Raw genomic sequence first — 234,139 nt, forward strand, 5'->3', positions numbered from 1 at the left:
AGATTCAAGAGGCGGACTGGCACACAACCTTCCTTCACATTATCAAGCAGCCTGGCAACTATAAGGCCTTCTGGTAGCCGTTTGGAAGAATCACTTTCCACCAGAACTGTGTACGGTGCTCTCTTTGGTCCACCCATAACTCTGCTGACAACATCCTGCTCCTTACCAGCAGATATTCTTATTCTGTGGCCAGCATACTGTACTTGACCCACTTTACCCTCAGCTCCAACAGGTTCAGTTTTACGAACAGCCAAGAATGAGGAGTGCCACTCAGGATTAGTCATCTTTACTCTGGCCAGATACTTTTTGCCATATGATGCTTGAAGGTCATTTCTGGAAACCCTTATTACATTAGTCCCAATAAGCAATGGAACACTGGACCGGTACTCTGTCACAGGGACAACGAAAGCAGTAACATTAAAGTAGACCCTTCCCAAAAACTTTAGGTTGATCCAAAGCACACCAACATAAGATACAGGTTGGCCAGCGGCACCTTCAATGGGGACGTCTAATGGCTGAAATTCCTGAGTACAAAGGACAGGATGCCGTCGCCAAAACGCATCAGTAATTGTGGTTACTTGAGACCCAGAGTCAATGAGAGCCTTACAAATCTCTCCATTCACTTCAACCACCCCTTCATTACACGGACCTACCAGCGGTGTGTCAGCTGGTTTAGATGTGGCCATCTCATGTTGCTGGGGACTCTGTTGCATGCCTGTGGTTGCCCCGGTAACCACAGGCTTTACACATTTAAATCCTGCCTGGTCTCTGCTCCATTTTCAGCTGGGGCCACCTCATCCATCATCAACGTCCGACACAGACGTGCAATGTGTCCAGGTTTTCCACAACGATAGCATACTACGCCCCTTACTTCAGTGTCACTACTCCCTTGAGATCTCTGGGGCTGAGGAAGTACAGCGTGTGGTGAGGCTCCAACTCGAGCCTCTAACTGAATCAGCCTATTGATCTGATCTTCTTGGCAGCTCATCGGTTTCTTTACCATGGCTGTGAGTTCAGACATATCTGAGTTCAATTTGTTTGCTTTGTCTGTTCTTGCGTTCTCTCCACTCTGGTCAAAACTGACAGTTGTAAACTGAGCCTGAGCATAAGTCTTTTTAGCCTTTTGCTGTGACTGAAACTTCTTTGTTTCCCGAGTCAGGTTACGAAGTTCCGCTTGAAGCTCACGAAAACTTAGAAGCCTCGGCTTCATTGGCGCAAGCCTATGATAAACCTCTTCATCACTCAATCCCCTCAAGAACTGATGAGTCAGTTTGCTATCACGGTCTGGAAAAGGTTGGCCTCCATACTGTGCCTCTTCTACTGAAGTAAAGTGGCCTCCAGGGCGATGGCATATGAACACACTGATTCACCATGGCGCTGACATCTCTCATAGAAGTCTGCTAATGGGTCCAGAGAAGTTTGCATATCACTATACTCAGCCCGTAGTTCTTCAAAAGCCCTGCCAGTAGTCTGCTCATTAGGTGGGAGATTCAGAACTAGCCTCCTGGCTTCGCCACTCAAATGTCGCACCACCGTAGCAAAACCCAGATTGGCAGGCATCCCTCCAGCATCAAGTAGATACTGCATATCCCGTATCCAGTGTTCAATAAGTATCCTGCAGTCAGGACCATCGCTGAATAGTTGCACATCTCTTACTTGGTGTGTCTGTGTAAAACTGAGTTGTGGCATGTTCATCGCAGAGCTATGGGAGATTGTGTCTTGCTGATAAGCCACCCGTGGAGGTGCAATCTGAGGTAGTTGCCTGAGGAACGGTTGTTGTGTATACATATTTGAACCACGATATACCGGCACTGTCATAGGAGCATACACAGGAGTTGGGGGGGGGTTGGCATAGTGGCACAACTTGAATGTAAAATGTGCTGCTGATCATTGAAGGTTTGGTGTGCTTGAACGGGGTCTGTTTCGTGAGGAAAGCTGGTTCCAGACAAGACAGGAGGTGCTGGCGGCAGAAATGAGTCAGAAGGTCTCGAGTACATAGCATTTGTTATACCATAGCAGGAAGATACAGGGGCCGGAACAGTCATTGGATGGCCAGTCAAGTTAGTTTTGGATGAGACAACAGTTGCAGCAGGAATATGCAGGCCATATGGAGATGAGTACATGTCGGGATAAGTAGGAATGTGGGCTTTAGGTGGCATAGTCGATGCTTGGGGCATGTGAGAGTCATTTGGAGAAGTGGGAGTGTCAGTTGGCATTCTGCTGGCCATGTTTGGTGAAACATGAATGGTAGTGGCATTGTCATGCATGTTAGTTTGTGATGAGGCATTTGGCACATTAGGTGGGTGGTGGCTAAGAGAAGACGTGCACAGTGGTTGGAAGTCCAGAGGGGGCGTTATCAGAGGCTTGTGGATGAGCTGAGGGCTGATGTTGAGCGGAGGGTGTGGGACAGGTTCCCAACTGATGCCAGCTCACTGCAGATGGAGGTACATTCTGTGTGTGCGCTACTAACTGCTCAGACTTTGGCCTGACAGATTGTTGAGAGCTATTGTCTGGCTGGGACATAGTCTCAATGCTCAAATTGACAGGCATGCTTATTTCAAACTGTTGGAATTTGTCTTGCTTTACTGGTGACCATGGGGTGGCCTGGAAGGGCTGCCTTAGTGGTACTTGGGGACGGGGAGGTGGTCGATGAGGGGTGGTTTCAGGAAGCCTCTGCATTTCTCTTTTCACTTCTTTGACTCTTTTTGCCTGTGCAACACACAATGTGTATGTAGTGTTCAATGCACTATGTGCAATGTTATCAAAGGTAATTTTATGAAAAATGTAGACAAATGCAAATTAATGCAGCAAGTGTATGCGTTACTTGTTTCTTATTTTTCCTCTATCCACAAAGCGCTTTATCGAGAATTAAGGTAAATAAAAGTAGAGAAAAAAAATAAATAAAATTACCCACTTTTTTTAAGCACTTTAAATATACTCAACTACTAATCAAATGCACAAGAAAAAGGATATGGTTTCAAAAAGCACATCAACTTACATATTTGTTGCTCAGAAGAACAAATTAACACTCCTACTGCACAATATCAAGAGTTCAGAAACAGAAAGGGAAAAAAATACTCCTTAAGCAAAACTCAGTTCAGTCCAAAAATACATTTAACAATGCCACTTTAAAACAAAAGAAAGGCGAGGTGGAGTAATTATTATTATAATTTTTTCCTCTTTTTTTTTTATTTTTTTTTTATTTACTTTATCTCCACTCTATTCACACTATTTATACAAAAGCTTACTTCCGTTGATGTGAAAAAAACAACGATCCGGGTCACGGCACCAAAGATGTAACCCTCTTCGTCGGTGTGCTCCCCCAAATGTCTCTGCGTTGTGTTGAGGTGAGGAGTAAATGAGGAGGACACCAAAATCGTTGAGTCAAACAGAGCAGCTTCCTTTTATTAGGCTCCTTTCTCTACACAGTCACACTCTCACAGCATAACAGAATGGTGACAGCCTTTCACAATGAAAATAGAACTGTGTTCATTTCAAATAACCTCAAAATTACAATACATAATGATTTATAACAGGAAATAATGAAGTAGAGACTGCAGCTAACTTAATAGTAAGTGCACCATTCACAAACTCACTAAAACACAGGAAAGATAGACTACAGCATATGACAGACAAAGATAAATGCTAGATGTAATCAAAATGGGGAGAATTAGACCATAAAATACACAAGTAGGCCTTAAACAATATAATAAACATGAAAATATGCTCAGCCACATGGAACATAGGAAATGTGCAATAATATCAGAAATACACAACAACCTATCAAAAATAATGTCTGATACGCATAAACCAACCTCTCATCAACAATATATTTCTCCTAATAACATGGATGGCTACTATAATTAGATACATTTTAATGGATATAGTGGAGCAACATGATAACCCTCCTTTACTTTCACAATGAAAATAGAACTGTGAGTGAAAAGAAGGGCTCACTCCCCTAATAGGAAACAACACACAGCTCCCCCCAAAGGATGGGATAACCCATTACACCTTCCCTACAAGTACAAAAGTAGTACGTGAAAATAGAGCACATTAAGTACATTATGGAAGGGTACTTGTTTTTAACCTGGTTATGTCTGGAGCAACAGTCTCTGGCACTGTGACCGAGCTTCAAACATCAGTAGCACAGCTTCGTATCCTTTATGAACTGTCTTCGCTCCTCAAGAGATCTTGCAGAGAATTTAGAGCAATCATGAATTTGATGTTCACTGCCTTGACAGAACAAACATGGTTTAGTGATTTTACCAGTGGGCTTTGGATTCTCATGTTGTGTGACTATTTTCGTAAGACACTGGCCTTGTTCTAACTAACCTTGAGATTATGTTTCTCCTTATTAGCTCAGTATCATGAAGGACATGAAAGGAAGTGACTGGGTTGCAGGCTACCTCATCTTCAATCGACATGAAATGGGTAAAATCTTGCGTTTCACTCAGTGTTTGTGTGGCCTGGCGGTTCCAGCGGGCAGCCGCCCAATCAGGAAGTTTGCTCACAAGTTTCCTATTCTCCTCACAGTCATTCAGTATTTCCAGTCCCTTCACATGAGGCATAGCGTCTTTATTTATTTAGTCATTTAGCAGACGCTTTTATCCAAAGCGACTTACAAATGAGGTCAACAGAAACAATCAATTGTAGAATTAAAACGACTAAAAACAGTAGGGGTGTCCCCGTCTAAACATTTTCAAAGTCAAATCAGAATTTTCTAATCTCGCCGATATTCGAGTCAAATCAAATGTTTGGGGACAAGGCAAAATACATTACCAAGAGTCAAATCAGACACAGACATATTTACTGACGTTAACACACTGGAAAAATGTGTAACGGACAACTCGCAGATACAACCGGGGTAAATAATGTTTTAGGTTTTGATTAAAAGATAAACATCAACGAAACCCTAAGAATTCACAACATTGTTTTTTTTACAATAGTGCTCTCATTATAATGTTATGTATATGACAGTTATTAATGTTCTGCATTTCTGGTTTGAGCTGCACACGCTGAAAATGACTAGTACACAGTAAAACCCCCAATGTTAAATCAACACTCCCAGTGTATATATAATCCACACTCAGAGTTTTAAAAAAGTAACACTGAAGCAGTGTTAAAGTTAATGAGATAATTAGTTTAGTAATTAAGTGATGATTGAGCATTAATGAAGAACACCTGCTGTTAACAAACTGAACCGTTGTGTAAGTTCCACCCATCCGGCCCAAAGAAGGTTTCCGATGGTGGATGAAGGTTTCCTGCGTGTTCGGTCTTTCCGGTGTGCAAAGTTCTTCAATTTAAGTTAAACTCTAATCTGACTCCATTTTATTATTTAATCTGACTCCATTTTATCATGACCTCGTATTTAGCTTGAAATACAAATTGATTGCTTGTCTATTTCTAATTTGTATTCTTCTGATATTTGATTATTCTAGTTAACTCTTGACTTTATATTTACTCGTTCATTCGGTTGCTCATGTCTTTAACAAGGATGCAACGTAATCTACTAGAGTCAATAATTACAGAGTAAAACAGAATAAGGTCAAATGTAACAATTTATTCTCAGTCAGGTAAATACTGTATGTATTATCTCAATTCCACAGCAATTCAAAGAGATCAAATCATATCAATACAAAACATAGAATTCTCAAAGATAAATCTATGAGTAAAGAATGCAAACCTGACTTTATAGTAATACATAGTGTGAGTATTCAGACATACCACACTACGGGCTTCTGGCTACAGAAATCGCCCTGATCCTTTTGCCAAATTTCCTTAAGTACTTCAGACCAGAATAAACATCCCCCAAACTGGAGACAGGAACTAACAATTGTAATTTGCAATTTAATCAAGTCGAGTTAGCACCTTTTTGGAACAGAAGGTAATTTGCATGAAAACCACTAGGTGCTGATCCGCCCTCTACAGTATGCAAAATATCTCTGAACTCTTAGGATTTGTATTACCTTTTAGTTTACTTCTTATAAGAATGAGACCATTGTACCAGTCGCCCTGAGACAATTTAAATGATACCAAACATGACTGTAAATAACACTTGCATTAATGCAGAACATTACATTTCTGCTATTGACCATTCCGCGTGAGCTGAGTGAAGGGAGAGATGGGTGATGGGAAGGAAGGGATGAAAAGGAGTGTATGCATATTTCAGAGAGGCGTTTTTCCGCATTTTCTCTCAGTGGGATGTGGAGACAGATGTCTGTATGTTAATGCACTGTGTGTGTGTTGTCCATCTCAGAAGTTCAAAGTGTCTGAGGTTCTGTAATCCTTACAGATTCCTCCCTTTGATCACGTGGGTCAATTCCAGATGATTCCCAAAGAGGTCACTTGTCAGACACTTGATGTGGTCCTTGTGATGTAGTATTTGCAGCTGTGGATGCCTTTAGAAAGGCCTTTGTGTACACCAGTCTCAGCAGGTGCATGTAGCTTGAACTCAGCAGGTAGATGAACGGGTTCACCTGTCTGGTTGAGAACAACACGTGTGCATAGTTCATTGAATCAATCCAGTCCTTTCATTACTTGAGTCGTTCCATCCTGGAGAAACCTCTGTCTCTAACAATGATGAACTCGATGTAGAAAGCTGTGAGATTTGGCACAAGAACATATAACAAAGCAAAAAACATAACATCATGTCAACAAGTGCGAATGGTACATTGGGTCTCTGGTGTCATTTGAGGTCTCATGTCATAAGGCGGTCCCATTTTAAAACAGCCAATTCCTCACTACCACTCTGATGGATTTTTAATGGTAGTGGAATTAAAGAATGCTTGGTCTGAGTGGCTTATATGAAAAGTAGCAAAAAGTCAGTGTACCTTACATGTTTATAAAGATGCTATGCATCATTAAAACATATGACAATAATAATAAGCATTCAATCTCAATTACAAAGGTGTAGACATATATGTAATTCTCCAATGTAAGTCACCTAAGATTTCAAGGTAGTGATCTAAAGTGTGCTTAGGTGTTTATACAAGAATAATCCTTTGTAATAGTGTGTGTGTGTGTGTGTGTGTGTGTGTGTGTGTGTGTGTGTGTGTCATGCAAGCTACGTCACATTCGATGGCATAGTCAAGTTGTAAATTTTGTAGTTGATGAACAGAAGTGCCCACACTTCATATTTAATCATTTTGATAATATTTCTGTTATTAGTGATGTGTTGGGAAACCAGCGGGCCCTCTGGTTTGCCAAAACATCCCAATAACAATCAGAAAGTTTAAATCTTTTGAATTTTCATGGCAGATTTGACTCTGCATTCAGAATTATACATCATCGATTTGTGACAGTAGCCATGCAGATGTATTATCTTTTCCATGAGTTGGCAGATGGTTGTAAATCACAACTATTATGTGTGTCTTTCTGAGACTGCCATCATGGGATTAACTAAATCCTATGTGTTAGAATCTATGTGTTTCTGTCAGTGTGAAGATGGACAATAGATCTTTAGGGTATCACATTTGGAATCTAAGCCATCATTGTTTTCTGTGATGTGTAGCGTTCAGACTGGACAGTCTAGATGAGGTGATGATGCGATGATGGAAGTTTGTGTTCTGTGCTCATGTCTGGGAGATGGGTGGAGTCTAATCTATAACAATCTGTGTTGCAAAAATTTAGTTCCGGTGCTAATCCGGAAGGCCATGTAGATATTTGTGGTAATGTACTATTGTGAGATGTGACTGGCCTCTGGAAGTGTCATTGCACACATCTCCCGCAATTTCAGGTTATATTCTAACTATTCCGCCGTCCTGGCTTGATGCAGCTGACATCAGGTGCCTTCCTGGTATCTCACTTTCAAGGAATTGCAGTGGTCAACCTGAAACAGAACCAAATACTGAGAGAACCACAGTTAATTTTGAGTATTTTTCACCTCCCTTTCAGCATTTTTCTAGCAAATTTAGAAGATTGGGTGGTGTTATGTGGCTACATTTAACTGTGGAATATTAATCTTAATCAGTCCTTCTGATCAGATTAAAATTTTGGTTGGTGCTACCCAGCGACGAGTGAATTGGTTTGCGTTCGCTTGAGCCACACTATTAAAATGAAAACCCAACTCCTCCCTCTTGGCACTGGGTAGCATATCAATCTGCAACAAGATCTAAGTTGTCACAAATAGAATTCACGTGTTAATTCATTTAAATATGGAAAGGCAGGTTCAGAGCTGATGCAATGCACACTCACTGTTTCTATGTTTAAAAGGACTATTTGTTTCATTTAGTCTTGCTGATCATTTTCATTGTTAAGACAATTGTGAAATCATTCTGTGGCCACATGGCAATTCTATGCTCCTGTATCTGGTTTAACTGCAGCTATATGGAAAATAGCACAGTGTATCACTCAAGAGACAAACAAATTCAACATAAACACACACATGTAACTTAAATTGCAATGCAATTCCAGTATTACCGTTATTCTAATTTCACACAAGAGACACGGTCTAGCATGTATGTAGCATCTATAACCTTAAACCTAAGTGTTTCGTACACTTACAGTGAAGCAGTCATGTGTTTCATAAAGAATAAACTCAACTAGCCTATGTGCACATGTAGTAGCACAAACAACTATAATGTGTGTAACATGCGCACATTGTGTTTAGCACAATTACAAATTTGAAAATTCAAACAAGATCATTGAAACTGGGATGTTTACATATTAAAGTCATCGCTAGTAAGCTGCTAACCCACTAGCAAGTGAAGTCAACATCTGGAGGCCTTGCATGAGCAATGCAATTACCTCACAAAGAGTTTTACATGAGGATGACTTGTTACATGTAAACAATTGATTTTCGCCTTTAGAAAGTGATATCCTATGTTTCAGAAAATGAGGTGGAGGTCTACCCCTTCCCAGTGACCAACAGTTTTCCTCTGTATGGCTTGTTTTGAGACAGGAACTACAAAACCTGCTGTCTTCACCATACGGTTGTCTGCTGTGTTCTCCTGGAGTTTGAGGTTTTTTATGACTCCCTAATGCTTCCTTTACACCATGCATTCTGGTACTTGACTCTGTGCTATTATGGTGTTGCATCACCTTAAGGACTGAAACTGGCACGCTATCTTGAGCAGTAGCACATGCTTTCTCTGAACTAAATGTTCTAGATTTCCATCTGTTGTATCCCTGTTCTATCCTTGAACCCCAACACACTATCGTTCTGAACGTGTTTTCAGTTGGATCTAATCCATTTGACAATGCATTTTGGACTGGAGTGCCAGCATTGTTCTTTATGAGTTGTAATAACGGTTCGTCATCACGGCTTGCATTTTCTAGACCGGAATGTTCTTTGTATGTTACCCACAGACGTTCGGCGTATATTTCAAACGGCTCATTGCTGCCCTGTTTAATTTCTAGTATCCTGCCCCAATCCGCGCTTGGTGGTCCTCTCAAGTCTAGCAACGCCAATTTTAATCTTTCATATATAGCCTCGTCAGATTCATTATTGTTTCGCTTGACTACGTCTCCAGATTTCATTTGAGGGGTTAATTTTGATCGGAGTTCTTCCGGAATGGTTAATAGTGCGATTTGCCATACATCCCTAGTTTCTAATTTGTACACTGTGGCTTGTAACATCAGTGCTTCCCAGTAGGGTTGGAATGGCCCTCTTTTGGGCATCATTCCCACGATCTGCTTATGTTTTGAACACTCTTCACATGTTAATGGGAGGCTAATCGTGGTTATTTCATCATTCGCGTTTGTCATGGTTTTGAGTACAGCAACTCTAGCTGATGTGGAGGGCTTTTCGCTGGGTTTAACGTTAGCTCTTGTTATAATCGGACTTCGCTGACTTTGTTCATGTCTCTGAACGGGAGCTCGGTTACGAGTTTCTCTCCGTGTTTGACTCTCTAATGTGGCTACATCATCATCGTCACTATCGCTGTTTTTATCAGGATCAAAAGTCTCATCCAGTGCTGCTTTCTTAACTGCGGCCACTGGAAATCCGACATTGTCGCAACATTCTTCAAGAGCAGATATATAATTACTGCCGGTTTGGAGTTTCTCCTGAAGCGCATCTATTTTTCTCGCCATGTTTTCACTTTTCCTTGCCCAACCTTGTCTTTCGTATGTAAACGCCTCGACCTGCGCTCTTAGCTTTTGCAATTCATCCGAATGCGCTTTCTCAATTTCTCTGAGACTCGCCATTATGCGCTCATTTTCGGCTAATGTTTCTAGGTCGTTTTTCCGAAGTAAGTAGACAATGGCAGCTGTTGTTTTTTTATCTTTTGATTTAGATGTCAATTTTTCTCCTGACAAAAACCAGGATATGATTTCATTGTTTTTCCACGTAAGGTTTAATCCTTTATCGTTTAAATGAAGAAGGATATTTTTTATATGCGCAGCGTGAATTCCCATGATCTCCTGATCTGCACTGCTGCTGTACTGTCCCTGAAAAGCCATGTTTTCCAGCTAATTCTTTTGCCCACCGGATTTTTCGGCTCCGGTCTAAACAGAGGGTATACCGACCCGTTCTAAAAATGTGTCTATATGTGAGATGCAAAAAGCTTTCCCTCAACACTCAACACAAAAATAAAATGAAGGAACTTACCGCAGCAGTTGCAGACAAGGAAGAAGAAGCTCAAACCTCATGTCCTCCGTCAGTGAGAATCAAACCGAAATTCGCGCTGGAAAGACGTCCTCGCCTGAGTAGGGAGATCACGGAGGCTGGTCACCATTTTGTAAGTTCCACCCATCCGGCCCAAAGAAGGTTTCCGATGGTGGATGAAGGTTTCCTGCGTGTTCGGTCTTTCCGGTGTGCAAAGTTCTTCAATTTAAGTTAAACTCTAATCTGACTCCATTTTATTATTTAATCTGACTCCATTTTATCATGACCTCGTATTTAGCTTGAAATACAAATTGATTGCTTGTCTATTTCTAATTTGTATTCTTCTGATATTTGATTATTCTAGTTAACTCTTGACTTTATATATACTCGTTCATTCGGTTGCTCATGTCTTTAACAAGGATGCAACGTAATCTACTAGAGTCAATAATTACAGAGTAAAACAGAATAAGGTCAAATGTAACAATTTATTCTCAGTCAGGTAAATACTGTATGTATTATCTCAATTCCACAGCAATTCAAAGAGATCAAATCATATCAATACAAAACATAGAATTCTCAAAGATAAATCTATGAGTAAAGAATGCAAACCTGACTTTATAGTAATACATAGTGTGAGTATTCAGACATACCACACTACGGGCTTCTGGCTACAGAAATCGCCCTGATCCTTTTGCCAAATTTCCTTAAGTACTTCAGACCAGAATAAACATCCCCCAAACTGGAGACAGGAACTAACAATTGTAATTTGCAATTTAATCAAGTCGAGTTAGCACCTTTTTGGAACAGAAGGTAATTTGCATGAAAACCACTGGGTGCTGATCCGCCCTCTACAGTATGCAAAATATCTCTGAACTCTTAGGATTTGTATTACCTTTTAGTTTACTTCTTATAAGAATGAGACCATTGTACCAGTCGCCCTGAGACAATTCAAATGATACCAAACATGACTGTAAATAACACTTGCATTAATGCAGAACATTACATTTCTGCTATTGACCATTCTGCGTGAGCTGAGTGAAGGGAGAGATGGGTGATGGGAAGGAAGGGATGAAAAGGAGTTTATGCATATTTCAGAGAGGCGTTTTTCCGCATTTTCTCTCAGTGGGATGTGGAGACAGATGTCTGTATGTTAATGCACTGTGTGTGTGTTGTCCATCTCAGAAGTTCAAAGTGTCTGAGGTTCTGTAATCCTTACAGTTGAAAGAAAAAGAACAAAAAAAAAGAGACTAGATGAGCAGAAATACAAAAACTACAACTGACTTCAGCCACAGCCTTAGATGAAATCAACACAAGATAAAAGAAGACATTAAATCTCGCAAGATCTCGGCAGAAGATGATTAAACTACTCCACTAAAACTACGCATTACCAGCTTCATGCATTACGAACCAGATTGACTTTAGATGTTGATGTTTTAGTTTTGTTTGAACTACTATTATCGAGGTCAGTGTTTGCTTTAGTTGGGCTCTTGACCCTTGACTTAAAATATTACAACTACTTTGGCTGTCGTAACTGTGTTTGTTTAGACATGTTAGTTATGGCAATCGGGTGTTGATGGTTTTGTTTCAATAAAGTCGTCAGCGTTTAATGCTTTTCATACCTGATTTCACTCAGAGCATTGTCATTGATTGTTTAGTACTTAATGTTGTTCACATGGAATATAAAGCTTAACCCAACAGTTTTAAGATTAATCTGAAATACTTTTAAAAGTAAATCGGCAGTAAAATCTTAAAGCTGCTTTATCATACAGACATCAAGAATCAGCGAATGAATCTCAACAATGATGACAATCAACATATTCAGATAAACAGATCAACTGTGAACATTCCAAAACATGCTACTAAAAGTCACAACAAAATAGCAAAACAAAAGGAAATAGTAAGAATAAAAGGTGGGGTACATTGTAACATGTGAGGGGCATGTTGTAACATAACCATATGACAGCTTAAAATATTATTGGGTCTAATGAAAAAATATACAAGACAAACTAAAATATTTTGTCAATAAAATAAAATCATTAACTTTTTCAAATAAAATAATGACGTTTTTTAAAAATGAAAAATAATCTAATTTTGGAGTTTGACACTGAACACATTGCAACCATGCTTGGGACGGCCCTGATCGCAACACACAGCTACATATACAGTGTAGCTCAAAACAGTGTGTGCAGATGAATAAACACATTCATAAATGATCCCTCCACACACAGCTGTCATAGGACATGAGACACATAAACAAGCCAAAATAATAATTTCTGAACATTAAACATCGATTGTCAGTCTTTATTGACCTGCTTCTTGTGGCTTCTCATTAAAACTCATAAAAGTAAATGGTGTAAATTGCATGGCTAAAATCATAGAATAGCATAGTTTAATAATAGCAGGGCACATAGTAACGCAGTGTTATAACGTTCCCCATCTGTGCAACTTGAATTTAAAACTGGTTAGTGTCTTCTGCTAGTTAGCGAAGCATTACAAAACTATCTAAACTGATAAATAACAGATTGGAGATTAAAATAATAGCAGATTTGTCTAATTTTAAATGAATACTAAAAACTGAGATGACAAAATTTACTTTAGCCAGAAATTTACTTCTACTTTGGTAGAATAAATATTCAGCGACATCTTCAAAAGATGTTTTTATTTTGGTGCACATTATTCTCTTTATAGTGTTGATATGGCAGCTAGTAAATACTGTAAATTTGGTTATGCTAGCATGTGTGGAAATATTTAAACCATGTGTGTTACAACTAACCAATGTAAGTTTGTGCCCTGCGCTCCCCTACACATTTTATGAAGTTATTCATTCCCTGGGAATCAAACAGGGGCCTTGTGTGCATAAAGATTGAATTGTCATGCGCATTAAAATTATTTCTATTAAACCAGCACTTGAACAGCAAAATGCTGCTGCTTTAGGTATCTTTAACTTACTGTAGCCTATAAATTCATAATACCGATATCCCCATCTGACAAAATTAGATTACTGTTACCGTATAGCAACAAATATGTTTTTAGTCATGGTATTATAAGCACTGATTTTCTAGGACACACACACATTTAGAATGACTAGAAAATATGAACAGATTGGTTAGCATTTAATATGGTCTGTGGCAGACTTTACTAAATGTCAGGGCAACAAAATACAATAAACAAGAAGTTAATATTAAGTGATTTAAATTGTGAAGAAAATATTGTCTTTTTGCTCTATTTCGCAAAAACGGCTCTAAACAAAGCCATGTTGTGCGTCTCTTCACACAACAGTGTTTCATTACTGAAAGAATTGACCTTTTTTTGAATGCCTTGAATCAGTGATTCGTTGATCCATTCATAAAAACAGTTTCTTCGTTCCTGAATGAATCAGTAGTTTTTAATGAACTGATTGAATAAATGGCTCAGTCATTAAGACAGTGGCTTGCTGCCATGACTTGTACTTTTATTTCACTTGTATCCCGTGTGTTCTGATACATAAATTAAAGTCTCTGGGCTAACCCCCGGAACCCTAGAACCCTAGAACCGCTCCTGGAATCAAACCCATTAATTCAGCATTCTAGTACTTTGCTCTACTGATTGAGAATGCATTGTAAAAAAAAGCTTTAATAATTTGAATGTGATGGATTATCAACTAATTGTGTACTTTCCCTTGTAGGTGCGTTCAGATGTAGTATATAACGTTTTTATTAACATCAAAGTGCATACAGCATCAAGTCTGACAGTTGAGGCAAATTCTATAAACACTGCTTTAAAAAAAATAATGTTTTTTTTTTTTCTTGTGCTTGCAGGTTCATTCATTCTTTGAAAGTCACAGATCAGCTGGAATTCTGGAAAGAGGGTGCAAAGAAAAAGGATCTGCCTGAATCCCATCCTGCTGTTTCTCATCGGAAAGCTTGTCAACTTTGACGGTCAAAATTACTGAAATTTAACACAACAACACAAACTCATTTTTACTGTATTATTTAATTTTATTAACACTACCAGTCAAAAGGTTTTTAATGTTTTTAAAGAAGTCTCTTCTGCTCACCACGCCTGCATTTATTTGATCCAAAGTACAGCAAAACAGTAAAATTTTGAAATATTTTTACTATTTAAAATAAATGTTTTCTATTTGAATATATTTTAAAATGTAATTTATTCCAGTCATAAAATCTGAATTTTTAACATCATTACTCCAGTCTTCAGTGTCACATGATCCTTTAGAAATCATTCTAATATTATGATTTGCTGCTCAAAAAAACTATTATTATTATTATTATGTTGAAAATAGCCGAGTCTAATTTTTTCAGGTTTACTTGATGAATAGAAAGTTCAGAAGAACAGCATTTATCTGAAATAGAAATCTTTTGTAATTAATGTATTTATCTTAAATTTAAAGTATCCTTGTTGTTAACTAAAAGTAATAACTTCTATACCCCACCCCCAAAAAAAATTTAATCCAAGCTTTTGAATGGTATAGTGTATAATGTTACAAAATCTTTTTATTTCAGTTAAATGTTGGATCTTTGGATCTTTCTATTCATCAAAGAATCCTGAAAAATGTACTCAATGGTTTTAAATATTTATGATGATGATAATAATAATAATAATAAATGTTTATCAGCATGCCTAATCCAAAATGCCGCTGCAAGATTAATCTTTAATGAACCGAAAAGATTGTACGTCACACCTCTGTTCATCAATTTGCGCTGGCTACCTATAGCTGTTCGCATAAAATTCAAGGCATTGATGTTTGCCAACAAAACCACCTCTGGCTCTGCATTCCTTTACCTAAATTCAGTACTTCAGTTCCCTATCAGTCGGTCACTCCGAGTCACGTCGGTGACCGACGAATTGGGATCTCGCTTAGAGAGACCAATCCCCTACGAGAGTATCTAAACGAGCCAATGCACATTGGCATGCGATTATTGCATCCAGCTGCCGCTAATCACAGCGTGAGTATAAGTAGGCAGCGGGTGCAGCGCATATTCAGCTTTTCGCTTCGGAGCCGAGCGGTTACATTGTTCTGCTCCTGACCTCTGCTGACGAGTGAATTCAACGAGTTAAGCACGCCCTTTGGGAGACTCTCGTGCTGGCGGTACGGCGCTTCAGCGGCGGTGGTTCTTCCTGTGTCGAGTGGATTGCACACTTCAGGCTGCACTACCCCCTGATTGTGTTGCAAGTGGCCATCTCCCCTGTGCGCTTCAGCACACTGAAAGAGTGATTTCTCTAAAAGAGCATTCACGGGTGCGTCTTTTTAAAGACAACGTTGCATTTGGCAAACTCGACGTTGCGTCTTTGTAAAGACGAGTTGGGTCTTGCTTCAGACAACGTGTCACCCGTGCGTTTCTGGATGCGGTCGTTACCTGGTGCCGGGTGATGGTCATGATCACTGCCTCACATGCCTGGGCAGTAAACATGCTGAGGTGGCGTTCGTGGATGAGGCATCTTCTTATGGTGGGAAGATGATCATCTTGGAGTTGCGGGCCAGGCTCCGATACCTCGACAAAGGGACGGAGCTCTGTTGCCCCTGCCTTGATTTGGCTCTCGTTCTGGCTGCAGACAGACGGGGACCATTTCAGGCGGTGGCATGGTGGCAAACCCTCCAGGGAACCAACCCTTGAGGGACCATTGCCCCTCTTGCGCTCCAAAACCAGTTGAGCTGTCAGTGGAGCGTGCTGGGCCCTCTACAAGGGGAGCACCAGCAGTTACCCTGGCGCTCCTCCCGATGACCGGATGTCAACCGCTGCATTGGAGGGGAGCCGGAGCTTTCTGGGGAAGAAGATTCGGCTGTGCTGCTGCTCCGGCAGTAGCAGAGCCTGAGTCGGATCCAGAAATCACGGCTATGCTTTCCCGGGCCACTGAGAGGGTAGGGCTCGAGTGGAGATCCCACCGTGTCCCGAGCCCTCGAGGTTGGACGACTGGTTTCTCGGGGTAGTTTGTGCTGGTTCTCAGCGCCCTGCCCCAGTGCCTCTCTCCCGGAGGTGCATGGGGAGCTTACCAGGTCGTGGACGGCACCTTTTACTGCCAGAAACCGCCCTGCTAGCTCCTCCCCCTCACCACCCTCGGTGGTGGCGCAGCTAGGGGGTATACGGGGGTCCCTCCGGTGGAGCGGTCGGTTGCGATGCAGTTGTGTCCTAATACCGTCTCCACTCGGCGGGGCGAACCGTGCCTCCCCTTCCGGGCCTGTAGGTACTTGTCTGGTCTGTCCGGCGGTGCTTATATGGCCTGTGGGGAAGCTGCCTCCACCTTTCGCTACGGCGTTACTGCAGGGTCCTCAGGCTAAAAGCACTGAGGACATGCACGGGGGTGGTTACGATCCGGAAGCTCTGAGAGCTTGTACCTCGGGCCTCGCGCTACGAGCGACGAAGGTGACGCGGTCTCTGGGTTGTGCGATGTCCACACTTGTGGTCCAGGACGTTCACCCCTGGCTGTGTCTGGTCGACATGGGGACACGACAAAGTATCGGTTCCTCAAGGGCCCTGTGTCCCAGACTGGCCTCTTCGGCGACGCAGTCGAGAACATGGCCCAGCAGTTCTCGGCTGCTCACGAGCAGGCTGAGGTGATCCAACACCTCCTGCCCCGGCGGGCAGCTGCTGCCTCCACCCGTCCGCCGGCTGCAGTGCCCCAGCCTGCTTGTCGCCGAGGGCGGCCCCTGCGTCCGTCCCTGCTCCCACACCGCAGCAGCTTCCAGAGGCGGTGCCGTTGAGCTGGGCGTAGGCAGGCCGCCCCGCCCGTCCTGGCCCCCGTCAAACCTGGCGGTGAGCGGAAGAGCAAGAGGCGCAGGACGGGCGACCCAGAGAGAGAGAGGACTGCTTTGGGAGGTGGTGGATGCGCCTCCCCCTCCCCCGGAGGAGGGCCGGGTGGAGATTCTTCTATTTCAAAAATGTCGACAAGAAGCGGTTGTCTCTGCCTCTGGGTCCCAAGAGGGTATGGAGAGTCACGGACGGACCAACTCCGGACCGCGCTCATCCTCCTCTTCGCCAGCTGGCAGCAGTGGGCGGTTCGAGAGCGTCATCAAAGGCCCTACTCACGCACCCTCTGCCAACCTCGGAACCAGGTAAGCGTGCACCGCACACCCAGACCCCTTGGTCCGCCACGGGCCGTGTTCCTGTGTTCCACCTCGCTGCCCCACCACGGGTACGTCGGTGGTCCTGCTGGTCCGCTTGTACGGTGTCTGGGTGCCTGCGTCTACCCAGCCCGTCTTGCTGGCTCCAGGGGACCATCTGACTCGGCTATGCGGTTCAGTTTCCTCCCAGTTCAGGGGCATCCACCTCACAGCAGTGAAGGCAGCTGATGCTCGTGTCTCATGTGGAGAGATCGCTGTCCTACTGGTGGAGGACGCGATGGAGCCGGTCCCTCCAGCCGATATGAAGACAGGGCTTGCAACCCTTACTTCATTGTGCCCAAGAAAGCGGTGGGTTACGACCAATCTTGGATCTGCGTGTCTGGAACTGGGCCCTTCACAGGCTTTCGTTCAAGATGCTCACGCAGAAACGCATCTTTGGGTGCATCCGTCCCCGAGATTGGTTTGCAGCGGTCGACCTGAAGGACGTGTACTTCCATGTGTCGATTCCTTCCGCGCCACAGCCCATTCCTGCGGTTTGCGTCGAAGGACGGGCATATCAGTACAAGGTCCTGCCCTTCGGGCTGTCCCTGTTACCCCGTGTCTTCACGAAAGTTGCGGAGGCAGCCCTTGTTCCCATGAGAGAACAGAGCGTTCGCGTTTTCAACTACCTCAACGACTGGCCCATACTGGCTCAGTCTCAGGACCAGTTGTGCGAACACAGGGATTTGGTGTCACACCTCAGCCAGTTGGGCCTTCAGGTCAACTGGGAAAAGAGCAAACTCTCCCCGACGCAGAGGTTCTCTTTTCTCGGTATGGAGTTGGATTCGGTCAGCCAGACAGCACGCCTCACGCAGGAACGTGCTCTGTCGATGTTGAACTGCCTGAGTAGGTTCAAGAGCAGGTCAGCGGTCCCACTGAAACAATTTCAGAGGCTACTGGGGCATATGGCAGCTCCAGCGGCAGTCACGCCTCTGGGGCTGCTTCATATGAGACCGCTTCAACACTGGCTCCATGGCCGAGTCCTGAGGTGGGCGTGGCAGCGCGGCACTCACCGGGTCCAAGTTACACCGGCCTGCCGCCGAACCCTCACCCCGTGGTCAGACCTCTCGTTTCTGCCCCTGGAACAGGTCTCCAGGCTTGCTGTGATTTCCACAGATGCCTCCACCACCGGCTGGGGTGCCACGTTCAACGGGCTTGCAGTGTCGGGGGTTTGGACGGGCCTCCTACTGCACTGGCACATCAATTGCCTAGAGTTGCTAGCAGTACGTCTGGCCTTGATCCGTCTCAGAAGGCGCTTACGAGGCAAGCACATACTCGTCCGCACGGACAACACTGCGACCGTTGTGTACATCAACCGACAAGGTGGTCTGCGCTCCCGTCGCATGTCGCAACTCGCCCGCCACCTCCTCCTCTGGAGTCAGAAGCATCTGAGGTCGCTTCGTGCCATTCATATTCCGGGCTTGCTCAACCGGGCAGCCGACGAGCTGTCACGAGCTGCGCTCCCCGGAGAATGGAGACTCCATCCCCAGACGGTCCAGCTCAGCTGGCCGCGGGGCCTTCGCAAGTATGCGTCTCCCCCAGTGAGCCTTCTCGCAAAAACAGATACTATGCAAGATCAGGGGGGACGAGCAGCAGGTCCTGCTCGTGGCGCCGTACTGGCCCACTCGGACTTGGTTCTCAGAACTGATGCTCCTCGTGACAGCCCCTCCCTGACAGATTCCTCTGAGGAAGGATCTACTGACTCAGAGACGGGGCACCTTTTGGCACCCGCGTCCAGACCTAAGAAGCTGGAAACTTCATGTCTGGTTCCTGGACGGGACGCGGAGGTTCTAGGTGACCTACCCCAAGGGGTAGTTGACACCATCACTTCGGCTGGAGCACCGTCCACGAGACAGGCCTACGCCTTGAAATGGAACCTGTTCGTCGAGTGGTGTTCTTCTCACCGAGAAGACCCCCGAAAGTGCCCGATCAGAGTCGTGCTTTCCTTTTTGCAGCAGGGGTTGGAGCGAAGGCTGTCTCCCTCCACCCTTAAAGTCTATGTGGCTGCGATTGCTGCCAACCATGACCCCGTGGAAGGGAAGTCGGTGGGTAAGCATGACTTGGTCATCAGGTTCCTTAGGGGGGCAAGAAGGTTAAATCCTCCACGGCCCCCCTCTATACCCTCTTGGGACCTGTCTCTAGTGCTGAAAGCACTACAGCAGGCCCCATTGAGCCTTTGCAGTCAGTTGAGCTGCAGTTTCTTTCAATGAAGACTCTGCTCCTGCTTGCATTGGCCTCCATCAAGAGGGTAGGGGACCTGCACGCATTTTCGGTCGATGATTCGTGCCTAGAGTTTGGGCCGGCTGACTCCCAGGTAATCCTGAGGCCCCGGCCTGGCTACGTGCCCAAGGTTCCCACTACTCCCTTCAGGGACCAGGTGGTGAGCCTGCAAGCACTGCCCTCGGAGGAGGCAGACCCAGCCCTTGCTTTGCTTTGTCCCGTCCGAGCGCTGAGGTGCTACGTTGACAGGACACAAAGCTTCAGGACCTCAGACCAGCTCTTTGTCTGTCACGGAGGCCGGCAGAAGGGGAAGGCCGTCTCCAAGCAGAGGATGGCCCACTGGATAGTGGACGCCATCACCCTGGCTTATCAGGTACAGGGTGTGCCCTGCCCGTTCAGGTTGAGAGCTCACTCTACTAGAGCTGTTGCATCCTCCTGGGCGTTGGCTCGTGGCACCTCGCTGGCAGATATTTGTAGAGCTGCGGGCTGGGCGACCCCTAACACGTTCGCTAGGTTCTATAGCCTTCGTGTGGAACCGGTTTCCTCCTTCCTGTGTTCTCACCTCAAATGGGTAGAAGCACTGAGAGGTTCCGTTTTCGGGTCGGCTTGCTAAAACTGCTCCAGAGAGTCCGTACTATAGACCCTGTCGAGTTCCTCCATCCCCTCGGCAGTCAGATGTGGTGGAGCATCTGACGCTAGGCCCTCACTCGTTGAATCCATGAGAACCGGTAGAGGGCTGGGTTCCATATGAAAGGCCTTAGTGGACCCCATATGTGTATAGTCCACGGTATAGCCTGAGAGCCATGTTTCCCCGGCAGGTCTTCTGCCAAATTCCATGAGGTACAAATTCCTCTAATTTCCATATGCGCCTAAAGGTTGATCATATGCGTAATTGCTCCGGACCTCCTTCGGGAAGGGCGAGATTCCGCAGCGTCCGGTTCCAACTGGAACGGGTACGCTTTTTCCCAGTGTTATCCAGTCTTACTGAGTGGGTAGTGCCATGACAACAGTAGCTGGTCTTCTGTGCTAGCCCTGACCTGCGCCAAAAAATAGGGGCACAGGAGGCTTCCACAGGACACTGGAAGGGGCAGTATCCGTGGCCCTTTGGTAGGGATCCCAATTCGTCGGTCACCGACGTGACTCGGAGTGACCGACTGATAGGGAACGTCTCGGTTACGTATGTAACCCTCGTTCCCTGAAGAAGGGAACGGAGACGTCACGTCCCGTCGCCACGGCTGCTGTACCACCGCTGAGCGGCCGGGTCACCGGCTCGGCTCCGAAGCGAAAACCTGAATATGCGCTGCACCCGCTGCCTACTTATACTCACGCTGTGATTAGTGGCAGCTGGATGCAATAATCGCATGCCAATGTGCATTGGCTCGTTTAGATACTTTCGTAGGGGATTGGTCTCTCTAAGCGAGATCCCAATTCGTCGGTCACCGACGTGACGTCTCCGTTCCCTTCTTCAGGGAACGAGGGTTACATACGTAACCGAGACGATCTATACCTTCTAGAAGCTTGCATTCTGCAAGTGAACGACGCATTATTGTGCCATCCCAAAAAGCCACAAAATCACTTTCACAGACTTTTTTTATTAACTGTTCCCTCCTGGTGGAATGAACTCAATCCAAGCAGTCCTTAGTCATCTTCAAAAAACGGCTAAAAACACATCTCTTCCATCTTTATTTGACCCTCTAACTCTATCACTCTCTATTCTAATTCTATTTTATCTATCTGTCATCTTTTTTATTTAAAATATTTTTTTCTTTAAAAATGAATGAATCTACTTAAAAAAAAAAAAAATCTGTATTCTATCTACTTGTTTTCTTAAAAAAAAAAACCTTGCTATCTGTACTGCGTTAGGCTAACTGAGACTTGTCATATGGCTTGCATGTTGTTGCTCTTTTGTTGGTTTTGATTGCTTCTATTGTCCTCATTTGTAAGTCGCTTTGGATAAAAGCATCTGCTAAATAACTAAATGTAAATGTAAATATATTAGAATGATTTCTGAAGGATCATGTGACACTGAAGACTGGACTAATGATGCTGAAAATTTAGCTTTGATCACAGAAATAAATTATATTTTAAATATATTCAAATAGAAAGCTGTTATTTTAAATAGTAAATATATTTCACAGTATTACTGCTTTTGCTGTATTTTGGATCAAAGAAATGCAGGCTTGGTGAGCACAGGAGAATTCTTTAAAAACATTAAAAATCTTACTGTTCAAAAACTTTTGACTGTTAGTGTACTTGCTTGTTTTGATTTTCAATATGTGTATGTTTTGCCATGATACAAAGTGCCCAGGGGGCTGTGGTGATGCCCATTTTTCAGCTAGTTCATCCTAGAGACCATGACTTTGTACTTTTAAAAAGAAAATGTTCAACAATTAAAAAGAATATTATCAGAACTAATGCTCATGAGTTATTGTGATTTTTATGGAGTGGTAAAAAGCATGTATTACAGTGCTGTACCACAATTTGATTGTTTTTTTACTGGTAAAAAAATGTTTAAACTACATGAAAATAAACACTACAGCACTGATACTGTAAATGAAAATACGGTAATGATACTGTAAATGAAAATACAGTAATAATACTGTAAATGAAAATACAGTAAATCCATTATTATACTGTAAATGCAATTACAGTAATAATACTGTAAACCTTTTTAAAGTATTTTACTGGCATCCAGCTGCCAGTAAGTTACTGTAAAATTTACAGTAATCTTTTTACAGTGTAGGGTTTACAGAGAATGGTCCAAAAAAGAGAAAATATTCAGTAAGCGGCAGTTGTGTGGGCGAAAATGCCTTGTTGATGTCAGAGGTCAGAGGAGAATGGGCAGACTGGTTAGAGATGATAGAAAGACAACAGTAACTCAAGTAACCAATTACAATCAAGGTAGGCAGAATACCATCTCTGAACGCACAATACGTCGAACCCTGAAGCAGATGGGCTACAGCAGCAGAAGACAACACCGGGTGCCGCTCCTGTCAGCTAAGAACAGGAAACGGAGGCTACAATTCACACAGGCTCACCAAAATTGGACAATAGAATATTGGAAAAATGTTGCCTGGTCTGATGAGTCTCGATTTCTGCTGCGACATTCAGATGGTAGGGTCAGAATTTGACTTAACAACATGAAAGCATGGATCCATCCTGCCTTGTCTCAACGGTTCAGGCTGGTGGTGGTGGTGTAATGGTGTGGGGGATATTTTCTTGGCACTCTTTGGGCTCCTTAGTACCAATTGAGCATTGTTTAAATGCCACAGCCTACCTGAGTGTTGTTGCTGACAATGTTCATCCCTTTATGACTAAGTGTACCCATCTTCTGATGGCTACTTCCAGCAAGATAATGCACCATGTCACAAAGCTCAAATCATCTCAAGACTGTTTTCTTGAACATGACAATGAGTTCACTTTACTCAAATGGCCTCCACCGTCACCAGATCTCAATCCAATAGAGCACCTTTGGGATGTGGTAGAACGGGAGATTCGCATCATGGATGTGCAGCCGACAAATCTGCAGCCACTACATGATGCTATCATGTCAATATGGACCAAAGTCTCTGAGGAATAATTCCAACACCTTGTTGAATCTATGCCACGAAGAATTAAGACAGTTCTGAAGGCAAAAGGCGGTCAAACCCGGTGTTAGCAAGGTGTAACTAACAAAGCGGCCAGTGAGTGTGTATCATAAGATCAATAACAAAATTAACTTCTACATTTACCAGAGATTAGATTTCTAATTGAATCAGTTACTCAAGCCACTATGTGCTGATTATGTTTTTGTCATGGTGTAGAAAGTTGAGGAAGCAAGTTGCGGGTGAAAATAGGTGTATTGTCCGAAAACAGGTGATACAGATCCAGGAATGAAATGATGACAGGTGACGCAGGAACTGGATGGACTACACAGCAGGAGGGTGGTGAAAAGTAATCCGTGGTGATGTGAGTATCTCCAGACAGGAACGATGAACACAGCACAGGACGAACTTCGACACCAGACTATGGAACGGACAAGATCGGACGGGAACAGGAACTACAACAGCACAGGAAGACATCCACAACGATCTGACAAAGGAGAGGAGAAACTGGTGAGTATTTATGGGTGAGTTAAGGTGCTGCTAACGAGGCTCAGCTGAGTGTAGTGAATGGTGATGGCTCGGCCACGCCCACACACGTACTACACGCACACACATGACAATACACGGGACAAGGAGGAAACAATGAATGAGTGAACCGTGACAGTACCCCTCCCCTAAGAACGCCTCCTGGCGTTCCCAGGTTCCCCTACCTGTCGATTGTAATCATCGATCAGAGAGTGGTCCAGTATGTCTCTCGCAGGTACCCAACTTCTCTCCTCCGGACCGTAACCCTCCCAGTCCACCAAGTACTGAAATCCGCGTCCCCTCCGCCTTGAGTCCAGTATACGATTTACCGAAAATGTGGGTTCCCCGTCTACGAGTCGCGGCGGGGGGGGAACCTGGGCTGGCGGATTAATGGGAGAATGAAACAATACATTAATTTTGGATACATGAAAGACGGGGTGAATCCCCCTGTACACCGGAGGAAGGTTGAGACGGACTGCCACCGGACTAATGATCTTGGTGACAGTGAACGGGCCAATGAATTTGGGAGCAAGTTTATTAGAAACGGAGCGGAGAGGAATGTTCTTGGTTGAAAGCCACACTTTTTGACCAACGACTTGGTTGAAAGCCACACTTTTTGATAAACGGGAGGCTTCGACCGGTGGCGATCGGCTTTAGCCTTGGTGCGCGCCCCCACCTGGAGTAGAGTCTCACGGGCTCTAGTCCAAGTGCGGTGACACCTCTGGACAAAGGGCGTGGGCGGAGGGGACCGCGACTTCGGATTCCAGACTGGGAAAAATTGGTGGCTGGTAACCTAAACTACATTCAAACGGAGATAGGCCCGTGGACGACACTGGAAACGCATTGTGGGCGTACTCCACCATAGACAGTTGCTGACTCCAAGAGGAAGGATTCTTGGAGACCAAACATCGCAACGCCCTTTCCAAATCTTGGTTGGCTCTCTCGGTTTGGCCATTGCTCTGGGGATGAAACCCTGAGGACAGACTAACAGTCGCTCCCAGTAATTTACAAAACTCTCGCCAAAATTTGGACACAAACTGGGGTCCCCTGTCGGAAACCACGTCCACCGGGAGGCCATGTAAGCGAAAGACGTGGTTTACGACTGTCAACGCTGTCTCCTTGGCTGAGGGTAATTTGGGCAAGGGTATGAAATGGGCCGCCTTCGAGAACCGGTCCACCACGGTCAAAACGACCGTGTTGCCCTGAGAGACCGCCGGGGAGTTGGACAGCCCGAAGGGCATGACCAAGTATTCAAAGTGCCCCCTAGGGGTGTTAAAAGCAGTCTTCCACTCATCCCCCTTCCTTATGCGGACCAAATGATAGGCATTACGTAAATCCAATTTTGTGAAAATGGATGCTCCCTGCAACCTCTCGAAGGCTGAAGACATCAACGGCAAAGGATAAGTATTCTTTACCGTGATGTTGTTCAACCCTCGGTAGTCAATACAAGGACGCAGGGACCCATCCTTCTTCCCCACAAAAAAGAACCCCGCCCCCGCCGGAGAAGAGGAAGGGCGGATAAACCTGGAAGCTAGAGAATCAGAAATATATTTCTCCATAGCCTCCCTTTCTGGAACAGAAAGCGAATATAACTTGCCCTTAGGTGGAGACGTACCTGGCAGTAAATCTATGGCACAGTCGTAAGGACGATGCGGAGGAAGAGAAGCTGCTCGAGACTTACTGAACACTTCCCTCAGGTCCTGGTACTCCGCGGGCACGTTAGACAGATCCATCGCCTCCTCCTGAAACACAGAAACAGAAACCAACGGACAGGCAGACACAAGACAGGACTCATGACAGTTATTGCTCCAAGCTATGACGGATCCTTGATGCCAGTCTATCTTGGGGTTGTGATTAATGAGCCAGGGGTGGCCGAGCACGACGGGTGCAAGGGGGGTGTCCATGATTAAGAAGGATATAGTCTCAGTATGGTTGCCTGACGTGGTGAGAATGACGGGTTCAGTGGTGAAGGCAATGGGAGGTAACTTGTGGCCGTTAAGGGCATGAACAGAGATCTTGTGCATGAGGGGTTTGATGGGGATCTGAAATTTGTGTGCAAATGAAATGTCCAGAAATTTACCCTCTGCCCCGGAATCCAAAAGTGCCTGACAGGTGAGTGAACGTGTAGCCCATCTCAGTCTTACCGGGAGGAGGGTCGATGATGTTGATGAGGTCTTCTCTGTGGAGATCCCACCCGATAGTAGCCTCACATTTACTATCGGGCTTGGTCTTTTACCGGGCATCTGTGGAGTAAGTGTCCTGCCCCTCCGCAATACAGGCAGAGACCCTGAGATCTCCGCCTTTCCTTCTCCTCCCGGGAAAGCCGAGCCCGCCCTACCTGCATGGGTTCATGATCGTAGGTGGGGCTGACCACGTCCACGTCGCTGCCTCGGTGACTTTCAGACCCACCAGGGACTCGGCTGGCCGGGACGCCGCGCTCCGCTCTAGCGAGCCGTGCGTCCACTCTGAGACCCAAGTCTATTAAACCGTTGAGTGTGGTGGGGAGGTCCAGGATGTAGATCTCTCTCTGGACGCGGTCAGCCAGCCCATGCAGGAACATGTCCCACTGGGCCTCCTGGTCCGGAACTCGATGGAATAATCCGATACAGACCTTTCACCCTGGCGGAGATCGGCGAGCATTCTGGCCGCCTCTCTTCCGGCGACGGCCTGATCGGAAACCCGCTTCATTTCTTCGGATAGTGCCTGGAACGAGGTGCAGCATGGATCCTGATTCTCCCACACCGCTGTTCCCCATAGTGCCGCCCTTCCAGTCAGCAACGTTAAAACGAAGGCTACTTTGCTCTGTTCAGTGCAGAAAGTCTTAGGTTGCAGAGCAAAGTGCATAGAGCACCGTGTAAGGAATGCTCTGCAAAATTGGGGTTCTCCCGCGTAAAGCTCGGGAATGGGTAGCCGTGACTCCGGCTGGAAGGGGAATTCAGATGGACTGGGGGAGTCTGCGAGTTCATACGGTCGATGCTTTGAGCGATGAACGCCTCCAGTGACGTGGCTGAGGCACCCGCTGCCTCCATGGATTGGTCAGATCGTTCTGTCATGGTGTAGAAAGTTGAGGAAGCAAGTTGCGGGTGAAAATAGGTTTATTGTCCGAAAACAGGTGATACAGATCCAGGAATGAAATGATGACAGGTGACGCAGGAACTGGATGGACTACACAGCAGGAGGGTGGTGAAAAGTAATCCGTGGTGATGTGAGTATCTCCAGACAGGAACGATGAACACAGCACAGGACGAACTTCGACACCAGACTACGGAACGGACAAGATCGGACGGGAACAGGAACTACAACAGCACAGGAAGACATCCACAACTATCTGACAAAGGAGAGGAGAAACTGGTGAGTATTTATGGGTGAGTCAAGGTGCTGCTAACGAGGCTCAGCTGAGTGTAGTGAATGGTGATGGCTTGGCCACGCCCACACACGTACTACACGCACACACATGACAATACACGGGACAAGGAGGAAACAATGAATGAGTGAACCGTGACAGTTTTTACTCAAACATAACCAACACCTGATTATATTTTCTCTTGGCTTTTTTTTGCCATAGCTAACATGTCTAAACAAACACACAGCTATACCAGCCAAAGTAATGGTAATATTTTAAGTTAAGGGTCAAGAGCCCAACTAAAGGAAACACTGACCTTGATAATGGTAATTCAAACAAAACTAAAACAACATCTAAAGTCTAAACATCTTTTAGATCAACATCTAAAACATCTAACGCAGTTTATAGTAGAAGTGATTTTGATTGCAAACATTGATGAGAGTCTTTCAATGGTGTGACAAAGAGATTTTTTTCAGATCATAAATCAAAGCTCAACATTGTTTCAGACACCAATTAGCTTTCAGACAAAGCTTTTTGAAACTTTAAATGAGTTAAACCATTTGCCTTGTAAAATAAGTTGCTCAAAATTTCTGCACACTGTTGACAGCTATTGTTTAGAGTGGTGTAAAGGCAACTGAAAGTCAGCTCAAACAAGCCTGGAAACACCTTTTGCACGCTAGTGGCAAATATTTGCTTGAAAGTGCAATCTATTAAATGCAATGTACAAATCATCTAATAGCAATAAATATTACGTGTATGCATAATGTGTTATTTATTTATTAGTTTTTTTCGTATGGAGAGCTTGGTTGATGAGGACAATAAGAGACTATGAACTGTTACAATTTTTTTTTATAGCAGAAATGTGTCTGAAATCTCGATAAAATTAACCAGTTCAACTGAGATCAGGTAAAGCCCAAGCAGACACTGGTTCATGGGTTTACAGCGAACAGCCCCTAGTGGCGGATCATTGAAATTTCTAAAGATTTCGGAACTGTTATGAAGCAGCAAAGGCTCCTTTACTGAAATCGTGTGACTTCCCCAGTTTGATGCGTACTCCAATTCACTGGTTCCAAACCAATCACTCACAAAGGTTTCCAAGCTTCACAAAGCAGTGCTTCAAAAGCGCCCATCACTATGTGCAAGAGCGCAACTGACATCAAGATTCTGAAATACTCATCTTTTAAACAGATTTTTAGAGAGCCTTGCAGAGAAATAGCTTTTAGACTTGAAGGGAATTTTTGGTTGACATTCCAAATCGTAGGTCGACACTAGACTTTGAGGGGAGTGGGAACGTGCTTTTAGACTTGAAGGGAATTGTTGATTGGCACGTTGTGTTTCCTCTAAAAGATTTTCTACATTTAGCTTTGACGGGTTGACCACAAAGGAGCACCCAGTGGGCGATATAGGCTGGTTGATATCCCACATCGTAGGTCGACACTAGACTTTGAGGGGAGTGGGAACGTGCTTTTAGCTCTAAAGTGTGCAGAAAGGTTGCGCGGACGTAAAAGCCCACAGAAGTCAACAAAACAAAACCATCTGAGAGGATTGGCGCTTCAGAATAGAAATCTGTTTGTTTTGCAATCAAAGTTTAAAAAAGGGTTGACGAAAAGGGTATGATCTGAGTGGTGTTAATGGAGTTTATAGTAGAAGTGATTTTGATCGCAAACGTTGATGAGAGTCTTTCAATGGTGTGACAAAGAGCTTTTTTTCAGATCATAAATCAAAGCTTAACATTGTTTCAGACACCAATTAGCTTTCAGACAAAGCTTTTTGAAACTTTAAATGAGTTAAACCATTTGCCTTGTAAAATAAGTTGCTCAAAATTTCTGCACACTGTTGACAGCTATTGTTTAGAGTGGTGTAAAGGCAACTGAAAGTCAGCTCAAACAAGCCTGGAAACACCTTTTGCACGCTAGTGGCAAATATTTGCTTGAAAGTGCAATCTATTAAATGCAATGTACAAATCATCTAATAGCAATAAATATTACGTGTATGCATAATGTGTTATTTATTTATTAGTTTTTTTCGTATGGAGAGCTTGGTTGATGAGGACAATAAGAGACTATGAACTGTTACAATTTTTTTTATAGCAGAAATGTGTCTGAAATCTCGATAAAATTAACCAGTTCAACTGAGATCAGGTAAAGCCCAAGCAGACACTGGTTCATGGGTTTACAGCGAACAGCCCCTAGTGGCGGATCATTGAAATTTCTAAAGATTTCGGAACTGTTATGAAGCAGCAAAGGCTCCTTTACTGAAATCGTGTGACTTCCCCAGTTTGATGCGTACTCCAATTCACTGGTTCCAAACCAATCACTCACAAAGGTTTCCAAGCTTCACAAAGCAGTGCTTCAAAAGCGCCCATCACTATGTGCAAGAGCGCAACTGACATCAAGATTCTGAAATACTCATCTTTTAAACAGATTTTTAGAGAGCCTTGCAGAGAAATAGCTTTTAGACTTGAAGGGAATTTTTGGTTGACATTCCAAATCGTAGGTCGACACTAGACTTTGAGGGGAGTGGGAACGTGCTTTTAGACTTGAAGGGAATTGTTGATTGGCACGTTGTGTTTCCTCTAAAAGATTTTCTACATTTAGCTTTGACGGGTTGACCACAAAGGAGCACCCAGTGGGCGATATAGGCTGGTTGATATCCCACATCGTAGGTCGACACTAGACTTTGAGGGGAGTGGGAACGTGCTTTTAGCTCTAAAGTGTGCAGAAAGGTTGCGCGGACGTAAAAGCCCACAGAAGTCAACAAAACAAAACCATCTGAGAGGATTGGCGCTTCAGAATAGAAATCTGTTTGTTTTGCAATCAAAGTTTAAAAAAGGGTTGACGAAAGGGGTATGATCTGAGTGGTGTTAATGGAGTTTATAGTAGAAGTGATTTTGATCGCAAACGTTGATGAGAGTCTTTCAATGGCGTGACAAAGAGCTTTTTTTCAGATCATAAATCAAAGCTTAACATTGTTTCAGACACCAATTAGCTTTCAGACAAAGCTTTTTGAAACTTTAAATGAGTTAAACCGTTTGCCTTGTAAAATAATTTGTTCAAAATTTCTGCACACTGTTGACAGCTACTGGTCAGATTGGTGTAAAGGCAACTGAAAGTCAGCTCAAACAAGCCTGGAAACACCTTTTGCACGCTAGTGGCAAATATTTGCTTGAAAATGCAATCTAATACATGCAATGTACAAATCATCTAATAGCAAAAAATATTACTTGTGTAGCACCCGTACAACCACTCTGTGAGTTACTTATATGAGAATGGGGGGTGCTTGGGTTCGGTGTAGGTCAGGTGGATACCAGGAAGGTGCACCTAATAAGTGTCTGAGTTGTAAAAACCTTTTGACAATAAAATATAAAAAAATAAGGAGACCCAGAGATGGTTTTTAGTTTAGAAAAAACAATAGGGTAACACCCTTGTTTAATTGAATAAGAGAATTTGGCAAATAGAATATAAAAGCTTTCCCCAAAACTCAACACTAACGAATATACAAAAATAAATAACCAAAATATTCCCCAAACACTTAAATAATAGCCCCTTTAAATGTAGCTAGAAACCCCAATAGTTTCAATCACACTTGTTACAACAGAATAAGTGGTCCCAAAAAATCCCCTCCCTTAGCTCTTTCCTAACAATCGAAAATACACAGGAAACTTTACAATAAACAACAAAAACAAAACCCGCGCCAAGTGTCCTGAAACGAGTCTTAGCAAATGCAGTGGTGGGCCCACTCACACACACATTCACATACGTTCCAGTTTACTCACGGTAAAGTTTGAACAAAGAAAAAACAGGTTGCAGGCCTGTTTTGGTCTTGCAAAACATTGAGTGCGCTGAACGGACACTTGCAATAAATTGAGAGCGTGGAAAGACTTTGGTCCAGATGATCAGGTGCAGTGCGATTAACCGACAATTCCGCCCAGCATACGTCCACCGTGGCTCGCTATCTCAGCTACCTCAGATCACCGCCTCCGCTCCTTCTCAGCTACCTCAGATCACCGCCTCCGCTCCTTCTCTCCCGCTCACAAAAATCCTGAGTCTGCGGTCCTCTTTTCTGAGCCTCTCGCTCAGTTTCATCAGCTTTACTCGCACTTTCTAGCATCTTTTTCTCAACGTGTCAGTGTTCCGTGCTCCACACGGATCCAGCGGGAAGCGGAAAAAAAACATCCAGCCCTTTCTCCCGCGTCTCTCTCCCAGGTCACGTGTATAAACCCGTGCCACCTGCAGCCAAACACTATTGACTATACAGCGTGAATACCCGATTGACCAATAAGAATAATAACATAAAAACAGGAAGAATAAAGTAATAAAAGGATAACTGCATAACCTCTGGCAATATTATTCAGCTAAATAATATAAACTTTAAACTTTAGTTTTAATTACGGTCATGAAATAAAGTCACCAAATATTGATCTCCTTTTAATTATGTAAAATAAATTGATACTTCCTTATTTAGAAATCAAGTGTCCTCTATTATTTATTTAAAGTAAAAAACATTCACTTTTTTCTCTTTTATAAATAGACATGAGATGCTGTTTTGAGAGTAAGAGAGATTAATCATAACCCACCCTATTCCCATTACTCTATAATACCCAAGTTTACCACTGGGCTACACTTGTATGCATAATGTGTTATTTATTGATTTGTTTTTTTCGTATGGAGAGCTTGGTTGATGAGGACAATAAGAGACTATGAACAATTACAATTTTTTTTTATAGTACAAATGTGTCTTAAATCTCAATAAAATTAACCAGTTCAACTGAGATCAGGTAAAGCCCAAGCAGACACTGGTTCATGGGTTTACAGCAAACAGCCCCTAGCAGCAGATCATTGAAATTTCCAAAGATTTCGGAACTGTTATGAAGCAGCAAAGGCTTCTTTACTGATATTGCGTGACTTCCCCAGTTTGATGCGTACTCCAATTCACTGGTTCCAAACCAATGATTCACAAAGGTTTCCAAGCTTCACAAAGCAGTGCTTCAAAAGCGCCCATCACTATGTGCAAGAGCGCAACTAACATCAAGATTCTGAAATACTCATTATCTTTGAAACAGATTTTTAGTGAGCCTTGCAGAGAAATAGTTTTTAGACTTGAAGGGAATTTTTGGTGAATATTCCACATCGTAGGTCGACACTAGACTTTGAGGGGAGTGGGAACGTACTTTTAGACTTGAAGGGAATTGTTGATTGGCACGTTGTGTTTCCTCTAAAAGATTTTCTACATTTAGCTTTGACGGGTTGACCACAAAGGAGCACCCAGTGGGCGATATAGGCTGGTTGATATCCCACATCGTAGGTCGACACTAGACTTTGAGGGGAGTGGGAACGTGCTTTTAGCTCTAAAGTGTGCAGAAAGGTTGCGCGGACGTAAAAGCCCACAGAAGTCAACAAAACAAAACCATCTGAGAGGATTGGCGCTTCAGAATAGAAATCTGTTTGTTTTGCAATCAAAGTTTAAGACTATATTTTCGGGGATCATTTCTATAGTTCTTTACTTGGAAATGTGTTTCGAAAGCATTTGTCTCCCAACCCATGATGATGAGCTGTAACGCTCCTTTCTGAGCGTGAATCAAAGACAGAGCTGTGGCTTTGGTTTCAAGCTCTGTCGTTGATGATCGTTCTTTGTTGCTTTTTGCAATATTGACGAAAAGGGTATGACCTGAGTGGTATTAATGCAGTTTATTGTCGAAGCGATTTTGATTGTAAATATTGATGAGTCTTTCAATGGTGTGACAAAGAACTTTTTTTCAGATCATAAATCAAAGCTCAACATTGTTTTAGACACCAATTAGCTTTCAGACAAAGCTTTTTAAAACTTTAAATGAGTTAAACCATTTGCCTTGTAAAATAATTTGCTCAAAATTTCTGCACACTGTTGACAGCTACTGGTTAGAGTGGTGTAAAGGCAACTGAAAGTCAGATCAAACGTGCCTGGAAACGCCTTTTGCACGCTAGTGGCAAATATTTGCTTGAAAGTGCAATCTATTACACGCAATGTACAAATCATCTAATAGCAAAACATATTACTTGTATGCATAACGTGTTATTTATTTATTTTTTTTCATATGGAGAGCTTGGTTGATGAGGACAATAAGAGACTATGAACTATTACAATTTTTTTTTTATAGCACAAATGTGTCTGAAATCTCGATAAAATTAACCAGTTCAACTGAGATCAGGTAAAGCCCAAGCAGACACTGGTTCATGGGTTTACAGCGAACAGCCCGTAGCGGCGGATCATTGAAATTTCCAAAGATTTCGGAACTGTTATGAAGCAGCAAATGCTCCTTTACTGAAATCGCGTGACTTCCCCAGTTTGATGCGTACTCCAATTCACTGGTTCCAAACCAATCACTCACAAAGGTTTCCAAGCTTCACAAAGCAGTGCTTCAAAAGCGCCCATCACTATGTGCAAGAGCGCAACTATCATCAAGATTCTGAAATGCTCATTATCTTTGAAACAGATTTTTAGAGAGCCTTGCAGAGAAATAGTTTTTAGACCTGAAGGGAATTTTTGGTTGATATCCCACATCGTAGGTCGACACTAGACTTTGAGGGGAGTGGGAACGTGCTTTTAGACTTGAAGGGAATTGTTGATTGGCACGTTGTGTTTCCTCTAAAAGATTTTCTACATTTAGCTTTGACGGGTTGACCACAAAGGAGCACCCAGTCGGCGATATAGGCTGGTTGATATTCCACATCGTAGGTCGACACTAGACTTTGAGGGGAGTGGGAATGTGCCTTTAGCTCTAAAGTGTGCAGAAAGGTCGTGCGGACGTTAAAGCCCACAGAAGTCAACAGCACAAAACCATCTGAGAGGATTGGCACTTCAGAATAGAAATCCGTTTGTTTTGCAATCAAAGGTTAAGATTATATTTTCAGGGATCATTTCTATAGTTCTTTACTTGGAGATGTGTTTCGAAAGTATTTGTCTCCCAACCCACGATGATGAGCTGTAATGCTCCTTTCTGAGAGTGAATCAAAGACAGAGCTGTGGCTTTGGTCTCAAGCTCTGTCGTTGATGATTGTTTTCTATTGCTTTTTGCAATATTGACGAAAGGGGCATGATCTGAGTGGTGTTAATGCAGTTTGTCGTAGAAGTGATTTTGATTGCAAACATTGATGAGAGTCTTTCAATGGTGTGACAAAGAGATTTTTTTCACATCGTAAATCAAAGCTCAACATTGTTTCAGACGCCAATTAGCTTTCAGCCAAAGCTTTTTGAATGTTAAATGAGTTAAACCGTTTGCCTTGTAAAATTTTTTGCTCAATATTTCTGCATAGTGTTGACAGCTGCTGGTCAGATTGGTGTCAAGGCAACTGAAAGTCAGCTGAAACATGCCTGGAAACACCTTTTGCACGCTAGTGGCAAATATTTGCTTGAAAGTGCAATCTATTAAATGCATCGTACAAATCATCTAATAGCAAAAAATATTACGTCTATGCATAATGTGTTATTTATTTATTAGTTTTTTTCGTATGGAGAGCTTGGTTGATGAGGACAATAAGAGACTATGAACTATTAACAATTTTTTTTATAGCAGAAATGTGTCTGAAATCTCGATAAAATTAACCAGTTCAACTGAGATCAAGTAAAGCCCAAGCAGACACTGGTTCATGGGTTTACAGCGAATAGCCCCTAGCGGCGGATCATTGAAATTTCGAAAGATTTTGGAACTGTTATGAAGCAGCAAAGGCTCCTTTACTGAAATCGCGTGACTTCCCCAGTTTGATGCGTACTTTTTTTTTAGGGGAGTGGGAACGTACTTTTAGACTTGAAGGGAATTGTTGATTGGCACGTTGTGTTTCCTCTAAAAGATTTTCTACATTTAGCTTTGACGGGTTGACCACAAAGGAGCACCCAGTGGGCGATATAGGCTGGTTGATATTCCACATCGTAGGTCGACACTAGACTTTGAGGGGAGTGGGAACGTGCTTTTAGCTCTAAAGTGTGCAGAAAGGTTGCGCGGACGTAAAAGCCCACAGAAGTCAACAAAACAAAACCATCTGAGAGGATTGGCGCTTCAGAATAGAAATCTGTTTGTTTTGCAATCAAAGTTTAAGACTATATTTTCAGGGATCATTTCTATAGTTCTTTATTTGGAAATGTGTTTCGAAAGTATTTGTCTCCCAACCTGCGATGATGAGATGTAATGCTCCTTTCTGAGAATGAATCAAAGACAGAGCTGTGGCTTTGGTTTCAAGCTCTATCATTGATGAGTGTTCTCTATTGCTTTTTGCAATATTGATGAAAGGGGTATGATCTGAGTGGTATTAACGCAGTTTATAGTAGAAGCGGTTTTGATTGCGAACATTGATGAGAGTCTTTCAATGGTGTGACAAAGAGATTTTTTTTCAGATCATAAATCAAAGCTCAACATTGTTTCAGACACCAATTAGTTTTCAGACAAAGCTTTTTGAAACTTTAAATGAGTTAAACCGTATGCCTTGTAAAACAATGTAATGCCTGGTTGGGATCAGGATACCACACACACAATTTCCAGACATCCTGGCGCCGGCTGAAATAAACATCTAATATCAAGGAGACCCCTAAAACCCAAGATATACGTGAAGGAGTAGCAGCTGAAGGTCTCTCGAGAATAGACTGCTTGGTTATCATAAACCAAGTTGGATGGAGAAAAAGCTCCCTTGGATGATTTTGAAAAAACCCAGAAAACACTCCCTAGTCTTCCCATTAAAGTCTGCAGTAATTCATGAAAAATGTCTGGAAGAAGAAGGTTTTACAGCCAACTCAGAGCTAAGACGAGCTCCAGAGCTCCCCAAGAAGTGACATTATGACCTCGCTCGATCGGCACATCCCAGGAATGCGCTGTCGGGCTCCGCTACTAGACACAGAGCAAAATGCTTTGTGCAAAGATTTTTAAGGGACAAAGTTATACTGGTTTCTGCGACTGAAATTATACTCTGAAACAAAAACACTATATACCATAGAGTTACAACATATATATTAAAGGATGTTTTTGTTTGTGACATTTATAAGCTGGTTGTGTGAACTTATTGAATCTTTTTCATGTAATCTTTTTTATATTCCTGATCACTAGTTGTTCATTTTCACATGATTGATGTGGTGATTGAGAATTAAGGATTGTTTCATCTATGGCTTTAACCACGTAATGAATACAAAGGATATGTATTTTTGTGCATATCAAAATATAAGTGTTTGGTTTCGGATGAAAGCTGATTTCATGAATAATAATATTGTGGTGTGAATGAAATCTTATCGGTTTTCATTAATGCATGATTACAAGACGAATAGAAGTTTGCTGTTATAAGTCTTTAGTGATAAAATAACTGCACAGATAATGTATGTACAACACGTAACTGTGCAGGGTGGGGCTCCGCCCACAGAAACACTTGCGATTGGATCAAACGCCCCGCAGGAAAGAATCCGATTGGATCAAGCGCCCGGAGGCGGATCCCAAATTGGCCCGTTAAAACAGATGCACAACGGTGAAAAAACGGGTTGGAGTTGAAAACTAAAAGGAGGCTCACGCACGCCTCGCTCGTCTCTCGTTCTGCTCACGCTGCAAAGCGCTTCTGGCCTCTAACATCACGGCGGAGGCATTGCAACAGCGATCAAAGTTAAACTTCAAAGAAACCAACACCAGACGCTAAGAGCTAAGAAAGACTTCCTGAGAGTGTTGTTCGGTCATCACGAAGCCATCCAACCACTGAAGAGTAATCCAGTGACGACGAACGATGAGCAGCCAATCCGCACGCGGTCCGTCTCGAACTGAACAAAGGACTGAATTCAACTGAGAGCAGAGAGGCTCTTTGAACCGAAGGAAAGCCGAACTCAACCTAAAGAAAAAGGAACAGTAAGGCAAACAAATTTCTCTTGAATCTGTTGAACTGGTGTTTATCTTTTAAGAAGTAAAGATAAGGGTTCTTGCGTGTGATTTTCCCTCAGGTTGAAACGAGCATTAAAACCTAAGACTCTCTCTTCAGATACAAAGCAACTCGCTCCTATCTGTGTGTATGTTTAAATCGTCTGTTTTGTGTTGTCTAGTCAGTAGTGTATTAGAGTAGTGAATAAACTTTGATTTTATTAAGAAATCTCTTGTCTGTGCTATGTGATTTTGCATATTCATATTCATATTTTTGCATAAAATTTCTGCACACTGTTGACAGCTACTGGTCAGATTGGTGTAAAGGCAACTGAAAGTCAGCTCAAACAAGCCTGGAAACACCTTTTGCACGCTAGTGGCCAGAGGTGTGGACTCGAGTCATGTGACTTGGACTCGAGTCAGACTCGAGTCATGAATTTGTTGACTTTAGACTCGACTTGACAAAATATAAAAAGACTTGCAACTCGACTTGGACTTTAACATACATAACTCGTGACTTTCACTTGGACTTGCGCCTATTGACTTGTAAAGACTTGCTACTTCCCATAAAAAGCCCAAAGATAAAAAGTATGTTGACACGGACCGCTCTATCTCTGTTTATGTGTCTGTGCGCGTGTGTGTGTGACAGAGAGCATGCGCGCATTCGGCACGACATCCAATCAAAGTACCGTAGATTCTTTTGATTCGACAGCGTCCAACGTGACAACAACGTGAACGCGGCAGTTTGCGAAATGATACCGAAGGTAGTTTCGTTTGGCTATAAAAATTACGAGGTGGTCAACAAAAAACGAATTGCAGTATGTAAAACATGCGGGTCGAAGATTACAGACGGAGATGCCACAACTTCCAACTTTGTTCGACACTTGAAGTTGCACAAAGGAAGGTAAGTTTTGAATGAATGTCAAGGCTACTGTGGGATTACAAATTTATTAAATGTTTAATTTAGGTTCCAATACAATAGTATATAAACTGAGAAAGTTTAGTAGACTGAATTTTAGCATTTGAAGTATAAGTGATGTTTTATTAACAAATTTCGGGAGGAGCACGCGCAGATAATTAACACGGCCAATTCATCATCAGCAATCACACCACTTATCCAATCAGCATGAGAGAGAATCCCTATAAATAACCAAGCAGTCTTACCGTCATTATCTCTCGTCTTCCGACATCCCTCCACCACCCCGACTCCTCACCACAGCCGGTCCTACCCCAGCACGGGGGGGGAGCACTCAGGGGGGGAGCACTTTGGGTCCGGGCTAAATGCCGAGCTCGTACCCTCTCCCCGGTCGAGGGGAGTACCCCGGGCTCGGGAATGATTACCGAGCTCGGAGCCCTCCCCCTGGACAGCACGCCAAATACGCATAAACTTGCTCCGTTATTATTATATGTAAGTGTGAACTCGTGAAATGATAATTACTGAGTTTCCAGCAAGAGATTCCTGCCAGACCTGTTTTCTCCATTGTAAGTTAAATGAGTCATATTACGGAGACTCTCACCTTTTGTCCTTAATGGCTTTTGGAGCCTGAGCCCCAGCCCCAGTCGTTGAATAGTTAGGCTGATTGGATTAGCATTTATACAGTTGAATAGTTATGCTGATTGAATTAGGACTGGTAACACTCTAGAGTCTGGGGCGGGTTCCTAAACCTGTATACTTCATTTACATGCTTTGTTCCGAGTGTATCCACCTCTATGTAAATCCCTCCCCCTTGAAATGTATATAAACTACAATGTATACTGTTTGAGTCAGACTTGGATGACTACAGCGACTACAGCGAGTTCTCAATAAAGAGTAACTTATCCCAAAGTCTCCTGGTCTCTGCTTTGACAAAGGAAAAAGTTTCCAACACTACCTTATCAGCTAAGTAATTTACTAGCTGCATGTTTATATCAATGAGACTGTACATTTCATCAACGTCACCTTTCAAACACTATAATCTGCAAACCCCTGCTGGTATACTGATCGGGCTTTTTGAAAGCCGCATTGTTTGTATGAGGTAGCCTACGTGAGTGTATCACACAAGGTAGAAAGCAAAGTTCTTCAACGTTATGTGAAGAAAACAACGTTATTGTTTGTATGAAGTAGCCTACTTCATTGAGAATATGTGCTACCATTTTACATTGCTGCTAGACGGATTTGCATCTCAATCTCTCCAGCACACACGAGATTCAATTGACAAAATACCAATTTCACTCAATTTTACTTTACAGCATACAGGAGTTGTTGGTCTACTGCTCATTGAGGTCGTTTATGTAATTTAGGTTAATCACAAGTTTATCACAGAAGACATAACATAGCACAACTAAACTTAATGAATTAGACAGCAGTAGACCTGCAATTTCTGTGTGATGCGAGGCAAAATGGAATCTAGTGTGGTGGAGAGAGTGAACTAAAAAGCATTTAACTTCAGTTTCCTGAGGGGATGGCAAGTTAAAGCAGTGAAAATATTCTTAATATTGCACACACTGAAAATGAAATGTATTATATAGTATACTATACATTATACAATACAATTAATATTAACACAGTGACATTGATATGAGTAAAGAGTAGTTTCAAATACAACGTGTGGCTATAAGGGATTTTTTATGGGGGAAGTTGTGGCCTAATGGTTAGAGAGTCGGACTCGTAATCGAAAGGTTGCGGGTTCGAGTCCCCGGCTGGCAGGGATTGAGGGTGGGGGGAGTGAATGTACAGCGCTCTCTCCACCCTCAATACCACGACTGAGGTGCCCTTGAGCAAGGCACCGAACCCCCAATTGCTCCCCGGGCGCCGCAGCATGGCTGCCCACTGCTCCGTGTGTGTGTGTGTGCGTGTGTGCGTGTGTGTGTGTGTGTGCATTTGTTCACTACTCACTGCTGTGTGTGTGCACTTGGATGGGTTAAACGCAGAGCACCAATTTTGAGTATGGGTCACCATACTTGACAATACGTCACGACTTTACTTTACTTTTCTGACAGTTGTTTCGTATGATTACCTGTTACAGATATGAAGAATACCAGATGAACAGAACCATCTACAGCAGGAGTTCCTGGACACAGACTGGAATTTGTTTGCTTCCCGGGCCACACTGGACTCCCACACAGACGTTAACACCTACACCAACTCTGTTCTGCATCATATCAACAGATGTGTTGACAAGGTAACCACCCATAAAGTAATTAAACTGTACCCCAATCAGAAACCCTGGATGAACAAGGAAGTCCGGCTCCTGCTGAAGGCACGTGACGCCGCCTTCAAATCTGGCGACCGTGAAGCCTACAGCTTATCCAGGTCCAATCTGAAGAGGGGAATTCAATCAGCTAAATACAGTTATAAACTGCGCATTGAGGACAAATTTCAAAACAATGATCCTCGGCGAATGTGGACAGGTATCCATGCCCTCACAGACTATAAACCAGCAAACAGTACACCCCCAAACAGCAATGCCACCCTCCCTGACGAACTGAACAACTTTTATGCTCGCTTTGATCATGGAAACACAGAACCACCCATCAAAGCTGAGCTCACACCTGACGACCTGCCGCTCACACTTTCCACCAGTGACGTGTGCGCTACCTTGCGTAAGGTGAACTCACACAAAGCTGCCGGCCCTGATGGCATCCCTGGCCGAGTGCTTAGGGCCTGTGCAGAACAGCTGGCTGAGGTCTTCACCAACATTTTCAACCTCTCTTTGGCCCAAGCCATTGTTCCCAACTGCTTCAAAACAGCCACCATTGTACCTGTACCAAAACATACTGGTGCAGCGGCGTGTGCGCTACCTTGCGTAAGGTGAACTCACACAAAGCTGCCGGCCCTGATGGCATCCCTGGCCGAGTGCTTAGGGCCTGTGCAGAACAGCTGGCTGAGGTCTTCACCAACATTTTCAACCTCTCTTTGGCCCAAGCCATTGTTCCCAACTGCTTCAAAACAGCCACCATTGTACCTGTACCAAAACATACTGGTGCAGCGGCCCTCAATGACTTCCGACCAGTTGCTCTTACTCCCATCATTGCAAAATGTTTTGAGAGGCTGGTTCTTTCCCACCTGTAAACATGCTTGCCCCCAACACTGGACCCATACCAGTTCGCCTACAAATCCAACAGGTCGACTGAGGATGCCATTGCCTCAGCTCTCCACTCCGCCCTGACGCACCTAGACAGAACCAACACATATGTCAGGATGCTATTCATTGATTTCAGTTCCGCCTTCAATACAGTGATCCCATCCACACTGATCTCCAAGCTCACCGATCTTGGCATCAGCCCCTCCCTCTGTAACTGGACCCTGGACTTTCTCACCAACAGACCACAGTCTGTTAGGATCAATAACCACACCTCCTCCGTCCTCACCCTAAACACTGGAGTACCACAGGGCTGTGTGCTGAGCCCAATCCTCTTCTCCCTTTTCACCCACGACTGCATACCTGTATATGGCTCTAACTCTATAATCAAGTTTGCAGATGACACCACGGTGGTAGGCCTGATCAGCGACAATGATGAGACAGCCTACAGGGATGAGGTCCAGCATCTAGCAATGTGGTGTGCCAACAACAACCTTGCACTCAACACCCAGAAGACCAAAGAGCTGATTGTAGACCACCGGCGGACTAAGAAGGACCACACACACACTCCCATCTACATTGATGGGGCCGAAGTGGAGCGCGTGGCGAGCTTCAAGTTTCTTGGTGTCCATCTCTCTGAGGATCTCTCCTGGACCCTCAATACCTCCACCCTGATCAAAAAGGCACGACAGCGCCTTTACTTCCTTAGGAAATTAAGGGAAGCTCACCTGTCCCCCCACATCCTGCTGAACTTTTACCGTTGCACTGTTGAAAGCATACTCACAAACTGCATCACAGTGTGGTATGGCAACTGCACTGTTTCGGACCAGAAAGCCCTCCAGCGGGTGGTAAAAACTGCCCAATACACCACTGGTGTCGTGCTACCCTCCATCAAAGACATTTACCACAAACGCTGCCTAAGGAGAGCGAAAAGTATCATCAAAGACTCCTCTCACCCCAGTCACAAACTGTTCACTCCTCTCCCATCTGGGAGACGTTATAGGAGTCTTCGCTGTCGCACCAACAGACTCAGGAACAGTTTCTTTCCCTCAGCTGTCAGCCTACTGAACTCCAATCTCAGGCGCTACACTACACTACACCCAAGATGGACCACCTAATGGTTTAAAAAAAAAAAAAACTACACTGTTCAACAACCTGTCTGCACTCCTCACTCACAATGTTTTTTATTTCCTGCTATTTGCACATTCCTGATATTTGCACATTCCCTTGCACATTTCTACCTCCGGATGCCGTGAAGGTCATTGGCCATACATATGCTACTTACATACCTCTCTTTATAATGCACCTTCTGTTTATATTTCCTTGCAACCTAAATCGTATGTACAGTCATTTGCACTGAGCTAGTCTCTCCCCATCTACCTCATAACTTGCACTATATGTCATAAAACAATGTATATACACATTTGTTTTTTATATCTATTTATAAACCTGTTATTTGCACTTCTGGTTAGATGCTAACTGCATTTCATTGGCTCTGTACTTGTACTCTGCACAGTGACAATAAAGTTGAATCTAATCTAATCTAATCTAATCTAATCTTAAATGAACCACAACAGCCCTCAATCTCTCAATTTCTGGACACTGGTGTAAGGCATTACAGCATGAGTCACCCTCAGCAGAAAGCCATCACCAATGCCATATTGTCTGATTTGATTATTGATTGCAACATTCCCCTGTCCATTGTGGAAAAAAAGAGCTTTCGTCACTTTCTGTCAGTGCTGGACAGTAAGTACAGCCCAGTGTGTCGCAGAACACTGACCACAAAAACAGAAAGCCTCACTGAGGAGAGACGTTTCAAATTAAAAACTCAATTGAGCAACACTGACCATGTTTCAGTCACTGTGGACATCTGGTCCGACCGAAAGAATAGGGGATTCCTTGGCGTCACTGTGCACTGGGTAGAGAAAGACGCAGAGAGGGTACAGCTAAAGACTAATCTCTTGGCCTGCACACTGCTGAACGTATCTGTGACCAATTTGAGGCAATATGTGATGAATACGACATCAAAGCTAAACTGGACTATATTATTAGTGACAATGCTGCTAACATGGCATTCACTGTGTGCTTCCCCAGTGAACAAGAGGATGATGGTGATGACGGAGATCATCTTGATGACCCTGAGCTGTGGTGTGACTTAACCCTGGAAGATCAGCAAACAGTAGATGCTGCTATGGCAAAGAAACAGCGCCTGCAGTGTTTTGCACACGCACTGCAGCTGGTTGTGGGAGATGGTTTGAAAGAAACAAAAGTAGTATGTCCATCTCTTTCCAAATTATCAAAACTTAGCTCACTGCTGCACACAAGCACAACGTTCAAAGATCTTTTTGATGATGAATTTGGGGAGCAGAAAGGCATCCCTGCTGCAGTGAAAACGAGATGGAACTCAACACTGAGGCAAGTAAAAGCAGTCCTTCAGTGTGATCACCTAAAGCTCTGTGCTGTTCTTGAAAAGGCCGGGCATAAGGAGCTGTCATTCTCACCACGAGAGTGGAATCTGTTGAAGGAGTTGGTGGACACCTTGAAACCGTTTGGGGAAGCAACTGATTTGACGCAGGGGGAGAAGGACATCACAATCAGTGCAGTTGTTCCATCTGTTTTGTCCCTCAATCACCACCTCGAGAAGCTGAAGTCTCAAGTTCGTTTCCTCAGCGGCCTGGTCAGAAGTCTCCAGACGTCCCTGAAAAAAAGATTTCTTGGGATTTTCATTAATGTGAAAATGGCCCAGTCTTAAGAAGGAATCACTGCCCCGTTTTCAGACACAATCTACCTGAAAGCAGCGGCCTTGGATCCGGCCTTTGCTTTGCTGTGGGTGGAGCGCCATGTGCTGGTCAGTCGTGACATGAAGGCAGAGTTGGTACAACGAGTTAAAGGTAAATATTATTGACTTTAATGCAACTTTTTAATAATTTGATCTTAATCTGATCTAATTGACTAACAATAATTACATCTTTCAGTCTAACACTGTCACCAACATCAGTGTAATAAGGGCTCTCTTGTTTCTGCTGTCATTGTTACATGTATTTCCAGAATTGATCCTGCAAGATGCTGCAGAGACTGAGCCACCTGTGCCTCTGCCTGATGAAGAAGAGCAAGAGGACATTGGAGAAGGAGAGGGACTGTTTGCTGCATACCATAAGAGGCAGAAAAGGGATGTAGGGACCACGCCAGGAGTACAGCTAAGTCACTACATTGACATTGCAGAAGAACAGAACGCCCTTTTGTTCTGGGCACTGAACATGAAAACTCTTCCGAGTGGCCATCAGAGTCTTGGCAGTGCCTGCATCTAGTGCTCCAGTGGAGCGAGTTTTCAGCCATGGTGGCATCATTCTGCGTCCCCATCGTGCACAAATGACTGACAGACTTTTGGCCAATCTGATCTTTTGCAAATGCAATGCAGTGTAGGGCCTTGACAGAAAAGCATGTTATGTTCATGTATTTGCCTCCCCCACCCCCTCCTCTAATCTCTCTTTCTCTCTCTCTTTCACTCTCTCTCTCTCTACCCCTACCCACTCTGCCTTTCTAATAAAGACCTGATAATTTTTGGAGCCCAGGCTTCTGTACGATCACACTGTACGACCCATATACACTGTATACCCATACACAAGCAGTCCTACACACATACACAAACGGGACCACACACACAATCACTCATCTCTCTCTCTCAAACTCTCTCACACACACACACACACACACACCAGTCTCTCTATGGATATGTGAAAACATTGTTAGAAAAAATGTTTGAAAACTTAAAAAAGGACTGTTTTGCAAAACTGTAGATATTTTGTGACAAAGAGTTTTGGAGAGTCAGGACACTGATTTTTGGGGTGTGATTTTCTTTTATAAAGTGGAGACATGTTTGAAAAGGTTCTGGTTACACTTTTGAAAGTAGTTAAACATACTGAAAAGTATATTTTTTGTGGTGATACATTTACGTAAAGTAAAACTGTTTGGAGGACTATATTTTTGATCCTCTCTTCATCCAAGTACATGTTTTGAGGGAGAAGGCATGGTTTTTAGCCTAAGGATATATTTTAGTTTTGAAACAATCATTTCAGGTGAAGACAATTTCAGAAAGTTGGTTCAGTTTTTCAGACCTGTTTTGCAATACAAGGTCAACTCGTTCTTGTGCAATATGCTGTGGAGACGAGACGCAGCACTGTTCAGCACTTTTTCAGAAAATTACATTTGTATTTTTATGTATCTGAGCAATGTTCTTTCATAAAAAAGGTTTGTTTAATAAATACAGATCTTACAACCATACATAATCTGTATACATTTTATTTTTCTGTTAAAAAGACTCGAAAAGACTCGAAAGTCAAACCGTAGGACTTTGGACTTGACTTGAGACTTGTTGGCCTTTGACTTGGGACTTGACTCGGGACTTGCCTGTCTTGACTCGGGACTTGAGGGCAATGAATTGAGACTTACTTGTGACTTGCCAAACAATGACTTTGTCCCACCTCTGCTAGTGGCAAATATTTGCTTGAAAGTGCAATCTAATACATGCAATGTACAAATCATCTAATAGCAAAAAATATTACTTGTATGCATAATGTGTCCCTGAGCAAGACACTTAACCCCTAGTTGCTCCACAGGCGTGCGACCTCTGACATATATAGCAATTGTAAGTCGCTTTGGATAAAAGCGTCAGCTAAATGAATAAATGTAAATGTAAAATGTGTTATTTATTGATTTTTTTATTTTTTTTTTGTATGGAGAGCTTGGTGGATGAGGACAATAAGAGACTATGAACTATTACAATTTTTTTTATAGCACAAATGTGTCTGAAATCTCGATAAAATTAACCAGTTCAACTGAGATCAGGTAAAGCCCAAGCAGACACTGGTTCATGGGTTTACAGCGAACAGCCCCTAGCGGCGGATCATTGAAATTGCCAAAGATTTCGGAACTGTTATGAAGCAGCAATGGCTCCTTTCCTGAAATTTCGTGACTTCCCCAGTTTGATGCGTACTCCAATTCACTGGTTCCAAACCAATGACTCACAAAGGTTTCCAAGCTTCACAAAGCAGTGCTTCAAAAGCGCCCATCACTATGTGCAAGAGTGCAACTGACGTCAAGATTCTGAAATACTCATCTTTTAAACAGATTTTTAGAGAGCCTTGCAGAGAAATAGTTTTTAGACTTGAAGGGAATTTTTGGTTGATATTCCACATCGTAGGTCGACACTAGACTTTGAGGGGAGTGGGAACGTACTTTTTACTTATGAATGTGATATTTCCCAAACATAATAAACAAATTAAGAACAAAACTAATTTTCTTCTCTAAAATATTCCTGTCTTCTAATGTAATATCAATTCCAGAAATCGCCTTAAAGAAGTTTTTTAAATCACTCCAAAACAATTTAGTACAAATACAATCAACAAAAAAGATGGTAAATACTTTCATCATTCATATTACAAAACACACGTTTTAAGTCAATGTCTTTCTTAAACCGTTTTATACCCTCATTTACTGGATAAATACAATAATAATTTTAAATGAAACCTCACAAATCTTATTGGTGATACAGTATCTCCTGGAGACCGTAAAAGCCTCCTCCCACTTAATGGACTGTACTTCAAACCCTGTTTATCTGTCTAACTTTAGTTTGAACATGCTAAAAAGTGAAGCCAAAACATTTTCATCACCCCCTGGTGGCTGGCTGCAGCATGAAAATGACATGTTCCCTTTCGATTTCAGGTCACCTGACATTATGTCTACCTGACATTTTAACTAGCTGACACTATAGAGAACCCCAAAAAGGGTTACTTCCAAAAAGGAAAGGTGCTCTCAACACCATTCAGAGCCCAAGACATAACTTTGCCCATTTTCTTTCCTGAACAGCCGACCAAGGGGGATCTGTATGCTGTTCCTTTATCTGGCCTTTATGCGCACACTGCACATTTACATTGAACATTCCAGACCAGCGGTTCTTAATCCTGGTCCTCACAACCCCCCGCTCTGCACATTTTACATGTTTCTCTTATCACTTCAGAGGTTTGTTCCATTCGACCATAAGTGCCCTGCGAAGTGAATATTCCACCATGATTCCAACTCAAAAGGAGCATATATGTTCCATTTAAAGGGTATTATAGTGTGAGAGACCTGCATATTATACTATGCAGATCTCATGATTTAAATTAGTTAAATAACCCTTCACACTTCGGTAGTAAGTTTTGTCTGTGTGAAGACGCAGTGGTGTAGCGCAAATCCGTGTTCCTAAGAGAAGTAAATTTCAGCCGAGCGCAAATCCGTGTTCCTAAGAGAAGTAAACTTCAGCCGATTTCCCGTCTCCAGGGAGTAGATAGCAGTGAACACTGTGTAGGGACCATGTAAATTGGAACACAGTTCATTAATGCAGCTCTCTTCTAACAAGCTGGTGAATTGAGTCAGGTGTGTTAAACAAGAGAGACATGCAAAATATGCAGAGCGGGGGGTCATGAGGACCAGGATTAAGAACCGCTGCAGGGGTTCTCAACTCTGAACCTCAAGGTCCACTTTCCTGCAGAGTTTAGCTCCAGCCTTGAACAAACTCACCTACCTGGAACATTCTAGTAATCCCGAAGACCTTGGATGCATCCAAAAACTGAACAATGCTGCCTTCGGAGGATGCATTTCAAGGTAGGAAGGCATCAAGGCATGTCCGAATCCAAAGTTAGCTTCACTTCCTGTCTCATGAGACGCCTTCATCTGATCGATTTTAGATACATAGATGCATCGAGCATAGCTGTATCCTTCGCTGCTTTTGATATCCCACAATCCTGTGTGTGTTCGTCCGAGGGGGAGTGGCTTGCTTTGGTCGATTATAGTAGAGCTCAGAAAAAAAACAGCATCGGAGAATGCGGTTGGAGGACAGTTTTATTTTCACTTTCGACAACTTTTGATTGAGTTTCTACCGAAAAATTGTAGTTGCTAAATATTTGCTTGGTTATCGCCAAAGCGCTCTCTATTCTGAGGATACAGCTGCTTTCATAACGGTCCGGGCTGAAAATGAGGAGGCATTCACTAGCCATAAAAATAGTTCTGTAGTAGTGCAGAATAGCGCAGAAGGTATGCATCACCATGCCTTAACTCAACCCGGACTCGGGGATTTTCTTACAATGTTGTTACTTTGTCATTAATTTGCTTTCATCAGTTCCATTTTTTCCTGTGCACTCATTCACTAACCTGAATAGCTCATTGTCAATGAGCTCCGCCACCGATTCGACATGTGGAATCGGCCGAAAAACAGCTTTCTGTATTGAAACAGAGGCTATTGCGGACAGTTCTCAGGGCCTGCAATGGCCTGTTGGGTTCGAGCCAACTCCACCTGGGGCCTTATTTATAAAGTGTGCGTACGCTCATATTTGATCTTAGAGTGTGTGTATGGTTAAATCCACGCCAACATTCATATTTGTAAAAACTGGCTTTGACATGGAAAAGTGCTTAGCGTCACATCAGGATCTGAGCAGACGTACAAACTTTTTCTTGTTCGAGTACTGCAGGTTTTTGGAAATGTAAGCTGTTCTTTCAGCTCGCTGTTCTAAATGAAAGAATATGGATGATGACTGGTGATATTTTACATGTTAATGACATTAATAGCTGAAGCAAGGCATTTGATCATTTGCGATTCATAGATTTCACATTTGAAAGAGACGTGCATTTTTTTGTGTGTACATTCATTCTATGAATCACACGTACACATATTTGAGAGATGTTCATAAGATCAAATTTAGGATGGTTTCTGCATAATATTTTATAAATGAGGCCCCTGGGGTATGGTGGGCTTGGACGAATGGGATGTTGGGGGGGAATCGGTAGAAATCGCGGTCCGGGGGTGGGGGGGTTTGTAAGTGGGGTGTGTGTGTTCCCCCTCCGTACAGATCGCGATTGCGTTTCCCCCTTGGGAGGCCCTCCTCCATTGTCGGGTCCTTAGGATCGTCCTAACCTTCCCCCCCCTTACGCTGCCCCTGTCCAGGGTTATAGTTCTGCCTCTGAATTCAGTGTGAGCAGCGAGCAGATCAAGGTCCAGTAGTCATGTCAAGGCCGAGAAGGCCATCCATAAAAGGTTTATGGATCAAGTCATGGCCATGGAGGCCGTCTATGTACCTATTTGGCCCCAAGTTATAGCCACAGAGGCCGAGTATGAATCTTTTTGCCCAAAATTAATGTGATGAAAATGACTATAAATGGTAAAGATGAAATATAATTGTGACAAATGTGAATATATGATGAATGTCATATTGATTTCACCTGTGTGGTTGTGTATGTGAAACATTTCATTGACACTGATGTATTACAGATTCCCAGACAAAAGTGAACACTGTTATGCCTTTATTGAATGCAGTAGCTTTTGGTGGAATGTGTTGTATTAACAAAAGAAATAGAGGAAGTAGTCGATGTTCTAAAAAAGTTAAATATGTGAAGTCAGTGCTTATAAAAACGTATTAAAAACATTGCTCCATGCTCCATTTCACTTGTCCAACAAGATGTTGTCTATTCAACTTATGCATTTTTATTTGACCCTCTAACTCTCTATTCTAATTCTATTCTTAAAAAAAGCTTACTCTATTTTTTTCTATTCTATCTGCTTTCTTTTTATTTATTATATAATAAAAAATAAATAAAAAAAACCTTGCTACATGTATGCGTTAAGCTAAGTGAGACATGTTATAGCACTTCCAGATCATTTATCTTTTGTTGATTTTGATTGCTTCGATTGTCCTCATTTGTAATTGGCTTTGGATAAAAGAGTCTGCTAAATGACTAAATGTAAATGTAATGTAAATGCATTCTGGCATCCCTGGCCTGATGCGGGTAACATTAGTGTAAGTAACAGCGCAGAGTTGCAAAGAGTACCGGAAAACCATACTTGAGTAAAAGTACAGATACCTTACAGTGAAAATTACTCCACTACAAGTTAGAAGTCACCAATTCAAAAACAACTTGAGTAAAAGTCTTAGAGAATCGGATTTTAACAGTAGTTAAGTATTTTACTCATACTTAATATAGGATCAAAGATGCACTAGTAAAAGAGACATGCCAGTCAATATATACAGGAGGCTAACAAGCTGAACAAGATAAGATACAAACTGATGGGAAGTGACATAAAAGTCTAAGACAAGGTGCAGAGAACATGTAACACAAACAAGAAAGAGCTTATTTGTGAGGAAAACCAAAATAAAACTGGACACCTAAAGATTGCAATTAAAAAAAAACAAAAAAAAAACAGTAATTAAAAAGTCAAAGTCTTCTTGCAGTGGATGTGCTGGTTTTAGCCTCATTGCCAACTGCAGTCATATAAAACACCTGTGATTCACAACTACTTGCTAAGGAGCTCACATTCATGTAAAGTAGCCTTTTTGACAAGTTAGGGTGAGTAAGGGCAAAACGCACAAGTTATAGTACTTTCAGTGCCCTGTAGTTGGCAATATCACATCTTTTGTAGCAGAAATAAATTTCTGCAGAAAAGCTAGGTGCCATGCAAAATGTAATGTGTAACTGCAACACTCATTTCAAATGTAGTTGAGTAAAGAGTGCAGATACTCATTCAAAAATGTAGTGAAGTAGAGAGTAAAATTTGCTAATATCTTTAATACTCAGTAAAACTTCAAAGTATCCAAAAATATACTCAAGAACAGTAATTAGTCACATTTACACCAATACTTTACATCTGTAGCAGCGAGACATCACATCAATGATCCTGTCACATCAACAAAAATATCAATACAAGAATAAAAGTTGTAGCATGACAAGACATGTTTGTTCATAAAAAAAGACAGATGACAATATGCTGGTTTAAAAGATGCAGGTCCAGTTTCACAGACAGAGCTTAGCTTAAGCCAGGACTAGGCATTTGTTAAATGTGTATATTTAAGCAGCTTTTATAAAAATGCCTTAGAAATAAACATTACTGGTTTGCATATTGAGACAAAACAATAGCACCGAAATATTTTAAGATATATCAGCACAAGTTATTTTCAGTTGAGATAGCTAAAACATGCTTTTTAGTCTGGGACTAGCCTTAACCCTTTGTGAAACTGGGGAACAATGGTGAGGGGGTCCGTCACCTGACAGTGGCTGTAAACAAATCTTGATTTGATACCCAACTAAAAATCTCAGGTTTTTAGTGCTCCCATGTGGAGATATAAATCATAATTCATGATCATTGTTAAGTATTAAAATTTATTTAACTATTTGAGTGCACACGATATGCAAATACATTATTCATTTTGACTCTGAATTACAAAAATATATTACAAATATATTTCAACCTACAATTATGCAAATACAGAGTAAGAATTTTATGTATTTTACACACAGTACCTTTTTTGTCTGTATTTTTATAAATGCACACTAAACTCAAAAGTTTGGAGTCTGTAATATTAAAAAAAAACAAATCTGTATTTACAGATTACAGCTTAATTTATTTGATTAAAATACAGTAAAAAAAAACAGTAGTACTGTAGTATTAAAAAATACATTTCTATTTTAATATATTTTAAAATTCTATGGTAATGCTGCATTTCCAGCAGCCATTACCTCACTCTTTAGTCACATGATCCTTCAATCATCCTATGCTGATTTGGTTTTCAAGAAGCATGGCTTATTATTTTCTTATTATACTATTTTTTTTTTTTCTCTTAAAAAAAAAAAAAAAAACACTGACCCCACACTTTCCAATGGTAGTGTATATTTGTATCTTCTCACAAGAGAGAGAAAAAAAGAATCACTGTTTGTAAATTATAACCCAAAATCACTGTGACTGTACAATATATCTATTACAGTTTTCACTAAGGCTCAGTTGAGAATCTAGTCTCAATGTGCACTTTTTGCTTAATGCTGTGAGCAAATGTATGTAGTGGATTCTGAGTATCCCTCTAATGCTGCTAGTCTGACAGGCAGTGACTCATTCAACATAAAACAGGTTAAACCGGCTACACTGTTACCTGTTTCCATACATATTCCTCAATAGTTTCAGTTTCATGGCGCCAGCATGAGTGCAAGTCAAGTGACATTAAACCACCATTATGATGGAATACATACGGTGGCCGAGAGAGCTCAACGCGCTGCAAATAGAGAAAAACACCTGCAAATTAATAAAACAACCATCAATTTGACAACAAGCGCGCTGCAAATGTTCACAACACAACCAAACAAAGAAACACGCTGCAAATAAAATTCTTTATTTGTTTATATTGTGAGCATTTGCAGCACCTGCTGTCAAATTGCTGAAGATGTTTTCTTGATTTGCTGGTGCTTTTTCTATTTGCATGGGTTTTCTGAAGTTGCAGCGCGTTGAGCTCTCTTGGCCAGCATACATACAGTATGCACACGGCAGCAAATACAGATTGAGGTATGCCTCCATAGAATGAATGGAAGAATGCAAAAAGGAAATCATCGAGAAGGCTCAGAATATATTTTTGATTCAAAGCTTAATTGCATTGTGAATTGTGCAAAATCAGCATCAATAGCATTAACAGAACTGCATAAATTATGACTGTGGGCAAACTGGTTTCCAATTCCACCCATTCCCCAGTTTGTCACTGGACGACACAATGTACAGTGTTGAAAGCACTTTCCAGGGAAACAGGTTACCAGTTGTCTCTGCACATTGACCCGGGATTGGGAGAAAGCATTTTGACATCCAAATGACTACACGCTTCAACTTTAACTAATGCAGTTTGTACATACAAAAACTCTTGATGAGTGCATTGGGCATATTATATGTGTACATTAATAATACATAAAGGCATTTGGTTCATTTGATACTAAAATAGCATCTCAGGCTTGCTCATCAAATCCCTGCACTTGGCTCGTTTGTAGTTACATCAAAATTGTAAGCAGTAGTGTCTTTTAGTAGCGATTTGCATCATCATAAGAGCTGATATCCATATCAAAGAAATCCTCGAGTGTCCACTGCAGTGTTTCAAAGGTGGGTCTGTCCGCAGGGGAGTCCTTCCAGCAATCGGACATGATGTCGTACAAACATTTTGGGCAGTTAAGAGGGCATGGCATCCTGTAGCCTTTGGGCAACTGTTGTACCACCTGAAAGTTTGTCATGGCTGGAGAAAGATTGAAAAGCAACATTAAAATCCTTCAATGCTTTGATCTGGTCAAAAATTACAGTAGCATACAGCAGTGGTCCTCAACTTGTGGGTCGAGATCCAAAAATGGGTTGCAAGTTTGTTCTGACCCTTGTACAAAATCGCACAAAAAAACAGAAATAGGAAATAGAATATTAAATGCAGTTCAGTGACAAAGGGCTGCAGTTGGAGTCACGTGTCGTGCTCATGAACCTAGTCGCACTTGAATAGAGCTCCGTACGTTTGGCCCGTTTTGCTTTTTTTTTGTTTTATTTTAAGTTTTATTCATTGATAATACTTTCACTGATGGCATACAATCGGAAACAGCAGGAGTTCTCTCTGTCGGCTTCTCCGATTAAGAAGAAATCTAAGTTACCGACCGCGAGCAATATGATGGACAAGATGGTGAACACTGTTACACACTTTGAGGACATTCTAAGAACCGAGTTGGTGGCGATGCGGAACGAGTTTGCTTCACATGTCAGTTGTTCAGTCGGTTTGCTCTAAATTAGATGTACTTACAGGGGAGATGAGAGAAAAAAAGAAAGTTGTCACAGATTACGATAGGCGAGTAGCCGCGCTCGAGCAACAGGTTGTGGATTTACAGGATCGCAATAGGTGCAGCAATCTGCGTTTGGTTGGATTGCCTGAAGGTTCCAAAAAGGACGACCCTATGGGCTTTTTGAAAATATTGCTACCGACGTGGCTCCTGTTTCTGGCGGGCGAAGAGATTGAAGTGGAGCGAGCTCATCGCGTTTACGCAAGGCTCTCCTCAGATCGTGCTAAACCATGGGTTTTCATCTTTAAACTGTTACGGTACACGGACAAGGAGATCCTTCTGCGGGCCGCCAGACTTCATGCCCTGGTGAAAACATCCGACGGAGCAACGCTGCCTTTCTTTCCAGATTTTTCTCCAATCACCGCAAAAAGAAATGCATTTCCGCCAATTAGGAAGGAAATGAGAGAAGCTGGCAACCAAAATTTTCTCCTTTATCCTGCAACGTTGAAGGTCATTCTCAATCAAGATTAACCTAAAATGCTATACTCCCCAGAAGAAGTAGTAGTTTTTCTCAGATTCCATCCACCAATTCTCAGTGAGCTTCAGCTGGACATTTGCTGTCTAATCGGAGAAGAAATGCTCTAAATGGTTGGGTCTCTTTCACTGTTCACTTTAATGTTCACTTCTTAATTCATAGTTACTAGAAGCTTTCATTGTGCATACAGTATCGCTTACTGATTATGATGTTATTTTATTTATATTTTTATTTTTTTATATATATATATATTTTTTTTTTTTTAAATAGACATACTACCTAGTCAATATGTGACTATGGGGCCAATATTGGTGCTTCAGTAATGTGCAGGTTTTTGTTGACGCCACGGACCATGTTAAGGGGTGCTGGCAGATCAAGGTTTTTTCTTGGTTTGATCTGCCATAGTTCATGGGAATGTGTTTATGATTTTTTGAATGGTAACAGGGACGATGGGGAAAAGACTCAACTGGTTTTATTCTCAAACTTGTATTTTGTCTTATTATGCAGTAATTCTGTTTGATACCTATGACAACCTTAATATTCTGAGTTGTAATAGTCCTAAATGGCCCTCACAAACGTACAGGTTTTCTGGATCTTTTGCGAAGAAGAAAGATTGATATAGTGTTAGTTCAAGAATCCCATTTGAAAGAGGAGGATATACACAAGTGTAATAATACGTTTTATGAAGTGGTATCTCAATCATCTTCGGATACTAAAACCAAGGGCGTCCTAATATTGGTGCGGAGGATTTTAAATATTACTATTTTAGACAAAGGTTGTGATACAGATGGTAGAATAACACATATAAAAACAATAGTGGAGAATAGGAATATTGTATTTCTTTCAGTTTATGCCCCGTGTACTCCTGACCTTACTTTTTCTCGGTTTTGTCAACCTATCTCTTGAAATTTTCGGATTTTGAAATTGTGTTGGGTGCAGATACGAATTCTGTAATGTTGCATATCCTAGATAGATCTGGATCAAAGGAATTATACTCTCAAGGTTTTTTTTGTTTTGTTTTTTTTCTGAAAATGAATCTGTCATCTTCTCCTAAGTGTAATCTCTGTTTGCGTAAGGATCTTTAGGCATGTTTTCGCATAGTTTTTTTTAGGGGGGAGTGCCCTTCTCTCTCATTTTTTTGCTCTCACAGGACCTGTTATATTTGTTGGGTACTGAGATATGTTTGATTCCGCACCATTTTTTCATGAATCACTTTTGGGACTTCACCTTGTCCTTCCAGCAAAGATGTTTACTGTTAGCTGCTCTCACAGCAGCAAAAATTGCTAGTCAACCGTTGGAATCCTCACACAATGGACGAGCGAACCTGGACTGTGTATTTGTTGGACATTGTCTCGGTGGAACTCTATTTCTTGTGTGCATGGATCTAGTGTGGAAACTGTAAGTTTGTGTCATTCAGCGTTTGATGTTGTGTCATCTTTTCTGGAATCCATGTGAAAATTATTTTATAGTGGGTTGGGGTGGGTTCTGAATTTGCACAGTTGTTTTTTGTTTGTTACTGCTGCTTTAGGACGAAAATTCAATAAAAAGTTGTTAACAAAAAAAAAACAAAGGGCTGCAGTTCATACTGATATTAATACATGTTATATTTTGGTTTTAAGGACCTTTGTTTTTGTACATTAAACTTTTTTTTTTCTCTTTAGGAACCAGATTGTAAATTGAACATAAACTGGCCCAATTTGGTAATATATATTTCCTACTGAAACAGATGATTTAGGTCGGAAACACTGAAGGGATTTTTCCTTTCAAAAAATAACTAGTAGGCTTTAGTTTGTCCCACCATGACTTTCTACTTGCTACTGCTATTGGATTGTGCCCCTGAAGCCTAGATAAATCATTAGTATTTTGGTATATTTTTCTGTTTGAGAACGATGGGTACAATAAGCAAAATTATATATGAGAATGACGTACTTGGGTAAGGCGTCTGTCCAAATGTCACAATTTCATACAGTAGGATCCCAAAAGACCAGACGTCAGATTTGATGGTGAATTTGTTCTCGTTGATTGCCTCGGGAGCAGTCCATTTCACTGGAAACTTGGTTCCTTCTTTGGCCTCATAAACATTCTCGTTTTCCATCTAAAGAAATTATTCAGTGAGAAAGTTAAAAGTACAGTTTTTGTATTTTTTAGCCAAAATCAGTGCCTACAATATAGCTAGTGGTTCTCAACTGGTTGGCTTCAGAACATCAAGTGGTCAATCAAGATTAAATAATACAATGTATAGTATTAATAATATTACAATGAATTGAATAGACCCAGCAGCATCCAAATGTATTGATATGACAAAGACTGACCAAATCCACACAACCTTTGATGTTGCCAAGATTATTTTCTTTACTATGTGTTTAGTTTACGATTTGCATTTACTGTCCGTGACACTACTGTGACAGATCTTTGACTCATTTTTGGATAGCGACCCATTTGAGAACCACTGCCCCATAGGCAAGCTGAGGGATCAGGCCTTTTTATAAAACTGAGAATATTTCTTACCTGAAATACTCGTGCTAAGCCAAAGTCGGCCACCTTACACACATTGTTATCTCCCACCAGAACATTTCGTGCCGCAAGATCTCTGTGAATGTAGTTCTGCAACTCAAGGTATGCCATGCCAGCTGCCACTTGGGATCCCATTTCTATCTGATCAGACATTTTCAGAGAAGCACCTCTGTCTTCTGTATGAGAGAGAGAATATAGGAAATAAATATAATTAACACGCCAGATCTTGTGTTATCAGAATCAGAATCATAAAGAGCTTAATTGCCAGGCTTAATTTAGTGACAGAAGCTCCACAGTGCAACAGAATGACAGTGACAAGACAAGACAGATAAAAAAGAACAATAAACAAAATACACAATGTACAAAATAGCAAAAAAACTATTTACAAAATAGACCATTTTGTACAGGTATATTATGTGCAAATTTGAAATGTAAATAAGTATGTTTGTTAAATAAATGTATAAATAGTGTTGTGTGTTCCACATTTTATTGTCAAGTGTTCATGAGATGGATTGCCTGAGGGAAGAAACTGTTCCTGTGTCTGGTCGTTCTGGTGCTCAGAGCTCTGTAGCGTCGACCAGACAGTAACAGTTCAAAGAGGGAGTGTGCTGGATGTGAGCGGTCCAGAGTGATTTTACCAGCCTTTTTGCTCACTCTGGATAAGTACAGTTCTTGGAGAGTGGGGAGGATTGTATGGCACCAGTGATTCGCTATAACATTGTTACAGTTTCAGAATAAGCTAACCTCAAAAACCTATATAACCTACTAAATATTTACACAATAAGGTGCTACATTTTTACAAGTGATGAAGGATACTGTGGGGGAATGGGATTTTGCACAACACTGGCCCTGATTATCTGTTCAAATTAGCTGCTGACACCAGGAGGAAAGGGCTCTGGGAAATGAGGCAGCTGAAGCAGTCTTTCCAGGTCCTGATTGGCCTGCTCTTTCTGCCCATTAGTCTATGGGTGAAAGCCTGATAGGGTTGGGTGAATGTCCCCAAATGCCGACAGAGCTCACTCCAGAATTGGAAACTTTGAATCCTCCGTAGGGCATTTTAAACCCAAAATATGCTGATTAAAGAGATGTATGCCTTTTAAAAATCCTATTTATTAATAATGAATCTCACTAAAATCTTAATGATGGTATTCCAGGCTTTTCCCTTGCCTCTGTGTTCAAACAGATTTTACATGAAGAATGTGTAAATCTTTCTTATTTTATTTAAATATCATATTATTTTTTTATTTGTTGCAGCCCTCCAGATGTCATTATATGTGGAAGCAGGGAGAACGCAGGAGGCATGAAGTAGCTTGAATAGTCTTTAATGACAAAACGCAAGGAATAATCCAACATAGGTGAAGTTCTAAACTCCCAAACAAAACTAGAGACAAAGTAACGAGTAGACCCGACCAATCAAGACAGAACAAGCAGGAACTTAAATTCAAGGGATAATTACAAAACACAGGCACAAGGAATCATGATGAAACTAAACGAGGAACAATCAATCAACTAAACAAGAAAAGGAACATGACCAAATAAGTAAACAGGGGCAAAACCAAGCAAAACGGGTCTAAAACCCTGACACCAGAAGCTAATGAATTTTTATGAACCCTCTTATTTTGTTCTGCAAGGTGCACTGTACTGTATTAACCTTTACGGTAATGACCACAACCGCATGATACCTGCTACTAAGTGCATTTATGACTGACTTTTTTGGTGACTGACTGTGTAAACAAGGCTCTCTCCCTCCCTCTCTCCATCTCTTATTGTCCCTGTCATGAAATGACCCCTTATCCAGTGAAAGCAGTGGTTTACGGTAATTTTATCACAGGTAAAGCTATTCAGAGGCTGATTTCCCAGAAAAGCCTCTGTGGTCCTATTAAAACATTGTTTGTTTGAGTGTCCCGGCCAGCAGAAATCATTGTGTTGTTTAAGTTTTGGAAGTTATTCTCTGACCACTGGCAGTATTAAAAAAACACCTGTTCTAACACACAGTGTAGCGTGCTATTTTTATAATGGTAATAATAAATCATCATTAAATGTAATACCCATAATACTGAATAACTCTTCCATGTAATCAATATCACAGCAGCTGCCATTAACTAATTACGAAAACTTTTAATTTCAATCTTTCCTTTTGGTCTACTCCAGTTATATCACTTTCTTGTGTCGCTTGTTTTGGATGTGTACTGTACAAGAATATGGTATACAGTTGCCCCACATAAAATAAGTATTTTAATATAAATTCTAGAAACCTAACATAATAGTGTTTGAGACTCGCGGGTGTGTCTTACTTTGCAGATATTCTAGAAGGCTCCCATGGCTCATGAGCTCCGTGATAATGTAGATGGGCTCTTCTGTAGTGCAGACAGCATAGAGCTGGATCAGTTTGGAGTGACGGAGTTTCTTCATAATCTGAGCTTCTCGCAGGAAGTCTTTTGGATCCATAGTTCCTATCACACATACAACAGACATACAGTATAGCATGCAATCTGCATGTATGTTTGGAGTTGTATATGTTTATCCGTCTTGTCTCTGTTTGTTTGTGTACCTGATTTGAGTGTTTTGACAGCCACGGCTGTGCTGTCATTCCATATGCCTTCATAGACCTCGCCAAACTGCCCTGCTCCCAACTTCTTCAACAGTTTTAGAGAGGAACGTGAGATCTCCCAATGATCCACAGTGTTGTAAGATAGGCCGTGTGTCTCTGGAGCCATTGTCTAAATCCCACACACACACAAAAGCAAGGAAATATGCATTGGATTGAATATTTCATAATATCCTGTAAAATTCTGTGGAATGCTATTTTAAATGGTCAGTTGCTGAGTTCTGCGGTCAAGGATTTTTGTATAGTTTCACCATTGTCTCACATTTTTTGAATATCTTATTTATTTAGGTATTAAGTGAGACAAAGACAAATTATTGTTGTGTAATAAACCCTTTAATGTATTTTATTATTATTCAGAAAAAAATACTGATGTAATAGTAAATGTTACACACTTTTTTGCAGGGTTCTGCCAAACGAACACAGAGGCCATCCTCATTTCTGGAGTAGTGCTCCACTAGTTCTTTCAACGTGAAAAAACTACGAATCCTTGACACGAAGTAGCCATTATCCTGCCTTTTGATCTTATAATGCTTCACTTTTCCGTTGTCCAGCACTGCAATACAGACAGACAGCACATCAATGACCTCAATCATAATGAAAGATGGGCTAATAAGTAAGAAAACAGCCCTTTTCCACCATTGAGTAGTAATGGTACTGCTAGCATTTGCATTAGAATGTGGTTTGGTTTGGTATGGTACGATTGCAAACCATGCACAGATATCTCATCAAGTTTAACAAATTGTAATCTGGACAGGAGAACGACACTGAAAATAAATGGTAACCTAAAAAATTTGATTCTTTTGGTCTAAATAAACTGATTTTATATAACAGAATCAACCAAAATATATTAGGTTACACCAGCAAAACTAAATTTAAGAGTAAGATCAGGTAGAAATAGTTCTTTAATGTAACAGTTGCAGGTTACCACTTTTTACAGTGGATCGGTACAGAAATGCTGTGGGGGTGTGCGAAATGTATCTTACATTTTATACATAATTTTGGCTGTTTTTGTTCTATTTCGCCAACGAAAATTCCAATCAAAGCCACAACAAAACTGTTGAACATCTCCGAGCAAAACCAGTTGTTTTTTTTCTAAATGAAGTTTATGAACAAATAAAAACAGTCACTTGCTTCGTTCCTGAATTAATCAGCCCTTTGAATGAATCGGTTGAATGAACGATCGATTGACTCACTCACTCATTTACTGTTGCTAGTTTTAGTTTCATATTTAGTAATTTTTATCAGTTTTTGAAGTATTCATTTTGTACAATGTTAGAACAAATTACCTATATAAAGGTAAAAATACCCCTGGAAATCAATTTAAGGTGGAAAATATTGACCTTAATGAAACATTCATTTTTGTCACAGTTGTAAACAAACCATTACAGATTCAGAATATGAAAAGCTTTAGGGGTCAAGCCTAATCCAATAAAGGCACCAGCACAAAAATACATGCAACAAAAATTTGTCTCAATACCCCATTATTGACCAAATCCCAGAAAATATTGAGAATTTATTGTCAATATAGCACACTAATAATGGAAAGGTAAATGTTCAGCACTTTTGGACTTGCACTATACCTTTATTGTATAACCACAGTAGGTCAGTACTAAACCACATAGGCCGAAATACCAGTAGTTCTCAAACTTTTTTAGATAGTGAACAACGTAAAAAAGTCAAATCAAGTACCTTAAACAATTGCCTACAATTTTAAATAGTATACAAACCACTCTGAGCCTGCGTCCCAATGTGCACACTATCCATCCTAAATTCTATGTGATATTAGTAATTTTAAATACTATTTAGGGCAGATATAGGGTGGATAGTATGCACAATGGGCCACAGGGTTAGTCTACTTCTTTGAAATGGTCTCTTTTACTGCCACTTCCTGAGATTTACCCACAGCATAAGATTTTGAATTCATCCTTTACAAATTTGATCAGAGAACAAAACAAATTCCCACATATGGAGAAATAGTGTCAATATTTCATTGCTGGATTGAGGAATTAGGCAGAGTCTGTTTTTTTTAATGTAGTGACTGATCTGTGATAAGGGAGTGTCACTGAAAGCTCTGGGCACAGTTTAGTACAGGGGTGGCGAACGTCGGTTCCTGGAGAGCCGCAGCCCTGCAGAGTTTTGCTTCAACCCTAATCAAACACACCTGAACAAGCTAATCAAGGTCTGAAAGGTTACTAGGAAGCTACAAGCAGGAGAGTTTTTATTAGGGTTGGAGCTGAACTCTGCAGAGCTGTGGCTCTCCAGGAACAGAATTCGCCACACTTTCTCTAGTGTTAATGAGCTGGTGAGTAATCAGCTACTCTCAGTCACATGCTTGCTGACGTCATTTGCTGTCTCTGTAATCAGGCACCCTGGCCAGAGTCCTCATCAAGAGTTTAAACCTCCTGATCTTCAAATGTCAAGCATGACACTAAAAAGACTCTGGAATGAGGAAACATGTTTATCTTTCTTGTTACTAATCAGGAAGCAGATGCACTGGCCTTAGAACACACACATTTCAAATTATTTAACTTCAGTTGTGCTTTTGACAACAGCTAAATGTAACATCACATCCCCATTTTAGCATAAACAAATGTAAATCATTGACTGAAGAAACTCTCATATTGGTTAGATGAGTTGAAAATAATGATAAACAAATGATAATGAGTCCTTACATAGCCAGAAAACATTTATGTTTTAGCTCTGGTCTTTAAATCATGGAATACTTTAAGAATACAAATTTTATTTTTATTTTATTTCATAAAAGTGGGTTAGCAAAGATATGCTGATACATATGAATCTGTGGGATGTAACAGATCATGTGACCATAGCCAACAAGTTCTGCAGGTTTGAGTCCTGAGAAACACTAGTTTGTTGCATATATTTGCACTGCATAGTAGATAAAGACACCAATCTTTCAAGTCACTACTTGTGACGTAAGCCAAATGATGTCAAACTTTAACAAAACATCTTCTGATATGAGAGCAATAGACCTTTTTATCTTTAATTAATTAATTTATTTGACGTCAGATGTACCTGAGAGTGAGAGCTCCCCTGCCTGGCTTTCACAGTTCCTGATTAGAAAAGCTCCATTCTCGTTCTCTTGAGACATCAACATCTTATCGGCCTCCAAGCGCTTTGTTTCTGGAAAATACCATCTGCAGTGGAAGAGTATCACAATGTTATGTGATCTAAAAATCAACCAGCGGTCAAACACTGAATTTTAACAAAGAAAAACTAATAAAATATTAATAAAATACAACAAACCGTAATCACGGATCATTTAAAAATAATGAGAAAACAAGTATTCATTTTTAAACACTTTTTTTGACCGAGGACTGTGTCAAAGCATCACTTGCTAATATGACTAATGGAATACTAAAACTAATGCAATATTAAGCCAAGTGTTTGTTTCATATGTCACTGTTCTGCTGTTGTTTAAAGCATTTCCAGAGTTGTCAATTTTCCTATTTATTGTATGTCATGTTAAGAATTGTGCATATTGTTGGGCCTATGCAGTTGATGATAATGTTAATACATTTCAGTGTTTTTTTTTTTTAAATGTTCAAGTTCTGTAGAATTTAGTAATGTGTTGTATACGCCTTCATTCTCAGTTTAATATCATGGGTTTTGAACTTCTGAAGCAAAATCAGTTGAGAACCACCAGGGTAATCTAGGGTCCAGGTCTGGATAACAACTGAGTATGTTCAAATAAAGACTATGAATTTCTTATATAATAAACTAACCTTTGCCTGACTCAGTGTTTATCATTGTTGTAACATAAACAAAGCTTATGCAGATGCCTTGTGTAGGTTATGTCTAAATCTTCTAACACAGAGCTCATACAAGTACAGCCGTAGATCTGCTGTCACACATCAGCAATACAGCGAACTATAATCAAGTCTTGTAGTCTTGTCAAATGACTACATTTGACAAGTATGTCAAATTGCTATAAAACATTCACACTCATGCACATTATATTGTTGGTGAGAGACCTGGAAAAACTGGAAAGTTATCTCTAGCAAAGTCCATTCGTCAGAAACTATTTAGCATGACAAAGTGACATACCAAGCATAGAGATGTTTTCACACGTGACATATTTAATACTACATGTCATATTAAAATTAAAAAATATGTTTGTTTTTTGAATTATTAATTTTATATTTTTATACTATGCACTTTGTATTGATTTATGACACCTACAGTGCACAAAGCCTAGGGATCATTAACAGGCTCAACATTCTAGTACTTCCTGGTTGACCACTGAACATTAACCAGCTTCCCTTAAGAAACAACAGACAATGCAGAAACAGAATCCATTGCCAGCTGCTGCCAGGAATCCTCATAATATCCCTCTTGCTGAATGCAGAGGCTCACAATCAGGCTCTATGCGCGCAATACAATACATTGCTATACATTACAATATGGGTTATGCAATTATGGGACTTCATTCAGTGACTGTTGTCAGTCCTTTACTGGTTGTAGGCTTACATATTAAAAAATAAAAATAAAACTATGATTAATATAGTCTTATGTGTTGACTGTCTGTGATTTTTGTGAAGAACACGGGCTCTGGAAAATAGTTTAAATGCTTAAAAATCATTTTTAGCCTTAGGTGTGTTGAGAAAAGAAGGCAGGAGATCATTCTGACCCCTGTTCCCAGTTAATCCCATCTTTAAAAAAAAAAAAAAAAAGATCAGCACATAATTTGTAGTGATAGGCTATACTATACTATACATTACTTTTTAAGGGTTTCCTTTCCTTACAGATAAAGTGCCGCAAACTTACGGTTCAGCATCGAGGCTTTCTATGGGTGCAACATAATTAGCAGGAATGTAGCCCTCTTTGTTCGCTGAAATGCCGGTGATTCCTCTCGCGTACCACCAGTCTTCCTCTTTCTTGAGTGGCTCCAGTTTATCCCCTGCGTTAAAACTCAAATCATGCTCCGTGCGCGCCGTGTAGTCGTACAGCGCGATGTAAACGGGTTTCTCCACAGGTGTCGTAGGTAGCTCCCTGCTTGGCGGATTTGTAAAGTCATCATTCCGTTTCACGATGATAGGTGGGCTGCTGTCCGCCGGGTCTCTGAAACACGGGAAAGTACTTTGACAGCACAGTATTAACCTCTCTCTGAATTCTGCCATCGTGAAGTTGTTCACCAGTCCCGTATGTGTATATCAAGCTAAACTGAAGCAGTATATCGCATTTCAGTGTTCCATAGGGTTTATTTCATTCCAGTCAGTTTTGGGTGAACCCGAGACGAAGCGTGTAGTCCATTCTGTGAGCTCGTGAACACCCTTGGACCGGTGACACGGTCCTGTCGACAGTAAAGCAGGCGATTTATTGCTCGCAGTCAAAAATCTGTTCGCATTTCCTGGTCACATTCCCCTGACAAAGTTCAAGATCATTCTCCGCTCCTCGGTCCTGTCAAAGCAGGTGCCGTTTTACAACAAATAAATTAAATTTAAACCCCTGAGAATGCTGAATGTTTCAGACGAACTCGTAACAGAAAACGCCCTGCATGAACAGATACTGGATTCTGAGACGGGTTGTTTCTTCAATACGCCCTCAGGCCAGGACTCTCAAATGCTGCCCACATATTACTCAATGATTAATTCAGTTTACATTCAAGCTGGTAAGCTAAACGCAAACAGGAAACAATAACTCATTTGAATGGAATGTCAGAAGCTGACTCTTTCCTGCACCAGTACAGTTTAATTGTAGGCTACACTCAGAAAACTCCAGTTAAGGTACACTGATTTGTTTCAGTATTACCACTGAGGTGTGGTAATCGTAATAGAATTGTCATTCTTTCCCCACTTATGCAGTTTTTGTCTTCTTTAGTTTCATTCATTCTTTTTACAAAATCAACTTAAATGCTGTTAAATTGTTAAAAGAACATCAGAGAAGTCGACTCCATAAATTGATGTAACTTCCCTAAAATAGTTTTGTTTAAAGTCAGCTTTTATTGTTTCGCTTTAGGCAAGTGGAGCATCATATATATTCGAACTGTTTTTCAGTGTAATGCTTGCTTGTTTTACAAGAAATCACTGTTATTATGTGTTACATAAGTGGTATGAATGGGCAGATTTTTTTCAAATTGATCCGACTTCATATTAGATCATCACACTTGATGCAGCAATATAAAAATGCAATAAATGTATTAAATGTTCTATTAAAATTGTAACAGTATTATAAACATCATACTAGTGATTAGGATAATATGAGCACTCTTAAGATGAGATAATATCTTGTAAATTAATCTTGCAATTAATTGTGTCATGCACAGATATTAAAATTCAGCATGTCAAACACAACAATAGTAACAATCAAATTAGACAACAGACCAAAGCAAATGCATAATTTATTTATGCTGCAATCCACTCTGGGAGTCAGTATAAGGTCTACTTGTGACAGAGAATACAGGAATACATCAAATTAAAAAGATTTTTGGCAACTGAGACTTCTGCCAAACTTGATTTATTATGTGTTGCACAGTTCTTAAATCTCTAAGATTGTTGAACTAATTTTTAACTTGTCAAATTGAGTTACTAATATTCACATTTTCAAGTTTCTTATACAGTTCACTACACACGTTAATGTATACTTTATAAACTTATTAGCAACAAATTTAAGTGCAACTGTTTCCACAGGTTTTAAAATAAAGCAAATGTATTACAAAGGTATTTGTCGTTTTAGACTGTTTTGGGGGATTTTTTTTTTTCTGTGGATTTTCTGGACAACAATTAGAATTGGATCTGTACCCAAACAGAAGAAAATCCCCCAGGAATTCACGTTAAAGGGATGGTTCACCCAAAAATTGAAATTCTGTCATATTTTTCTGGGACTGTCTTTCTTCTGTGGAATATAAAAGAAGAACTTTAAGGAATGCACAGATGTAAGTTAACTTCACATAGAGATGTAAAGTTAACCTATTGCACGCTCTGCTCAATTTAGGTCAGTTTTTAAAGGTGGGTTAAATATAACAATGGGACATGCAAAGTAAAACTTTTTTACTGTCCCAATTAGTTTTATGGTCCTACGATGTTGACATGTGGCACACTGCAGATGAGTGACCTTATCTGCCCTTGGTTAACACAGATGGCTTTATTTCCAATACTTGTAACACTTCACTTGTTATCACAGGTCAAATTTGTAGCTGTTTGCTGCATTTGTGGCTCACTAGTGCCCTCTGATGGAACTCTCTGCGGCACCCATTCAGTGCACTGCTGTCGGAATCTTGTGTTTTCACTCGCTCCAGCACCGCTCCATCCCGAGTACAATTCATGCCAACGACCCGTAATATAACTGCATATTTAGCAAGATTTCACAGAAATTCCAATGGTTTCCATTAAAATATCATTATAAACCATTAGCTTTTTCCAGTAAAACATTACAAAAGTCCTTTTTGTAGTGTGTTTTGGTCATTTTTCCAATAGGATTTAACATCCCACCAATGGAATCCATCACACACCATCACACACCATTATGGTTTCCATTAAAACCAATACAATTCCCATTATAACCATTAAATCCATTACATTTTCTATTGTGCTTTGGGCAGGGTTCTATTGTTTTTTCTGAAGGGTTCTCAAGGTATTTGTTTGTTCCTTCTAGATAAGGAATATTTTCAGCTGAAAGCATGATTTGAACAAGTACTACAACACTTATTCACACGCAATCACTCTCTCAATAATGCATTCAAACTGTAATCTTACAGTGCTACTTCATCTGTATCCGATTTCGACTGAGCAGAAATCTATAGGAAATGCAGCGATCCGTAGGTAAAATAACTGACAAAAAGTATGCATGTAGCATTGAAGCCCTAGGCGGATACACAGTACAGTTGAAAAGTCTCGGAAGAATAATAAGACGTTTAAATAGCATAACAGCATGTTGGCTTTCTCAAGCCAACATAGCTAATAACTTCAGTAACATTAGTGTGGTGGATCAGTGAATGTGGGAAAAGGGGAGAGATAACACAGATACTGTATGTGTGTGTCTGTGTACAGCAGTTAAACTGAATAGAATGTTTATATCTCCTTGATTCAGATGACGAGAGAGATGAGAACTCCTGGCCAGCCTTGTGGACTGAAAGGAATTTAAAAACAGGCACTCTTAAATGTGCATTGAACATTGCCAGTTGATAAAACCTGTGTTCCAGGGACCATATTCTTAAGATAAATGTAACTAGCTGATTTAAACGATTAACACTAAATCAGTCCAGTCTCCCCAGCTGTAAATGTCATTGGCTGTTAAAGTCTTCTTTTGCTTTTAATAAATTGACATGTTGATATGACATAAGCAGCCTTTCAGAATGCTCTCAGTTACATGTAGATGCATATTGTATGAGTGAGTATGGTGGTGCTTATGGCTTGTCACTTTGGGATGGTGAGTAGCTATGAGGCTGTGGGAAATATCAGAGTATACCCACAACAACAAACTAGACTACACTACTGGTAACAGTTCACTACCAGTTACAAAAGACACTGTAACAGTCTGTAAGGCAATTGTAGTTGTATTTTTTATTAATTAATTTCTTAAATTATCTTTGACTATGTTCTGGCCCACCATCTAGTGGCAAAAAATTTTTTTTGGCCCGATACCTAACTTGCTTGCCGACCCCTGGGGCCTGTACCATGAAGCCGGTTTAGCTGGTTAGCCAGGTAAGTTTCAGTTTAGTTTGCACCAATCCTGAGTTTTAGGTTCCATGAAAGTGGCTTGGTTCAAAGCTGCGTTCATTGCCATAGTAACTTACACTCCACGCTAACCTGCTTATGTTCTGAGTTAGAGATCTCAAACTGAAATTGGACCAATCAGATGTGAGCAAAGTGACACGTCTGACACAAAAAAAGTCACTCCCCCAGTTTGTCTTGCTCCAAATTAAAGGTCATTAGTACTACAACAATGTCTGGCTTTATAATTACTTCGAGTTATTTTATATGATTTATATTATTATTAATCCATTACACAATTTTAGTTTAACAGTTATTATAAATAATTTATTTTAAATTAATTTTAATATATACAGATCTTATGTAATATAAATAAGTTGTAGAATCAATAGATAATGCTTTAAAAATGACTACGTGAGCTTACTTGTCCAAGTCTCTATCGCTGTATATTTCCAACTATATAAACTAACTTACGTTTCACTTGTGACTGCACTGATAAAGCAAGATCATTTGTTTTATTTGTCCTCTTTCATGAACAAGTAATTTTTTTTCATTGTAAATGCATTTAAATTCATCATATTCTTCAATCCTTTAACCTTTAGCAAAACCTTTAACCAAGGCTCGTGATTGGCTGTTTGCCAGTGATGTCACACATTCATGTACACATGCTCCACAAACTCAGGATCAAAGCCTGAGTTGACAAAGAAAGCTGATGATCAACATCATGGTACCGACAAAGCCAGATTGGAGTGGTTTGGTTTTGTCAACTCGCAACTAATCCTGTAACGCTGAATTTGTTCATCTACCATCATGGTACAGGCCCCTGGTCTATGATATCTGTACACCTGACACATTCTGAAGCTGAACTTGAACCTTGCTTTGGCTATATTATTATTTTTCCCCCACTCTTGGCTTCACTTGAGACACACAACAGATGTCTCATTAAACAATATTAGTTGCTTTTACCCCACTGAGTAGAACCTTTCTTATGCCTGTATTTTGGATGTCATAAGCCAGAAACTGAGATTTAAAAAAAAAAGTAATAATAATAGATCATTATTGTTATTTTTATTACTGTACATAACAGATTTAGGTGACACTATAAAATAACTTTTATTAATAAATCATTAACAAACATTATATAATGGTTAACTTATCATTTAGTATATATTCACAGATAGATATAATGTACTTTAATAACTAATGAACTTAAAGTAAACCACCTAATGCATTGGTCTTAAACTCAATTCCTGGAGGGCCACAGCTCTGCACAGTTTAGCTCCAGCCCTAATCAAGCACACCTGATCCAGCTAATCAAGCTCTTCAGGATCACTAGAAACATCCAAGCAGGGGCCTGTACCATGAAGCCGGATTAGGTGGCTAGCCAGCTATGTTTCAGCTTAGTTTCCGCCAACCCTGAGTTTTAGGTACTATGAAAGTAGCTCGGCTTTAATCGGTGTTCGTTGCCATGGTATCTTACGCTGCACGGCTAACCTGCTCCGGGGCAGGTTATGTTCTGGATTCGAGATCTCAGACTGAAGTTTGACCAATCAGCTGTGAGCAAAGAAACATATAGGTGACGTAACTAATTCCCAGCGTCTGTTCTCTGTTGCAATGGCTTCACCTTTTCTCCCAAATCCTGTGGACATCTCCGCGCAAATTGTTAGACGAGCACTTCGTAGAGAAAGAGTTTTTAGGGACAGACAAAATCCATTTGACTTTCCTGATGCTTACTTGTATGAAAGATACAGATTTTCCGCGGAAGGAATGTCTTATCTTTGTGAACTTCTTGAGCCGCACATAACAAATGTGACTCGTCGAAGCCATGCCCTTACTGTACCGCAAATGGTATGTATTGCGTTGCGGTTTTTTGCAAGTGGTACATTGTATGCGGTCGGGGATGCAGAGAATCTAGGGGAAAACACAGTCTGTCGAACCATTCGAAAAGTGGTAATAATAACAGTGGTCCTCGCTCTTCAGGGGTACATAAATAGCTTCATTGTGTTCCCTGGACATTTATCGACCATGTCCATAAAAGAGGGCTTTTATAAAATTGCCGGTAAGATATCTTGATAGGGTGACATCACATGAACAAATTTAACATTTCACACTCATTTTTTTTCTTCTTCAAAAAAGCATATTTCACACTTAGAAATCTATTATACAGTAGTCTGCAGTAGCTACCTGTTAAGAATGACTTTAAATATATATTTTGAATTCCTATGATAGGATTCCCTAGAGTCATAGGAGCAATAGACTGCACACATGTTGCAATCTCCACAGCTTTTGGAGAACATGAGGCAGATTATGTGAACAGAAAGTCCTTTCACAGCCTTAATGTTCAGGAAGGGCTACTATATAGCCTATGTGAAGGGATTTTTATTTGCATTGAGATCTTTAAATAAATAGTAACTAACAGGACAATTATTTACTGTACATTTCATCTGCAGATGACTTGTGATCATGAATGCATGATCACAAGTTTGGATGCCAAATGGCCTGGCTCAGTGCATGACTCACGAATTTTCCATGAGTCTATTTTGTGTCAGCGCTTTGAGGAAGGCAAGTTCAATTTGGTACAGTACACTTTAAAGTTTTAATTTTAATAGCAAAACTTACACAATTTTCCCCTTTTCTGTTCTATGACAGGGCTTTTTGATGGCCTGTTGGTAGGAGATCGAGGTTATGCATGCCAGAGGTTTTTGATAATAATAAAAGGTTATGGTAAATACTCACCACTTTGAATTATATTTTTATATTTTGTCTTGATCTGCTGCCAAGAACGTTTGGAGTTGGGGTTGCATCTAAAAATCAATGAATATCAATCTTTCTTAGGATGTAATAGCCTATACATTCACATTTTACATACATCTACACACATATACAATATAATACATTTAATATATTTTTAATATGATTAGCCTACATAAATGTACATTAATTGTTTAACCTACGCATTAACGCAATCAGCAATCTTCCTCCAAGATTGTTCTCTTGCTTTGGCAGCAGATACAGTGTTACTGCGTGCTTCAAAAATACTTCTATATTCTTCATATTTCTGAAGAATTATCTCTTGCTCCTCCGCTGAAAAGTATATAGCTCTCGCTCTATCCATATCGAACGCGATTGGTTGTTCAGTGTCGACGTCACTCTTTTATGTGCAAGCGCGTGTGGATTAATCATAGTTTAAGGATCAAAGCCTGAGTTGACAGAGAAAGTTGATGATCAGCATCATGGTACCAACAAAGCCGGATTGGACTGGTTTGGTTTTGTCGACTCAAAACTAATCCTGTAACCCTGAGTTTGTTCAGCCACCATCATGGTACAGGCCCCAGGTGTGATTTGGACCTGGAGCTAAACTCTGCAGAGCAGTGGTGTCCACTGACCTAAAGTTTAACAGATCACTATTTCATGTAAGATGAAATGTTTAAAATATCATTAAACTCTCAATTTATATGATCATGCATTTTTTAAAAATCTTAAAATGATTTTGACAGATGGTTTACAAAACGTCATTAATAAATCATTGATGATGAACATTGTATAATGCTTAAGGGATCATGGTTACAAATGTCATTTAACTTTCAATTTATCATCATGCACTTAAAAAAAAACAATGCAAATGATTTTAACAGAAGTTATACAATTTAATTTTGAATGCTAACAAATGTCATTAAATTTCGGTTCATATATCATCTAATGTTGTGGGAAAAAATAGCCTTACATCACAAACTAGGCCTATTTATGTTAACATAGGCTATTATTCATTAACTCATAATCACAGTCTGAAAAGGTATTTTTTATTCCAAAAATTACAATTTAGGAATTTTAGTTTATAAAATAAAGAACGCGCACACACTTAGTTTTTGTAATCAATGACTGGAAAATTTTATTCATGAGAATAATCATTTATTTTGCAGCTTCACCCAAGCATGACAATGTTCAATAATTAATTTGTGCCGTCCTCAGTCCGTTTTGATCGCGTTATTACGGTAACAGCACCCGGAAATGCGCGAATATTCAGATATTCTCACGTTTGAACAAGTATGACACAGAAATCCGCGTTGCTCGTGTGCAGTGTTGCAGTAGAACCGGCGAAACGCGTTCCGTGGATGACTGCGCGTTCGCTGTAACTCTCTCCGTAGAAACACGGATCGTGGTCTTTTGTCACATTGTTGTCGCTGCCGCTGTCCAACGTGTTGCAGAAGAGACAAATACATCCAGCATCGACAGCTTGAAGTCATCGCTGTCACCGCAAGATATTACGATCCTGTAGTCTTTACAGTTCACATCTCTCATTCCTTCCAAAGGCTGTACAATGAGCGAATACTTCTCGCTGTCGGAGTGTGATGTAATCGGCTTTGATTTGGACCACACGCTCTGTCGATACAATTTGAAGGAGACCTCCAGGGTGAGTCGCACTGGCATCATCATGGATGATAATAGGGCTTGCATTGCGCGAACGCTCGCACTATGGTTATGATCCATCAGAGATGCATGATTTGTTCTGTGTGCTGTACATTACTGGACCTGAAGCGAAACCGTGTCGATGCGCTAATCTAAGAGATCGATCTATTGAGGCAGGCCTCGTGAGAAGAACACATTGAGAAGGCGAGAGGTGTGTCCCCTTTATCTGTCTTTCCAGGAGGGACGTTCATGCAAACACCATTTGCGTTGATTTCATCTGGCGTGTAGTTTATGGGCAGCTAGATAAAACCTAGCAGCTCGAGATGAAGCTTCATTTATGGTTAGGCCTGAGTGGCATCTTCATGACACTGTACCTCCACTTAATGCTTACATTTATTTCTTCTTCTGTCTGTGTGCAGCTGATCTATGAGAGTTTTGCACGGTATCTGGTGGAACACAAGGGCTATGACAAAGATCTGCTTCATTTAACACCTGCTACTTGGGATTTCTGGTGAGTTTTAATAACAGTTTTATTAGTAAAATAATTGAGAAGACCTGCATGGAGCCAGATTCTTCATATTCCCTACATTTCACTGCTGGTTATACTCTGTATAATTGTGTATGTGACACATAAAAATCTTGAAATCTTGAAAATCTTGAATATTCAACACAAACAGATGCAGATGTTCATGCTGAAAGACTTTGGTAGCAGTAATCGTTCTTTAATAAATATTTAAAGCATTTTACAGTATTAAATAACTATTTCCAGCATAATTTGGATTCATAACTTCATATATTTATTTAATTTTTGCTGTTAAAATATAAAGATTAAAATCAAGGATATTGAGTGCATCATGCAGATGATGCTATATTGGAAATGTACATACCGCGATATAGCAAAATCTCCAACGATAGGCACTTTATACACCATATTGCCAACCCTACTTATTAACAATCTGAATCTTGTTTCTAGCAGGTATTCTTGTCATTAATACAGATTATGAAAATAAATTGGTAACACTTTATTTCGATAGTCCACTTTAGACATTCTTCTAACAGTAAGTAACTTTTCAACTACACGTCAACTAGCAGTCATTACAGTATTACAGTGCTGTCAAACGATTAATCGTATCCCAAATAAAAGTTTTGTGTACTGTGCACATTTATTATGTATATATAAATACATTTATATATTTTCGATTATATTTGATTAATCATTTGCATTTGCGATTAATCATTTGACAGCACTAGAGGATTAGTAGACTGTCTGCTTAATATCTTCTAACATTTTATTTTGATGAGTCCACAACATACAACATACTCAGTATGAGAAACTTTGCAAGTACATGTCAACTTATTCTACTAATCCTAAACCTACCCTACTGAGAGTTAGTAGACATGTAGTTGTAAATCAATGAGAATTAGTTGACATGTCGTTACAATGTTTCTTAGTTATAGTTAGTAGAATGTCTAAAGTGGACTATCGTAACCAATGAATTAATTGGGTATGTACACTGCCGCTCAAAAGTTTGGGAACAGTAAGATTTTTTTTAAGGGAGTCTCTTCTGCTCATCAAGGCTGTATTTATGCAATCAAAAATACAGAAGAAACAGTACTATTGTGAAATCTAATATTGGTGTCCTATTTTAATATATTGTAAAATAGAATTTATTTCTGTGACGCAGAGCTGAATTTAATAAACATCATTACTCCAGTCTTCAGTGTCACATGATACAGAAATCATTATAATATGCTGATTTATTATGAGCGTTGAAACTGTTGTGCTGCTTCATAGTTTTTTGGAACATGTGATACTTTTTTCTTTGATTCTTTGATGAATACAAAGTTAAAAAGAGCAGCATTTGTTCAAAATAGAAATCTTTTCTAACAATATAGCCTAAGTTTTTACTATGACTTTTTATTCATTTAACACATCCCTCCTGAATAAAAGTATTAATTTATTTAAAAAAAAAAAAAAAAAAGAAATAGAAAAAATGTACTGACCCCAAACTTTTGAATAACATTGTATATTGTAAAACATTTTTATATATATATATATATATATATATATATATATATATATATATATATATATATAAATGCTGTTCTTTTAAACTTTTTATTAATCGGAGAATCCCCTAAAAAAAATCACAGGTCCAAAAAAAATTCAATAAAGCAGCACAACAGTTTCAACACTCATAATAAATCAGTATATTAGAATGATTTCTGTATCATGTGACACTGAATACTGGAGAAATGATGCTGAAAATTCAGCTTTGATCACAGAAATAAATTATATTTAAAAAAAATAAAAATAAAAAAAATAAAATATATTTTAAATTGCAATAATATTTCACTTTTTTTCTGTATTTTTGATCAAATAGATACAGCTTTGATGAGCAGAAGAAACTCCCTTAAAAACCATAAAAAATCTTACTGATCCCAAACTTTTGAGCAGCAGTGTATATATCTATAATGTGTCATTTTTCTCAATTAAGTTGTTGTCCTAGTATGAGCCTGTTTATCTCTCTAGTACACAAACACAGTTGCTTGTTGTCATGTGACCAGTTTTAAAGGTCTTGTGGTGGACCTTGAGGAGGGCAACCTGGTCAAGTTGGCAGAGGATGGTACTGTCTTGCGGTAAGTCAATTCAGTATGACGTGTGTGTGTGTGTGTGTGTGTGTGTGTGTGTGTGTGTATGTGTGTGAGTGATTGAGCAGTACATTTTATAGCTTCTTTTTTCTGGAAAAAGATTAATTGTACATAAAGAAATATATAAACTTCTCCTATCCTGTTATATTTATTTGTTAATCTGTTTAAAACATATTTATTTGTAGAGCAACTCATGGCACTAAAAACCTTAGTACTGACGACATCATAAAGCATTATGGTCCAAAAAGAGAATGGAAGCATTTTAATAGCCTCAATACCTCGTACACACGATCTGGTAAGGATGTGTTCTTGAAGATAGTTCCTTTTATAATTTCCAATGTCAGTATAACACTCATAAGTTTATTCATTTTTTGTGACATGGTATTTATTTAGAGTTTAATATTTGTATTCTCATATTATCAAATAACTGTTCTTGCTTCAATATGTGATTTAGTGCGCTCATTTGTTGCAGCAAAATACTATTTTTATGACAACTATTTTGACCTCCCTGGTGCTCTTCTCTGTGCCAGAGTGGTGGATATGTTGAATAAGGTAAAAATAAATCAGTGCTTTTCAAAATTTCTATATAAGAAGTAGCATTTGTTAATTAGCCATAGAGTGAATGTTTGCCTAACACAACGTATATTGTAATTTGTTAATGTTTTTATTTATATTTGTTTACCCCCAGCAAGGAGCTGAAATCACATCTGACTTTTGGAAAGACATTGTTGCTGCCATTGACCACAACTACAACACATCTGCATTTCGGGGTATGTAGAAATAACCCTCTTATATGTCCCTTATACACACTTTATGATCAGCATTTCAAAGTGTAATTTAATTCTGATATTATATAATGTCTTTAAAAATAAAATGTGTATATCAAACAGAACACAGTCTTTGACCTATCTACATAACATTTTGAATATTTAACATTAGTTAGCCTAAGATTTTTTTTTACAGAGTTTGAAGTCAGGGTAAGATATGTTTCAGGATGAAAACGTAAAGGTCTTTGTACTGAGGACTTCCCTTTGTAAAGCATTAATCTTTTACCACAGTCATAAACAAACAGCAGCACTGGTACTAAAACTTTATTTCTGTTGGTTATTATAATGCACAACTTGTGAGATATTACAGAGTTAAATGAACAAACAAATTAAAACGGAACAAACAATTGTTATTCACTTTGGAATCCATTTATTTCAAAACCTGGCTCACTTAATGTCTCTTAAAGAGACTGTTGTGTCATATTAAACACAGGCACCTTTTGTTAAAATGTGAGCACAGAAAAAAGGCAAACACATAGCACCATTTTAATACATAACCATCAGTTCAGGCTTTAGGCAAATGCAGCAGGTCTATTGTCTAATTAATTGGATCATTTTTATTGGTGTTCCATAATAATTGACATTATCAAAATATTTCCATACAAATAGGTCTTTATGTAAATCAACAAGCCACAGACATGTTTCTAAATTAGTCATCCTTTTCCATTCTGCATGACTCTTGGGGCAATGAGAAAACGAGCATAAAGGCAGACAATTTTTGAAATACAAAGATTGAGGTTTTCTTGAGTGTATTTATCACGTTGAGGCAATCAAGAAGCCAGAGAAAGAACAGTGAACATTATCATCAGCATAAATGCCATTGGACTGGTCATCTGGAACCTGGATGTACACTGTGTCATGGGAATCCAGCATGAGGACAGCACTGCCAGACATCTGGTCAAGGAAACCTTTGTTGTATTCATCATAAGAGAACAGGACTGGATCTCTGTTTTTGTAAAGTGCTACCAATGCATTTGCCCCATTGACATGCATATGAAAAGAAAAGTAGTAAAGTCCTGGAACCTGACAGGTGAATATGCCAGTGCTGGGATCATAGTGGTTCTCTCCATTGTAAACAACCTGGTTGAATACAATTGGTGTTCCAGCATTAGGATAGGCTGTGGTAAGAAGAGCTGTGAATGCTGACATGGGCGCCTTCATCAGCTCGTGACTAACAGGCATTACCATCTCATGGGATTTAATTGGCATGCTTTTCTCGTGGTGATAAACAATCTCGCCTGGGGGTCCAGGTAGCCCAGGAGGTCCTTGTGGACCTGGGAGACCATCATGACCTCTGGCACCAGGAATACCAGGAGGACCCTGAGGTCCAGAAATTCCCTTGGATGTGAGCCCTGCTGGGCCAGGGGGGCCTGGAAGTCCTGGATGACCCTTGAGCCCTGATGGTCCAACAGGTCCTACTGGGCCTGTTGATCCTCTTGCTCCAGGGATACCATTTTCACCCCTTGCACCTTGTGGCCCTTGATGTCCTGGATGTCCCTTTTCTCCTGGTGGCCCCTTGCTACCTGGGATACCTGGTGCACCGGTAAATCCTGATTCGCCTTTGGAACCCTGATGCCCCATATGTCCCATTGGACCTGGTGGACCTGCTGCACCTGGAACACCAGGTTTTCCTGAGAATCCCTGTGCACCTTGCTCACCCTTTGCACCCCTTGGGCCTGGTGCTCCAACCATACCAATGTCACCTTTAGCTCCCTGTGGACCTGCTTCTCCCTGGAATCCCCTAGAACCCTGAGGACCAGGTGGACCTATTGGGCCAATAACACCTGTCTGACCTGTGTGACCCATTGGGCCTGGTTCTCCCTTTTGGCCTGTTGTACCCGGGGTTCCGGACACTCCCCTTTCTCCTGGAAGTCCAGATGATCCAGGTTTGCCAGTACCTGGCAGACCTGGAGCGCCTGGCTGTCCTGCTGGTCCTTGAGGACCTTTTTGTCCCATTTGCCCAGGCAAACCTGGAGCGCCATTCTGGCCTGGTTGTCCTGGTGCTCCTAATCCAGGTGCCCCTGTATGACCCTTGGGGCCTGGTGTGCCCATAGGACCTGGTGACCCATCCCTACCTGGCATTCCTGGCTTTCCAGGGTCTCCAGGAAATCCACTTGGGCCAGGTTTTCCAACTCCAGGCTGACCTGGCTGACCAGAAGGCCCTTGAGGACCCATTGGACCTGGGCCACCAGGTGCTCCTGGAATACCATGGCCAGGTTCTCCTTTCTGGCCATGCTGCCCAGGAATTCCAGGATGACCCTTAAGGCCAGCTTCTCCACGTGGGCCCATTGCTCCTGGAAGACCGTGTGGTCCAGGCTTTCCAGGAGAAGAAATGCCAGCAGGTCCAGGGCTTCCAGGTGATCCTGGCACTCCTCTTGCACCTTGAGGTCCTACAGGCCCTGTATGTCCCTTCTCTCCTGGAATTCCAGATGCACCTGGTTTTCCAGGTGAACCTGGGCTTCCAGGTTTACCAGGTGAGGAGTAGCCTGCTGGACCTGGTGGTCCAGGTGGACCAACCGGACCGGGGTATCCACTGCCGCTCTTTCCAGGCATTCCTGGTGGGCCAGGAGGGCCGGGGGCGCCAGGTTCACCTGGGGAACCTGGAATACCAGGTTCACCAGCAACAGCTAAAAATAGGATACAAATATAATATAATTTAGATGCAATCTTACATCACTTAATTTAAGATCAAATAAAAAAAATCTTCAATTGTTTGTAAAACTTTCCATAACATACAATTTTGGCTCAATAAAATGGTGATGACGTTTTAAATCTCAGAAATTTTACAAGCTACAAAATTTTCAGATTTTTTCATCTCACTGATGATTTAGTCACATATGTAGACTATAAAGAAATATGCTAGAATACAGAAATATAGTAAAGTGTTTTTTTTTTTTTTAAGAGATTTAATGTATGTACGTGTGTGTGTTTGTACAGGTTTGACTACTTGTGAAGTCCAAAATATCTTCACAATTTAAAAATACTCCCTCTAATATAGTGAAACCTGTTGAACACAGACTACTAAACTGCACTCACTAGTTAAAAATACTTATACTTCAGCCAAATCATGTTACTATTTAAATATCTAGTGTTTTGCACAGTTTCTGTTAGGGTTGTCTTTAAGGACAGGGGTCAAGTTAGGCAATAGAAAATATCATTACCCTGACATAAGAAAACAGTGGAAGTCTATGAGATTATATTAGTTTTCACTAATATAGTAAACAAATGTATGTTATAATGTTTGTAATTTGCGATTACCCTTTGGTTAGAGAAGTGATGAGACATTCTTAACTGCAAGTGATACTATGGTCAGCATCTGTTTGTACTTGAGCTAAACGTTAACTTTTAAACATGTGATATGTATGTCTATTATGATGATTATCATGATATAAAATCACCTGCACAAGTATATTTTGGCACAATATATGCTGTTTAATAAATTTTATGTAGTCGTAGAGGTACTGCACAGTTGGGCTTGACCACCACAGGAAACACAGGGAACAGCCCTTTATTCAATTTGAAAGAGTGCTCGTCCAGAAACTAATGGCATACTTTAACACCACAATGGCTTATTTTGGGCATGCCTATTGTATAATGTGGTTACATCTGTTTTGGAGATTTAACGATTTTCTAAAGTAGTAGATTGCATATGCTGTGGTGTATACCAAATGAAGAGTAATTAACTAACAGTATTTGTAGTTATGCTCTTTGCACTAGGACTTTATGTAAAGTTAATGTATTCTGGCCGTTGCATGCAGATTGGCAATTAAAGAGGAGTTGGATATCTAAAGTGATGTTTGATATATTTGTTGACTGTAGATAGATCCAGATTTGTGTACATACAAATTATCTGAGCGACTGAGATACCCTTGTAGCAAAGAGGTTAATGTAATTTTTCAATCTGATTAGTTATTTGAATATATATATGCATATATGCATGCATTTTTGGCAAGCCAAGCTCCCTTAGTGTAGTGTGTCTTAATGTTGCACCTGCTGCTGTTATCCTATATAAATATTCTGAAGCATTCCACATGACAAAACATTACAGTGATGAAATACAGGAATTGTATATACACCAAAAGTAAACTCACTTTGAGATTTTGTAGGATAAGCCTGTTTCTTCACATGATAGTATCTTTCAGGGGTCGCCTCAGCCAGTACCACAAGGAGAAGAAGAATGCTTGTTACTCTGAGGTCCATTGTCTGAAGCTAAGCCTGTAAAGAAAAAGTTAATGAAATTAGAACAATAATGAATAAGTGGCAAAGAAATTAAAGGACAAACATCTCCCTCTCATTACACTTAAAACGGGCATTATTAACAAGAGTGCAATTTCAGTATATATGCATAAAATCAACATAAAAACCAGTTTACTGAAAAAAGCATCAGATTCATGTCTAATCACCCAGAAAGCCTCCTTATTCAAATTGCATTGTTAATAAAGGTGGCCCAGGAACTCACTGACACACATCCAAAGCAGCATCTAAAAGATCATCATCTCCCACCATTCCAGCAGTACCATTCTTCCCCAGCAGCATTAAGCTAGAGCAGAGGGCTATAGAGCAGCTGTACCCACCAGCAGGCTGGAGCTCCAAAAGTCAGAGGTGGTCGGTCAGCTGTCCCGGCCAATCTGTATATTTGTAAGTTTCCAGTCAGTTCGTGGAAGTGCTGTTCACAGGAGTGGATTCTGCTATTTATACCAAATTTGCTTCTCTAGCAGCACCCAAAATCACCCTCCCTCCTTGTGTGATGTCAGTTTTAATGAAGGGTATGGTGTCCCTTGTGAGTGCCTGCATAATGTGGTAGTTCCTATCACTTTGATCTGTGGTCATGATTTCTTTTGATCCTAACAGGCAATAATAATGATAATAAATAATCAAATTGAAAAATATGATGTTTACACAATATATATTAAACCCTGTGCTTTAAAGGAACTTTTTATTTTTATGCAAGTATTTTGAGTAAAAAGATTTTATAAGATTTTAACTTTGTGCATTTTTGGGCAAAATCATTCCTCACAGCTCTTTTGTGCAGGAGGTGTTTTATTTACTTATTTATTTATCTTTCCCACTGTACATGTACATTTTTGTTAGCGTGCATGAAGTATGGTTATTACATAAGGATTTTGCATAACATTTCAAGAGTAAATGGTTAAAAATAGCAGAGCCTTTGTCTATGTATTTCCTTTCCTTTTGCCTTTCAGATTTATTTCTTTAAAGCATCTCAGGATCAGAATCAAATATTTGTGGAAATGTGGTTAATTCTACTGTAGGACAGCAGAGGGCAGAGTTGAAGTCCTTTTTGTCCTCACAATGGGAACTGTTGGGTGCACTAGCAAAAGGTTATTTTTAGGATTTTGATGATAGGAAAGTGTCAGATGAACAACACTGGTCAGTTGAAGTTCTGTGCTTGTAATTATGGTTAATACATAGCTGTCAGGTCCAATCATATTCCTGTGCTCTGGGTTTGTAGAATTTTCACACTGTTTACAAAGGTGTAAAACTCACATGTAACACGTAAGTATTATTTTATAATTCATTATTTTTTTTAATAAATAACCATTTTTACCTAAAATAGTCATTTTTATACAAAACATACATAATTACATAATTATTTTTTTGGTCTTATGATGATTGAACTGGCAGATGACAATTTTGCACCATTTATTATTATTATTGTTCAGTAAATTCAAAACTATAAGTATTGTTTTAATACTTCTTAGTATCTGATTTAGAAGCTGCTTCATTTTACAGCCCACAGCTGACCTCCAGAAGAACCATGGTCCTCCTGACAACTCCATTTAGTAAAATAACAGACATCAAAAGTCAGAAGTGTCTCTTTAAGTCGGTTCCTGATGCTCTTTCAAACCAATAGAGAAGACTGCCAATATTGGTTGGTTTATCAAAATTTACGCATTCCATTCTAAAAATAATGTTTGTTTGTGTTTTTGTGTTTTATGTGTGGGGCAAAGGACTGTTTGTTCCTTATTTTTAAGGTTTTTTACTGACAAAAACCACTACTGAGACAATATTATTTATTTTTTTATTTTAAAATAATATTTTTGAGCTTTTACCTTAAAAATTGACCGAATGAGAGACATAGGAAGCAATGGGAGAGGAGAGAATAGAACAGGATCAGGAAAGGACCTCATCTGGGGCTCAAACCTGGGTCACCTGAAGCATTGTTATGCAATATGTCAGAGTGCTTCGTTCATCTTCGAAACACAAATTAAGACATTTCTGATGAAATCCGAGAGCTTTCTGGCCCTCCATAGACAGCAAAGCTACTACCATGATCAAGGCACAGAAACGTTCTAAGGATCATTTTTGTGCTGCAAAGAAAACAAAAATAACAACTTTATTTAATAGTTTGTTTCCTCATCCCACCTGCTGTGGCGTGCAGCCATTGTGGAGAGTATCATGATGCATGCATGTGCTTTCCTCTTTATTTAAATGATGCATGCACAAACTGTCTTCTCGTAAACAAGGCACAGAGCATGCGTGTTCAACGTAAGCAGCAGCATGCGTTGTTTACATGCAGAGGAAAGCACGTGCATGCATCATGATACTCTCCACAGTGGCGGCAACCCACTCAGACGCAATGAGGAGGGGAAGAATTGTTGAATAAAGTTATTTTTGTTTTCTTTGCACACAAAGTATTCTTGTAGCTTTGTAAATTTTCGGTTGAACCACTGATGTCACATGGACTACTTTAACCATGTCCTTGCTACATTTCTGTGCCTTGATCATGGTAGTACCCTGAAGGGTCAGAGAGCTCTCGGATTTCATCAAAAATATGTTAATTTGTGTTCTGACGATGAACGAAGGTCTTACAGGTTTGGAACGACATGAGGGAGAGTAATGACAGAATTTTCCTTTTTGGGTGAACTAAACCTGTAAGTAACAGTATGCCAGTTTCATGATTAACCCTCCGGTGCTTGGCGGTCAAATTATTATTGTTTTTTTTATTTCAATTAAATAAATGTACTATATTTTAGTTCAATAATTCATTAAATCATTAAGTGATTATTCAAGTACAAATTAAAATGTCTCCATTTGCCACTTGACTAGTGGATGGTGTGCGAAATTTATTTATTTCCAAACACCCTAGTTGTTTGGAATTTGCTTGGTGAGCTCATCAACAATGATAACATACAATAAATACATACATAAAAACATACACATACATAAATCCAACTATACATATATGTCCTATCAATTATAAGGAGTGAAATGCAGATGCATAGATACCAGAGGAATTAAGAGCATGAGCAGTCCTACAATAATTGCTGTTCAGAAAACGTGTAGACTTATTTTTAATTGCTCTAAGGCGTCTGCTGATGGAAGAGGTGTCTGGCTGGATGTAAGGAGTCTTTCAGGATTGTTAAATCTTTTTTCTGCATCGATCTCATCAATAGTGGGAAGATCACAACCAATAATTTTTTGAAGCAGCCCGAGTAATATTACAAATCTGACTTAGCGAAATAGTCAGCACGCTTTCAATGACAGGTCTATAAAAATTTAACATACCGACTTTAGATGCGCCAAACTTTTTAAGCTGCCTTAAGAAAAAAAGCCTTCAATGGGTTTTTAAATAATGCCTCTTAGGTTGTAGTTCCACTTTAACGTTGCAGAGATGGCAGTCCCAAGAAACTAAACATTGAACATTTTCAATGTCCTGACCATTAATAGTCAATGGTAACACAGCATTTTTCCTCTGTCAGAAATCAAACACCATTTCCTTTGTTTTTAGGACATTCAACTTCAGATTATGAGTACAACTCCATTCAAACAGTGTAGAAACCTCCCTTCTATAGTCTGATTCATTAATATCTGTAAACCAATCAATGTAGTATCATCTGCAAACTTTAAAATTTTGCAATGTGAACACAATCATTAGTGTGCACAGAGTACAATAATGGTGACAGTACACATCCTTGTGGGACCCCCACACTAATTGTCTTAAGACTTGAGAATGTATTATTAATTTTAACTACTTGTGTTCTGTTCTGAAAAAAAATCCAAAGAGCAAGTTACAACAAATTACAACAAAAACTGGAAGACTGTAAGTGGTAGGTTCTTTTAGAAATGAAAAGAAATAAAAACTGGAGAGAATCAAGAAATCATGAACAGATTACTGCCATTTGTGTGAATGTAGTCATATAATTAAAAAAAAAAAAACTATAATCTGAGCATTTTAATATAATATCATATAATTACAAATATTTATTTTTTGGAATGATAACATAATCTAGACTACATGTAATGATACTACCTAGCACTGTCGCTTTTATGTGTTTTTTTCTTTTTTTTTAATCCTATTTTGATTATAGAAGTGTCAGTGATGAAAATTGAGTGTCTGTAATCAAGATCAAGTATGTTTATGTGCACAGGCACGCAACACTTACACCACCACTGCACAGTCTTAATTGCCTGCCTAAATATTACACCATGTCTGAAGAGTTTATGCTTGTGTGAGTGTGTGCGTGCATGCATGCGTGTGGTTGTTTGCTGTTGTTTTATGTTTGTTATATTCTGTAAAGTTCCTTTTGGTTATATTTGTTGTTTCATTGTTACATATGCTTGAATGTTTAATATTCTGATCTGTTTTAGTGATTCATTATGACAAATATAAACTCTATATATACTGTAATAGAAATGAACACAATACAATTTCTACTACAGTATTTCAATATCATATATTTCTCATTGAATCAGCTTAATATCTGTTATACAGTTAGACTGGTTCTACTGAGTAGTTCTCATTTAATTTCATTGCAGCTCCATAGTAAGGGTTAAAAGTCAAAACGTAAGTTGTCTGTGTTTTTATTGGTCACAATGAGCTGTGAATTATCGGTTATCATTATTGGCCCTGAAATTCCATATCGGTTCACTCCTAATCAAAAGTGACACTAAAGATTTCCTACATAACGATACCAAAGATTTCGACAGTCTAATCTCTTACGTTGTGTCTGATTCAAGAACCAGAAGCAAACCAGACAGTTTTCCCATAATGAGTTCTGCTGTGGTTTTACCCAGAGCCCTCAGGAGTTTGGGTTTTGCCGTCTGGTGAGGTAATCTACCTCCTCTCTGATGTGGTCTTCCACTGAGCTTCTGTCTTGAGTGGAGAGGTTGAGCTGGAAAAACTTGATGCTCATTTACAGAGCTCCTATATATAGTAAAATACACTACTGTTGCTTTCCATACATTTGTTATGTTGAATCCCAACAGTTGCGTAGATACGCTTGTTTATGCCTATTGTCTAACTTTAACTATCACTCCTGACTTATAGAACAAAACCAAAAAGGCCTCAAACCAGTAGACTGCGCATATAAAAGTGTCTCTTATAAAATAATTCCATAGACCATCTGTTACAAGCACAGAAAATAAAAAGATAAGCTCATGATTTCAACATTCACAAATCACAAAAAGTCAGTGAAGTACAAGGATGATTTATCTGCACAATATTAATAATGCAAATCAGTGCACCGTATGATTTATGAATATGTGTTGTTGTCTTATCTTGCACGTTATCTGGTATCTGGAAAAACTGCATGTTGTTTGTCAACATGGTTAAAGCAGAAGCCAGGAGGGGGTTGGGGGGATAGTACGCTGTTGCTTCACAATAGATTAGGCAGATCAGAAATAAAAGGGCACACTCCATCGCCCTTTGGAAAAAAAATCCCCTGTTATACGAGTGAAGGTAGGGCCAACTTAAAATTACTGCTTAGGTGCGATATAATATTGGCCACTAGTTGAAAAAAAAAAGTAATACATAATAACGGAAAGTATGCCATTTTCACTTTTAGGCATATCTCTAGACTTGTTTATTTGTTCATTCGTTCATTTAAAAAGAGCTGGCTGGCTGTTTTTAGAGTGCTGGGAAGCAGATGATGCCTAGAGAAAAGAAAGAGTAATGAAAGGCTGATGTGCTGTGGAAAAGCTAAAGATGGTGAAAAAGGTAAAGATAGTTTGACATAAATTTAACATTTTAATAAACCCAGTGTGCCACTAACACTAACCTGATTGCAAAGACACTAAACTGAACTGAGCTGGATGATGACATCACTGAATTCAATAATGAAATGCCTTTAACTGAAAATCTTTTTTTTAATCTTTTCATTTTACATTATTGACACTATTTTCATATTTTGATATTGTGCAGTTGCTTTGACACAATTTACATTGTTAAAAGCGCTATATAAATAAAGGTGACTTGACTTGACTAGCAGGCATTTGTGATTTTATGGATGGCGGGATTGATGGAAGTGCTTCAGGCAGAGAATTGTTGCAATTACAGGGATCAAAAGACAAACTGTGCCAAATCGGAGCCGGAAGCTTAACCCCGCATTACAGACACTCAGAATAGGAACTGAGACACAGAAGTGCAACCCACTCATCGCTTTCAGTTATTAAGACATTTTTGAAGAGCTCTTGCATTTATCAGGATGTGCCTTTTTAATCGGATGTGTATTTATTAGACATGGTTTTCAATATTCTTCATTCATAGCAGCCAGCATAGGATTTAGTTATTTGTTTTTTGCTAAACTAGGAAAAGCGCAGCTGTGTAGAGCATCATCCATCTCTCTGCAGGGTTACACATGTTATATCTTCCACTGTGTCATAGTTCACTGCCTTTAAACACAGGGCTGCCACACGTGACCATGCCCACCCAAGTTAAAGAGGACCCACATGTCCTCAAAACATACGTTCATTCGTCCTAGGAGCTGTTTGGCATGCTCTTATAAACACTTGAGTGGATCTTATGAAACACAAGCAAGACAGAATACATTCTATCAAGTTAGATGAAACTAGATGGTGTAAAAATGTTTACACAGATGTTTGTTTTGCTCTTGTTTCATAAACGAGGCCAGCTGAGTACAGTTTTATAGTAATGAGACGTGTGATTACATATGTAATCTCTAGCAACCTACAAATTGTTAACCAGATACATGGAGTTTATTTTTGTTCTTCATTTTAATACACCTATAAATATTCTTTGTTGTAGTTTTGTACCTTTCCATCTTTCAGACAAGTAATGGAGTTACATTGTCTGTGTCAATTATTTATTTTTATTTTGGGCTATTTTATTTCCTTAGACCTTCTATATTAGGAGAAATTGTGAGTATTTTGGAAAAGTCAACAATTGTTCAGTTCGGTGTATGTTTTGTTTTGCTTTGTTTTCGTTTTCCTCCTGTTTTAAACCAACCCCTCCAGCACATCCAGAGACTGCAAAACTGAGAATGGTTTGGACAAAAGATTGATTGGAGGTATGTTAGGTTAGAGTCAAGAACATTTAAAGATAGTGTTGACGCGTCTTGTTTCCCAAAATGGATACTTCACATGTCCAGCAACCATTACTGGGCTGTTGGATGTGCCAAGGTTGTTGCTGGCTTATGTGCTGCTATTGATAGTTTTCATGTGACGTCACACCCTCATAGGAACACTCACCTGGCGGGCAAAATGAAGCTTAGCTGCACTGACCGCCAGCTATTTTTACGCAGATTGCATCAAGTAATAATATAGTAAAATGCAGATATTAAAAGGCGAGATTCAGTGGACACCTTATTGATGATGTATATTTTGTACAGGCAAGAAGATGAAGCCAGAATATGAACGCAAAGTGCAAAGTTTCACATTAAATGGCTTCCCATAGAAAACCATTAGAAGGAAAACACTGAACCGTTAAGCGGATTGCGTTCATGTTCCCAGCCTCATCTGCTTGCCTGTGTAAACTGTGCATCATTAATGTGGTGATTACTAACGTTTTGTCGCACTGTTTATGATTGAAATATTGCCGCGGGTGCTTAATATGGATTGCAAATGGCCAGAACTTGCATTTTGTTCAGCAATACCTTTGTTTATTCTTTTGAGAGGTGATCTAAATATTTGCGGCTGGGAAACAGATGAAAAATTGACGTGCTTGTGGAGCAGTTCTATGGATGTTTTGCCCTCCAAGTCTTCGAGCCGGTCACGTTTCTGAAAACTATCAATTGTATCCTGGGACAACTGTGTGGAGTACTTGAATAGATGTGCAAGTTTTTGATTAATCTCCAGATGTGTCAGCAAGATGCTTACTAACATTTTAGCTTCTGTGTTTATGTTTGCGTTTGGGTTGTCAATATCAGTTTTTCTCTGACAGGTGTCCAGTCACGGGGTTGTTGTCTGGCCATTGCCATTTGGTCTTTCTATATGGAAATGTAATAGGGAGTTGGGGAAGCAGACATGGACCCTTAATGAGAGGCTGTTCAGTTGAGTCAGGCCACCATGGAAAGAGCTCACCGATGTGAGGGTCACTATGAAGGCTTGAATTATTCTTCTTGAATAAACCAATAGCTGGCTAGCCAAAATGCTGTAATTGCCATAGACTCTAAAATGGTCCTGTAATAACCATTGGTAAAGGCGTTGGTTGTGTGGTGAATCCAACGTCAATTTTAGCAGAATTTAAGGAGGAAGTCTACGTAATTTTCTGAAATTTGTCTCAAATTCTCTCTTTAACTCTGACTCTGGCTGCCTTCACACAGCAGCAGAATAAGGTGGCTGGTCTGGTTTGGAGTGCTAAATAAAGTTCAGTTTATACTTGGTTAGTTTTGAGATTGAGAACTGAAGTCATTACATTTTTGGAAAACGGGTTCAGTTGATACTGAATATATAGTATGTGTTGAACAGAACAACAATTAGTTGCCGTGACACATGACCAAGGGTCCTTTCTTCGTACGTCGCTAACTCAGTTAGCTGGATTTGATTGTTGACGATTTGGCTTGATCTTGGATTGGTTGGTTCTTCAAAGCTCATCCTGGAGTTGCTGTCATAGCAACAGGTCCGTAATCTTAAACCTGCTCGGGAGCAGGCTTATTTCATGTAAACAGGATTAGATTGCATCTTTTTAAGACTTAAAAGAATCTGTCCCAGCCACTGCTACTTTATTAGAAGAGTTAGGCCTAACCATTTTTATTAGAAGCGTTTCAGTCTAACCATTAGGCCACGACTTCCCGAAAGGGGAAAGGGAAGTGGTGGGTGCCAAGTATACCACCACACCATACATAAAATGCTCTGCATTTAACCCATTCCAAGTGTACACACAGTAGTGAACATACACCCGGAGCAGTGGGCAGCCAATGCTTCGGAGCCCAGGAAGCAGTTGGGGGTTCGGTGCCTTGCTCAAGGGTCTCACCTCAGTCATGGTATTGAGGGTGGAGAGAGTGTTGGTTATTCACTCCCCCACCTACAATCCCTGCCAAGTCCAACTCTCTATCCATTAGGCCACGACTGCCCTGAATTTATGTAGTTTTGTTCGCTTTTGTTGTTTCCTTATAAAGTTCCAGAAATTTGTAAAGGTTTTCATCAGGTGTCTTTTTTAATTATATGATGTCATTACGTTGCTGTCTTGCTGCCAGCCAAACGCTGCATTGTTGATCGTGGTATTCGAGTATCTGCACTTTTCAGGGAACACGAAAATGTGCAGTAATCTTAGACAACTTAATCCAGATATTTTAATAAAATCTGCAAATTCATTTGAAGAACCAAATTAGCCAGAGATCAATTATCATGATTAGAAGATCTGTCATCTTTCAAATCATCTCAGATGTATTAAGCGAGGTACGAAGAACGGACCCCAGGGCATGAAGAGAGACTTGGGGTCATTGGTAACACTTTAGAATAAGGTTCCATTTATTAACATTAGTTAATGTATTAACTAACATGAACAAACAATGAACAATGCATTTATTACACTATTTATTAAACTTTGTTAATGTTAGTTAATGAAAATACAGTTGTTCATTGTTTACTCATGTTAGTTCACACTACATTAACTAATGTTAACAAACACAACTTGTGAATTTAATAATGCATCAGTAAATGCTGAAATTAACATTAACTAAGATTAATAAATGCTGTAGAAGTATTGTTCATTCTTAGTTCATGTTTACTAATGTTGCTAACTAATGTTAATAAATGGAACCTTATTCTAAAGTGTTACCGGCCAGATTTACTAACAGCTTGCGCCAGCGCAAACCGACTTTTAGCATTAGAATAGTACTGTCAGGATTTACTCAAATCTGGCTGAGTCTGTCTTCTTTAATGTGCGTATTGTCAGTAAATCCCATGCAGAATTTCCCCTCCCATCTGCGCTTTTATGAAATTGCGCTGTAACGCTAATTTGCCCTGTTTAGTACATTTGGCCACTAGTCTGGTATCTTACATATAGTCATAGCCAATATAGCATTTATATTTTATATTTATAACAAGATTTTGGCCAAATGCATTAAATGAAAGAAAAAAAGATAAGTCGCGTACATGGCACTTTATTATTACATTCAGAAATAATGTAGGCTAAAATGCCAGTACATAAAGCATAATGTTTGCAAACACTCCATGCCTCCTAAGAATCGAACCTAGAGATAACATATATAATGAAAACAGAGTTGGGGCCAAGATGGAACCTTGGGGAACACCACAGATATGAGGAGCTACAGATGAGACAGAGCCTCCAATATCGGCTGTAAAGGTCCTGTCAGTAAGAAAAGATTTAGTACAGTGGTTTGTCCTAAATCTGGATTGGTATTTATATTAATCAAGGATACTATTCACCTCTAGGAAACTCTGTAACTGCAGTAACACAAGGATCTTAGCAATAAAAGGTCAATTCAAAATCTATCTAAAATTTGATAAATCAGTGGTGTCCAAATTTGATCTTTTCAATATTGGTCTCACCATGGCATGTTTACAGAGAGCAGGAACATAGCCTGAGAGAAGGTTTTTGTTGATCATTGACAGGATCCATGCCCCCACACTTTCAAATATCTGTTTAAAAAAATAAGTAGGAACAATGTCAAGAGAAGATGTAGTAGGCTTGAAATTGGTAGAAAAAGACTTGGTAATTGGCTCAAGAGAGTGTAAAACCTGGTGGCCGTAAAATGTGACCCATGCTGGCAAAATGAGTCGGAATGCACAGTCTAATTTTGAGCTACAGGCAAAGGAAGTGAAAAAATTTAGTTTTGGTCGAATTTGAGGTTTTCACAAAAATGAGTTCATTAAGCCCTCTTCTAATGATCCAAATCCTCCAAATATTAATTAAACATCTAAAATGATCTTTATTTGTACGTTTTCTGAGAGGAGTACTTTTTTCTCTGCTGACTTCTGGACAACTGCTGCTTCTCACCACAATCTGTAGGTCTGTTGTTGTAAAGCACAGCATTCCAGCTTTGTAAATATTCATATCAAATTTTCGATGACATGAGTCCAAACCAGTGAAATATGATGTTCAAACCCATTCTGATGAAAACAAAATGATCACGCTGAATGACATTTGCAAAGCGCATGCATAAGACATGCCTTTCTGAGAGCGCGCAATCTATCTATAAAGTACATTATTGCAAAATATGTCTTGGCTAGATTCACACAAACATAATCTGTTATGTCTTACATGAACGTTTAGTTAATGGTTGGGGAAAAATCTGATGTATAACATTATATTAGATCCATGCATTAGCTTCAGTAGGTCTTAATATAGATCTGTCTCAATGTTAATCAAGTCAAGACACCTTTATTTATATAGCGCTTTTAACAATGCAGATTGTGTCAACAGTATCAAATTGGAGGATAGAGTGTCAGTAATGTATAAAAATAAGATTAAACACTCAATTTTCAGTTAAGGCATTTCATTATTGAGTTAAGAGATGTCATTGTCTAGATCAGTTTAGTTTAAATGGTATCTGCGAAATCAAATTGACGATAATCACTAGAAATGAAGTGTCCCCAACTGAGCAAGCCAGAGGAGACAGCGGCAAGGAACCAAAACTTCCTCTGTGACAGAATGGAGAAAAAAAAACCTTGAGAGAGACCAGGCTCAGTCGGGGGGCCAGTTCTCCTCTGGCCAGGAGATAATTGTTTATTTATTGTTTACTTATTGTTTTAATTAAAATTTTAAATGTATAAATGTATTTATTTCTATTTTATATTGTTGCAATTTCTGACAACAATTGTATTATGTAGTTAGGTATTTTATTATTGTTAGTTATTTTCTTTTATTTTTATTGTATTAATCAAACATTAAAAAAGACGAAATCACTCGCTGCTCCTGATTAAACTACGGTTTATTTTCATCTTTGTTCTTATTTTTAATAACCAAGATAAAAAATAGCTATATTGTGATTAATAATATAGTAATTATTATTAAGAAAAGTAATGGAGGAAAATTTGCAACATTGCTTGATTAATTTATTTTTTTTCTTCTTCTTTGGAATCTAAAGAAAACTTTAATTCGATTTTTCTCAAAATGAATTCTGCTGACTCTCAGTAATTTTTTCTCAAAAATTATGAGAATAAAGCACTAATTTTGGAAAATTTGCTCATTCCGACTCATTTTGCCAGCACCGGTCGCAGATGATCTGCAGGATCAATCGACGAGGGTAATATAGATTTTCTAATCGTTACTATATTTTCAACACAAAAACTTTTCTCACACAGAGGCAGATTCAGTGAGATGAGTGTTTCCTACAGGTTCTTTGAACCAGTGCAGAGCCCTGCCACATGACATCAGCCATGCAATCAGCCATGCTGTTTAAAAAAAAAAGTGCAATGCAGTGACCAAAGATGGTAGTCTGTTGCATATGTACATTGACCAATTAAAAAACTATCACACTTAAAATGCTCAACCCAGGTCCTGTTTCACGCTCCTCCAGTTCTGAGTATTTATGTTTCATATTCCTATTTGAATATGATTGTATGACCACAGCGTGTTACCCATTTAAAAACAGCTTGTCTTGCTCTTCCTCATCAGCTGCATTAACATATTCCTGACTGTGCCAGAGGGCAACCCAAATTATCCTGAATAGGCTTTTTGGACCATAACTGTAAAAATATGGTTTCTTCTTCATTCTCCTAACACAGAAGTAATGTGCAGCAAGTGAAAGTTTTTGTGACTATACAAAACGTCTCAGGTTACGTATGTAACCATGGTTCCCTGAAGGGAACGAGACGCTGCGTCCAGAACGCTTTGGGAACGCCTTCAGCGTGACCATGCTCTGAATATCAGATGTAATCAGTCCGAAGGAGGGCGAGGCGTCACGGGCGGGGTGACGTCACGACCAGGAAGTATAAAAGCACGTGCGGCGGAGCCGGCGTCAGCTCCAAGTCATGACGCAAGCGCGGGCAGGGATGCCGGAAGTGTGGCTAAGGGACACAGCGTCTCGTTCCCTTCAGGGAACCATGGTTACATACGTAACCTGAGAACTACGAACTACGAGCTGCGTCCAGAGACGCTTTGGGAACGAGATACCAACGCCGCCAGACTGATAAGGACATACCCGTCTCACTCTCACCAGCCAGATCAGCCTGCAAGCCCCACGAGTGAGCTCGTGAAGGCTCCCTCCTCGAAGAGAGCCCTCCGGGTGCGAAGTGTAAGCAGCGACAGCTGCTCGCAATGAGGGCAATCGGCTCCCTCGAGAGCCGATGCCGCATGCTCTGCACACAGGCAGACCATGCACAGATCGTGTGTGTCCCCACTCGTAATATAGCGAGGGCAGGTACGAACACACAACCTGAAACGCGATCTGGAATCGTCCTTGCATTTGGGTATCTTTTTTTTTTTTTGAAAGACAAACAACACCAAATAAGACTGACACACACAGAGCGCTTTGCTGAATGACAAAAAGCTGACGCCGGCTCCGCCGCACGTGCTTTTATACTTCCTGGTCGTGACGTCACCCCGCCCGTGACACCACGCCCTCCTTCGGACTGATTACACCTGATATTCAGAGCATGGTCACGCTGAAGGCGTTCCCAAAGGGATAGTTTACCCCAAAATGAAAATTCTGTTATCATTTACCCTCATGCTGGTCTAAACCTGTAAGACTCTCGTTCATCTTCAGAACTCCTACACAAATACAAGATGTTTTTAATGACATTGACGAGATTTCTGTGCATCCATTGACAGTCTACGGAACTACCACTTGATGCTTCAAAAAGTTTATAAAGAGATCTAAAAGCCCCATGAACTGAGCTGAGCATTTTAGTCCAAATTTTTTGGAGACTCTTTATATGATGAACAGATTTAATTTAGGCTTTTATTCACTTATAAAAATTAATCAATGCACACATTAGTAATGGCAAACAGAATCTCAAGCATGCTTCCTTGAAGTGTGAGAAGCAGTGAGGTTCATTATCATGTGTTACGTAGCATGGTTGGCCTTCTGTAAGAGCCAATGAATTAAATAGTATTTATAACTCATAATAAAAGGTAGAAATAATTTGGTAGGAAACATGCTCTTGATAATATGCATGCTCTTCATTTCTCTGCTGATTTTTCTAGGGAACAATGTTGCCTTATGTATATCTTGAGGGCCATGGTCCACTGGTTCAGAACCACGTGTGTAGAGAGTGCGTAGATTTGCTGAAGTTTACCAACTAAATGATATTGTGTGTGGCGGTCTGAGCTGTTAGGCCAGTCGTGGTTCTCTTCTAGAGCTCTGCACAGTTGTCACCCTGTTTTCCTCTCTATTTAAAGCCAAATGTTCCACCCCAAATCATATGTGTGGACAACACATATAATTATGGCATGCTTTGTTTACCTTCTTATTTTCTACTTCTGTTTACATTGAAGGATTTTGTGCGAGAGGATGATGAGTCATGATAGTCTGCCATGTTGTCTGAGGAGTGGTTTGATGTTGCTGAACATTAAGACAATTATGTTTCCTGCTGTGAGTTCTCCGTTTTTGGTGCATCCTCAAAAAATCATTACCCACAGTGTTTGTTTCTACTTCTGTTTGGCTGCACCAATTATTTCTAAAAAGAGATTTGCATTTGACTGGTTACAGTGGTAAACAATAGGAACAAGCTTGGAAACCATTGAGTTGCTTGCATCCTTACAAACATTAATTGTACCTTTTCCTCACACACATATCCGTAGGTGTACATAGAGAGTATTGTGTGAGAGAAATGTTGCACACACATCTTTTGCTTTCGTTTATACTCACATATACATACTTAGACTGTGTAAGATTAGAAACAAATTTGTTTAATTTGGCTGACAACAGAGCATGGATCTAACAGATGTTTTTGTTTACTTTTGTACAGTAAACCGTTTTTGTTGTCTCCACCTGATGTCCAGTGTGAAATCTGTTTGGGATCACTAAGAGAGAAATCTTTAAGGCTCTGTTTATTTGATCAAAAAAATACAGTAATATAGTGAAATATTATTACAACTCTAAATAACTGTTCTCTTTTTTTTTTTTTTTTTATGTACTTGATTTTTCAATTAACTTTTCAACTGTAGTTTTCTATCAGTCTTAATCTGTAGTGATCATGTGAACAAAACATATGCTGAAATGGCAACTTTCCCACTGTTTATGTTTTGATGCATGTTAAACTTGTCAGATGAAGCCATGGAACCATGATGAAATCCTTTTTATGACCAAAGTAATTTTACAGTGGAAAGTTCAACGTGTTGGTCTCCACCTAGTCTGGATTCATTAGAGAAAGAAAGAGAAGAGAAACCCATAACGCTCCTACATGAATTCATCTCAACTATAGCGCTGTTAAATGAACTGTACTGACACACTAATGACTAGGGTTGCAAACCATCCCGTATTGAAATATAAAATACTGTGTCCTTTATTAAATCACTATACAACTTTATTTTGTAAACTTAAAAATTAAGGTGTGAGTTTTGCTTAAAACATTTATGACCTCTAATTGTATTATAAAATAACACCGTTATGACACAGTAACTATATACCATTTATTTATTTTTTTAATCTGATTAATTGAAGAAATAATTGGAAGATTAACCAATTATTAGAATAATAGTTATGTCACCGTCTACTTTTTAGTCAGTTACAGGTGGCATTAGAGGAACATGAGAATAAGGGATATTTATCACTCTGAAGAGAAAAAGCTGTTAAATATTGTTTTGTCAAATATATATATTTTTTTTTTTTTTTTTTAAATACTGCCTAGTTTAAATGCATATACTGTATCTGCCAAAAAAGTACTAAATGACCTCACATGACCTTCCACAGATTTATAGGGTTGTGCATGTAAACACACACAGCTCACACAGGCCAGTTAGAGGTTTTCAGGCCAGTTAGAGAAGTGAACTAATGGCAAGGTCCCTCAGTTCAACATGGCAGTAATTGGCTCTGGGTGGGAACATACACAGCATTAAAGTTAATGTAAATACTGGTTGATGTTGTTTGGGCTGTAGTCTCTTTAGTACTGGCTATGAGATAAGTATGCCAGCTTTGTTATTCTTCGATCAAACACAGGCCGAGGACCTAGTGTTTAAAATCAAAGGAAAGCAGGAACAAAGTCCTTCATTTTTGCAAACATATTTGGCGATATTTGTTTGTGGGGTGGGTACAGTGATTGTTTATTTGGTCAAATAGGCCATGTTTGAATGTTTATATATTGATATGGGCAATAACTGGGCCTTGACACTGGGCACAGATTTCAAAGCAGGTCATTTTGTGACCACAGTTATTTTTGCATATTTTAATGGCCTCTTAACTTCAGGCCTGCTTTAATCCTGACTGAAACACTGGACAAAGATTAATCTAAAATATTTATTTTTATGTTATACCTTCTACCTTTCATACAAGGCTCCACTGGGCCTCAGGTCTGTTTTGATGGCATCACGGCAGTAGAGAAACTACAATAATAGAACCGTTACTAACTCGTCAGTACTCAAAATAATATATTTTTTTCACAGCACTCGACCGGGCTGCTCCCATTTCTATTTCCTTTCAATGCTTGAATGTTTTAGTCTTTTTTTTATATATATAAAAGCAAGGAGAACTCTTCAATCAACAATCAAATGCTTCTTTAAATCTCCAGACATCATATATTTGGAATGGTCGACATCAAGCCTAAGTACAGTACAAGTACTAGTGGCAGTGTTAAATGTTTTTATTTTTTTTATTGGGCAAAGATCTTTGTTAGCCACTTTCAGAAGACCTGCCGTGTCCTCCTACTAGGCAAAGTAGGGCACTGAGCCCATATGTCTAAAGTTAAATTAACTAGAACCCTATCCTAGAACGAGGCACCTGAGTTGCTAATTTGCAGATGGTTTGCTAATGCACTTGATCTGGTCCCAAGTCGGAGTATGTGTGGCAATCTGTATTTGACACTCTGTTGTACAACACAAACTAGACCCAGATCCTTTTTTGCCACTGTTTGTAGTTGCACTAGAGGAGTCAGGGTTACCTGCATACAGTATATGCAAAAAAAAAAAAAAAAAATACTAGAAATTAAGTACAACCCAAATTCCGGAAATATTGGAACATGTTTTAAATTTGAATAAAATGACAAATAAAACACTTTCAAATCACATGAGCCAAGATTTTATTCACAATAGAACATAGAGAACATAACAAATGTTTAAACGAAGAAATGTTACACTTTTATCCACTAAATGAGCTCATTTCAAATTTGATGCCTGCTACAGGTTTCAAAAAAGTTGGCACGGGGGCAACAAAGGGCTGAAATTTGATAAAGATTCAGCTGGAAGAGCATCTACCAACAAATTAAGTTAATTGATACCAGGTCTGTAACATGATTAGCTTTAAAATGGATGTTTTAGAGAGGCAGAGGCTCTCCAATCTGTGAAAGAGTGCATAAAAAAAGATTGTGGAATACTTTAAAAACAACATCAAATTGCAAAGGCTTTGCAAAACTCATCATCTACAGTGCATAACATCATCGAAAGATTCAGAGAAACTGGAGAAATCTCTGTGCGTAAGGGACAAGGCCGAAGACCTTTGTTGGATGCCCGTGGTCTTCGGGGCCCTCAGACGACACTGCATCACTCATCGGCATGATTCTGTCATTGACATTACTAAATGGGCCCAGGAATACTTCCAGAAAGCACTGTCGGTAAACACAATCCGCCATACCATCTGCAGATGCCAACTAAAGCTCTATCATGCAAAAAGGAAACCATATGTGAACATGGTCCAGAAGCGCCGTCGTGTCCTGTGGGCCAAGGTTCATTTAGTAAGTAATTTTATTTGTCACATACATAATCATACAGAGTATAACCAGCAGTGAAATGTAGGTATTATAGGAAGAGATACAGCTTGACATGAGGAGAGGGGGGAGAAAAAAAATAATTCACAGACTATATCCTTATGAGAGTACAGTGTGAGAACAGAAAAAACACCCCAGCAACAAAAAGCACAGTCAATCAACAACAAAGTCACATGACTGCAACAGGGGAGTAATCCAGTTCCGGCAAGCAGCCATCCGGTCCTGCAGCCATTCTCTGTGCCGGACGGACCCGCTTGTCAGGCTGGCGGAACAAAGCGGCGAAGGCGAGGGAACGGGGCTAGGAGGTGAATGCATATCTGTGTATGTGCGTATGTGTGTATGTGCCTTTGGAGCCGCCACGCTGGCATACAAATCAAGTTGTCTCAGTCCGCAGAGTGTGATAGCGACACAGCATGTTGCTATGGAGACAGCCTTGATCAGGACCCAGACAGGGTCAACAATCTGCAGGAGTCTGTGGAAGAGGTCAGGGAAGTAATGTGAGAGCGCCACACAGCAGTGCTCTTCCCGGGTTGTTTCCCAGCACGCCTTGTCCGAGGTCGTGTTTTGAGAGAGCCAAAAGAAGATAAGATTGTTTAGTCTTGGTGCGAGTAGCCGTATTCCAATTTTCACGGCACAATCATAACGGGCAGCCTAGTGAGGCTTTTGAAAGCTGTACCCGTTTCCTGAATTTTACGATAACCCAGGGCAAAGCCTAATCCAATCAGCAGAAGACCTGTTATCATGGTTCCGAATAGGTAGATATCTTCAATGTCCTCCACGGAAAGAGCCACCAGACACACGACCCGCCACCTTTCCCATGCGTCCATCGTATATCCAGCTGCGAAAGTTCCGTTGGGACAATCAGGTTCCCCCGAACCTAGACTTCTCGTTGAGAAAATTGTGTCAATTGCATTGAGAGACCAGTTGATCAAATCCATGATTTTTCAGTTTGGAGAGCAGTGCAGAGTGAGTCTCTCAAGTATTAGACAATAGACAATAGACGAGACAAGAGAGCAAAGCAGGGAAGGGAAGGTGAGGGGAGAGAAAAAATGCGACCGCCTTCGCTGAGAGCTAAACGAGAATGGATGGACTGTTTCAAAGTGTTCTATGGTCAGACGAGTCCAAATTTGACATTCTTGTTGGAAATCACGGACGCCGTGTCCTCCGGGCTAAAGAGGAGGGAGACCTTCCAGCGTGTTATCAGCATTCAGTTCAAAAGCCAGCATCTCTGATGTATGGGAGTGCATAAGTGGATAGTATGGGCAGCTTGCATGTTTTAGAAGGCAATATTAATGCTGAAAGGTTTTAGAGCAACATATGCTCCCCTCCAGATGACGTCTATTTCAGGGAAGGCCTTGTGTATTTCAGCAGAACAATGCAAAACCACATACTGCAGCTATTACAACAGCATGGCTTCGTAGTACAAGAGTCCGGGTGCTGAATTGGGGACACTTGATTTGAACGATAATCTAAATTAAACTAAACTGAACTAGACAATGACATCACTGAATTCAATAATGAAATGCCTTTAACTGAAAATTGAGTGTTTAATCTTATTATACATTGACACTCTATCCTCCAATTTGATACTGTTAAGTGCTTTGACACAATCTGTATTGTTAAAAGCGCTATATAAATAAAGGTGACTTGACTTGACTTGACTGAATTGGCCTGCCTGCAGTCCAGATCTTTCACCTATAGAGAACATTTGCCGCATCATTAAACGAAAAATACGTCAAAGACGACCACAAATTCTCCAGCAGCTGGAAACCTATATCAGGAAAGAATGGGACCAAATTCCAACACCTAAACTCCAGAAACTCATAACCTTGATGCCCAGACTTCTTCAAACTGTTTTGAAAAGAAGAGGAGATGCTACGCCATGGTAAACATGCCCCCGTCCCAACTATTTTGAGACCTGTAGCAGGCATCAAATTTGAATTGAGCTCATTTTGTGCATAAAATTGGCAAATGTTCTCAGTTAAAACAGTTTAAAAATGTTATCTATGTTCTATTATGGATAAACTATTGGCTCGTGTGATTTGAAATTCTTTAAATTTTCATTTTATTAAAATTTAAAAAACGTCCCAACATTTCCGGAATTTGGCTTATAAAATGCACCAATTTCTGCTGTTTTAGTGCAGTTCACTCTGATGTTGTCATAACTTTATTGTAAGAACACAGTGTGTTCCAGATTTACTTTGTCCTTCACATATGTGGAATTGAACAATGACAGTGTCATGCAATAACACACCAGAGGAGTTGAGAGTTAAACTGCATACTATTGTTATTATTTGTTTTTTTTTTTAAGCATCTTCTATATATTTTTTTTTAAGTGCCTGTGTGCTGAGATCCAGGTTTTCACAGTCAGGATAGTTGAGGGACTCAAATTACACAAGTATTACAAAGGTTGCAAACATTCACTGATGCTCAAGACCTGGGGTCTCCAAACTTTTTTAAAGGGGGTAGGATAGCATAAACTCAACAGGCTTGTAAATGATTATGTAACATTAATATATTTACTGTACTGTTCTCAAAGATATGTGGATAAGTGGCTCAACATCCTTAAGCCTTGTACTCAACATTTGGGGAATTTGTCCTTTATTCTGAATTTCGATTATTCTGAAGTCGATAAGCAAGAGGTGGTGATGTTGGGATCCACAAAGAAAGGAGACATCAAAAGATGCATTTCTTGCTCAATGATGGAAAAATCCTTAAAATGCCAATTTAACACAACAGAGAAGGCTTCAATCATTTTCACATACTGTTTCCCACAAGCCCACATTTCCTGTGAGAAACAGTCCATTACCTCTTGTAGCACATGGAGATGTGGGGTATTGGTTTCACTTTGTGACAGGTCTTTTTTTTGAAGCCTGATGTTCAGTGCATTCAGGTGTTTTGTCAACTACAGACGCCAAAGTTGCCAGCCACTTAGGGTCCAACAGTTCTTTCATTGCATGACCCTTTTCATCCAAAAACTGGCTTGTCTTACTCCAAAGAGAGAGAAGAAAATGGTGCAGTGCAGAGGTGTAAAGAGTACCTGCAAATCATACTTAAGTAAAAGTAGAGATACCTGCATGCAGGCTGCAAGTCACCAAATTCAACATCACTTGAGTAGGTTCTAAAATACTTGATTTTAACAGTACTTAAGTATTTAGCTTGTATGTTAGGTTCAAAGATGCACTAATTCTGTCACCACCTAGGGGATATGTAAGTGAATGCGAGTTGATTTGTGAGGAGAGAAATCATGTTTATTTCTGAAATAACACCTCAATTTCCATCAAATTAAATCTCAGATTGACCACCAAACCGCATAATTTGTTGCTTCTTCACCACAGTAAGTAAAAATCCTATACCATCACAGTCCTACTGGTAGACACGATTGAGCGATAGAAATTTGTCAACCGATTGAGAATTTGGACTTTCGTGTCATCTTTAGCGCAGTTGAAGTTGCGATGCGCTGTGGTCACGAAAATGTATAATTTGCACAGATAAGCATTGCTATTTAAAAATGAGTGATTTTAAGCCTTTTAAATGCAAACAACAGCACTATATGTGCGCGCTGTCTGTTTCTGAGCGTAGTCTAAACGGCGCACGCAGGCCACACACATGATTTCGCTGCTCATGGACTGTATGAGTATATTGTTGCTTCATTGGCCTTGAACGGTTAAATACACATATGTATGAAAATGCCCGTCTTTGCAAGTATCCTCGTAAACACTGTCATTTAGGTCTTAAGTGAAAGTAAAGAGCTGAGAAAGAAAATGCATGTGTAACAGTATATTGGATCTGGATGTTCGGAAGCTGCCTATTATTCCTCCTGTCTGTCATTCATGTTAATCAAACAACAGTGAGAGAAAATTACTTTTGTAACTGTAATAATAAGAAAATTAATTTACAAAGTGAAAGCTATGCAGTGTTTTTGATTAATTTATACAATGTATGTAGCTTTTCTTATTTATTTATTGTAGTTTTTGTCCTATTGCTATCCTATTGTAATTAGTTACTTATCTTCATTGAGCTTTTCTTCTTGTTTTCTTTTTTAGGCTTGTATTAGTCTTTCTGTGATCAATTATGAAGAATTCTATGGTATCAACAACTTTGATATCATAAAAACCTTGTTAAAAGCAAAAATAACCAGGGCTTGAAAACGAAAAAAAATGTCAATCGGTTCACTCCGAGCAGAATAGATATTTTAACGTTTCCGTTCCTGCGTTCTTCTGTATTATTACCGTTCCGAAACCGGTTTGAGTAGAAAAAATAACGGTTAATACCGTTATTTTTAAAATTGTCTTTGCCTTTAATAATAATAATAATAATAATAATAAAGTACTGTGTTTTCTTTACACAAAAAGAAAAATAAATAAAAAATAAAAAAAATACAGAAAGAGATGGTAGCTATCTTAACCCAAAAGCATCATCTTTTCTAGATTTTTACATTTCTAAATGTAGGCTACTAAACAAAATAAAAAAAATCTATTAATGCTTTAAAGACATTAAATAATTTTTTAAAGATGTTTGCTGCAAATTGTAAAAAAAAACAAAAAAACGCTACTTCTATAAAATGTTTTGAGGGGGGAAAAAAACAAAGGCTGAGCCTGCATTTTATTAGCCTATTATTCAGAAATGATGTAGGCTAAAATGCCGGTAAATCAAAAATGTTTACAAACATTATAAACACTAGGGATGTGCGCTACGACTAATTTGACTGTTGTTTAAACTGAAGTTTTGTATCCGACTAGTGGACTAGTCTAAAAGATAGAAACCCCCAAAAATGGCAAAAAAAAGTGCGTGTGTCTATATAACAGCCTACACTTGAAATACTTAAATCTTTGAATCACACTGTCAAATCCCTCAATTAATTCTGCTAAAAATAGGTCATGATTATGCTTGCCTCGCGTTATCATCATTTAATATTAGGCGGTCGTTAAACAGAAAAAAATAAAGAGCATATACACTCAACAGAAGCATACACTCAAATTTAGGCCCTGGCCCGAGACGCTCAGGCTAGGCCCGGCCCACGTCCGACAGCTTATCAGAATTTCCGACCCGAGCCCTTTTTTTCCCCCTTCTCCTAAAACAGTTTATACTACTGTTTCGGCTATTAAAATAGTTCCGTTTTGTGTGTAATGGCAAAATTATTATATTTCGTTTTGTTTTTTTATTAAGTTAATTTAGAAAAACGTTGGGAGCATTTTTGTTCATTAAATAGCCTATACGTTTTTTTTTTTTTTTTAAGTAACGACCAAGCGGCCAGCGGCATGAGCTGATCATAGCCTATGTTTGATCAATTTAGCCTTCTCATATCATCACGACTTGCCTAAAATAAAATCTATAGATATAATAAAACAGTTCAAGTATATAACAATGTTTAAACGTTAAACCTGCTATAATAATAATGTGCGCTAGCCTATATCTGAGTTTGGAGAGAGAGTGGAAGCTAAAGCGCGCTCTGCAGGACATGGAGACACCAGCAAACACTTGCATTGCTTTCAGTGGAAACAAATTAAAATAGCCTACACCGTCATTTATTGTTTGTTTGATAAAGGTAAGAATAATACATCATTCCGAACTTTAAAGGGTCTACTTGTATTTGTGCGCACTCACAATACCAACAAAAGGTAGTTATTTTATAAAACAAAGAAAACAAACATGATGTTCTTTCTGCCGTCTCGTCTCGAACAGGAGCGCTTCATAAAAATGAACCGAAGCTGAGCGAATACATGCCTCACAGACATGATAAATATATCTACAGAAAGCTTTAAATTATCACTTAACGAAATAAAAAATTTAAAACAAAAACTCTTTTATTATAATCTTAATCATAATCAATAAAGATGCATTTCTCTCTAAAGGCGCGTCTAATGAGGAGACGGTGAGTCAGGATCAGCAACTTCATCCTTGCGACACGGACTCAGAAAACATTAGTTTATTAGTAAATAGTTCAAATATCTCCTTACTATTTCCCGCAGACACATTCATGGTTATGTTTGCTGGGGTTTTGCAGCAAGCTTTAGCCTATTGCGTGCATTTGAACGCAGAACTATTCAGCTGCTGCTGCTGCGGGACACTAAACACCATCGAGCTGCTCTCAGTCGTGTGGTCTCCTGTTGTTTCCACCAGCGCTGTGATTTTTTTTTTTTCATCACTAATGGATAGATGTCTACAATATAAAAATAATTTTGCAGGGCTCTAACACTCAACATAAACCGGTGCATAGCTTATTTATTCAGATCGGCTGGAGCAATGCAGAAATGGAAAATCAATCAATAGACTGACAGAATTCTTCATTTTCATATAAAGTTAGCCAACATATAAAAACAAAAGTAAAAAAAAAATAGGAACGTTTATCAAGGAATAGCATTAAAATGGCTTTAAAAAATTTACTTCATGTTGGCCATATTATCTAAAAACAAAAGAATGTAAGTTTTACTTACTCCATGCACATTTGTTAACGTGGTCTGGCGAAAGACTGGACTAGACGATTCTGCACTTGAAAAAAAAAACTCGCTCTGCAGGAACTGAAGTCACGGGCACGCAGAGAGTTTCGAAAAGAGCCTGGAAATCCCGCAGCACCACCGAAGTGGGTCTTCGTTCAGAAGAATAGATCGCGTGCATGGGATCACGGACCGCAGCGACGTATGAAAGATTGACATTGCTGGCTTTGGCTAGCCTCCAAGCTAACGCATAGGTCTTTCGTGTGGTCATTCTAAGCTCGCCGCAACTGACGTGAAGACAAGGCATGAGAGGTCTGAGGTAAAAATGTAGTTTCTGCCCAGATATGCTTTTAAAAATATTTAAATATTTTGATATGTATTCTTTTTCAAAAGTTTTATTTGAACTTATTTAAAATGTTTTAAAATGTAACGTTAAAATGATGGTAATTTGAATGATAAAATGTTTTTTTTGGGGGGGGGGGGGGTTTCTCTCGTGTAATCGACTATTGTTTTCAGTGTCGACTAGTAGGAGCTGTACCGTTTAGTCGACTAGTCGACTAGACCCGCACATCCCTAATAAACACAGTAATTAGTTTCTCTCCACAACAAATCCTCTAAACTTAAGGATAGCCTATAGGCTATAAAAACGTCATTCCAAAAACAAATTAAAGGTGAAACTGATGCCTACCTCTCTCACTCGGCACGAATCCAAATGTTTCCATATTCTCGACGTAAAGCCTACTAAAATATTATTTATTGGCTTTTACTTTCATCGAAGCACCGCTGGTGTGTAAGATCTGTTGAATCCATCTTACACTGACATCGGATAAACGCTAACGCCGGTGTTCTGGCGATTTGTGCTACCCTGTCAGATTTTCCATTAAAACAGATGGTAGCAGAATTCATTGCCATTGCGACTAGGGTTCACAGCTGAGCACGGGCGGGCATTTCACTCACTGGATGTGTCAGCATCACATTTGTATAGTCTGTACTACTTGAATTCGTGATTGGTTGACAGCAAATTTAAAATATTAAATGGAACGATAAAATAACGTTATTAACCGGTTAATGGCCATTTCAAATGTTCGATTCTGTTCGGAACTATAAAATTTGATTTAGTTTCTGTTTCCGGTTCTGTTCCAGTCAAAATTTAGTTCGTTTCCGGTTTTCGTTTTCGTTCCTTGAACCGGTTCAGAGCCCTGAAAATAACTATATTGTGATCATGATATGAAATTGCTCATATCGTGTTATACAATTTATATATCGTAATTGTTACACCTAATAGGGTGTAACAGTTTTGTCCACACAAGAAATTAGATGTTTTCTGTTTAATCTATATAAAATTTGGTGACATTACAAGAACATCACAAAATTTTCATGGTGACTGGGTGGTAGTTGGGTGTTTTAATTTGATCAAATGTGAAAAAAAAAGACTTGTCTCACTGGAAACCATGGGTCCATGTATCAACAATGACTCAAATGTAAATTCAAGTTCATTTCTGGTTCCCGGAAACTTTAAAAGTGGACTGAAACATTTTTTTATAACTGTTCAGTTGCCCATATCGCTAATTACTCAACAGTTGGTGTTGGAAAAATGTTGAAGGGAAAACCTCAGATCTTGTATTCATCAGCATTATTCCAAATCCTATGTCAAATCTAGATCTTTCTAGTATTGTGTAGAAGTTAAACCTTTCCATTTGGATGGATTTTGCTTTGCCTGTCATTAACCTAGGTACTGCCTTTCCCGTCTGTATTTTAATGACTGTGAGAGAGTGAAAGTTTTTGACTTAAGAAGGAATTACTGACGTTTGCATCTGACTCATACAGCAGTTACAATCATCATTGGCTAGGTTTAAGGGAGAGTTGCCAACTTCAATCTTTTGAAGTTTTTATGAGAGAATATATGGTTTAATTGCAGAGTCATTTATCAGGAGATTGCCACAGTCCACAGCGAAGGTGTGCCAGTCTATGTATTTCCTTATGGCTCAGCATTTTCTCTCCTCTCTACATCTGATCACTGTTTACCAGCATGACTGTCAGTGGTGGACAGTAACTAAGTATCTTTTACTTCGCTCCAGCTCTCTTTTAAATGCCGAAGAGATTTATTATTTCAATGGCAGAAAGCGGTCAAATCAGCAAAATCAAGGTATTTTTCAAAATTCAAAATCAAATCCTCCATATTTTCTTAAACAAGTCTTTGATGTAGTTGGTCCACATCTCCTGATTATGAAAAATCACTGTTTAGAAACAAGTTTTGTACCTAATTTATTAAAACATGCAATATAGTCCAACCCTTGCTTAAAAAACTGAATTTAGACCCAATAGTGTTAGCCAATTTTAGACCTATTTCAAATCAGCTGTGTCCCTATTACAGTTAGTTCCAAATGCGGCAGCTGGACCCCTGATTGGTGCTCAAAAACGGGACCATATCACTCCTATTTTACGTTCTCTGCACTGGTTGCCAGAGTTGATTTTAAAATATTACTTCTTGTCTACAAATCTTTAAATGGTATGGCTCCATCATACCTCTCTGACTTACTGATTGAGCATCATCCAACCAGATAACTCCGATCTTCCAACCAAGTCATGGGGGAAAAAACTGTTTTTATGCCTAGATGTTCTAGTGCACAGAGATCTGTAGCGTCTGCCTGAGGGGAGAAGTGCAAACAGGTTGGGGTGAGAGGGGTCTGTGATGATGTTACCTGCCCGTTTCTTCACTCTGGAGTAGTACAAGTCCTGAAGACTGGGCAGGTGCACACCAGTTATCCTTTCTGCTGTCCTAACAGTCCGCTGTAGTCTTCTATCTGATTTGCTGGCTGACCCAAACCAGACAGTTATAGAGGAGCACAGAACCCACTCAATAACAGCTGTGTAAAACTGTGTCATCTGCGCCTGTAGCAGGTTGAACTTTTTCAGTTGATGAAGGAAGTACAACCTCTGCTGGGCCTTTTTCACGATGGAGTCAAATGTGAGTGTCCAACTTTAGGTCCTTCGAGATGGTGGTGCCCAGGAACCTGAATGACTCCACTGTCATTACAGTGCTGTCCATGATGGTGAGTGGGGGAGTGCAGGGGGGTTTCTCCTGAAGTTCACTATCATCTCTACACTTTTGAGCATGTTGAACTCCAGGTTGTTAAGACTGCTCCAGACAGCCAGCATTTCAACCTCTTGTCTGTAAGCAGACTTGTCACCGTCCTGAATGAGACCGATCAGTGTGGTGTCGTCTGCAAACTTCAGGAGCTTGACAGAGGGATCTTTAGAGGTGTAGTCATTTGTGTAGAGAGAAAAGCAGTGGGGAGCGAACACAGCCCTGAGGAGCTCCAGTGCTGATGGTGCAGGTGTTGGATGTGAGTTTTCCCAGCCTCACTAGCTGCTGCCTGTCTGTCAGGAAGCTGTTGATCCACTGACAGACGGAGGTGGGTACACAGAGCTGGGTCACTTTATTCTGAAAGGTATCTGGGATGATGGTGTTGAAAGCGGAGCTGAAGTCCACAAACAGGACTTTATCATTGCATAAGTCCCTGGTTTGTCCAGATGTAAAATAAGTATAGAAATAAATTGCTCTATGATTGCACAAGACACATGGTGTTGATGTCATCACCTTGACAGACCTCTCTTATGGGCATAGTCTAGTTTATTATTGATTTGTTTTTATTTCTCAACAAAATTATTTAATTGGACAAATAAAGGCTTAAATATTCAGTGTTTGCATGTATTCATCTATGATCGTTGCATTATTAAGGTGGGCTGCCAAGTTGAAAGAGTCCAACTTTAACAAAAAAAAATCCCTTCTGATCCCTTCCAATCCATTGTGCTCCCTCTAGCTGTGTTTGAATATATTGTCTAAATGTTCCCTAAGAGACATATTCAATCAAAAGGAGGTGAATCAGACTAGCACAGCTTTCTTAAGACTGGTTTGTCAGCTGGCCTAGTTTGCATGATTAATATGTCAAGCATGTTTAGATATGTATGTGTCATTTCACAGAGTATTCGCCACATCTGAATGTCTTTGAGCTAAGCACAGATACCAAAGACCTTTTCCTTCACTCCCAGAGATCTGGAAGCTTGGTTGGGGTTTCTGTAATGACAGATTGTTACGGCCACGGTTTTCCGCAGCCTCCGGGGACGAGTTAAGGGAAGACTTACTTTGGAACTGGCGTCTGAGACTCTTAAATCTTAACCAAAATCCCACCCATAAACCCAACGCCCTGTTTAACTCTTTTGCCATTCATTCTTCTATCATACTGGTTCTCATCCATTGAGAACACTTGAAATATAGTGCACGAAAACGTTATGGTGTTTTATAATGTGTTTGTGGCTTTTGTGGGGCTTAACGATAACACAATAGTATACGCACAATATCGGATTTGGATCGGTCTGGTCTGACCGATACCCCGATCCAGCAGAAAATGCCAGTATCGAAGCGATACCGATACTGAATATCGGATCGGCGCACCCTTACTCTAAGGGCCAGATTTACTAAACAGGGCAAATAAAAAAGGCACAATTCCAAAACAGCGCAGATGGGCGTGGAAATTTCTGCAGGCGATTTACTGACAACGTGCAAATTAAAGAATACCGACGTAAATTAGCGTAAGGATATGTTCAGATTCGGATAATGTGTTCCTCTGGCATTCCAAATAAATTAATACATGTGGCAGAGATCCTCTCCCTACTACCACGCGCTCTCTGTTCTCTGCAGTGCCTCCTCCAGCAGCAACAAATGCAGCCATTTCAAGTGCAAAATAGTTTAAGACATGCTTTTTTTGGACGTTAAATAGCGGCACAAATACCAGTAATTTGATGAGCGCAACCGTTAGTAAATCACGTTGCGTGATTCGTTTGAATACTCTCCTCCCATAAATTTTGTGTCTGAAAGGCAAACTCCTACAAATGCATAGTCAGTAAGGTCAGGCGCAGAAATAATTGTCCACGTCTTTTCAGCACTAATTCTGCACTGCGCATCTTTAGTAAATCCTGACAGTATTATTTTAATGCCAAAAGACGGTTTGCTTTGGTACAAGCTGTTAGTAAATCTGGCCCTATATCTATGTTACTGACCATATATTTAGAAAAAAGGTACAATCAGCTCAAATACAGCTGTCTGTGATTAAGAAAAGTTATTATAAAAATTATAAGAAAATTATACATAACTGGTCAAATTATTGTATGTTAAAGCAAAGTTATGTTATTCAGATTGAAAAATATGTGTAATACATACTTGTGAATTGGCAGTAAAACAGCATTAATGTTGCAAAATTCATCAATTAGGAATCAATCAAATTCAGTTCTAATTACAAAATCAATTTCAACGATAAGCAGCCCTACAGAAAAACATATAGTGTCCTTATTCAGCTCAATTTCATTGAATTATTCAATGATCTCATTCGATTACTTAAAATTGATAGACTTTACTACTTTTTAAGAAAATAGAAATAGAAAAAGTTCCTCTTGTTTGTCAGGGAGAGATTTTTAGAGGTGCCACAGAGTCAGACTGATTCAAATAATTTTGCAAGTTTTGATTAAAAAAAAATTGATTAAAAGATCTAACTCATAAGATTTATTTGTTCGTGGTCGAGCTGTCTGTTTGTTTATGTGTGCAGTCCACGGGAAAAACTCAACAGAAAGACGTCTTTAATTTGAAATTGCACATGTCTGTGACTCTGTGTTATAGACGCTTCTAATTTCATTTGATAACAGTTCACATCAGTTGACATAATGGAATATAATTTTAAGCATTAGCTTTACCTCATTTATGGTTACATTGAGTAAAAGGAAAAAGTGGCACAGCTTCCACCACTCTCCCATATAGGTCATTGTTTTAAAGCTTTATACGCTTAAAAGGTGGCATATGATGCTCTTTCAGAGTTTCTTATTCACTAAGTTTAGGTTCAGCTGGGTTTTTTGATGACCCTTTGGAACTGCACTTTTAGTTCCTCTCTTGTCTTTTAGAAACCACACAAAAATGCCACATGGGACACATACTCATTAGTGGTCTCGCTGCTAAAAATGGTGAGGGGTGGTTAAAACAGGTGTACAGCGGAAAGTCAAATAAGTTCACTGCATCCTCAGGAAAATATAAAATCAGACATGCAGATAACAGAAAATAAAACTTGAGGCCTTTTTTTAAAGTTGTCATAAATAGTCTGGTTGCTGTAAAAATACAAATAGCTTTATTTTGTGAGAGATGAATAGCGTGTTATGGGTGTGTGTACTATGCAGTCTGAAATGGTCAGTATCTTTGATTCATTTCTTTATGAGGAGGTAACTGAGCTCTCTCCTCCCATAAACTGTGGTGTGAGTGGTTCGAAATGGAGTGGCACAGCTTATTTCATCATCTTGCAAATAGTCTTTGAAGTATTTGAGGATTTAATTCAAGCTTCTCACAAATGCTCGGCACTTCCACTGCCAACCCTGCACAGCACTAAAACACAGTAAAGTAAGTTAACACATAATAAAGCATAGAATGACAGTTTTTTTTTTTTTTTTTTACATTTTGTTTCAGTGTCTGAAACTTTATGGTATTTTGAGTCTCAAATTTTGATTTTGGGTAAAACAGGGCTAAATGCGCAACAGAGTAAAGGGTGCATTTGATTTCAAGTCAAGTTCAAGTTCATGTTGAGCTTTATTGTCATTCTGCTACATGTGTGGACATATAGTGGAACAAAATGTTGTGTCTCGCAGGACCACGGTGCTACATACTAGTTAAACATAAGATAAACATACAACAATGCAAGCATAAGAGAGAAAAAAAAAAGAGCATCTGACTATACATATACTATAACTACTATACCTAGTTGCCTAGACATACACAAACTGAGACTGTACAAGAACTCACATATATACTGTACATGAAATTGTGCAAAAAGATAGAAATAAAAATTGTATATATATTTCGTACATTAAATTGTTGTGCAGATTAAAGAGGCATTTTGTGGGAAGCAGCGCATAGTGCAAAAAATTTGTAGTGCAATGCTCAAGTAAACATTATTTTGTAGTGCAATGCTCAAGTAAACATTTTTTTTATTGAGTCTTTGTAGCAGGGAGTGTTCATAGAAAGTGGCTAGTGTGCACATAGTGGGATGAGTGCGTTACTACAGGTGGTTTGTATAGCCCACTCACCTGTGTGTAGCACACTCAGAATTGCACTTAGGAAAGGTTGTTAACTTTATGAGTTGGGTGAGTGGGGGGACAGGGAGATTGGAGTTAGGAGCTCTCACAGCCTGGGAAAAAAAGCTGTTGAGCAATCTAACAGAGCGAGCTTTGATACTCCGGTGCCTTCTACCTGATGGTAGGAGCTGGAAGAGGCTGTGGGAGGGGTGGGTGGGGTCTTTCACGATGCTGGAGGCCTTGCTGGGGCATTGTGCAAGGAAAATGTCCAGGATGGAGGGGAGAGGGGCACCGATGATCTTTGCGGCAGTGTTCACTGTCCGTTGTAGGGTCTTGTGGTCCGCAGCACTGCAGTTCCCGTACCAGACAGTGATGCAGGTGGTCAGCAAACTCTCAATGGTGCCCCTGTAGAAAGAATTAGATTTTCTTCTGAACCTCTAGATGGCAAAGCTCCCCATGGCACTTTCCTGTGCACCTAGAAATTGGGCTGATCCTTGATGTGATCACAAGCAGTAATGCTTGTAAAACTGTAAAATTACCAGACGTATTTTGAGACAAAAATCTTGGAGTTGGTTTTCAGTTCAAGGTAATTAAATCAACTTTTTTTTTATAACTGAAGCATATGTAAAAATATGGCATTTGGGGTAAAAAGCGCCCCTATTTTGGGGGGCTAAAGGCACAATAATTGATGTGATAAAAAGCTGACTGACATGTCCATTTGTTGACATGATCCAAATTTCCAGTATCATTTATTAAGTTGGGTATCTACCTGGTAGAAAATGTGATATTAATCATATGAATTTTAATTTGTTACTGTTAAAAAAATTGTAGTAGTAGTGTAAGAAGCTTTCAGAATCTTTATTTGTTTTATTAAAATATTCAGTTTTTAAGATCATCACATGATGACAGTGTATCAAATAATTATATTAAAATAAAAATTTAAATAAATGCTTTATACAAATAATACATGTTATGCATATTACAAATAAGCATTTGTATGATACTGTTGGTGAGCCTTTACTCCGAGTGTGGCCTTGTTACCTCATAAATTTATATTTACGATTTTTTAAAAATATTTTCCCACAAAACATGTTGCTCTGTCAATGTTTTATACAAAAAACATTGTGTGAAAAGCACAATAGTGAAAGTGCTCCTTTGTGTCCTACATTTTACCCTAATATTCCTTTATGTTCTTCTAATTAGTTGTGCAAATCTGCAATGTTACCACTACAGTGTGTGAATTATTTCATCGTATGAGGAGGTGTTGTTTTAGTCGACCCCTCTAGCCTACCCCTATTCAAAATTACAGTACAAGGTGACAGGTTGTATTGTTAACAGAAAATACAGATATCAGTTCAAATGTGTGTTAAAAGACAAAAAAACTTAAACAACTTTGCATTTTTATGAGATGAAACATCTTGGACGATATTTCATTGTGCTGAGAGCAGAGCAAAAAAAGGCAAGTAAACAAAATGCTTTTTTTAATGGATGTCAGTGGAGGAGATGCTCCGGTACACTGAATAAACTGCTTTTGTGTGGAAGTTTGGAGTTTAAAACTGACAATTTTATCATATTCACTACTACTATTTTATCATATACACCATTCATTCCGATGGTATCTGCAAACAGTGGTTGACCATTGTAAAATATTATAATGTGATTGGTTTATGAGGCACACGTGATCTGGGTTGACAGTTATGCTTTCTCCAATGGTAGATCCATGGAAGTTGACATCTCCTCATATAATGAATTCTTTGCCGATAGTGTGCCATGCTTTATTTAACAGTCAGCAGCACTGTAAACCCCTGTCAGAGAAATGTCTCATATTAAAGCAGTGCCTCTGCAGCCATCAGAATACTGCTTGGGTTCAAATTCACCGCCTTCAACAATCAGTTCCAGTGTCCCACTTCATTATGCTGAATCCACATGTTTATTTATGAGATGTTGGGGAGAGATTAAAGGACAGGTTTTTTTCTGAAGTCAACTGCAGACTCGTTATAGGATCTTAACAGCTCCCAGGTGACTCTTTTAATAGTTTAATTAGTAAGTTGCTACAGTAATCTGCTCAGTATACAAACGGCATAATAAACAGCTGTATGCCGTGAACTAGGTGTTGCTTGTTTTGAAGAAAGGGCGTGCAGTTTTTAGCAAAACATCTGAAATCACATACAGCCTAGAGTTTAAAGGGGTCATATGATCCCTGAAGTTGCAAAGACTAAAGTCTCAAAACCAAAGAGATATTCTTTATAAAAGTTAAGACTCGAACACATTTAAACACGGCCCCACATGTCTACATCACGGTGTGGGAAGATTTGCAAAACACCACCCAAACCTATACGCAATGAAAGAAGGCGGAACTATTATTCTCGCTGTAGTATTGTTGCTGCCGCCGGCGCAGTGTCGTGGAGACATGGTGTTTCATTGTGAAAGAGAAAGTACTATGTTTGGGCTTCCAAAAGAGGACACAACTAGAAATCAGTGGTTATGTTGTATTTACAACACTGTTCCAGAACAGTTCAATCCAAATATTAGAGTGTGTGCAGCGCATTTTACAGAGGACTATTTCCTGAACCTGGAAGAGTAGCCTACAATGCTGGCTTGCACAAAGACTGTCTCTACAAAGTGGGGCAATTCCAACTTTGCAAGGACAGTCTGCCGCTTCTGACTCACAGCCTGTAAGTATGATTTCTTATTTAAAGAATTTGCCACTGACGATTCAAACGCGAGTTTTGAGCAGTGTAGAGTACTGCTTGTTGTTTGTCGTTTCTCCGATCACAAATGCAGACATTAGTGATGGGTCGTTCTTGAACGATTCGTTCATTTTGAACGAATCTTTAATGTGACTCGAGAAGAACGAGTCGTCTCGGGGAGTGATTCGTTCAGTCGCGTATGCGCATTGCACAGCATTCTCGGGTTTGAGTCGTTCGTTCATCACGTGACAGCCCCATACGCTTAACCAATGCAGCGTGAGCCGGAAAGAGAATTGATTAGTTCGTCTATATCGAGTCTCGGGTTTGAGTCGTTCGTTCATCACGTGACAGCCCCATACGCTTAACCAATGCAGCGTGAGCCGGAAAGAGAATTGATTAGTTCGTCTATATCGAGTCTCGGGTTTGAGTCGTTCGTTCATCACGTGACAGCCCCATACGCTTAACCAATGCAGCCTGAGCCGGAAAGAGAATTGATTAGTTCGTCTATATCGAGTCTCGGGTTTGAGTCGTTCGTTCATCACGTGACAGCCCCATACGCTTAACCAATGCAGCGTGAGCCGGAAAGAGAATTGATTAGTTCGTCTATATCGAGTCTCGGGTTTGAGTCGTTCGTTCATCACGTGACAGCCCCATACGCTTAACCAATGCAGCCTGAGCCTGAAAGAGAATTGATTAGTTCGTCTATATCGAGTCTCGGGTTTGAGTCGTTCGTTCATCACGTGACAGCCCCATACGCTTAATCAATGCAGCGTGAGCCGGAAAGAGAATTGATTAGTTCGTCTATATCGAGTCTCGGGTTTGAGTCGTTCGTTCTTTTGTCACGTGACCACTTGCCGGATCAGTACATATCAAATAGGCTACCATAAAGTAAAACTGTATTTTTTGTATGTTGGATCATATTTAAGAATTATCATAAAATGATCAAAATATGTGTAATAAGCATTTTCCTAGAAATAAAAATGGTCTGTTCATTTTTTTGAATGCAAACATGCCTTAAAGCATGTTCTAAAATATAGCCACAGTGTTATTTTAAAGCTTATTTATTTTTTATTTATTTAAAAAAGGCCTAGCTTGTTGTGCAGTATTTTGTTTTAGTTTTTTAAGGCTCTGTGGCTTTAGTATATTTTAATTTTCTTGTATTTTTTATTTAAATAGTTTAAATTCATTTTGGAATAGTTATCCTCTTTGCTATAGCTTTTTCTGGCACAAAAATAAACAATAAAAAACAATTCAGGAGTGTGTACAGAGTGTTAATGTCTAAAGTGTCATATGTTACAAAATTATAGTAAGTAACACTATAGTCCAATCTAAAGGGTTAACTCAAAAGACATAAATACAACAAGGTATTGTATTTTATGAAGATTAGACTAAAAAAAAAAAATAAAAACAAAGCATAACAAGTCAAGTCTGCTTTATTGTCAATTCTTCCACATGTACGGCACATACATACAGAGAACTGAAATTGCGTTACTCTCAGACCCTTGGTGCATACAGTTAACATTAAAGACACTGACAGTAGACGTTCAAATACAGATAAATACAGTTTAAACATATGCACATACAACTATACAGATATACAAATGAGGACGTTTGTAGAAAAATAAAGAAAGAGATAAAGTGGCATAAGGCACATGGCAGAATAGATAGAGTGCAAACCAGTTAAAAAAACAAAACTAACTGTGCAGATATATGTGTAGTGCAAGAAGAGGTTAACCAACTCGTTATTATCTTTTTTTACCACATGGTGTTATGGAAAAGAACCATGTGACAGAAATTAAAAGCAATAATTTGAGACCAGAAAAGCATCACATAACTGTAAGAGTAAATAATAATACTATAATTCTAATAATAATAATAATAATGACTATGCACCCGTTTGTAAGGAAGGTTGTAAATTAACTAATTTCTCTGTCCAAAACTGTCACGTCACGTGACAAAAGAACGAACGACTCAAACCCGAGACTCGATATAGACGAACTAATCAATTCTCTTTCCGGCTCAGGCTGCATTGGTTAAGCGTATGGGGCTGTCACGTGATGAACGAACGACTCAAATCCGAACACTTGTCAGATAAGAGGTGGTGCGCTAATCATAGATTAAAGACCCAGGTAAACAATTAAGTAATATTTTCTGTTTCTTATAGCATAGTTTTGTATTGTTTGTAGTGTGATAAACGTTTGCATAAGTAGTAGATGTGTTTGGAAAGTAACGCATAACATTTGAATTATATTTTGCTAAAATGAACGAAATGACTCGAAATAAGATTCGTTCATTTTGCTGAACGAGACTCAAAGGTCCGAGTCGGTAAAATGATCCGAACTTCCCATCACTAGCAGACATGGTAAAGATAGTATAAGTCATTACAATCAGTAATTATGTCCCCACTGGATGCAACAAATGCCTCGTTTATAATGGGTTTTATTGTTTTTGTGTCATAGCACCGGGACACAGCATCACAATATGGTGAGGGGCGTAACATTTCCATCTCACGCTTGAGGTATTCGGCCAATCACAATGCACTGGATAGCTGGCCAATCAGAGCACGCCTCGCTTCTCAGAATGATGAGCTTTGTAAAAATCAGCGCGTTTCTGAAAGGCGGGGCATAGAGGAGCAGCAATATAATGTGTTTTTTGAACCTTAAACCGCATAAACATTGCATTACACCAAATACACAAAATAATGTTCTTTTTAGCAACGTCATATGACCCCTTTAAGTGTTTTAAAATAGCATAAGAGCAGGAAATTTGTTTGGTATATCTCTAGAAAAACCTGTTTGAAATTTTTTTTCATATCAATCCACAAAGTCTGACTTTTGATGCAGTGCAGAATCATAAATTACACAGTGATTGTTTAATTGGACAGGGTAGAAGTAGATCGTCATATGAGCCTAGTTTCTCCCAAGGTGTTTTGTCTGTTTCAGTAGTGCTCTCAAAATTAGCCCGTTAATGCAGGCGATTAATTTTTTCAGTTTAATGCGTTAAAAATAATTAACGCAGGGGCGGGGCCAGGGTTTGCCACCACTCACAACTGCTGCCACCGTCTCTTTTTTTTTCTTGACAAGAAGTGCATTTATTTAGTTGCAGAACGTCTTTGAGCACATCAAATGGTAGATGTTTCAGACGCTCACTTCGGCGCCAGGTGCAAGTCAAACGAGTGTGAAAACGGTACTGTGCTCGTCAATTGCACGCACAAAGGCGTCAGCGCGTGCTGTAGCCTGCATCATTTCATATGAAAGCGCAAATAAAACTGTGCATGTAATGTTATGGTCAGTGTACAAAATTGAAAGGATTTTTAGGCTGGTTTGGCTATTGCTACCGGAATGGTGAATCCATTAAAACTCATTCAGTCATCAATCTCATGTTTCCAGTTTATTTCTCAACATGTAGGAGTAGACATTTCTCTGATACCAAGTGCTGGTAATTGTTGGTTTCTGATAACCCATAAACAAATAGAAACAATATAACATTAACACAAATCATACATAAATCAGTTTGAACAAATCAAGTAAATCAAAAGAAACTTACATTGTCATCAACACAACAATTCCACACAGGCCATGTGAGTAGAGAGACAGCTTCTCACACAAACAGAGGCTTGATTAGTAAAAGACCACAGGTGATCTTATCAGGACTCAGTCAACCAATCAGATCACAGTATAATTTTCTACAGCCGCCCCCAAATGTGTTAACATTTGCATACAAGAAAATTCATACTACTGTACTTTCACCATCAATCAATTCAGGAAGAACAATTAAACGGCTGACTGGACGAATTAAATGCTTCCCATCACTCAGAATTTCAGCAACTCTTATTCTCCCATCAGAACTTGATAAAGTCTTACTAACGGTCCCGACCAGCCAGCGTCCACGAGGAAGCTGGGGGTCCACAATCATAACCTTCGTCAAAGGCACAATAGGATTGCCATCAAATTTCCACTTTTGACGAATCTGAAGATTCGGAAGATAATCCTTAATGAAACTGGCCCAGAATCGATCTGCAAGAACTTGACTGTGTCTCCACTTTCTACGGGTAAGTAGCTCTGAATCTGCATACATCACTTGCGGGAGAGATGCATCTCGCCGCCCCATCAATAAAATATTTGGGGTAATGGGATCAAGATCTGAAATATTCGAAGATACGTAGCCAAGAGGTTTTGAGTTTAACAACTCCTCAATTTCAACAAGCACAGTATACAGAACTTCCTCAGAAACAACTTGTGTTCCCAGAACCACTTGTAACGCGGTCTTAACAGATCGTATCTCTCTTTCCCAAGTACCTCCAAAATGGGGAGAGTATGGTGGATTAAAGGAGAATTTAATTTGTTGGAGGGCAAGCATCTCCTGAAAAAAGGGACTAAGCTGAGAAAATGCTGTCCGAAGTTCTCTTTCTCCTCCCTTAAAGTTAGTCCCTTGATCAGACAATATTTCATAGGGCCGACCTCTGCGAGCTACAAATCTTCGCAAAGCCAAAAGGAAACTATCTGTGTCCATACCCGAAAGTAGCTCCAAATGAATACACCGTGTTGTCTGGCATTTAAATATAATGCCCCACCTTTTCTCATGACGGCGACCTATTTTGATGCTTAAAGGCCCGAAACAATCCATACCCGTTGACCAAAAGGGAGGCTTATACAATCGTAGTCTGGACACCGGTAGATCAGCCATTCTAGGGACTGAGGGCATACCTTTCCATTTCCTACACTCAAGACATGACCTCTGAATTTTCTTTATTAACTGTCGCCCTCTCAAAACCCAGTATTTCCGACGAAGATGGGCGAACACTCTTTGTGGTCCTGAATGACACAAAATTGAATCAAAGTCAGCAACTAAAAGTTTGGTAATATGATTCTTTGGGTCTAAAACAATGGGATGTATAGCTTCAGAATCCAAATCTTCACTTTGACGGAGTCGTCCACCCACTCTTATCAGCTCTGTCACTGGATCATACTCGGGTGCCAAGTGAACTAAACGGCTTTGTCGAGGAACTTCATGACCATCCTTAAGCAGTTTATATTCCTCAGGGAAATCCTCCATCTGGGCTTGACGCAGGAGATGCAATTCTGCTTGCGTTTGGAAAGGTTTAGTGTCGTCGCCAGAAACCAAAGAGAGAGTTTCAACTGTCGCTGCAATCAACTCTGACCAGGTATTAAATTGAAGCTTATCAGAAGCTGGAGAGTTTACTGGTACCCGATTAAGTCCACAGAACAAGGATTTAAGTTCTGTACCAACCTCATCCAGACTTGAAGCTGGCAATTTTGGCCATTGCTGAGAGTTCAAGTGTAAAAAGGTAGGTCCTTGAAACCAAGAACTTGTAGCAGACAATTCAGAAAGCTTCTTGCCTCGAGTGATGTCATCTGCTGGATTGTTTGCAGTGTCAACATATCTCCATTGATCCGGTCTAGTATATTCAAGAATCTCTGTAATGCGATTGGCCACAAAGATCTTGTACCGGCAGGATTCAGACTGGATCCAAGTCAACACAGTTGTAGAATCGGACCATAATGTCACTGCTTTGATATCCAAAGTGAGTTCCTGTTGCAACAAGTTTGCTAGCTGAGCTCCGGTCAGAGCAGCACACAGTTCTAAACGAGGAATAGAAATGGTCTTCTTTGGTGCTACCCTTGAACGAGCCATGACAAGAGAAACAGAAATCTGACCATCTCCACTAATCAGTCGCATGTAGGCAACTGAGCCATACGCCTTCTCAGATGCGTCGCAGAATATATGAAGCTCTCTTCTAATTGGATCTTCCCAGTTCTTTCTTGGACCATACCACCGTGGTACTTGGATTCTAACCAGATCAGGTAACTCACTTTCCCATGCAAACCAGGCTGCCCTTATTCCTTCTGGAATATCTGGATCATCCCATTCTCTGGTAGGCTTCATCCATAACTGTTGCAAAAGAATTTTAGCTCGTGTCGTGAATGGAATGATGAAACCCAGTGGATCATACTGACGAGCAAGCATTCGATACAAAACACGTAACGTTAGAACATCATACTCCACTGGACGATGCTTATAACTCAAAGTATCCTGCAAGCAGTACCAACTCAATCCAAGTGTACTCTCGCATGGATCGGTGCAGTCACGGCTCAACCATAGATCAGTGTCTACTGAACGTGCATCAGTTGGTAAATGGCTCACCACTGGGATTTGATTACTGGCCCATTGCCGAATTTCAAACCCACCTTCAGCTAACAAAGAACGCAAATCCATGAGCATCTTTTTTGCTTCTTGACTCGTTGGGAAACTTTGCAAACAATTATCCACATAAAAGGAATGCAGAACAGAAGATTGGATATCTTGAAATTCGACCGGAAGGTTTTGCACACATTTCTGAAGGGCATACGTAGCGCAACAAGGGCTACAAGTAGCACCAAATGGCAAAACCTGCCATTCATAAACATCTGCGGAGTCATTTCTTCTCATATTTCGCCATAAGAAACGTAACAGTGATGAATCAGAAGGCAAGAGGTGGATTTGATGGAACATAGACCTGATGTCTCCGCTGATAGCAACCGGATGTTCTCTAAACCGTAGTAGGACTCCAATCAAGGAAGGACCCAACACTGGTCCAGGTAACAAATATGCATTCAGACTCTCACCTTGATACTGATAGGAACAATTAAATACCAAACGGTGCTTGCCATTATGTTCCACAAGATGGTGAGGAATATACCAAGCTTCATCACTGAATTCAATCTCATTAGGCTCCAGCTTTTTCACACATCCAGCTTCAACGAGTTTCTGAATCTCTTGCTCATAAATAACCGCACGATCTGGATCCTTAGCCAGCTGTCTTTCCAGTCGACGCAAAGCTGGCATTACTGCCTCGGATGGTACTTTAAGTACTGGTGCATTCTTAGCTCGCAGTAAAGGAGTCACATATCTTCTAATTCCATTAATTTCTTCACACTTTGTTTCCCGTTCCAAGAACTCGAGAGCTTCCTTATCTTCCTTAGAACGCAGGGCATGCTTTGGAGTTTGAGAGAAAGGAAGTACATCAACTTTCCATAATTTCTCCACATCCTGGTGCAACTGATCCATGGATAGTGAAGCTTGGAAGAAACACTGCGTGATTGAATTAGTCTTCTCACCCAAAGAAGTCGGTCCCTGCAATGTCCACCCCAGGCGAGTATGTAAAGCAGCTGGACTTCCAGGAGGACCGAAACGTATTCGCTCTTTGGAACAAAGAAGATGAGGATAATCAGCTCCCACTAATAACAAAGGTTTCACCTTCTGAAACTCTTCCAGAGGGATGCCTCTTAGATGTTGATAGCGTCGCTGGAGCATCTGCACTGGGTAAGTCTGTTCAGGTAGATCAAGCATTTGAGCAGTAAAGGCTCCTCGTATTTGGTATTGACTCTGCTTATGATCAGCTGACGAAATTGAAAAGGAAACATTTGCACCTTCAATTTTCTCTGAGCCTTGCCGGATGGTTCGAATAACCAATGACTCTGCCTCCCCATGAAGACCTAAAAATTCTGCCGCAGAAGACATAAGCATGGTTCTTTCTGAACCGTCATCTAATATGGCATACGTCTCCAGAGTCTTTCCTTGATGGCTTAGAACTACCTTCACAATTTTCAAAAGAACAGAGTTAAGACCACTTGGTCTGCTCAAATAATATATCCCAGAATCAGGTTTGTGTACATTCACATCATGCAATATTCCTAGATGACGATTCTGACATTTTGGACATTTTCTTTGCAGGTCACAACTAATCGCTCTATGGGCCCAACCACATCTCCAACAACGATTGTTATCAGCAATCCACTTCCGTTTTGCTGCTGTATCAAAATTCTGGAATTCAGAACATTGACTAAGATGATGATCAGTATGACAACAGTAGGCACAAGATGGTTTACGGCCCTCATTCCTTTCCTGTGATCTAATAATTTCAGTCTTCCTTTTCTGAGTGGGTACATTTACTTCTGGACTTACCCTATGAAGGAAAGCAGCTGACTGAAATTGGGACTTGGTAGGCCTCCCTTCTCTTATCTGGGACTTCACACCCTTTGATTGTTCAAATACTTGGACAGCTAGATTCTGACATTCTGATTCCTCTTCCAACCAAACAGAGAAACTAACCAAGTCATAGGGCTCATCTGGTCGAGTGGTTTTAGCATATCTTGCAAAACTAGCGATCTGCTGAGCTGGAAGCTTACTAAGCAATTGATGGACATGTGATGCGCAGAATAACTCTTTTGCTCCTTCATGATCCCAGGACTGAAGCATGCCAACAAGAGCTTGAACTCGTACAGCAAATTGACTAAACCCATCGGGATCTCCTGATCGTACAGCTGACAAGTTCTTAATAGCAGCAATCTCCCGAAGCACCAACTGATGGGGTTGGCCATACCTTTTCTGGAGAGCCTTCAAAGCAGTAGTGTAAGGCTGAGAATGATAGGCATAAGCCAAGGCTAAATGTCGGGCTGCATCAAACTTCAAATGATCCAGAAGAATGTGATACTTATATTGCTCAGTTTCCTCTAAGGGCATCAAATTCTTCAAAGCCATGTTCAACATGGCAAACTCATAGGGGTCATCACTCTTCAAATACGGAAATGAAAGTCTTTCGATAAGGGCTGACCTTGAGGGCTGTGAAGCAGGCATCTTTGTCTGAGGCACCGTCACTGCTGTTGGAATTGACGTACACTGATCAAGTACCATCTGTTGTACTCCAGTTGGAGGAAGTGCAGATGTTTGATTCATATCTCGTTGCTGCTCTTGAGGTACTGAAGCAATAATATCTCTGGAAGTAAAAGGATTCGAGATAGGCATAGTGGAAGGATTAGCTTGCTGCTCCCTTACTGTTCCAGTTTGATGTTGCAAGGAAATTTGATGAGGATTACCAAAATATGCATAGGGATGTCCAACTAATAGATCTCTTGGATGCAATGTTGCAGCTCTAAATGGATCACAATTCAGTGAAGTATATTGGCCAAGAGATGGATACGATACTGGATAAGGAAAATCAGGCAGGTTTGGATGCCTTAGTCCTCCACTTGGATAGAGGGGGGGCGGCAGCCAACTTGGAGGCATCCATGGATTCCCAGGCATAAGGAACACATTTCCCTGCATTTGATCAGCTGGAAAAAGGCTTTGATCCCTTCCTACTTGTTGATCACTGGAATCAAACCCTGAATTAATTTGATGACTGACTGAAGATAGCCATGGTAGACCATTACGTTGCTGAGTCAAACCTGCACCCATTACATCAGGATCCACAGCAGATTGGAACCTAAGGTTTTCTGAGGGACGAAAGGAAGGTCTAATAGGGGTACATGGATTAGAAAGCTGTGGTGACATCTCTGTAGCAAAAGGTGCGGATAAAATAGGCATTGGAGAGACAAGCGGCACATCCTGAGACGGAGGCATGGTAATTGGTTCACTAAACTTTGGTGGCATAGAAGACACATTTCCCTGCTCAATTCCATGTTGACGTATACGTTCACTCAACTCATCCACCATAGGATTTCCGAGGTTTACCTCATGTTGTTGGTTCAGTTGGGTTGGAACTTTCGACTCTTCATTCGAACTGCATTCAGAGCTAGTAGAAGATGAAGATCTTTTCCTTTGCATATCCTTCATCATTTGTCCCATATCCAACAACATTCCCTTCATCTGCTTAATCTCCTCAGATAAAGACTTCACCTCATTTTGAGTTGCAGTAATGGAAACTCCTTGAGATGTAACCTGCTGACTCAAATCCTCTGGCTCTTGTGCCAGTTGCCCTCTTGAAAGATTTGACTGAGCCATCACATAATCTTGCTGCCATCTTGGAGGCTTTACAATCCTTGACGAACGCTTAGGTCTTACACAGTCATCCTCAGTATCCATTCTAGCAGCCTATTCCGGCTCGAAGGACCATGTACAAAATTGAAAGGATTTTTAGGCTGGTTTGGCTATTGCTACCGGAATGGTGAATCCATTAAAACTCATTCAGTCATCAATCTCATGTTTCCAGTTTATTTCTCAACATGTAGGAGTAGACATTTCTCTGATACCAAGTGCTGGTAATTGTTGGTTTCTGATAACCCATAAACAAATAGAAACAATATAACATTAACACAAATCATACATAAATCAGTTTGAACAAATCAAGTAAATCAAAAGAAACTTACATTGTCATCAACACAACAATTCCACACAGGCCATGTGAGTAGAGAGACAGCTTCTCACACAAACAGAGGCTTGATTAGTAAAAGACCACAGGTGATCTTATCAGGACTCAGTCAACCAATCAGATCACAGTATAATTTTCTACAGTCAGTTAAGTCATAAAGTTACCAAAAAGGCGATTAAAACTATGCATGCATGTAATATGTTATGAGTCACATTTATGAGCATGTCTCTGAAATGGTTTTCAAAACTGTCCTGGAGCAGCCCAGCACTGTCTCCCTCATCTAACACACCCGATTCAACTCATCAGTTCATTAGTAGAGATTTTAAGACCTGACATGGGTCAAGAAAGATTGAGACAATGCCTGTCAGATCTGCGTCCCGTTCAGCAGCAGCAGCTCTTAAAGAAATAGCAGGCAAATAACCTAATAACCAGCTTCTGTGATGTCTGTTCATCAAAGAGAAGAAAGAAGAAGAAAAAAGAAATCGAAACAAAATTTAAAAAAATAAATAACTTTTATAGTTTAAGGATTCATCTATTTAATTTAGCATTTAGTGTTTGATAACTTTATTCAGTTTCTGTATATTTCTGCTGAAGGGCACAGGTAAATATGACATTGATTGTAATAGCTTTATGTGAAGATTGTTTTAAATTCACTTAAATTACAACTTATTTTTTTAAATGTTAAAATTGATAGTTCTCAAGTATACTGTAATGTTGAATGGCTATAGTCGATAGTTAAATATTAGGGGGAGAAACTATTTTATAGAGACATATTGGCCTACTGGGCTTATTAAAAACATATTGTCTATGTTATCTGTATGTTAATTTGAAGATCGAATGTGAAATTATTGCAATATATATGTATATTTAAAAACTTTAATGGTAGGTGGGATTAATCGTGATTAATTTCAGAAAAATTAAATGATTAGTTAATTTTTTGTAATTTAATTTTAATTTTTGTTGCAGTATATAAAGGATATTGTGAACTGGATGTTGAATGTTTTGGAGAAAGGGTGTGTAGTTGAATTTGAAGCAAAACATCTGAAATCACTTATTGCACCTTTAAGAGGTTCTTAAGTGTTTTTAAAATAGAATAAGAGCAGGAAATAATTCAAAAATACTGCAAATTGTACATTAAGCACATACCTGTAAAGCACAATGGAGTACCTTAAAGGGTCATGAAACCCCCTATTTTAGAACTATTTATTTCTCAGCATGGTCTTGAAAAATGTTTTAAAAGTGGATGTGGTAAGCTGTGGAGGGGAACAGGGGAGACGACACAACAACAGATTCTGACAAAGTTAGCATAAAAGATTGCAACATAAACACCCTGAAAAACACTGTTGCATGCATCAAAATGAGCAAATACATTATATGTGATGACAAGTATAATATATGTGGTTTTGTAAGTTCACGGTACATTACACAAATACACGCATATCCTGCGATACATATTTTATAGATACTATTTGTAAGAACCAAAACAGCTCGTTTGTAATAATACCGGTGGCTGTAGAGTGAACTGCTGCTTATCTATACAGGTCTATACCTGTTGCTCACGCATGCACTTATTGCAGACTGTTGTTACTGTAGACTAGAGAGCAGAAGAGAGGCACTAAGGCAAGACTCTTGTGAGTAAGCATAATCATCACATCCTTCCGTTTTTCCTGGTAAAAGCATATCAAGTCTTTCACATTAAATTCAATCTACAGGCTTTCATTGGCAACCTAGGAAGTCAGGGATGGTCTCATTTTTTAGGTTGTGTTACAAGTTCACACATTGGTAGGGATGTCTCGATCAGGCTTTTTGTGCCCCCAATCCGATCCATTGAATGTTGAGTATCTGCCGATACCGAGGCCTGATCTGATACTTATATAGGGGGAAGTGGTGTGTGGCCAAGTATGGTGACCCATACTCAGAATTTGTGCTCTGCATTTAACCCATCCAAGTGTACACACAGTAGTGAACACACACCCGGAGCAGTGGGCAGCCATTTATGATACCCACCAGACATATTCTTAGTGTCTGGTGCACAACTCAAGTACATTAAAATGATTAAAATCAATCCAATGTATACAGAGTTGTGCAGAGTGTGAAAGTAATATAATATACACTCTCCCTCTCTCTATGCACACCCTATATAGTCAGATAGTCTGACAGCAGATAAAAGTAAATGATAAATGAGAGATTGTTACAAAAATGTGCATCAAATACACTGAACACGGAAGCTCAAACGCGTGTGACGAGCTAGGACAGACCTCACAGGTGCATCATGCACGCACATTTCTTCTTGTTTTGGTTTATTTGAGTGTCTTTTCCTTTTAATGGTGCTTGGCAAACCCACTTAAAGGTGCATACCGCCACCTAATGCACGACACCGGCATGACAGCTGAAGGATCGGGCTTAGGAAAGCTGATACTAGTCCCGATCCTTGATATCGGCTCATGACATCACTACACATTGGCAATAAAAACGTGATTAATATGGGAAAATTCTTACACGTAGTACCTTAAATAGACAATTAAATGCACAGCCATTCGCATTAATACTTTACATGAAAAATATATATGAATGCGCTGTTGCATTTTTACTAACTTGTGAAACTTGTTTTGCAGCATTTGTGTGCAGTGTCATCAGTTATATCAAGGAGCTCTAAAGTATGGTTACAATTAGTATGGATAGATTGCATTTGTGTCAGAGACTCGATGTCAATAGAAGAGAATTAATGCTGTGCCGAAACTCTTACAAACCATAACAAACACACCTGTGATCCATGAATGCATCTCTCTCACTGTAGTGATGAGGGATGAAGTACTCTAGGTGTGAGAAAATGTCGCATCCCATCACATTGATGTGCTAAAGATTTTAACTCTGAAGAAAAAAAAAATAGCACATAAAAGCTAAAAAAGAAACCAGTTTTGTCCTACAGTTAAAGGGATAGTTCATCCAAACACAAAAAGTATTCTTGTAGCTTCATAACATTACGGTTGAACCACTGATGTCACATGGGCTATTTTAATGATTTCCGGCCTTGAACGTGTCAGTTGCATTGCTGTCTATGGAGGGACAGAAAGCTCTCGGTTTTCATCAAAAATATCTTAATTTGTGTTACGAAGATGAACGAAGGTCTTTACAGGTTTGGAACGACATGAGGGTGAGTAATTAATGACAGAATTTTCATTTTGGAGGAACTATCCCTTTAAGATGAACGGGTCTTCAATGCAAACATCTCTTTTAAAATCTTAGAAAATGTTACATGGCCCTTTAAAGCACTGAATGTGACCTCTGATCGTAATCATTGTGAATGCGGGTGGTCGTTGAATACGCTCAGACGTCAAAACTACAAAGCGCTGTTGTTTTTGTTTGTTAGACATTCCCAGTTTCGCTTGCTGCTTCCATCAGAATGCTGGATAAGATCACTGGTCCACCCAGAGGCGTCACGTTTCTGCTGTCACGCTGGACCTTTGCGTTTGTCTGTCTGTATGGAGGAAATGCAGTTACAAAAGCTGAAACAAAGAAATAAACAGCCATATCCTCACATTTTTTCATATTCATCCCCCTCTAATGTAAAGTTTTCCCTGTTCCCTTTTCTGCTAGACATATTTGTTATATTATTGTCTAATAATGCTTTGGGTAATAGTAGTCAGTTTTTTTTTTTTATGTATTTGGTTGCATTATCTATATCAGATTCATGTGTGCACTATTTGTGCCCTCCCATGTAAATTTTCTGATAAAAATCCATGTTTGTGCATCGGTGTTGGTGAATATAGTGGTGTCTCTCAGCTGCTAGGAGGCAGGAGTGAGTGTGCATCTCATCAAACAATAGCGCTCTCTACTGATCATTGCATAAAATAGTTCTCAACCAGTGCCGCCTGTAGGGTTGTGGGGCCCTAGGCAAGATAATAATAATAATAATAATAATGCATTTTATTTAATGGCGCCTTTCAAAACACCCAAGGTCACCTCACACAATTAAAAATACAAATCACAGCATAAAACAAAAACACACAACAAACTCTGTACATATACAAGTAAAATGCAGTAGAGACTCAGTAATACAGATCATAAAAAAGCCTGTATAAAGAGATATGTTTTAAGACGTGTTTTAAAAGTCAGCAAGCAATTGCTATTGCGAATATCATTGGGAAGGGAATTCCATAGGCGGGGGGCAGCATAGCTAAAAGATCTGGCACCCATGGTAGTTAGTCGAATCCGAGGTACCACAAGAGAAATTGAAGATGAGGATCTAAGAGCACGTGAGGGGGTGTAGACATGAAGAAGTTGATTGAGGTATTGAGGTGCAAGATTATGAAGTGCCTTGTAAGTAAGTAGCAAGATCTTAAACTCTACTCGATACTTTACTGGAAGCCAGTGCAACTGCTGAAGAACTGGAGAAATGTGCTCATTAAAAGGTGTTCTAGAAAGAACACGAGCTGCAGAGTTCTGAACCAACTGGAGCTTATGTAACAATTTAGCAGGAACACCAGTGAAAAGGGCATTGCAATAGTCTATACGTGAAGTAACTAACGCATTAACAAGAACTGCTGTATTATTGGTAGAAAGAAAGGGACGGAGACGGTTAATATTACGCAAGTGGAAGTATGCAGTCCGCGTAACACTATTAATTTGAGTTTCAAAGGATAGTGTGCTATCCATGACAACACCCAAACTTTTAACCTGTGAAGAAGGAAGTATTGTATTATTATCAATGGACAAAGAAAAACAATTAGATTTAGACAAAACAGATCTAGTGCCAATAAGTAGGGCCTCAGTTTTGTTGCCATTTAGCTTCAAAAAATTAGCTGAAAGCCAATGTTTAATTTCAACTAAACAGCTAGATAAAGATGGTGGTGGAAAAGAACCAGTGGGTTTGGCAGACAGGTAAAGTTGGGTGTCATCCGCATAACATAATGAAATAGCTCCCTCTAGTGTAAAAAATGTCATATCAATTTAAACATATGACAAGTCCATCTGTGATTGTGGCCATCATTGCATTTATAAAACAAATGCTAATACTACAGCAATAAATATTATGTATTATAACAGTCAGAACATCCTTTTTTTCCGGCTCCATAAAGATACCATTTGGATTCCATTTCTATAGAATTTCACTTTAATCTCTCGTTCATTCTTTCATTTAAATTCCAAAATCTGCACACAAATTTTTTCAGATAAACTTTTTCTTTATTTGCCAGAAATGATAAAGAACACTAAGTTTGCTGTGCCTGTTTGTAGATCTTCACAATTTGGCAAAAAATAAATAAATAAAAGCATGACCTGTTAACATGCAGGAGGCCTATAACTATACTTGTTTAGAAAGGTCTAAGGATTTATTAAATGATCAAGATTAAAAATACTTAACAGTAATTTCTTAATTTTTGTCAGGAATTTTTATGCATCCACTGAGAGTGAGAGAGAGAGAGAGAAAACTCCTCTACACTGGAGAAAAACTTTAAAGTATTATTTTTCCTATTTTTACCCAAAATAAGGTATAGTGAGTAGCTGTAGCTGTTTCATTCATACTTGTAGCCGGAGGGCACCCTTGTGCAGTAAAACTATAAGTGGAAAAAGTATCAAATTAAATAGGAAAAATAACTGAAATGAACATCCCTAGTTGCAGTCTGTCAGTTATATAATGGCAGTAAATGGGACTCACGGCTTTGAGAGAAAAAAAAAAACATACACAGCCAAAACCAAATTAAACCCTGCAGCTCGTGACGATACATTGAGGTCTAAAGACATGAAACGATCGGTCTGTGCAAGAAACTGAACAGTATTTATATTGTTTTTTTCCTCTGATCCGCCGCCCGGTCCAACTGTCCTGAGCGCGTTTAGAACATCCGGCGCGTGGCGCGTCGTCTTCCTGCTTTACAGCGGATTGCAGACTTATAAGTGTATTACCGCCACCTATCTCTCAAATGGACCATTGACACTCCTAATTGAGACTGAAGATTGTCAATGGTTAAGGCGGGGCCCCAGGCGACCTGTTGGACGGGCCGGCACTGTTCTCAACCTCTGACTCAAAGGCCCCCATGGAATCATTTGCATCAATATGCAATCAGTATGTAATCAATAAAAACAATAGTTATTGATGGGGAAAAAACTAACTTTTAGGTTACCCTGAGTCCCCCTAGTGGGCTCTAATATAATTCTCGTTTTTGTATTTGACAGGTCTTTTTGGCTCACTTGTTACCTTTCAACAGTAACTGAATAATAAGAAAACTTAATTTATTTATTTTATTATAAGTGAATTATTAAAAGGACAGTCTCCTGCAGACAAGAAGTTTAATTGTCTTGCTCAAAGACGCTAGTGATTCATGTATTGCTATTTTTCGATGTTTGAAACATTACCAGCCCTGTTGCGCGCTTTTAACACCACTTAAACCCAATGTGGTCATTTGACTACTTCTCTTTGTTATTGTCATACATTCATTGTACAGCAGAACTAGAGGCGTCTGCTCTGAGATGGAAAGAGTGTCAGTCCAGCTAATTTGGAGGGGAAAAAATAGGTAGTCAGTTTGTAGTCTGGATTTGACATTGTATTGCCCTCTGTGTCACTAAAAGACATGCATGTACCACGTCAGAGCTGTTGTGGAGTGGAATTTTATTTTTAATTGCTTTCAAAATTTGAGGTGACTTTCTCAAAAAAAAGAATACTAAAGGCCATATTTACTAAACAATTAAAGTTCATAGATGCAGCCAGCTCATTTAGCAGTACCTAAAGCAGTGCAAATGGGCATCTATCGCAACCATGTCAAGCACAAAGTGGGTTACATTGACTACCGCAAACCATAGTAAATCAATTTGTATGATTCATTTAAATTCTCTCCTCCTCCCATATGCATATGCAATAAGGTCAGGCACAAAAATCAAACAAACAAAAAAAGATTATTGTCATGCGTTTAGCAAATCCTGACTTTGTATTTATAGTAATTTTTTTTTTTTGGTTTTTGATTCTAAAAGAGGTTTTGTGTTCGTGCAGGCTGTTTTTAAATCTGGCCCTATGTGCAATATTTCCATAGACCACCAGATTGTCTATTTATAACTATTAGACGATTTAAAAAGAGAATGTGAAAATTAGATTAGAAAAAAAATCAGTGTCAGCTTAATACAACAAATATTATCTTTCAGATAATGTTTAAATAATTTGTTTTGTTAGTATGATGGCAATATAAAAGACAATTATTTAAACTTGCACACACATGTTGTCTTTATTATGTTGTGTATGCTAGCATTCTGTACTTTTTCAGAGAAAAGTGAAGTGAAGTGACATACTGCCAAGTATGGTGACCCATACTCGGAATTCGTGCTCTGCATTTAACCCATCCAACATGCACGCGCACGCACACACACACACACACGCGCACACACCCACACACACCCCCCCGGAGCAGTGGGCAGCCATTTATGCTGCGGCGCCCGGGGAGCAGTTGGGGGTTCGGTGTCTTGCTCAAGGGCACCTCAGTCGTGGTATTGAGGGTGGAGAGAGCGCTGGACATTCACTCCCCCCACCTACAATCCCTGCCGGCCCGAGACTCGAACCTGCAGCCTTTGGATTACGAGTCCGACTCTCTAACCATTAGGCCACAACTTCCCCAAAAAGTGTCCTTATACATAAAAATATATAGCTGCCTTTGTTTTTTTAGGAAGGGGATTCCTCGCATTCTGTTTGCTTGACAGTTCTGCTCTCACACCAACAGTGTGTCCAATAAAACATTCAAAGATTTCAAAACAATTGACCACACAAACATCTTGACAAACTTTATCTGCAGTATCTAGCTTTAGAGGACATTAGCATCACTCCTGTAATCATAGACAAAACCTTTCTTTACTTATTTAACAATACATCACTAATAAGAGACAGAAAAAAAAAGTTTGAAGATACTTTATCATATAATTGCACTAAAAATGTCATGACCTGATGAAACTGAAGCATTGTGGGAGTAATATGGGATGTTTACCACTTGAGGGCAGCACGGTAGCAGTAATTCGGTTAACATGCTGTTGTTGTTTGTTTTTAATTTTGTACACATTTTTAGGCTGACCAAAGTCAGTTTAAAGGGGAATGTCTATATAACTGTTATTATAATAGCAGTACTCTGATGTGTCCTAAACAACACTGTCCGGTTTAACACCCTCCAAAATACAAGATATGAATGAGTGCAAAAACAAACACTTATGCATCTAAACATAAGTTTTGAAAACAAAATAGTGTTTTTGGAAGAAACCATTAGTGTAAAGGTTTCCATTTGGCTTCTTTTATGCTTTTATTATAAACGTGGCTTTTTCAGCAGCCTCCAGTGTTTATATGTGCTGTAGGTTGACAGCTGTTGCTGTGTGTGAGTGTGTGAGATGAGTTGAGGGCTCTGAGACGTGGCAGTATTTGCCAGTATAAACTGAATATGCCTGTTTTCCTACGTCTCCTTTTCTCCTGCTCATGAGATGAAGACACGGTACTTTTCACATATGGAGCGCATTCCTTCACTCCAGGCAAACACAGTCCACTTCCTGTTTTAGTAAGCCGGCCACCCCGTGTATACTGATACTTTTACTCTTTCACTAACAACTCGCCAATCTACACACTCCAGTGGCTCTATTTTTCCATTCGTCTAGTAGCTCGGTTTTGTGTGGTTTGATAGGATCAGACTGCCTCGCGCAGCAGCTTTCAGTGCGGAAGCGAAGCATTTGATTTGTTCTTACACTGATTTGTTTAAATCTGGACGTTCAGTGCGTCCCAGTCTCAGGGTTAGAAGAGAGTATGGCTGAACGTGGTTCAGTTTGATGCTCAAGCCTGCGATGAGAGACGTGGGCTGTGGAAAAAGTTTTGGAATCATGAGTTGTGTGTGTCTGATTGATGAAAGAAATAATACTTTTATGTCACAAGCAGGCATTGATTAAGAGTGACAGTAAAGATTATTATTACATATCAAATGAACACTGTTTCTTTGAACTTTCTATTCAACTTTCTATTGAACTGTTTTCAGCATTGATAATAATAATAAATGTTTCTTGAGCACCAAATCAGAATATTAGAATGATTTCTGAAAGAGACGGGAATAATAATGGCTGCTGAAATTTCAGCTTTGTATCTCATAATATATTCAAATGTATATTTCAATATATTAATATTTCACAATATATGCAGCTTTGATGGGCATGTATGTTCTTAAAATTAGCATCTTATCTTAAAAAAAAACACTTGGTTAATAATTGTACATGTATTCCTTAATCTTTATGGTTAATATGAGTTAAACTGTATTGTTGCTAGATAGTCTTTTAATTTCTAATGCTACTACAAATGACTTGTTCTAATAGCTATTATCCTATTATTTGTTGTATTTTTGTGTTTAAACATGATAGAAATCTATTACTCCATTAAGTCATGCCTATCTACATATATCCACATGTTATTGAATTTACATATCCATAATTTTCTGACTATAAAAGAAAAATAAATCCTTAAAATGCCCCTGTAATTTTACACTATTAAGAAATGATTGATGCAGTCAAATGATTTTTCTGTTTAGAGGACACAGGGACGTATTTCCCCAGTGTGAAGCGCTGTCCTGGCCGTTACCTGCAGCCCTGCTCAGATGCGGTGAAGAGATGGTTGAGGAGCATGAAGAACAGCGGTAAAATCCTGCTGCTCATCACCAGCTCACACTCGGACTACTGCCGGCTCGTGTGTGAGCACGTACTCGGGTGAGCACCATACACAAACGAAACAAATCAATAATATAATACTGACATGAGAACATTTTGAGATGAATCAAGACTTTGCCAGAGTTATTTACAATATAATATATTCCAGATCGGACTTTGAGGAGCTGTTTGACATCATTATCACTAATGCCCTGAAGCCTGGATTCTTCTCTTTGGTTCCACAACAGAGACCTTTCAGAACGCTGGGTGAGGGGCTAACAGATATTTCCTATGACTCTGAAATCGACTGCAGTAGTTATGCTGTATCTTGCTGTATGAGGAAAGTGCAGAATATTTTATTATTATTTATTGATTTTGTATTATTATTCAGTCAGTTCAGACTTCTGCTAAAGCAGTTCCCCTCATTCAAGATGCACAAACAACTGAACTTGATGAAAATAATTTGGCTGCATTATTTTTGTTTCTTTTAATGGAGTCAGTTCTAAATTAGAATCAGTTCTTGGTTCCTAACCCAAGTCATAACATGCTTTTGATACAGTATAATATCTTGAATTTCTGATAATACTCAGTGTTTTTATTTTCCTTTTTTGTTTTGATTTGTTCTCAATTCAAGTCGAGATATTATTTTGGCGATGGTATTTCATGCCATTACAGTTTCGTTTGTACCTCAGGACTAATTATGCCTAAAATGATCCCAGCTTTTTCACTTCATACAAAACATAAACTATAGAAATTACGTTATTTTCTAAATTCTCCAGCATGCCAAATTTTCACAAACAGGTATAACACTATGGGTAATAGTTTTTGCAGTTGGTTATTTTTGTAGTAAGAATATTTGTGTCATTTTCATATTTATTAAACCATACATACTGTGGAAAAGGCAAGTATATTAAGTATTACTGTACAGCAGTATTTTTTATTATCCTCATAATGTATATATGTATAATTTTTCCTTCGTTTTTTAAATTCTAACACACTTTCTCATCTGTGTCTTAATAGTGGATGATGTTGAAGATAGTGAAGGACTGCCATCTCTGGAAAAGCCTGGTTGGTATTCTCAAGGCAACTGGCCTCATCTACATGAACTACTGAAGACCATGACCAACAAAACAGAGCCCAAGGTGGGACAGGACTGTTTTCTAGTCTCTGAATCCTACTGCAAATACTCCCATTGTGTAATGGAAGGAGTCAACACTCCGGACAGTAACAGGCTTGTGTGTAAGGAGGCTCAGGCTTTATGGTTGCTGTAACATTTTGAAATCTGCTTGAAATCCTTTAGGGTAAAATAATATTTAGTGATCATTTTGAGGTCACTCAGCACCCCCACCTACTTCAAATTTGCCCCAAATTGTCTTGTTTGTTTGTGCTTCGTTTATGCTGGTAATATTTTCATTTTTGCTACTGTCTTTTTTAAAGATTTATAAAATCCCGACACTGATGGCCATCTCTAATGGACGTGCCTTAGAGAAATGCACTTTTTCATACGGACCACATAATTAGAGAAGATTTGTTTTTTATTTGAATTGCTTGTTTAATAGTAGACATTTCGAGATTTCTATAGATTTATTTCTTGTGTCTGTGAGCCGGTTCATTGTTGTGACGCGCTCCATTCACGGAGACTGCATGAGACGATAGAAAGCACATCCAAAAATTACGGAGTATTTTAAGTTGTTTCCGCATGGGGTAAAAAATGTTAGGGATTGCGCAGGCGCCTCCATATCATACAGTAAGCGCGAAAATACTCCCACACTCCTCATAAACACTTGAAATGCGCCTATATAGTAGGGATGTGCAACGGCGATCTAGTACTCGGCCGTGACAGCGATGATCGTTCATGAAAACGATGATCGTGGGAAAAAAAATTCTGATTGGTTATAGCAGCACTTTGGGCGGCACTTTGAGCTCTGATTGTTTAGCTTGCAGCAGCATGCGGTTCAAAGTATAGACGTGAGAAGAGAGAATGGCTTTGAAGTCACGTATTGATGTCTGGGTTAGCTTCATACATTTCTGATGCGTTGGGATATTAACTGAGACGAGCAAACACTTTTTCACACAGGGCCATGTGGGTTTGGATTTTGATTTCCCTTCATTTAAAAACGGCATTTTGTGTTTACTTGTGTTATCTTTGATTAATATTTAAATTAGTTTGATGATCTGAAACATTAAAGTGTGACAAACATGCAAAAAAAAAAAAAATCAGGAAGGGGGCCAACACTTTTTCACACCACTGCTATTTCAATAGCTATTTTTATTATTCGTATAAAAAATAATAATACCCTGTGTTGGTCATATTTACTATTAATTGCCCAGCTCCCCATCAATGATCTAGCACAGAGACATATGTGACCTTGGACCACAAAACTAGTCTTAAGTCGCGGGGATATATTTGTAGCAATAGCCAAAAATACATTGTATGGGTCAAAATTATTGATATTGATGCCAAAAATGATTAGGATATTAAGTAAATATCATGTTCCATGAATATATTTTGTAAATTTCCTACTGTAAATACTAATCAAAATTAAGTTTTGATATAATATGCATTAAGAACATCATTTTTAAACTTCAACTTTAAAGTTGATTTTTGCAATATTTCGATTTTAATTGCACCCTCATATTCCAGATTTTCAAATAGTTTTATCTCGGCCAAATATTGCCCTATCAATATCATAACAAATCATACATCAATGGAAAGCTTATTTATTCAGCTTTCAGATTTTGTATAAATCTCGATTTTGAAAAATTGACCCTTATGACTGGTTTTGTGGTCCAGGGTCACATATAGTTCTAAACTCAACGTGCGGGAGAAGCATTTGCCTACTTCTAATATGGCCAAATAAAGAAAAAAAAGTTCTATATTAATTTGTGCATTTTTCAAATGTTTCTTAAAGGTGCAAAAAATCAATATTTTACTTTTTCGGGTAGCATTTTGTGTGTATGGTTCTAATTTCAAATTTGGTTTTCAGGATGGCATTCAAAAATACAACAACCATTCTTTTTTTCATCATGGACTCAACGAATGGACTCAAAAGTATAGGCTACACGGACCTGGAAACAGTAGGCTATTGCATGTTTTATTAGTGCGCAAAAATAAAAATAGGCCTATGTATATCAAGTCTTTATTTTTTTGGCTTTGGTTTTACATTTGCATGCATGACGTCATCGCCTATAATTCAGTGTCTAATATTTTAAAAACCGAAGCAACACAAATGAAAATATTACCAGCACAAAGGATTGAGCCTGCATGTTGGGGGGGCTGGTGACCAGTAGCGGGGCCAGGATGTTTTCATAGGGGTGGCCAGGGAGGGGCCAGCAACCAGCCTGGGGTGGCACAGAAATCTTCATTATTTCAATATAAAAATGTGGTTGACTATAAACGAATTTAGTGCCTAAAACACAGCTGAATACAATTAATTTCTACTCAATTGTAATTGATATATTTGTAAATTATTATATCACGTTATACTGAGTGAATAGGACTATTTATTTATTATTCGTCACCTCCAGGTATTTTAATAAAGGGGCTCACTATAGCTTTATTGCTCTGTCAGTTTGGTTCTGATTCTCAAAACCCCCAAAAACTTGTTCTCTAACATTACATACTCATGGATGAGACGTACAGTTAGTGATAAGAATGTGAAAAAGGCTGGAAGACAACAGCACATCAATGCCAGAATGTAAAATGAGTTATATTATGCATTTAAATGGTTTCATTTCTGTTTGTACTTTTAAAATTAATGAAAAAATAATGCATATTTTCTAGTATAAGTGCACTGTGCTCACATTTACTTGTGCATTAAATTACAAATTAAAATACATATTAGCTTGCGCCTTATTGTGATCTGGAATTGCATGATAGCCTATATTTTGGTATGCATTTGAGAGACGTTCTGAAATGTAATGCGTACATGCATGCGGTTTGCAGCTTTAATCGCCTTTTTGGTCATTTCATGACTAACTGGTGACAGAACTACGTTGTATGATCATAGTTTCTTGTGCGCTTATTTATGATGACGCGATCAGAGCGTGCACCGTGAGCACTGTGACGGCTGACAGGACAGGAAAGTTTGTTTTACTGACATAGCCTAACAGCATCTCATTGTTCTACTGAAGCTCATTTGGCTATTCAATGTCTAATATTTCAAAAACCAAAGCAGCTGAAATGAAACTTTTACCTGCACAAACAAACAAGACAACTATTTGGGGTGAATTTGGAGTATGTGCAGGGCTGAGTGACCTCAGAATGACCTATAAATATTATTTTTATCTAAAAAACCAAAGCAGCACAAACGCTGGGTGGGGGCCAACTTCATGGAGGTGTTTCACCTCTATATTAGGGATGCACGATATTATCGGACCGATATCTGAATCGGCCGATAATGGCTTTAAATGTAAATATCGGTAGCAGTCCGATATGAAAAATAATGCAGAGTATTTTTGAGAAAGTAAAAATGCACAAAGTTTCAACGAGTCACGTGACGTGCTCATGAACCTAGTCGTACTTGAGTAGAGCTCCGTATGTTTGGCCCTTTTTGCTGATTTTTTTTTTCCGTTTTATTTTAAGTTTTATTCATTAATAATACTTTCACTGATGGCATACAATCGGAAACAGCAGGAGTTGTCTCCATCGGCTTCTCTGAGTTTGCTTCTCACATGTCAGTTGTTCAGTCGGTATGCTCTAAATTAGATGTACTTACAGGGGAGATGAGAGAACAAAAGAAAGTTGTCACAGATCACGATAGGCGAGTAGCCGCGCTCGAGCAACAGGTTGTGGATTTACAGGAACGCAATAGGTGCAGCAATCTGCGTTTGGTTGGATTGCCTGAAGGTTCTGAAAAGGACGACCCTATGGGCTTTTTGAAAAGATTGCTACCGACGTGTCTCCTGTCTCTGGCGGGCGAAGAGATTGAAGTAGAGCGAGCTCATTGCGTGTACGCAAGGCTCTCCTCAGATTGTGCTAAACCACGGGTTTTCATCTTTAAACTGTTACAAGGAGATCATTCTGCGGGCCGCCAGACTTCATGCCCTGGTGAAAACGTCAGACGGAGCAATGCTGTCTTTCTTTCCAGATTTTTCTCCGGTCACCGCAAAAAGAAGAAATGCATTTGCACCAATTAGGAAGGAGATGAGAGACTCTGGCATCCAGAATTTTCTCCTTTATCCTGCAACGCTGAAGGTCATTCTCAATCAAGATTAACCTAAAATGCTATACTCCCCAGAAGAAGCAAGAGTTTTTCTCAGATTCCATCCATCCACCAACTCTCGGTGAGCTTCAGCTGGACATTTGCTGTCTAATCAGAGAAGAAATGCTCTAAATGGTTGGGTCTCTTTCACTGTTCACTTTAATGTTCACTTCTTAATTCATAGTTACTAGAAGCTTTCATTGTGCATACAGTATCGCTTACTGATTATGATGTTATTTTATTTGTTTTATTCCTTCTTTGCCTTTCTTTTAATTAATTAATTTATTTATTGTTTAATAGACATACTACCTAGTCAATATGTGACTATGGGGCCAATATTGGTGCTTCAGTAATGTGCAGGTTTTTGTTGACGCCACGGACCATATTAAGGGGTGCTGGCAGATCAAGGTTTATTCTTGGTTTGATCTGCCATAGTTCATGGGAATGTTTATGATTTTTTTTAATAGTTATGGGAAGGGGTTTAATGGAAGACTCAACTGGTTTTATTCTCAAACTTGTATTTTGTCTTATTATGCAGTAATTCTGTTTGATACCTATGACAACCTTAATATTCTGAGTTGTAATAGTCCTAAATGGCCCTCACAAACGTACAGGTTTTCTGGATCTTTTGTGAAGAAGAAAGATTGATATAGTGTTAGTTCAAGAATCCCATTTGAAAGAGGAGGATATACACAAGTGTAATAATACGTTTTATGAAGTGGTATCTCACTCATCTTCAGATACTAAAACCAAGAGCGTCCTAATATTGGTGCGGAGGATTTTAAATATTACTATTTTAGACAAAGGTTGTGATACAGATGGTAGAATAACACATATAAAAACAATATTTCTTTCAGTTTATGCCCCTTGTACTCCTGATCCTACTTTTTTCTCTGTTTTGTCAACCTATCTCTTGAATCTTAATGAGGATGTGCATGTTTTATTTTTGGATCAGGTATGAGGTATGTTTAAATTGTCTTCTAAAAACCCTAATCATCAAATGATTCATTGGAAATTGCTACATAGGGTTTACTTGACTCCAATGAAACGTTTTTATATGAATCTGTCGTCTAATCTCTGTTCCCAAGGAGTTTTAGGCAGGGTTTTATTTTTTTGGGAGTGCCCCTCTCTCTCACCTTTTTGGACTTAGCTCTCACAGGACCTATCATATTTGTTGGGTACTGAGATATGTTTGACTCCTTGACGTTTTTATTTTTTATGATTGACTTGTGGGACTTCACCTTGTCCGTCCAACAAAGATGTTTACTGTTAGCTGCTCTCACAGCAGCACCGTTGGAATCCTCCTCACACAATGGACAGACGACCCTGGACGGTGTATTTTTTGGACATCTCATCTCGATGCTTGTATACATGGATCTAGTTTGAAGGCTGTGGATTTGTGGCATTCGGCTTTTGATGTTGTATCACCTTTTCTAAAATCTTTGTTAACGTTATTTTATTGTTATTTATTTATCTATTAATATTAATTAATTTTTATTATTATTGTTTATTTTATTTTGCTTATTTATTTGTTTTATTATATTTTGGGGGTCTGCCGGGGGGTGGGGTGGATTCTGGATTTGAACAGCTGCTTTTTGTTTTGGGCTACTGTTCCCGGAAAAAATCTATAAACAGTTGTTAACAAAAAAAGAAAAGTTTCCTGGAAGGGGTAGGTTTAGGTGTAGGGTTGGTGTGGGGCGATAGCACATACAGTTTGTACAGTATAAAAACCATAACACCTATGGGATGTCCCCACTTTTCACAAAAACAAACGTGTGTGTCTGTGCACTGATTTATGTCCATGTGTGTGTCTTATCTGATGCAGGTGGTGTATTTCGGAGACAGCATGCGCTCGGACATGTTCCCGGCCTGCAGCTTTGGAAAGTGGGAGACCGTGATGATTGTGGAGGAGATGGAGGGGGAGGGCGTTCCACGTGCTAACGCGACCCCCAGTAACAGCCCCACCCCGAGTGAAGGCCCGGCAGAGAAAAAGGGCAAGTTTGAGGTGAGAGTGAAAGGCTCAGGATCTTTTCCAGGCTCCATTTCAGGGGTGCTGTGAGTTGGCATTATGTATGTGCTCATCTGTTTGTATCACAAATAAATCTCTTTTTCTTTAAAGCACCATCCATTTTTGTTCAGTTTAGTTACAGTTTTGTTCATAACTCTGAATTATACTAGTAATTCCAATCAAAATAATACATATCTTGTTATCTAGATTATTACATCAGATCTGAAAAACAGCAGCATGAATCTGCTTACAATCAGATGTTCTGTTATACAGATACCACTGAGAGGAAATGCAGTTAGCAGGAAGGAGGAAGTGGAGAATTACAGGAAAGATAGCGGATGTTCTTGTAAAAATGTGTTTATACAGCAGAAATATCATTTTTGTGGAAATCATTTTTTTAGAAAGCTGTTACTTCACCCAACCCCTTACTGTGCCATTTAGGGTTTATAATTCAGTTTTTGTGATGAATGTATTTTACATTTTTCTACATTTTCTCTAATAATTTTGACTGGTCTTTGGAAAGGTAATGGTCTAAAATGTTCATTTGATATTTATGAGTGACTAAAGCTATTCTGCTAAAATTGTCCTTTAAGGGGTAAAACAAATGTTCCTAAAATTAAAAGAAAGTATGGTTACACTTTATTTTAAGGTGTCTTTGTACCAGTGTAATTATACATTTAAGTACTGAGTAATGTTAATTAACTAAATGTACTTACTATATGGTTAGGGTTAGGTTTACGATGATTTGCATGTAGTTATGCATAATTTATTGTTATTATAACAGTAAGTACATGTAACGTGTAACAATGACACCTTCAAATAAAGTGTTACCAAAAATATACATTAGTAGAATTGTGGATTTGTTTAGGAAAATAAAGACTCCACCTTACATTTTCTGAACAAGACCAATTTAATGTAGAATTATGTGCCATTTAAATCATGCACAATGTCTTAGATTAAGACAATGACACATTTTACCCTTTTTTCTGTATATCTCTATGTCATTCAGTTTTAGTGACCCCAATGATTTTTCAGGGTTTCCGCAGGGTCTTAAAAAGTCTTAAATTTAGTTATATCAAATTTAAGGCCTTAAAAAGTCTTCAATTCTTAAATTTGGAGAAGGAAAGACAAGAATTGTAATATGGCTGAATGTGACGATTAATGCGCTGCTTTGTGTTCTGCCTTTACCGGGAAAACTGTTATATTTCAGCCAAACGCGACACCTGCTGGCAGAGAATGAATCCGTTAACAGAGGTTAAACTAGTGCGCGTACGAGTGCCGCCTTTCACTGCACGATTCAGTCATACATTTAGAATGATCACATAATTTAAGATATGGGGGCAGAAAATGTATAGCCTATATTTATATCATTTCATATAGTTACTATCACACGAAGAGTGCCATTTTTTTTCTCCATAAATCAGCACGATTACAAATGTGATATTGATTTTATGCAACAGTTCAATAAACAATAAGTTAATATTAAGAGACTTACGTTTTAGACACCATATTGCCTGTTTTTTGCTTTATTTCTCCATGACAGTGTTTCGTTCCTGAATGAATCAACCATTTAAATGATTCGGTTCAATCGCAATGAATCACTTATTAACACTGGCTTGCTGCCACCTGCTGGCGGTTTTAATTTTGCATTTAAAGTATCTTCATTTTTTTAAATAATTTCATCAGTTTTTAACGTTTTATGAGCTGCATTAAACAGTGTGTAAATAATACTCTAAATGCCACATCAGATGCATTGCAAAAATAAATTGGGTTCATACTGATTTCATTTGCTTGGTAATAATCCAAATGCAAGAATTTGACTCAAAAGATGATGCACACTTTTAAGAAAATAAAATGGCTTAAAGGTAAAAATGCCCATAAAACTAGTTGGAAAAGACTCATTTCTATCACTGCTGTGAACTGACCACACAGAATATGAAGAATATCAAAACAATTCAGCTGTTCATTGTAATATTTAAGATACCAGCACAATAACACACTCAGGAAAATATCGTCTAATTATCGTTATCGATAAAATCCCAGAAAATATCATTGCTATATATCATTGTTTTGCCAATTTCGCACACCCCTAATTCGTGTTATTTGATTTATATAAAAATGTATTGATTATAATTATTAAAATCAATATTATTAATACTTTTGACTTGTCCGTTGTCATAAAATGGTTTAAAGGCTGAAATGTAAAGTTTATCATTTTACAAAAAATCCTGCAGAAACCCTGTTTTCAGTCACTGCTTATGCAATAATCGTATTCCTGTATATTATCTAGGCTCAATTTTATTATACTGATATTTTGAAAAGCCTTGTTAAAACGCAGAGCTGATAAGAGGTTAATTTTTATTGGGAAATTAACTGATCTACGTCTCAGACTTGGATTCCTTTTGTATTTTGTGATTCATGTTTCACAAAAGTCGCAGAGCCAGTAATATGCAAAACTTGTTGTTTTTTCTGTCAAACTATGGGAGTTTCTGATCAAACGCTTCCTTTTTTCTCAGATCAGAGAGTTTTATTCTACTGAAGTTCAGTTCCATCTTTATAACATGCTGAGAGAAATTGTTTTGCATTAGATCTCAGCTTTTATACTGGACATAAAATGGTGACCCAACTCAAAAGCATGTCCTTAAACTCTTAATTTCATCATTTTTAAGTCAATAATTAATGGCACAAAACCCGTTTTCCTGTTTCTGGTTTACATATTTATTCTTAATGCAAGTTAAGTCATATTTTCATTTGCCTTGTGTATTTTTGTGTTTGGTTTTTAAAGATGAATACATGTCAAGCAACTTGTTCTTGTTGGCATTTGCCTAATTTGGGATGAATTTGCCCTAGAATACTAGTTCATTTGGACATTGTTAAAAAAAAGATATGGAAACATGTTTAAAAGTCGTTTAATAGTCAGAGAGTCAATTTACTTTTTGAAGATATGATTTAAAAACTTTTTTAGATATAGTTTTAGATATGGCACTAAATTAATTAGAGACAATCAGTCAAGCAACCACGTGATTAGGACTTTGGCACAAAAACATTAGAAAACGGTTCATTAGTTGTTTCTATAGAAAAATGTTTGACGATATTGACCAATTAGAATTGAGTATTCCAGAGAGCTGTCTATGAAGCCTATTGATTTTGCTTTCCCAGTTATGCACTATTGAATAGTTATTTCATTTTTAGCATTTAGCAGTTTTATTAATATTTAGAAGAGATCAGCCCTATAAATGCTACATCACGTAAATCCCAACGCAATCTCTCCAGTATTCAGTATTGAGAATGCTGAATTATGCTGCACACATGGGTTTGTCAAGGTTGACTGATCCTGTGCTCTTTCTCTTTTTCTCTTACTGTTTGTCTTTCTTATAATCTTTCCCTTAGGATCAAGGAATGAAATCTCCTTCAGCTGGATCAAACCAGTGGGGCTCATATTTTGTGGATGTGCAAAAGAATGAAGGAGAGGAAACACAGAGGCTCACCTGGTGTTGCCACAGTATCCACACATACAGCACCATGGCTATACCCAGCATTGAGGCTATAGCAGGTAAGTGTATTAAACCTACAGAGGGGTCCAAAAGTCTGAGACTGGTACTTTCATTTTGCACATTTTTCTGAATTAGAAATGGTGCTGAATCTTAAATATTTCATCATTGTACATCATAACTTTCAAAATTGCATCATTTTCCTTTAAGATTTAATTAGGTTTTTAGTATCATCTGAGAGTTTTGGCTCCAGCTGTATATACTGAACACATCACTGAAGAAACGGTTAGCAGGGGTTTTCCGTTCTCTTTTATTCCAAAGCATAGCCTCAACATGGGAGAATGAGGATCCAGTGACTTCTATCTTTTGCAGAGTGAATCTTAATTTCTGAATTGACTAATCGAAGACCTGAGACTTACAGGGGACCTTTCTTTTAGTGTGTGTTATAGGTATTTGTGCATGTAATTGATCTGCAAAGTTGCACCAAATGTAACTTTGCAAATCGATTACACCCCGGTAACTGTTTCTGCAGAGACGTGTTCATTATATACAGCGCTGAGATGAAAATGACTGTTTCAGGCAGTCTGATGCTGGTCAACACTGCAAATATTGACCCTTGTACAAAATGTTATTTGTGATGTTTTTTATTTTAAATAACTTTGAATGAAAGTATTACATGTTATATTACATTTGAAAAACTATTTGAATGTAATTTAGCTCATTAAAAAAAAAAAAATCTTTAAGCATGTATTTCTGAAAGATGAAATAATTATTATTCAGTAATATCAATAGTAATTCATTATATTATTACTTTGATGCATACTCTTATTTGGCGTAAAAATACCAAATAAGTATCTTTTTAATTGGTACAGTTGTTTCCAACCATCTTGGGCATTTTTTAAAATATATAAATAAAAAATTTCAGTCTTAAGACTTTTTCAGTGAAAATGTTTACTGTACATATAGTTTGTCTGTAAAACTTCCACTTGTTCCATCTCTCCTCTAGATCTTCCTCTAGACTTTAAGTTCCAGAGATTCTCTTTGGATAAGCCCATCAGGACAGGTTATTACCCCAGACCTCCAGACTCACTGCTGAAATGGGAAGAGAACTAGCCCCGAACCCTCAGGCCTGTCAGCATAGACCAAGAGATTGTTTCTCCGTTACGTTCTGGAGCTTCACCACAGAGCTAGAGCATCCATTCGTCCAATCAGTGATAAAGCTGTGTGAATGTGAGCACTGTCTGTGTATTTTCTTCTCACCCCATCCTGAATCACTACAGCATACACGGTATTACACATGCTGAATATCTGTACATTGATCACTGGATGTAGGAGGAAGTCACAGTGTATCGTGTCTCACCCAGCTTTGTGGACCCACTACCATTAAACTACTTTCAATGGTGTACAGAGAAAAAAAAAAAACATGTTTTTTTTGTTTTGTTTTGTTCTGTTTTTATGAAGGGAATGTTATATGAGCTCAGAGGATTTGTTCTTGCAGCTGTTCTAAATGTTTTCTGAGGAAAGCAGGCACAAATTATATTGAATATTCATGCAATCAAGAAACAGCCATGACTACTTTGTTATTTTTATGATTGGTTGATGCTTTGAGAAGGTTGTAACCTGCAGGTTGTGCCGGTTTATTATAGAATAATGTAGTTTGTTTTACTGTCCATCATTTCAATACTTGAGTTTACTGTAGCTTACTGTATTCTGCAGACGTTTCTGTGACAAATGGAGAAATGGACGTTATACTTCCAAGCGCCAGTAATAAAAGGAATAGTTTACCCAAAACTAAAATCATTTTGGTATTTATTCACCATCGTGTTGTTCCAAACAGTTGAGCTGTTGATGGAACATAAAGGCTTTGCTGAACAATCTTCATGCAGCTCTTTCCATACAGCAGCAGTTTAAAGTTCGTAAGAAGGACAGAAATAAAAGCACCGGAAACTAGTCTATATGACTCATGTGCTACAGTCTTCTGATGCCATAAGAACCACCTTTGTTGTAATTTACTGACCATTTTTGTCCTCCAATGAGATGTTAACTATAGAGCCCTTGCATCAGCTGAACTCAAGAACCGGATCAGTGAATTCATTGGTATTTTAAGGTGGTTATTTTCTCGTCAATCTAGTAAATGATGTGTTTACAGTCAGACTGATTTGTTTAACTTGCAGACTTGATGATCTCAGGTTAACAGCTCACTGACGGGAAAAGTTTATCAGTGAAAAAGGACATTTTGGACTGTTCCTCACATCGGAAAACAAGCAAACAAGTCCTATGCTTTTAAAAATAAAGGTGCTTCACGATGCCATAGAAGAACCTTTTTGTCTAAATGGTTCCATAAAGAACCTGAAGAACCTTTCTGTTTCACAAAAGGTGCTTTGTGGCAAAAGACGGTTCTTCAGATTCTAAAAAGGTTGACTGAATGGTTCTTTGTGGAACCAGAAATGGGTCTTCTAATGGCATCGCTGTGAATAACCTTTTAAGCACCTTTATTTTTAATTGTCTATGTATGTTTTAGACATTTCAAGGACTATATGAAGTCATTCAAGTTTGGTGAGTAAAGAATACATTTTCATTTAATGGTGAACTATTCCTTGTAAATGCCTTTCGTTTCAGGTCTTCATTGTTATTGAATGAAGAGGGGTGATTTTTTTCTGTGTATGTAATGTTATAGTAATATATTGTGTAAAAACAAATATTGTACTGTTGGGTGATAGTCAATGTAAACAGTCATGCGCTGGACCGGTGTGGAATGGTGCCAAGCTTTACCCAACCATTTAGTGATTTTATGTGTCAGGGCACATCTCTCACTTAAAACCTGTTATTTGTTTCATGTGTGTGCTTGCCCTGAGCTTTAATAATGGTTTGTTTAAAGCAATGTAAGTGGGATTGATGTTTTATGTTGAGTGCTCTGATGAGGTTCCTGCAGTGGTAGGCTGTAAAAAATGGTACAGTGTTAAATCACACGGCATGATAACGGTTTTACAGAGATGTCCAAAACTGAGTATTAAGTGACACTAGGCAGCTTCATCGTGGGTACAGAAGTGTGGAAACCCTCATCATAAGCATGACCTACTTTTCTGAAATAAAAGAGAAAATTGTCTCCTCTTCTGTATGTCGTGAGTAGCACTAGTGTTTGTTTATTGAGGTGCAGGGAAAGTGTTCATATGTGCAGATAAAATAAAAAAATGAAAAAAAGTGTAATCGGCTTTCTAGAGATTCCATGTGTTGATTGCCACTACTTTGTATTTGCAAATTATGCAATATTTGCTTATTGCTCACATTCAACAGCATGTTAAATGTTTATTATATTTAAAGGAGATATAGGTAAGGTAGATGCAAATTATTCATTATTTCACATTTAAATATAAATGATAAATATTCAGTAACATTGTATTTGGATAGTTGACACATAGACTTGTTTAATTACCTTCAGGATTGTGGGTTCAAATTTACAAGAATGTATAAGAGGAAAGCTCTTTCCTCCTGTGAGAAGTTATAATATTTTAATTTTTTTGTGTGTGTGCGTGTTATTTTTTTATTTTACAGTAGTGGAGAGAGCTCAACGCCTGCAACTCCAGCACCAGGAAACCAAGAAAACATAAATTGAAGAACTACAACTAGGCTATTCAATGCATATGGTTAAAAATTAACTGAAAACGTGTGTGAAAATACATATATTTAAATATAGTAATTTTATAGTAGGCTATATAATTCATTCAGATTTAGATGGTAGAACGTCAAAACCACAACTCTCAAGAATAATAACATCCACTGCCCAAATGTCTTATAAGAAGCCGGTTATTGTATACAGGCTACAGGGGGGGTGCTTCCCCTCCCTCTCCTCCAGAGCGCACCTCCTCCAGCAGATGTGACGTTAGTGCCTTTCTCACTGCGCATCTGTAGACGGCAATCTCTTTCAGGCCCACGGATGCTTTCCATCAGGCATGAGACCCAAGATTTCGGCGTTTTTTGGCAAGGTTAAGATAACGCCAGCGGATCTGAGAGGTATCGCAACTCATAACGTTTCTTGCGATTTGATAAGTTTTCATGTTTTGAACTTTAAAGAGCGTTTTGAAGTCCAGGTTCTTCAAACGAAGTTAAAAAAGTTAAAATATATTTGTTTTACTTATTAACTAGTATACATTTGATAAATCGTTGTATTTAAATCGTGTTTAATTGTTTAATTCCTCAATGTTTTCGTAGATCTTTCATTTGGGATATTTGCGATCAGTCAGCGAGACTTGCATTGGAAATAGCATTATCTTTATGGAAAAAAAAAAAACATGACTGGTGGTTATAATTACAATATATGGATAGCCATGTAAAAATGTTGTTGGCTGAAGAACATTATATTAGAATGAGATATCTCTGACAGCATGTGTTTTTTTTCTATATGATAGATTTGTAGAAGGACATTAGACATGGCATACAATGTAGCTTTTTTTTCTTCAAGAGAGAGACAAACTGGATTAAAACAAGCTTGTTCTCTACATCTTTGAGTGTGTGTGTGTGTGTGTGTGTGTGCTCAGATCCTTCACATACAGCTAATGCAAGCATTAGTTGTTTGACCATGTGTTTCCTAACAGGAATGCAGAGGTTCAGGGGTCAAGGGCCACTGCTGTGACTTGCCCTATTTGGTTTCACCTTTCTTAAAGAGTTATCTGGAATCCAGTGAGCGCAGTACTAACTGGAAGGAAATGATGAATTAATAAAGCAGCTTCAGTTGTGATTAGATCACGCATATATTGAGCAACATGAAAGGATCATATGAAGTAAAGGCTGGGTTTGTCTGAGTTTGTGTGTTGTAAGACAGGGGGTAATAGATGCGGCACTGGACACATGTCTAGACACCCCATAAAACTGGACCAGCTAATTTTCCATTTGACCAACGGCATGTTAGTCAGTCTGGAGGAGGAGCAGAGAGCTCACATTCCTGTTCTTGTGATTCGTTGAATATTAGCAAGCTCTGACTTCTCTCAGACACAACAAGCTTAAACTCTGCTAATCAAAACAAATAAATAGTAGGCAGTCTCTGAGTCTGGACAGCTGTTGTTTTAAAGTCTTGCTGATCACTCACTAAAGGTGAACATTCATTTACTTTCACCTTTCTCAGCTTGGATGCCCAGTCAGCTATAAGTAAGCTATAAGTAGGTAGGCTTCCTCAAAAGTGTAAACACTGTGGCTTTGTTTGTTCAAACCAAGTAGGTCTGTGATTCCTGGAGAAAGCTATACATTAGCATTTCCATACATCTCAATAGCAACTGCTAGGCTAATGAATGACCCCCTCGGATATTTTATTTTGAGCCAATAATGATGCTATACATGGCATGTGACTAATTACTCTGGAACTATATATGAAGAGTTCCAAAAACAGATAACTCTTTTTTTTAACAATTCTCAAAAATCATGTTTTTTCATTGTGCATTCCAATTAATCGGTGGTTTTCTATTCGCTTTTGGATTATTGCAGAAAATAAGATCTGTGGCCAACAAAAAATTATTATTGAATAAATAGATAATCTTCACAAACTAACACAACTTTTATAAATTAGGAAGTTGAGGCGCTGTCACGATGCACACACGAGGGAGGAACAAGGAACACGCAGACGAGGAAGTAAACTCAAATAATAGTCTTTACTGAAGACATCTAGGCAGGACAAGGCCAGGCTTACAGACAGGACCAGGGAGTAACGAGTAGACCAGACCAAATCAAACTGAACAGACAGGACTATAAATACACAGGCAAATCATAGATAACGAGACAAACACAGCTGGACAAGAATTAACTAATGATTACATTTAACAAGGACAGGAAACAACCCAAATATGGAAACATGAGGCGGGAACACATGACACACACGACAGAGGACTGACAGGCGCCGATAACCTTGTAGGCTACGCCATGGTAGCATGACTTCAACGTCACCACTCACAAATTTTTTTAATTTAGAAATTTAGAAGTTAGGATGTTTTAGTTAGAATAGTTTGCAAAAGTGTGAGAATAAACAACAAAGCTGTAAAAGTAACTTGTGAGTAGAGGAATTTACCTGTTCAGCGTGATGATTTTTATTGTCTCAGGGAACCTCTGCAACCACCTTTTCCAAGAAACAAAGATTTAAAAATTGGGTGGTATTGACGTATTTTATGTTGTAGAATAAAATGCAAAAAAAATAGTTTGAGCTTATGTTAACCATAGACCTTAAGCAAAAACGCATTCATATCTAAAGGTCCTTGCACACGGAGTCTGAAATTTCCGCATGCGTTTTTTCGTTTTTTCGTTTTTCTGTATTCGGCATCCTTTCCTATCAAAATGCTTGCTACGGATGCGAAAATGCAGAAAATCTAACCTGATCTGAATTTTTTATGATGGACAAAATTTTCGGAGGCAGTGTGTAAACGTAATTGAAACCATGTGAGGTTGTATTTATTTTTTAACAAGCGAAAATTTCAGACTGAGTGTGCAATGACCTTTGATTGACTTTTGACAATGGAACCGTTCAAAAATCAAACTATTAGATACTATTAGAATACTAACTATTAGAATCTAATAGTAGGGGCTCATATGAGTGAGTTTTATTGGACCGATGCATTGCAGGTTCTGGAGGAGTGTTCTGGAAAGTGGTTCAGGAACAGCGACGGTTAAGATTTGCTCAAACTCTACTCAAACACACCATACAGATTATCATACAGACATATTGACCTTTAAAGTTTTGATTAATTGTGTTTTTGAGTGCTGTATATAGGGAGCTTTCAGGCATGAGGTGTTTCCTGTGAGCCTGATGAAGAAAAGCGGCAGGGTGAATTTTCGTCTCCATTTCATAAATGCATAGAAAAACCCGGAGAGATCAGCGCTACAGCTGGCTCTAATTACTGCAGGCATTCAGACCCAGCAGTGTAGCAGGGCAAATAATGTCTCTCTCTTTCTGTCTCCTCAGCTGAGAGGGAGCAAGGTGATGTGGTCTCTCCCTCTCTGATGCCAGAATGAGAACTTACACCCGTGGGGCACCAACAGTGTTCTTTATAAGTGCACTGTGGATTCTAATGTCCCCGGCTCTGGCTAAAGCGGACCCCAGCGGAGGCATTCCGTTCCTTGGAGGGAACTACGAGGGAACTCACCCTATGCTGTACTTTGGCCAGGCAGAGGTTGGGGAGCTGCAGCGGGCGGCGGTGGGGACGCACAAGGCTTTGGCCCGACAGATCCGGGAGGCCGGGGAGGCCATACTGGAGCAACCGGAGGAGTATCTGCCCCCTTGGAACCCTGCTGAGTTTAGTGCCCGCTGGAATGAAGTCTACGGGAACAACTTAGGCCTGTTCTCTATGTTCTGCCTGCTGTACCCACACCGCGCAGGTGCACTGGACGTAGCCAAGGAATACATGGAGCGCATGGCTGCGCAGCCCAACTGGTAAAGTAGTGTGTGCGTTTGTGTCTGAGCTTATGCATTTAATGTTCTGCTTAGCCTTAAAAGAAGTTGTGCCTGTGTAATGAGTAGGGCTGCACGATATATCGAAATTCTCAAAATATCGCAAGTATAAATGTCGCGATATGCATATCGCTGAGGCATGCGATATCTGAATCATTTTAATAATAGGTTACTTCAAAACGTTGCAAAAATTTTAAGTTTTAGGTCAACGCATATAACAGAGATAGCTTGACGTTAAAAAGACTTAAGTTCAGTAAGTTGCAGAAAACAACTCCTTGCTCTCTTGTCTTGCTGTCTGACACACACCTGAAGCACGCGCACAAACCGCATCACGGACAGCGTGTGATCTGTTCAGATTTCTGTGCTCACAGCCACCGCGCGCACACACACAGACAGAGACACGTTTCAGACCCTGCGAACCTTGAGCTGATTCGTCTTTCACATCTCCTTGTGTTTGAACAGATACATACACAGAATTATGTCAAAATACCCATCTCAACAGTCATTCTCGTAAACGCAGTAATTTATGTTTTAAATCAATCTAAACAGCTGAGAAAGAAATCAGATGTGATCCGTGCGGTCGATCTTAAAGGGACAGCAGTATATAATTGCTGCTGTCTAAATGTCACTACTATTAATCAAACAACAAAACACAGCTTTAGCAATGATGAATCTTAATTTAATTCATACAGTGACATTTTTATGTAATGCTAAAACTAGTGCTGTTAAACGATTAATCGCATCCAAAATATAAGTTTTTGTTTACATAATATTTATGTGTGTGTACGTACACATATATGTATATATTTAAGAAAAATATGTTATATGTGTATATTAAATATATTTATATATAATATAAATATATACATGTAAATACATTTATTTTAAAATAATGTTTTCAAAATATATACTGCATGTGTGTGTATTTATATATACATAACAAATATACACAGTACACATACATATATTACATAAACAAAAACATTTATTTTGGATGCGATTAATCACGATTAATCGATTGACAGCACTAGCCAAAACACTTCTGGTCACAGATGCTATCTTTTCCAAGAAAGAATGTGAAAGATATATATTGGTAATATAATTTTCATTTTCAAATAGAATTTAAATAGAATTAACATACTTAAAGCAAAATAATATCGCATTATTTAACAAGGTATTGCATATCGCATTTTTCTTCAGTATCGCACAGCCCTAATAATGAGGGTCATTTTGTAAGAGCTGTGCATGTAAACGCAGTCTTTAGCATTCCTCGTTAGCACGCCTGTCTACGCAGGTTGAAGCTATACTGGGAAGTCATGGCCTAATGGTTAGAGAGTCGGACTCGTAATCCAAAGGTTGCGGGTTCGAGTCTCGGGCCGGCAGGGATTGTAGGTGGGGGGAGTGAATGTACAGCGCTCTCTCCACCCTCAATACCACGACTGAGGTGCCCTTGAGCAAGGCACCGAACCCCCAACTGCTCCCCGGGCACCGCAGCATAAATGGCTGCCCACTGCTCCGGGTGTGTGTTCACGGTGTGTGTGTTCACGGTGTGTGTGTTCACTGCTGTGTGTGTGCACATTGGATGGGTTAAATGCAGAGCACGAATTCCGAGTATGGGTCACCATACTTAGCTGAATGTCACTTCACTCACTCACTCACTATAGTTCAAATCCTGCTCTGGAGTGCATTTCCCAAAAGCAAATATGATCACAAGTTACCAATAGAGTTTAATGGAATTTCCGACCGTAGTTAGCTAACATTGCTTTTGGGACACATGCCGTGACCCGGGGCATGGTTTATGCCTGGAGGCCTGCTAGTGAGCTATGCAGGTAAACTTCACTCACCTGGCCTCAAGAGGTACACTAGTAATTAATGCTAATGGTTACCGTCTTTAGCATCCTTGTTAGTGTGCCCACATTCTAAGTCAGTTGACGCTGATTCGAAATCTGCCCAGAGCAGTGTGAGTAGGACCAGTTAGTTGGTTTGATAGAAATTTGTCCTGTTTTTGAGCTATAACATTTATTAGACCTTTGTAGTAAAGGCTAAGTACTAAAATGATCCTCGGCAACAGCTGATCTTATTTGTTGAGATAACTATTCACAGTATTGTGATAACAGAGAAGTGAGCACAGCCTTGTCCGCTCATTGGCATCCACTAAATAACCCATAACACGGAGTTTGCTGAAAGTTTGCTAAAATAACTGTTTAGTTCCAATTAATTATCACACCTTGAGATAACTCAAATATCCAAGTTGTCAGTTAAGACACCTTCACATTTCAGTTTGACTAAATAACAAATTATTTACAATGTAAAACTTTGACCATATAATAAAAAAAAGTTCTTGCATAAAATAGGTTATCACACAAAACATTCACCATATTTACAACAGGTGCATATACGCATACATTTGGTAATATCCTCTTTCTAATGTTGAGATTGTTCTAAGAGAGAATGTTTGTGGTTATGAACTAATATAATTTGCACACAAACTTTCTTTCCATTTCCAGTCTACATAACCTCTCCTATACAGCCATGTGTTACTTTCTGCAAACGTATTTACATTTCTGCATTTGACAGATGTTTTTTTTTCTGCATTGTATTCAAGGTACACATTTTCCTTTATGCTATCTAAAGATGTTCAAGTAAAACCAAGTGTGCTGTTCTCAAACCCAGATGAAACACAATAAACACCTTTTATACAGGCCTAGACTACACTTGATTAGATGTGTTTTTGTTCAGAAACTATCCCAGATCCAACTATAACACAAATCATGTTTGATACTCTGCAATAGGTAAGAAATATAGTTGCTACATAGGACCACTATTTCTGTTACATAAAAGCATAAAGCATTATTAGTTTCATTAGTATTGTTATATGCCAGTCTAACACATTCCATGTTTCTAATTCCACAATGATTCTCTTTTCAGAAACGTGTGAGTTGTTACATGTAGAAAAAAAAATAATGAGAACGTCTTGATGAAACAGGCTTTCTGCGTGAAAACATTTGCACGCAAGTTTTGTGCATAGCCTGCTTTTGTGTTCGCTGTCACTGTACCTTTAACAATCTAGAGCTTGATCGCTTTGATAATACTTTTGCAGAAACCTGCTTTTTCAACCATATTGCTTCCTGTACGTTATCTCTAAAATGTTAACAAGCCAAACCTGTCTCTGACACTACAACCACAAAAGCTTCGAATGCAGTGAGTGACAGTTAGACTCGCCTCTGATATGTCTGAACTTGTACCTGATGCTTCTTATGCGCTTACTTGCCTCTGATATCCCTGCTAAAGTCTATGAAGATAAATATGTTCCCGTATGATTGACACAAATTAACTGCAGATTTTGATCTGGACTATTATGCGTAAAAGTAAAATCTCAGAAATGCTCTGAAAGGGATAGTTCAGCCAAAAAAGAACATTCTGTCTTGATTTACTCACCCTCACATTGTTCCAAACTGGTATGAGGGTTTTTTGTTGTTGTTGTTGTTTTACAGCATGTGGGTAATCAAACAGATGCTGTACACATTGACTTCCAAGGTATGAAAAAGAAAAAATACTCCAGCAACTGTTTGATTATCCACATTGTTTTCAGCAGAAGAAGCAGAATAAATAAATTCCTAAAGCTTTGGAACAACTTGAGGTTGAGTAAATGATGACACAATTTTCATTTTTGGGTGAACTGTCCTTTTAAAGACCGTTCTAAGTTTTAGAATCCAGGCCCTTTTAGGAGTTTTGAAGCCCTTGTGGTAACCCTCTTAGAAATGTAGCCCATCAAATTTATCAAAGGCTTAATTGCTGTCCCCACAAAATCTGGTTTCCATGTATTTAATAACCAAAACAAAAAATAGCCAATGGATTTAACTTGTTCACTGAACTGCGAATCACATTGACCCAGATTCCACTGTCATCATTTAATTCCGACACATTTGTTCGTATTCGGAAAGTGTGTGACTTCTGCCTCTTGCATAACAGAAATTGCAAGATGGGGATCTAACTAGGTTGGGGTGCATCTTCAGTTGTCTTAAACACTTGAGAACGGTTATGGATAGCGTTTGTCTTATACAAGTTAGTTCTTGTCCTTGAATAGGTGGGGGCAAGTGACTGTCTTGAGTCATGGCAATGAATCATTGAATCATTCATTCGGCCGATTTATTCAGAAACACAACAGTCTTTATGTCTCTAAATTGGTATGATTCTGTGGAATGATTCACTTTTAGGCAGAGCTCCCACACTGGCTACTGAAGCAGCGTCACATTCCTTCATTCAGGGAGCCTGGGTTAGATGAATGAATGCATAAGCCAGACTGTTAGGTTGAATATTTGGAGTTATGTTAGAGTGGTTTTTAATTCTCATATGTGTGCACAGCTCTTAAACATATTTTCAAGTCCTAAATATTCATAGTGCATGTTTTTCCCTACCTACTCCAGTGTGTTCAGATGTGGCTCAGAATGAGTTTCTGTTTAAGCTGTGTGGATGGTTGGGTTAACTGCTGCGGTTCTGTACTCTCATTTACACTGCATGTAGTGGCCAACCAGGGCCAGCCTAACGCAAACCTCCAGCTTCTGGAACTCATAACGTTGTTGGCATTATTACTCACACTCCAGAGTGTAGGTATAGATTCAGATCTACAGCATCCACTGCTCTTTAGAAGCATAAATGTGAACATTTACATTACATCAATTCTATTTTCTTACCAAAAATGACTTACAAATAGTAGTTCACAAACTGCATTGCTGTAAACACAAGAAACTCACAGCCCATGCAAGTTTGTAAGCAACTATATTTTTTTTCCTCCATTTCACTTCTAGATATTAATACTGTCCGTATTAATCACTGATTTTGCCTTTAACTGAAAATTGAGTGTTTAATCTTGTCATTTTACATTATTGACACTATTTTCCTATTTTGATATTGTGCAGTTGCTTTGACACAATTTGCATTGTTAAAAGCGCTAAATAAAGGTGATTTGAATTGCAATTGAAATGCACTTCAGTTGTCTCTTAAACGCTCAAATACTGTATTAATCCACACTAATCTATATGGACGTATGTATTAATATGTATTAATATCAGCTCTCTTATTAAAAGCATTTGCAGTGGTATCAGATATATTACAGTGATAAAACAGTAACATTTGCATCCCAAGCCATATTTCATGTCTATTGTCATGTTTGGTAAAACACAAAATAAATGTATTATATTAGTACATTTGAATATTTAATTATTCGGACCTAATACTCTAATGTCTATTAGGTGCGTGTTTCATAATTTATTTAAAATGTTGTACACCTGTCAATTACTGTATGCATTGCTAAATATTGTTAATGATATTTACTACTTTTCTTATTCTTTGCTGAATTAAAAGAATCAGGTTTGATAAAAAAAGCAAATTCTCACTTTAATGTGTTGCAATTAATTCTCAATAATAAAGTGATAATAAATGAACATAATTATTCCTACCCACCTATTTGTATGTGGATGTTGTATAAGGAATTTATTCGCCTGTCGGAGCAGTTTAATTTTGAAGTACTACCACTAACACCACTGTAATACTAAAGTTTTGATTGTCAGTTTAACCAACCTACAGTATTTTTCTCAATAAAAACTCCAGTCAGCAGAGAGTTTCTGTATATAGCCAGACATGATAGATCTTCTGATCAAAGCTTTAGTAATTTATATCAGCCATTACAAATTTTACTGCAATTGTTTTTTGGGTTTTTTTTGGGTCACTTGACAAGAATTTGGTAATCTGGCTCTCAATACAAATATCTGTTTAGATAGCAGAGCAGATTTCCTCTCAAAAGCCATCCAGAGGCTCACTGCAATTGTTGCTTTTCTAAGCTCTCTCTCTTTGAAAAATGTATTTGTCTGGCTAAGCAAACACTGTTTGGTTGCTATGAGATGTTGTGTGAGAGTACGTGTTTCAGAGTTTTAAAGGCAGCTGTTTTGTTTCAGGATGGTGAAAGATGCTCCGTGGGATGAGGTCCCCATAGCTCACTCTCTGGTCGGCTTTGCTACAGCATATGACTTCCTGTACGAGTACCTCAGTAAAGTCCAGCAGGAGCGCTTCCTGCAGGTGATTGGGAATGCTTCACGATACATGTATGAGAAATCTTACCACCGCGGCTGGGGATTCCAGTACCTCCACAACCACCAACCCACCAACTGTGTCGCTCTTCTGACTGGCAGCCTCGTGGTCATGAACCAAGGTGAGTCGGGCATTCCTTACAGTGTGAAAGCATCTGCATACCTGTATGTGAAAAGCTCCATCAAGCTGTTTTTAATGTACATCACATCATATGACAGCCATCATGGTAACACATTTTCTGTGTAGGTTGGGGAGAAAGGGGTTAGATGAACCACCCCATGTTTCTAGATAACAATAAACAAAAGTATTCAAATGACCACAAATTGAAGAAAAATCATTCTTACTCAATTTATCAAGCACATGGAGAGAGTTGTCAGCAAAGGAGAGCAAGAAAGTGTATGCATTTTTGTCCAGTGAATTCATCATGTTACTAAATGAATCAGTCTGGTATCTTAATTAAAATAGATAGCATTATTACATGTTCATTTAAGTCAGTGTAGGTTACAAAACGTGGTCAAAATCTTAATCACTGTGTGACACAGTTTTGTCAAAATTGAGGTTGAGGGATAAAACATCATGTTGGGTGAAGTTGAGCCAATGCCTTACAGTATTGATATAATAAATTCCTGATTGTATGTATTTATTTATATAGTTTAAGCCACACACAAACATGCTTTATATATATGAATAGTTAATTTGCAAAAACAGATAACTCATTTTCATAAATCATGTTTGTTTTATGGTGTTATCATGTTTTTATTGCATTTTATTGTGTTAGTTAGCTATATTTTTTATTTTATTTTTGTTATTATTTAATCAATTATTAATTATTTAATCAAAACAACCCAACTGCAGTTTGATTGATATTAATTGGAATGCAGGATTTTTTTTTTTAAAACAACGTTTTTCGCAAATGAACTCTTCATATATATATATATATATACTGTATATACACACAAAATCTCATTTATTCATAGATTCTTTGTTGCTGACCCACAAAGATCGCAGTAGTCTTTACAGGTGACATGTTGAACAAAAGGACACAAACATACTTAAAAGTATGAATTTTGATTTATTTTTATTATTATTACATTCAAAATTATCTTGAATTTGTTTGATTTAGTGTCATTTTTATGAGCAAGATGTACCATACAACGTTCTTTTAGTAAGACATTGTTCTAAAACCTTAATAATTGAATAACTTGTTTTCATTTTCATGGGTACACAACAACCTTAATCATTAAAGTAGCTCCTGTTACCCCGTGCTCCTCTAACTCTTATCCACTTGACTGGGTTAGGAGGACTGTTTGTAAAAATTACGTTTCAAATAAAAAATTATAAATCTGATAGCAGTAGTTTCAGAACTTCTTCTCAAGTCTTTGAACTTTATTAAAACTTTATTTTTCACACTGGTTTAGTTAACGTACATGTAAGTTTTTTTTTTTTAAAGTAAATTACCTAAAAATTTTACTGGCTCTTTTACCTATGATTGGTCGACTTTATATTATCTCTGCCTCTACGTACAGCATCTGTGTCATGCTGTTCAAAGTAATACACTTGGTGTTGAAATTATGTCTAGAAATGCATCACAAAAACATTACAAAAGTCATGAAAGCACATTTTACATTTATTTAAATACCAAGCGGAACTGACATTCTCAGTTTCAAAGTGTTCCTCTCTCAATCTGTGCACAATCTGTTACTCCCACTTGAACTGACATATGGTTTTTGGAGAAAGTTCAGTGTTCTGCCCCACACACACACGCACACACACACACATTATGAAGATGAAGGGTCTGCCCCCTCGCTCAGCATTCCTGCCTGGAATTTAAGGCTGCTCAGGGTCATTCTACAGAGCTGAACTTAAGTCTCCGTAATTATTTCTCCAGGGAAGCAGTTCTCCACATGACTCCAGAACAGATATTTTCCCCTCTCTCTCTTGCTCTTTTGTGTTTCTCTCTGTCTATATTCCTCCCCTGCAGCTATTCATAACATAATCTGAAGTTTTTGGCCCTGAAAGTATGTCCAGCTTCTCTCATATCTGTCCAAATATCTGGAGGTTCTTTTTACCCCACTCTTACCAGGATTCCCAGCTCAGTTTCATAGCAGAAGATTCTGAATAAAATAACAGCATTGATATACAGTAAATGATGTGGGTTTGTGGAGATCGGCCTTCATGAAGGAACACCCCCTAAAAGTCTTAGTTCACCCAAAAATGAAATCTTCTATCATCTTTCACTCACCCTCATGTCATTCCAAACCCATAAGACTTCCTTTCATTTACCGAAAGTCCATGCAACCAAAACTTTGATTCAGCAAAAAGTACAAATAGACATCTGTATGAATGAAGTATGAATTACTTTACTTTTTGATGCATTAAAGTTTTGGTTGCATGGATTCTCAATGGATGGACAAAAATAATGTTTCATATTTCTTCATTGGTGTTTCGAAGAGAAACAGAAGTGTGGATCGAAATGAGGGTGAGTAAATTATTACAGAATTTTCATTTTTGGGTGAACTAACCCTTTAAGCTCAACCTTGTGTATACAGAGCTCCTAGTAATCCCAGCCAACCCATCATTTCTACATCTTGCAGGTCAGAACAGTCATTTGCCTCTTAAATTTCACTTGGCACTTTATGATGACTGCCTGGTTTTGCAGTTTCACACTTTATTACATGGCACATCTGATCTTCAGTCAACCAAAAACAGCCCACATCACACTGTTTTGGTCTCCCTTGACTTCATCTGTAGCTCCCTATATCAAACTCAAGTCTCTAATTTTGGCCATGAGCACTACCACTAGAACAGCACTCTCCTACCTCAGCAACCCAGTCCTAAGCGTCTGTATTCCACCACCGTCTGGAGGTTCCATCATAATAAGGTAAAAAGTCGCTTTCCTGAATGCTTTCACATTTACTCTGTGGTGGAACGAGCTTCCAACCTTCACCTGATCTACTGAGACCATCACAGCTCTTAAAGGGGACCTATTATGCTCCTTTTTACAAGATGTAAAATAAGTCTGTGATATCCCCAGAATGTGTATGTGAAGTTTTAGCTCAAAATACCCCACATATATTTTTTTATAGCTTGATAAAATTGCCACTTTTAGGGTATGAGCCAAAACCCTAAAAAACCGCGCTGTATTTGAGTATGTTGCTTTAATGCAAATGAGCTGGTGCTTCCGGAGAAGAGGGCGGAGCTTCAAGAGCTCATGCTCGGCATTAGCAGTGCTAGCCTTTGCAAATAAACATTCCACGATTAGTACAAGCCTGTTATCTTTACAGAAAACATACTCGGTTTCAAAGTCAGTCATCTGATTATACTGTGCATAATAAATTCACGTTTATGAATTACACAGACGGGGAGCACGGCAGGATGAAAATAACAACATAGCTGGTCTCATGGTGCAAGGCATGCTATCACAAATTTTAAAAGACCCACTCGTGATTATGAGCTCAATAAACTCAAGCGATCGACTCATATTGCTTTCATATGCAACTTTTTACTACTACATTCCTATTGACGATCATTCATGAAGACAGCACCAGAGCTTGAAAACAAAAACAAAAAAAGTCAGTTGGTTCGCTCCGAGCAGAATCGATATTGTAATGTTTCCGTTCCTGCGTTCCTCTGTATTATTACCGTTCCGAAACCAGTTCGAGTAGAAAAAAAGAACGGTTAATACCGTAATTTTTCAAATTGTCTTTGCCTATAATAATAAAAATAATAATAATAATAATAAAGTACAGTGTTTTCTTTACACAAAAAGAAAAAGAAAGAAAAGAAAAAACCCAGAGATGGTATCTTAACCCGCTGCGTTTAGTCACAGCCAGTACAGCATCATGTTTTCTAGATTTTTACATTTCTAAATGTAGGCTACTAAACAAAAGAAAAAAAAAAAAAAACTATTAATGCTTTAAAGACATTAAAGTATTTTTTTAAAGATATTTAAAAATGTTTGCTGCATTGTTAAAAAAACCCGCTACTTGTATAAAATTAGCTTTTTGAGGAAAAAAAACATAGGCTAAGCCGCATCGCATTTTATTAGGCTGTTATTCAGCAATGATGTAGGCTAAAATGCCGGTAAATCAAAAATGTTTACAAACATAAACACAGTCGTTAGTTTCTCTCCACAACAAATCCTCTAAACTTAAGGCTGCTATAAAAGGCTATAAAAATGTCAATCCAAAAACAAATTAAAGGTGAAACTGATGCCTAGCTCTCTCACTCGGCACGAGTCCAAATGTTTCCATATTCTCGACGTATCTACTAAAATATTATTTATAGGCTTTTACTTTCATCGACGTAAAACATAATCTTTCGCAAATCGGCAATATCAGCACAGTGAGGCGGTGGTCACGCTGAAAACAACAGATTGGACAACGGAGCACAGTAACTTTTTACATGTTCCTTTAACTCTATTTTATTTTGATAATGAACAGGCTGCAATGTCGGAAAAATATGTATTTGTGCGCATGAGGCGCCAGCGCTATATGGCCATACCAGCGCTGGTTGGTTTGATGCAAGACATCATTCAAAACTGTCAAGCTAATGCAAAGCAAATAAAACTGTAAAGCTTTTGCAAAATAAAGAAAACTATTTGGAGAATGTTGGAATGTGTCACAATGAACCTTAGGCCTAACTCAGCTTTTTTTTTTTTTCCTTTGTTTTGTTAATCTGTCAATGATTTACATGAAATATATTTAGTGTATAGGCATATATATTCCTTTTTATGTAAGCCTATAGTTTTATTCTGTTTTCTCCGTTCACAGAAGCACTGGAGGTGTGTAAGATCTGTTGAATCCATCTTATACTGTCCTCGGATAAACTCTATCGCCGGTGCATTGCCATTGCGACTAGAGTTCACAGCTGAGCGCAGGCGGGCATTTCACTCGCTGGATGCTTCAGCATCACATTTGCATAGTCTGTACTACTTGAATTCCTGATTGGTCGACAGCAAATTTCAAATATTAAATGGAACGATAAAATAACATTATTAACCAGTTAATGGCCATTTCAAATTTTCGATTCTGTTCGGAACAATAAAATTTGATTTCGTTTCTGTTTCCAGTTCAGTCAAAATTTAGTTCGTTTCCAGTTTCCGTTTTCATTCCTTGAACCGGTTCAGAGCCCTGGACAGCACCAGTGAAAACAGACAGAGACAATGGTAGCTTTAGCATCATTAGCCTTACAGAGTGCCAAGAAGCTCTTTCAGAAAGGTGTGGTACTTACTTTGTCTGGAGCTGACATTCGTGCACAAAGCGTTGGTATTGATCCCTACACATATTGGGGACTTTACCGATTTTTTCAGGACATTTCCTTAGACAATGAAACTTGACCACAGTGTCCTCAGCGGGCAATTTCATTGCCGGAAGTCTCTGCCGCCAGCTCTGACTCCCGACTTCGGCCACTGAAACTACCTATCAGATCCAATCCATAACTGGAAAACCGTTCACTCGACGTCACGTCAAGACCAGTGTGGGGCCCGTTCAACTCCAGATATGGCTATTTCACGTCGAAACTCTACATTTGCTGGTTCTGGAGGGCTCTACTGTGGATATCATTCTCGGACGTCCTTGGCTATATTGATATTGAATACTCACCCCTGTGTCCAGATCTGTACTCATGTAACAGTGACCCGCTTTGTAATTAACTAATTTAATTACAAATTTTTTCTCAGTAACTGTAACTGATTACAATTACTTTTATTTTGTAATTAAATTACGTAATTCCGTTACAGGTAACTAGTTACTCCCCAACACTAAATATAAGTGATCACTTTGAAAATATGGTTTATTACAGAAATAGTAAATTCTTTCCCAGACCCAGACATCAAGTCAAGTGAGTTGAGCTGTATGGTACATTGTACTCTGGTTGTATACTGCACGTTTAGTCAAATGTACACAGTACACAAACAGCAAAAATAGCATAAGTGGTGTGATGGTGGTATGACTCTCCAAACATAACGTTCTCAACCATGCCTTCATTGAGCTCAAAATTACATGACTAATATTGGAAGAAACTATGTACTTTTTTGTGAACTGTAACAGAAAAAGACTGTGTGTGTGTGTGTGTGTGTGTGACAGGATTACTCAATAAACTGATGAGCTATGGTCTAAATATTTATGTGGTTCTTCTCATACTCACCCAAGCATGCAGGCAGAGGAAGTGGGAGTACATTTGAAACATTTTCCTGAAATTAAGTCTTGCTGTGCATGTCAAAGGTGGTTATATTAAGAGTTTAGCTCAAATTAATACAGGAATTTGGTTTACTGAGGTTTTGCAAAGAGTCTTAGTGTCTGTGTGTCTTCTGATTCCCGTGGTCATAATTACAACTTGTACAATTCATCGATTATACCATCAAACGTAACTTGATGAGGTTAAAGTGATGTGGTTTCTGTGTGATCTCTCTATGCTGAAATGAGCTAGATGTAACGGCTAAGAACTGCTTTTTGCTGACACAAGCCCATTTACAGCAGTACATGCACTTGAGAAAACTACTTAGTCCAGGCTTATTGCAGAAAGCAGTACTCTGAAACATTGTGTAAAAATTGAGTGCTCCTTACACCATTTAAGGAATTAAATTGTTTAACAATGTTATGACTTTTGTTTTTTGCTGCTTTGAATTAAATGCTAACAGATAATGTCCAAAGTAGTGCTGTCAAACGATTAATCATGATTAATGTTTTTGATTACATAATATATGTGACCCTGGACCACAAAATCAGTCGTAAGTTGCTGGGGTATATTTGTAGCAATAGCCAAAAATACATTGTATGTGTCAAAATGATAGATTTTTCTTTTATGACATATATATATATATATATAAACTTAATTTTTGATTAGTAATATGCATTGCTAATAACTTCATTTGGACAACTTTAAAGGCAGTTTTCTCAGTATTTTGGTTTTTTTGCCCCCTCAGATTCCAGATTTTCAAATAGTTGTATCTCAGCCAAATATTGTCCTATTCTAACAAACCATCAATGGAAAAAATATTTATTCAGCTTTCCGATGATGTATAAATTTAAAAAAATTTACCCTTATGACTGGTTTTACGGTCCATGGTCACATATGTGTGTATACTGTCAAGTCAAGTCACCTTTATTTATATAGTGCTTTTAACAATACAGATTGTGTCAAAGCACTTAACAGTATCAAATTGAAGTGAAGTGACATTCAGCCAAGTATGGTGACCCATGCTCGGAATTCGTGCTCTGCATTTAACCCATCCAACGTGCACATACACAGCAGTGAACACACACACACACACCGTGAACATACACCCGGAGCAGTGGGCAGCCATTTTATGCTGCAGCGCCCGGGGAGCAGTTGGGGGTTCGGTGCCTAACGCTGGACATTCACTCCCCCCACCTACAATTCCTGCTGGCCGGAGACTCGAACCCGCAACCTTTGGATTGCAAGTCCGACGCTCTAACCATTAGGCCACGACTTCCCCAAATTGGAGGATAGAGTGTCAGTAATGTAAAATAATAAGATTAAACACTCAATTTTCAGTTAAGGCATTTCATTATTGAATTCAGAGATGTCATTGTCTAGATCAGTTTAGTTTAAATAGTATCTGCGAAATCAAATTGATGATAATCACTAGAAATGAAGTGTCCCCAACTGAGCAAGCCAGAGGCGACAGCGGCAAGGATCCAAAACTCCCTCCAAAAAAACCTTGGGAGAAACCAGGCTCAGTTGGGGGGGCAGTTCTCCTCTGGCCAGGAGATAATTGTTTATTTATTGTTTACTTATTTAATTAAAATTTGAAATGTATAAATTTATTTATTTCTTTTTTATATTGTTGCAATTTCTAACAATAATAGTAGTATGTAGATAGGTATTTTATTCTATTTTTAGTTATTTTCTTTTCTTTTTAGTTTTATTGTATTTAAGTCGAGGTCTTCACTGGGGATATGTCCCCGAGGCTTGTCCAGGTGTCCTGGCCTCCGCCGACGATCAGGGAGACATCATCTCCCGGCGCCGATCCACCATCTGATCCGGACACGGACTGAGAAACAGAATAAGACAAATATTAGCGTAGATGCCATTATTCTTACGATGTAACGAGTACATCGTGTGTTATGGGGAGTATTCCCGGTTCCAGTTGATCTAATTAATGCAGCCTAACAATCCTGTAATGGATTTTAATAATAGAAGCATATTAGTGTGTTATGTATAAGCCAGGTTAAAGAAATGTGTCTTTAATCTAGATTTAAACAGACAGAGTGTGTCTGCCTCCCGAACAGTGTTAGGTAGATTGTTCCAGGCGCTAAATAGGAAAAGGATCTGCTGCCCGCAGTTGATTCTAGGTATTATCAAATGGCCAGAGTTTTGAGAACGCAGCGGACGTGGAGGACTATAATTTGATAAGAGCTCGCTCAGGTACTGAGGAGCGAAGCCATTCAGGGCTTTATAAGTAATTAACGAGATTTTAAAATCTATACGATGTTTAATAGGGAGCCAATGCAGTGTTGACAGAACCGGGCTAATATGGTCATACTTCCTGGTTCTAGTAAGAACTCTAGCTGCTGCATTTTGTATCAACTGTAATTTGTTGATCAAGTGTGCAGAACAACCACCCAATAAAGCATTACAAAAGTCTAACCTTGAGGTCATAAACGCATGAATTAGTTTTTCTGCCTTTGACGTTGAGAACATAGGTCGCAATTTAGATATGTTTTTGAGATGGAAAAACGCAGTTTTACAGATTCTAGAAACGTTGCTTTCAAATGAAAGATTGCTATCAAACAGCACACCTAGGTTCCTAACTGATGACAAAGAATGGACAGAGCAGCCGTCAAGTGTTAGATAGTGTTCTAGGTTATTACATGTGGGGTTTTTATGTCCGATAATTAACACTTCTGTTTTTTCAGAATTTACAGGCAGAAATTACTCGTCATCCAGTTTTTTATATCGACTATGCATTCTATTAGTTTCTTAAATTGGTGTGTTTCACCGGGCCGCAAAGAAATATAGAGCTGAGTATCATCAGCATAACAGTGAAAAGAAAGCCAGGCAAAAACTGATGGCAAAAACTGAGAGACTTAGGAGGAGCTTCTTCCCCCAGGCCATCAGGCTCCTAAACTCTAAATCTGTGTCATAATATCACTTGACTCCATGTAAATATCACTATATCAATAAGCTATTCATAATTTTTCTCTACCTCATATTGCTGCTATTACAACTTTTTCGCACATTCTTTTGCACATTCCTCTTATATTACTATTTAAGTCAACTACATACTGACCTGCACGATTTTCTGAACAGTGGTTTGAGTGAACGCTGGCGTGTCTGTCTGCCGCTGCTCCCGGGTTAATTCTTTTAAACATTTTAACGACTTATTTGGATCTACTTACACGTTCGAAGTTTTTGCCTGCTTTTCCTATCCTCAAAATATTCAAATAACTATTTTATGTGAGTTCTGGCGTTTGCGGTGGATGGACTAGTGAGGTTCGTGAGGCTTGACGCACGATGGCTCGGGATCTGCCGCTTTTGGCTGAAAGCGGTGCCGCTGGACGCGGCGAGGTTCCACTCGTGACGGCCTGGATACTGCTCTCGGCTGAATGCTGTGCCGCTGGACGCGGCGAGGTTCCACTCGTGACGGCCTGGATACTGCTCTCGGCTGAATGCTGTGCCGCTGGACGCGGCGAGGTTCCACTCGTGACGGCCTGGATACTGCTCTCGGCTGAATGCTGTGCCGCTGGACGCGGCGAGGTTCCACTCGTGACGGCCTGGATACTGCTCTCGGCTGAATGCTGTGCCGCTGGACGCGGCGAGGTTCCACTCGTGACGGCCTGGATACTGCTCTCGGCTGAATGCTGTGCCGCTGGACGCGGCGAGGTTCCACTCGTGACGGCCTGGATACTGCTCTCGGCTGAATGCTGTGCCGCTGGACGCGGCGAGGTTCCACTCGTGACGGCCTGGATACTGCTCTCGGCTGAATGCTGTGCCGCTGGACGCGGCGAGGTTCCACTCGTGACGGCCTGGATACTGCTCTCGGCTGAATGCTGTGCCGCTGGACGCGGCGAGGTTCCACTCGTGACGGCCTGGATACTGCTCTCGGCTGAATGCTGTGCCGCTGGACGCGGCGAGGTTCCACTCGTGACGGCCTGGATACTGCTCTCGGCTGAATGCTGTGCCGCTGGACGCGGGGAGGTTCCACTCGTGACGGCCTGGATACTGCTCTCGGCTGAATGCTGTGCCGCTGGACGCGGTGAGGTTCCACTCGTGACGGCCTGGATACTGCTCTCGGCTGAATGCTGTGCCGCTGGACGCGGTGAGGTTCCACTCGTGACGGCCTGGATACTGCTCTCGGCTGAATGCTGTGCCGCTGGACGCGGTGAGGTTCCACTCGTGACGGCCTGGATACTGCTCTCGGCTGAATGCTGTGCCGCTGGACGCGGTGAGGTTCCACTCGTGACGGCCTGGATACTGCTTTCGGCCGGTTGGTGCGCCGCTGGGTGCGGTGAGGTTCGATTTCGCTGCGGCCCTGGATGCTGCTCTCGGCCGGCTGGTGTGCCGCTGGGTGCGGTGAGGCTCAAATCGTGCCTAGTCAGTGCTGACTGAGGTATTTTGCAAGGATGAAGTCTTTCTTACTCACTGCTCTGGTATGGTGCACATGTGCTACTGCTTTTAGTTCTCCCTATCTTGTTGCTTCGGATGTTGATTATTATACCTGGGTAGTTATGACTCTTTTCTACTCATCCTTGGATTTGCATAAACTGAAATGTTCATACCCTCTTTCCAGGGACATTTTTAAATCCTGTGCTTCCTTGGAAGTTCTGCGCCGTCCCCGATATGTCCACCGAGGATCTCGTCGCAGTATTTGTAAGGGCACGCAGTTCGCCTCCAGTAACAGTATCCCAGTATTAATTTCTTCACGTCGTTCATCATCAAAGACGGAATCCCGGTCTGTAAATCCACTAAATCTCTGTTCAGTTAAGTTGTCATCGTTAAATGCTGTAAGTGCTGTAAATACTGTGCCACGGACGGTGAAGATGGCCTTGCTAAATGCGAGGTCTTTATCAAACAAGTCATTTATTTTAAATGACTTTTTCATTACAAAGTCGCTTGATTTTTTTATTTGTGACTGAGACATGGCTGCAACAGAATGATTTTTTATCTCTTGGTGAACTTGCTCCTCCGGACTGTGAATTCTTTAGCACTCCACGACATACTGGTCATGGTGGTGGTGTTGCTACTGTTTTTAAAAATCATTTTAAAAACAAAAAATTACACACTGATGTGTACTCCAGCTTTGAGGTACAGTTAATGAGAATTGATATAGGGGGCCCTGTGTTATGTGCACTGGTTTACAGGCCTCCAAAATACAACAAAGATTTTATTCAACAATTCTCAGAGTTTCTTGCTGATATCGTGTCTCGTTGTGATAGATTGTTGATTCTAGGAGATTTTAATATTCACCTCTGTTGTCCATCCAAACCCTTGGTGAAAGAGTTTTTACTCCTTATTGATTCCTTGAATCTGTCACAATTTGTGTCTAGCCCTACTCACAATTTGGGTCACACATTAGATTTAGTGCTGTCGTATGGCTTCCCAATAACAAATTTGAGAGTGATTGATGCTGCCTTTTCAGACCATTTGCCAATTGTGTTTGAATTTGTCTGTGTTTCTACCACCCCTACTTGCTCTCAGTCTGTAAGCTACTCTCGTTTTATTCAGCCACTCACTGTCAGTTTATTTTCAGAGCACTATCTAGCAAACTTTGCAGATGCCGCCTCTTTCGACAAATTAAACACGGAAGAGATGTTGCCGGTTTTTACTAATTCCTGTTCCATTTCTATTGATTCTGTCGCTCCCCTTAAGCCAAGGAAAGCGAAGAGAAACAACATTTCTCAGCCTTGGTTAAATGCAAACACACGTGCACTCAGACAGGAGTGTCGTAAGGCAGAGCGAAAATGGAAAAGGGACAAACTCCAAGTCTCATATCAGTGTTTAAGGGCGTGTTTAGCTAGTTATCAAAAATCAGTCAAAGAGGCTAAGTTTGAATTATTTTCTAAACTTATTACTGAAAATGTGAATCGACCGAGGATGCTGTTTAAGACTTTTGATCTGCTACTAAATCCCGTACCTGCCCCGTCTCTTGATCCATCTCGGGAGACCTGTGAAAACTTTTTAAAATATTTTGACAACAAAGTACTGGATATCAGAGCTTCTATTAAGCCATCGATATTTGATCCTCCATTGAGCTGTTCACCTACAGAGTTGTTAACCTGCTTTCACCCCATTTCCTCTGTACAGCTAGCTGGTATTGTTTCTAAGGTTAAATTGTCCACCTGTCAGTCTGATGTCATTCCAGCTCATCTATTTAAGGAAGTGTTTGCAACCTTGAGTCCGGCTGTAACAGCTATCATTAATAACTCTTTGGAAAGTGGAGTTGTACCTGCTAGTTTTAAACATGCTATAGTCCATCCTCTGCTAAAGAAACCTCATCTTGACCAATCTATTTTCAGTAATTTTAGGCCTATTTCCAAATTGCCTTTTATCTCAAAATTGTTAGAGAGAGCTGTCTACAGTCAGTTGGATTGCTACATTAGTATGTCCAATGTCCTGGACACTTTCCAGTCGGGTTTTAGATCACTACACAGCACTGAGACTGCATTGTTGAAAGTCAGTAATGACCTTCTGCAAATTCTTGACACTGGTTCTCATGCAGTACTTGTTTTGTTGGATCTTAGTGCGGCATTCGACACAATTGATCATAGTATTCTGCTACAGCGGCTGGAAAAGTGGGTCGGTATTGAGGGTACCGCTCTGCAGTGGTTGGCCTCTTATCTTAAAAACAGAACCTTCTCAGTGAATATTGGGAATTTTTCTTCCTCATCGGCTCCTTTGTTATGTGGCGTGCCCCAAGGTTCCATCTTAGGCCCTCTTCTCTTTTCACTATACATGCTTCCTTTGGGAGCCATTTTTAAGAAATATAAGATCTCTTACCACTGTTATGCTGACGATACACAGTTTTATCTTCCAGCAAAAACTGACAGCAGTGGCTCTTTGGATGTGCTTGACGACTGTTTTGAGGAGATTAAAGGTTGGATGGCTGATAACTTTCTACAATTAAACGAAAGCAAAAGTGAAATTTTGATTTTAGGTCACTCTAGATATTCATCTGATTTTAATTTAGGGTCACTTTCCGCTAGTGTTCAACCCTATGTAAGAAATCTTGGGGTTACATTTGACTCGTTTCTTAAATTTGATAAACAAATTAGTACAGTGGTAAAGGGGAGCTTTTTCCATCTTAGATCCATTGCTAAATTGAAACAATTGTTGCCTCATAAAGACTTGGAGACTGTAATACATGCTTTCGTGACATCTCGCTTGGACTACTGTAATTCCCTTTATTGGGGACTGCCTCAATCAGCGATTTCTCGCTTACAAACTGTCCAGAATGCTGCAGCGAGGCTTCTTACTCGAACAAGAAAGAGGGATCACATTTCTCCAATCCTAGCATCTTTACATTGGCTCCCTGTAAAGTTCAGAATCGATTTTAACATAGCTGTTTACGTGTGTACAAGGCGCTAGCGGGCCTTGCACCAAAATATATCAGTGACCTTCTGATTGCTTATTCTCCTCAAAGAGCTCTTAGGTTCAGTAATCAGTTTCTTTTAACGGTCCCACGTTGTCGCTGTAAAACCAAGGGTGGCCGGGCTTTTTCAGCTGCAGCCCCGAAACTTTGGAATAGTCTGCCTGTAAATGTGAGACTCGCTCCTTCACTAGCTAGTTTTAAGTCTGCTCTTAAATCTTATTTGTTCTCCCTGGCTTTTGAATAATGCCTGCTTAAGGCTCTGTTTTTTTTTTTTTTTGGCTGTATTGTATTTGTATTTGTTGTACAGCACTTTGGTGCAACTCTGTTGCTTTTAAACGTGCTATAGAAATAAACTTTGACTTGACTTGACTTGCACATTTATATTTATATTTTTATCTTTTATTTTATTTTATTCTTTTATTTTTTATACTTTTCTTTTTGTTAATATTTGTATACTATATAATTGCACTGTCCTTGGAGCGGACCTGACTTACATTTCACTGCTGGTTATACTCTGTATAATTGTGTATGTGACGAATAAAAATCTTGAATCTTGAATCTCTTGAATCTTGAAAGCTAGCACCATGTCTCTGTCATGAGTCCGGGCCCTGCGCTTCTCCCTGTCGCCACCAGAGGTCACCATCTCCCTTCCTCCCGGACTCATCTCATGTAGTCACATACACCTGCCACATCACACACACCATTACACACACCTGTCACACTCATCACACCCGCAGCTGTTCCCCATTGCCACGGACTATATAGTCTCCCCTCTCTCACCACTCTGCCTGGGTTCATTAATTGTGATTTGTAAATGCGTGGTTGTGGTTTTGTTTCTAGTGTCTGCTGTGGTCTGGGATACATGCACTGTGCTGCCGTTTTGTATCCCAGTCATTTTCTGTTTTGGTTTTTGTGCCGTGTTGGCCTTTTTGTTTCGATTAAAGCACCTCACCTGCACTTGGACCCTGACCTCGTCTTTTCACGGCGTACCGTGACAGTCTCCTGATAATATCTCCCAAGGATAACATGTAAAGCGTGAACAGTAACGGCCCTAGTACTTGTGATCGATATGATACCTCTTCATTCACTGCTACGAATTGATGGCGGTCAGATAAGTACGATTTGAACCATGCTAATGCAATTCCACTAATGCCAACAAAGTGTTCTAGTCTATTTAAAAGGATGTTGTGGTCCTTCCTTAAGCGTAAAGGAGCAACTGTATCTAAAGTGCTAGAAAAGAGAGAGTCCATAGTTTCTGTTACATCATCAATGGGGTGGTGATGGCGCAGTGAATAAGACACATGCCTTTGGTGTGAGAGACCTGGGTTCGAATCCACTGTGAGACACCAATGTGTCCCTGAGCAAGACACTTAACCCCCTAGTTGCTCCGGAGGCGTGCGACCTCTGACATATATAGCAATTGTAAGTCGCTTTGGATAAAAGCGTCAGCTAAATGAATAAATGTAAATGTTTTCTGCGCTGTTGGATATGCTGAGGAATTGAGATAAATCAGGAAGATTACTTACAAAGCAGTCTTTTGTGGTAGGAGTGATGGTTCGACCATACTTGTAACAAGGAGTAGAATTTACAGTTTTAGCTATATGGAGTTTACACAAGACTAGATAATGATCTGAGATATCACCGCTTTGCTGCAGAATTTCAACACCACTAACATCAATTCCATGTGACAGTATTAAATCTAGAGTATAATTTCGACAATGAGTAGGTCCGGAAATGTGTTGTCTAACCCCAATAGAGTTCAGATTGTCTACGAATGCTGATCCTAATGCATCTTTTTCATTATCGACATGGATATTAAAATCGCCAACAATTAAGACTTTATCTGCAGCCAGTACTAACTCAGATGAAAATCAGCAAATTCTTTAATAAAGTCTGTATGGTGCCTGGTGACCTGTATACAGTAGCCAGTACAAACATCACAGGGGATTTATCACTAACACGTGTTTCTCTAGATAATGTTATACGCAGCACCATAACTTCAAACGAGTTATACTTAAAGCCTGCCCTCTGAGAAATACTGAGAATATTGCTCTAAATTGAAGCAACACCTCCCCCTTTACCTTTTGGACGTAATCTTGGGGGGTAAACTCATTTAAAGTAATGTATTCATGTGGTTTTAGCCATGTTTCTGTTAAACAGAGCAGATCTAGGTTATGATCATTGATCAAATCATTTACAAAAAGTGCTTTTGTAGAAAGGGACCTGATATTCATCAAGCCAAGTTTTATAAATTGTTTCTCTGTATTGTAAGCATGTATTATTTGTTGAACATCAATTAGATTGTTACTCTTAATTTGGTTTGGATGTTTTCTGTATTTTCTAGTTCGGGGAACAGACACAGTCTCTGTAGTGTGATATCTGGGTGAAGGAGTCTCTATGTGCTGAGAATTAACTGATTTCTGTGACGTGAGGCGGCTAGCAGACGGTTGGTTTAGCCAGTCTGTCTGCTTCCTGACCTGGGCCCCAGTTAGTCAAGTACGAACTCTAAGACTATGTGCCATATTTCTAGAGAGAAGAGCGGCACCACCCCAGGAGGGAGGAACACCATCTCTTTTCAACAGGCCAGGTCTGCCCCAAAAACTTGTCTAATTGTCTATAAAACCTATGTTTTTCTGCGGGCACCACTTAGACATCCAGCCATTGAGTGACGACAGTGGAAACGTGAATGACAAGCTAACCGGCTAACGAAGCTAACGCATGGCACACGCATTGCACTCGCGGTTTTAGATTAAAAGCCAAAGATAAAATTAGTCAGATTAGTTTGATAGATAATATCAGAAATATGGAGGAATTACGTTATATTTTATAATTTTAAACAACAGAGATTGATAGTAAAATTCAGCAGAAAGCGAAGCTACACGGAGCTACAATCACAAACCTCTCAGCAGAACAGCAGCAATCGAGCAGTGTATATTTATTATGTATATAAATACACACATAATAAAAAGACACAGTACACATACATGTAAACAAAAACTTTTATTTTGGATGCGATTAATCGTTTGACAGCACTTCATATTTCTGAAAACTGCCTTCTGATCACAACAAATTGTTCTCTATGCTGCTATTTTTACTACTTTGCTCTGTATTTCAGGATACCTCCAGGAAGCATACCTCTGGACAAAACAGGCTCTTGCCATCATGGAAAAGTCCATGGTGCTTCTCCAAGATGTGACTGATGGGTCTCTGTACGAGGGTGTGGCGTATGGGACTTACACCACTCGTTCACTCTTTCAGTACATGTTTTTGGTACAGAGGCACTTTGATATTGGCCACTTCAGTCACCCCTGGCTGCACAAACACTTTGCATTTCTCTACAGGACAGTGTTGCCTGGTAAGGCCTTACTTTGCTTCATTCTATGACTATTAAAAGCACAGCATTTATAGGTGTCATATTGCAAATGTTTTAATATTTCATTTCTTTACCAGAGGTCCAATTAAAAGGTTTTTTGTGTGCAAAAATGTCAGAATTTCCACCCTCTGTCTGATCCTTAGAACTGTATGGGACATTTTGCTGCTGTTGTAACATCTACAGTATGTAAAAGACCCATTTTGAAAATGAGTAACAGTGTTTGCTTTATGTGGGCTGCAGTTTTGCTGTTGGGTCCAGTGTATTTTGTGCAAAACCTGCATTACAGTTTGACAGCTTGACGAATTTTGTTAAAATAAATGCGCTAACACTTTAGTTTAGGGTCTCTTAACTAGTTGCTTATTAGCATGCATATTACTAGAATATTAGCCATTTATTAGTTGTAATTATTCTACATTACCTTATTCTACTTCCCTAATCCTACACAATACCTAAACTTAACAACTACCTTATTAACTATTAATAAGCAGCAAATTAGGAATTTATTGAGGAAAAAAGTCGTAGTTAATCGTGAATAAGTGTTCCCTATTCTAAAGTGTTACCTAAAATGGATCTTCAGTTTTGAAAGTTACAATATGTTTCGGTTGCTTTCGTTTTTTGACCTTTTGTTTTAATTAAATTTTTTTTAAATGTTACTAGCAGACAATTGTGGTTATAAAGTGCTTTGAACACGCCAGTCATAATACAGTAATAAACAGCTTTTACAGATCAGTTGCCTGGACTCACCTTAAAACGATAAACTGGTAACCTGGCCAGCACCAAACCAAAGTTTAGACCGTGAATTGTAACTGCAACAATAGCTCTCTGTGCACATCAAAGAACTAAGAGCTGTCAAGCTGTTTGTGTGTGTCCACAGACAAGTCAGGTTTGGACAGGTTGCAACCTCCTGCCAAAAGCCATTTTATTGTAGCAGAAACCAAAACCTTAAGCAAAACATTAGGAGACGGAGAGGGTTAGCAGTCATAATACACTCAGTCTATCTCTCAGTCTATCCCCTCTGGGAATGCACACAGATGCAGTACTGTTAGGAATATATGGCCTTTTCTTAGCTGTTTTTGTATTTCTATCAGTGTAGCTAGCATTCTAGTTTCTCTGTGGAAACTGGTGAAAATACTAACATCAGACTCTCATTAGTTAAATGCTCCCCTCTAAAGACAGTGCTTACTGCTGTCGTTCTTTTACACAAGTGATTCATTCTGGCTAAATATTTTCTAGTGGTTGCTAGGCTTAATATCCCTTTTCACAGTAAACTGCTGTTCTTCCTTTAATCTTCACCCAGCCTCGTTAATTAAAAAGTGTTTACTTCTACAGCAGTCAAACAAGCTTCTACTCATTGACTGAAAATAAATAGTTTGTAGGAAACAAAAAGAACATATTTTTTTTAGTTGATCTACTCTTTCACACTCGTTTTAGGTTTTGAATGTTTCAATGTATTTTTTGCTCCTGCAGGTTTTCAGAGAACGGTTGCAATCGCAGATTCCAACTATAACTGGTTCTATGGGCCAGAGAGTCAGTTGGTGTTTTTGGATCGATATGTCATGCGAAATGGCAGCGGGAACTGGCTGGCTGAGGTAATCAGACAGAATCGAGTTCTGAAGGGCCCGGGGCAGGCCGGCAGGGGTCAGCGCTGGTGCACGCTGCACACAGAGTTCCTCTGGTGAGATTTGTTGGGTTCCTGAGCATGGAACTTCTATCTTTTTGCAAACATTTTTTCTAGTTTCTTTTAAAAAAAAAAATAGTATTGGTATTTTTTGATTAAGTGCTACTGTTCTACTGTGAAATTTATGTTGTATTGTCTTTTGTGAGAAACGGGATATTGAAACAAGAATTTCCCCAAGGGGATGAATAAAGTTACTAACTAACTAACTAGATTAAATTTTAGTTTTGAATACTGTGTATTTAACCCTCAAAGATGTAGGCTTTGATTTTGGTAGACTGATTTTTAAAAATTTTAGATACAGATTGATGATATTTTTCCCTATTAAACATGTTTGTAAGAAGCTGTTATTCAGTGGCCAAGTCAATATTATTTGTATAGCGCTTTTAACAATGCAAATTGTGTCAAAGCAGCATTACATCAGCTTGATATAAAGCTGGGTGGCTTTATATCAGCTTTACAGTATTTAGACGGGGAAATAGTTTGTGGAAATAGTGTCATTTTCCTCTGGTCAGACAAAATCAGCAGTTTAAATCTAGGCTAAAGCAGAATCAGATTGTGCAAAGGACTCATCTGGTTCCTGTGGTCTTGTCCTGATGTATCTTATTCAGATCAGTACTAAATAAACAATAACATGCATTTTGTATGATCCCTCTTATTTTGGTAAAATAATTAACATTTTGCAGATTCTGAAAGGTGTATGTAAAGTTGACTTCAACTGTATATTAAGAGTGACTTCTGTATGAGCTGTGCTTCATAATTGCTGCACTATCCACAATAGAGAATGAAATAGACCTTTTTTGCCTGCAACACTATTTTGCTGATGTGAACGCTTGCTAATGTGTGCTTTTTTGTCATAAAAATATATATATATTATATACTTTATATACCTGTTCTGTGTGTTTTGCTTACAAATGAGGACAACAGAAGCAATCAAAACCAACAAAAGAGCAATGATATATTAGTGCTGTGACAAGTCTTGGTTAGTCTAATGCAGTACAAGTTTTTTTTTTTTTTATAATAAATAAAAAGAAAACAAGTAGATGGAATGGAAAAAGAATAGAGAGCAATAGTGTTAGAGGATCAATTTTTTTTAATAAAAAGAAAACAAGTAGTTAGAAATAGATTTAGAATACACTTGTTTTTTTATTTTGAAAAATAGACAAAACCTGAACAAAATTGGTACACAGCAAATGCACCTTTTAATTACAATTATTATTTTTTTATTATTTAGTTTTTTACTTGTTTGGGATTAAAATTAAATGACACGCACGTGCCACTTGATGTGAAAAGGTCGAACTGAAACCAGAGAGGTTTCTGATTATCCAAGAGCTAGAATGTTCTGTATTGTGGCTTAACTGACTTTTCTATGTGCTTCTCCCACTGTATAGGTATGATGCCAGTCTGCAGCCCACCCCACCTCCTGATTATGGTGCATCGCACCTCCATTATTTCGAAGACTGGGGAGTGGTGACCTACGGAAGTGCCCTGCCTGCTGGGAGAAACCACACATTTCTATCCTTCAAGTCAGGCAAGCTCGGGGGACGTGCTATTTTCGACATGGTTCACCAAAACAAATACAAAGATTGGATCAAAGGGTGGAGGAACTTTAACGCGGGCCACGAGCATCCGGACCAGAACTCCTTTACCTTTGCTCCGAATGGAGTCCCGTTTATCACAGAGGCATTGTACGGTCCCAAATACACCTCTCTCAACAATGCCGTCATGTTCGGGCCTGCTGTGTCGGAGAGCTGCTTTGCACCATGGGAAGGCCAAGTTACTGAGGCTTGTAACTCTAAATGGCTTAAGTACAAGCACGGTCAAGCGGCAGACTGCCAGGGGCAGGTGGAGGCGGCTATGGAGCGGCAGGGCATGGTTTTTATTCGCGGGGAGGGTCACGGCGCTTACAACCCTGAGTTGAAGATCAAGAGCTTTCAAAGGAACTTACTGCTGCTTCATCCTCAGCTGCTGCTGATGGTCGACAGCATTCAGCTGCATTTAGGCAGCATGACGCGCAGCATGAGCGCCTTCTTCCACAACACACACATGCCCTTTCAGGAAACCCAAGTCGACGGAGTTCAAGGTGCTCTGATCGGACATGGAAACGAAACATCCAGGATGTTCTGGTTGGACGATACAGGCAGCAGTGAAAAGGCAACAGTGGGATATAGGAGCTACCCCCATGGATACCCCTATAACGGTTCGAATTATGTAAATGTGACTATGCCACTGAGGTACCCTACCAGCAGAGTGGCCTACATCTTCTTCGGATCCGGAGTGGATGTTCAGAGTTTCAGCATGCACGGAGACTCGGAAACACTGGACATCTATCTGGCCACCGGAGATCACACCTACACCGTCTATCTGTACACAGATATGGGTCCCACCAAGCCTATGGCCATGGTGTTGATGGACCAAAAGAAAGTAGTGTTTGAAAGGACAGCAGGGACAAATGAGCAGCCCTTGGAGGAAGTAGAGGAATACGTCAATGTTGTGGAGGACAATCTGCAGCATGTCAAACCAGTCTTCCAGCAGCTGGAGAGGCACATCCTTTCACGGGTTCTTAACACGGACAGTTTCCACAAAACTGCAGAGCGCCTCCTCAAGTCCGCAGACAAGAGGAAGACCCCAGGGACTGTGGAGAAGATGTTTTCCCTTTCTAAGAAGCAAGGGAAGGGGAAGGGAGGCAAGAAGGCGAGCTTTTCCGACAGCCTCCCAGACATCTTTGCTCAGATCGAGGCGAGGGAGAAGAAGGAGAGGCAGAGGACGATGAAGCGCGTCTATGAGGAGCCTCCAGAGGAGGCAGACGGTGACTCGAGGGCATTCATCGACTACAGCGATTTACGAAAGGGCAGGAAAGTGGGATTTGTCCAGGGGCGGAAATTCAAGGAAGTACGTGTGGGGGCTACGGCAGAGAGTGACAATATTTTTAACGCCACCTCGTACATTCGCCTTTTCCTGATCTTAAATATAGCCACTTTCTTCATCCTGCTGGCGGTGCTGTTGACACGCTTCCAGAGGGCGCAGAGTTTGCATACGCAGCGTTGCCTTTACTGCATCCTCCTCATAGACAGCTTCATCCTGCTCTGTTTGTACTCCTCCTGCTCTCAGACGCAGTGCTGACTAACATCATCACTGTGAGACATTCAGAATGGCCCAAAATACCAGCTCTTCAACCAAGTTTTGACACCAGTACTATGGCAGAATATCCCTGTGTGCAGCAGCAGTGCATACAAGTGATGGCATGTGGCTCTTTCTCACAGTCACAGTCTCATCTTTACTGTAAGCCCCATGGAAGTGTCTTTATTCAGCACAGCTCTCAGTCAGTGGTAGAAAACAGGTGTCTGGGAAAATTTCATTCCGTATAGGAATTAATAGATGTTGCGAAGATAGCCAACCCACCTCAGATCGAAAGCTTTTGTGGAGCTTTGAAATTGTTTACATGAAATTTGTCTTGAAGTACACTCTTAAAAATAAAGGGGCTTAAAAGGTTCTTCACAGCGGTGCCATAGAAGAACCATTTTTGTTTCCATAAAGAACCATTCAGTCAAAGGTTCTTTAAAGAACCATTTCTTTCTTAGCTTTTTATAATTTGAAGAACCGTCTTTTGCCACAAATAACCTTTTGTGAAACAGAAAGGTTCCTCAGATGTTAAAGGTTCTTCTATGGCATCGTGAAGCACCTTTATTTTTAAGAGTGTATAGAGCCCTGCACATGACATAAGAGAGGGGAAAATGAATTCACTTCCACAACTTTGTGAGGGAAAATATAGTTAAAGCATTGGCATGCTATAGTAATTTATTCCCTCGTTTGAGTTCAACTATGGCAACGGTTTAACCGACATGAGGGAACGAAATTTCAATCATGACACATGACATGAAAACAAATTTCTAAATCATGACTAAAGTATCTATTTTTTTTCACCCCCTTGCAAATGTCATGTTTGGGGCTCCTTATTAAAGTGGGACTCTCTATGGCCTCCCACTATTATCAAGATTCACTGCAAGCTATGCACATTTGGTAACAACATGGACTATCTTTCATCATAAAATGTGTAAAATGTATATATGTTGAAGAAAAGTATATTTTTTGGATTTTGTTTTATACTCTTCGATTAAAAGGCAACTACAGAAATATGTGTATCTTGGTGATTTCTTTATATTTACATTTAGAAAATATACATTCAAACAAACCTTTTATTGGGGAATGTTATCTTGATTTCCATACTCAGTAGTAGAAATGAATACAACATTGAAATGACTAATGAGAGCTCTCCGATTGCTGCCACAACGCCAGGGCCCAAACCCTCCTCCATCTGCTGTAGGTGAACCAAAAACAACTGATAGCTATTCTCAGTGACGTGTATCGGGTCCCCGCTATGTTAGCAGCAACTTACACAAATGTTTACGGAACAAGTGGGAACCCAGTGTGCCTGTCTCCTAACTTTAATTTTACAAGTGTCTGCAGGACTGTTAGGAGAGGTGGAGGTGTAGTTGCCCTATTTAAAGATGTTTATCAATGCAAGCAAGTGTCATTTGGTCAGTATTTGTTTTTTGAATAGCTAGGTATTGTGCTGAAAGGTGCTTCATGCATTCTGTTTATCATTATTTACAGGCCTGTCTGCAGACTCTGTTGATCTTCTCCTGAATTCATTTAACTCAAAAGTTAAGAATGTTATTGATGATATTGCTTTGCTAAAGGTCAGCAAGAAGACTGGCAGACAAAAATAATTTTGGAGAAAATCAACAGCAGTTCAGAGTATGAAAAGACAATGCTGAAAAGCTGACCGGATGTGGCAGAAGACGAAACTCGAAATTCTCTATAGCATCTATAAAGACAGCCTTCATGCTTTCAATGTGGAACTAGCCACAGCTAGACAGACCTTCTTCTCAAACCTTATTAACTAACTTAACACTCACACTCTTTTTGCGACTGTTGAGAGACTGACAAACCCCCCAAGTCAGATTCCCAGTGAAATGCTCTCCGACAGCAAATGCAATGAGTTTGCTTCCTTCTTTTCTAAGTAGATCAATAATACCAGAAAGGAGATTGGCACATCCTCAAGGTATGCAGAGGTCACGCAGATTCAACCCCGATTTCAAAAAGAAGTGACTATGTCTGTTTTTGAAGCAATTGATAATTTTTTTTTTTTGAAGAAATAGTACAGCGCCTTAAATCGTCAACCTGCTATCTTGACACACTTCCCACATCTTTTTTCAAAAGTGTGCTTAACTGTTTAGAAGCAGATCTCTTTGAAGTGGTGAACGCCTCACTTCTTTCTGGGGCTTTTCCAAACTCCCTGAAAACTGCAGTTGTTAAGCCCCTTCTGAAAAGCGCAATCTTGATAACACCATGTTGAGCAACTATAGACCAATATCAAATCTTCCTTTCATAGGTAAGATTATTGAAAAGTTAGTTTTTATTCAGCTGAACAACTACTTAAACTCAAATAGATACCTGGACAATTTTCAATCTGGTTTATACACTCATTAAGATAATAAATGTTATTCACTATAATTCTGATTCTGGCAAAATATCAGTGCTGGTACTACTAGATCTTAGTGCTGCGTTTGACACTGTCGATCATAACATACTTCTAGAGAGACTGGAAAACTGTGTCTGGCTTTCTGGGATGGTACTCAAATGGTTCAGGTCATACTTAGAAGGGAGAGGTTATAATGTGAGTATAGGAAAGCATAAGTCTAAGTGGACGTCCATGACATGAGGAGTCCCACAAGGCTCAATTCTTGCACCGCTCTTGTTTAGCCTGTATATGCTCCCACTAAGTCAAAAAATGAGAAAGAACCAAATTGCCTATCACAGCTATGCTGATGATACCCAGATTTACCTAGCCTTATCTCCAAATGACTATAGCCCCATTGACTCCCTCTGCCAATGCATTGATGAAATGTGCCAGTTGGATGTGCCAGAACCTTCTTCAGTTAAACAAGGAGAAAACTGAAGTCATTGCGTTTGGAAACAAAGATGAAGTTCTCAAGGTGAGAATGGAACCCAGTTACATTTAGGATTGATTTTAAAGTACTTTTACTCATTTATAAATCTCTCAATGGCCTAGGACCTAAATACATTGCAGATACTCACTGAATATAAACCTAACAGACCACTCAGATCATTAGGATCGAGTCAGTTAGAAATACCAAGGGTTCACACAAAACAAGGGGAGTCTGCTTTTAGCTATTATGCGGCCCGCAGTTGGAACCAGCTTCCAGAAGAGATCAGATGTGCTAAAACATTAGCCACATTTAAATCCAGACTCAAAACCCATCTGTTTAGCTGTGCATTTGTTGAATGAGCACTGTGCTACGTCCCAACTGACTGCACTGTATTTTATATAATCATTTTCTACTCTTAACTGTTAACTAAAATTCATTTTAAATCATATTTTATATAATTTCCTTGTTTTTTATTGTTGTGATTATATTATTATGATTTTTAATTCCTTGTTTTTATTGTTGAGATTATTATTTTATTTTATATGACCATTTCACTTCCTTTTATGTAAAGCACTTTGAATTACCACTGTGTATGAAATGTGCTATATAAATAAACTTGCCTTGCCTTGCCTAGACATCTCTGTAGTGAATATGTTCAGCTTTAAAATATTTCAATGGCCTTAGTGTGGTTTGTGTCTCAATATTTTGCCACAAGAAAATAAATTAGAGAAAAAATTTAGGACATTTTATTTGGAAAGTTTTGTCTTACAGAAAAAAAAAAGTCAATATTTTTTAGATTAGGTGTTATATTTCTCAGATGTTTTGGATCTCGTACATCTGCCAGTACAGCTATTTGATGGAAATAATTTCCCCTCATGAATAATGTGAAGAATTAAGCAACACAATACTGTTCTTTGTGGCTCTTTGTACTTTGTTCTCTCCACCTTGCACTTATATTCAAACAAATGTTTTAATTGTGCAACACAGATATATCTGTTAATATCTTTAACAACAACACAAGAGTCTAGGAGAACTTTCATAGAGTGATTTGAATTGTTTTGTACTTTGCAAAGCTAAAAAAAAACACACAGAAACTGTAATATTTTATTTCTTAATTTGCCAGGTCATATTTTTGTTTGACTTGCATTGATATCATCTTAGATGAGAACACATTTAAAAACATCACAGTCTTAATCCACAGGCACCCTTTCTTTCTTTCTTTCTTTCTTTTTTCTAAGTAACAACATTGATAACATTTGCTAGTTATGATCAGAAATACAAAGCTGTTACACAAAAAAAGTTTATAATTTCATTTTACACATAAAAAAATAAGAAATACAGATGAAAGCACACATTTTAACAGTCCATTATGTCTGATTACCTTCATTGTCGTTATATTAATTATGTTAACCTATCTTTATTGTGAAGCCATTATTTTGATAATGTCGAAAACAAGTGTAATGAAATGCAAAGCAAAAGGAAATTATTATTTTGTATTATCAAGTAAAAACCACATTGCTACCCTTTTGGTTTCATTTATGTCACCAGATATGTTTTTAATCTTAAACTGACATTTTGGGGCAGATTGTTGATTGGACAGGACAAATTCGGTCTTTGGTGAGATTCTGTCTTTAGTGGGATTGCTGTTTTCATTCATGCATAACATTATAAACATCCAAAACATGCAGAAATTATTTTAAGAAAGTGCTTTAAGCTAGCAATGTGAAATAATGAATTGAACACAAATAAATGTCCAGAACTGTTCAGAAGGGATTCGGTGACACCTAGGGATCCACAGCGGTACTGCAGGGGTTTTGCAAAATATTGTGTGATGTCAAACTAATTTTCTTGAACATTTAAACCATTTGAAAAATATAGAAGTAGGCCTATATGACATAGTGCATCAACAATAATTACTTAAATCTGCTCTTGCAATTTTAGAATTATAACAAAGAATTATAAAAAAATAAATACATCCCTTTGTCCTGAAAAAGGCTGAAGAACTCGGTGCTCGAGATTTGATTAGATACACTTCCGATTTTTCAGGTTTTCCCACTTACAAAGAATGGAGAGATCTGTCATTTTCATCGTAGGTACACCTCAACTGTGAGAGACAGAATCTAAAAAAAAAAAATCCAGAAAATCACATCGTATGATTTTTAAATTTTATTGCATGAAATAAGTATTTGATACAATAGAAAAATAGAACTTAATATTTGGTACAGAAACCTTTGTTTACAATTACAGAGGTCAGACGTTTCCTGGGGGGTATTCCAGAAAGCAGGTTATGTGACATACCCGGGTAAGTTTAAGGGTAAGTTAGTGGATAACCTCAGCTTTAGGTTCCAAAAACGGAGGTAACTTTCTGGGTATGTGTGTAACCATAGGAACTTACTCTCTGAAGATAACCTGCTCGGTAGCAGGTTATGTTCCAGGGTTAGTTTGTTTCAGAAGGCACTGAGCATGGCGTGCCCTTTTGATGACGATCCTGTGGACGTGGAGGCACAAATTATACGAGGTTTTTTTCGCCGGGAGAGAGTTATAAGACCGTATTTTGTATTTTGTAATTGATGTATTTTCATTTCCTAATGATTATTTGAAAGAGCGTTATCGATTTTCAAAAGATTCGTTAATTTATTTAACACATCTCTTGAGACCACATATTGCAAATGTCACAAACCGCGGGTCTGCGGCGCTTAGAACAGAGAACATTCTGTGCATATCACTTCGGTTTTTCGCGTCAGGGCATTTTTTTGTACAATGTGGGCGATGCAGAGCATGTGGGAAAGGCAACTGTGTGTAGAGCCGTTCGCACAGTATGTCTGGCACTTAAACGATTCTTCCACACGTTTGTACAGTTCCCTGGCCATAAACCTCTGCGTGTTATTAAAGAGGAATTCCACAGAGTGGCAGGTTTGTCCTTTGTAGTAAAATCTATGACGCATATTAAATATGTAGTCATACTATTTATATCTATACATGTATTCATCCTGCACACACACTTTAAACTTCCATATATGACTTTCTATTTCAGGATTTCCAAATGTAATTGGGTGCATTGATGGCACACACATTCCTATTAAAGCTCCTTCAGTAAATGAGGGAGACTATGTTTATAGGAAATCTATTCATAGTATCAATGTGCAGGTAACAATTTCATTTTGTGTTCCTAATTTTTTGTCTTGTTAAAATCATTAAACTCATTACTTTTTCCCACTAACTATAGGTAATATGTGAGGCAACCCACATCATTACTAATGTGGAGGCAAAATGGCCAGGATCTGTGCATGATGCCAGAATTTTCCGCGAGTCATCATTATGTCAGTCATTTCAGGAGGGTATGTTTTGCTGTATACAATTTTTTTTTTTTACTATATTTGTATTGTACACTTGAATCATTACAGGACAGTACAATGGTTACTTGCTGGGGGACAGAGGATACCCTTGTCTGCCCTATTTAATGACACCCTACCCTGAACCTGATCCCGGACCACAGACCCGCTTTAACCTGGCTCACAGCCGAACACGGGCCAAGGTGGAGATGACCATAGGGATCCTGAAGTCTAGGTTTCAGTGTCTGCGTGGGCTCCGGTTCAGTCCAGAGAGGGCATGCGACATCATAGTGGCTTGTGTTGTGCTTCACAACATTGCCACTATAAGAGGAGAGAGAAGATTGAGGAAGATGGCCCAGAGGAACCCCAACAGGGTTTTGCACACAGAGATGGAAGACTATTGAGAGACAGGATTTGTCAAAATTACTTTTATTAAAATGTTTGCACTGGTCTGCAAAACAATGAAAGTAAAAATGAAATGAAATGTTTTTTTTGTTTGTTTTTTTTATTACAATGCTTTATATACACAACACTTCTAACATGCAACAGATTAATCAGAAGTTCTCACCTTAAGGCGATGCTCCAGTAATTCAATTTCAAGTTTTGCTTTTTTAATTTGAAGCTGTATAAGGTCCATCTCCATGTAACTTTTTCTTATTTGTTTTTGAAGATGGACCTTGCTCCTTTGCTGGCAACTAGGAAGGCAAAAAAAGTTAAATAAATGAGATTCAGTCAGACAATAAAAGTAAAATATGGACAACTGCACTCAAATTCTTACTCCGGTTAGATTGTGCGTTGAGGTTGAAGGACCTTCATCTGTGGGCAAATCCCCAGGTATGTACTGTGAAAGGACAATGACAGTTTGTTACTCTAATGTAAAAAGGGGGCATGCATTATAATGGTGTGCATCATACCTCAGTGGATCTACCAGCATTGTCCACTTCTGTCACAGCAGCTGTGGTCTCTTCATCTTCATCCTTCAGTGGAAATATGCAAGTATAAATTATCTGGCAAAAATAAACATAAAAAAAAATCTAAAAGCAGCTAAAAGGTACCTGACAACAAAACACTTACAGCTGTGACAGACTGTGTTCTTTCTGTAGGGTCCAATAATACAATCCCTCTGTCAGTATCTATAAGAAAATACAACCCATACAATTCTCAATATTATCAAAGAGAAACCAATAATGCAGGAAAAAATATCAAAGCAATATAACTAAGACCACAGTAGCCTATACATCATATGTAGTTAAATAAAGTAAGCCTGCATAAAAACGTTAAGCATGTTCAAAAAGCCTTTATAAGTGACAGAGAGTAATTTATTAAGTCATAATGAGAACAAATCACAGTGGCAAACTTACATTTCACCATGTTACTTGTGGTGCATGGTGTGTGTGATGAAGTGCTCCCTGGAATGCCAGCAACCACTGGTCGCCCTTTATTAAGGGACAGAGCCAGCTCCTCAGATGGGGTGAGGGGAGGTGGTGGTGGGCCCCCGCCAGTTAGACGGGCTTCAGCCTTCTTTCTATTAGCTACATGACAGAAAGAATATACTAAATCGTGTTTAATAAATAGTTCAGTAATTGTGTAATCAAATATTACCTTTTTGCAGAATGTTTTTGTGTTTCATTTTGACTTGGCTCAAAGTTCTTCTGGCTCCAGAAGGATTACACCTTATTAAATAAGAAACCATATATTCCTAGTCGATATACACTGGTATTTTAATATAAAGAAATGAATGGCAGGAAAAGTAAATGCTTTCGTAGTGATTTAACAGTCAAAAGGATGCGGAAGGGGTGTTTAATTATTGTGCACTATAATAAAAGGGGAGGCAATATCAAATATGCAATTTAATACACTCACGCATTTACTCTGTCCGTTATTTTTTGCCAAGCCAACTCTCTTTCTTTAGCCCATGCAGCCGTATTACTTTTTTCATTATTAGTGGCTTGAATTTTTCGTATGCGTGCATTAAAACCTCCAACTCCGCCTCCGTAAAGTATGCCGCTCTCTTTTTTTCGTTGTCATTTTCCATTTTGACTCGTGAAATCGGTGATCCATTGAAAACGCCTTTATGCACGCGCATTAACTCTGGGTAACCAGTAGGAGGTTGATTAAACTAACTCTTCTCAGGTGTTCCGACATACTCATGGTATGCGGGTTTGGGGTAAATCAACCCAGAGGTTATGATTTACCAAATGGTAAGTTAACCAAGCTTTCTGGAATACCCCTCTGTAGTTCTTGACCAGGTTTGCACACACTGCAGCAGGGATTCTGGCCCACTCCTCCATACAGGTCTTCTCCAGATCTTTCAGGTTTTGGGGCTGTCGCTGGGCAGCTCCCTCCATAGATTTTCTATTGGGTTCAGGTCTGGAGACTGGCTAGGCCACTCCAGGACCTTGAAATGCTTCTTACGGAGCCACTCCTTAGTTGCCCTTGCTGTGTGTTTGGGGTCATAGTCATGCTGGAAGACCCAGCCACGACCCATCTTCAATGCTCTTACTGAGGGAAGGAGGTCGTTGCCCAAAATCTCACGATACATGGCCCCATCCATCCTCCCCTCAATACAGTGCAGTCATCCTGTCCCCTTTGCAGAAAAGCACCCCCAAAGCATGATGTTTCCACCCCCATGCTTCACGGTTGGGGGATTGTACTCATCCTTCTTCCTTCAAACACAGCGAGTTGAGTTTATACCAAAAAGTTCTATTTTGGTCTCATCTGACCTTCTCCCATGCCTCCTCTGGATCATCCAGATGGTCTTTGGCAAACTTCAGATGGGCCTGGACATGTGCTGGCTTGAGCAGGGGGACCTTGCGCGCGCTGCAGGGTTTTAATCCATGACGGTGTAGTGTGTTACTAATGGGAACCGTTGAGACTGTGGTCCCAGCTCTCTTCAGGTCATAGACCAGGTCCTCCCGTGTAGTTCCAGGCAGATCCCTCACCTTTCTCAGGATCATTGATACTCCACGAGGCGAGATCTTGCATGGAGCCCCAGTCCAAGGGAGATTGACAGTCATCTTGAATTTCTTCCATTTTCTAATAATTGCGCCAACAGTTGTTGCCTTTTGTTATATTTGCCTATTGTCCTGTAGCCCATCCCAGCCTTGTGCAGGTCTACAATTTTGTCCCTAGTGTCCTTAGACAGCTCTTTTGGTGCCCATAGTGGAGCGGTTGGAGTCTGATTGATTGATTGTGTGAACAGGTGTCTTTTATACAGGTAACGAGTTCAAACAGGTGCAATTAATACAGGTAATGAGTGGAGGATAGGAGGGCTTCTTAAAGACAAACTAACAGGTCTGTGAGAGCCAGAATTATTGCTGGTTGGTAGGTGATCAAATACTTATTTCATGCAGTAAAATGGAAGTTAAATATTTAAAAACCATACGATGTGATTTTCTGGATTTTTTTTTTTTATATTCTGTCTCTCACAGTTGAGGTGTACCTACGATGAAAATGACAGATCTCTCCATTCTTTGTAAGTGGGAAAACTTGAAAAATCGGCAGTGTATCAAATACTTATTTGCCCCACTGTAGCTGTCAACATAATAAATAATATTATTTACAATTGTATGCACAATTGTTTTATTTACAATAATTAGGCTATATTTATTTAATAAGTCAATTAACGAAAATAACAATTTTAATAAGTAAAAGCAAACTTTTTTTATTTCTAATGTATATTTTAACCGTGCATGCGCACTGACTAGTTTGTCCATTTGGTGTGGAGACTTTAATGCACATGGCACTTTATGGGAAGTACTAATGATGATCATAATGGGGATGTTGTTGAAGAAATAATAGACAGTAATGGGTTAGTTTGTTTAAATGATGGTAGAAATACAAGAATAGATTTGGTACGTGGTATTAGGTCAGCTATAGATTTAACATTGGTTTCTGAAGATATAGCTAGTAAATGTGAATGGGACATTTGGGATGATCGTAATATGGGTAGTGATCACCATATAATTGTATGTAAGGTAGGGATGAGTGAATTAGAGTTGGTATTAGAACATGAGGTAATTTTAGCTCCAAGATGGAGATTTAATCAAGCAAACTGGGAAGCATATAATATCTAAGTGAGGTGGAACAGTAGAACTAAACACGATGGAAGACATGAATGTAATGGGAAAATATGTAAAGTATTGTATGATGTAACTAATAATATTATAGGAAAAAAGGGACAATGTAAAAAGCGGAAAGCAGTGCCTTGGTGGACAGAACAATGTAGTAATGCGATACATAATAGGAATAAAGCATTCAGAAAAATCAAAAAGACTCATTTATTTGAACATTTTATTAAATATAAGAAAGCACAAGCTGAAGTAAGAAGAATAGTCCGAGCAGCTAAAAAGAAGTACTGGAGAGATTGGTGTAACACTATAGGAGAAGATATAGACATAAGTGAAGTATGGGGATCAATTAGGAAAATGGGAGGAATTTATAAAAATCAATCTCTAACAGTTTTAAAAAATGATGTAGGAAGAATAGCTGTAACCGATAATGAAAAAGCTGAAATGCTGGCTAAAGTATTTGTTAAAGTCCATAGTGATGATAATGTATCAGAGGATATTAAAAAGTGTAGAATCCAGAACAAGAATCGGCACCCAGATGTGATGATGAAAAGAAATCCTTCCGGAGACACTTTAGATGCAGATTTTCTATGTATGAGTTAAAGATGGCTTATATCGCCATATCAGAGTGGATTTAGGGCTGGTCGGAATACAATGGATGCTGTTTTAAACCAAGAAGCCGATATCAGGAAAGCTCAGGCAAATGAAGAAGTATTGGTAGGGGTTTTATTTGATATTGAGAAAGCCTATGATATGCTTTGGGACTTTTAATAAAACTTAAATGTATGGGAATTGGAGGAAAGGTATACAACTGGATTATGGATTTCCTTCTTCAAAGAACAATACAAGTTAGGGTAGAAGTAGAGTATTCTAAGACATATGGTATTCCTCAAGGACGTGTATGCAGCCCAATATTTTTTAATATTATGATTAATGATATTTTTAGTAATTTTAAAGGTGACATCAGAAGGGCATTATTTGCAGATGGCAATATGGAAAAGAGGACATAATATTGCGTGTGTGTCTCAAAGATTTAAAAAAGCAGTAGATAAAGTGGAGGTATAGGCAAATAATTGGAATAAAACTCAAGTTATATGTTTCACAAAAAGGAAAAGAGTACCAAGGGTCAAGTTGAAGTTGTATAAACAGGAACTGGAGCAAGTATCAGTAGTTAAATATCTTGGTGTATGGATGGAATCTAGATTGACATTTGCAATGCATGCTAAAAAACTGATCAAGAAATGTAAAACAGGAGTAAATATTTTACGATGTCTATCTGGAGTAGAATGGGGAGCTTTATAGATTGTCTTTGAAAATAATTTATTGTACATTAATCAGACCAAGTTTAGATTCTGGAAGTATTATTTACGGATCTGCATCAGAATCCACACTCTGAGGTCACTCACACAAAATTGATGCAATACAGAATCAAGCTCTTAGAATATGTTGTGGTGCGTTTAAAACATCTCCCATTGCAGCCATGCAGGTAGAAGTTGGGGACGCTCCTTTATTCCTTCGTAGGTATAAAATAAGAATGAATTATTGGGTCAATTTAAAAGGACATAAAGAGAGTCATCCAGTAAAGGGAGTGATTGAAGAATGCTGGGAGCATGGAAATACAAATATTAAAAGCTTTGGATGGGTTGCTAAAAGGGAAGCACAAGTAGTTGGTATTGCAGATTGTGAGATTAGCCCACCTGTGATATTATCCAGTATTCCACCATAGATTTTTCCAATACCAAAAGTAGATTTTCAAATACAAATACTAATTAAGAATGAGAAAAATACCCCTAAGAACATTATTGCACAGCAGTATTTAGATCAGTCTTATCCATCATGGTTACATATTTTTACTGATGGTTCTAAAGACACTATCTCTGGTAGAACAGCTGCTGCCGTATTTATCCCAAAGTTTCAAACTGGTATTAAGAAAAGAATAACTGGTCATGTATCCGTGAATAGGGCAGAATTAATGCCATGGTGGTAGCACTCCAGTGGGTGCAGGATATAAAACCAAGGTTCTGACTCTTACGCAGCAATATCGAACCTTGCAAGTGGAGTAAAATCACCAAGGCAAGACACGATATATGAGATTCTTGCAAGTTTGTTAAGAATATGTAAGCGTAATAATCCTGCTCATGTGGGAATGGAGGCCAATGAAGAGCAAGCTCTTAAACACACAGAAATAGATATTCAAGTGACTCTTTTAGAAAAATTCAAGAATTCATAAACAACGAATGGCAAGAAGTATGGAACTGTGATAGCAAGGGAAGACATATGTATAATATTCAGCAGCAAGCAGGAAATGGAAGAAGTGTTTTTAGGAATAGGAAAGAAGTATTTCTCGCATCTGAATAGGGCATTCTAGTTTAAATCAATCTCTTTTTAATATGAAACATGGAACAGGTCAGTGTATTTATTGTAATCAGGCTGAAACTATAGAGCATGTTTTAATAAATTTTAAAAAATATGAAAAAGAAAAGTTTAAACTCTTTAAGGAAGTAAGAAATATCAGTGTTAAATCATTTAATTTGACAAGTCTTTTGAAAAAGCAAGCAGAACAAGGTCAAATATATGGTGCTATTATAAAATATATTAAAGAAATAGGAGAATTATACAGGTCCTTCTCAAAAAATTAGCATATTGTGATAAAGTTCATTATTTTCTGTAATGTACTGATAAACATTAGACTTTCATATATTTTAGATTCATTACAACACAACTGAAGTAGTTCAAGCCTTTTATTGTTTTAATATTGATGATTTTGGCATACAGCTCATGAAAACCCAAAATTCCAAAAAATTAGCATATCATGAAAAGGTTCTCTAAACGAGCTATTAACCTAATCATCTGAATCAACTAATTAACTCTAAACACCTGCAAAAGATTCCTGAGGCTTTTAAAAACTCCCAGCCTGGTTCATTACTCAAAACCGCAATCATGGGTAAGACTGCCGACCTGACTGCTGTCCAGAAGGCCATCATTGACACCCTCAAGCAAGAGGGTAAGACACAGAAAGACATTTCTGAACGAATAGGCTGTTCCCAGAGTGCTGTATCAAGGCACCTCAGTGGGAAGTCTGTGGGAAGGAAAAAGTGTGGCAGAAAATGCAGCACAACGAGAAGAGGTGACCGGACCCTGAGGAAGATTGTGGAGAAGGACCGATTCCAGACCTTGGGGGACCTGCGGAAGCAGTGGACTGAGTCTGGAGTAGAAACATCCAGAGCCACCGTGTACAGGCGTGTGCAGGAAATGGGCTACAGGTGCCGCATTCCCCAGGTCAAGCCACTTTTGAACCAGAAACAGCGGCAGAAGCGCCTGACCTGGGCTACAGAGAAGCAGCACTGGACTGTTGCTCAGTGGTCCAAAGTACTTTTTTCGGATGAAAGCATATTTTGCATGTCATTCGGAAATCAAGGTGCCAGAGTCTGGAGGAAGACTGGGGAGAGGGAAATGCCAAAATGCCTGAAGTCCAGTGTCAAGTACCCACAGTCAGTGATGCTGGTGTTGGTCCACTGTGTTTTATCAAGGGCAGGGTCAATGCAGCTAGCTATCAGGAGATTTTGGAGCACTTCATGCTTCCATCTGCTGAAAAGCTTTATGGAGATGAAGATTTAATTTTTCAGCACGACCTGGCACCTGCTCACAGTGCCAAAACCACGGGTAAATGGTTTACTGACCATGGTATTACTGTGCTCAATTGGCCTGCCAACTCTCCTGACCTGAACCCCATAGAGAATCTGTGGGATATTGTGAAGAGAAAGTTGAGAGACGCAAGACCCAACACTCTGGATGAGCTTAAGGCCGCTATCGAAGCATCCTGGGCCTCCATAACACCTCAGCAGTGCCACAGGCTGATTGCCTCCATGCCACGCCGCATTGAAGCAGTCATTTCTGCAAAAGGATTCCCGACCAAGTATTGAGTGCATAACTGAACATAATTATTTGAAGGTTGACTTTTTTTGTGTTAAAAACACTTCTTTTATTGGTCGGATGAAATATGCTAATTTTTTGAGATAACAATAAAAGGCTTGAACTACTTCAGTTGTGTGTAATGCATCTAAAATATATGAAAGTCTAATGTTTATCAGTACATTACAGAAAATAATGAACTTTATCACAATATGCTAATTTTTTTGAGAAGGACCATATGTTTTCTTAGTAGTAGTTGTTTTTGGTGCTTCACGCTCCAGTCCAGTTGGAAGCAGTAAATGCACCAAAAGTTGGTTTGCCATCCGCCATAAAGCATCATTAGAAGAATGTCCCTCGCGCGTTTCCGTCTGAGGTTCACAGCAGACTGACGTGTCTTTCTCTGAGTGTGGCTCAGATTCCAGATTATTGACTTTATTAAATGCTGGAGTAAAACGAGAACACTAGTTCTGTACTGAAGTGAAGTCATGGCGGCAGACTGGGAGGAAATCCGGCGTCTAGCTGCGGACTTTCAGAGAGCTCAGTTTGCAGATACTATTCAGAGGTAAACACCATGTTGTTGCTGTTGGGCTTCATCTCATTTTTCCTGGTTTCTTGTGTCTTGAAGCAGTATATCCCGAACAAGAATTTGCAAACTGACAAGAGGCTTGATCCACAAAAATATTGGAAAACTGATGACATTGGTCGCGCAATAAAAACGTAATCGGTATTTACAAACATCATTAACGTTAACGTTACTGTATAACGCGACAGAACTGATCATTACCAAACACTTCTGTTGTAACGTCATGTTTTTGGATCGTGTCGTGATGCACAGTGGTGTTATTTGGGCTGTCTTACAGTAAGGAAATCGTGTAGTACCGTGCTATTATGAGCAAAAAGATGAAGTTCTGATAGCTTATAAATCAATGTAAAAGGATAATTTAGCAGGCTACTATAATGCATATAAATATCAGTTGTCACTTTTTATTCCCTATAATATGACTTGGTAATACTATATTTAAATGTTAAATATGCAATACAATGATGACTGACAGATGTACAAATAAACATTACTCAGTAAGCCTGTTGTATTATATATGATGCATTCTAGCATGATTTTTCTTTAAGAAAAATAAGAAAAATGTTTGGATAATCAAGTAAACCTAATTTGCTTCAGTCATATAAAAGTTACTCTTGTTTACTTTATAAAATCATTAAATGTTTCACAGCAAAAAGACATATGGACCACAAAACCAGTCATATATAAGAATAAGTAAGCTTTCCATTGATGTATGGTTTGTTAGGATCGGACAATATTTAGCTGAGATACAACTATTTGAAAATCTGAGGGTGCAAAAAATCCAAATATTGAGAAAATCTCCTTTAAAGTCGTCCAAATGAAGTTCTTAGCAATGCATATTACTAATCAAAAATGAAGTTTACGGTAAAAAAATTACAAAATATCTTCGTGGAACATTATCTTTACATAATATTCTAATGATTTTTGACATAAAAGAAACATCTAGCATTTTGACCCATACAATGTATTTTTGGGTATTGCTACAAATATACCCCAGCGACTTAAGACTGCTTTTAGAAGTAGAAGATGCTAAGTTTTTTGAGGTCTTACAAATTCAAATCTCAAATAGGCATTATAGGGTTGAGGAAATGGTTAATAAAAGGTAGTTTCATTACAAGAAATTCCCTATTGCTTTGAGTAAAACAAGAAATAGCATTATTGATTTGTGTGAAAGTACCTGTCATGTATGATTTGACCTCAGCATTTATTTTGTTAACCACAGATTGTGTCTTTGTGTGTTGACCTCAGGTTGTCTGAGAGGAATTGCATCGAGATCGTGGCCAAGCTGGTGGAGGATAAGAAGTTAGATGTGGTTCACACTCTGGATGGGAAAGAGTATGTGACTCCTGCACAGATCAGCCGGGAAGTGCACGATGAGCTGTATATGCACAGAGGTTAGTAGAATACTTGAATTATATCACTTTACTGTATGTTGCTTTGAATAGCAGAGTCTACTAAACGACTATTTGAATCTAACGTTTTGCTTTATATTTTAAGGGAGGATTAATGTTGTGGATCTTCAAAAGGTTGGTTTGATATATAATATAACATAAACATTTGATAGTTTTTATATGCATCTTATGAAGGAGGGTAGATTTTATATGTTAATACATTTTTTAAAGGAAGAGTTCACCTCAAAATAAAATTTTGCTGTAAAAAAATGTACTCCATCCAAGCTCACCAAAGGATGCTCTGCAGTGAATGGGTGCCGTCAGAATGAGAGTTCAAACAGCTGATAAAAACATCACAATAATCCACACCACTCCAGTACATCATCCTTATTAATGCTTCCTTCAGTGAAAAAGTCCGTCCCTTTTTGTACTCGCACATCAAAATCCATGAACATAGTACAGTTTTTGCTTGTAATCAGTGCTTGATTGGTGCATATTTCTCTCCTGATTCAGACAAACTTTGTCACTGAAAAGAATCAATATTATGGATAGAGGACTGGTGTTTTAGCTTGAAGTTAAAAAGGTCTTTGTAATGAGTTTAATTATTTCAAACACAGCTTTAGGCTTCTCAGGATGTTAACTGATGGACTGGAGTGGTGTGGATTATTGTGATGTCTTTATCAGCTGTTTGGGCTCTCATTCTGACGGCACCCATTCACTGCAGAGGATCCATTGGTGAACAAGTGATGGAATGCAACATTTCTTTAAATCTGTTCAGATGAAGAAACATCAACATCATGCCCTGAGGGAGAACAAATTTAAATTTTTGGGTGAACTATTCCTTTAATTATTCTTTAATGTTTCTCACAGATCATCAATGTTGATTTGGTGCATGTGGAGAGCAGAGCAAGTGAAATCGCCAAATCAGACAAAGGCACGCAGCTCATTCTGGGTCAACTGATTGACGAGTGAGTGAAAAACTAATACATGTTCTTAAGAGCGTTACTTGTAGAATAGAGGGAAAACTATTGAAAATGCTCTTCAAGACTATCAATATGTTAGTAAATTGTGTAGATGGCTTATGTGTCAAGCAGATATCAATTCCTTCTTTAATTCTTGTTCTCCTGTAAAGAACATACTTAGATCGGCTTGCTGAGGAGGTGAATGATAAACTCCAGGAGGCTGGACAGGTGAACATCGCAGAGCTTTGCAAAACGTATGATCTACCTGGAGATTTTCTAACGGAGGTTAGTCCAGTCTGCGTGAAGTATTGTGATTCTTCTTGTTAGAATGCATCTTTATGAGAAACAATCTTTCAGTGGTTTGTGGAAACCTGCTTGCATTACAGTTACAGTAATTGTCAAATTGTGGTGTATCTGTTAGCATATACAGTTGTTCTCATAAGTTTTCATGCCCCTTGAAGAATGTGCAAAATGTTAATAATTGAAACATGAAAATTGCATGTTATTGTTTATTTAGTATTGTCCTGAATAAGCTATTTCACATAACAGACGTTTACATATACTCCACAAGACAAAATAATAACTGAATTTATAAAAATGACCCCAATCGAACCTTTACATACCCTTGAATACTATGTGTCATTTCCTGGATGATCCACGACTGTTTATATATTTTGTGATAGTTGTTCATGAGTCCCTCGTTGGTCCTGAGCAGTTCAACTACCTGCTGTTCTTCAGAAAAATCCTCCAGCTTCTGCTCATTCTTTGGTTTTCCAGTATCTTCTGTATAATTGAACCCTTTCCAACAGTGACCGTATGATTTTGAAATCCATCTTTTAACACTGAGGACAACTGAAGGACTCATACACAGCTATTACAAAAGGTGTAAACATGTACTGATGCTCAAGAAAGCCACACAGTGCATAAAGAGATGGGGGTTTAACTTTTTAAATGGGATGATCAGGGTAAATTGTACTTATTTTGTCTTCTGGGAAACATGTAAGTATTTATGTAGCTTCTGAAGTCCAGTACTAAATGAAAAAATATGATCGTTAAACAAAATTAGAAGAATTTACACATCATCCTGTTCAAAAGTTTACATCCCCCAGCTCTTAATGCATTGTGTTGCCTTCTTCAAGTCAAGTTGAGCTTTATTGTCATTCCGCTACATGTGGGGACATACAGTGGAACGAAATGTCGTGCCTCACAGGACCACAGTGCTACATAAATACAGACATACAACAATGAAGTAAAAAACACTATAAACCTATAAAAAACACTATAAACCTATACACAACTAACCTACTGACAGATTTAACTATAAGTATACTATATATATGTATTTACCCTATACAAACTAAAAGAATAAAGGATAAAAAATACAAACTATACGAATGCTTCACATAAATATTTACCCTATACAAACTAAAAAATAGAAGATAAAAAATACAAACTATACGAATGCTTCACAAATACTGTACATGTGCAAAGAGAGACATTTTGAGTCAGCAGCTGGTTGGGGAACAGTGCAGGATGATTTGTAATGCATGAGCATGTAAGCATACATATCTTTTGTGGGATTGTGTACACGCAGCAGTGTGTGTAAAGTGTCTAGTGCACTTAGAGGAGAGTGTGTTACTACAGGTGGTTTGTACAGGCCCACTCACCTGTGTGTGTAGCACACTTCGAATTGCACAAAAAAAAAGTTCCATACAACTTTTTTCTTTGGTGTGGTAAGGTTGGGGGGGGTGTTTGGGGTGATCCATGTTTCAGGAGGTAGGGGTTTGCATGGGGTTTCAGAGGGGGACGGGGTGATTTGAGTTCAGGCCTGGGGGAAAAAGCTGTTGAGCAGTCTGGCGGAGCGGGCTCTGATGCTCCGGTACCGTCTTCCTGATGGTAGGAGCTGGAAGAGACTGTGGGAGGGATGGGTGGAGTCCTTCACGATGCTGTTGGTTTTGCTGGAGCATCGTGTAAGGAAAATGTCCAGGATGGAGGGGAGAGGGGCACCGATGATCTTTGCAGCTGTGTTCACTGTCCGCTGGAGGGTCTTGCGGTCAGCAGCACTGCAGTTCCCGTACCAGACAGTGATGCAGCTGGTCAGCACACTCTCAGTTAGGGATGTAACGATTACCGGTTTGACGATAAATCATGATAAAATTCCCCACGGTTAGTATTACTGTTTCATATTTTAATTATCATTAAAACCGTATTTGATTACCGCGATCTGAACCACTCACGATAAATAAATACTGTCCAGCATAAAGCAGAGTGTAACAGTGTCACGAGCGCACGGCAGCAGAGTTTCATTCTGAGTGAAAACAGGGCGGAAAAGCTGGGAGGTTTTAAAAGAGTGCTGAGGGAGTTATACAAATGAATATATCAGTGAATTAATTATATGAATGTACCTCTGAAGGATCTGACTGTCTTCAGAAACGATTCGATGGCATTTTGTTTTCATCTTAGCTCCATGTAACTTAATACCTAAAGGAAGTGTTCTTAAACACAATACTGCTTTGTTCGCGGAGTTCACAGGGAATCAGCTGTAATTCAGCTTGTCCATATAAAGCGCCACCTGCTGTCAAAGAGTGGATTTACAGACACTTATTTACATTCAGCCTGTGTGCACTTTTCTGTCTGGCCAAAAAACGGACCAAATTTGCATGCCCTGCTGTAAATTTTAACCGGTTGATGAAAAACAAGCTTATGTGGATTCTACACATTTAAACAATTCAGATAAGTTATATAGAATTATTTATGGAGCAGATAAGTGGATAGAGAGTTGGACTTGTAACCTGAAGGTCGTAGGTTCGAGTCTCAGGTCCGGCAGGGATTGTAGGTGGGGGAGTGAATAACCAACACTCTCTCCACCCTCAATACCACGACTGAGGTGAGACCCTTGAGCAAGGCACCCAACCCCCAACTGCTCCCTGGGCGCCGCAGCATTGGCTGCCCACTGCTCCGGGTGTGTGTTCACTACTGTGTGTACACTTGGATGGGTTAAATGCAGAGCACAAATTCTGAGTATGGGTCACCATTAGGGATGCTCCGATCAGGATTTTTGCAGCTGATACAGAGTACCGATTTCTTGTCATGGTGATCGGCCGATACCGATGCCGATTCTAATGCTTCAAGCTTTATATAACATATGTAATAATATTATATAATTAATCATAACAATTATTCCTTATACAGTGAACATTTTAATATTCCTTTAAAATGGTGTTTATGCATAACATTATATATATCAGGGATACTTAATATAAGACCAAAATAAATGCAAACAAAATGTCTGATGCAAAAAAAAAAAAAAAGAGAGATGGGCTAGGACTCCAGTCGCATTTTTATAGCCTTCAGACTTGACTTGACCTGAAATGACTCCAGACTTTATTCGTTAGTTATTTTTCTTAATATCTATTTATCTATCTATAACTTATGACTCAAACCAGATGTAACAAGATGTTTCTGAGCTACATTTAGCAATATGTATGCTAATATATATACACATACATATACATATATATAATTGTTAGATGGCTAGGTTGGAATTTAAACTTTGAAACTGTTATTCTTTTCTGCTCAAGATGAGAACATTTTGATTATCCAATGTTAGAGAGAGGAAAAAACAAATAGAAACATTTAAACTTCAATATGGCGAAGTCTGATGTAACTCATGAGGTTTAATGCTGTCCAATATAAGACTGAAGAGGAAAAACTTAAACATTTAAACTACTGAAAGAACAAAACGGAGTAGATTCACGGTTATCCACGGGCGCTGCGGATAATCCGTGGGTCGGGTAATAAAAAAATGCATTCTGATTATTTGCGGGTGGGTCGCCGGTGGATAAAATAAATCATAAATGATGCAATATTAACTAAATTTTTTCATTAGGCAGACGATTTCATTTGTGTGTGTGTGTGCGTGTTCACCTGATCGGGAAGTTGCAGTGACAGAAACGGTGACATTCCAGATAAAGTTTAAAAGGAGTAAAGCCTCTGTGTTAATGCTGTTGAGTAGGCTAATATGGCCAAAGAAAATATTTTGTTTTATTAATAAAGGTTCATAGAGCGGCCGCGATCAGCTCCAGTGCCCGTGCCAAAGCCTGCGCTCCGCAGACGCGTGCAGTGATCTCTAACATCACTGAATCTGCTGTTAAAAATTAACCATACATTCATAGTATCATAATGCAAAACATACACGACATATTGCAAATTTTTCATTGTTTCTTGAAATGTCATAGGATTTCCACACTGTTGATGACTGCAGCATATGTCCCCAAGCATCATATACGCCGCCACGCGTTGACGTCATCAAATTGTGATCGGTACATGAGATCGGCCAAATGTATGAGTACCGATCGAGTCATAAAATGTGAATATCGGGCGATGCCGATCGATCGGAGCATCCCTAGTCACCATACTTGGCCACACACCACTTCCCCCCTCCCCTTCCCCTTATTAATCAATTATCATTTTGACTTAACTCTTTTCTTTAAAGGCTGAAAGGTGAGGTTTACCTTTTATATGAAACTTTTTCAAAGCTTTATTTGAACATTTACATTATTTATTTGAACATGCTATTAAACTGGTGTCAGTCAAGTTGTCATTTAAAATCCAGACCTCATTGGTAATGTTATTGTTTTAGTGATTATGCAAACAAAAAGTCATTTTATTTGCTGTTTGTTGATTTTTAAGTATAAAACTTGAAGTGATTTATGTATCGGTACTTTTTGAACATCTCCAGCACATTTTAACAATACCGTGATAATACTGATAACCGTGATAATTTTGGTCACTATAATCGTGATGACAAATTTTCATACCGTTACATCCCTACTCTCAATGGTGCCTCTGTAGAATGTGGTGAGGATGGGTGGAGGGAGACTTGCTCTTTTCAGCCGGTGGATAAAGTGTAGGTGCTGTTGTGCCTTTTTGGAGAGTGACATGGTGTTGGTGGTCCAGGTGAGATCCTCTGTGATGTGCACCCCCAGGAATTTAGTGCTGCTGACTCTCTCCACAGTCGAGCTGTCGATGGTCAGTGGGGGATGGTCAACGGAGTTTCTTCTGAAGTCCATCACAACCTCCTTTGTCTTCTCCACATTGAGGGACAGATTGTTGGTGCCACACCATTCAGCCAGCTGTGCCACTTCCTCTCTGTAGTGCGTTTCATCGTTGTTGCTGATGAGACCTACCACTGTTGTCATCAGCAAACTTGATGTTGTGGTTGGAGTTGAACTTGGCAGTGCAGTCATGGGTCAGCAGTGTGAAGAGCAGCGGGCTGAGCACACAGCCTTGTGGGGCACCTGTGCTCATTGTGGTAGTGCTCGAGGTGTTGTGGCCGACACGGACTGACTGAGGTCTTCCGGTTAGAAAGTCCAGGATCCAATTACACAGGGAATTGTTAAGGCCCAGCAGGTTTAGTTTATTTATGAGCTGTTGTGGGATTATTGTGTTGAATGCCGAGCTGAAGTCAATGAACAGCATTCTAACATAGGAGTCTTTATTTTCTAGGTGGGTAAGAGCCAGGTGGAGGAAATTGCATCGTCCGTAGAGCGGTTTGGATGGTATGCAAACTGGAGTGGGTCGAGTGTGTTGGGGAGGCTGGTTTTGATGTTGTGCATGACTAACCTCTCAAAGCACTTCATCATGATTGGAGTCAGTGCTATGGGACGGTAGTCATTGAGACAGGACACAGGTGATTTCTTTGGTACCGGTATGATTGTTGTGGATTTGAGACATGTGGGGACGACTGCCTGGCTCAGCGAGGTTTGAAGATATCTGTTAGGACATCTGTCAGCTGTGCAGCACAGTCTCTCAGAGCACGGCCAGGTATGTTGTCAGGACCCGCAGCCTTGCGTGGGCTAATCCTAGATAGGGTCTTCCTTACGTCAGACAGAGCGCCCGGTCGTTGGGAGGTGTGGGCAGTTTTTGTGCAGGTGTGTCATTCTGCATTTCAAACCGTGAATAAAAGTGGTTGAGTGCATTGGGGAGGGATGTGTCCTCATCACAGGCCTGTGGCGGGGGCTTGTAGTCAGTGATGGTCTGAATGGCTTGCCACAGGCTCCGTGTTTCTCTGCTGTCTGTGAAGTGGTTGTTGATTTTTTGAGCATATGACCGTTTTGCATTTTTGATGCCACAGGACAGACTGGCTCTTGCTGTTTTGAGGGCTGCTTTATCTCCTGATCTGAATCTCTGATGAATCTGTATCCGCTCGGAAGTTGGTTAGTCCGTGCTGCTGAATGGCGGAGTCCGGGATGTTGTCGTTTAGCCATGTTTCAGTGAAAACAAACACACAACAATCCCTTGCCTCATGCTGTGTAGACCGACTGAGTTGAATTAAGTCCAGTTTGATTTCCAGAGAGCGAACGTTTGAGAGCATGAGTGTTGGAAGAGCCGGTCTTGTGGGGTTAGCTCTTAGCCTAGCTCGTATACCTCCGCGCTTACGTCCTCTCTCACACCGCTTGCGACGCTGCCTTGTGTGGGTAGCATCAGTAGGCGAGGCCGCGGTCTCGAGGTCCGGTTCCAGCAGTAAACAAAGGCCTCGTAGCTTCTCAGTAGCCGCTGGCGGCGAGAGTTGATGTTCGTATGCGTTGCTGATATTCAAAAGACTTTGGCGATCATAGATGAGTTCTGGGGTGATTCCTTATGAGTTAGCGGTAAACTGACACTATTTGGAGACGAACAGACGTCATTAAAAGACATAAAAGCACCGTCTTTGGGACCCGGAGCAGCCGCTGCGTCTGATCACGCCACCATCTTGAGCATCAGTAAATATTTCCACCTTTTGTAATAGCTGTGTATGAGTCCCTCAGTTGTCCTCAGTGTGAAAATATGGCTCTCAAGATTATACAGTCACTTTTGGAAAGGATTCCAATATGCAGAAGATGCTGGAAAACCAAAGAATGTGCAGGAGTTGGAGGATTTTTCTGAAGAACAGCAGGCAGTTGAACTGCTCAGGATCAACAAGGGACTCATGAACAACTATCACAAAATATAAAAACAATTATGGGTCATCCAGGAAATGACACACAGTATTAAGATTCAAGGGTATGTAAACTTTTGAATGGGGTCATTTTTTATAAATTCGGTTATTCTTTTGTCTTGTGGAGTATATATAAACATCTGTTATGAGAAATAGCTTAGTACTAAATAAAAAATAACATGCCATTTTCATGATTCCTCTTATTTTGTTTCATTCTGACATTCTGCAAGGGGTATGTAAACTTGTGAGCACAACTGTTAATCACATTAAATAATAATAATGACCCTTCTTTTCTACAGCATGATTTAAAATTGTTCCAAAGAGCATCTTTTGGGTTTCAGTAGAAGCAAGAACATCTGACCTTTTGTACAAAGTAGCTAATGTAGTCAATTTGGATAACTGATTTGCTCATTAATTTTACACCATAACATTTATTTACTAGAACGTTATATGAGCAACACATATGAGATCACTTTCTTTTCCAGTTAAATAACGAAATGGTCTTTTGACTGCCTTCTCGGACAGTTTAACATGTTCACTCTGCTAGGAGCTGAACTCGAGGCTGGGCAGAGTGATCCAAGGTCAGATTGATCAGTACAACAGGGGAGTGATCTTCACACAAGCTTTCATCTCCAGACACAAAGCTTGCATATGCGGTCTGTTCAGTGCCATCACAAGGTAAGTAACTCCACCCTCTGCATCATGGGATAGATAATGGAAAATATACAATAAGAGGTAAACCCTGTAGTTTACTACAGTATAAGTTATCAAAATAATGTGCTCTTATCAGCCTGTTGAATAAAGTATTAGTTTAAGCTAAAATGAAAATTACTCATTCCAAACCCATAAGACTTTTGTTCATCTTTCAAACACAAATGTATTTTTAATGAAACCTGAGCGTTTTCTCTCCCTTATTTATCCAAAAAGTTCATAAAGTGATCAGGACAAGTAATCAGTATGATTAACAGATTTAATTTAAGCTTTTATTCACATACCACTGACCAACACTCAATCATAGTGCACATGAAATATGTTAACAGAAGCTCAAACATCTCATGGGTTTTGAAATGAGGGTAAATTTTAGATTAAATAACCGTATAAATGTGTTGAACCAGTGCACATTAAATTGTCAATGGAATACATTGGGGGGTTTTTATGTCTTACCTTTTCCTTATAGTCTCTTATTGTCTTTAAAGATGAATTTCTCTGTAGTTTTTTAACAATTGTGATTTCCATCCCTAGGCCTACACAGATCAACAACTTGCTAAATCTCTATGGTTTTCAGGAGAATCTGTTGTACTGTGAGTTTTGCAGTTTGCCTTTTTACACAATCGTTTCTTATTGAGCGTTCTGCATACAGACTGCTTGTTTGTTCGTTCTTGTTTATCAGCGGTGCTTGAAGAACTGGTTAACAGCGGCCGTTTGAAGGGCTCCGTGGTTGGAGGCAGGCAGGATAAAGCCATCTACATTCCTGACATCTACTCCAAAACCCAGAGCACTTGGGTTGAGTCCTTTCTCAAACAGAATGGATATTTAGGTGTGTTTATTTTAAATGAAAGTATATAGCTTATGCATTTAAAATGTTCAATCTCCCTTCTCTGGTAATTAGGGACCCAGAAAAACTGATGACTCCCAACGTATTGCAGTCGCAGCACAGGATTTACATTTAGTCATTTAGCAGAAGCTTTTATCCAAAGCGACTTACAAATGAGGACAATGGAAGCAATCAAAATCAACAAAAGAGCAATGATATGCAAGTGCTATGACAAGTCTCCGTTAGCTTAATGCAGTCCATGTAGCAAGGTTTTTATTTTATTTTATTATTTAATAAAAAGAAAACGGGCAGAATAGAAAAAGCAAGCTAGTGTTAGTGAAAAGTTTTTCAAATTATTCATTTGGTTTTTATTATTATTATTTTTAATAAAAAGCAGATATCCTAGTTACAGTACACACTAGCAATGGAAGCAAATGGGGTAGTGTTGTGAAGATTTCAGAAGCCAAATTGTGAATCTTAAAGGCATTTCATTTGAAGTTTGCTGGGTTTTTTTATTATTTAAATGAGAGATGATTCAAAACTTTCTGTGGCAACTGACAATATATTTGTATATGTGCATGTTTATATACATACAGTTGAAGTCAAAACTTTACATACACCTTTCAAAATCTGCAAAATGTTAATTATTTTACCAAAATAAGAGGGATCATACAAAATGCATGTTATTGTTTATTTAGTACTGACCTGAATAAGATATTCCACATAAAAGATGTTTACATATAGTCCACAAGAAAAAATAAGTTAAATTTATAAAAATGACCAATGTTCAAAAGTTTACATACACTTGATTCTTAATACTGTGTTGTTACCTGAACGATCCAAAGCTGTGTGTTTTTGTTTAGTGATAGTTGTTCATGAGTCCCTTGTTTGTCCTGAACAGTTAAACTGCCTGCTGTTCTTCAGAAAAACCCTTCAGGTTCCACAAATTCTTTGGTTTTCCAGCATTTTTGTGTATTTGAACCCTTTCCAACAATGACTGTATGATTTTGAGATCCATGTTTCCACACTGAGGATGACTGAGGCAACTATTACAGAAAGTTCAAACGCTCACTGATGCTCCAGAAGGAAAAGCCATGCATTAAGAGACAGGGTGTGAAAACTTTTGAACAGAATGAAGATGAGTGAATTTTTCTTGTTTTGCCTAAATATCATATTGTTTCATTTAGTACTGCCCTTCAGAAGATACTTACATGTTTTCCAGAAGGCAAATTAAGTTAAATTTACCTTGATCTTCAAATTCAAAAGGTTTTCAGATTTTCCTTCTGGAGTTCCTAGTTCTGGAGTTGAATTCATATTAATTCAAGAACAGTCCTGTAAAGCTCTTCTCAGTCCAGTTGTATCTTTTTTTCCTGCAGAGTTTGAGGCGCTGACCCGTTTGGGGATACCTGATCCAATCAGCTACATAAAGAAGCGGTTTAAGTCTAGCAAACTGCTTTTTCTCAAATCTGCATGTGTTGGCAGAGCCATCATAGATCAGTTGGAGGCCTCAGTGGAGGAGACTATAAACTCAGCCACTTGGGTCGACCTACAGGTACAGTCATGCAACATTTATTTTTTTAAATGGAAAAATACCTCCATTAATGTTCTGCTAATTTCTTGTTTAGCCAATGATCCCAAGCAGTCTGTCTGAGGAGGATATAGGAATTCTGTTGAATGAAGTGCTGAGGGGCATGAATGTTCAGTCCAGTGCAAGGCTACTCTCCACTTGTGTGGTCAGCGAAAAGTTCATCACAGGATGCATCTCTTTGTTTGATGATATCATGCAACAGAAAGCACAGAAGGTATGCAAGCTTTTTCTGGAGCGTCCACCTGGAGTACCTGCACACATCATATTAAAATGACAAAATTGCTTGTTTTCACACTTTAATGTTCAAGTCCAAAATCATTTGTCTATGAAAAATCAAGTACACTAGCCAAAAAAGTTCAAGTTTGCTGGTTTTGGAGAATCTGTGGCAAGTGCTTAAATTAACAGTAATATTAAACAATATAAGTGACTAATTTAAATTCATGTTATTAAAGTAAGTAACGGGGATAGTTCAACCAAAAATGAAAAACCAAGACTCATGAGTTCCAAGCAGGGTTATTATCATTAACTAAAACATCATTGTTCATTGAAATAATGCTAAACAAATAATATTACTTGGAAAAACTAAATGAAAATTAGAATTGTTGCCCTGGCAACTAACTTGAATAAGTTGAAGCATCAAAATACGATATAAAAATAAACTATATCTAACTTTTTTAAAAAATAGAATCAAACCAATTACTAATAATAAAATGACAAAAGCTCTGAACAGAATTGCAAACCATTAAACTAAAATTAAAAGTAGAAATGAAGATATATAAATTAAATTAAAAAAATTTTAATGGATGAACAAATAACAAGACATCAGCACATTTTTGGTGAACACACTGGCTTGAAAGTATTGTTTCCAGAAAGAAATAGTGTAATTCTAGACTAAAACATTTGAAGGGGATTGTCAGTGAATGTGTTTCACTTCTCTGCTTTAACAACAGGAAGTGAAGAATAACCCAGTGTTTCTGATAACGGAGGATGATATCAAACAAGCGTCTGTTTTGTTGGAGTCTTCAGCCTCTTCAAAGAAAGACAAACGAGACGATCGCCGGAAGAAGGCTTCAGGTAAAGAGAGTTTATTTCAGATAATCCTTTCAGATTAATTCATTTTTAAGGCCTCTGTGAATTTTTTTTTTTTTGTGGCTTTTCATCCATGCCTGCTCTTAGCGTTTTAACCATCTAACCAGGGGATAAACGCATTTGAAATGAACAGTCTCTCTCCTCCTGGAAGAAAACATTACACTCAGGTTCATATGCATATGTTTTTCTCTCTGCAATACCACCTATCTCAGTTTAGCAATAGAGAGAAGCCATTCGCAGTTAATGGCTGTGATGCAAACTAAAAGCTAGTAGCTAGCCAGGGGAACAACACAGGGGGAAAAGGTATGGCTTGATGAGCTCAATTATTATACATCTCTCAGATTTATTTTTTTTTTTTTACTTGCAGTAGTTTTGATAAAAAGCTTGCTGTCGGTTTTTTATGTTCCTCAGAGGGCAGCGGAAGCGTGAAAGGAGGTGGAGGCGGAAATGCCCGAGAGATCCGAATTCGCAAAGCAAAAAAGAAGGGCAGGAGGGAGGAAGACAGCGATGAGGAGACGACACACACCTCTCAGGGTATGAACACAGATGTGCTAACTAATAAACCTCGCATGTTTTAGTTAATACTGTTCATTTTTAAAACCGCATATAAACATGCTTATTTATCATATTGATGTTTATTTATATTCGTATTGTTTATCTTGTTAAAAATGTTTGTGTATGAAGAAATTTGCAAGCTTTACTAACCTTGGTTTGTGTTGAAGTATTGTTTACTTTTAATTCATGTTAGCTATTTCTTAATGTTAGCTATTGCGGGAAGTTGTGGCCTAATGGTTAGAGAGTTGGACTCGTAATCCAAAGGTTGTGGGTTCGAGTCTCGGGCCGGCAGGAATTGTAGGTGGGGGGAGTGAATGTCCAGCGCTCTCTCCACCCTCAATACCACGACTGAGGTGCCCTTGAGCAAGGCACCGAACCCCCAACTGCTCCCCGGGCGCCGCAGGATAAATGGCTGCCCACTGCTCCGGGTGTGTGTTCACGGTGTGTGTGTGTGTGTGTGCGCACTTTGGATGGGTTAAATGCAGAGCACAAATTCCGAGTATGGGTCACCATACTTGGCCGTATGTCACGTCCTTTTCACTTTAACTAATGTTAACAAGTTTTACCTCTGTAAAACCTTTCTGGTGAAATTTATAATGGTAGTAGGAAACAGCTGTAGTTCCTGTTTTAATTTGTGGCCTTGCATGTGTTACAGGCCGAAATAAGCAAGGAGACATGCTCTTCCTCTCAGTGGAGGAGATCATGGAGGTGCTGGGGGAGAAAGTGTGTGACAGCTCTGAGGAGATGCTGCAGGAACTAGCAGAGCAGATACAAAGGTTCAAACCATGATATATTCAAGCATATTGAGACCAAAAAAAACAGGCATTTTTACAAGCATCAAGTGTTTATGATAAAGTAAAAAAAGGACAAATTTTCACCTCGCACACATTGGGCCTCATTCATGAAACTTGCGTTAATATACGAGTAAATTAATAGTAATTGCGCATAAAACGGACCTTCCCGAAAACTCTCCTCCGGATTCACAAATGCTTTGTAAACATCTGATTTGATAGTCAAGTCAAGTGACAAGTCACCTTTATTTATATAGTGCTTTTAACAATGCAAATTGTGTCAAAGCAGCTTTACATCGGCTTGATATAAAGCTGGGTGGCTTTATATCAGCTTTACAGTATTTAGACGGGAAATAGTTTGTTGAAATAGTGTCATTCTCCTCTGGCCAGACAGCAGTTTAAATCTAGGCTATAGCAGAATCAGATTGTGCAAAGGACTCATCTGGTTCCTGTGGTCTTGTCCCGATGGCCGTCTAGGACAGTGGTTTTAAATCATGTTCCTCAGCACCCACTGGTCTGCACATTTTGCATGTCTACCTTATCTGACACGCTCATTTGAGTTCATGGAGCCCTTTCCTAATGAGCTGATGATCTGAATCAGGTGTGTAAATTAGGGAAACATGCAAAATGTGCAGAGCTGTGGGTCCCCTGGAACAAGTTTGAAAACCACTAGTCTAGGAGACAGGGTCTTCACTGGGGATCAGTCTCTGGGGCTCATCTAGTTGTCCTGGTCTCCGCTGACGTTCAGAGCTGTAGAGGTCATCTCTAGGTGCTGATCCACCATCTGATCTGGATACAGTCTGGATCTAGGTGGCTACGGTGACCTCGGAATAAGAAAGAAACAGACTAATATTAGCGTAGATGCCAATCTTCTAACAATGTAACAAGTACATTGGGTGTTTTGGGAAGTGTTCACAGTTCCGGTTGACCTAATTAATGCAGCCTAACAATCCTTTAACAGATTTGAATTATAGAAATGCGATAGTGTGTTATGTTTAAGCCAGGTTAAAGAGATGGATCTTTAATCTAGATATAAACTGACAGAGTGTGTCTGCTTCCCAAACAGTGTTAGGTAGATTGTTCCAGAGTTTGGGCGCTAAATAGGAAAACGATCTCCTGCCCGCAGTCGATTTTGATTTTATAGGTATTATCAAATGGCCAGAGTTTTGAGATCGCAGTGAAGGACTATAATGCGATAAGAGCTCACTCAAATACTGAGGTGCCAAACCATTCAGGGTCTTATAGGTAATTAGCAAGATCTTAAAATGTATAAAATATTTAATAGAGAGCCAGTGCAGTGTTGACAGAACTAATAGAGAGATATAACCACGATCAGATGATAAAAGCAGGTTGTTTGTAACTCTAATGAGAGCAGTCTCAGCACTATGATATGGTCTAAAACCTGACTGGAAATCCTCACATATATCATTTTTTTCTAAGAAGGAACATAGTTGTGATGATACTACCTGTGATGATTATCTGCTCACCTGGTAGGGAGCTACCAACAAAAATTTTGAAAATACAGAATGGCTTTACGAACGATTTACACACAAATTCGTTCTGCTCATGTTTCATGAATGAGGCCCAATGATTGGATTGGAATTGGAATAGTTTGAAAGACTTTCCATAAAAAAAAATGCATTAATGATATCTTATTGTTGGTCTGAGCAGATGCATTAACAGCTGTTCATTCAAATTAAAATATTTATCTCACCAAATGTTCATACAGAACATTAATTTCGGTGTGAACAGACCTTGAGTTTGTTTTTCCACAAAATTTGAAAAATGAAATTGCAGAACCTACAAAAACTTGTTTTGCCAGGCCATTGAGCAAAATGTACCAGGAAGTTGTCAGTGCAGCTTTCATGTCCACAAGTTCAGCCCGAGCAGGAGGGAGTCGGAAGAAAAACATGAAGGATCTTCAGGAGGAGATCAACAACTTGTACAACAACATCCGCCTCTTTGAGAAAGGAACCAAACTCTTCTCAGGTTTGTTTGTGTCCATCTCAATTGTTCTATAGAAAACACATTGAATACTTTTTATAGTGGTTCAGTCATCAAGCGTACACAATTTACAGAAGTGACAGCATTGTACTTGTCTATCCTCCGCTAACTTTTGTGCACACCAGATGAGACGCAGGCTACCATTGCCAAGCATGTTTTGAAGACTGTATGTACGGATGCGACCAATGTGCTGCTGAGCTTTGTGGCAGCTGAGCATATGACCTCGGACAGCTCGACTGCCATCACCAGTGAGGTACAACCTACTGCTATTCCATAAACAGCATCCATAGCATAGTTAACATCTGTTACCACCCCTGTGCTGCTCCTGGCTGCTGTAGTAGTCCAACACTTAAATTTATCCACCAGAATTCGATTGGATTGTGAGAATTAGACTGACTTCAACTGACTTTTTTGGTAGAAATTAGATCAGAAGCAGTGTATAAACATACAAAATTGTATTGAATTAAGATGCAATTTGCGAATTAACCAATGAAGAAGCTATGTCCATGCATAAAAAAAAATAATAATTAAATGAATGGACCATTCTGCTTCTACTTTGTTATTAATGAACTGAACTAATAACAAAGTTAATATTTCAATCAAATATTAGTTATTTGGTTGAACTGAACCCCAGACACACAATAATAATAATGAGTAAAAACTAGGGATGCACGATATTATCGGACTGATATCGAAATCGGCCGATAATGACTTTAAATGTAAATATCGGCATCGGCCTGACATGCAAAATTATGCCGATATGTCTTGCCGATAAGGGGAAGGGGTTAACTCGCATGTGCTCAGGGTGTGCTAGCGATTAGATCATGTCAGCAATGTGGCTCATTCTTGAAGCAAAGTTTTGTCTGAATGATGAATAGATTGACTGTTTTGGATCGCTGCATTTAATGTGTGAAGGCATGTACAGAATGACTCGTTCGGTGTGGGATAGAGTAAACAGTTATAGCACAAGCAGGGGCAGCAGTGACAGCCTCCCCCAGGTCCTAATGCCCGTTCGGTAAGTAGTTTTAATAGTAGGGGCGCAGTTGGCCTACTTCTAATTAAATTAAAAGTAAAATAGCCTACACAAATAACATTTAGACTGTGTTTCTGATTAAATAAAGCAGTAATTGATGTAATAAAATAAGTATGTTTTGATTTAATGGTCAGAAGCTATAGCTTACATGAAAAAAAAATATCACAAACATGACACTTGTAAATTAAATAATTTTATATATACTGATTTATTCATTAATGTGTAACGTTTTATTTTTTAAACAAATCATGAGCTCTAAAAGATTTTGACTTGTTTTAGACCATCTACAAATGTTAAATCTTAAAATAAAATATTAGGGTTAACGCTGCATCTTTCTGGGGGGAAAAAATGCAGCGATTGATATAGTTGATTTATATTTATTTTCAAAGCTTCAATGTACTGTTAAAAAACCTTTATTTTTTATTTAATTCTAATAAATAAGTTCTTGTTAAAAACTAACCAAAATTAATAATATTTTGCCTATAATTTCTGCACAGGAGAGACTTGGTGTTGTTTCCAAACAAAAGGAAATATATCGGTATCGACATCGATATCGGCCAAAATGAGTTGAAAAATATCGGCATATCGAATATCGGCAGAATTCCAATATCGTGCATCCCTAGTAAAAACCACACATTTTATCTATGCCTGGCTCTCTCTATTTTACATAAGTGGTGTGTCTGTTTGTTACTGTGTTGCAGATCAGGCTGAAGATTCTGGGAAAGCTCTCAGATGAAGTTAAATCTCCTCTGATGAAGCTACACAACAGTCTCAATGGAAAGGTGTGTTTGATGACACAACAGAAAATCTGCCCTCACACAACTGCTCAAATTTGTACACAACTCCTGCCTATTGCATGTTTTTATTAAGTAATTTAATAATGCTTTCAGCTGTGAATAAAAGAATTGAGTGTCATCGTGTTTAAATCAGAATTCCACAGATTTTTCCCAAAATTAATGGAGAAAATGTGGAATATGGGGTGGTGATGGCGCAGTGGATAAGACACATGCCTTTGGTGTGAGAGACCCGGGTTCGAATCCACTGTGAGACACCAATGTGTCCCTGAGCAAGACACTTAACCCCTAGTTGCTCCAGAGGCGTGCGACCTCTGACATATATAGCAATTGTAAGTCGCTTTGGATAAAAGCGTCAGCTAAATGAATAAATGTAAATGTAAAATACTATATATTCCTTTACATTTTACTGTCAGTTGTCATGGGTTGGAAGAGAAAAGTAGCAGATTTGTTTTGTCACTTGCAGGCCATTGAAGACTTTTTGTCATGTTTGGAGATGAGTGCAGAAGAGTGCGGGCTTCTCCTGAAGAAAGGCGACAAGAAAAGAGAAAGGTATAACCACGTCATTCCCCAGCACTGCGCTGGTATCACTGAAGTGTCTCTTCTTTAGTAATCAAATGTCTGTTTTTATTATTCAGATCATTTGTGCTTTGTGTCAGTGCTTCAGAAACACAGTTACAGCAGCCAGAGAAAAACTTAAGTTAAAAAGTCAAGGGTCAGGCACCCAACTAAAGCAAGTGCTTACCTCCATAATGGTGACTTCAAACTTTATTATTTTCAATAAAACACCGTTTAGGCTTGCCTTCCTGGCTGCCCATGCAGGGACAGTTCTAAGGGGCCAACGTTTTGCCAATGAGCAAATTCTCAGGGGCCCTGCGCTGGCAGCCCTAAGTAAAGGGCAAATGCAGACATTACCTAACAAAGCTTACATAGTGTGTGTGTGTTTGCAGGCAGGCTCTCTTTGTGCACCGCCAGGCTCTGTTGGAGCAGTTGAGGGATACAGAAGACCCTGCGCTTGTGCTGCATCTGACCAGTGTCTTGCTCTTCCAGAACGTCACACACTGCATGCTGCATGCACCTGGACGCTGTGTGCCTCATATCATCGGCTTCCTGCAAAGCAAGATTCCTGAGGTAACCATGTGTCCCCTAAATACACTAAAATCCAGTTGTGCAAAAAAAAAAAAAATGAAATATACAAATAACTATTATACAAAAGATTTTTGCTCAGTCGGAGTCATTGCAAAACACTCCATGAGGAAAAACAGGGGGAAAACATTGCTAAATATAAATACTAAAATGCCATATGCGACCCTGGACCATTTTCATTCGTTCATTTTTAGGGTAAATTTTACATCTGAAAGCAGAATAAATAAGCTTCCATTGCTGTATGGTTTGTTATGATTGGACAATATTTGGCCGAGATACAACTATTTGAAAATCTGGAATCTGAGGGTGCAAAAAAATGTAAATATAAAAAATCGCCTTTAAAATTGTCCAAATGAAGTGCTTAGCAATGCATATTACTAATCAGAAATTAAGTTTTGATATATTTACAGTAGGAAATTTACAAAATATCTTCATGAAACATGATCTTTACTTAATATCCTAATGATTTTTGGCATAAAAGAAAAATTTATAATTTTGACCCATACAATGCATTGTTTGTTTCTACAAATATACCCGTGCGACTTAAGACTGGTTTTGTGGTCCAGGGTCACATATGCTTGTGCATGGGTAGTATAGCAGTCTGTTTTTTAATTGAAAATGCAATTTATAATTAAACAAAACCCTTAAAATTCTGTATCATATGGCACCATGACAAATCTACAGAAACGCTTAAGCTATGCATTTGTGTGTGTGTGTGTGTGTGTGTGTGTGTGTTTTAGGAGCAGCACAAGCTGTTGTCTCAGTACCAGAGTCTGGTGGTCAAGCAGCTGGTAGTGCAGGGTCACGGCCCAGAGAAGAAGAGCAATCTGGGAGAGGGAGCCGGTGATGGTCCTGTTGTTTCTGATGATGTGGAGGGCCTTCAGAAAGAGCTTCACAGTCTCACCAGAGACATTAAAGACATCCTTTCTCAGAGAAAACCATCTGTCACAGAATAACACAGTTGTTCGCAACAACCCCAGCCGTTAATGTATTCTGCTCCATTATGTATTAGAGCTCTAATTTTAAATCCGTGAAATAAACAGACTGAATTCAAACTTGCAACACATTTCTTCTATGAGAAGCAGCGGAAAGTGACATTTTTGTGCTCTTCTGACAATTACAGTGCTTTACTTAAGTGTTTTTCCCCTACAAAGTCCTTCAGCCCAGGCTGGCGATGATCATCATTTTGGAAATATTTGTTAATCTTTCCAAGCAATTTTGCATACATTTAAATTGCAGCTTGTCTATGACCCATAAAAAAAGTTCATTTTCCGCTGTCCCTCTAAAACACTTTTATTTGAAATCGTAAAATCATACATGACATGCTGAGGTCCCAGTAGAAGAAAAGTCTCTTTGTACTAATATAAATGATTTACAAGACAAAAGAAAAAAACATTTAAACTGATGTTTCAGTTCTGGTGTATGTGACATTTACAGAGTTTAGGGGTAAATTGTAGATCTCAAAACAACTTTAATTTGTAGCCGCTAAATGTTAAATTTGAGATCCAGTAAATAGTGCTACGAACAGTTCCATGGGACACATTCAAGCATAAAGTGTTAAAAATCATCTCCATATTACTAAATATTGGCAATGATTTGTTTCCCAAATAAATATTTTGTTGTCATTACTGACATGACTCGTTGCCAATTCATCAACAAGAACATACATATGTAGAGATGCGAAGATCATTGTCATTCTGGCTGGAGAATATTAAGCACCATTATTATTATTTCACTAGAAGGTCTAAAGACCCACCGTGAGGCTTTGTCAGAGTATTTATTTCTTTTTAAGCAAGTTTAACACCTTGGCAGATGGAACAAAAGGTACAAATTAAGTAATCAATCTGCTACACTGATCGGCCACAACATTAAATCCACTTGCCTAATTTAGTGTAGGTCCCCTCTGATGTGTTGAGGCATGGACTTTTTGAACATGTGGTATCTGGCACCAACCCATATTAGCAGCAGATCCTGTAAGTCCTGCAAGTTGTGCGGTTGGGCCTCCATGGATCAGTTATGTTGGTCCAGCACTTTCTATAGATGCTCATCATGGGCACGCTGACCGCTCGGAGACTCTGCAGCCCCATATGCATCAACCGGACAGGCTAGCCTTCGCTCCATGACCCACCAGATGTCCTTCTTTGCATTACTTTACCAGTGTTTGGAAGATTACTTTGGAAATGTAATAGGTTACTGATTACAGTAAGTAGTGTAAATATTTCAATTAGTTTATTAATGTAACCAATTACATTTGATACTTTTTGACTACCTTCCCAAATTTCTAATAAATGTTTTTTGCAACTGTTGCAGTTTTTCTCGATTGCTTAAACGCATTTTTCTGAAATTATGCCTCTTTTTTGCGAAACTCGATAACTGTAATTCAGACTCTAACTCAATTTCCCATACGTCCTATATTCAGGTCAAAATGAAGCTCTCCACTCAACCCTGGCTAAAACTAAAATATCTGAGACTGTTTGTCTTCTTGCCCTTCCTCTTTCTCTTCCTTGTTGTCGTCCTCCTCATCCTCATCTTCCTCTTCATACTCCCTCTCCACCTCCTACTCTTCCTCTTCCTTCATTTTTTTTATTTCATGCCAAATTTATTAAGTCTAATAGAAATGTGTAAAAAAAATATGCTTGACAGTTTATGACAACTAGAGCAACCATTTTGCATTTACCATAATGAACTAATGACTAGATGTTTTGAGGGGTAAGACTATAGCACAGAGAACTATATAACACATTTTGAGCAACATGACAATAGCAACTTATAATATAGGAAACCGCAGACAAATGTACAATCGCAACTTGTTCAAAAGAATGAAAAACGTTTTATGATGTGCACAGGTGACTAGATGATGTGGAGGTTGAACAAGTAGTTTTGAGAATTTAATTTCTGGTCTGAGAAATGTACCAAAGCCACTGAGAGAAACTGTGAGCTGACTCTGGCCCTTTTTATCTCCATAGAAGATTCTGATTGGTGTGTGATAAATTTGGACTCCTAGTGTTTCCACTTGGGTAATTGTGTGCTAATTGCTCTCAAACTGTGCAGACTTGAGTGAACAATATTGAATGCGAGTGCTTTCTAAATGACCACATGGTGTAAGCACTGAGAAATGTAGAGTTTTGCAGTAACAGTTCACCAAATCTGACTAATGTGTCAAAGCAGGGGAATAGTGTTTATAGTTTAAGTCAAGTCACCTTTATTTATATAGTGCTTTTAACAATGCAAATTGTGTCAAAGCAGCTTTACATCGGCTTGATATAAAGCTGCGGGTGGCTTTATATCAGCTTTACAGTATTTAGACGGGAAATAATTTGTCGAAATAGTGTCCTTCTCCTCTGGCCAGACAAAATCAGCAGTTTAAATCGAGGCTAAAGCAGAATCAGATTGTGCAAAGGACTTTAGGGAAATGGATGTGCTTTTTGAAAAATGGCATTATGGTTTTTAAATTGTAGTTCAGTGTTTTAGCAATTGATAGACTCCAGCACTCCCTGTGACCATGCACTGGATAAATGGGCACAGAAAATGAACCGCAAGATAGACAAACTGAATATCCACAGGAGCACTCATGATTCTATAAAAATAACGAACAACAAGCCACATAATTATGATTTCACACCCGCCCACATACCTGCAACCCGATTAAAATGTGCTGTCGTCTAAATGGATATTTTCTCGCAAAAGGTAGCCTATTAACACTGCAGTACATAATGGGCATCAATTCACTGATTGCTCTGAAAGCACATCATGAAGTTTAAAAACAAAATATATTTGACTGCATTTCTGAAATATAATTGTTTACTCTAAGTATATTGTAATCCTGTAATTTATGTAGCTTCATGCATTTAATTTGTCCATCAGAAAGACTTTTGCATGATTTCTGACTTTGAAGAGAACTGGATAACTTGCATTTGGTACAACAGCTGAAAGAGTTTTTGCAAAGGACGAGATTTGAAAGAATTCTGTTTCATTTCTTCAGTGGTGATGAATCAAGGTCAAAGTTTTTTGTGTAGTGGTTATTTCGGTTTTTATGTGTTAAAGCCATTGAAAGCCCTATTGAAAAGTCTGTGCAGTAGGGTATATAAGCATAGCTTCTGTGCATCAACTCTGTGATTTTGTATATGGTTAGCTCCGGGATCTGAAAATGAATGAAAGCAGCTTTGCAGGGTACAGGGTGTATTATTACATGGTGGTTCCAGATGGCTATTATTGTACAAACACACATTTTTGCCCTTCTTTACATTTTTGTAAAGGGACATTTTTTCCTTCTTGTTGCCATGGGAACGGCAGGGAGATGATGAGTAAATTCTTTTTTTGAGTCGAACAATAGAAGTTGAGAGTGAGAAAACACTGGTATACCTCTAAGAAAAATCGAAATGACAATCTTCCAATGAAAATGACACTAAACACTAAAGCTACACGCACAAACAAGTGCATAGGATCTGGTAAAGCATATTCATAAAATATGCAGGAATAAAGTTACATCAATTTCAAGGTAAAGTAACAAAATATAGACACATAAAGCATTTTAAAAGTCAGTGTCAACAGCCATAAAAGTTTTTTGATAATTACATAAAGGTGTGTGGGGAATTTATTTTCATTTTCAAATGGCTGCACTATATTTTTGTTTTGTGTGAAAAAAGTTATAAAACTAAAATGAATGCAAAAAAATTGACGATGAAATTTACAAATATAAATGTTGTGGGGGTTTTTTAAAGACATGGTGAACATCATTTCCACCTTTGGCCAATATTCATAGTTGACTTTAAAATTGTAAAACATTTCCTGAATTTGAAGTGAAATGACAAGCATTCAATACAAGTAAAATGTAATAAAATTTAATGAAAAACTGCAACAAGTGTCATTTTTAAAATGAACTTTTTTGTTTGAGCTTGAATCCCTCGCACACACACGCGCGCGCGTCACGTTTTCTTTTTTCAAGGTTTCCATCTTGTTAATATTTTAAAGAATTTAAGCTAAAACAGAGCATTCTTGGGATATAAATGCTCCTCCAACATGGTCTATAAAATGAAATTATAGAGATAGATATATTTTTTTATCTAATGTTTAAATTTAAAGTTGTATGTGTATGGACATGTCCATGGATAATTCAAACAAAGTAATTTTTAAAAATTACAAGTTGCAGTTTTTAATTAAATTTCATTACATTTTACTTGTAAAAATATAAAAGTTATACACACACATATAACTTTTATATTTCTACAATCATTTACTAAATCATTCAAGGGTGTGATTTCAAAGTGTCTAATTTTTTGTGACATTACAAATCCACAAAAATGAGAAAGCATGTTTTATGTCAATGCTATACTGACATCTCCAAAAAAACAAAAACGCCCACCAGAGTGTGCAAACTCTAAATAATACAAGCTAGTTGCCAAGTAATACATACTGTTGCTAAGTAATTGGTTCCACACATTGGTTCTGATGAGCTTCTTAAGCCCACAGCATCCTCATTAGCGGTGGCTGGAGAAATAATGAACCCCACAAGAGACACTAGTAAAGGAAAATTACCTTTCAGATTCAAAAAGCTTTAGGGTTTGCCTCCAGCCCGGCCAGCCTCAGAACAAATCATCATCTAAATGAAGGCGGCACACTACAAAGGCTCAGACGGACACAAGACAACCCTTCGCTGCGGTCTCAACTGAGCAGAGGATGTTTTTCCCATGACAAATAGACATTACAAATCGATTCTTAAATGCTTGCCATTTGACATTGAGAGGAAAATAAATAAATCCTTCAGCTGGTTGATTGGTTGTTTGTTTGTCAGCAACAAGCAGTTGGTTAGATGCTGTTCATATGATATACAAAACAACCTTGAGCTGTACACAAATATTGAATTGAAAAATTAATTGAATTAAAACGGAACGAAGATTACACAATGAGTCATAACTAGAACAATGTATATAACCACACAAATTCCATGAGTTTTAATTGTATTCATTTCCATGATTTTATTCACTTCCAGTCATGGAAATCACAATTTCAAAATTCACATAAAAAATCATGTATCTCCACAAAGTCATCTACTTATCAGTTTGGAACATGCTCATACCTTGGTCAAACAAATTTCCTTTATTTCCACACTGAAAACAATTGAAAACAGAATAGCTGAGCAATCAACAATAAAATTAAATAGAAAATGGTTAAGTGTAAAACAGATCACAAAGCCAGGAAAACGACAAAAAACAAATACAGCACGCAAAATCGTATTACATTCATGGCATAAAACAGAAGATTGCACATTTTCACCAAATATAGCAGCACCTGACTGATTGAACAAACTTCTATTAAGATCTAAATCCTATAAAAAACATTGTGCAATTAAAGTAGTGTAATGTACAGGCTCTGTAAACCATCTCATCTGTACAATCTTTTACAGCTAAAACATCCTGCGGTTCGAAGAAAGACCAAACATATCACAGCTTGATAAGATTGTACCGTAAGAATTACAAAAGAAGCTTCAGAAATGTCCTCCACTACACCACAGATCGATGCTCGCCGCACACATAAACAGCACTGGGGCGGATTCGTCTCTTGGTGTGGCCAGGCAGCTGCGGCAGGAACTTGAAGTACTTGGGCATCAGGTCAAGGCAGGCGTCACGGAACTTCTTGATTCGCCAGTAGTAGATGAGAGGATTCAGGGCTGATTTGAGGTAGCAGATCCACAGCAGCCACGTGCTGATCTCGAAAAAGTTCTGCCGGTAGTAGAAGGCCTGACTGAAGGTGGACAGCAGGCTGTAGGTGGCGAACGGAGCCCAGCATGTGGTGAAGACTGAGAACAGAATGAGGATTGTGGTGAAGGCCCGTGTTTTGAAGCTCATGTCAACGTTCATCTGAAAGGGCCTCTGCAGACTCATCAGACCCAGCTTGCTGGCCTGGCTGAGGCACACAGAGTCAGGGTAGGAGTGGATGCGCAGCGCGTTGTGCCGGAGCGTACTCAAGATGCCCATGAACGTGTACAGCATCACCAGGAACGGTACAAAGAAGAACACCAGCATAATGAGCATCACGTAAGCATGGTCACCACGCTCAACCGTGTAGCCAAAAACACACTGTGGAGCTCTGGGGGGAATGTACAGGGCTGGATGGCCAACGGAAAGCGGGAAGGAAAAGCAGAAAGACAGAGACCACGAGACCGCAATCAACACTTTGGCCCTGCGTGGACTAAGTTTGTCCTGCTTTTGCACGATGATTAGGAAGCGGTCCACGCTGATGATCATCAAAATAGCCACTCCCTCCATCAGGAACATCCAGAAGAACATGGCCGAGACGCGGCAAAACGCCTCTCCGAAGATCCAGCGCGTGGTCACCATTGTGACCAGCGCAAAGGGCATGTTCAGGACTGCTAACATCATATCGGCAAAGGCGAGGCTGGCAAGCAAGATGTTAATAGCGGAACGCATAGCGGCTCTCTGGTAAACCATGAGGCAGACCACCATGTTTCCGAGGAAGGCCAGCAGCAGCACGCAGATGATTACCAGGCCGAAGAACACCTGGAGGGGCAGGTTCAGGCCCTGAACAGGGTCCTGCCAAACGGTTGAAGGCGTTAAGTATTCCGATAGCGTCCGGAGCTCTAGCGAGCTGTTGACTTTTCCTGAGGAATTCTCCATGGCTCTTGTACCCGCTGGCTGGGTCAGCACCTTGGGCGTGGGGTACAGGGTGGCGCTAGGCTGCCCTGAAGCCACAGGTGGACTAGTGGAGGAATAAAGCATGCTTCTTCTTGCATTTACATGGTAAAGAGAGCAAGCTCAGCCTCTCGGACAGGTCGCTAGCACACATCTCAGCATGGAGGCAGATCCTGTGGAAGCAGAAGAAAGGAATTAGGAAATCAGTCATGCAAGAATGTCACAAACAATCAGTCAATCTAATATGTAACGAAATATAGAGGCACCATCTATTTTTTTTTTTTTTTTTGCACTAATTACTACATCCACAAGATGTCAACACTGCCAGTCCTTTGTTGTACAGGAAACAGATGAGATGGTAAAAAACAAAGACTGCCAGTTTGGGCGGATATCTCCACTGGTTATTGTGGTGTGTGCATAAACTCACACTAGACTGAAGTCAATGGTGTTCTCTGATAATGTAAAAAGTTATTTGCTTGTTTTCTGTAGCTGCAAAACTGAGGAAATGTAAGCATTGTAATATTTTTAATATGTCTGAGTTTGTACTTAATCACAATTTAATAAAAACATTGTATGACATGACATCCATATGCTACTTGACTATATAATGTGTAGTTAATAGATTACACAAACTTACTGCTTTTAGCCTTACCCTTGAGTTGAAACTAAGTAAATAATTAAATTAGCACGATGATATCGTGTATCGGCGATCTCATAGGCTGACTATAGGACGATATGACTATGGAGCATATCGTCCACCAACACTAATTTGATTGTGGGTGGGTGTACAAAATTTGGGATCAGTTTTTTACCATTTATATTTTATAGGCAAATTGGTTAAACAAACAAAACCCAAGTGTGCATGTATTGTACTCCATCCAATCAGTTATCATGACGTTACTAAACACACTCAATGCGGAGTTGGCTGGTGCTGGTGTTAATGCTGATGAGCCCATTCTTTTAGCTATTCTTAGCCACTTTTATCAAGAGCGATAGCAGGCAGACGTGATGATTCATGAGTGACATGTTTTTAGTGCGATAAGGGATCAGATTTTGCACTATTTGTGTTGTTTATTCTGATAATTTACGCTGGGCAGTTCTCCACCACCACAAAAGTTTAGAAGTCAAAGGCTGTGCCCTAAATCAACTCCAATACCTTAACAGTGCAATAATTGAGGGGACAGTCATTTGTAGTGATATGCACTCAGTGTCCGAATTTGTCCACTCGAAGGACAGAATGAAAATGAGTGACTGATCTTACTAAACTAATGTAGGGAATAGTGAATGTAGGTACAGGGGACTATTTCAGACTTGCATTGGTTGGCTGAAAATGAGATAACTGTGCTAAGGCTGTTAAAAGCAAAGACCAACCTGAACAGACTCGGTCCAGACTGATACATTCTTTTAAAAAGTCACACTGGACAAAACTTAATTTTATAACCCAACTGTATAACAGTTAACCAACCCAGAAGGATCACGGTTCACCTATGAAAACAATTTTATAATTTTACTCTTCCATTAATAATAAAAAATGCTTTCTGACAAAAGATACTTTTTTGCTGTAAGATTATTTTCTTAAGTGTATAAAATACAAGTGCAGCAAGAAGTCTACTGCCTGGTACAACGGATTTCAAATAAATTAAAATGCTAACATTTACCTAGTTGGCTTGTTCTTTTATAATGGCTAGTCTGTTTGTTCACGTATTTATTTGTTAAATTATTGAAGTATTAAACAAAAATCCCTTGTTCCTCCCACCCTTGTTATGCAGAATGAGAGAATAAAGCAGTTTGCAAGCATTTTAATAATTAACATTCCAACTATTCAAATTCTGTGGTTTTGTCCATGTTGTTCAGGAATAATAGTTGATAACTCTGGAGGATTCTGATATTAGAATGTGAAACATCACCAATGTCTGTGGTAATATCTCAAACTGTAAAACGTCCATAAACTCTAGAATTCAAATAATGCAAGTTTTGGCAAAACACACACACACAAAAGGTTTTATGAAATGATAAACTTGTACTTCAGCCTAATAAATGGTTGTGTGTTAAATAGTCTAAACAAAAACAGCAGATGGGCTGAATGAAAATCCATATTCACTGACAATAGAAGGTGCTTATAGAGAAGCAGAAATACAGTTACCCTGTACACAAAGAAGCACTGCGCTTATAAACACTACTTCATCATATGAAGGTTACGATGAAAAGAAAAAGGCATTGAAGCTTTTCTGAAAACAGTCAGTTCCCTTCAACCGAAGAACGTATGGTTTGGAACATTTGGGCGAGTAAGTGGTGATTTTGTTTTTTTTATTTGTGGGTGAATTATTTCTTTTACTGTGTTGTTTTAACAACTGTGATATTCAGCCAAAACAATAAGCAGTAATCCTTGAGAAACAATTTTCTTATGTATCACAGCATATGTATCACAGCCATCAGTGTCCTATTATGATCGCCACAACAGGAATCTACAATTCCAAATTTCAAAAATGAAAAGTATTAATAATAATCAGAATAAAATGTTTTTGCCAAGTATAGTTAATTTGCCTAACTAAAGCCTGATTGCAGTTGCCAAGCAACATAGGCACATTTATATAGAATAGCCTACATATAACACAGTTCATTCAATACAAAATTGAGTCAGATTCTGTTTTAGAATGCTACATTTAAAATGTAACAAGCTAAAATAAAAGTGCCTGGACTTGCTTTTCATTATCCTGCCAACCTACACAGCATGTGATAGAAACAGACGTATTAGTAGAAGAACACTATTAGCAAACGTGGGCACTTTTTGTTTTTATTTGTCTTTATGGTATCGACTAACTTCTTAGATATATTAAACTGTATCCAAGTCTTTTTCCTATGACAATTTGAAAAGATCGGACCCAGTTGATGGTGGAGATGAATAGCCCCGGCTTAAAATGTACATTTTAACTAAAGGACAAAGAGAGCATATTATCTTACAACCTGTCAAAAGGTTCCTCTAGAAAGGCAAGGTCTAAATGTTTTCCAAGGTACCACTTTGCCCAAATGCATCTAGGCAAAAAGGCAAAGCTGTTTAATAGACACCCACATGCATACTCGCACACATAATTATCTTCATACGCACACACATATGTTGTAAAAAAAAAAAAAAAACATAATTTAGTATGATTTATAAGCTAAACAAAAAAATATCCCCATAACGTCAAAACAAATTCAGGTTTTACCAAATGCCACCACAACGGTTGGTTTATCTGGGTTAAATCATATGACTCGCATTATAAAAGGTAGATGTTTTGCACTTAAATGAACAGGCTTGTTTAAAAGCACAAGTCAAACTGAAGTGGACTAGAGACTATCAGTGGTACAGTATAAGCCCAAACCATAGTGACAGCAGAGACAACCTCATACTGAATAGTTGTGGATCCTAGCAACAGGAATAAAATGATTAAGTGTCTCTTCATCTATTCTTGGAGAATGTTTCCATCCATTCTGAACCACAATCACTTCAAGAGGCCTCCAAGACGGTTTGATGCTTGGAACCGAGAAACATGCTCTATTTCTATAATGAGACAGAAAAGGTCCAGGCTAGAAGACGACACAGATACTTATGGACCAAAGACTTTCATCTCAGATGAACAGGTTACAGACACTGGGGGAAAAAACGATTCTTACAAATCTTACGAATTGATTTTTACTGCAATATTATATATATCCAGTAAAAATCTTCCCTGCAATGATTTAATCAATTCATTGTATACATTTAATTTAATTTATAAATATCCCTCAAAACAGAACGGATTCGCCTTGAAAGTGGATCAATTGATTTAAAATGGAGGAAAACATCACAATATGTATCATATATATTGCTTTCTAAACACAATAATGAGATAAGCTGGTGTTTTACCTTGATTCTGCTCTGTGGGGGTTTTGAAATATATGATGCGGCATCAGTCACATCATTACAGGCTCAGATTCAGACGCATCCTTCAGTCCGCCAGGTGTGTGAAGCTCCCCACATTTCCACCAAAATATGCGTCCCTCCGTGAGATCCGGCTGAAAAACACTAAACCTGTCAAAAACATTTAAAAATACAGAGTTTTGCCCGACGCGAATCAACCTGAAAACAGATGTTTAACCTCGTAATAATCTAAAAGAAGGAAAAAAAAAAACCTGAGCTAAACAGACTTGAAACAGCTGTTTCGTCGAGAGCAAACGCTCATCTAAAACGGAGAGGAATGCATGATACATTATGTACCGCATTCACCGCGTCACTCAAAGTAAGCCAATGAAATTTCAGAACCGGATTTGATTTACACACCGTTAACCAATGAAAATGCAGGAGTCGCCAGCTGGAGTTTTCGCTGTGGCCAATCATCGATGTCGATGCAGCTGCGTTTGGCTGCGGGATGGGAAGTGAGTTTGAAACATAAAACACAACACAATGAAATAAACAACAGAAAGAGAACGGTAAAGTTTTGATGTAGTGATAAAAGAAATGAGGTCTTCTGAAACTTCTAATGAACTTACATTCTCATCTCTACATAAAAAAAATAAATCTACAATTATGTACAAACCCGATTCCAAAAAAGTTGGGACACTGTACAAATTGTGAATAAAAACTGAATGCAATGATGTGGAAGTTTCAATTTTCAATATTTTATTCAGAATACAACAGATGACATATCAAATGTTTAAACTGAGAAAATGTATAATTTTAAGGGAAAAATAAAAAGTTTATTTTAAATTTCATGGCATCAACACATCTCAAAAAAGTTGGGACAAGGCCATGTTTACCACTGTGTGGCATCCCCTCTTCTTTTTATAACAGTCTGCAAACGTCTGGGGACTGAGGAGACAAGTTGCTCAAGTTTAGGAATAGGAAGTTGTCCCATTCTTTTCTAATACAGGCTTAGTTGCTCAACTGTCTTAGGTCTTCTTTGTCGCATGTTCCTCTTTATGATGCGCCAAATGTTTTCTATGGGTGAAAGATCTGGACTGCAGGCTGGCCATTTCAGTACCCGGATCCTCCTTCTACGCAGCCATGATGTTGTAATTGATGCAGTATGTGGTCTGGTATTGTCATGTTGGAAAATGCAAGGTCTCCCCTGAAAGAGACAACGTCTGGATGGGAGCATATGTTGTTCTAGAACTTGGATATACCTTTCAGCATTGATGGTGCCTTTCCAGATGTGTAAGCTGCCCATGCCACACGCACTCATGCAACCCCATACCATCAGAGATGCAGGCTTCTGAACTGAGCGCTGATAACAACTTGGGTTGTCCTTGTCCTCTTTAGTCAGGATGACATGGCGTCCCAATTTTCCAAAAAGAACTTCAAATTTTGATTCATCTGACCACAGAACAGTTTTCCACTTTGCCACAGTCCATTTTAAATGAGCCTTGGCCCAGAGAAAACGCCTGCGCTTTTGGATCATGTTTAGATATGGCTTTTTTTTTGACCTATAGAGTTTTAGCCGGCAACGGCGAATGGCACGGTGGATTGTGTTCACCGACAATGTTTTCTGGAAGTATTCCTGAGCCCATGTTGTGATTTCCATTACAGTAGCATTCCTGTATGTGATGCAGTGCTGTCTAAGGGCCCGAAGATCACGGGCATCCAGTATGGTTTTCCGGCCTTGACCCTTACGCACAGAGATTGTTCCAGATTCTCTGAATCTTTGGATGATATTATGCACTGTAGATGATGATAACTTCAAACTCTTTGCAATTTTTCTCTGAGAAACTCCTTTCTGATATTGCTCCACTATTTTTGGCCGCAGCATTGGGGGAATTGGTGATCCTCTTGCCATCTTGACTTCTGAGAGACACTGCCACTCTGAGAGGCTCTTTTTATACCCAATCATGCTGCCAATTGACCTAATAAGTTGCAAATTGGTCCTCCAGCTGTTCCTTATATGTACATTTAACTTTTCCGGCCTCTTATTGCTACCTGTCCCAACTTTTTTGGAATGTGTAGCTCTCATGAAATCCAAAATGAGACAATATTTGGCATGCCATTTCAAAATGTCTCACTTTCAACATTTGATATGTTATCTATATTCTATTGTGAATAAAATATAAGTTTATGAGATTTGTAAATTATTGCATTCCTTTTTTATTCGTAATTTGTACAGTGTCCCAACTTTTTTGGAATCGGGTTTGTAATTCATAGTAAAACATTAAAATTTAACAAATCACACAAAATTAATTCAAAACTCGCATCATATTGATGATAACAACTGGGAGCGAAAATATTGATTAACAATATTCAAGAGCAAAAATGGCAGAGATTAACTGTATAAATGTGACCCAGGACCACAAAACCAGTCAGAAATAGCCAAAAATACATTGTATGGATCAAAATGATCCATTTTTCTTTTATGCCAAAATTCATTAGGATATTAAGTAAAGATCATGTTCCATTAAGATATTTTGTGAATTTCCTACCGTAAATGTATCAAAACTTTATTTTTTTATTAGTAATATGCATTGCTAAGCACTTCATTTAGACGACTTTAAAGGCGATTTTCTCAATATTTTGATTTTTTTTGCCCCCTCAGATTCCAGATTTTCAAATAGTTGATATCCTAATAAACCATCCATCAATGGAAAGCTTATTTATTAAGCTTTCAGATGATGTATAAATCTCAATTTCAAAAAATTGACCCAAATGACTGGTTTTGTGGTCCAGGGTCACAAATGTATAAAAAAATAGTGTTATATTCAGTGCACTGGATCAAAATAATCAATGCAGGGGCAACTGATTTATTGTCAGTGAAAACTGCAATGTTCACATAAACAATGTAGCATTTCTGAGCCCGTTTATTCATATTAAATCAAAATTATATTCTGTACTGATGTTTGACACTAGAAATTGATCTGGCTGACAGTAATGTTTACATCACCTTATCTTAGTTAAGTTATTACTGCAATACATGTTGGGATATGCCATGCTTTAAACGAGACAACAAATGAATAAATAATTATGACAGGCCCTTCAAAAACAAATAATACAAGTTAGATACTGTGCGTGTTTCAGAGACGGCTCGAGTTGTTTGCGACAGATGTGCTAAGAATCCTTAATCTGCTTAGTCTCCTCTGTTTTTGGTGGAATGATTTTGACGTCAAAGGGAAAAAAGAATTCTGTCAGCGCTTTGGCATCTTTTGGGTCCAGAGAGTACTCCTGTGCCAGCTTCTCTGGAGTCCATGTTTTAGGCAAGCGTTTGTGATTGTTCAGGGCAGTTAACGCTTCCACGAGCGACAGTTTGCCTTTGGGAACATCAGTGATATCAAAGAAACCATAGGGGTCGGCCGGTAGACTGTACTTCAGCACCCTGCGCTGCGTCTCCTCCTCGACCTTCTTAACCACAGGAACTGCTTCAGCCTGCAGCACACAGAGCACAGAGAGTCAGCCACACCAGTAGAGGCCAGTGCACACCACCTCTTTTTTAAAACTGTAATTTAAAGCAAACAGCACACCCAAACACACAACATGATTCATAGACAGTGTTGGGGAAAGTCCATTTTAAAAGCAATTCATTACAATATTGTGTTGCTCCCTAAAAAAGTAACTAATTGCATGTCTGTACAGTAGAGTCCGGGTCTGGCGGTAACACTTTTAGCGTAGCTTAGCATAGATCATTGAATCTGATTAGACTGTTAGCATCTGTATAGTATAGTTCCTAGCCATATCGGCCTAGAAAATCGCAACTTTTAATTTTCTGTCGGTCTTCGTACACGATGTAACTACAGAAGAGTCAAGTTTTATATAGGAAAAATATCGAAACTCTTTTGTCATTTTTAAGCGAGATGCTAACGGTCTAATCAGATTCAATGATCTATGCTAAGCTACGCTAAAAGTGCTACCGCCAGACCCGGAGATCGGCCGAATGGATTCAAAAACGGTGAAACTCAACTGTTTAACTCTAGGGGAGTTGGAAAATGAGCCTATTTTCAAAAATAGTGGAGTGTTCCTTTAAGAATAGGACGCATGAGAAGGTGGTTCTACACCACAAATAGTGTTGGGGAGAGTTACTTTTAAAAGTAATGCATTACAATAATGAGTAAAGGCCCGTTCACACCAAGCACGATAAAGATAACGATACAGATATAGTTCTAAAAATCGTTCTCAGTATTAAATAGCAGCGTCCACACCACAACCATAACGATAAAGGTACAAAGAAACAATATCTTTGGAATCACTTTCAGAATGATTTTTTCCAGCTGATGAACGATAAAAACACTGACAGCCAATCAGAATCCATCCTGCTATAATGTGCTCGAGAATTTAAAGCGGCAGACGCACAGACGCATGTGCGCTTAGAATAAACAGACGATATCGTTCGCTGGTGTGGACGCTAATATCGTTATCTTTATTGTTATCGTGCTTGGTGTGAACGGGCCTTTACTCCCTAAAAAATGCATTACTTTGTTGCTATTTATGGAAAGTAATGCGTTACGTTACTTTTGCATTACTTTTTCTTATCTGGGCTGGGCTTGCTTGTATGTTTTTAATATTAAAAAGTTATATGTTTGGCATATGTTAAAGCCCTTTCACACCAAAATGAAATAAATAAGCCTCAGGCTGAAGGAAATGTAAATTCAATTAACATTTAATTATTGCAGGTTTGCATCATATTCTGAGTTTGCATTTCTGTTTTTATTCATTTTGAGGAATACTAAATCTGTTTTTGTGCAAGTGAGATGAGTAAATGCATGTTCATATTTAGTCTAGAACTACAGTAGCCATCGGATTTAAGCATTGCACACAATGCCTCTGCACTTACTGCTGATTTTTCTCAACATGGTAACAGGAGAGCGGTTAGTCAATAAATGGGAAAACAAAGTAACTGCTGTTACTTATTTGAAAAAGTAACTCAGATATGTAACTATAAATTAAAAAGTAATGCATTACTTTACTATTTACTTGAAAAACGTACTCTGTTTACACCCTAACACTGCCTACAAACAAATGTTCATTTTTGGTTATTAGTATGGTTGAATTGGATCCAGAGAAAGAAGCCACAATTATTGGACCCCTTTTATTCAATACTTTTTGCAACCTACATTTGCTAATCTCTTAAAATTCCCGATGAGGTTGGCGAAAAACTTTTCATTATTGCCCTTTTGGTGGAAATGTGAATTTTCAATAACAATCGTTTGCTGTACATCAGAAGTGTTTCACTCACTGCGATGGATGGAACTGTTTGGACTCACTGTTTCTATTCCAAAGTGCCCTGTGGTTTTTCTTCTTCTTTATAACTATTCTGTTGATCCATTTTAAGAAATTTTGCCTTGCAATTGTTGGTGAAATTTGACGCAATTTATTAAAAGGCAACTTAATAAATATGAATTGATGATACCAGCATAATTGGTCTGTAGAGCTCCTAAAATTCACACCTGAGGAGCTGGATCTTTAGACTCCACATAAACGTCCTTCAGCATCGACAGCAGTGGATCATTCTTCTGGTGAATCTCTTCTGCCATAGAAACACATATGTCAGATCATGCAAAAAGTGTTTTATTTTGGATATAATTCACTGACAAAAGTATGTGGACATGCTCTTTATACGAGTCTGGCTTTTGTCACAGCTATCTATGGACATCTCTGGAGCATGGTAATGAAGGCATTGAAAATAGAATTTGAATTCAAATGTCAAGTTAAAGAACGAAATGTAATTTCCCCTCATCGCTGTGATAAACCATATTCACAAGTCATGATGTTCTTCATGAGGTCATGTCAGTAACCTAAGTGTTAGCCGGCTCTAACACGCCTTCTCACCCGCAATGGCTTCCTGTGGAGGACTGCTTGATGCTGGATGTCGTGGTGCTGCTTTAGGTTTTGTCTTGCTTATTTCTCGGTGAGCTCGATTCTCTATATTGAAGTTTCTCATCAGGCGTGTTACTCTTGAGCCCATGTTTGACATCTCTACACAGAGGACATTCCTCTTCTTCTGTTAAATGCACCAAAAAGCATTGACTCATTACTGCCCCTGACTGGCCGCTTCGACACACCAACATTTGTTTGTTTCTTAAAACAGAAGAGACGTTTTGTATAATTACAAATATTATATGTATAAAGCAACCTATAAGACATAGAATAGAAAAGGCATATAGTTTGAATAATAACTGAATGAACTACTAGACCTCACATGTCACCAAAAAACCAAAAAAAAAGAGATTAGATGTTGAATATTAAACAATTACCCAATATTAAAGTGCCAGACCTACTGCTTGATGAAAAAAATGTAGAGAATTTTTGGGAATCATGTATAACAGTTATTAACAGTTTCTCTGAATTATTTGATATGATTTTGTTTCCTCTTAAAAAAAAAAAAAAAAAAAAAAAAAAGCAAACAAACAGTTTAACATGGTTTTGTGCATTTGTGTCATCTAAAAACACGTGGTTCTTTCCACACAGGCTAGTAACAGTTCTATTTAGGACCATATGTGACCCTGGACCACAAAACATAAAGTCATAAGGGTCAATGATTTGTAGATCATCTGTAAGTTGAATAAATGCGTTTTCCATTGATGTATGGTTTGTTATGATAGGACAATATTAGGCCGAGATACAACTATTTGAAAATCTGGAATCTGAGGGTGCAAAAAAAATCCAAATATTAATAAAATCACCTTTAAAGCAGTCCAAATGAAGATCTTATTAAGTCCTTCTATATTAACGGAAGGAAGTTTACAAAATATCTTCATGGAACATGTTCTTTACTTAATATCTAATAATTTTTGGCATAAAATAAATAATTTTGACCCACACAATGTTGGCTATTGCTACAAATATAGCTCTTATGACTGGTTTTGTGGTCCAGGGTCACATATTGTCCTGAAGAACCGCGTTCTTTGTGTTAAGAGATTAGGGTTCTTTATCAACTTTTTTTCTTTGTTTTCTCAAATCTGTAACTAAAACCACCTCATTATTGAATTTCTGGAGCTCAGCTACAGTCACACAGACTGTCAACTTTCAACAGGTAAATGATTTCTTTCTTAAAATGACTCTAAATTGAACTGAATTGTATAACATGTAACTTAACTGCAACTAATTTCCTATCAATCACGTTCTGCTCATTCCAGGATATTTATCTCCTCTTCTCCAAGAAGTAATAGGGATATTGAATTTAGAATCCATATTGTTAGTTTTAAATTATTACTTGGGTTTAGGCATGCCAATTCAAACACACTATCACTTTTTACTTTTAACGTTGTGGAAGCTTATCTGGCATCAAAGATGACTGTGGAGGTATTTCACTGGAGCTTGATTGCATTTATTTTGTTTCATTTCTTTATGTATTTATTCATGTTCAGTGCCAGTTTGCTAAAAACAGTTGTCATTTCCCATGCCATCTTATTTACATTGCTTAGCCATTTTTTAAGCAAAACCCTAATAGATATTATAAGGCCAGAGGGTCTAATTCATTATATAATATAATGAAAAGTCCTATACAGCACTTTCAAAGCATGATTCTTAATGGAGCCTTGTAAAAGGGTTCTGCTATTGTTATGTTTAGAACCATTTTCCATGTACTGTACTATTAACATATTATATTAAAATATTTAAGTTAATGTAGCCATCTCATGATCTCAGGATTCATTTGGATGAATTTTAAAGGCTTTTTACTTACTTTCGTTTTGTGTTTGTTTGCCATTTCCATTTAGAGTCAGTGGATAAGATTTGCTCAGCTCCATCACAGATCACACACACAATGAAAAATCAGTTGCCACCTTCAATTCTTAAGCTGAATCAAGTTAGCGATGATCCTGAGTTCATGCAGAGTCTGTGGAGGGTGACAGAATCTCCTAACTATCTCCTGGCTCCACCACGCTCTTGTTTGTCCAGCTGTGCTTGTTCTGCTCTGCCATGTCTTCTGCTCCACTAGC

At 39.1% G+C, this 234,139-nt stretch overlaps 7 protein-coding genes across 8 annotated transcripts; 3 read left to right on the forward strand and 4 right to left on the reverse strand.

Annotated features, from left to right (window-relative positions):
- Window positions 1-50,810: 50,810 nt before the first annotated feature.
- Window positions 50,811-65,076, reverse strand: LOC306879815 (tyrosine-protein kinase SRK2-like). Its single transcript, XM_079433017.1, has 8 exons — window positions 64,262-65,076; window positions 62,510-62,631; window positions 59,869-60,029; window positions 59,420-59,588; window positions 59,163-59,321; window positions 56,863-57,044; window positions 56,284-56,449; window positions 50,811-53,299 (listed from the first exon to the last, which is right to left on the reverse strand). Exons 1-8 carry the CDS (start codon window positions 64,612-64,614, stop codon window positions 53,091-53,093), a joined length of 1,521 nt encoding a protein of 506 aa, XP_079289143.1. The 5' UTR covers window positions 64,615-65,076; the 3' UTR covers window positions 50,811-53,090.
- A 7,069-nt stretch (window positions 65,077-72,145) lies between these two features.
- Window positions 72,146-147,966, forward strand: LOC306879862 (5'-nucleotidase domain-containing protein 1-like). The gene is made up of 12 exons (XM_079433082.1): window positions 72,146-72,556; window positions 72,972-73,063; window positions 75,121-75,192; window positions 75,390-75,499; window positions 75,677-75,756; window positions 75,893-75,974; window positions 133,969-134,143; window positions 134,253-134,350; window positions 135,104-135,225; window positions 141,113-141,292; window positions 144,686-144,848; window positions 145,793-147,966. Exons 1-12 carry the CDS (start codon window positions 72,464-72,466, stop codon window positions 145,897-145,899), a joined length of 1,374 nt encoding a protein of 457 aa, XP_079289208.1. The 5' UTR covers window positions 72,146-72,463; the 3' UTR covers window positions 145,900-147,966.
- On the reverse strand, window positions 75,885-80,699 carry LOC306879861 (uncharacterized protein). Its single transcript, XM_079433081.1, has 3 exons — window positions 80,606-80,699; window positions 80,123-80,246; window positions 75,885-78,658 (listed from the first exon to the last, which is right to left on the reverse strand). The coding sequence occupies exons 2-3, from the start codon at window positions 80,229-80,231 to the stop codon at window positions 76,788-76,790; spliced, it is 1,980 nt and encodes a 659-aa protein (XP_079289207.1). The 5' UTR covers window positions 80,232-80,246; window positions 80,606-80,699; the 3' UTR covers window positions 75,885-76,787.
- A 710-nt stretch (window positions 147,967-148,676) lies between the features above and the next one.
- On the forward strand, window positions 148,677-181,033 carry LOC306879860 (dermatan-sulfate epimerase-like). The gene is made up of 6 exons (XM_079433080.1): window positions 148,677-148,797; window positions 151,727-152,194; window positions 158,167-158,420; window positions 174,970-175,209; window positions 176,695-176,902; window positions 178,294-181,033. Exons 2-6 carry the CDS (start codon window positions 151,773-151,775, stop codon window positions 180,023-180,025), a joined length of 2,856 nt encoding a protein of 951 aa, XP_079289206.1. The 5' UTR covers window positions 148,677-148,797; window positions 151,727-151,772; the 3' UTR covers window positions 180,026-181,033.
- Window positions 181,034-194,449: 13,416 nt separating this feature from the next.
- Window positions 194,450-216,922, forward strand: LOC306880641 (E3 UFM1-protein ligase 1). Its single transcript, XM_079434288.1, has 19 exons — window positions 194,450-194,732; window positions 195,999-196,144; window positions 196,248-196,276; window positions 197,012-197,109; window positions 197,274-197,388; window positions 204,630-204,760; window positions 205,325-205,383; window positions 205,473-205,619; window positions 206,993-207,168; window positions 207,242-207,418; window positions 208,155-208,278; window positions 208,705-208,827; window positions 209,504-209,624; window positions 211,462-211,628; window positions 211,769-211,896; window positions 213,378-213,458; window positions 213,937-214,022; window positions 214,421-214,601; window positions 215,357-216,922. Exons 1-19 carry the CDS (start codon window positions 194,656-194,658, stop codon window positions 215,570-215,572), a joined length of 2,382 nt encoding a protein of 793 aa, XP_079290414.1. The 5' UTR covers window positions 194,450-194,655; the 3' UTR covers window positions 215,573-216,922.
- Window positions 216,923-220,569: 3,647 nt separating this feature from the next.
- On the reverse strand, window positions 220,570-226,503 carry LOC306880047 (putative G-protein coupled receptor 63). The gene is made up of 2 exons (XM_079433321.1): window positions 226,152-226,503; window positions 220,570-222,438 (listed from the first exon to the last, which is right to left on the reverse strand). Exon 2 carries the CDS (start codon window positions 222,350-222,352, stop codon window positions 221,117-221,119), a length of 1,236 nt encoding a protein of 411 aa, XP_079289447.1. The 5' UTR covers window positions 222,353-222,438; window positions 226,152-226,503; the 3' UTR covers window positions 220,570-221,116.
- A 62-nt stretch (window positions 226,504-226,565) lies between these two features.
- LOC306880048 (NADH dehydrogenase [ubiquinone] 1 alpha subcomplex assembly factor 4-like) lies at window positions 226,566-232,273 on the reverse strand. 2 transcript variants are annotated; one of them, XM_079433323.1, is made up of 3 exons: window positions 232,029-232,273; window positions 231,647-231,726; window positions 226,566-229,631 (listed from the first exon to the last, which is right to left on the reverse strand). In XM_079433323.1, the coding sequence occupies exons 1-3, from the start codon at window positions 232,171-232,173 to the stop codon at window positions 229,317-229,319; spliced, it is 540 nt and encodes a 179-aa protein (XP_079289449.1). In that variant the 5' UTR covers window positions 232,174-232,273; the 3' UTR covers window positions 226,566-229,316. The 2 variants fall into 2 exon arrangements, with proteins under 2 accessions (XP_079289449.1, XP_079289448.1); XM_079433322.1 differs by having other exon boundaries at window positions 226,884-229,631; window positions 231,647-231,723; window positions 232,029-232,196.
- Between the last annotated feature and the right edge of the window lie 1,866 nt (window positions 232,274-234,139).

This window comes from Barbus barbus (assembly GCF_936440315.1).
Source record: "Barbus barbus genome assembly, chromosome: 14".
NCBI classification, from domain to species: Eukaryota; Metazoa; Chordata; class Actinopteri; order Cypriniformes; family Cyprinidae; genus Barbus; species Barbus barbus.

Bases quoted from the DNA above. Each gene is read 5' to 3' on its own strand.
- LOC306879815 (XM_079433017.1), bottom strand. From the start codon at position 64,614: ATGGCAGAATTCAGAGAGAGGTTAATACTGTGCTGTCAAAGTACTTTC. The intron at 62,632-64,261 runs GTAAGTTTGCGG...CTTCCACTGCAG, and splicing joins GAAAGCCTCGATGCTGAACC to ATGGTATTTTCCAGAAACAA. The intron at 60,030-62,509 runs GTACATCTGACG...TCTGTATTGCAG, and splicing joins AGGGGAGCTCTCACTCTCAG to TGCTGGACAACGGAAAAGTG.
- LOC306879862 (XM_079433082.1), top strand. From the start codon at position 72,464: ATGAGCGAATACTTCTCGCTGTCGGAGTGTGATGTAATCGGCTTTGAT. The intron at 72,557-72,971 runs GTGAGTCGCACT...GTCTGTGTGCAG, and splicing joins ATTTGAAGGAGACCTCCAGG to CTGATCTATGAGAGTTTTGC. The intron at 134,144-134,252 runs GTGAGCACCATA...AATATATTCCAG, and splicing joins GTGTGTGAGCACGTACTCGG to ATCGGACTTTGAGGAGCTGT.
- LOC306879861 (XM_079433081.1), bottom strand. From the start codon at position 80,231: ATGGACCTCAGAGTAACAAGCATTCTTCTTCTCCTTGTGGTACTGGCT. The intron at 78,659-80,122 runs GTGAGTTTACTT...TCCTATTTTTAG, and splicing joins TTATCCTACAAAATCTCAAA to CTGTTGCTGGTGAACCTGGT.
- LOC306879860 (XM_079433080.1), top strand. From the start codon at position 151,773: ATGAGAACTTACACCCGTGGGGCACCAACAGTGTTCTTTATAAGTGCA. The intron at 175,210-176,694 runs GTAAGGCCTTAC...TTGCTCCTGCAG, and splicing joins CTACAGGACAGTGTTGCCTG to GTTTTCAGAGAACGGTTGCA. The intron at 176,903-178,293 runs GTGAGATTTGTT...CCCACTGTATAG, and splicing joins CTGCACACAGAGTTCCTCTG to GTATGATGCCAGTCTGCAGC.
- LOC306880641 (XM_079434288.1), top strand. From the start codon at position 194,656: ATGGCGGCAGACTGGGAGGAAATCCGGCGTCTAGCTGCGGACTTTCAG. The intron at 205,620-206,992 runs GTGTGTTTATTT...TTTTTCCTGCAG, and splicing joins CAAACAGAATGGATATTTAG to AGTTTGAGGCGCTGACCCGT. The intron at 209,625-211,461 runs GTTCAAACCATG...TTGTTTTGCCAG, and splicing joins CTAGCAGAGCAGATACAAAG to GCCATTGAGCAAAATGTACC.
- LOC306880047 (XM_079433321.1), bottom strand. From the start codon at position 222,352: ATGCTTTATTCCTCCACTAGTCCACCTGTGGCTTCAGGGCAGCCTAGC.
- LOC306880048 (XM_079433323.1), bottom strand. From the start codon at position 232,173: ATGTCAAACATGGGCTCAAGAGTAACACGCCTGATGAGAAACTTCAAT. The intron at 231,727-232,028 runs GTGAGAAGGCGT...TTTCTATGGCAG, and splicing joins TCCACAGGAAGCCATTGCGG to AAGAGATTCACCAGAAGAAT. The intron at 229,632-231,646 runs GTGTGAATTTTA...TGTGTGCTGCAG, and splicing joins CTAAAGATCCAGCTCCTCAG to GCTGAAGCAGTTCCTGTGGT.